This window comes from Electrona antarctica (genome assembly GCF_951216825.1).
Source record: "Electrona antarctica genome assembly, chromosome: 13".
NCBI lineage: Eukaryota > Metazoa > Chordata > Actinopteri > Myctophiformes > Myctophidae > Electrona > Electrona antarctica.
In genome coordinates, this window is record NC_136794.1 from 4854700 (window position 1) to 5061960 (window position 207261).

The following is a 207261-nucleotide window of genomic DNA, read 5'->3' on the forward strand; positions in this document are numbered from 1 at the left end:
ACAAAAATAACTGTCTGAGTTGCCTCCAGTGCCTCCTTTCCTCCTGTAAGCCTGTCCTGCCTCTGAGATGCACCAGACTGGCCTGCCATAATAGGCTAGAGGTGGTGCGGTTGGAACCAAGGTTAATTAAATAAGGTTAGGAAGCGAAGACCGTACGGTGGACTCCATGTTGCTCCCTGGAAGGAAAGAAACATGCGCAATTGAGACCAGGCAAGCTGAACGCGGAAGTGTTGGCTGCATATAGCCCATTGCGCATGTTTCTGTCCTTCCAGGGAGTCCTTACATGGAGTCCACCGTGTGGTCTTCGCTTCCTAACCTTACTTAATTAACCTTGGGTTGGAACTCCCTTCTGTGTAGTTATGTAACGTTAAGGAGCAAGAAGCCTGGTGCTTCTCCAGCTTCACTTCATTCACAGGCCAGAGAAAAAGTCAAACCGAGATAGGGGGGGGGGGGGGGAAGTATGGACATAAAAAAATGCCAAAAATGTATGTGAATTGCTCTTGCATAATTATACTACATGCGTTATGCATTTCCAAATATGAATTGTCAGAGTGACCTCCTGTTCTGGTTGGGGGCTACGTTTTAATATTCTGCTTAATTTATAAGTTAAATAAATAAAAGATCTACAAGCTCACAAAGCGTCACAATTGTAGATCTGCTATTTTTAGGCTTTAGTTGAGCCGCCCCAAGCAACGCAGAACTCTTGCAATGAGGTGGTCTGTTTTCTTTTCCGTGCATACTGTACATGTACCGTACGGTATGGCAATCCACAGATCTTTGTCCTCCAGGAGGTGCTGAGGTGGCTCAACTATGCACACCTCTAGGTAGGCGTGTTGCCTCTGTCTGTACCACAGGCCCTGCACTTAGAATGGGAGTCCATCTTTCTTTTCAGCAAGTTTGCATAACCACGGGGAAAGAAATATACAAGCGGGAAGAATAATGCATGTTGATAAATACAGCAGCCAAAACGATAATTCCAAATGTATCTTTTAGATGAATTTAGGACAATTATTGTCCACACTCCCCTCTGTGTTCAGCTGGTGGCCATGAGTAACTTGTACGTTTGGGGGACATGTTGGGATGATTCTGACCTCTTGTTTATACTTGGAAGATTCAGGGTATTAGTTTAATTGAACCTATTATTGAGCCTATTTTATGTGCGTGCTGCATTTCTGCCCCAAGGAGACCGTCCGAGAGCATCATTTTGCCTCCATTCTGGAAGCTACAATGCTTGGAGAAAGCTCTGTAGAGCTGGCCTGGGGAAGGGTGCCGTTGGCTAGAATCTAGCTCAGTTGGTTCCCAAACGTTTTCATGTCAAGGACCCCCAAATTGACACTAATTAGCCTGCGGACCCCTATTTGAAAAGATATGCCAGGGAAACCCAATAAGAGAAGATTTTCACGGCTCTAGCAGTGATTCTCAACCCGTTTTACTTTCAAGGACCCCCAAGTTTGACATGCATTAGTCTACGGACCCCCCATTTAGTCACATTTTTCTATCTCTGGGATCCCCAATTTATGTTTTTTTGCGGCTTTCACCTTTATTTTATATTTTTTTATAGAGAGACAGACAGTAGGAAATGGGGGAGAGAGATGGGGGAGTGACATGCAGTAAAGGCCGTCGGGATCGGGAGTCGAACCCGCAGCACACTGCCAGACTCAGACTACCGGCCAAGGTGCCTGGACCGCTGAGCCACGGCCCAGGCCGGGACCCCCAATTTATGATTCTAAAATCAATGTTAATTTGTGTTAATGGTTCCATTTTGTACGCTCTCAGACCCACAAGGGTCCATTTGGTTCCAAAATGTTATGGCTGGGTGGACCCCTCTGGACCCCACTTTGATCTTGTTCACCCCAGTGGGAAAAACATCAGCTCCTCCAAGGCATGACAAAGTCATTGAAACCCCCCAGAGCCCAAACATCCCCCATACTCTGAGACTAGTGCAGTCATCAATACAGAGAGGGCACCGCCCGTCCATTATCATTACCCTGAACGCTTAGGTTTTTTTTCAAATCCCTGGCTTGAGCCGCTATAAATATTTAAAAGGCTTATCTGTTGCTGAACTTGTGTTTTCATTATTCAAGATGTTTGGTTCCTTTCATTATGAATAAATAAAGGTTCTCAGGGATAGCGAAAGAATTTAAAGGGAACTATAGGTCTTTTTTGTAATTGTCATTCCAGTGGGATATTTTTGAGGTCTCGTCGGAAACTGTATAGGCCGCCAAAATTAAAAGAATTGTTTACATTTGTATAGGTGTCCCAATCAACAAGAACAAAAAAATGTAATTGTGTTAGCCGTTTCTGTGCCATGGCAAGGAAGCGTTGAATAAGACAACTGTGCGTCAATGAAAGCTAATATACAATCTATTATGAAATGTAAACATTGTGGTTGTTACTCAGCTATGTTGTGGTCCAGTCCCGTCTCAGCCGATAATATGCTCTGACATTAAGCATTATTTTGTTGTGCTCAGTGTTCATTGTGAGTTTTACACGTCGTTAGTATGCATAACAAGCAGCACCTGCTGCGCCATCCGTTGGAAGAATGCTTTACAGAGAGTTAGGTGTGGAAATAATGCAGTAATTAAGGTTGTTCCGTTACTTATCTTGTGGTGGAAAATGATTAGTTGGCTTTGTTTACTTACTCTTATCCATGTGCTTTTCATAAGGGGCCTCCACAGTCCTATCAAATGTTTAAACCTTACCTGAAAGGCATGGTAGCCTATGTAACTTTGCCCTGTTTTTTTTTTGTTTTTTTTACGTAAAACAATATATACCTTTAAAAAATTGGAATTTAAAGAAATTCCAAAAAGGTAGCACATCCAAAAATTAAATAAATGGCAGGACAAAGTACTCAACATTTCCATTTCTTTATTGGCACACACCAAAAAGGAACGCTTTAATAGGCGTTTCGGCTATGCAGCCTTCATCAGAGCATATACATTATTCCACCCATCATTTCCTTCTATACCTGCAGACACCTGCCACTGGAGTTAGGCCTGACTCACACCTTCGCAACAGATTGATGTATAGCTGATGCATGAGACTTATTGACTGATGCAAGCTCACAATGCATTTCCAATGGGAGTCACATGGTTTGACACAACATTTGTGTTGTATGAGGGGGAGAAAACACAGCCGAAAGCCTTCGACACAACAAATGTTGTGTCAAACCATGTGACTTCCATTGGAAATGCATTGGGGCAAGATGTAAACACACCCTTTCTTTACATCTAGCATGCATCAATGTTGTATGCTAGATGCGAAGGTGTGAGTCAGGCCTTAGTGTGGCCAGCGGTGTTTTACCTGCATGTAATGCATTGCCTTCTCACTGTATTTTGGCGTTTTCATTTAGTTTGTTTTTGTGTTTCCCAGTACCCAGTCTACTGAAAAGAAATGTGAAAACACCAAAACACAGTGAATGGCCAACGTGTTTGTGCAGATAAACACCGCCACACTACTGAACCAGTCACTGATAACTGCTGCATGGAGGGAAATGATGGTGTGTGTTTTTGATATATATATATATATATATATACCCATATATATATATATATATATATATTAGGGGAAAGTTACATACTAGTTACATACTATGTCATTAAAAGAGACAGCCTCTGTCTTATTATCCCAAAGGTCGTATTTGTGTGGGAATTTGTCACTTATGCCAAGAAGTCATTGTTGCCTTTGTTGATTTTTTCCTGTGCCCAGCCATATGTACAGTGTTGCCCCTTATTATAATGAGGACCTTGCGAAAACAAAAATAAAGTCATACATTTGCAAAAAAAGTCGATTGTGATGACTATGTCTTAAATAATTTCTGCTCGATTCCATATAAATATATTGGAGGGCAAAGGGCAAAAATGCTCGTCCCTTGATTTAAGAGCTCTGCATTGAGAAATAGACCACAAACACTTCTGCATGGAAGTACGTAGATGTGTCTCATGTGTACGGTCGTGCACTCAACACCAGTGCAATAATTCATATTTGTTTATGTGTATTGTTTAAGTGCCATTGCGAATACATACTGTATGCTACTGGCTTCCCTATGTGCACTACAGCATCTGCAATAAACCATTTTTATCTGCACATGTTAACAAAAATTAGCCGCTGTATTTTAAAGAAGCCGATATTGGATGGATGGATGGATGGACAGGCCTGTATTGATCCCACCCACAGCGTTAAATTCAATATATTAAAGTCAATATTGAATATTTCTTTACAGTATTTTACAATGCATATTTTCTATCTTTACAGTAGGCCTTTATATTTACACTTTTTGGGAACTTTATTTACCGCGTAAATATTTCTTAACCCATTTTGGGCGGGAACCCCTTTTGGTGTTTTAACTAAGCATTATGTTATAATTTAGCTATTGAAAAATAGCAGATCTACAAGCTCATAGCGCGCCACCGAGTGGCGCGCTACGAGCTTGTAGTTCTGCTATTTTTGAAAAATCGTAAAAATGCTATCTTTGAATATATATTCTTTCAGAGCGAACGTTTTGGGTTAATGCTGTTGTTATTCATTATGGTGCCACAACCTCAACGACAAATCCCTAATGTTCAACGACAACATACAAGACTGTCAGCCAGACTCGGCAGCCCCAGTACAACAATAAATATAATTTGCCCTTGTGGGGTCACTGCTGATGGACACCCCCTTGGTGAAAGCGTTTTATTTTGCCGGTGTGTGTTTTGACTCTTGTACAACCTCTCCATCTACAAAAGAAAAACAATTCGACCACTAGCGGCACACAGCAAGAGTTATGATGACTGGGACATTTTATCGGAGATCGATGTCACCACTCTGTTGGTGCAGGTTCACGGTTCGTTCGATCCCCTGCTGCTCCTGTGACGCGTTATTATTTATCCCACCGCAGTTCTAGGAAAGCCCTGCTGTGATTGGCCAGTAGTCGTTGTGATTGACAGTTCTCGTTTTCGCGACCAGTCATTAGTCCTACAACAAGCCTATCTCACAGAATTTCCCCGCCCCCTTAATACGCCCCCTTTCGGGGTTAGTGGTGATAGCGTGACGTCACTCCATAGACGCTACATGTTAACAGAGTTAATTTAAGAAGTCTACAACTTTTGTTTTCTCAAGGTAAGGTTTGTTCTATCTGTTCGAGCTGATTTACCATCTTGTTTGCTTCATAATAATATTGGTCTGTCACATTTTTACATTAGAAAATTCTCCAGAGAAAAAAAACGTGTAAATGCTAATGTTAAATGACACCACTATTTACCGGAAGTGGGCGTGGAAAGCGGGCTGTGAGATAGGCCTACTACAACCTATCTCAAACCCTCACCCTAAACCTAACCCCCCCACGGGGCAGCACACCTAAACCTAACCTTAACTCATGTCTAACCAATGACTAGTCTAAACTAAGTATGCACCCTAAACCTAACCCCAACGGCCTAACCTCAGTAAAACGATGCCTTCCCGGGAGCCAATCAGACACATGGTGAGGCGGGTCTACCCTAGAACGTTGGTGGGATTCATAATCACGCTCCTGTGACGTTTCCAAGACCAGGGACGTGCACACATAAGACGTCAAAGGGGGCTTCAGCCCCTGCCCTTTTACCCGCCTGTAAAACAACTGCCCCTCTCCAGACCACGAATGCAGCATTTACTAATGGTGAAAGAAATGCAAAATGCCATCCTCTTTTCCAAGGAAGGCAGCGTTCAGGAGAATTGCCTTTTTTCCTTAGTCTCCTTAATGAATTGCATTTTTTATAGCGCTTTTCCAAGTGCTCAAAGCGCTTTACAATGATTCACACACCAATGGTGGGCAAGCTCACACCAACCGACTCATTGGAGGCAATGTAGGGTTCAGTGTCTTGTCCAAGGACACTTGGACAGGAGGAGGAGCCGGGATTCGAACCGCCGACCCAGGGATCATTGGACGACCTGCTCTACCTCCTGAGCCACAGCCGCCCTGAACTTCCTTGAACGTCCTTGAACTTGAACGCAGCATTTTGCGTTAAACAACTTTGTTTTTCGAAAATCATGTTGTATACTGTACACCGCATCTCCACTAGATAAAGAGTGCTGGGTTGCACTCCCGAAAGTAGCTGATATACAAGCTCTCAACACGTCCCCGCGTGACGTGTTGTAGGCTTGTAGATCTGCTATTTTCGCAGTTTTTGTCCAAAAGTGCCCTCTTACGGGAGTTCAGCCCCTGCCCCTCTAACCACTCTCACGTCCCTTGAGCAAGACACTCCCAATGAGCAGGTTGGTGCCTTGCATGGTTGTCTCTGCTGTCCGTTCATTTTTTTATATGAATGAGTGAACGTAACACACATTTAAACATGGCATCCTAAACAATTCATCACTTTTGAAATATGGGGCCTATAGCTTAACTTCATGTGGTGTTTTACAACTTAAAACCTTATACATAGTGAAATGGATGTTTGTTACAATCGTCCATGGTCTGCTCTTGTTTCCTTCATTACACCAAATCTCTTCTACAGAAATAGCAGGTCTTGCAACGCTTCATATTGGGAGCTTGTAGATCTGCTATTTCTGGCAAACTTTCCTCCCAGAATAATAGGTACATATACGCTCGGATTCAAGTGGTTAAACCGACTGTCAAATGTAAAAGTCAACTGGATTTGCAAAGCTTGTCCGAGGCTTGCTCACAACTTTAAGAGTGACTTTGGGTCTGAAGTTTGCTCTTTTCACCCTATACCCGCTTTAGTCTAGTATGCTTAGATAAACAGTCTTTTGTTGGGGGGGTGCACATTAAGTGCACCGAATAGGGGTCTGATTAATAGCTGTAAGCACGAGCAGAAATACCCACTCAATCCCAAATTCACTTTAAAGGGATTTTTAGGCGGGGAAGCACACTTTCTTTTCATGCCTGGTTGCATTGCTTATGGTTTTTCTCCTTTCTGTGGGGCAAGTATTTCAACCTCCAGGAAATGAGCATAAGAAATGGAGGGCGCCGCCGGGCGGGTGTTAACGCAAAGTCAAGGTCTGTCCAAGATTGAAGTCCTCCGGAACAAAAAAGCCATTTTCCATGTGTGAGTAATTTTGTTTGTGTTATGGGCTATAGTCTCGTCTCCTTGACCTCACCCTGTTCCCCTTCTGCGTCTAGTTCTAATAATGTTATGCATGTCTGAGCTGTGTTTGTCTTCATTTTGTGACACCATACAAGGCCACGATAATCTTGGAGTATTTCCACATAGCAGCATTCTGTTTCTCATTCAGTTGGTTGTGTAGACCAGGGGTTCTCAACGTTTTTGTGGCCGGGGACCCCCGGAAATGCTTTGGCAATGTCTCGGGGACCCCCACCCCGCCCCCTCCCGACCCCCAATATAAATTGACTGCTACAATAACCTTAATAATAGAGACAATACACCATAAATAAATACTGAAACCAGATATAATCATTAGGGAAGGTGTATGCATGTACTATGTGTACTATATGTAAACTCTTCATTTCCACTTTCCAGCCATTCAGTTGCAAAAGAAAAAAAGGGAAAAAAAATATTTTTCTTTTCTTTTTTAATAATTTGGGGACCCCCCAAAATAACTTGGCGACAACTTGTAGACATTGATCCTACAACGTGTTTGTGGTTCGGAGCAGACAGCCGACTCAATATATATATATATATACTATGACATTGTGACAAATCTAACAGACGTCAGATCAAATAAATAAATACACCTTTGAGTGTCTCCTTGGCAGAGATGAATATTTTCTTTCTTTCTTCTCAAGATGGAGTGATAAAAACAATATTTCATGTCAGTCAACAGTCAGAAGACAGACCAAGCATCCTTTTATATGATTGCTGGTGGAAACTAGTAAATTACAGGATGGGGGGGGATCGCCATCGTCTCTTCATAAAAAAGGCTGATGCTCAACCTTAATTGTGCGGCTATGCCGCCAAAGCAAAAGAAAACAGTGTTGTTTCAAGTCCAGCTGGCTCGCTGTTTTCACATAAATCCATATGCTGAATGGTGGAGCATTGATCAAAAGTTCATCCGTGTTTGCAGTCAAAATCGACATTCCGGGTACAATCTGTCCTAAAAGGTTTCTACATAACGGTAGTCATTTGGCAGACAACAGACAATGTTTGTGTTCGATATTGATTTACAGGTCACTCTTACTAGCATGGCTGATTGCACAGAGACACCCGTGAGGCTGCACTACTCTATCGCTTAACCCAAGGGTCTTCATTCATTCCCATGTTGAACATCCTTGTATTGTGCTTGTGCTTGTGTTTTTGTTATGTCAACACGCACACACGCACGCACGCACGCACACACACACACACACACACACACACACACACACACACACACGAGTTTGCGTGCACGCATCTGCCTGGGTGACGGCAGAGTGAGGCAGACTGCTGGGCGAGCGCTGGCGCTTTGGCATGGGGGGGTAAGATCAACATATGGAATGAATTCTGTACTGGCCATATATGGAGCGTGTCTTGAGTGTACAGGGTTTGATGAGGTCAGATCAACATATGGAATTTCAGAGCAGGTCAGCTCCATGGAGATCTAAGGGTGGCAGCCAGGGGCAGTGTCTGTACTGGCCATATATGGAGCTTGTCTTGAGTGTACAGGGTTTGATGAGGTCTGGCCATATATGGAGCAGGAATGTCAGAACAGGTCAGCTCCAAGTGTCTTGAGTGTACAGGGTTTGATGAGGGCCCAGGTACGGCCGGGTCCTTAATTTTCGGGCCTATTGAGAACTCTACTAATAACTTTGGGGCAGGCCCGTCTAGAGTTTAAATGGACAGGTATCAGTCAAAAGGGAGACATCGAAGAGGAAGGACAGGTGGGGTTGGATCAACATATGGAATGTCAGAACAGGTCAGCTCCATATATGGAGATCTAAGGGTTTGAGGTCAGATGTAGAGTTGCTGGCCGGCTCCATATGCAGATCTAGGTGATGATCCAGTCTTCTCCATGTATGGCTATCCAGGGTTTGATGAGGTCAGTGTTGTGATCTTCATATATGGAGATAGCCATACAGTATATGGTGGTGTGACGTGTCATGAGGCGTGATGTCACGAGGCGTGACACGGCGGGAAATGCGGGATTGCAGGTTTTCAGAGTAAACTGCGACCGTACGATATACGATATAAAATATATATGTTTTATTTATAGAGCACTTTTATGAAAACACAGTGCTTAATACACGGACCTGAATATGAATACAAATCTAATCATGAGGAAGTGTGAAATAAAATCAAAGAGAATCAAACATACAAAAGTAAGCATTAACAACAAAGAGACTGGGCTAAACAAAGGAAATCTTGTTTAGATTTGCCCCAGTTCTCAAGAAACCCTGAATTATTCATGCAATATATCATTATAATGATTAGGTTATGTCGTCAACAACAACAACAACAAAAGTGGCAAACGCTGATATAATTTCCTTCCGTTTTACACGGCGTGTCTCATTCTCACCTGACATTCGTAGCATAATTAAACATTCCCCTCGACCGACGGCTATTCATCAAAGTGTCAACCAGAGCACACATCCGTCATCCAATGCTCCGTCCCTCCCTTCCTGATGCACACGCCCATGTGTTACAAATATTTAAACGTGGACATGGGTCCACGTTTAAAATAGCGTATCTACAAGTGCTGCGATGTGTTGTGAGCTTGTAGATCTGTTTGGTGCATGACATCGGCACGCAACCAAGTATTTATTTTATTTATTTATTTATTTGACAGGGACAAAGCTCATTAATCAACATGTCAGTTTTCACCTCAATGTAAATGGACCAGAGTTAGCCAACGCTAAATTTCATCTGTAGTCCCTGGGCAGGCTCTTAAAAAATAAATGATAAAAAGACAGAGTGTATAGTGTGCCAACACACAACACCATGCGTTGATGCCATGTGTGCATATGTGCAAGCACCCAAAACTATGTCCATACAAAAACACAATACAGTATTAATAATAAAACTTGTATAGCACCTTTCATGACATGAAATGCAGCTCAAAGTGCTTTACAGAGCAAAGGAGAAAGAAAGAAAAGAAAAGCAAGGCGCATAAAACACAATACAGTGAGGACATGAATAACAAAAAGGAATTTAAAAGATCAATAAACAGCAAGAGTGTAGAAGGTCTTGAGCTGCGCTTTAAAAATGTCTACAGAGGCTGCCTGTCGAAGGTACAGTGGAAGTTTGTTCCACGCCGTCGGCCTGTAGAAGCAGAATGTCATGTACTGTAGTCAGGAAGGTGCGAGACCATTGAGAGCTTTATAAACAAGTAAAATAATTTTAAAATCAATCAGTCATAACTCTAACCCTAGCCCCTCTCGGTACCCCCGTAAAGTTTCTGACATTTGGATGTTTACGTCTTTACGGAGGGTCCCTTTGCATCTATCCCACGCGAAATGGTATACAGACGGACATACCTTCGGAAACATTTTGGCTGCTGGGAAATTCTCTCTTCCTTCCTTCCTTCCTTGACTTCCTTATTGACATCCCATTGTACCGCCTCCAGCACCGGGGCTGGCTAGCTGAGACAGAGCAGATCAGAGGCAGGAACGTAGGGACGCGCAGCTAGCCAGCCCCGGTGCTGGAGGCGGTACAATGGGATGTCAATAAGGAAGTCAAGGAAGGAAGGAAGAGAGAATTTCACAGCAGCCAAAACGGTCAAACAAAGACACTTAACGGCTTCTGCGCCAAAGGAAAATTAGCTGAGGTTTCCGTTGTCTCCTATAGCAGATATATGCTTCTTTTGAAACATCTCACACCCACCCAAATGCCGCAGCACGGCCGTTTCCGAAGGTATGTACGTCTGTATACCATTTCGCGTGGGATAGATGCAAAGGGACCCTCCGTAAAGACGTAAACATCCAAATGTCAGAAACTTTACGGGGGTACCGAGAGGGGCTACTCTAACCCCAACCCCTGAACCATAATCCCAACCTACACGTTTTCCTAAATGTAAGCTTATAACTCTCCTTTTGTTACGAACTGTTCTGAAGTCTAGGGGTTTACTGCCCGTAACATGTATGAAAGAACAAGTATGAAAGAAAGTTTTAATACTCAAGTCAAAATAAGTTACAATAAATACAAAGTGGCTCAACTAAGTGCATAACGAATGGTACAGCAGAATTAGCCTGGTTAATAAACCAGACCGAATCAGCCGTTGGCAAAACAAAAATTGCCTGCCAGCGGATTAGGGTCTGGCGAGGCTCAGTAGCACGCCTCTTTCCTACAACCGAGAACAGGTCGGACCAATCGGGACACGGTATGCAATATGGACGGGCTTTGGTACAGTGACGTTCAATGCTTGAGACCTTTGACTGACAGTAGCTCTGACCAATTGCGTCGAAGAGAAAATGTTTGAACCCGCCCCCCGGGAAATGAAATCCAAGTGGAGCCAGCCCAGACTAATATACCGCGACAGTGTTGTGTGATATTAGTCTGGCTTATTAGCCAGGCTACAGCAGAATGGCTCTGTGAGCCCAGAATGAATGGAATGACTTACATTACAGAATGGGGGGTGAACAGATGACCTAACGAACAACAACAGGGACCAAACTACAACTGAAACACAGAACGAACACTCCTTCCCGAAGGGAGTGAACTTAAAGATACACAGAACAAAACACATGTAGGCGGCTGGAGGGAAGGCCACGCATAGCAGTGTTCCCACCCCGAAGTCCAAGCAGAGACTGAGCTTTATAGTCCAGGTAGCGAGGCCTGAGCTGCCACAGGACCAATCCACATCAGGCTCCGAGCCAGGCCCTCATCAGGACGGCAACACATTAGGGACACGTCACTCAACACCTGTAGGGGACAGAAGCAACAACCTGCAGTACCAGGCAACATAATAGGCACTCCTCCTATAACCTGTACCTGCTAAGCAAGCCTACTAATAAATATATATAGATATGATAGCATCAGCTCTATATACATTTATCACTACTAGTCAAACATAACAAAAACAGCCAACGGCTGTTACACCTTTTATTTTTGTTTAACCATGTTACAACCATGTATCTTTTATAAGGACCAGGAAAAGAGCAGGAAAATGTACATGTCTATTTCTGAAATTCTACTTTACAGTGGGGACATGTGGTACTACTCACAACAAAACACACCGCATACACGCATACACGCACGCACGCACGCACGCACGCACGCACGCACACACAGCCATTGGGTTTCTAGAGAGGTCCCCTCAGGCTGACATGTTGACATGTTGTCTGCGGCTCTGAGGAGATTACGGGGAATGTGTGTGAGATGAGGCAGGAACGTGCAGGCATTGTTAAACTCCTCTGTTATCAATCATTACATTACACTCCATTCAGTTTAATCCATTTAGGTCTGACGTCAAAATTAAAAAAAAAGTCTTCTAAATCATGACAATTTTCTGAAAAATCAGTGGTTTTCAATATTTCATGTCAAAGACCCCCACAAATTATATGTAATTGGCCGCAGACCCACATCTGAAAATGTGTTGTTCCAGGGACCTCCCAGAAGCAAAGATATGAGTAAAAAACGTTGTAATAATATATATTCAAAGAGTTGAGGCACATTTTCACGATTCTTCAAAAATAGCAGACCTACAAGTTCATAGCGCGGCACTCGGTGCCGCGCTATGAGCTTGTAGATCTGCTATTTTTCAATAGCTAAAGTATAACATAATGCTTTAAAACACCAAAAGGGGTTCCCGCCCCAAAATGGGTTAATAGAATTGTTTTACTTTTTTTCTTTCCTTCTCCAATCCTGGGCACAAGATTGAAGGATTGGTATGAAATGGTATAGGCCAATTTGCATTAGTAAATGGGTCAAAGAGCATATAGAAAATTGATAGGTTCTTGAATAATTCATGATTCTTTCTAAAGGGCACAACATGGCTGCTCACTTATATTACCGGTATACGTCTGCATATACAGTGAAGGGGCTTCTCAATGTTGGTTCCGAATCCTAATACATGTTCTGACTGTACCTAAAATCTTTCCCCCTCACAATCAGCATTATAAATGTAAAAAAAGTAAAATTCTATAGGGGTAAACATGTCTGAATTTGTGCCCGGTACATGAAAAGAAACAATAGACTCTACTCAACCCCAGTACATCAATTTACAATTTAGGCATTTAGCAGACGCTCTTAATCCAGAGCGATTTACATTAAGCAAGAACAAAAAGCATGGCAATACATCATATACCTAAAAAGTGATCGAGTCACGGATATTACTCGACTACAAGTGAAGGTTTCTCAGTCAAATGTGTACTTAAAAGTTACAGTACAGAAATGTAAGTTGAGTGAAAGTTAAAACAAATGATATATTTACACACACACACACACACACACACACACACACACACACACACACACACACACACACACACACACACACACACACACACACACACACACACACACACACACACACACACACACAACAAGGTTAATATTAAACAGACTCATTTGTGGTGCTGATGAGAGTCACAGCAGGGAGCAGGCTACCCACAATGCACCGTGAGACAGCCACGTAAACGTAATCACGCAGCAGTGTCTAAAAGATCCCATGGCCTGGAGGGAAGGCCGGTCGGTCTCTGATTGGCTATAGTTGGCACTGTGCGTGTGTGCATGCGTGTGTGTGCGCGCGCGCGTGCGTGGTGTGAGAAGGCAGCGTACTGCGTAGCGTACTAGACTAGTAGAGAACGTGACCGATGTCGTTGCATGGCAACCATTATCTGCAGCCAATCGCAGCAGTTGCCGTCCCTCCGGTCTATGGGATATATAACAATCAAATGCAGCTCCTTCTGGATGGTGGTGCCTGGTGCTGCTAGCTCTCTGCGCACAGTCAGTTGTACAGCTGCATGCTATTTATATGTATATATATATACATATTTACCGACTGATACGAACCACACGATGCTACACTCGTTACACAGACGTTGAATATATATAGTCTCGTCCGTACATTAACCCTCTCAAGGTTTGCTCATCATTTTCCTTTGGCTCCATGGCGGCCGGCATGCATGTTGTTATAGTTGTTACACGTTAGCTACAGTAAGTTAGCCGCTAATATTGGCTAATGTAAGTAAGCTGGCCATATATATGTGTAGCAGGTGATTTGATTGCATTCTTCTAACTAAACCTAACATTAGAAACACATAGTGAAGAGGATTTGAACAGAATTCACTCGCACGCCAATATTATTACAATTTAGCGCCAGCTAAATGTTGTTATTAAATGTTATCTTTCCGAAAACCAAGCGTTTTTACTGTCACACAAGGACTTTTGAACAGCTTATTGCAGCACCAACATAGTTGTAGTTTTGTCTGTTTTTGTCCCTTATATGCGAGGTACACTCTTACAACTTAAGCCTACCCATACCATATCAAGCAGCTATATACGTGAAAAGGTTTTAATACTGAGAGGCCGTTCTCCTTCTTCTTAGGGGGTTTAACTGCAGTTTGCATCGTTTGATGCTTCTCTGTGAGCTGCACCCACGACTGCTTTGATGTTCAGTTATCGCGATAATGCATAGTTAATAACTGTCGCTTGTGGTGCTGTCCATGGTGCTGACTGGAGTCCATGCATTATGCACACATAGACCAGTATTATACAGTTCTAACTTGGTCAGAAGTAAAAATGGAAAATAGCCAATCTCCTGATTCACCACCAAAAAAGTCTTATTGTCTCATCTCTGACCTTCCCCCGGTCGCTGTAGCTCGGGTTACGGTGACGGGGGAGGTCACAAACACGAGGTCATAAAACTATTTCTATTCACACACGGGTTAAACACAGATCCTTGTTTCGTAGGCTAATACTAACAAGAGGTTTGGTTGAAGAGGTGTTGTTCTGACCTTTCAAATGATATATACACACACTGACTGTACACTTAATGTACTATCAATTGTCCTTCTGTGTAGCCCTGTGATAGCCCTGTGAAAGCTGTGAGATGTCGATGGTGCTGTTTGCCTCGGTGGTGAGGGTCGGGGACGGCCTGCCCCTCTCTGCATCCACAGACTACGAGCAGGACAAAGGCCTACAGGACACCAAGAAGCATCTCAAAGGACTCTCGAAGAAGCTCGGCCAGTTTCCTGACCGCTGCACTCTAAAGACCGGACAATACAACGTCAAGTAAGTACAGTAGTCACACGGTTAATTTTTTTGGGGCGACATGTAAGGCTGGCTGGGCGATAAATGCAATGTTGTTGTTTATCATCTTTGAGCAGAATGTGACTATGACAACGTGACAATAATCTGATATCACACAATGCACATTTTTGTTGTGCAAATTGATTCTAACCCAATTTAACTCAAACTAAATTTGTATACGGTAGTCGTCTTGAAGAGTTAAAAAAAACAACAACGGGGTAACAACGGGGTGCATACTTAGTTTAGACTAGTCATTGGTTAGACATGCAGAGAATGTCTTCTAGAATGACTGAGGGCAATATTACAGTGCCTATACAGCCTATATCCTCCATTATTTGGATGTGGACATTTTGCCTTGACGGTGGATGTAACAAACTCTATTTCTGTAACCCTACGTTGAGCATATAAGCCTGGAAATGTATGAGGAAAACATAACCTCCGACCCTGCCATGTCAGCCTAGCGGGGGGGGGGGGGGGGGGGGGGGGGGGGGGGAAGATATGAGAATTGAATAGTTGAGGAGAGAAGGTAGAGTGAATTTGTAAGCCAAATGAGGAAAGCGCGAGGGCAGAAGTGCCATAGAAACATTTGAATGTCAAATACAACTGCACTAGATGTGGCAAGAAAATGTTCACGTGTTCTAAATCAGAACTTCCCTGTATTTCCATGTAATACCAATATTCAAACATAATTTGACCGCCTCTTATTCTGAGCAGTTGTACAGTTTGAAATGTATTTCGACAATAAAGGTTTGACAACTAATCGGTCAGACTATCATTCATCAGCACATTCCCACGTAAATGTGGATGTTGCAAATCTTGGCCTTTTGATAAAACACATAGCCACATCTTGTCACAGATTATTTAAAGTCCCAAGGATAGTTGACCATGTTACTGTATGCCTGCCTGGGAGTTATTTATTTTAATTAAGAGCCACTAATGCTTGAGAAAATGCTTTAAACTCCTCGAGCGCGCCACCATTGCTAATGGGGTAATGTGGGTCGACATCAGTTAGACATCGGCTTGTAATTTCTTACAAGCTGATGTCTTTAACACTTAATGCGACCCACATTACCAACACCAAGCAGACTGGACTCATCTCAATCCAAAGACCCTTTGATATGACTTCCTTTAATCAAGGCAAGCCATCTGCATCTGACGGAGTGACGGCAGAATTTGCCAGGCAGCTCTTTTTTAAGTCATTAGGTAATCTAATGGAAGGCGGAACAGATCGGTTAGGACAGTGACCTTACACCAAGAGAAGCAAAAAAACGTAAATTAGCTTTTTAACTCATTTTGACCTGAGATCAGATTAAAAAAATGTCTTCTACATCCTGACAGTTTTCTGAAAAAGCTATGTTTCTATGTCAGTCGTTCTTCGATTTTTCAAAAATAGTAGACCTACAAGCTCGTAGCGCGCCACTCGGTGGCGCGCTATGAGCTTGTAGATCTGCTATTTTTCAATAGCTAAAGCATAACATAATGCTAACACCAAAAGGGGTTCCCGCCCAAAATGGGTTAATGTAATCTCTATGCAAATGAGCATATTTAGCGTCCAGAAGCAGCTTCTATTCCATTACCACTAGCCTTCAACCAGTCAGACCACAGCGTGATCTGAGTAGGCGGGGATTAGCTCAGGCTCCCGACAAAAAAAAAGCCAACTCGTATCTCACAGCAGACACACAGAGGTGAAACAACAGCTGTATATTTAATATTAATGATGATTTGGCAAGAACATGGTGGCATACATATGGACTTGAAATAAAAAGATATATAGCCAACAATTTGTGGAAGCTGAAAACCGACTGTATCCCCTCCAGCCTGGCTCAGAGGACGAGGAGACATGGGGGCCTGTCGCGGCCCCCTGTTCTCACCGGAAGCTGGGTATAGCAGGAGCAGCACTGTGATACTTGGGAAACAACTACGTACTTTCATTAATTAACTAAGCTTTATATCACAGTGTGCGATTACTCTGGACAGCCTCTCTCGAGCACTTCCGTGGTGCTCTGAACCTGCATTGTGTATATCACTCCTTTCCGACCTTGAGCTCTCTCTCTCCCCGTGCTGTGGTCCTCTGTGCCATGGAATGATATACACTCGGTGTGTGTGTGTGTGTGTGTGTGTGTGTGTGTGTATGTGTGTATGTGTAGGCGTTCTTGTGAAGCAGTTAGTTTTTGCTTATTTATGAATTAATAACTTTTAAGTTTTATAAGTGTGTGATCACTCTGGGCTCGCCTCTCGAGGTCTGTCTCACCACACTCACATGGCACATAGAGAGAACTAAAATACGTTGGTCTGAAGGGTTTTGCCCCCAGGAGAAGAGATGGGGGAGGGGGCAGAGGCAGAGACGGGAGAGTGCATGATATGGTAAAAGAGCCCATCTCTTTACCATATCATGCACTCCCTGGGTGTCAAGTCTAGTTGACTTGACTTTCTTTTTTTATTAAATAATCAGTGTATACTCAACTGTAATATATTATATTAGCGAAGCATCGAACCATGAAATAAACAATCTGTCTGTCTGTCTGTCCGTCTACCGTCTCCGGCCATTGGAGGGAACAGGGCTCCTGTCTCCTCTGCCCCGAGACAGCAGTAGCTGAGAGCGGACAGACTGCAAAAAAAAACCCAGAAAATACTGCAACGTGATTTTTGAGGGGCGCTAGCCCCTCCTATGCCCAGCTTTGAGGGTTTGTGTGAACACAAACATTGGCTGAATAGGATTGGCTGATCACCCCATAGTGATGATTTCGATTGGCTGAAGTACATATCGAAGATAAAAGTAAGGGCAGAAAAGTGAAGATGCCAAAAGTGATGGCCCCGGAATGGCAATTGTGATGATTTGATTGATAAGAGCGCCCCTCACTTCACACATGTGATTGTTTTTCTTTTTACTTAATTTGTGTATATAAAATGTGAGACAGTCTCCTTCGCTGTGAGACAGTCTCCTTCGCTGTGAGACAGTCTCCTTCACTGTGAGACAGTCTCCTTCCTTCACTGTGAGACATTCTCCTTCGCTGTGAGACAGTCTCCTTCGCTGTGAGACAGTCTCCTTCGCTGTGAGACAGTCTCCTTCGCTGTAAGACAGTCTCCTTCGCTGTGAGACAGTCTTCTTCGCTGTGAGACAGTCTCCTTCGCTGTGAGACAGTCTCCTTCGCTCTGAGACAGTCTCCTTCGCTCTGAGACAGTCTCCTTCGCTCTGAGACAGTCTCCTTCGCTGTGAGACAGTCTTCTTCGCTGTGAGACAGTCTCCTTCGCTGTGAGACAGTCTCCTTCGCTGTGAGACAGTCTCCTTCGCTCTGAGACAGTCTCCTTCGCTGTGAGACAGTCTCCTTCGCTGTGAGACAGTCTCCTTCGCTGTGAGACAGTCTCCTTCGCTGTGAGACAGTCTCCTTCACTGTGAGACAGTCTCCTTCACTGTGAGACAGTCTCCTTCGCTGTGAGACAGTCTCCTTCGCTGTGAGACAGTCTCCTTCGCTGTGAGACAGTCTCCTTCGCTGTGAGACAGTCTCCTTCGCTGTGAGACAGTCTCCTTCGCTGTGAGACAGTCTCCTTCGCTGTGAGACAGTCTCCTTCGCTGTGAGACAGTCTCCTTCGCTGTGATACAGTCTCCTTCGCTCTGAGACAGTCTCCTTCGCTGTGAGACAGTGTCCTTTGCGGTGAGACAGACGGTCTGGTCTCCCCAGATTCGTACATGTAGGTTCTTGCAGACGGCTCTTTTCAGGTTATTTTGCAGCTTATTTTTAAACGCTCTATACATTTTGTATTCACAAACAGGTCATGTGGGACAGGGGTTCTCAACGTTTTTGGCTGGGGACCCCCGGAAATGCTTTGGCCATGTCTCCATTTTCCATTTCAAAATGCCAAAAATTCGCTCATGATAATGTGGTCTTTCTTGGCACCACTGGCTGTGATTTCAATAGCCTGTGATTTCAGTCCTCGGGCTGCTCCACGCTCACAATCATCAGGCTTTCTTTACAGAGTTAATTATTGTAAACTCTAATTTCTCCAGCCTGTGAGGCGTGGGAGTCCATTGTGTTGTTTGTGTAGGCAGTAAGACAACCAAAAGCTGCATAGACTGACAGATACTTGAATCAATATAACCAATGAAATCCCCTCAGCTCTCAGAGACCATAGTGTCATTGGTGTTTTACTGTGCGTTACTGTGCGTTAATCAGTAGAGTTGTTCCGATACCAATAACGCTATCGGAATTGTCTCCATTGCTGCCTTTAACCCATTTTGACCTGAGATCAGATTTAAAAAATGTCTTCTACATCCTGACAGTTTTCTGAAAAGGCTATGTTTCTATGTCAGTCGTTCTTCGATTTTTCAAAAATAGCAGACCTACAAGCTCGTAGCGCGCCACTCGGTGGCGCGCTATGAGCTTGTAGATCTGCTATTTTTCAATAGCTAAAGCATAACATAATGCTAACACCAAAAGGGGTTCCCGCCCAAAATGGGTTAAAATGCTGGTATCGATTCATTCATGCAATTATCCAATATCATAATGTATCATATGTGACAACTTTGATACATTTTAAGTTGATATTCCACTACTGTTATATACTGATACTGTTTTATGTCTTGTTTTACTAAATTGTGTCTGCAATTTGAACAATTTATTAATGTTAATTAAGTTGTTATTTATTCGTACATTTATTTTATTTATGCTCTGTTTAAGTTATGACTGTTAAACTAGAATAGATAATAAAATGCAGTGGTATTGGACCTAGGTCCATTAAGATTGTGCCACATACTGTATATACTGTATAAGCCTCCTCCCTCTATATTTCTTTAGATTTGTGTATTCGTCGTCCCACAGTCCATTAACCCATTTTGACCTGAGGACGATTCTACAAATGCCTTCTAAATCCTGACAGTTTTCTGAGAAACCCATGTTAATTTCATGTCAAGGACCCCCAAAACTACATGTATTTGGCCGTCTATCGACCCCCATCTGAAAATATGCTGTCCCAGAGACCCCCCCAGAAGCAAAGATATGACTTAAAATCGTTCGCTTTGAAAGAATAATAATATTCAAAGATTTGTGCCATATTTTCACGATTTAAAAAAAATAGCAGACCTACAAACTCGTAGCGCGCCACTCGGTGGCGCGCTATGAGCTTGTAGATCTGCTATTTTTCAATAGCTTAAGTATGGCGTAATGCTTTAAAACACCAGAAGGGGTTCCCGCCCAAAATGGGTTAAAGAAACACTGCTGGGTTGTTGGAAGTGCTTCTGAAAGACTTGCAGCCCGCTGGAGTGCATCTGAATCTCCGAGAATTTAGCTAACATTCGAGTCTGGTGGCGCTTCCCTGGGTGTGAAATGAATGTTTCATTAGCCAAATTGGGTAATTAATTGGATTCAGTGGATGCTGAATGTTCCCTGGCAGAAGTCGGTAGAGCAGTGTTGGAGCCGGTACATCACCACTCCATTTTGTTCTCGTTTGTCCGTTTATTTTTATATATATCTTTTGAGAGAAGATGATTTTGTAGCAGTAGTAGTTGCGAACGCCAGTGATTGCGAACGCCAGTGAGGCTCTACTATGTAACCCAGCAGAACATGTCGGCTGTGGCTCAGGAGGTCTCTACCTCAGGTCGTCCAATGATCCATGGGTCGGCGGTTCGAATCCCGGCTCCTCCTGTCTACATGTCGAAGTGTCCTTGGGCAAGACACTGAACCCCAAATTGCTCCCGATGTGCTGGTTGGTACCTTGCATGGCTTCCGCCGCCATCGGTGTATGAATGTGTGTGTGAATGGGTGAATGTAATGCACAATCTATGTAAAGCGACTTGGATAAAGGCGCTATATAAATGCACCATTTACCATTTACCATTTACGTCTGTCTGTCTGTGTGTGTGTGTGTCACACTGTAACACCACCCGCCGCCACCAGAGGGCGCAGCTGTATCACACACAAAAAACACACACGCACGCACACAGTAGAAACCTTTTTTTTTTTAAAGGGAAAAAAAAGGAAAACTTAAAAATGAAAAAAATAATAATAAAAAAAAAAGAAAAGAGAACAAAAAAAAAAGCTTCCCATGTTCACGCGTCTTACTTGTGATATTGTGTGTGTGTGTGCGTGTGTGTGTGCGTGCGTGTGTCAGTTTCACCAGCTCCCTGGGCGTGGGCTACCTGATGGTGTGCACCGAGAACTACCCCAACGTGCTGGCCTTCTGCTTCCTGGACGAGCTGCAGAGGGAGTTCATCGTCACCTACGACACCAAGCGCATCAACAGTGCCATTCGGCCGTACTCTTTCATCGAGTTCGGTGAGTCACCCTGAACTGCTGCCCAATCGGGAACTATTTGTCTTGCGCACGGGCGTGCAAGTTTCACCCCGTGTGTCACACAAAATTATTTGCTTAAGATTACAACAGATACATTAATCACAACTAGCTCCATATCTCTGCTGTTGGGAGGAAACCTCATAACTCCAAAATGTTAATTTTTCAGGAAATGAAGGAAACCTTGTATTTTTTAAAAACAAAGCAATACAGCCTCATCAAAGTTGGTGTTGTAACTTTATATATTGTCAATTACTTCCATGAGAGGGGGAGAGGTAGGTGGTGGAGTTAGTTGCTTTAGCAGACATTTTGAGGGTCCAATGGAGTTAAGAGGTTTTGTCCAAAGCACTTTTTTACTACTTTCCATTGGTTCAATATTTCCGAAACAACACACAGACGTAAAGGGTGTGCAATAGCACTGATTTATGCCAAAAAAAATCTAAAACCTCAAAAATGGAGTTATGAGGTTTGTTACGATTGTGAACTGTGAGGACTTGTCCTCTTTCGTTGCCTTTGGATTCCTGTATCTCTATACTCTCTAAATAAAAGCATACAATGTGTAAAAAGATCAAATAAAATAAAGGGTCATAAAAAAAGTAAGAAATATTTGTTCTACAGAGCAGGATTTGCCCTTCTAAAGCGAACAGATACCGTAGGCTTGCCTAATTTCCCATGTGAGCTACTGTATGTATGCACAGATGAGTTGTGCAGGTGCTTAACCCATTTAGGACGGTTACCCCTTTTGGTGTTTTAAGCATTATGTTATACTTTAGCTATTGAAAAATAGCAGATCTACAAGCTCGTAGCGTGGCACCGAGTGCCGCGCTACGAGCTTGTAGGTCTGCTATTTTTTTTTAAATCGTGAAAATGTGGCTCAAGTCAAATCTTTGAATATATATTCTTTCAGCGCGAACGTTTTCAACTCAATTTTTTGCCTCTGAGGGGACCCTGGAACAACTTATTTTCAGATGTAGGGTCTGCAGCCAAATACAGATAATTCTGGGGGTCCTTGACATGAAAAAGGTTGAGCACCACTGAAACAGAAACATACGTTTTTTTTTGAAAAACCTATTTATTTTTTTTAGAATCGTCCTCAGGTCTAAACAGGTTAATTAGCTTGCACGCGCCGGTGCTACCTGGATATGTGTGACCCGATTGTTGTTTGTGCTGCTAATGTCCCTCCAGACACTTTCATCCAGAAAACCAAGCAGCGCTACAACAGCCCCCGCTCCCTGTCCACGAAGATCAACCTGGCTGATATGCAGACGGAGATCAAGCTGCGGCCGCCCTACCAGCTCTCTCCCGAGGACCTGAGCTCCATCAATGGCTTCTCTCTGCACACCCCCTCCAAATACAAAGGCATAGGTTTGTTTGGGATTGGTTTGAATTACTTTCTTTAACAAGTTTGTTAACACTTACGGGGCCTTAGATTAATCTATCCATCCTATCTAGGCTGACGGATTGATCTATTACCTTTGGAGCATAACGCCCAAGTATTTGCAGCTTTGATCGACGAAAATCCGGTGGAAAATAGTCCCATGGTTTGTTGTTGAAGAGAAAAACATGCCGTCATTACGATGCCAAACGAAAACAGCCTTCACAGCATGTTGTAGTCCAAACAAACCCCCCGTTCACTTTGAACTAATTTTCCCAGAAGCCCTAGCAGCCCAGAGCATGGCTTGATTTCCGGTTTCGTCATCATAACGCGACGGCCTCGTCACCAGGTCCGCGACAAATCCACTCTTTCTTTTTAATTATTAAAAAACGTCGAATTAAACACTCAATTAAATGAGCATTCGGTGATTTGGAAAACCCCCCGGTCCGCCCCGGTAGCAAGATGTGCACATGCACACGCTCTACAGTGGGGGAACACACAACAGGCCAACAGCACGCGCACCAAGGCCCGCCTCTCCTCGATCATGATTGAACATGAAGAAGTGATATTTGAATTAAGTGAAATCACTGAATATACGTACCTTTAAACAAATAGCGGGTTTAGTGTATTACACAGCACCGACACATGGATTAAATAGCGGGGAACACGGCAGTAGAACTGTTTAACAGTACGGTATTATACAGTCAAGAAAGCTAATGCTAAAAGGATAACACATACAGTAGTAAAGCCCCCAGGGGGGCTTGTTTCCATTGTGGTCCATTGTACTCAATTCATCAGCAATACTGTACATACAATACGTTGCCTCTCTGTCTAATACCACTAGCAGCAAACATTTCAGGAGGAGACAAGGAGACAAAGCTGTTAGGGTTCAAGTCCAATTGAAGTCTGAGGCCAGCCATGTTTTTAGGCCAGTTTTAACTCATTTACTTCCAGATACATAAATAATCCACCCACGCAAAAACAAAACTACTTTCTGGCCTTGACAGCCCAAACATCCAAACAGAAAAGTCCTATCTGATTGTATTAAACAACATTAAACTCACCAACATAGCAGCAAAGCAGAAATGTTGAAGCAGAAAATCTAAAAAGTTGTTTCATAAACATCCACCATAGACATGTTATGAGCTACGTTCTGTCATGAAATTCCGTGCAGGTGAATATTTTAGGAAGCAGCACTTCCTAAAAACGAGCGCTTCCGAAGCGCGCTCGTTTTCAATAGCGCAACGTCCTGCTGGCAATTTAGAAACGGGTGTTACGCACGACCAGGGCTCCAGCGTGCGACCTATTAGGTCGCATATGCGACTTAATTTATTAAGGGTGATACTTAAAATTGAATGAGGTCGCACAGGTGCGACTTGCTGGAAGGATGAGTGGAGGAAAAAAAAACATCCCGCAGTGCTTGCCCGTTCCATTGATTGAAAACATTGGACGTTCGCCTGACGCCCAGTGTTCAGAGTGGCGCGATTACATACAAAGTCAATTCAAAGACGAGAATTGCGCAAACGGGCGCGGCGCGACCTGCCGCGGTACAAACTGGACGAACCGAGGCGAATATATATTCAGGTCTGAACGCAGCTTATCCGACACAAATTAACTAATCTTTCTCAGCTGTACAATTTCACTGGAGCGCGCAGCGCGCATATCTAACTGCATGATGATCAGTCATGATCTACACAGACAGCCGACTCCCGACCCAAACACTGAGTGAAACTTAGTAAACGTGTTGTTTGATTAAACATGTGCCACGAAAAATAGCTTCCAAAGCTTGTTATGTTTGCATCGAGGAGGTAGCCTATGTGTCCATACCATACGTCCATACATGCTGATCGGCCAACAAAATACATTAATCTCCCTCCCAGTGAGTGAAGAGCACTGATGCCTGATTTATTCTTCGTGTTCCGTGCTGAAAATATCTACAAGCTCACAACGCGTCGCGGACGCAACGCGTTGTGAGCTTGTAGATCAGCTATTTTCAGCACGCGGAGATATGCAGGCTCTGAGAGCATTCAGAAACTTTTGCCTTCACAATAAAAGCATGCAGCTTTCACAAGTTGGCCCATAAAGACAAGGAAAAGGATTAAGAATTTGGTGGCATTTCACATTGCAAAAGATTTTTCCCAAAATGTAGAAATATTATAACAAGGAATTAATTTGGATAATGGTAATGGAGATATTGTACAAATTGTCACTTTATTAATCCAAAAGGTTTGGACTGCATTTAATTTTCAACACAAAACCTTAAACTGACTTTCTGTGTGTGGAATATAAATATTGCCTTTATTGACTGAGTGACTTTGTGGTGGGTTGAAACCATCTACAGTGTTTTGAAGTATAACCAGGTAGGTTGCTGTTTTTTACACAGTGACCTTTGTAGGTTTTATGATTCAAACCTTTAATGGTGGAAACCACTACATAAATAAATGGCGCCCGATGTGGGGGCATGATAAGATCATGTATTAATACCACGCTATACAAAGAAAAAAATGGTGCTACCTAATTTGTGGTGGCGCTACCAAATGAAAAGGTAGGTGGCACCAGTGCTACCTGTGAAAAAGTTAGTCTGGAGCCCTGCGCACGACCGTTGAGTGATTTCCAACGAGTGCATCCAAACACCAATGCTCCATGCAGTGTCCATGCTACTCGGTCTAGATGAGGGGGGCGTTTCCCAGTGGAAAAGTGATGCATGTGCAATTCACCCTTTGTCAAGTCCCGCCCGTGGTTCTGCCCCTCTTCGCACCCATTGGTTGCCATTTCGTGGTTGGACAAAAATCCTCTCTCCTTCCACTACCATTGAAATAACAGGTTTTTCAGTTGCTTCTTATTGATATTCTGTGCATTCCATTCTTATTTTAAACTTGGTGTCAGTAAAAAGGAACAGGAACATCACAGGTGCAGCATGGTGACTGGGCATGTCATGTTTGTTTTTAGTTTTGTCCAAAAATGATGTTTTAGCAAATTCAACATAAACTAGGTGGAACCAGGGTGGAACAAGGCAGAAGAGCCTGCTGGTTAGTCAGTCAGGGACCAATCAGAAGGCTGACAAAGGGTGAATTGTGCATACTCTCTATAACAAACAGGGGTTTAGGTGATAAGCAATAAGCATGCAATTGAACACGTGCTCCATCCTACAGTAGTAGAAGATAGGCAGGCTATACTGTGATGGGATAGTTTGGGACTATTCTCCCTTTTCAGTATTATTTATAATCAATTTACAAACCAGACAGTACTCCCTTAAAACCATAGATAAATGATTCATTTAATTTGCAGCCATTTTACATGCCTATTATGTCTTGGGCGTGTTTGATGTATTAAGGTACATTGAATACCTGCAGTGCCCTGAATGACTTCAGCATCAGCGAAAAGCATTTAGGAATGACAAAAGGCTTGTGTTTCCGTCTTGCACATTTTAGCCTCAAAGCAAGCTTGTGGATATAATGTGGACTGGGATATGTACCATGTTAGCACTCCAAAACAGCATTCCCCATTGTAGTCTTTGGTTTGGAGATATCCTGGAAGTGGTCCCAGAGTCCAGACTTAATCACTCGGAAGCAGGTTTCCTCTTTGCCTTGATGGCTGTCTCACTGGGAGGACATGTTATCAGCCATTGCTCTGTCTCTCTGTGGGCCACTTTATTATACACGTTGTCACATCTCTGCCGCCCCCCCACAAGATAAGTGAAGCCATTCTGGGTCACTGTCGCTCTTTTGTATCCTCCACTCTGCCTCTCCTATTCTCTCTCTAAACACAGGTTAGAAGAGGTTTGATCCTCTGCCCAGACCCGGAGACTGGGCAGCAAAGGGCGAATTTGCCTCCATTTACTCGTGGCCAAATCGGGCCACTAGTCTGGTGATCAGATACTGTAGGATGTCTTCATTTTTTAATTGGGGAAATTGTGAGGCTATTCAGTAGAGATCCTGCATGGTAATTCTGACCAGTAATCTGTAAAGTCTGATTCTTAATCAGTCAATCCCAGGTGGTTACGATCTCAAATGTTTTCGTTTGCCTACCCTAACACTTGCTTTGTGAGTCCTTGATGAGAGGAAATGATGTAATTCGGTAAGAGTAATTTACTGAACCAGAGTTGTGTCATTCATTTCCAACCACTCTTAATTTCAATTAGAGTCGTTTGAGTCGACAAACACTCTTAGCTGTTGATTTTGAAATTTGTTGTGGTTTTAATTGGGACAGGCCAGGTTGCTGGGCTAGGGTAAAGTTAAGTTTGTTAACCCATTTTGGGCGGGAACCCCTTTTGGTGTTTCAAGCATTATGTTATACTTCAGCTATTGAAAAATAGCAGATCTACAAGCTCATAGCGCGGCACCGATGAACTTGTAGGTCTGCTATTTTTGAAAAATCGTGAAAATGTGCCTCAAATCTTTGAGTTTGAATATATATTATTACAGAGTTTCAGTATTTTTTGCTTCTGGGAACAACATATTTTCAGATGGGGGTTGGCATATTACATATAATTTTTGGGGTCCTTGACATGAAATATTGAGAACCACTGATATAGAAACATGAGGTTTTTCAGAAATTATTTTAAAAATTTCGACATCAGGCCTAAATGGGTTAAGCTAACACAGATTCACTGCTTGTTCATCTTGTGTTTACAGCCCCATATCACACACATCTCCTTCAGTCCCATTCTGCACAACATGATTCTATTGCACTACACATAGTACTATACTGTAGTACACGCATTGATTGAGAAATTGAAGACTTCCACGTGTTATATTTAAGTGTTCTGTAAAAGTCATTTCCTTTCAAACTCTTGAGGTGAATTCAGCGGATTCCATCATAGCAACTCTCTCTCATTTACATGTAACGGACATTGTAATGCTGTTTGTCTTTCTTTGACTTTGACTCCACAAAGGCTGCAGAGTACATTACTTGCAATTTTAATTCACTCTTTTAGTCTATCCCTGCAGTGTTGTTTTTGTCGACTAAAACTAAGACGAAAAATGTTCGTCGCACTACCTTTTTTCACTGACGAAAACTAAATGAAAACTAAATGAAAACTAAGCTGTGATGACTAAAACTAAGCTAAATGTATTGACAATTTCGTCAACAGATAAAAAACTAGACTAAAATGTTAGGAAGGGACTAGTGGACAAGAGATCCAGTATAAGTCATTTTACACTTGGTTGCATGCTGAAAATAGCAGATCTACAAGCTCGAGCTTGTAGATCGGCTATTTTCAACAAGTGTTAAATGAGCCATTACGACGGCATCAAGGCCCGCCCAAACACATTTCAGTAACACTAAAACATTCCAGGTGACTAAAAAAATGTGACTGAAACTAAATGAAAACTATTCAAGAGACCTATGACCTAAAACTAAAATCAAAATGTGCTGCCAAAAACAACACTTGACTGTGTCCCTCGTTCCCTCCCATGCAGCGCCCACGCTGATGTTGGAGCCTGTGACCCTGCCGGGCATCGTGTCCTGTGTGCTCAGCGTCCTCTGCGGGGGCCTCAACCTCCTGCGAGGGGTCCACGCTATAGAGAGCATCCTACAGGTAAAGCCCAGGCGTTTCTTTTCTACCTTTTTATTGTTTTGTTATTCTTTTTTTATTATTATAATTTTTTATCCCACGATTTTTTAACCCATTTTCACCCCTGTGTCAATTATCTAATGTGATCCTGGGCTTTACACACGTACCCCCGCCAACCTATTTCCCATATATGGGGGACATGGGGAGAGCAACGGACTTGAACTCATGCTTCCTTCATGCCTGAGTGTCCAAGTTGCTCCTTTACACGTGACAGGGGGGAGTTTCTCTGGTTGGACGTAGCGCGTGGAAGGAACACGTTATTCCAACCAGTTCCTTTCCCCTCCATCAGGTGCCCCGGCTGGCCAGGGGGAGGCAGTTTTGTTTTGTTATTCTACCAGTGATTGTAACCACTTGCCCCCAGCCCCTTAGATAGCACTTTATGTAGACTTAGATAGCATTTTATTCAGCCTGATGGCATGTTATGTAGACATCACTAGAATTGCATTTTTATGTAGTCATAGCACCTTATAATATATATGAATAGTATAGTATAGTATGTATAGTTTATATGTAAATTCTCATTATATAGATATTCCACTGTCTGTTACGTTCTTAGCTTACGCATGTTTCATGAGAACTACTTTTTATGTTTGTGATGTATTGCCATGCTTTTTGTTCCTGCTTAATGTAAATCGCTCTGGATTAAGAGTGTCTGCTAAATGCCTAAATTGTAACCGTGGTTTCACAAAAGCTTTTTTGGATCTGGCACGATCCATTTGATGCTCAGTAAATAACCTTTGATCCCTTTTAAGCTTCTTGGAAAGATTAGTAATTTCATGAGAGGTACAGTAAAGTACAGTACATGAGAGGGTTTTGCTCATAAGGTGGGATAGAGCCAGACCGATGACAGATTTATCGGTCCGAATTATCGAGCCCGATGTTAAATAATAATTTAAAAAATATATATATTTTAAGCATATGGCGAGCAGATCATTATTTGTACACGTGGATTCGGGACATCAGAGCCCATCCACGCTCTTAAAGGGCCACTTCACCCTTTTGCAACCAGATCTTATTTAAATTATTTTTGGAAGACAATAAACACTTTCCTGGGGTTTTTATGTGGGTAATATACCGTGTTTTTAGATATTTCAGTATTTCAAAGTGTCCATGGGCTCCATGATGTCATGGACACTGCAGGGCTCACTTCCTTCCTGGACTACAATTCCCATAATGCTTTGGTTCACTGCTCCTCCTTGTGGATAGGGGGAGGGCTGTCTTACTGAGACAACAGTAGTAGTCCAAGGACTGTCTAAAAAGGACGAGACGTAGACCGTATGGGCGACGCCATGTTGCTCCATGGTGCTCCATGGTGCTCCATGGAAGGAAAGAAACATGCGCAGTTGAGACCAAGGAAGCTGAACGCGGAAGTGTTGGCTGCATATAGCCCATTGCGCATGTTTCTTTCCTTCCATGGAGCACCATGGAGCAACATGGCGTCGCCCGTACGGTCTTCGCGTCTCGTCCTCTTTAGACAGTCCTTGTAGTAGTCCAGGATGTTGGTCTTGTTGGATAGGAAACTGTGGAGGGCAGCGATCCAGGGAATCCTGAGTTGGTGTTGGCTAAGACCTCCACTCTCGCAGCAACTAACTAAACACTGGCTGCATAATTGCTGATATTGTCAAAACAGTCAAACCGATATATATCGGGCTCGCTCTAATGGAGGTTCAACTCGAGTCCGTCGCGTTGTTGCTCTCGTGATTTGATCAAGCCTTGGGAAGATCATGGTTGGTGGTTGAGTGCTGAAAAGCATTATTTCCCCCTCACCCACCTCTCTCTCTCTCCCTTTCCTCCCCTGTCACCAGAATGACGATGAAGACTTTAATTACGTGATTGCCTTCTTCCTGGGCACAGCAGCCTGTCTGTATCAGGTAAGTGATAGTCTGCGGTAGGAGAGGCTGACCGAGCGGCTAACAGCCCCATACTTTGCAGCTCAGCAGCCCTGTCAGCTAGCCCGTTTAGACCTGAGGACCATTCTACAAATGTGACCAGATTTGACTGAGAGCCTGCCAAATTCCAGCTTTTCACCAGAGGAGAAAAACTTTTTCCAAAATGACTTTATAGCACAGGCAGACTCTTCACATACTAGAGCATGTCTGAAATAAGTGTCAGAGCTGAAATCGACATGTAAATATGAAATAAATGCTTAAACATGTAGCTAGGTGTAATGTTAGAGACCACAAAAGTGAACCTTTCAAGCCTGTTTTCTCAACTCGCTGTTTTCTGCAAGACATTAGTCTATAAGCCATATCTCCAAAACTAGTGGGTCAAACTGAACAACCAATATGTCAATTTGAAGCTATGATTCCCTGCTTTCATATGACATGAAAAAAATGAAAATTCAAAAAAATCCAATGGCAGTCCCTTAGTCAAATTTAGTCACAAATGTCTTCTAAATCCTGACAGTTTTCTGAAAAAACCCATGTCAGTCAGTCACTGCTCAACCTTTTTCACGTGAAGGAGCCCCAGAATTATCTGTATTTGGCCGCCGACCCCCATCTGAAAATATGTGATATTAGTTATAAACGTTCGCTGTGAAAGAATATATATTCAAAGATGTGCACTACATTTTCACGATTTTTTCAAAAATAGCAGACCTACAAGCTCGTAGCGCGGCACTCTGTGCCGCGCTATGAGCTTGTAGGTCTGCTATTTTTTCAACAGCTAAAGCGTAACATAATACTTAAAACACCAAAAGGGGGTTCCCGCCCATAATGGGCTAGACTAACGTTAGCGAGGCTCAATCCTTTCCACCTCGCTGGCTTTTCTCTAACATTTTCATCAAGCTCGTCTTTTGTGCAGCTCGTGTACGCCGAGCGGGAGGGAGGCCCCGCAGGTGTTTTTAAGATCACAAATTGGTCGCGCAATTAAAATGTTATTGCAGCCGGAGCTTTCGGCTGAGCGGACGTTTACTGACCCTTGAAGGACAATAAAATGGTCATGGTAAAAAAAATACAAGTCATTGATCACTGTCAGCCCAAAAACGGCACGTCACAATTATGGCATAATTACTGTACCTATATTTTGAAAGTATGGTTATTAAATATTGCAGTAATTTCTTTGTATATCTAAGTTATGTGTTTTTTACGAAGCCTAAAATCCAAACACAAAATGTCCTTTTTTATTGTGTCCAATGCCAAAACCACAAATCTTTAATCCCCTTTTGGTGTTTTAGGCATTATGTTACACTTTAGCTATTGAAAAATAGTAGACCTACAAGCTCATAGAGCTTGTAGGTCTGCTATTTTTGAAAAATCTTGAAAATGTGGTGCAAACCTTTGAATATATATTCTTTCACTGCGAACATTTTCAACTCAAATCTTTGCTTCTGGGGGGGAGGTCCCTGGAACAACATATTTTCAGATGAGGGTCGGTGGCCAAATACATATATTTTTGGGAGTCCTTGACATGAAAGTGTTTGAGCACCACTGACATAGAAACATAGGGTTTTTCTGAAAACTGTCAGGATTTAGAAGACATTTTGTAGAATCGTCCTCAGGTCTAAATGGGTTAATAGTCGAGTAAAATGTCACGACGGGGACTGACCGCTAGTATCCTAATGATCCTTGTGTCCTGTGTTGTCCCCCCCCAGTGCTACCTGTTCACCTACTTCTCCGTGTGGAGGAACAGCAAGTCCTGCCTGGCGCTGGCGCTCATCGCCCTGTCCAACATGTACCTGTATGAACTGAGGAACGTTTGGCAGATCCTCTTCCACGTGACGGTGGGCGCCTTCATGACGCTGCAGATCCGACTCAGACAGCCCCTCGGCAAAGCCCCCGACTACAATGTCTGACGACGGCCCCCCTTCCCACACACACACACACACACAAGCGGAAGGGCAACAAAAACAAACCCTGGAATATACCTGCCACCGCCCGCCCCGCCTGGCTCTGGGGAGGTGCAGCATTAAAACTGTGTCAGCCATCTTTTTGGAACCAAGCCTCGGCGTCGACAGCTAATTGTTGATGAAACTGTTCAAAAAGCAAAACCATTCCTTTTTTTTTTTTTGGTATTCCAAACAACATTTCAAAATAGTGAATATAGCCAACGACTCACAACACGATGCAACGCGTTGTGAGGCTTGTAGATTGGCCATTTTCACTCACTTTTGTGCAATACTCTTGTACGACGAAGCAGGACATTTCATCTACGAAAGAACTTAAAAAAGTTGAATTATATGGAGACGTGCACGGTTTCTGCCCAACAACAAAATTCAGATTAAAAGAATACATGGAAATAGGGATATGACAACAATACTACAAACTCGACAAGCTCCTACTACCCTCTCTGCAGTACCTCACCCCACAACACCATGTGTCCATGTCTGTATAGAACCTAGCTTATCTCCAGTTGAGTGGAGCTCAGTCTACCATGGACTGACTACATGTAGGTATAGACTTTGCTGTATAGCCACACAAATCTTGAACCCCAAGCTTCCCTGTTATGTGGGCAAACATTAGACTAAAATAGCAGATCTGCAAGCTCGCAACACCTCGCAATTTGGGTGACTCTTATTTTGTGTAGAGGTAAAGAGCCCTTGGGAATCTGGTCAAATAAGTAATAAGGTTTATGTGGTTAAAGTCAGAGGTTTGTTATCAGAACAGGTATTGAGTTATTTCTGGAACAGCCAGAAGGATTGTGCGTTGGCGTTGAGACGATGCAGTTGCAGTTTTCACATGATTGTGAGTGACCGGAAAAGTGGGTATACCTAATTAGCCATTTCCCCGCCAAAAAAAATGTTAGTATTGTATTATGTAAGTAATCTAAAAGTATACATGATTGATGAGAACCTGCTTGAGCATTTTGACAATAATTAAGGCCTAATATTTCTACAATTGCTACAAAACCTGTAGTCATTTTTAGCGTGAACAAATTTTAGATCTGATAACGATGTACTGGTAACCTGACTCCGCCAGATGGGGCAGCAGAGAGTATACTGGGGGGAACCCAGTGTACTCTCTGCTGCCCCATCTGGCGGAGTCAGGTTAATGTACTGGGCCATGCATGTTCAAATCATTTGTTATTTTTTTGGGCCAATTTAACATTGAGATGCCCACTCTTCCTTGGTGGCGATGCCCACTCTTCCTGCATCATCTGTTCCTCCATGGGCATTTCCTCCAAGGGATCAGGGCTCAGCCATCATCATTTTTGCAGATGTTTATTATAATAATTACGCTGTATTTTGCTTTTTTCTGCTATTTATTTGTCGTTTTGAGACCGATTGTTGTGCGTACTGTATGTATGCCGGCCTGGTTGCTAAAGATCTTATGTTTTTACAGATTTTTATTGCAGTATTTGAAATGTTTTATAATTTAAGATGGTTTATTTCTATGCAGATTTGACTTTTTCTATTCGTGACAAAATGTCACGAAATAGATAAAATATATAATAAATGCAACAGATTGTACAATACGGTATAGTACAACTACTATTACTGTACCGTACTGTATATCTGCTATACTGTACATAGTCTCTGTCGGGAGGAAACCTCATATGTCCACAAACGGTTACTTTTCAAGATTAACCCATTTTGACCTGAGATCAGATTAAAAAAACGTCTTCTACATCCTGACAGTTTTCTGAAAAAGCTATGTTTCTATGTCAGTAGTTCTTCGATTATCTCGCGCTCGTAGCGCGCCACTCGGTGGCGCGCTATGAGCTTGTAGATCTGCTATTTTTCAATAGCTAAAGCATGACATAATGCTAACACCAAAAGGGGTTCCCGCCCCAAAATGGGTTTTTGATGCTTTATGGCAGCGGTCCCCAAACGTTTTTGGCCGTGCACCGTAACTCGTTGTATTTGGCCGAAAATGATACATTTTTCAATACGATTATGGCAAATAATCACAGAATGTCACTGCACTGAGAGACATGCAGCTGCTGTATATACATCTCCTTACAACAGTGTTTTATACCAAATGTTTGCCGTTTGTGTTAAATAACACCATAAAACCACCATTTCCCTTTTCATGTCACCACAGTTTGGGAACCCCTGCTTTATGGTATTTACGGAAAAACACAAAATATTAAAATATGGACATAAGAGGGTCCTGCCCGACGGCAACAATATACAGTACAGTCAGTACAGTACTGTACAACCACTGTACAGTCCAAGCACCCTGCCTGCAGCCCTATGTGATTGACACACAGCCTTGGGTATGTATACCGGTGTCATATGACGATATATCAATAAACAGGCTGTCTGCTGCCACAGTATCCAATGCGTCGTGGTGTTCACCTCGGAGGGCAGTCCATGTCAATGCAGAGAAGCCGAGCTCAGGCATCACGGTTCCCTTCTTCCGAGACATGGCCTGTGTGACGGCTATAATGACTAGACCAAAAACGGTGCGCTCCAATTCTCTCACCTTCTCAAGTTACTGATGTATGCACGCATTAGCGCAGCCACACACACACCACCACCACCACTTACATTGAAGTGGAGGTTATCCCCCCCTCCTCCTGTGGTCTCAAATCACCTCAACAAGGCAACTTAAAACTAGCCAGACACAGGTGTAAGAGAGAATTGAAACGCTTTTGTTTTCTAGTGTCAATTAGTTCAGTGATCATGTTGTCCTAAGGGCTCTTTAATATTCATGCATTTTCCATGGACAGAGCGGAAAGAACAACTAGAATCACTAGTGCATGGAGAGGAAAGTATAGCCTCAGAGCTCTCTGCTCCATGTTGTTACGCTGGACTTGGCACCGCATGCCTGTCAGGGGAGCGCTAGCTTGGATGATTCACCAGAATGTTCTATGACCGCACAGCTTAACCCGTTCTGGGCGGGAAGCCCTGTTGGTGTTTTAAGCATTATGTTATGCTTTAGCTATTGAGAAATAGCAGATCTACAAGCTCATAGCGCGGCACAGAGTGCCGCACTATGAACTTGTAGGTCTGCTATTTTTGAAAAATCGTGAAAATGTGGCACAAATCTTTGAATATATATTCTTTCAGAACAACATATTTTCAGATGGGGGTCGGCGGCCAAATACAGATAATTCTGGGGGTCCACTGACCCCCAGAACCACTGATATAGAAAAATGGGTTTTTCAGAAAACTGTCAGGATTTAGAAGACATTTGTAGAATCTGGTGTCAGGTCGAAATGGCTTAACAACAGTGGTACCACACCTACATGACCTAATGGCTCATTTCATAACACAAGGCCTGAAGTGATCTGATTCGAATTGTGTTTTTCTGGCCCCAAACATGCATTCATTTCTAATTTCCAGCACAGCCAGAGAGAACATGGAACCAAGCCAGCCTTCATTTGGCTCCGAATGCGTCGGGATCTGTAGCGTGAAATAGGCCTTAGATGGCAAACAAAACAAGTCTCCGGTTGGAAGTTATTGGAACACATACTTTTGTACTCTGGATAATGCCGTGCCCATGTTGCAATAGATTGGAGATGTTTGTTGTTCAGAACATAAGAATTAAAATCTTGGCCAAATAGGCCTATCTCACAGCCCGTTTTTCACGCCCACTTCCGGTAAATAGTGGTGACTTTAACATGAGCATTTACACGTTTTTTTCTCTGGAGAATCTAAGTACATTTTCTAATGTAAAAATGTGACAGACCAATATTATTATGAAGCAAACAATATGGTAAATCAGCTCGAACAGATAGAACAAACCTTACCTTGAGAAAACAAAAGTTGTAGACTTCTTAAATTACCTCTGTTAACATGAAGCGTCTATGGAGTGACGTCACGCTATCACCACTAACCCCGAAAGGGGGCGTATTTAGGGGGGCGGGGAAATTCTGTGAGATAGGCTTATCTCTGTTTATATAGAGAAGAGACATTGTTCCATCGTGACATAACTCCGGGCTTTCCCTGAGCGTTATCTGCTTGCCTCTTAAGGATTTGGTGACCATGAACTCACAGCTTGGAGAATTACATAACGGAATTATATGAGACAATAATGCCCCCAAATGATATTTTTCAGCAGAGAAGTTGAAATGCAGTAATAGAGCTCTTGTAATCGTTTTGTTCAATTATTAGTGTGATTGTAAGGTCCTATCAATGACTGCATTGCAAGGAATTTACAAGAGGCAATCAGGGGCTTGTTAACCCTTTTTATCCCTATTTTGCTCATGTTATTTATAGGTGAAATGTTTGAAAATAACAGATCTACAAGCTTGTAATCAATTTATTGCTGAGGAATGCAACAAAAACTAAAAAAAATATCCACAAATTCAAGTCTCCATGGGGTGAGTAATTCATTTAAAAAAATAATTTTGGTGGTGTGGGTGAACTATCCCTTTTAAAGTTTTAAAGTTTTTCAATTCAGTATTTAGATATTTGATATTCATTTTAGCTGCCCCGCTCCCTTCCTATGCAAACCCATTGTAACTCCAAACTCCATTTTAACCATGATAGATTAATTGAAAACACCTGTTCTTAGGTTCTGGTGAATATTGTCCTAATACGTGAGGTGCCAGTGTTTTTTAAATTACCTTTTTTTTTTAAAAATTGTTTGGGATGTTTTTATGCAGCGTTGCTCTTTTCATTTAAAAAATAAAAGAAAAAAGTAATTGAAAAAGCACGGGCACCTCACGTATTAGGAGGGCACTATGAGTCACCAGAACCAAGGAGGAGTGTTTTTCGATGAATCTATCATGGTTACAAATGAATAGCAACTTAAAAACTATGATCAAAGGGTAAGTGAAATATCCCTTTTTAAGTGATTAAAGCTCTTGAGATCTCTACTTTACACATGAAATACTGTACGTTTTTTTATTTCATTAATATGAAACAGGGTTACATTTAAAGTGGGATACAGTCATTGACGATGCGTGGTTGGTGTATTAGATTCAGAATGTACTTATAGGCCAGTGGCCTGACTAGCTCTAATCCCTACTTTTTCAACAAGAAAAATCTTTTGTTGTTTTACAAACCAAAATAATGCGAACACTGCAGTTTCAACTGCTATAGGCCTACATGGTAAAGTCTATTCAATCTCCCATCCCCTGTTTCGGCTCTTTGGAGAACAACAAGCAACAGATTGTCTCATGGCTCAGATTGAAGCAACAATAAGCCAATTTCCCTGGCAACACCCCCCTGTGCAGTGGGTATTATGATGATTATGTTGTTGGTGATTATGATAATTACAGTTATTAGCGCGGGCGCTTTAATACAAAGACCGAGCATTTCTCCAGAGGTAGAATTGAGGATTAATGAGGCAGGGGCACGGTGTTCCAGGCTCCATCGTCTTTGTTCTGAAGCAGCCTGAACATTAAGTGGGTTGATTATGATAACAGCCAAGTTGCTTGGTTGCTGCAGGTAAAAACCGCAGACTATACTTGGAAGTGCTATATTTGAACTCACAGTAATTGAGACTACGTTATACCGACAGCGTTTGTGACAAAGTCTTTGCCCCTCCTCACAGAGGTTCACACAACTGTGTTGAAAAGATTATATTTTATTTTTAAGCCTTATAACTGCCTGCTTGGGGGAAAGCCATTTTATTCAATCTTGCCAAAACATATCCTTGGACTATATCTACCTGTAGCCAACACATCCATCTTTGTGGCAATATCTTAGTTAGTTTATTTGTTTTGTGTCAGGTTTGATTAAATAACCTTGCCTTTTTTTCGCTATGTTTTTTGAGACACACTAGACCAGGGGTGCCCACACTTTTTGACTTGAGAGCTACTTTCAAAATGACCAGCTCGGCAAGATCTACCCACCAAATCAATTATTATACCATTGCTGAAAATAGTTTATGGCTTCGGAATAGTAGAGTTTGTGTTACATTCTGTACGTATAAGACAAATGCACTTGGAATATTTCTTCAATATTTTTAAATGAAATACTCTTTAGGGGCATGTCGTGTCGTGTTGTAGTAGGCGTCGTTATACCACAATGTGAAGCTGAATTCCACAGAGAAGAGGCTGGTAAACATTATACTCAGCAGTACAACAGACTTTTGTTCCATATCCGCCCATTTGGCAAAACGCTAAATTTACTCTGAAGATAAAGTCCATTTACCCCCAGGAACATTACATTTCAATTACAGCGTTGCAATTTTTTAAATAAGTTACGCGTCATTTGTGCACTATTCTAGCCTGAATTTCCATTTCGTTTCACTTCATTATTCAGTCTGAAAGTGCCCCCATTCCTGCCGTTTTTCTTAGATGGGCGTTGCTGAAGAGAGTCCTAGTTAATTATCTAACCAATCACAAGCAAATCACATAATTTGGTAGATCAGCAAATTTGGTTTAATAATTTTAGTCTCTAGTCTAGGCCAAGCCTTTTTTTAGTTTTAGTTTTTTAAACGACTTCAATAGCATCAATTCTATTCACTCACGCTGCTGCCACTGTTTTAACTGTCCCGCACTGTTTTACTTCTTTCATATAGCATTCAGGACGCTGATTGGCCAACACAGTACACACTGTACAACGGTACGGCAACACCGGCGATTCAGGTGCTGGAACTACTGTTAAGCACTATTCAACAAGAAATGGATGCTTAAAACACTTAAGCCCTCAGTGTATACACAGATCGTATATACACAGAAAATAAATGTCAAAGATGCCTGGAATATCAACATACTTACACTTAGAAACCCAATGCATTCTCAATGACAATAGCACAAACTTTGGCATGCTACTAGTCCTACATACTTACACCTAGAAACCCCATTCAAACCTATTTAGGTTCATCCTACGGTGGACATGTTTGCCTGAAAAGGAATCTTTGAAATGTTTCATAGTTTTAGAAATATAGTGCTTTCAAATTTGAGACGTTTATAATGGGGCTCAATGGCAGATATTGGCACGTCAAAAAGTCACTTTCACCTAGAAACTCCATTCACACTTTTTATAATTCAGCTTACTGTGGGCACACATGCTGGAACTTTTTACTTTGAAATGTTTTGTAGTTTCTGAGTTATTTAACTTAAACGCCCAATGCATTCTCAATGGCAATAGCACAAACTTTGGCATGCTACTAGTCCTACATACTTACACCTAGAAACCCCATTCAAACCTATTTAGGTTCATCCTACGGTGGACATGTTTGCCTGAAAAGGAATCTTTGAAATGTTTCATAGTTTTAGAAATATAGTGCTTTCAAATTTGAGACGTTTATAATGGGGCTCAATGGCAGATATTGGCACGTCAAAAAGTCACTTTCACCTAGAAACTCCATTCACACTTTTTATAATTCAGCTTACTGTGGGCACACATGCTGGAACTTTTTACTTTGAAATGTTTTGTAGTTTCTGAGTTATTTAACTTAAACGCCCAATGCATTCTCAATGGCAATAGGACAAACTTTGGCATGCTACTAGTCCTACATACTTACACCTAGAAACCCCATTCAAACATATTTAGGTTCATCCTACGGTGGACATGTTTGCCTGAAAAGGAATCTTTGAAATGTTTCATAGTTTTAGAAATATAGTGCTTTCAAATTTGAGACGTTTATAATGGGGGTCAATGGCAGATATTGGCACGTCAAAAAGTCACTTTAACCTAGAAACTCCATTCACACTTTTTATAATTCAACTTACTGTGGGCACACATGCTGGAACTTTTTACTTTGAAATGTTTTGTAGTTTCTGAGTTATTTAACTTAAACGCCCAATGCATTCTCAATGGCAATAGCACAAATTTTGGCATGCTACTAGTCCTACATACTTACACCTAGAAACCCCATTCAAACATATTTAGGTTCATCCTACGGTGGACATGTTTGCCTGAAAAGTAATCTTTGAAATGTTTCATAGTTTTAGAAATATAGTGCTTTCAAATTTGAGACGTTTATAATGGGGCTCAATGGCAGATATTGGCACGTCAAAAAGTCACTTTCACCTAGAAACTCCATTCACACTTTTTATAATTCAGCTTACTGTGGGCACACATGCTGGAACTTTTTACTTTGAAATGTTTTGTAGTTTCTGAGTTATTTAACTTAAACGCCCAATGCATTCTCAATGGCAATAGCACAAACTTTGGCATGCTACTAGTCCTACATACTTACACCTAGAAACCCCATTCAAACCTATTTAGGTTCATCCTACGGTGGACATGTTTGCCTGAAAAGGAATCTTTGAAATGTTTCATAGTTTTAGAAATATAGTGCTTTCAAATTTGAGACGTTTATAATGGGGCTCAATGGCAGATATTGGCACGTCAAAAAGTCACTTTCACCTAAAAACTCCATTCACACTTTTTATAATTCAGCTTACTGTGGGCACACATGCTGGAACTTTTTACTTTGAAATGTTTTGTAGTTTCTGAGTTATTTAACTTAAACACCCAATGCATTCTCAATGGCAATAGCACAAACTTTGGCATGCTACTAGTCCTACATACTTACACCTAGACACCCCATTCAAACCTATTTAGGTTCATCCTACGGTGGACATGTTTGCCTGAAAAGGAATCTTTGAAATGTTTCATAGTTTTAGAAATATAGTGCTTTCAAATTTGAGACGTTTATAATGGGGCTCAATGGCAGATATTGGCACGTCAAAAAGTCACTTTCACCTAGAAACTCCATTCACACTTTTTATAATTCAGCTTACTGTGGGCACACATGCTGGAACTTTTTACTTTGAAATGTTTTGTAGTTTCTGAGTTATTTAACTTAAACGCCCAATGCATTCTCAATGGCAATAGCACAAACTTTGGCATGCTACTAGTCCTACATACTTACACCTAGAAACCCCATTCAAACATATTTAGGTTCATCCTACGGTGGACATGTTTGCCTGAAAAGGAATCTTTGAAATGTTTCATAGTTTTAGAAATATAGTGCTTTCAAATTTGAGACGTTTATAATGGGGGTCAATGGCAGATATTGGCACGTCAAAAAGTCACTTTAACCTAGAAACTCCATTCACACTTTTTATAATTCAACTTACTGTGGGCACACATGCTGGAACTTTTTACTTTGAAATGTTTTGTAGTTTCTGAGTTATTTAACTTAAACGCCCAATGCATTCTCAATGGCAATAGCACAAACTTTGGCATGCTACTAGTCCTACATACTTACACCTAGAAACCCCATTCAAACATATTTAGGTTCATCCTACGGTGGACATGTTTGCCTGAAAAGGAATCTTTGAAATGTTTCATAGTTTTAGAAATATAGTGCTTTCAAATTTGAGACGTTTATAATGGGGGTCAATGGCAGATATTGGCACGTCAAAAAGTCACTTTAACCTAGAAACTCCATTCACACTTTTTATAATTCAACTTACTGTGGGCACACATGCTGGAACTTTTTACTTTGAAATGTTTTGTAGTTAATGAGTTATTTAACTTAAACGCCCAATGCATTCTCAATGGCAATAGCACAAACTTTGGCATGCTACTAGTCCTACATACTTACACCTAGAAACCCCATTCAAACATATTTAGGTTCATCCTACGGTGGACATGTTTGCCTGAAAAGTAATCTTTGAAATGTTTCATAGTTTTAGAAATATAGTGCTTTCAAATTTGAGACGTTTATAATGGGGCTCAATGGCAGATATTGGCACGTCAAAAAGTCACTTTCACCTAGAAACTCCATTCACACTTTTTATAATTCAGCTTACTGTGGGCACACATGCTGGAACTTTTTACTTTGAAATGTTTTGTAGTTTCTGAGTTATTTAACTTAAACGCCCAATGCATTCTCAATGGCAATAGCACAAACTTTGGCATGCTACTAGTCCTACATACTTACACCTAGAAACCCCATTCAAACCTATTTAGGTTCATCCTACGGTGGACATGTTTGCCTGAAAAGGAATCTTTGAAATGTTTCATAGTTTTAGAAATATAGTGCTTTCAAATTTGAGACGTTTATAATGGGGCTCAATGGCAGATATTGGCACGTCAAAAAGTCACTTTCACCTAGAAACTCCATTCACACTTTTTATAATTCAGCTTACTGTGGGCACACATGCTGGAACTTTTTACTTTGAAATGTTTTGTAGTTTCTGAGTTATTTAACTTAAACGCCCAATGCATTCTCAATGGCAATAGCACAAACTTTGGCATGCTACTAGTCCTACATACTTACACCTAGACACCCCATTCAAACCTATTTAGGTTCATCCTACGGTGGACATGTTTGCCTGAAAAGGAATCTTTGAAATGTTTCATAGTTTTAGAAATATAGTGCTTTCAAATTTGAGACGTTTATAATGGGGCTCAATGGCAGATATTGGCACGTCAAAAAGTCACTTTCACCTAGAAACTCCATTCACACTTTTTATAATTCAGCTTACTGTGGGCACACATGCTGGAACTTTTTACTTTGAAATGTTTTGTAGTTTCTGAGTTATTTAACTTAAACGCCCAATGCATTCTCAATGGCAATAGCACAAACTTTGGCATGCTACTAGTCCTACATACTTACACCTAGAAACCCCATTCAAACCTATTTAGGTTCATCCTACGGTGGACATGTTTGCCTGAAAAGGAATCTTTGAAATGTTTCATAGTTTTAGAAAAATAGTGCTTTCAAATTTGAGACGTTTATAATGGGGCTCAATGGCAGATATTGGCATGTCAAAAGGTCGCTTTCACCTAGAAACTCCAATCACACTTTTTATAATTCAGCTTACTGTGGGCACACATGCTGGAACTTTTTACTTTGAAATGTTTTGTAGTTTCTGAGTTATTTAACTTAAACGCCCAATGCATTCTCAATGGCAATAGCACAAACTTTGGCATGCTACTAGTCCTACATACTTACACCTAGAAACCCCATTCAAACCTAATTAGGTTCATCCTACGGTGGACATGTTTGCTTGAAAAGGAATCTTTGAAATGTTTCATAGTTTTAGAAATATAGTGCTTTCAAATTTGAGACGTTTATAATGGGGCTCAATGGCAGATATTGGCACGTCAAAAAGTCACTTTCACCTAGAAACTCCATTCACACTTTTTAAAATTCAGCTTACTGTGGGCACACATGCTGGAACTTTTTACTTTGAAATGTTTTGTAGTTTCTGAGTTTTTTAACTTAAACACCCAATGCATTCTCAATGGCAATAGCACAAACGTTGGCATGCTACTAGTCCTACATACTTACACCTAGACACCCCATTCAAACCTATTTAGGTTCATCCTACGGTGGACATGTTTGCCTGAAAAGGAATCTTTGAAATGTTTCATAGTTTTAGAAATATAGTGCTTTCAAATTTGAGACGTTTATAATGGGGCTCAATGGCAGATATTGGCACGTCAAAAAGTCACTTTCACCTAGAAACTCCATTCACACTTTTTATAATTCAGCTTACTGTGGGCACACATGCTGGAACTTTTTACTTTGAAATGTTTTGTAGTTTCTGAGTTATTTAACTTAAACGCCCAATGCATTCTCAAAGGCAATAGCACAAACTTTGGCATGCTACTAGTCCTACATACTTACACCTAGAAACCCCATTCAAACCTATTTAGGTTCATCCTACGGTGGACATGTTTGCCTGAAAAGGAATCTTTGAAATGTTTCATAGTTTTAGAAATATAGTGCTTTCAAATTTGAGACGTTTATAATGGGGCTCAATGGCAGATATTGGCACGTCAAAAAGTCACTTTAACCTAGAAACTCCATTCACACTTTTTATAATTCAACTTACTGTGGGCACACATGCTGGAACTTTTTACTTTGAAATGTTTTGTAGTTTCTGAGTTATTTAACTTAAACGCCCAATGCATTCTCAATGGCAATAGCAGAAACTTTGGCATGCTACTAGTCCTACATACTTACACCTAGAAACCCCATTCAAACCTATTTAGGTTCATCCTACGGTGGACATGTTTGCCTGAAAAGGAATCTTTGAAATGTTTCATAGTTTTAGAAATATAGTGCTTTCAAATTTGAGACGTTTATTATGGGGCTCAATGGCAGATATTGGCACGTCAAAAAGTCACTTTCACCTAGAAACTCCATTCACACTTTTTATAATTCAGCTTACTGTGGGCACACATGCTGGAACTTTTTACTTTGAAATGTTTTGTAGTTTCTGAGTTATTTAACTTAAACGCCCAATGCATTCTCTTTGGCAATAGCACAAACTTTGGCATGCTACTAGTCCTACATACTTACACCTAGAAACCCCATTCAAACCTATTTAGGTTCAACCTACGGTGGACATGTTTGCCTGAAAAGGAATCTTTGAAATGTTTCATAGTTTTAGAAATATAGTGCTTTCAAATTTGAGACGTTTATAATGGGGCTCAATGGCAGATATTGGCACGTCAAAAAGTCACTTTAACCTAGAAACTCCATTCACACTTTTTATAATTCAACTTACTGTGGGCACACATGCTGGAACTTTTTACTTTGAAATGTTTTGTAGTTTCTGAGTTATTTAACTTAAACGCCCAATGCATTCTCAATGGCAATAGCAGAAACTTTGGCATGCTACTAGTCCTACATACTTACACCTAGAAACCCCATTCAAACCTATTTAGGTTCATCCTACGGTGGACATGTTTGCCTGAAAAGGAATCTTTGAAATGTTTCATAGTTTTAGAAATATAGTGCTTTCAAATTTGAGACGTTTATTATGGGGCTCAATGGCAGATATTGGCACGTCAAAAAGTCACTTTCACCTAGAAACTCCATTCACACTTTTTATAATTCAGCTTACTGTGGGCACACATGCTGGAACTTTTTACTTTGAAATGTTTTGTAGTTTCTGAGTTATTTAACTTAAACGCCCAATGCATTCTCAATGGCAATAGCACAAACTTTGGCATGCTACTAGTCCTACATACTTACACCTAGAAACCCCATTCAAACCTATTTAGGTTCATCCTACGGTGGACATGTTTGCCTGAAAAGGAATCTTTGAAATGTTTCATAGTTTTAGAAATATAGTGCTTTCAAATTTGAGACGTTTATAATGGGGCTCAATGGCAGATATTGGCACGTCAAAAAGTCACTTTCACCTAGAAACTCCATTCACACTTTTTATAATTCAGCTTACTGTGGGCACACATGCTGGAACTTTTTACTTTGAAATGTTTTGTAGTTTCTGAGTTATTTAACTTAAACGCCCAATGCATTCTCAATGGCAATAGCACAAACGTTGGCATGCTACTAGTCCTACATACTTACACCTAGAAACCCCATTCAAACCTATTTAGGTTCATCCTACGGTGGACATGTTTGCCTGAAAAGGAATCTTTGAAATGTTTCATAGTTTTAGAAATATAGTGCTTTCAAATTTGAGACGTTTATAATGGGGCTCAATGGCAGATATTGGCACGTCAAAAAGTCACTTTCACCTAGAAACTCCATTCACACTTTTTATAATTCAGCTTACTGTGGGCACACATGCTGGAACTTTTTACTTTGAAATGTTTTGTAGTTTCTGAGTTATTTAACTTAAACGCCCAATGCATTCTCAATGGCAATAGCACAAACCTTGGCATGCTACTAGTCCTACATACTTACACCTAGAAACCCCATTCAAACCTATTTAGGTTCATCCTACGGTGGACATGTTTGCCTGAAAAGGAATCTTTGAAATGTTTCATAGTTTTAGAAATATAGTGCTTTCAAATTTGAGACGTTTATAATGGGGCTCAATGGCAGATATTGGCACGTCAAAAGGTCACTTTCACCTAGAAACTCCAATCACACTTTTTATAATTCAGCTTACTGTGGGCACACATGCTGGAACTTTTTACTTTGAAATGTTTTGTAGTTTCTGAGTTATTTAACTTAAACGCCCAATGCATTCTCAATGGCAATAGCACAAACTTTGGCATGCTACTAGTCCTACATACTTACACCTAGAACCCCATTCAAACCTTTTTAGGTTCATCCTACGGTGGACATGTTTGCCTGAAAAGGAATCTTTGAAATGTTTCATAGTTTTAGAAATATAGTGCTTTCAAATTTGAGACGTTTATAATGGGGCTCAATGGCAGATATTGGCACGTCAAAAAGTCACTTTCACCTAGAAACTCCATTCACACTTTTTATAATTCAGCTTACTGTGGGCACACATGCTGGAACTTTTTACTTTGAAATGTTTTGTAGTTTCTGAGTTATTTAACTTAAACACCCAATGCATTCTCAATGGCAATAGCACAAACTTTGGCATGCTACTAGTCCTACATACTTACACCTAGACACCCCATTCAAACCTATTTAGGTTCATCCTACGGTGGACATGTTTGCCTGAAAAGGAATCTTTGAAATGTTTCATAGTTTTAGAAATATAGTGCTTTCAAATTTGAGACGTTTATAATGGGGCTCAATGGCAGATATTGGCACGTCAAAAAGTCACTTTCACCTAGAAACTCCATTCACACTTTTTATAATTCAGCTTACTGTGGGCACACATGCTGGAACTTTTTACTTTGAAATGTTTTGTAGTTTCTGAGTTATTTAACTTAAACGCCCAATGCATTCTCAATGGCAATAGCACAAACTTTGGCATGCTACTAGTCCTACATACTTACACCTAGAAACCCCATTCAAACCTATTTAGGTTCATCCTACGGTGGACATGTTTGCCTGAAAAGGAATCTTTGAAATGTTTCATAGTTTTAGAAAAATAGTGCTTTCAAATTTGAGACGTTTATAATGGGGCTCAATGGCAGATATTGGCATGTCAAAAGGTCGCTTTCACCTAGAAACTCCAATCACACTTTTTATAATTCAGCTTACTGTGGGCACACATGCTGGAACTTTTTACTTTGAAATGTTTTGTAGTTTCTGAGTTATTTAACTTAAACGCCCAATGCATTCTCAATGGCAATAGCACAAACTTTGGCATGCTACTAGTCCTACATACTTACACCTAGAAACCCCATTCAAACCTAATTAGGTTCATCCTACGGTGGACATGTTTGCTTGAAAAGGAATCTTTGAAATGTTTCATAGTTTTAGAAATATAGTGCTTTCAAATTTGAGACGTTTATAATGGGGCTCAATGGCAGATATTGGCACGTCAAAAAGTCACTTTCACCTAGAAACTCCATTCACACTTTTTATAATTCAGCTTACTGTGGGCACACATGCTGGAACTTTTTACTTTGAAATGTTTTGTAGTTTCTGAGTTTTTTAACTTAAACACCCAATGCATTCTCAATGGCAATAGCACAAACTTTGGCATGCTACTAGTCCTACATACTTACACCTAGACACCCCATTCAAACCTATTTAGGTTCATCCTACGGTGGACATGTTTGCCTGAAAAGGAATCTTTGAAATGTTTCATAGTTTTAGAAATATAGTGCTTTCAAATTTGAGACGTTAATAATTGGGCTCAATGGCAGATATTGGCACGTCAAAAAGTCACTTTCACCTAGAAACTCCATTCACACTTTTTATAATTCAGCTTACTGTGGGCACACATGCTGGAACTTTTTACTTTGAAATGTTTTGTAGTTTCTGAGTTATTTAACTTAAACGCCCAATGCATTCTCAAAGGCAATAGCACAAACTTTGGCATGCTACTAGTCCTACATACTTACAACTAGAAACCCCATTCAAACCTATTTAGGTTCATCCTACGGTGGACATGTTTGCCTGAAAAGGAATCTTTGAAATGTTTCATAGTTTTAGAAATATAGTGCTTTCAAATTTGAGACGTTTATAATGGGGCTCAATGGCAGATATTGGCACGTCAAAAAGTCACTTTAACCTAGAAACTCCATTCACACTTTTTATAATTCAACTTACTGTGGGCACACATGCTGGAACTTTTTACTTTGAAATGTTTTGTAGTTTCTGAGTTATTTAACTTAAACGCCCAATGCATTCTCAATGGCAATAGCAGAAACTTTGGCATGCTACTAGTCCTACATACTTACACCTAGAAACCCCATTCAAACCTATTTAGGTTCATCCTACGGTGGACATGTTTGCCTGAAAAGGAATCTTTGAAATGTTTCATAGTTTTAGAAATATAGTGCTTTCAAATTTGAGACGTTTATTATGGGGCTCAATGGCAGATATTGGCACGTCAAAAAGTCATTTTCACCTAGAAACTCCATTCACACTTTTTATAATTCAGCTTACTGTGGGCACACATGCTGGAACTTTTTACTTTGAAATGTTTTGTAGTTTCTGAGTTATTTAACTTAAACGCCCAATGCATTCTCAATGGCAATAGCACAAACTTTGGCATGCTACTAGTCCTACATACTTACACCTAGAAACCCCATTCAAACCTATTTAGGTTCATCCTACGGTGGACATGTTTGCCTGAAAAGGAATCTTTGAAATGTTTCATAGTTTTAGAAATATAGTGCTTTCAAATTTGAGACGTTTATAATGGGGCTCAATGGCAGATATTGGCACGTCAAAAAGTCACTTTCACCTAGAAACTCCATTCACACTTTTTATAATTCAGCTTACTGTGGGCACACATGCTGGAACTTTTTACTTTGAAATGTTTTGTAGTTTCTGAGTTATTTAACTTAAACGCCCAATGCATTCTCAATGGCAATAGCACAAACGTTGGCATGCTACTAGTCCTACATACTTACACCTAGAAACCCCATTCAAACCTATTTAGGTTCATCCTACGGTGGACATGTTTGCCTGAAAAGGAATCTTTGAAATGTTTCATAGTTTTAGAAATATAGTGCTTTCAAATTTGAGACGTTTATAATGGGGCTCAATGGCAGATATTGGCACGTCAAAAAGTCACTTTCACCTAGAAACTCCATTCACACTTTTTATAATTCAGCTTACTGTGGGCACACATGCTGGAACTTTTTACTTTGAAATGTTTTGTAGTTTCTGAGTTATTTAACTTAAACGCCCAATGCATTCTCAATGGCAATAGCACAAACCTTGGCATGCTACTAGTCCTACATACTTACACCTAGAAACCCCATTCAAACCTATTTAGGTTCATCCTACGGTGGACATGTTTGCCTGAAAAGGAATCTTTGAAATGTTTCATAGTTTTAGAAATATAGTGCTTTCAAATTTGAGACGTTTATAATGGGGCTCAATGGCAGATATTGGCACGTCAAAAGGTCACTTTCACCTAGAAACTCCAATCACACTTTTTATAATTCAGCTTACTGTGGGCACACATGCTGGAACTTTTTACTTTGAAATGTTTTGTAGTTTCTGAGTTATTTAACTTAAACGCCCAATGCATTCTCAATGGCAATAGCACAAACTTTGGCATGCTACTAGTCCTACATACTTACACCTAGAAACCCCATTCAAACCTTTTTAGGTTCATCCTACGGTGGACATGTTTGCCTGAAAAGGAATCTTTGAAATGTTTCATAGTTTTAGAAATATAGTGCTTTCAAATTTGAGACGTTTATAATGGGGCTCAATGGCAGATATTGGCACGTCAAAAAGTCACTTTCACCTAGAAACTCCATTCACACTTTTTATAATTCAGCTTACTGTGGGCACACATGCTGGAACTTTTTACTTTGAAATGTTTTGTAGTTTCTGAGTTATTTAACTTAAACGCCCAATGCATTCTCAATGGCAATAGCACAAACTTTGGCATGCTACTAGTCCTACATACTTACACCTAGAAACCCCATTCAAACCTATTTAGGTTCATCCTATGGTGGACATGTTTGCCTGAAAAGGAATCTTTGAAATGTTTCATAGTTTTAGAAATATAGTGCTTTCAAATTTGAGACGTTTATAATGGGGCTCAATGGCAGATATTGGCACGTCAAAAAGTCACTTTCACCTAGAAACTCCATTCACACTTTTTATAATTCAGCTTACTGTGGGCACACATGCTGGAACATTTTACTTTGAAATGTTTTGTAGTTTCTGAGTTATTTAACTTAAACGCCCAATGCATTCTCAATGGCAATAGCACAAACTTTGGCATGCTACTAGTCCTACATACTTACACCTAGAAACCCCATTCAAACCTATTTAGGTTCATCCTACGGTGGACATGTTTGCCTGAAAAGGAATCTTTGAAATGTTTCATAGTTTTAGAAATAGCCTATAATAGTGCTTTCAAATTTGAGACGTTTATAATGGGGCTCAATGGCAGCTCTATGGCACGTCAAAAAGTCCCTTTCACCTAGAAACTCCATTCACACTTTTTATAATTCAGCTTACTGTGGGCACACATGCTGGAACTTTTTACTTTGAAATGTTTTGTAGTTTCTGAGTTATTTAACTTAAACGCCCAATGCATTCTCAATGGCAATAGCACAAACTTTGGCATGCTACTAGTCCTACATACTTACACCTAGAAACCCCATTCAAACCTATTTAGGTTCATCCTACGGTGGACATGTTTGCCTGAAAAGGAATCTTTGAAATGTTTCATAGTTTTAGAAATATAGTGCTTTCAAATTTGAGACGTTTATAATGGGGCTCAATGGCAGATATTGGCACGTCAAAAAGTCACTTTCACCTAGAAACTCCATTCACACTTTTTATAATTCAGCTTACTGTGGGCACACATGCTGGAACTTTTTACTTTGAAATGTTTTGTAGTTTCTGAGTTATTTAACTTAAACGCCCAATGCATTCTCAATGGCAATAGCACAAACTTTGGCATGCTACTAGTCCTACATACTTACACCTAGAAACCCCATTCAAACCTATTTAGGTTCATCCTACGGTGGACATGTTTGCCTGAAAAGGAATCTTTGAAATGTTTCATAGTTTTAGAAATATAGTGCTTTCAAATTTGAGACGTTTATAATGGGGCTCAATGGCAGACTATGGCACAAAACAAATCACTTTCACCTAGAAACTCCATTCACAGTTTTCACTTCCTAACAACCCAGACTACTCCACTCAAGAGAGACAATTGTTTCAAAAGTGTATCCCAAGCTAACCTTTCCTAAGTGGATGTATAACTATTTCTGACAAAAACTTCACAATTCTTAGTGTTGCAAGATATTTTCCTTTAAGTTGCACCATAACACAGCTTTGTTTACACATTTCTCATGCCCATATAATTGTACATACTTGTTTTGTTTTGCTTATTCACGTTATCTTTAGCAGTGTAAACTATACATTTCTCATGCCAATTTTGAAACCCCTTTGTATTGGAAAAAATTGAGAGAGAAAAATGTAATTAATCGAGTGGTGTGGTTCTGCTGCCCTCTAATGGAGAGCTGCAATACCAATAATATATTTTAAAAGAACAGCAAAAAACAAAACAGCAAGAACAGCAACACAAGTCCAACCATGCATTGCTTTCAATATGTCTTAGTGGGCCCTGATCCAGAAAACGTTAAGAACAACCAGTGTAAAGGAATCCCATTGAAAACAGCATTTTCTGTGTGGAGTTTGCATGTTCTCCCCGTGTCCCCTAGGGTAGGTACCCTAAAAAAAAACATGCAGTAATCCTGGTCTCTAAACTGCCTCCCCCTGGCCAGCCGGGGCGCCTGATGGAGGTGAAAGGAACTGGTTGGAATAACGTGTTCCTTCCACGCGCTACGTCCAACCAGGGAAACTCCCCCCTGTCAGGTGTAAAGGAGCAACTTGGACACTCGGGCATGAAGGAAGCATGAGTTCAAGTCCGTTGCTCTCCCCATGTCCCCCATATATGGGGACTAGGTTGGCGGAGGGTGTGTAGAGCCCAGGATCACATTAGATAATTGACACAGGGGTGAAAAATGGGTTACAAAATCATAGGATAAAAAACAGAAAACAGCATTTTACATGTGAAACATCAGCGCTTTATTTGAATGTAAAAAACAGCATAGTGTTATGACAGAAAGCAAAGACAACCCACAGTTGCCTCTGAAAAGGTTTTCTTTCACTGCCACCGTTTCATCATCTTAAGCCATGATTTATAGCCTAACAATAGTTACATGTTGCTGCCACGAAAATAGCCGATCTACAAGCTCACGTGTCGCAGTGTGATGCGTTCGTTGTGACTTGTGAGTCTGCAGACGGGCTATCTTCACTGCTGCACATCCAAGTACAAACCAAGGCATTAGATTACAGTACTTGACAGGGTCTCTTCAATCTTGACCACTTTGAGCCTGATATATTTTGTCATACGATGGTTTCGCACTGCGAAAATAGCAGATATAAAAGCTCACAACGAAACTTTTTTAATTTGTTTTCACCATGACATGCCCCAAAATAGGGAGGCCAGGTTGAAGTGGTTAAGTATGAAATACAAAAAAGAAAATCATGAATTAGGCGTCATGTGTAGGGAAGGAGAGGAGGAGGTGGTGTGTGTGTGTCTGTTTGTGTCTGTGTGTGTGTGTGTGTGTGTGTGTGTGTCCGTGTCCTGTACCATGGCCTTCCCTGAGAAAGGATCCATTCACATTCACTAGTGATTTTCAACCTGTGGGCCGAGGCAACACTGGCAGGCTGTGAGTGTGAGGATATGGTATCTTTCCTTTACAATCTTGAAAAACAAAGTTTTCATTGTTATACTGATAAATACTATATGTACTTTAAAGTATACTATGTTAGTTGACATTGATCCAAGCCGGAACGCAATCAATTGATTGAAATGAACACGCTCTGAAAATGCACATTGCCCCACCCATTTGACCAGGTGAGCTGCAAACACTTTCGAGATGTTCACCAATATTTCAGAATATTTGAAATGTTAATGTTGTTTAATAGAATTCAATGGTACTACTGCGCTTTTTTTTTTAATTCTGGTTGTGAAAAGCCAATCTACTATGTTTGCAATCTCTCCTCACGTATCGTGAATAAAATAAAAGAAAAAGAAAAAGTCATGAGGGCGAATACTGGCACAGTGTTAAGTGAGGCCAATGGGAAATTAAAGAAGAAGGCATTGTGTTCTGTATGGACAGTGTTTGCGAAAGTACAGCACATCATTGAAATGAATGAACACCCAACAGTGACGACCAGAGCAGAGGACATTCATTCTACAACATTTGGCTCTGTATTTGTACAGTATGGACTGTGTCACCTTTTTTTTTAACCCATTTAGGCCTGACGTCGAATAAAATAAAATAAAAGTCTTCTGAAAGAAAAATAGCAGACCTACAAGCTCGTAGCGCGCCACTCGGTGGCGCGCTATGAGCTTGTAGATCTGCTATTTTTCAATAGCTAAAGTATAACATAATGCTTTGTTAAAACACCAAAAGGGGTTCCCGCCCAAAATGGGTTTTAAAGGACAACTTTAGTTTTTTTCAACCAAGGTTCATGTTTTAGGTTGTAAAAGGTGAGTGTTAATTGTTTTTCATTTGCTGCTTTCTTTCGTTTTAGTGATTTTAGCTATTTTTGACAGTGGGGCGGGGGCATTCGAACATGGGGCTAAATACGTCCTTTTTGTTTTTACAAAACTTTACAGCAATTTCTTTAATAATAATTACTATAGTCCTACTAGACCCCAGGAAATTACATCTGGCCACAAAAGATCACAGGATCTACTGAATGTGAAGGTAGAGATACTAGGGGGATGCCATACTGTGTCGTAGGCTCAATATGTACGTTTGTCACATTCAATAGATCCCGTGATCTTTTGTGGCCAGATATCATTTCATGGAGTCTAGTAAGACTATAGTAAATAATACAAAATAAATAAATCACCATATTGTTTTGTAAAAAAAATAGTCAAAAATAGCTAAAATCACTAAAACGAAAGAAAGCAGCAAATGAAGAAAAAATAAATAAATAACACTCATCTTTTACTTTCTCTAATGACAACCTAAAACATGAACCTTGGTTGAAAAGAAAGAAAGAAAGAAAGAAAGAAAGAATGAATGAAACTTGAACTGTCACGGTCTAATTATAAAAGTGAGCTCTTCATTTGCCCATGGACAAAACCTGGTACTTGGTGCAAGACACTTCGGCCATTTAATTAGCCTGTGGTTCCCAACTGGATTCAAATGGAAGTCCCTGACATGACCATGGGGAGATATTAGGCTTCTGTGCTGCAGAGATAGAGGGCTACTCTGCTACACCAGCAAACAATAACTGTACCTCCTTGGAATAGGGCCAAGTAAACAAAGCATAAAAATAAAAATAAAGTCCACAGATTGGCCAAGTAATAGACTTTTCATGTTTTTAACACTGAACGATGCTCCCCCCAGGATAACATGATTTGGGGAAGACAAAAAGGGGCATGTTTCTACATGCTGTAGATTCCTATCCATCCAAAGGGCTGTTGTCACCATCCACCACTAGGGTTGTCGACCACCTGAAAAGTAAGGGACATCCGACCCAAAGGCCCCTATTCTAAGAAAAATAAGGGGCACCCTTGAAGTGAGTGGTGCAACAGCGCCCCCTGTTGCTACCCTAGACAGACAGACAGACAGACAGACAGACAGACAGACAGACAGACAGACAGACAGACAGACAGAGGGACAGACAGACATTGCTGGTTCTAGGAGTGGTTGCACCACTCAAAAATAGGATAGAAAAAAAGATAGAATCTCACTGTATGTACCATTTTTGTACATCATATTAACAACCTGTATTATAGTATACACTACATACAGTATGTATATGAGCTGATCAAACTTGGTAAGGTGTGTCATTGATTGATTCCCCCCAATAAAACAAGGAACAAAAGTGTGTCCCTATTATCAGTTCAGTAAAAGGGATACATCTTTTAGGGGCGCGATTCCAATATTTCAAGGGACGGTTGGCAACCCTAGCCATTTATTCACCGCCGACCGACCAATCAGTACTGATTACATAGAAAAGGCCTCAGCGGAGATCATCAGACATTCATCGGGTCGTACCATCTAATCGAGGTGGCGACGGTGTGATGGAGGGGGCGGCTGATTAGCGGGTCGTACCATCTAATCGAGGTGGTGACGGTGTGATGGCGGGGGCGGCTGATTAGCGGGTCGTACCATCTAATTGAGGTGGCGACGGTGTGATTAGCGGGGATCGGCTGATTAGCGCTGTATTGCAAACCGGCTTTGGAGCACCAACACCTTTACAGCAAAGCGACACTCTGCAGGCAGAGGTTTGGGTTGTGTTGTGTGTAGTTACCCATGCCATGATGTAACTCCAAATATTGACCAGATGTATTTATACCCATTCAGGACCGGGCGGGAACCCCTTTTGGTGTTTTAAGCAGTATGTTATACTTTAGCTATTGAAAAATAGCTCTACAAGCTCGAGCTTGAAGATCTGCAACTTTTTGAAAAATCTTTGAATATATATATTTTTTAGAGCGTTTTTAACTCAAATCTTTGCTTCTTGAGGCTCCCTGGAACAACATATTTTCAGATTGGAGTCACCAGCCAGCCCAACCAGACAAATTACAGGTTTTTCAGAAAAACTGTCATGAATTAGAAGACATTCTTTTTTATTTTGACCTCAGGTCTTAATGGATTAATTAAGTTGCTCAATTAGAAATTGAATTCCCAAATAGTCTCCTCATTGGACTTATATTGCATGTTGTTTTAGCACATCAATAAATGCAAACAAGGTAGCTTCTGCTAACAACATTACAAAACACAGCATAAAAAAGTCAACTTCCCGTTGATTCTTTTTGAATTAGGAAGATAATATGTGTTGGGTTTGTGAAGTTATACTGTATACATTTGGCAGAATCTGCTCTTTGCATTGGTTTATGTGCTAAAAGAGTGACTTTGAGACTTTGTTTCGCTCATTGAGGGGAATATTTAAGGAATTTAATTTCAAATAAACTGAGTAGCTATTGAAGATAACTCACCAGTGTCGTTTTCGTCGACTAAAACCAAGACGAAAAATGTTCGTCGACTACCTGTTTTCACTGACGAAAACTACATGGAAACTAAATGAGAACTAAGCTACGATGACTAAAACTAAGACTAAATACAGTATACTGACAATTTCATCAACAAATAAAAACTAGACTAAAATGTTAGGAAGGGACTAGTGGACAAGAGATCCAGTATAAGTCATTTTACAATTAGTTGCATGCTGAAAATAGACAATCTACAAGCCCCCTACGCGTCGCAGTTGTGGGCTTGTAGATCTTCTATTTTCAGCAAGTGGCATTACGACGGCATCAAGGCCCGCCAAAATACATTTTGTTCGACTAAATCAACTGTAGATTTAGTCGACTAAAATCTTAAGATATTTAGTCGACTAAAACTAGACTAACACTAAAACATTCCGGGTGACTAAAATGTGACTAAAACTAAATGAAAACAATTCAAGAGACTATGACTAAAACTAAAATCTAAATTTGCTGCCAAAAACAACACCAACATTTGGAGTTACACCATGGAAAGGTAACTAGAAACCCCCAACCTCAGTGTCATTGTGCTTTAAACACTGAAACCCCCTTATGGTTGAGCGTAGTTCCTCAGGGCTCAATGCTAGTGTATTTTCGGTTGCTGGGGTTTATAAGGTTAAAAAGTCGTTTCGAACGGCGGTAAGTGACTGGTAATTCATTTTCAATGAGAGCCGGGCGATTAATTTGGACACGCGTGGAGAAGTTGAGGGATGTTGACGCGAGCGGGTGTGTTTACAGTGTTCCCGCGGCCGACTACACCTGGATTTGTGGATTTTTTTCTTTCTCCACGCTACGTGGCCAGCACCAGAGCCATCTAATAGAAGAGTTACGATATTGAGGGGGAAGAAACCGAGCGCTCGAACACTGTTCATGCAAGCCTGGAGAGGGGCAAGCTGGAGTTGGAAATACATTGTTTTCAACGAGGGCGGCGCAAATAAGAGCAATTTTAGGCATGTGTGCCAACATGACAACTGTTTTAAAAGTATTGTACAGTAACAACTAACGTCTCTGTAATGTATAAACATTACATTGTGCGATTACTACAAAACAACCTAAATTAAAGGGATTTCAGATCATTAAAGCTGGGCTGTTGCCTGAGACCAGTGCATTTCTGCCTGCTTCCAGGTCCAGGACTTGTCCCTATTTGTTGTCCCCCATTCTCAATAGAAGTCTATGTAGGAGAGCCACCATTGGACTGGCCCCATGAAGTGAACAGAGTTTGCGTAACTCTGTCTATACTCTATGGCTCTGGCCCGTGCCCCTCATGTGCATCATGTGCAGCTGATCCAAGGCCTGCGTCACTCGCTTCCCGTCCGAAACGACCTGGTTTCACTCAGCTGCGTGCGGGGTGTGTAGCGCACCAAATAATTGCTCGCTTACAAGCTGACGACACATTGCTCGCTCCTCGATCGGCTATTTGCTGAAGCACGAACCAGCAAATAACTACTTCTTAGTTCAATTCCGTACTTCGTAAAAGTACGGAATTGAAAATGTACTTGAGTAAAAGTACAAAAGTATCGGCATCAAAATGTACTTAAAGTACTAAAAGTAAAAGTACTCATTGTGCAGAATGTGCCATTTCACAAGTTCAAAATGTGTACAAAATCTATTGAAGATAGCCGAAATGTATTAATGGTTAATGTATGTTTTCTAATCAAAATTAAAATCTCCAAAGTAACTAGTAACTAAAGTTTGGGGTGTCGGTTTGACAAGGTTAAATAATAAAACGCAGCCGACCGCTTGCGGTGCTGTCTTTACGTCAAGCCAACACCTTTAAATCACTTAAACCCGCCACACGTTGCCCTCAGGGCTCCATACTAGCGTCTTTTAGTGTCTTTTTCGGGTGTTACCAGATGATTTAATCTCCATCGTCAGCCCCTTATCAACACCATGCAATGCAGCCAGTATGGACATTTCCACATATCGACGTTGTTGTCAGCCATTGTCCCGATTTTTAGCGGCGTTTCTCCATTGGTTTTCCGAAAAACGCGGCCGGTGTGCAACCACCTTAACTGTCTTGCCTGGCCATGCAAGTCCCCTAAACCTCATATCAGTCTTTGCCTGCCATGCAGTGTTGTTTTTGGCAGCAAATTCTATTTTAGTTTTAGTCATAGTCTCTTGAAAGGTTTTCACTTAGTTTTAGTCACATTTTAGTCACCTGGAATGTGTTAGTGTTTAGTTTAGTTTTAGTCGACTAAATGTCATGAGATTTTAGTCGACTAAATCTACAGGTGATTTAGTCGACTAAAATGTATTTTGGCGGGCCTTGATGCCGTCGTAATGACTGAGAATGACTGAGAATAGCGTTGCGCTGTGACGCGTTGTGAGCTTGTAGATCTGCTATTTTCAGCATGCAACCAATTGTAAAATGACTTATGCTGGATCTCTTGTCCACTAGTCCCTTCCTAACATTTTAGTCTAGTTTTTATTTGCTGAAATTGTCAATATATTTAGTCTTAGTTTTAGTCATCATAGCTTAGTTTTTTATATAGTTTTGTAAGTCAGTTTTCGCTTCGGCGGGCAGTAATTTCACTTCCGCATTTCCTAGTCTCCTACTAGGCAGTATGTGGAAATGTACACATTGCCTCCCTTTCATGGTCCTGATGAGAACATACATGGTGATTGATTGCCGATTGTTAACGTTCGAAGAAGCGGGTGTATAGCTAGCTGTCTTTGCTAGTTTTAGCTCTACATTAAATATCTTCCCTGTAAAATTGCAGATCTAAATTACCGGCTTACAGCGCGCCACTTTGCCAAGAAGATCGGCAAATTTTCTGCAAAAAGTTTCCCCCGGAAAATACGGATACTGGGGGTTAAAGTGGTTACTGATATCTGAAAACCAAAATGTCAAAAAGCCGGTGAACCACAAATAACCCATTTAGGCCTGACGTCGAAAATAATATATATATTCAAAGATTTGTGCCGCATTTTCACGATTTAAAAAAAATAGCAGACCTACAAGCTCGTAGCGCGCCACTCGGTGGCGCGCTATGAGCTTGTAGATCTGCTATTTTTAAGTAGCTAAAGGATAACATACTGCTTAGTTAAAACACCAAAAGGGGTTCCCGCCCAAAATGGGATAATCTGGGCGATACAATAAACCCCTCACCCCCCCTTTTGTTAACATCTGTGCATAAACATGATCATTTGCGTACATCCCGAATACACAATGGCATTATTTTTTTTTATAGATAGCTCTCTGTAATATATTAATGTACAAAATATATACTCTAAAATATCTGATAGGGTTTGGTGTTTTTTTTGGACTCAAAATACAAAATGTCAGAAATACAAAACAAAACAGGAAAAGCTTTCCGTTGACATCTTGAGTTGAAAAGTGTCTTCAGTCAAAGCGCGTGAAGCGTGTGTGCGTGTGTGCGTGTGGCCTTTTTTTGTACACCAGTACACGTGTATGCTGCATTTACAGTACGTATGTTTATAGCTGTGTGTGTGTGTGTGTGTGTGTGTGCGTGCGCGTATTCCTGACGGGAAGCGGTCTGTAAACACACAATATTCCGCTCAGCGTTTTTCTCTCTCGTCGATTCATGCCTCCCCTATAGATGGGGGTAACAGTGTCCACACTGTCTCCCTATAGCGCCACCTGCCTGCAGCGGGCACACATTACAGTAAAACATCTCCATCTCTGCTCTATTGGCTGTAAAGGGGATGGGTATTGCTGCGGTGCTGGCTGCTTACCATGCTCGCGTCATCCATCGCGATGTATCTGTATCACTCAAACAGCGCACAGGTTTTACATAATATTATGCTATACACACACACAGATAAAACAGTGCGTTATCTTTATGTGTGTGTATATACTGCCAGAGAAACAGAAGAGAGAGGAAGAGAAAGTAATCATTGTCCTCATGCGGGTTTTGTTCAACACGTGGATCCTTCAGTTGAAAGTTCTAGACTCGTCAGAGAACTTTGCGAGAAGACCGACTCCAAGCGGGGCTCCTTCGCGTCCTTATAAGGACATTCCTTGACAAAACTGTCTGATTGGACGTCTTTGGTCACCTTAAATCTCTGGCCCATACCCAGGCCCCCCCCCCCCACCGAGTAGTTCTCTATTCAGAGCCGAGCCAGGCAGGGGGTCGGGCGCCATTCCTGTCTTGTCCATTCCGGACATTTGGCGTTGGCTGGAGCCACATTATGTAGGGGCTTGGTGTGGGACTACGTGAGGTTCGGTCTCGGCCCCAACACAAGAGCGATTTACAGTTCCCTGAGCCTGCTTGTCGTGACAAACGGCTTTGTTGACTTGCCACGTTGTGTTTCAAGCCACCTCCTTCCCCCCCCCAGGGTTTGTTGTGCGTCTCTTAGCGGCTGTTAACTGCTGGGAGGTCCTCCGGTGAGGAAATAGGTCATCATCTCTCCTTTGCCCTTGACCGTGACCATACCTCTGTACTCCAGTGTGTAGTTGTAGGAACTCAGTACCTGGTACAGGTCCGTGGTGACCTAGAGCAGAGGGGAAGGACATGGTTAAAGGGATTTTGACAAAAAAATAAATGTAATTTTTCTTATTATTTTTTAGGTTTTCTGAGCTCAATTGCACCCAGTTTCCTGCTGTTTGTGATGTAAGAGACAGAAAATCCCATATATATATCAATGGGATTTGCCAGCAGATGTCACTGTTTTCACTGTTTTGCCTGTTTTCATTGCAGCACAGAAAGACTTCCAAACCCCAGAGAAAGCTCCAGAACACAGTAAAATCTACTGAATGTTCAAAGTTCAGGTTTTTTGGATGTAATTGAGGTCATAAAACGTAAAAGAAAAACGAAAAATAAATGAAAATTAATGTCATGAAACCTTTAAAGAGAGCACCGTGTGCTATTAGATAAAACACATCCAGAGATTTAACACTTTAAACATGGCGTCTCTATTTTGGCATGTCATTAATATGCGGGGAAAAAATAATAATCATTTTAAAAGAAGCTAAATCTTTCAACTTAATTTAAAAATAGGGGGCAGTGAGCTTGTAGTGAGCTTGTAGTTTGGCTATTTTTAAACAGCCAATGTATAAAATAGGGTGGTTAAAATGACCACTGCTGTCTTCAACACACATCATTCTCAACCAAAATTATGTATGTATTGGGGATTACACAATTTGGGGTCAAATCTCCAGACAGTGTCACAGTTCAAGATGGTCACACACAGCGACGTTTGCCCTACTGTATGCTGAATTCAAGTGGACTCGGCCCCCAGACTTTTTTTTTTCTCCCTGGAAATAAAAACGTCTGGGTTTCCGAGGCTATAGGAGTGGTTGCACCACTCAAAAAAAAAGTTTTACATAGGAATATGTACATGCATAAATCCATTTCTCCTCTCCAAGTCCAAGCTAAGACCTTCTCTCACCTGGATCCTCTCCGGTACACCAGTGCTGTCCATGCGGCTGGCCACGTTGACCGTGTTGCCCCAGATGTCGTACTGAGGTTTCCGGGCTCCGATCACACCAGCCACCACCGGGCCGATGTTCAGACCTGTAGAAGACACAGGTTATAGAACTGTTTTTCTCTATTATTTAACAAGTCGGGGGTCAGGGGTGGGAGAAGGGGAGCAAGCTAACTGTACCTGTATGTGTATGTCCTGTGTATTTGTACTGTATGTCATGTTGCACCTATGTGTCTTTAGTACTGTAAATGGTAAATGGTAAATGGTGCATTTATATAGCGCCTTTATCCAAGGCGCTTTACATAGATTGTGCATTACATTCACCCATTCACACACGCACATTCATACACCGATTGCGGCAGAAGCCATGAAAGGTACCAACCAGCACATCGGGAGCAATTTGGGGTTCAGTGTCTTGCCCAAGGACACTTCGACATGTAGACAGGAGGAGCCGGGATTCGAACCGCCGACCCATGGATCATTGGACGACCTGCTCTACCTCCTGAGCCACAGTCGTACTGTGTACTTGCACTGCTGTAATGTTGTATTTGTATGTATAGAACCCCCTCTAAAACGAGATGCTGCATCTCAAGGGGCCATCCTCTCAATACAGTTCAATAAAAGAGGCGGGGGGGGGGGACACTTCACTAGAGCGCTGTCTGAAAGAACAGGCATGTAGTTGAGGTCATTTATGATACTTCTGTGACCGCGCAGAGAGCCGAAGGTCCGTTTATCAGTGGATTTATATAATCTATGAAGGTTAAGAAACAAATTGAGCCCCCATGGCCCTCGCAAAAAATGTGAGCAAAATTTGTGAGAGCCCCCCAAATCCATATAACCCAGCCATTCTGCAGTGGGACTCTATACTTTCCCTGAACCCTAATAGAGATTCCCCGTTCATTTCCCTCATAGACTTTTCAAAAAGTATTTATTTTAAAGACCTTTTAAGCCTCGTACAAAGCCAACTCGAGTTGTGACAAATCATGACAAACAAAACATTTTGGGGAACAAACAAAGAATTAGAAAGAAGAAACAAACGGCAGGTTATAACACTTTTTTTGTTGATTTTCTTCATTGTAATTATTTGTTTGGTCCAAAATATTGTGTTTATTGTCATGATTTGTCACAACTCGAGTTGGCTTTGTCCGCGGCGTAACCGTCTTTAAATAAATACTTTTTGAAATGTCTATGGGAAAAATGCATTGGGAATCATTTCCTGGGCCTGGCGTCGTCATGAAAGGGAATTTCAACAAAATATAATTAACTTAATTCAATAAACCCAGAAACTGGGTTTCTGGGACCTGGGGTTAGAAATTGCCCCGATGCGACATGGAAGACCCGCTTTGAGTCTATAGTTCACAGTTCCTCAATCTGTGCTAGACATCTCGTCTCATCACACGTCTCATCCAAAGTAAGATCATTCTTCAAGGTTCATTACACTAACGCAAGACTAGCACAGATATGTCCAGATATTAGTGATGCATGTGATGTAGAGTGACAACCCGCTGCTGGCCTGTCACATAATGTTTCGGTCATGCCCCATGGTTAGTGGATTCCTGAACAGATACATTTATTTTAAATCCTACTCTGATATATTGGGTGTATCCATCCATCCCACCCAACCCACTAACGGCCCTATTTGGTGTTCCCCCAGGGACTAATATTCCTCCATACTTTAAGAGAATAATCTCCTTTACTTCTCTTTTAGCCTTTGACACCGTGAACCACTCCATACTGGTTAACAAGCTTAAAGCAATTGGTTTCGATAGCACATCAGTGAGCTGGATGCAATCCTACCTGGAGGGGAGAAAACAGATGGTGGAGGTGAATGGAACACTGTCCCCCCCCCCTCCCAGTGAGCTGTGGCGTTCCACAAGGAAGCATACTAGGGGCTTTACTGTTCCTATGTTAACGACATGACTTCAGCTTGTGACTGCAACTTGTTCCTGTTCGCAGATGACTCGGCACTGCTAGTCTCGGACAGGAACAAACTGCAGGTTGAAAAGGCCCTCAGCTCTGAACTCGGTAGAATCTGCACCTGGCTCGCTGATAACAAGCTATCTTTACACCTGGGAAAAACTGAATCCATTCTCTTTGGCTCTAATAGTAATCTCAGCAAGGCAAATGGCTTCTTGGTTAGAGTGGGTGACAATGTTATCACACGTAAAGATGAAATGACCTACCTAGGTTCCATCCTGGAGGCTAATCTTTCCGGTGATAAAATGGCCACCAACGTAATCAAAAAAGTCAACCAAAGAACAAGATTCCTTTACAGGATCTCCTCACTGGTCAACAAAAACACCTTGAAGACCTTAACAGGAGCCCTCGTACAAGGTTTCTTTGACTATGCATGCACCTCCTGGTACCACAGCACCTCAAAGGCCCTTAAAACTAGGCTCCAGACTTCCCAAAACAAACTGGTCAGGCTCCTACTTGGCCTCACCCCCCGAACCCACCTCACCCCTGCCCACTTTGACAGGCTGGAATGGCTTAGTACAGCATCTTGCAATGGGTCTGGTCCACAAGATTCGATACACCACCAAGATACCTTTGTACCTGTCTAGATACTTCCTTAATGTTAACGAAGTCCACACCCACAACACCAGAGGGAGTGCAACGAACCATGTACAACCCAGATTCGGCACAAACAAGGGACTAAATTCTTTTCGCTCCTATGCCACCAAAATGTGGAACGCCCTACCAACAGTCATTAAGACATGCAAATCCCTTGACTCCTTCAAAACCGCTCTCAAAGGGCACCTACGGATGGCTGCAATTCGAAACTGGCCACCGTAAAATCTGAATCCCCCACCAGCCCCCACCCCCCCCTTTTCCCCTCACTGTATATGTTTATTTTCCCTTTTTACCTCCATTATGATGAATTCCTGTTCGGTTCTTTGTCTATATAGAAGTGTCTATTTGTACGTCTCTAAATGTTTTGATGAATTGAACATGGTGGACCCTCTTGTAAACAAGTGTAATGCTTAATTGGGTCGTCCACTCACAGTTAACAGCCTTTGTATTGAGTTTGTGCTTGAAATGTACTGTAATTCTGCAAACTGTTAATAAATATTTCAATCAATCAATCAATCAAAGCCAGACGTCTTCTACTCCTCAAATAGAAACAGGTTTCTCCACCTACACACAACGGATGGATAAAGGATGTGCTATTCTACCTTATAACGCTAGGGCTCCACCGGGCGCGTCAGCGTCGCGTCTCCGTCACCGTCAGGGAATGTTCCCTTTTTAATCAATGAAGGGTGGCTCCACTGCCCGCGTTGCGTTGCGTTGACGGAGACGCGATGCGTGCATTTAAAAATGTTTTGCGTTTTTTGACGCACGCGACGGAGACGCAACGCGTCCGGTGGAGCCCTGGCGTAAGCTTGAAAAGATTAGATTCTCACTTAAATTAATGGTTTCCATGAGAATAAATGTCAATTTGGGGGTCCTTGACATGAAAAACTTTTGGAACCACTGACTATATAATAAATGTTTAGATTTTTATGCAGATAGATAGATCGATAGATAGATAGATAGATCAATCAATTCATGTTTCTGTTGCTGATACATAAGAGTTTCACCGCTCACCTATCTTCATCTTGAAGTTGTTGAAGGAGTGCTCGTTGATGTACTTCATCTGGTCCATCAGCCTCATGGCGTAGTCGGCCAGGGCGCGGATGTGCGTGCGGCCGGCCTTGTCGTACGTGGAGTCGTTGAGGCCCGAGGCGGCCATGTAGGTGGAGCCGATGGTCTTGATCTTCTCCAGCTGCCGGAACTGGTCCTCGCTGATGATCTAATGGGGGGGGGGGGGGGGGGGGGACACATATTGTGAGGACACACACGGCGCAGGCCTAAATATTAACCCATTTCGACCTGAGAACGATTCTACAAATGTCTTCTAAATCCTGACAGTTTTCTGAAAATCCTCATGTCGTTCTCAAACATTTTCATGTCAAGGACCCCCAAGATTATATGTAATAGGCCGCTGACCCCCATCTGAAAATATGTTAGCTATTTTTCAATAGCTAAAGTGTACTGTAACATGCTTAACCCATTTTAACCTGAGATCAGATTCTAAAAATGTCTTCTACATCTTGACAGTTTTCTGAAAAAGCTATGTTTCTATGTCAGTCGTTCTTCGATTTTTCAAAAATAGCAGACCTACAAGCTCGTAGCGCGCCACTCGGTGGCGCGCTATGAGCTTGTAGATCGCAAATTTTGCTTTTAGTTTTAGTCATAGTCTCTTGAATAGTTTTAATTTGGTTTTCGTCACATTTTAGTCACCTGGAATGTTTTAGCGTTAGTCTAGTTTTAGTCGACTAAATATCATAAGATTTTAGTCGACTAAATATCATAAGATTTTAGTCGACTAAATCTACAGGTGATTTAGTCGAACAAAATGTATTTTGATGCCGTCGTAATGAGTGTTTTTTTCACTTGCTGAAAATAGCCGATCTACAAGCCCACAACGCGTCACAGCGCGACACGTTGTGAGCTTGTAGATCGGCTATTTTCAGCATGCAACTAATTGGGAAATGACTTATTTTAGTCTCGTTTTATCTGTTGACGAACAAGTATATTTAGTCTTAGTTTTAGTCATCATAGCTTAGCTTTTATTTAGTTTCCATTTAGTTTTCGTCAGTGGAAAAGGTAGTCGACGAACATTTTTCGTCTTTACTTTTTAGTCGACGAAATCAACACTAGCCCGTCCGTTTCTCTCACCTCGTCGAAGTCGGCGATGATCTCGTTGAGCAGCCGGAGGCACTCCACGCCCTCGTTGTTGGCCTCCAGCTCCACGTAGAACTCTGAGAAGTTGCTGATGGAGGCGAACATGACCGCCACGCACTCGCACGACTGGTAGTACAGCTCGTCGTTGCGCCGCTCGCGCTGCAGGAAGTGCGCCGCCACGTCCTTGGGCAGGATGTTGTGGAGCAGCCGGCGGTTGTACGCCTGGAGCTCCTCCATCTCCTCCTTCTCCTCCGTGGCCTGGGTGGTGGGTGGCAAGGTTGGTGGGTGGGTGGGTGTCAAGGTTGGTGGGTGGGTGGGTGGCAAGGTTGGTGGGTGGGTGGGTGGCAAGGTTGGTGGGTGGGTGGGTGGCAAGGTTGGTGGGTGGGTGGGTGGCAAGGTTGGTGGGTGGGTGGGTGGCAAGGTTGGTGGGTGGGTGTGTGGCAAGCAGTGGTGGAAAAAGTACTCAATTGTTTTACTTAAGTAAAAGTACCAATACTGCAATTTAGAACTACTTAGTTACAAGTAAAAGTACGGAATTGAAAATGTACTTGAGTAAAAGTACAAAAGTATCTGCATCAAAATGTACTTAAGTACTAAAAGTAAAAGTACTCATTGTGCAGAATGTGCCATTTCACAAGTTAAAAATGTGTACAAAATCTATTGAAAATAATAGATAGGCTATTTTCAAATGGCCGAAATGTATCGGGTTGAAGTGGTTAATGTATATTTTCTAATCAACATTTAAATCTGCAAAGTAACTAGTAACTAAAGTTTTCAAATAATTGTAGTGGAGTAAAAGTACAAATTTTGGCTCTAAGATGTAGTGGAGTAGAAGTAAAAGTATTGGAAATTGGAAATACTCAAGTAAAGTACAAATACCTCAAAATTGTACTTAAGTACAGTACTTAAGTAAATGTACTTAGTTACTTTCCACCATTGGCAGTGGGTGGGGAAAGCACTAAAAATGTTTTCTTTGTAAAAGCATCTCAAAGTTGTACTGAGAAGATTGATATGTTAATTACATAAATGTGGTATAATTGTTGAGAGGCAATCTTTCGACTTTTTGTAGTCAGGAATCCATTGAGATGTACTTAAAAGTGAAGCCCGGAGAATAGAAAGGCTGTCACTTTTAATGAAAGGTTATTAGATCCTATAACAAAAAAGGGTTTGTGTGCGCACGCACACGCACGCGCACACACGTACAAGAGCACTGCTGCACCTTAGAAGCTAGAGGCAGTGATGAACTAAGGCAGGGGTTCTCAACGTTTTTGGCCGGGGACCCCTGGAAATGCTTTGGCAATGTCTCGGGACCCCCGCCCCGCCCCCTCCCGACCCCCAATATAAATTGACTGCTACAATAACCTTAACCCATTTTGGGCGGGAACCCCTTTTGGTGTTTTAAGCATTATGTTGTAATTTAGCTATTGAAAAATAGCAGATCTACAAGCTCATAGCGCGCCACCGAGTGGCGCGCTACGAGCTTGTAGGTCTGCTATTTTTGAAAAATCGTGAAAATATATATATTTTTTTTAAACTTTTTTTTTTGAAAATAATTTGGGGACCCCCTAAAATAATTTGGCGACCCCCCGATGGGTCGCGACCCACGGGTTGAGAACCCCTGAACTAAGGAATACATGTGCAATGCATGCGTGCATGTACATACTGTGTGTACTGTACAGTGTACTGTACACACACACACACCTGCAACTTCCAGAGAAAGTCCAGCCGGGCTGTGGACTCCACCTGCTGGGCGTGAAGATATAGGGCCAGGACAAACACCGTGATGACCACTGGAGTCATGATCTTTAGGGACACCTTGGAGTCCACCTCACAGCTGAGTTCATATCACCCGCCCACGTGGCATGCGCACAGGCACACGCACACACACACACACACACGCACACACACACACACGCGCACACAAACACGCACGCACGCACACACACACACACACACACACACACACACACACACACACACACACACACAAACACACAAAATATGAACTTTTCAGGAAATACATATATATACACATGTATATAAAATAATGTTTTTAGAACACCACAATACTACCTCATCAAAGTTGGTACAGTGACTTTATACATTGTTAGATATTTGAATGTGTCCTCATATTATCATCACAGGTTTTGACCATTAATGTGGAGAGGTTTAGTAGCTTTTTCAATACTATAAAACCCACACAGACGTACAGTTAACTGAGTAAAGGGTACTCAATAGCACTGATTTTTTATAAAAAAGGGAAAAAAGTGTCTGGTTTCTGCCCTGGCAGCAACGATATGAAAAATAAGCTTCCATTATTTTATTCTCCAGCAATACCAAGGTTAGCGATAAGAAGACACCCACTAAATCATTTAAAATTATCATTTTTTGGGGCATTTGTATTGTTTTATTATTTGATAGGAGCGGAGAGATAGGAACCAGCTGGTTGAGACACCAGTTATCATCAAGACACCCGATAAATGCCGACTCGTGTTGTTAATTACCAGGCTGCGTGTCGTTAGCAGGACATTAGCTCTAATTGTGTAATGAGGAAGTTAGCTTAATCAGACGGTGCTAATGTCTAATAATTTACACTTACTGTAGTACAGTACCTTTGTAAGGTTGACTTTAGTTTTGTCCAAACTGGACTAAAATTGTGTTAGGCATTTGCATAACTGGCACCCCAAAACAGAGTAACCGTTACAACATGAAGACAAGAGCAATGTCCACCGCTTAGATTACCCCATGGCTACTACAACTCCTGATTAAGCCTCAAAGTCGACTGGTGGACATTGAAGGACCTCTTTAGTCTGACCTTATTATATGCTGGGACACTAAATGACTTTTAGAGTTGGCCATCTCTGATCTGGCCCCATCCTACATTTCTGACCTACTCAAGCCTTATGTCCCACAGCGCACCTTAAGGTCCTCAGACAAGGCGCTCTTAGAAATACCAACTTCTAAGTTGAAAACAAAAGGTGACCGGGCCTTTGCCCTCAGAGCCCCAACTCTTTGGAACGCTCTCCCCCTCGAGATAAGGCTCGCAGAATCCGTCCCCCGCTTCAAATCCCTCCTGAAAACTCACTTTTATAAAGCTGCTTTTAACGCCTAATACGTTTCTAAACATTGCTTATTGTTCTACTGTCCTACTGCATTTCTGTACATTGCCTGTTCTTTATTTTTATTATTGTAAACTGTTGTTTATGGTGTGCACTGCATTTGTTCTTATTCTTTGTAAAGCACTTTGTAACCTCGTTTTGAAAGGTGCTATATACAGTAAATAAAGGTTTATTATTATATTATATCTCCTTCCCGAAGGTAGCAACCTATATTCTCCATACAACACATGGCTAGAGTTTGAGGTGATATTCCTTGCTAACCTTAGGATGCTGTTATCATACGTGGATGTATATAGAGTCTCTGAAGTGGTTGTCCAACAATCTTTGAACAAATGTTCAGTTGTTGCAGCAGTTGTGACTTTAGGGCTGCAGACAAACATCCATACCAGGTGGTACTACAGTACTGAAGAACACTCATAATAACAGAGGTGAAGAACAAAAGAAGAATCCGTCTACTATAGCACCGAAGGATCTTAGGCGGCGAAGGAAGTAAGTTCTTTGCTCTGTTTTCTTAAACACAATCTGATCTTTCTGAACATCTGAGCAGATGGTCTATTTAATACTACTCCTAGGTATTTTGTACGAACATACCTGGTTGATCGGTTCACCATGAATAGTAATGGCCTGTTATAGCGCCACCAGGAGGCCGCTTTGTGCAAAACAAGTTTTTGGACAGTACACCTACAGATTTTGTCCAAACATCACGCAAATTGGTACACAGTCTCTCTAGAGCCATTCAACGAAACGGGTCTTTCAGATTTCTCATACTCCATCCTGATTGGCTAAGATTGGCTTCCAAAGTTCGCAGGAGTGCTCAGTTTCAAACAAAATGCTGCAAATCATGAACACATCGTGTGATTTCCGTGAAATTGTGCACGCACATTCCCACTAGGCCGAGTAAGAAATGCCACATGAACATTTTCAACTCAGCCTCATGGTGGCGCTATAACTGGCCGAAAAGTGTTTTACCTCTAACTGCACGGATCTGTGGATAACTTTGTATGCCAACTCTCTAGAGGCCAAAGAAAAACCTTTGCCTGGAATTTTTCACATCTGCTCTTTATAGCGCCACCAGGAGGCCGACATATGTAAAACACTTTTTCTAATATTACTCCTTCAGATTTGATCCAAATTTCACGCAAATCGGTACACATGCTCTCCATAGTCATGTGATCAAGACTGGTTTGTTTGATTTCTCATAATCCACCCTCATTGGCTCCGATTGGCTTCTAAACTTTTCAGGAGTAGCCCGCTTTGTACCCGTTTTGTACAAATCGCCCAACTATTCAACGCAGCGTCTGATTGTGGTGAAACTGTGCATGCATATTCCCACTAGGCTTTGGAAGAAATGCCACTTGACAGTTTTCAAATCAGCCTCATGGTGGCGCTACAACAGACCAAGCATCACACACACACTCCTATCCTCCTGGTGGAGACCTGTGCTCAGAAGGGCACTTTTTCTAGTTTACTCTGTGTTGGTGCAGTCCAGGACCACCGGAACTATCTATAGTTCCATTAGATTGGCTATTAGCTTTCTCCAGACACATATATACAGTTTATCATCAGTCTCACCTTGTTCCATTGAATGAGTCACTGTGGGGAGAAGAACAGAGAGGGTCTTAAAACAGGGTTAATAAAGCACGTGTACGCCACGGTATATGGAGTTACTTAAAATATCATGCACAATATATGCGGTACCTACTACCTAGTGTCACAGATATTATGCACACTGCAGCAAACATGCATGGTACATGGTCTAAATGGGTTAACCCATTCTGGGCGGGAACCCCTTTTGGTGTTTTAAACATTATGTTATAATTTAGCTATTGAAAAATAGCAGATCTACAAGCTCATAGCGCGGCACTACGAGCTTGTAGGTCTGCTATTTTTGAAAAACCCCTGTGAAAACATGTCTCAAATCTTTGAATATATATTCTTTCAGAGCGAATGTTTTTTTACTCAAATCTTTGCTTCTGGGGGAGGTCCCTGGAACAACATATTTTCAAATGGGGGGTCGGCGGCCAATTACATATAATTTTTGGGGTCCTTGTCATGAAATATTGAGCACCACTGACATAGAAACATAGGTATTTCAGAAAACTGTCAGGATTTAGAAGATTTTTTTGTCGACGTCAGAAGCAACTTACATGGCGTTGGCCATGATCAACAGGTCCTGGTTGTCGAAGAGGTTGACCTCGGGCACCTCCAGGATGAGGAGGTAGAGCAGCTCGATGAAGAGCATGAGGAACAGCTTGCCGATGCTGCTGACCTGCAGGAAGGCTGAGCACGCCAGCAGACTGAGCACCACGCACGACGAGAAGTACTGCCGGAAAGACAGACAGAGACGGGGGAGGAAAGGTCTTTAGTCTTGGTGGAAAGTAACTAAGTACTTTTACTTAAGTACTGTACTTAAGTACAATTTTGAGGTATTTGTACTTTACTTAAGCATTTCCAATTTCCAGTACTTTTACTTCAACTCCACTACATCTCAGAGCCAAAATTTGTACTTTTACTTCACTACAATTATTTGAAAACTTTAGTTACTAGTTACTTTGGAGATTTTAATTTTGATTAGAAAACATACACTAACCACTTCAACCCCTATACATTTCGGCCATTTGAAAATAGCCGATCTACAAGCTCACAATGCGCATTGTGAGCTTGTAGATCGGCTATTTTCAATAGATTTTGTACACATGTGAACACATGGCACATTCTGCACAATGAGTACTTTTACTTTTAGTACTTTAACTACATTTACTATGCAGCTAAAAATCCAAAAGAACGCAGCAGTGTGCAGGGACACTGTGTCTTACCTCAGGAAAGGTGCAGGCGGGCCAGGTGTCTCCACAGACAATGTTCTGTAGTATATCTTACCTCAGGAAAGGTGCAGGCGGGCCAGGTGTCTCCACAGACACTGTTCTGTAGTATATCTTACCTCAGGAAAGGTGCAGGCGGGCCAGGTGTCTCCACAGACACTGTATCTTACCTCAGGAAAGGTGCAGGCGGGCCAGGTGTCTCCACAGACACTGTTCTGTAGTATATCTTACCTCAGGAAAGGTGCAGGCGGGCCAGGTGTCTCCACAGTCACTGTTCTGTAGTATATCTTACCTCAGGAAAGGTGCAGGCAGCCAGGTGTCTCCACAGACACTATATCTTACCTCAGGAAAGGTGCAGGCGGGCCAGGTGTCTCCACAGACACTATATCTTACCTCAGGAAAGGTGCAGGCGGGCCAGGTGTCTCCACAGACACTATATCTTACCTCAGGAAAGGTGCAGGCGGGCCAGGTGTCTCCACAGACACTGTATCTTACCTCAGGAAAGGTGCAGGCGGGCCAGGTGTCTCCACAGATACTGCGCTGGGACTCCAGGGTGTAGTTGAGGAGGTGGGCGTGGCAGGCGTTCACACTGTAGCGGCTGATGTTGAGGCGAGAGCCGATGCAGCTCCGCAGGTCGCGGGTGCTACAGGTGAACTATAAGCGGCGGGTCAAAGTAAGAGGAGAAGGAGAGAGAGGAGAAGTGGAAGAGGAACAATTGAGGATTGTACTGTGTCTGTAGAGCAGTGATGGTCAAACCTGCAGGATGTGAGGATATTGCGAAAGGGCCCCCAAATAATTGGCAAAACACCAAGATTTTAAAGGTCTGGTGACATAAAATAAAGTTTTTGTAATTTTTTTTAGCTCATTCTTTTTTTGTTTTTAGGTTTTCTGAGCTCAATTGCACCTCCCAAAAAACTGAACTTTTAACATTCAATAGATTTTCTGTGGTCTGGGGGTTTTTCTGGCTCAAACAAGTGCTCTGATTTGCCTGTGGACTGTGATGTAACAGTCCACAAATCCATAACAATGACATAACAATAATTTGCCAGCAGATGTCACTGTTGAGGGATTTTGCCTGTTTTCATTGCAGCTCAAAAGGCTTCAGAACACACAGAAAATCCACTGAATGAAGTTCAGGTTGTGCAGGGCGTAATTGAGGTCATAAAACCTAAAAATAAATAAAAGTCGGGAAGAGACCACCTAACTCCAAAATGTTCATTTTTTTGGGAAAATGATAAAAATATATTTTTAGGTCAATAAAATACTATTAATTCTGGATTAAATGACTTTAAACAAAACCCGAGATTTATCGTTATTGGCAAAGGAGGTTTGCAAGCGCGAATCCCGAGAAATCGCGGGTGTCTGGCAGATTGACTGGGTTTGACTCACCATGTTGACGAAAGCTGAGAGAAAGACGACGAGGATGGTGAAGACACCGACCAGGGTGCTGTGGAGCCTGGACTGGACTATCCTCTTGGAGAGCCTCTGCAGAGGCGCTGGGAAGAACTAGCAGCACCAAGACAAGGTAGAGGATGGGCAGGGAGAAAGCCTGAGTTATACTTAGTTTAACCCATTTTAGACATGAGGCCCATTCTAAAAGAAATATCTTCTAAATCAGTTTTCTGAAAAAACCCCAATGTTTCTATGTCAGCGGTGCTCAACCGTTTTCATGTCAAGCCAAGGACCCCGAGAATGATCTGTATTTGGCCACGGACCCCCCCCCCCCCCCCCCCATCTGAAAATGTGTTTTTCCAGGGACCCCCCCAAAAACGTTTGCTCTGAAAGAATATATATTCAAAGATTTGGGCCACATTTTCATGAATTTTACCAAAATAGCAGATTGTAGCACGGCACTCGGTGTGGCACTCGAACACCTTATACCGTTGCGGTTGAGAAAACCTCGTATCTCCATATTTAGATCTACGTGATTGTACTACAGCGTCACACAAACATATACACACCAGAGTAATATACGTATACGGTAGTACTAGCGTTGACTCCCATTGTAACAATGGAATGCAGAAGTGCTCATTCTATCTCTAAAATGACGCACCCCCCGAATTTGCATACCAAAGGTGCAAGGTTTGCATGCCCTATGGGATAGTTCCAGCCATAGGAGCAATGTTTGGAACTATAGCCCATAGGCACCCGCTTTGCGGCAAGATCAAAGCGTGTCGCTACTCTCCTGCTCTACACTCTGATACACACGTACCTACAGTACATGAGGTGTTGGAGCCAAATTGCCTTCCTATTTCATTCCATTTTGTTTATTTAAATGAATGCTGTGAAATTGCTAATTAATGACATCATGTCAGAGGGTGGGTGGTTACCTTGGTAACCATTATTACCCCTCAGTTGGGTGATGGCACGCAGGTGTGCGATAGGTGAAGCCAAACAGTTTTCGACCGTGACACTATTATGCTGTTTGTTGCTGGCGGCGTTCATGTCCTGTTATATATCAAGTGAGTTTATCGACGGCTCTACTGTATGTGAATAAATGGATTGACGTATCGGAAATGACACAACTCTCTGGACATTGAATTTTTATGAGCACACGTCAAACTTAAGCCAATACTATTTAGCCCCTCGCTGTAGGACCTATTGGTGAGACGATATCACGTAACATGTAGAATGTATTGTTATCCTTTGTTTTATGCATTTTTACACAACAAGTATAGACTTCTTAAACACCAAGACATCGTTGTTGTCTCCTTATATCTCCATATTTAACTTTTCATGTTTTTCTTTTTGAGTGGTGTAAACCACTCCTACAACTGGCTTTGTTAGTTTACGTGTCTGTTCATACCAAAAAATTAGCATGGTTGGTTTACGTTTCTGTTCGTACCAAAAAATTAGCATGGTTGCTACGGTCACCCAGTTCAACCGGGTGTGATTTCATTACGTCAGACATTACGTCAGACCACAGCTGATCAGGCTATTTAAGACCTTACACCACTCAGTTCACACGGGTGTGATTTTTTTATCAACAACCTACTTCATGATACAAGAGTGTCACACAAAAGTAGTGAAAATAGCAGATCTTACAAGCTTACAATGTGTCCCGATGCGACATGTTAGTAGCTTGTAGCTCGGCTGTTTTTACTATATATTTCGTTTTATTTAAATGATTATAAAAAAGGAATGGTTCTGGACATACAAGGTTCCCCCTGACATCCAACGATATGGAAATAATCCTATCTTAGAGGTCCCACGAACGGCATTGACCTCCAAGTCTCAACCAAGACATAAAATGTAAAATAACACAGCCCTGAATGTTTCCATACATAATGTATAACGGTGACTCAACAGATAAAACACTCTAATAACAACGCTAAAGTGGGGGGAGGCTGCCCGGGTCTTTTTCTATCATCTCTTATTTCCCTCACAACCTCTCGTCAGAGCCAGCGGAGTGAGAGAACCGGAAATTAATCTAAAAGGTTATCCCAAGGGCTGCCATGGGGTTTTTTATGGCCTCTGACGTCATCATCAGACCAACAGAGCTTTTCTTCAAAGACCAATAGCGGAGATAAACACCGGCTCCGAGTGAGGCAATTACTACTGTCTGTCAATGTGCCAGCTGTATACCGGCATACCTCACCAGGTGCATTGATGTGAAAGACACACACACACACAGTCACACACACACACACACACACACGCACGCACTAGTGGTGGAATCAAAAGAATCGATTCACTCAAATATCGCAATTTTGTTTTAATCGATTTTAAAGTTTCGTATATATTTGTTTAGTTTTCTGGCTGCATTGAAGTGTATAATTCAACTTTTCATGGTTTATATCGTTTATATCTAACTATAAATGCGCCACGTCTCTGTCTGTGTGTGTGTGTGTGTGTTTGTGTGTACGGTTGTAATGCACGTAACTCGAGAACCGTTTGCCCCACCGACTTCAAATTCGACTCGTTCCACCCCCCCGCATGGAGGGCAGTGCCCGGTATCAAGTCGGTCGGACACACGGTTGTCCAGAAACCACCACAAAAGGCTCTGGTCAGGCTCTCCCAGTGGGCCTAATGAGGCCAAGTCCCCTCACCTGTGCAATTTCCAGCATCTGCCTCAGCCAGTTGATTGCCATGGCAACCCCACACATGACAATAGTTGATTACTTAACCAGTCCACTTTTCACAGTTAAGACAGTCAGTTTGCCCTCTTCAGAAAGTTCAGACACAGGCAGATACAGAGATCTCCATGTGGGACACAGACAGACGGTTGCTACGACAAGTCGACAACGGGTATTATTAGGTTCCCAAGTTGCATCGTTCTCAAGTAGCCCGGTGGACGACGGGCACGTACGGGTCTAGTTCTATTAAAATGTTCTACTATAAAAATCGCAAATAAAATCGCAATATCGCATCACAACAATCATTGAATCGCATAATTGCTATGTAATTAAGAATCGCAATATAAATCGAAACGGCATCCTAGGTTTCGAGATTGTATAAAATTGGGAGGGAGTGAATTGTCCTACCCTTGCACGCACGCACGCACGCACGCACGCACGCACGCACGCACGCACGCACGCACGCACGCACGCGCAGAGAAGAAGAAAATCAATGGCAACCTCCTAGGTGTACAGCTGTAGTGCTGCTCATACACAACACGCTGTCATGTTGTCGTGATAAACGAGGCCTTCTCAGACAAATAAAACAGCACTGCATCAGAGGCTTCTGACTCCAGGTTTAGAAGCTAATATCGTCTACACCAGTGGTTCTCAAACATTTTCACGTCAAGGACCCACACATCGACATTCATTTTGGCTGTGGACCCTCCATCTATTTGCTGCCAGGGACTATAACAGAAGATGAGTTTACAATCTGTCCAGATTTTTCCCAAACATTTTGTTGCATTGTTGTGAACGTTGTGAGGCATGTGGCACTTCATTTCAAAGACAAGCGTTGTACTTCTGTCCCAAACAGACCAAAAAGTAGGCTATACTATGAAGTAACCAATTGAGTTCTTTTCTAAAATAGTGAAAATAGCTGCTCTAGTGCGATGCGATACATTTCTGTATGAGCTTGTACATTTGAATTTTTAATAGCTTATACTTTTGAATAGCCTCCTTCGTTATTAAAACTGAGAAATATTTGACCGGGAGTTTTTATTCTTTTTAACTCAATGACTGGAGTTGAGTACTTTATCCACCTGTTGCCCTACGTTTCGTCGTCTGAGTCAGTAGCATCCTTTTGGGGTGAGAAAGTTTCCAATATGAAATAACTGGGAGAGTTCTAAACGTGCTTGCCGATGGGAACAATTTGAAACGTCTCACTCTACATGCTTCTTAAATCCGTCCAATCACTTGGCTTCTTTTATTAGTTTTGGGCGGGAACCGATTTTGATGTTTTAAAGCATTATGTTATACTTCAGCTATTTTTGAAAAATCGTGAAAAATGTGCCTCAAATCTTTGAAGATATATTATTACAGAGTGAACATTTTTAACTCAAATCTTTGCTTCTGGGGAGGTCCCTGGAACAACATATTTTCAGATGGGGGGGTCTGCAGCCAAATACTACTAATTCTGGGGGTCCTTGACATGATAAAGGTTGAGCACCACTGACATAGAATCATAGGGTTTTAGAAAACTGTGAGGATTTAGACGCCTTTTTGTAGAATCGTCCTCAGGTCTAAATGGGTTCAAAGACATAATACCAACATGACTCTTCCTACTAGTCTGTACGTCATGTTTGAGACGTTGACGATGCAGAATAGATACTGCAGAGTTCCGATACCAGCATCTCTAGTTTTGACCAGTGGCGTATCCAGGAATTACGTTTTGGGCAGGCAAGATGTGTTAATTGTCGTCTCCCCGCGCACAACCGTAGCACTAAAGGTTTTCAAAGAGATATATACCTGCCAGACGAGTAGGATACAAAGGCTGAAAGGCTTGCATTTACATTCCAATGGGTGATTGAGTGTCGCGCTCTACCGCGACGGCCAATCAGCTGTCCATTAATAGTTATCAGGTCTTGTTTTTGTCCTCTTTTTTTCTCATTGTATGGATTTTGGCCAGGCCAGAAATGGATTTGGACAGGCGGACGCCTGCCCTCGCCTTATTGTAGATACGCCTCTGGTTTTGACCGGACAATACTCACCCCAAAACAGGAGTAGACGGTGGATATGAACATGACGATCATCAGGAGGACCAGACAGGTGACGAAGAAGCCTAGCATCATCATACTAGAACTGGGAGCAGAAAGAGTGCATGTGTGAGATTCTGTGTGTGTGTGTGTGTGTGTGTGTGTGTGTGTGTGTGTGTGTGTGTGTGTGTGTGTGTGTGTGTGTGTGTGTGTGTGTGTGTGTGTGTGTGTGTGCGCGCGCGCGTGCGTCCGTGCGTGCGTGCGTGCGTGCGTGGGTGCGTCATTGTGCATTGATTGAAATATTTATTAACAGTTTGCAGAATTACAGTACATTTCAAGTACAACTCAATACAATGTCACGATTTCCTTAGTGGCTTCACACAACATCTTTCAGACTTCCCCCCTGGTTCAAACACCCAGATCAAAAACAACACAGAGCACAAAATACAAAGACAATACAAAAACATGAGGTCCAACACAGTATACAGAACCATCCTATCGGTGGGGCAGTTTGTTTAATGCCGCGATGGCTGAGGGGACAAAACCCCTTATAAAATAATAGTTCAAAAGAGAATGGAGGTCAGTTTACAGATGGTAGAAAGTGTGTGTGTGTGTGTGTGTGTGTGGGGGGGGGGGGGGGGGTTGTTTATAAATCTCTCTCGGAGTGAGCTGTAATCACACCGAAATTGATTCGACATGCCTTTCATAGCTGCAGCATCCAGCTCGGTGCAAAGCAGCTTCATTAAAGCAGCAGTTTCATCTTTGTCCCCTTTAACGCATTTTGACCTGAGGACGATTTCTAAATCCTGACGGTTTTCTTGGAAAATCCATGTTTCTATGTCAGTCGTTCTCAGACATTTTTCATATCAAGGACCCCAAAAAATATATGTAATTGGCCGCCGGCCGCCATCTGAAAATATGTTGTTCCAGGGACCCACCCCCTAGAAGCAAAGATATGAGTTTAAAACGTTTGCTCTGAAAGAATATATATTGAAAGATTTGCGCCACATTTTTGCGATTTTTCAAAAATAGCAGACCTACAAGCTCGTAGCGCGGCACTCGGTGCCGCGCTATGAGCTTTGTAGATCTGCTATTTTTCAACAGCTAAAACACAACATAATGCTTTATAACACCAAAAGGGGTTCCCGCCCAGAATGAGTTAAAGCAGCAGTTTCATCATTGTCCCCTTTAAAGCAGCAGTTTCATCATTGTCCCCTCTAATGAGAACTGCCATCTAACGCATTGTTCTCTTTCTGCTCAGACTCACTGAGCCAGCCTTTTATGTCTTTCAAAACGATCGAATTTGACATTTCCTCTACAATGCAAAAAAGAAGGTCCCTATCGGGAGGGAGAGAGAATGAATGGCCTTTTCACAAGACCATCTGTGGAAGTGAAAGTGGTCCAAGGTTGGTTGGGGAGGGGGGTGGGTACTCACTCGGGAAGGATGACGATCTGGATGAAGCAGATGAAGAGGAAGACGAGGGAGGCACAGGCCACGTAGGCGCCGAACTTGGAGTCCACCTGCCTGGAGAACTGAAGGAGGTCGGAGGAAGTCAGAGAAAGAACAAAGCATCATCAACAGACAATAGAGGGTATGCGCGTGACATCATCATCAAACCAGGAAGTTATGCAGGAATGCCTAATGAGTGTCAAAAAACTACTTTCTGGCCTTGGCAGCCCATGAATCCAAACAGAAAAGTCCTATCTGATTTCATTAAACAACATTTAACAATGTTTAACTCACTTTGCCTATTGCTTTGCCACTCGATTTGCCACTCGATGTGCCATTCACTTTAAGCATGCGCATACCCTCTATAGTGTCGCAGTCCCGCCCCCTACCAGGGCCCAGGAAATGATTCCCCGTTCATTTTCCTCATAGACAATTCAAAAAGTTTTTATTTAAAGACCTTTTAAGCGTCGTACAAAGCCAACTCGAGTTGTGACAAATCATGACAACAAACAAAATTAGAAAGAAGAAGAAAACGGCAGGTTACAACACTTTTTTTCTTATTTTTCTTCTTTGTAATTATTTGTTTGGTCCAAAATATTGTGTTTGTTGTCATGATTTGTCACGTTGGCTTCGTACAACGCTTAAAAGGTCTTTAAATAAATACTTTTTGAAATGTCTATGGGAAAAATGCATTGGGAATTATTTCCTGGGCCTGGCGTGGTCATGAAAGGGGGCGGGACTGCAATGCTCTATAGTGCATGCTTTTAAAATATATTATATATACTCCACAAGTACAATATTTGTCTTTGAAATGTAGTGGAGTTGAAAGTCAACTATCCAAAAATACAAATACTCCAAGTAACACACAGATACAGAAAAATGTATTACGTGTAGTACTCAAGTACAGTAAATGGTTACTGTCAAACACTGGTTTATTTGTCTCACGCACACACGCACTGTCACATGCATGGGCGCACGCACGGTCACACACACACACACACACACACACACACACACACACACACACACACACACACACACACACACACACACACACACACACACACACACACACACACACACACACACACAAAAATAATAAACAAAAATAATAAACAAAAATAAACATCTTTAAATGGCGTCTTATTGTCTCGTTTGCCATTCTCCCCAACACGTTAGCGCTGACTTCCCAGTCTAGCCTTCCTCCTCTCTTGCAGGTGGAGTTTTGCCACCAGCTGCCAGAGCTGTATAATCTCCCTGCCATTCAAACCTCTCTCTATTCTCACTTTCTTTCCGTCTTCCTTTTCAACTGTGCTTTAATTGAAAAGGACCGCCCCCCCACAACACACTTCAAAGGACAGTAATTGGACACAGCTGGATTTCGAAGAGTGGAGTGCTGTGAGAAAGATTGCTTGTTGTGGCCAACTATACACGGTGTGATATTGGCAATGTGCGTGTGTTTGTTTGCTCACGCATGTGTGTGTGTCAGCTAGGGCATTCACTTCTAGTAATTTTTACTAGTTGACTAGTTGCCTAGTTTACTAGTCGACTAGTTGTTTAACCACATATTATGTTTTCTTTTTTAAAAAACGTTTTTTTTTTTGTTTTGTTTTTTAAATAAATATTTGTACATTTAAAAACTGTGTACATGGTGACTATAACTATAATCTACCTGATCTTGAGGCCTACAAAATCGGGGAAAAAAAAACTAGTCAACTAGTACCAACAAGGTCGACTAGTTGCTTAATGCCCTAGTGTCAGCGGCATATCTACAATAAGGCGAGGACAGGCGGGGCCACCTGTCCAATTCCATGTATGCCTGGTCCACTATCCATACACTGAGACAAATCAGACCAGTCTGAAGTGAGCGGTGCAACAGTGCCCCCTGTTGGTACTCCCTAAACATAGGGACACGTACTCATTGCTGTTCCTTGGAGTGGTTGCACCATAGATATTAAAAATATAGATGCCTCATTGGGCGTTGCAGTTCGTTGGAGCCATGTGTGTGCAAGAGGGGGCGTGTGTGTGTGTGTGTGTGTGTGTGTGTGTGTGTGTGTGTGTGTGTGTGTGTGTGTGTGTGTGTGTGTCTGCTATTTTCAAATGGTCGAAATGTAAAGTATATATAGGGCTGAAGTTGTTTTGTATCAATCAAAATCTACAAAGTAACTAGTAACTAAAGTTTTCAAAAAATTTTAATGGAGTACAAGTACAATATTTGCCTCTGAAATGTAGTGCAGTACAGAAGTAAAAGTACCTCAAAACAGTTTTTGGCTGCTTTTTCTGCTCATTTTACACCCTAACCCTAACCCACTTGAAAATAGCCCTTGTTGTCTCCACCAGGCCGAAGGCATGGGGAGAGAGTATGTTTTGTTGTCTCCACCAGGCCGAAGGCATGGGGAGAGAGTATGTTTTGCACTCCGTCCGTGTGTGTGTGTGTGTGTGTGTGTCCGTCCGTCCGTCCGTGTGTGTGTGTCCGTCCGTCCTTCCGTCCGTCTGTTACCAGCTAATCTCCGGCACCGTTAACCTGGTCGATGCCAAACTTTGCACACACACTCCCTGGATGCCAACGATGAACCTCTGCCCCGCATTTTCCAGAACGGCCTGTTATAGCGCCACCATGAGGCAGCTTTTCACATTTTTTACCTAAAACTGCACCAATCTGCGTGAAACGTTGCATGCACACTCCCTAGAGGCCAAGGACAAACCTTTGACCTGCATTTTCCGCATCTGCCTTTTATAGCGCCACCAGGAGGCCGACTTTTGTAAAACACATTTTTTGATATTACTCCTCCAGATTCTGTCCAAAAATCTCACAAATCGTTACACAGTATCTCTATGGTCATGTGCTCAAGTCGGATCTGTCCGATATTTCATATTCCATCCTAATTGGCTATAATTGGCTTTCACAGTTTGCAAGATTGCCCCGTTTTGAACAAAAGCCTCAAATCATGAACGCAGCATGCAATTTACGTGAAATCTTTCACACATTTTCTTACTAGGCTGAGGAATATATCCCACCCTTTTCACATTGGCCTGTTATAGCGCCACCAACAGGTTGATTTTTGCAAAACACATTTTTGGAACAAAATGCCTCAAGTCATCCAATTGCCATCAAAGGCAAACATGTTTATATTACTCCTAAACATTTTGCCAAACATCTCACACAGTCCTATCCTCCTGGTGGAGACCTGTGCCCAGAAGGGCACTTTTTCTAGTTGAAAATATTTTCAGCATGCAACCAAGTGTAAAATGAGTTGAGTAAACTTAGTTTTCATTTAGTTTCCATTTAGTCAGTGAAAAAAGGTAGTCGACGAACATTTTTCGTCTTAAGTTTTAGTCGACGAAAACAACACTGCTTACTTTCCACCACTAGCACGCATCCATACCTTTTTCTCCAGGTCAGGTTCGCGAAAGGTCAGCAGGAACTTCTTGACGTGCTCCGAGCGCAGCCGGTCGATGCTGCGCGCGTCGATGGCTCGGCCCAGGAACTCGTCCACCTCGTCCTCGGGGTTGAGGTTTTCTTGCGTGTTTCTGAAAATGAAATGTCTAGATCAGGGGTTCTCAACCCGTGGGTCGCGACCCCTCGGGGGGGGGTCGCCAAATTATTTTAGGGGGTCCCCAAATTATTAAAAAATAAATAAAAAAATAGCAGACCTACAAGCTTGTAGCGCGCCACTCGGTGGCGCGCTATGAGCTTGTAGATCTGCTATTTTTCAATAGCTAAATTATAACAATGCTTAAAACACCAAAAGGGGTTCCCGCCCAAAATGGTTTAAGGTTATTGTAGCAGTCAATTTATATTGGGGGTCGGGAGGGGGTGGGGCGGGGGTCCCGAGACATTGCCAAAGCATTGCCGGGGGTCCCCGGCCAAAAACGTTGAGATAACGTTCTAGATAACACAAGACGAGACCAGCTGTTGTTTGCCTCTCAGGGGATGCCGAGTGTATGTATGTATGCTAGCAGCTCTACTGTTTTCTCATTGTTGTCCGTCCGTCTCATCTGTACAGCTAATCTCCGGGCGCCGTTGTTGGTCAATGCCATGCCAAACTGTGCACAACACACACTCCCTGGATGCCAACGACGAACCTCTGCCCCAAACTTTCCAGAACGGCCTGTGATTCTTATATGCGGGGAAGAGTCTTCAGTGAATCCCCGCTATGAGGCTGGCCAAGCCAGGCTACCCGGCCATGCCCGAGTAGTGCTTTACCCCACGCCAGGATAAACATTGTTGATGGGAAAGCCCATGGCGGAGAAGAGCAAAAGCATTTTTTGGGACATAACTGCTCCATGCGGTCTTATGTTAATGAACTCGAAAAGATTAATTATTTTGCCACGATAATCACCACCATTATTAACCACTTATACCCTGTATCCATATATACAGCACCATAGGGCAAATAGTGAAAATAGAAGACCTACAACTTGAAGTTCACAGTGCACCCCAAATGCAATGAGTTGTAAGCTTGTAGATTTGATATGTGTGTGCTTTTTGACAAAGTTTAAATCTTTGAAAAGATTTGTAAGATTTCGCCTAGGTAATGACATGCCCAAAACACCAGGTGGAAAATGGTTAACACAAGCAGCCCACAGCTAACCTGACTCCGCCAGATGGGGCAGCAGAGAGTACACTGGGCATACACAGTGCTGCCTTGATCCCGCCTCTAGCTGCCGCTGATTGGCCAGGCCGTTTGGTGGCCGGAGCATCAAGTCTGCCTGAGAGTTCCCAGATGGGAGCAGGAGGGGGGGAACCCAGTGTACTCTCTGCTGCCCCATCTGGCAGAGTCAGGTTAGCCCACAGCGGCACACAGGAAAAAAGACTCGAGATTGGGTGCGGGAGGGAGGGAGGGTACATGAGCAGCTATACTCACTTATCCTTGGGGTCTTCGAATCCCTAGAAAGACAGGAAAGAAGATGAAATGGAAAAAAGAGGGACTATTAGGAGTGTGAAAAGACATTATCTATAGGACTCAAGTATAATCTGACAGGAATACATGCAGGCCCCCCGACTGGCTCACACAAAGGCCCACTTTATCCGGGACATGTCCCGGAAGGACAAAGTTCAAATTCATTTGAAGAAATCCACCAATAAAAGGAGGAAATTAAATCTGTTCAGACGACGACCGGTCGTTCGGGTATGGGCTTAGAGAGAGGAAGAGAATGCAGGCCAACGTGGTGATTTCACCAGTGGTGGAAAAAGTACTCAATTGTTTTAAAAGTACCAATACTGCAATTTAGAACTACTTCGTTACAAGTAAAAGTACGGAATTGAAAATGTACTTGAGTTAAAGTACAAAAGTATCGCCATCAAAATGTACTTAAAGTACTAAAAGTAAAAGTATTCATATTGCAGAATGTCCCATTTCACAAGTTCAAAATGTGTAGAAAATCTATTGAAAATTGTAGATCTGCTATTTTCAAATGGCCGAAATGTATAGGGTTGAAGTGGTTAATGTATGTTTTCTAATCAAAATTTAAATCGCCAAAGTAACTAAAGTTTTCAAATAATTGTAGTGAAGTAAAAGTAAAAATTTTGGCTCCTAGATGTAGTAGAAGTAGAAGTGAAAGTACTGGAAATTGGAAATACTCAAGTAAAGTACAAATACCTCAATATCTTACTTAAGTACAGTACTTAAGTAAAAGTACTTAGGAAAGTATTCCACCACTGGATTTCACTACAACAATGTTGGACAAGCCCGTCAGATTCTGTGTGCTTTGTGTAGTATTTCTTTTTTTTAAATGTATAATACGTGTAACGTGACACAGTTTTTACAAATGAATACCAGGTTAAGAGTTCAGTCCTCACTACGGTTATAGAGAAAACAGTATTCAACCTCATTCATAGAATTTCATTTAATGAACATTTTTGTGTAGCTACAGTTTTCATTTCAGCTACAGTCAGCACCCGAGGCGTGAGACTATTCCGAGGTGAAAATATGGCAAAATTGCACATCTCTAAGTTCCACAACATGGCGTGATTGTTGTGAGCTTGTAGATTGTCAATTTTCAATGAAGATATTTTGTAGAGGGAAAAAAAAATCACACCCGTGTGAACTGAGTCGTGTAAGGTCTTATATAGACGGATCAGCTGTGGTCTGACGTAATGTCTGACGTAATGAAATCACACCCGTGTGAACTGGGTGACCATAGCAACCATGCTCATTTTTTGGTACGAACAGACAGACAGACAGACAGACACGTAAACTAACAAAGCCAGTTGTAGGAGTGGTTTACACCACTCAAAAATAGGAGGGGGGCTATAGTATAGATTAGAACCATGGGGGCCTTAACCCATTTAGACCTGGGAACGATTCTACAAAATTGTCTTCTAAATCATGACAGTTATCTGAAAACCCTATGTTTCTATGTCAGTCGTTCTCAAACATTCTCATGTCAAGGCCCCCCAAGATTATATGCATTTGGCCGCCGACCCCCATCTGAAAATATGTTGTTCCGGGGACCTCCCAGAAGCAAAGATTTGAGTTAAAAACGTTTGCTCTGAAAGAATATACATTCAAAGATTTGCGCCACATTTTCACGAATATTCTAAAATAGCAGACCTACAAGCTCGTAGCGCGGCACTCGGTGCCGCGCTATGAGCTTGTAGATCTGCTATTTTTCAATAGCTAAAGTGTAACATAATGCTTAAAACACCAAAAGGGGTTCCCGTTCAGAATGGCTTAACACAGCGAGCAGGGAAAGAAGTGCACTTCACTAGAAAGGTAAGTGTTGTTATAAATATTTCAAAGTCAAGACAATGAGATGAAAGTTACAGTAGTTTGAGATGAAAGTTGGTAATTAGACTCACTAGACCCACTCCCTCATTACGATTCACACTTAATTAACACTAATAGAAGAAGCCTTGTGCAAGCGGTCATTATGGCAGTGGTGACACAGGTTAATTATACCAGCAAAGGCTGGCTCTAAATGTGTGCCACCACTGCCCTCTTGTGGATACACACAACAATACAAGGCAATAGTTTGGGTAGCCTACTATGGGCTCTTTAAAACTAGTAAACTAAATGAACTAAATACTAATGTATTTGACAGGGATCGGATCTGTACTGGGTCAGATTTTGCAAGAGAAGAGATATCTACAGGCGCACAATGTTGTAGCTCTGCTATTTAAACAAACATCTTGTTTGGGGGGGGGGGTATGCCAGATGCCTGTCTGCCTGTCTACCTGCCTAACCTGCCTGCCTGTCTGCCTGCCTGCCTGCCTGCCTGCCTGCCTGTCTGTCTGTCTGTCTGTCTGTCTGTCTGTCTGTCTGTCTCAGACAGAGACGAGGACTACAGTAAGAATCAACGTCCCTCTTCCCTATCTGCCGTGCATGTGTGTATGTATGCACAGCCACGCGTGCACACGCGCACGCACGCACGCACGCACGCACGCACGCACGCACGCACGCACGCACGCACGCACGCACTCAAAGAAACATTCTCCCATGCCCTTCGCCTGTCTGTGTCTGTTTCTATGCTCTCGCGCCAATCGCTTGTCGCTTACTTTATCTTTACTGGGTGCTGGGTGATTTATGAGCAATGTAGAGAAGGAGAGGCGAAGAGACAGTGAGAGAGGGAAGGAGAGCGACGTGCACAGACAGAGAGAGAGAGAGAGAGAGAGAGAGAGAGGACAGGATGGGCCAGATTTACAGTACGTTCCAGGTCGACAGGTCGCCACCATCTCAGCAACCAGATTTATACTTAAGTGTTGCTCACCGACCGAACAAACCCCAAAACTGCCATTTATTTTGTGTTTAAATTACATACATTTACTATTCGTTCACATCCGACAACACAGAGGCTGCCCCCCGGGCTCAGAACTCTCAGAAAGTCACGCTCAGAGAGTCATATAGTGAAACCGTCATGTATCATAATGTAATGCTCTGTCGATGTCTCGCGGTGAAAGGAACAGATCTGAATGCTAAACGACGCCTGTCACAAGAATCTGTCACTTTGGCCTCGTCGTGTTAATTCGGCACTCGACGCGCTCAGCGGGGTGCGAGGACATGTCTGACAGCTCGTAATCATCATTCACCGCACCGCAAGCCACGCACGCACGCACGCACGCACGCACGCACGCACGCACGCACGCACGCACGCACGCACGCACGCACGCACGCACGCACGCACGCACGCACGCACGCACGCACGCACGCACGCACGCACGCACGCACGCACGCACGCACGCACGCACGCACGCACGCACGCACGCACGCACGCACGCACGCACACACACACACACACACACACACACACACACACACACACACACACACACACACACACACACACGGTCGGAACACCCAACGTTGGTGGGATCTGCAACAGGCTCCACAAAAAAGACTGCACAGCAAAATCCGCCTCATTTTGTACACTTTCAGGGTTGAATTAACACCCTCAATGGTCAATTTAAAAAAAATAGCAGACCTACAAGCTCGTAGCGCGCCACCGAGTGGCACGCTATGAGCTTGTAGATCTGCCATTGTTAATTCAACCCTGAAAGTTAAATTCACACACTGTAAGTTTGATTTTGAATCAACCAGTAAACCACTGTCACCTTGGCGTGCCAATACAAAATTTGAACAATTTATAAAGTATTTTTGAAAAGCTTGTCGATCAGCTATTTTTTTTAAATATTGTTTGTTGGTTAAATGTTCCAGTTATGAAGTGGTTACAACTTTAAAAATGCTCTGGCCTGCTGTGCTGTGGATGAAATAGAAATTTGAACAATTTTAGAAAATATTTCGAAAAGATCTACAATCTCGATCAGCTATTTTTGAAATATTGCTTGTGGTTTAATGTTCCAGTTATGAAGTGGTTACAACTTTAAAAATGCTCTGGCCTGCTGTGCTGTTTGAAATAGAGTTGTTGCATGGATATTACACAGAAATGGGGTTGCAGCCGCAGGGACAACTAATGTAAGTCTATTACTTTGTGACCAAACGCAATATATATAAAGACATTCAACGCTGCCGAGACAGCGAGGGAGAGAGAAAGAGTGTGAGAGAAAAAATGGGAGAGTGGGCCGACAACTAAAGATAACAAGCAAAAGATAAGTGTGTGCGTGCGTGCGTGCGTGCGTGCGTGCGTGCGTGCGTGCATCTCTGCTCATGAGTCAGATGGGCTTTGTGGGTGGCCAGAGAGTGGGAGATGTAAATAAAGCGATGGAAGCAAAATAGCCACATCACATTAACACCAAGCCAACCCCCCTGTCCTTATAAGCTCCTTGTTCTATACCTAAAGCGAACCCCCTTGGGGAGTTTGCACCAGTCTTTTTTTCTTCTTCTTCTTCTTCTACCCACCCTGCTTAAGAGTGTGAATGGAGTGACAGCTTGTTTTGGTTCCAACAACATGGCTGCTCATGTTTACCGACCACCTCCCTGACTGGCCCTCAAAAGCCACTCCCAGCATTGCGTGTGCATGTATGTCCCGTCCCCCTCACCACACACATATACACACACACACACACGCACGCACGCACGCACGCACGCACGCACGCACGCACGCACGCACGCACGCACGCACGCACGCACGCACGCACAAGGGTCTTCTAGGTGTTAAAAATACATAGCCTTTGCCACCGGGATGATGGACGAGAGGTTGGTGTGTGGATGTGTGCTGGGTGGGAATCACTGAGCTGCAGTTTTAAACGCTGACCTTTTTTACCCATTATCATCGTGTCATCTAGTCGCTTTTGATACAGATATTAGCTTGTTACGTTCTGCAAATGAGGGAATACCTTCTTGAACGAGCTCTTAACTTGTTTTCAAGCAGATAAAGGGTTCATTGAGGAGATTCCAATTGGACCCTTAAAGGTCTGTAACCTTGAGAGTTATGGGCGGTTCTTGAAATTGAAAACCACCGAACAAAGACTTGGGGCCCTATTTTGCACATTATAGGGCTCCATTTTCGTCACCGCTAAACCCCTTATCCCTAAACTTCTTTGCCTTTTTTTTTTTTTCTAGTTCAACTAGCCAATCTACATTGACATGTTGTGAGCTTGTAGACTGGCCATTTCTATTCAAAAATGTTTTTCAAAATAGTAAAAAAAGGCAAAGAAGTTTAGGGATAAGGGGTTTAGCGGTGACGAAAATGGAGCCCCTTATCTCCAGGTCTTAATTGGTAATTAAGTAATAATGGCACGGTTGGCACCACCTTATGCGTAAACAATATTTGCGTGACCCACGCAAACCTGCCACTCAAAGTGGCTCGCAATGCCAGCATATTTAGTGCCTGCTGGGGGACTGTTTAAATGTTAATTTACCGCTATGCGGTATGCTGTTTTCTATCTAGTGTGTAATGCAGAGCTAGAGAAATGGGGAGAGCCCTTTTAGTGAACAAACTCTACATCAAATATTGCTATGGGAATACACAATAGAGCTATAACACTTATTTTGACAAAATTAATTAAAATCACTTCTGCACACTTCTGCCGAGGCCCACCGAGGCCTACGGAGCGACCCGATCAGTGTTTTGATTAGCGGGAGCTTGAATTCATGTTTAATTAGGCTCTGATCATGCCTATACTTCATCTCATTATGAGCCATAATGTCAATAAAGACGGCCTGCAAGGTGTGCAATTAAACCTCGGGCTAACCATCTGTGGCGTCCAAACTGTTAACGAGGACTCAATTATAATTATGAGGATATAGGGTGAAAAGGTCCTTTATCGTCTCAGGTTCTTACCAGTGTTGTTTTTGGCAGCACATTTCTATTTTAGTTTAGTCATAGTCTTTAATTTAGTTTTAGTCATATTTTAGTCACCTGGAATATTTTAGTGTTAGTCTAGTTTTAGTCGGCTAAATATCATACGATTTTAGTCGACTAAATCTACAGTAAATTTAGTTGACTAAAATGAATTTTGGCGGGCCTCGATGCCGTTGAAAATAGCAGAAAATAGCAGATCTACAAGCTCACAACGCGTCGCGTAGATCTGCTATTTTCAGCATGCAACCAAGTGTAAAATGACTTATACTGGACCTCTTCTCCACTAGTCCCTTCCGAACAATTTAGTCTAGTTTTTATGTGTTGACGAAATTGTCAATAGTTCTCGTCTGTTCGAGTCGAGGAAATCAACCCAGGTTCTTACCATCCTCTTCATCTCCTTGGAGACCTGGTTCCCCCCCAGGTGGTTGTAGAAGGGCCTGTCGGTCCAGTGGCCTGTGTTGTGGGAGACAGAGTTGGCCCTCTGACGGTTCATCTTGGCTATCATGGCCTTCTCTTCTTTCTGCGGTGAACAATGTTGGGGTGTTAGCATTTTTTTCCATTTCATTGAAAAGGTTACATAATACAGTATGACTTATAAAAGCTGCTATAATCAATAATATGTCAACATTTTAATGACCTTTTTTTTCCCTTTTTTTTTGTATTCAGACAGTCAGCAATGGGTAGAACGCTCCCAACAAATGTAGTCTCTGGGACACATCTAGGGGCCGCAATCTGCATTCAAAGATGTTCCTAGAAGCTTTGTCATTGGTCGATTTGCCTGTCTGCTTCCTGATTGGTTAGTCTTTGCGACCAGGTTTTTTTCGGCCAATGACAAAGCTTCTATAGGAACATCTTTGAATGCAGATTGCGGCCCCTAGATTGTGTCACAGATACTTTTTTGGGGGAGCTTTTTACCCATTGCTGGCTGTCTGAATAAAAAATAATTACAATTTTGACATATTATTATTTCTTATGGCAGCTTTAATATCACTCAGACAAAATAGCTGAAATATTATAATAGACATAAGCCAAAGGATCTATGCTGGAATGCCGTTACATTTCGTGTTCTTCTCCCTTATCTGCAATGTATTCTACGCAGAAAAAGAAAATGTATTATTTTAAGCATGAGTTTTATTATTGCAAGTTACTGTTTGGGGTTCAATCTGACCTAATTGAGAGTGACAGGAAAAATAAATCAAATCTGCGTTTGGTATTAGTGTAGGAAATGTCAGTCTCTACTGTATCTTCAGTCAGTCTGTGTCTCGAGCTACTACGACCATGCCATATACTGTACATACACCGATCCGGTGAAAATGCAGCCCCCAAAAAGCAGTTTTGGACATACTGTACAAAGTATCAACCCTGACAGCGATGATATGCTATCTTGTAGCCGTGGCTTGTGATAGTGCTGGAGAACACAGATATATCTGATACAAGCATGTGAGGCCATAAATAAACCCGAGCTCGTGCGGTGGAACACCCAATAAATCCACTGCTCGCCGACACACAGTTCGCACGGGGAAGGATTCCCCACAGTTTATGAAATAAGGATATATGGGCCTGTTGGCGTCATGAAATATGGCTCTGCCATTAACCCATTGAGACCTGGAACGCATCCATGTCACGTTAGCGTTTAACCACATTAACCATTAACCCATTTTGGGGCGGGAACCCGTTTTGGTGTTTTAAACATTGTTATAATTTAGCTATTGAAAAATAGCAGATCTACAAGCTCATAGCGCGCCACCGAGTGGCGCGCTATGAACTTGTAGGTCTGCTATTTTTGAAAAATCGTTAAAATGTGCCTCAAATCTTTCCAAAAATTGTCATGATTTAGAAAACTTTTTTTTAAATTTCGACGTCAGGCCTGAATGGGTTAACCCATTTTGGGCGGGAACCCCTTTTGGTGTTAGCATTATGTTATGCTTTAGCTATTGCTATATTGGTGTTTTAACTAAACATTATGTTATGCTTTAGATGTTGAAAAATAGCAGATCTACAAGCTCATAGCGCGCCACCGCTATGAGCTTGTAGGTCTGCTATTTTTGAAAAATCGAAGAACCACTGCTTTTTCAGAAAACTGTCAGGATGTAGAAGACATTTTTAGAATCTGATCTCAGGTCAAAATGGGTTAATGGCACACTGGTGGTTGGATTTAATGTTGCCGATAAAACACTGTATGATGGTTTGTATCAAAGTATAACAGGGCAACATTAGCTTATTGATTTCTTGCCTCACACCCGCAGCCACTTCTACTAAGCCCAAGAAGCATTGCCAAAGAAAATAATATACATTGACATGCACAGCAAATCTATACTGCTGGCTTCAGCCCAGCATACTTAGTTTAGGTTGGTTGACCGGATTAAGGTTGGTCAGGGGTGCGTTAAGACGACCGGATTAAGGTTGGTGAGGGGTGCGTTAAAACGACCGGATTAAGGTTGGTGAGGGGTGTGTTAAAACGACCGGATTAAGGTTGGTGAGGGGTGCGTTAAAACGACCGGATTAAGGTTGGTGAGGGGTGTGTTAAAACGACCGGATTAAGGTTGGTGAGGGGTGCGTTAAGACGACCGGATTAAGGTTGGTGAGGGGTGCGTTAAAACGACCGGATTAAGGTTGGTGAGGGGTGCGTTAAAACGACCGGATTAAGGTTGGTGAGGGGTGCGTTAAAACGACCGGATTAAGTTTGGTGAGGGGTGCGTTAAAACGACCGGATTAAGGTTGGTGAGGGGTGCGTTAAAACGACCGGATTAAGGTTGGTGAGGGGTGCGTTAAAACGACCGGATTAAGGTTGGTGAGGGGTGCGTTAAAACGACCGGATTAAGGTCGGTGAGGGGTGCGTTAAAACGACCGGATTAAGGTCGGTGAGGGGTGCGTTAAAACGACCGGATTAAGGTCGGTGAGGGGTGCGTTTAAACGACCGGATTAAGGTCGGTGAGGGGTGCGTTAAAACGACCGGATTAAGGTCGGTGAGGGGTGCGTTAAGACGACCGGATTAAGGTTGGTGAGGGGTGCGTTAAGACGACCGGATTAAGGTTGGTGAGGGGTGCGTTAAAACGACCGGATTAAGGTTGGTGAGGGGTGCGTTAAAACGACTGGATTAAGGTTGGTGAGGGGTGCGTTAAAACGACCGGATTAAGGTTGGTGAGGGGTGCGTTAAGACGACCGGATTAAGGTTGGTGAGGGGTGCGTTATGACGACCGGATTAAGGTTGGTGAGGGGTGCGTTAAGACGACCGGATTAAGGTTGGTGAGGGGTGCGTTAAGACGACCGGATTAAGGTTGGTGAGGGGTGCGTTAAAACGACCGGATTAAGGTTGGTGAGCGGTGCGTTAAAACGACCGGATTAAGGTTGGTGAGCGGTGCGTTAAAACGACCGGATTAAGGTTGGTGAGGGGTGCGTTAAAACGACCGGATTAAGGTTGGTGAGCGGTGCGTTAAAACGACCGGATTAAGGTTGTTGAGGGGTGCGTTAAAACGACCGGATTACGTTTGGTGAGCGGTGCGTTAAGACGACCGGATTAAGGTTGGTGAGGGGTGCGTTAAGACGACCGGATTAAGGTTGGTGAGGGGTGCGTTAAGACGACCGGATTAAGGTTGGTGAGGGGTGCGTTAAAACGACCGGATTAAGGTTGGTGAGCGGTGCGTTAAGACGACCGGATTAAGTTTGGTGAGGGGTGCGTTAAAACGACCGGATTAAGTTTGGTGAGCGGTGCGTTAAAACGACCGGATTAAGGTTGGTGAGCGGTGCGTTAAAACGACCGGATTAAGGTTGGTGAGCGGTGCGTTAAAACGACCGGATTAAGGTTGGTGAGGGGTGCGTTAAAACGACCGGATTAAGGTTGTTGAGGGGTGCGTTAAAACGACCGGATTAAGGTTGGTGAGCGGTGCGTTAAAACGACCGGATTAAGGTTGGTGAGGGGTGCGTTACAACGACCGGATTAAGGTTGGTCAGGGGTGAGTTAAAACGTCCGGATTAAGGTTGTTGAGGGGTGCGTTAAAACGACCGGATTAAGGTTGTTGAGGGGTGCGTTAAAACGACCGGATTAAGGTTGGTGAGTGGTGCGTTAAAACGACCGGATTAAGGTTGGTGAGGGGTGCGTTAAAACGACCGGATTAAGGTTGGTGAGGGGTGCGTTAAAACGACCGGATTAAGGTTGGTGAGGGGTGCGTTAAGACGACCGGATTAAGGTTGGTGAGGGGTGCGTTAAAACGACCGGATTAAGGTTGGTGAGGGGTGCGTTAAGACGACCGGATTAAGTTTGGTGAGGGGTGCGTTAAAACGACCAGATTAAGGTTGGTGAGGGGTGTGTTAAAACGACCGGATTAAGGTTGGTGAGGGGTGCGTTAAGACGACCGGATTAAGGTTGGTGAGGGGTGCGTTAAAACGACCGGATTAAGGTCGGTGAGGGGTGCGTTAAAACGACCGGATTAAGTTTGGTGAGGGGTGCGTTAAAACGACCGGATTAAGGTTGGTGAGGGGTGCGTTAAAACGACCGTATTAAGGTCGGTGAGGGGTGTGTTAAAACGACCGGATTAAGTTTGGTGAGGGGTGCGTTAAAACGACCGGATTAAGGTTGGTGAGGGGTGCGTTAAAACGACCGGATTAAGGTTGGTGAGGGGTGCGTTAAAACGACCGGATTAAGGTTGGTGAGGGGTGCGTTAAAACGACCGGATTAAGGTTGGTGAGCGGTGCGTTAAAACGACCGGATTAAGGTTGGTGAGGGGTGCGTTAAAACGACCGGATTAAGGTTGGTGAGGGGTGCGTTAAAATGACCGGATTAAGGTTGGTGAGGGGTGCGTTAAAACGACCGGATTAAGGTTGGTGAGGGGTGCGTTAAAACGACCGGATTAAGGTTGGTGAGGGGTGCGTTAAAACGACCGGATTAAGGTTGGTGAGGGGTGCGTTAAGGGTTGGGAGAGGGTTATGGTTTAGGTGTGCTCCCCCGTGGGAGGTTAGGGTTAGGTGTGAGTGGGTGCGTGTGCGTGGGTGTGCGAGGGTGCGATAGCTAATCGCTACAAGGGTGAAGGTTTGAGATAGGTTGTAGGACTAATGACTGGTCTAACCAATGACTAGTCTAAACTAGGGCATTCACTTCTAGTCATTTTTACTAGTTGACTAGTTGCCTAGTTTACTAGTCGACTAGTTGTTTAACCACCTATTATGTTTAATTTCTTCTTTTTAAAAAAAAAAATACATATTTAAAAACTGTGTACATTGGTGACTATAACTATAATCTACCTGATCTTGAGGCCTACAAAATCGGGATTTGTTTTTTATTTTTTTATTATCAACTAGTCAACTAGTACCAACAAGGTCGACTAGTGGTCGACTAGTGGACTAGTAAACTAGTCGACTAGTTGCTTAATGCCCTAGTCTAAACTAAGTATTTAGACAGTAGTGAAAAGCAACTTAATACATTTACTTGAGTACTGTACTGCAATTTTGAGATACTTTACTTTGAGTATTGTGAGCTTGCAGATTGGCGCTTTTAACTATTTTAGAAAAGGCTGAATGTATAGGTTTTGAGCTCTAGGTTCCATAATTTAGGCTTAGTATGACCTGAACAGCTCAGTGGCCTTGTGGTTAGAGTGTCCGCCCTGAGACTGGGAGGTCGGGGTTCGATCCCCGGCCGGGTCATACCAAAGACTCTAAACTAAAGCAAGGCTACTTTACGACCTGAACAGGGCCCAGATTAGGTTTCTGAAACCGAGCATGAGTATGGAAAGGAAATACTGATACGGTTCTTAGCTTTTGTAGTCAAAAAGAGCATTGAGTGGCACAGGAGGTGTCAGAAGTGCGAGTCCATGCAGGTATGTTCATACTAGGAGTAGTAATAGACCATCTTTTGTCATGGAAAGATCAGATTGAATCAGAGTGTAAGAAAACAAAGCAAAGAATCTATTTCCTTCGCCGTTTAAGATCCTTTTGGTGCTAGTAGACGGATTTTTTGTTTGTTTTTCCACTTCTGTTATTATGAGTGTTCTTCAGTACTGTAGTACCATCTGGTATGGATGTTTGTCTGCACCCCTAAAGTCACAACTGCTGCAACAACTGAACATTTGTACAGACTGTTGGACAACCACTTCAGAGACTCTATATACATCCACGTATGATAACAGCATCCTAAGGTTAGCAAGGAATAACACCTCTAATACTAGCCATGTTTTGTATGGAGAGTATAGTATAGCTGCCTTCAGGAATGAGATATGGTGTTACAGCATACAATAAGGTCAGACTGAAGAGGTCCTTTGTCCATGACTTTGAGGCTCAATCAGGACTTTGGCCAGGACTAGCCTGAGCTGTGGACATTGCTCTGTGCCCTTATGTCTCTATGTATGTAATTGAATTTCCCTTTCTGTTTTGTGTTATGTCAAATGTTTGTATATGTGTTGCATTACAAGGCCACTGGGGTAGCAAGATATTTCAGTTGCGAACTGACAATAAAGTACCATATCTATATCTATATATCTAAGAGACAAATGGAGGGCTGCAATGCATACTCGTTTCTGGCTGCAGCCCACGATGAGGTAGGTTTCTATGTTGTGCTTCATCAGGTAGCCATTCCTCTCTCCGCCCTCGCCAGGCTCCACGTCATAGTCCCCATTCAGATAATTCAGAGTGGCCTTGGTGATGTGGATACGCCTGGTCGCACGCACGCACACACACACACACACACACGCACGCACACGCACACACACACACACACACACACACACACACACACACACACACACACACACACACACACACACACACACACACACACACACACACACACACACACACACACACACACACACTTGAGCTTTTCAATCCTCGTCTCTATTTAATCCATTTTGGGCGGGAACCCCTTTTGGTGTTTTAAGCATTATGTTATACTTTAGTTATTGAAAAATAGCAGATCTACAAGCTCATAGCTTGTAGGTCTGCTATCGTGAAATCGTGAAAATGTGGCGCAAATCTTTGAATATATATTATTTCAGAGCCAACGTTTTTAACTCAAATCTTTGCTTCTGGGGGGAAACATATTTTCAGATGGGGGTCGGCGGCCAATTACATATAATCTTGGGGGTCCTTGACATGAAAATGTTTGAGAACGACTGACATAGAAACATAGGGTTTTTCAGAAAACTGTCATGATTTAGAAGACATTTGTAGAATCGTTCCCAGGTCAAAATGGGTTAATGGTGCATTCAAGGTGTGAGACGTGCAATATGGACACATTGTAATACACAGCTTGTTAGTTTGAGGTACACATCATGGTATAATTGGACGAGAGACATACCCGGCCTTTCCCCCAGCCTCCATGTGATTGGCTAGCGTGACGTCGTTGGACCAGACGTCGAACTGCCACTTCCTGAGTCCCAGCACCCCGCAGTGCACCCTGCCACTGTGGATGCCCACGCGCATGTTCACGTTCACGCCCATCACCTCTCGCACCAGCCTGCCATACCAGACAGAGGTCAAACAAACAAACAATGGATTTCTTAATAAATACATCAATAATGTCTGAGTAGTGTACATTTTGATCAATTGAAAGGAAACAAGGTGAGAGAATATGAGAGTATGTATAGGGTCTGCCCAGCCAGGGAATCAAACCGGGGGACTCGCTGTCAGGTATCATCAGAGGCAATGTCCTATGTGCCTTAAAGGTGCAGTGCAACGGAAATGGTGGACATTTTATTTTGAAGTTTCAAACGGTTCAAGTTGAAACACCGGTCTGAAGTTTCTGAACCAATCAGAGCGTTGCATCCCTTCAGGCGATGGGACGTTAGCTAGGGACGGTTGCTATGCTATACGCAGCAGCATGCTGTGTGTTTGTTTACAAATCAGATAGACGGCCAGCTGTACCAGTTTACTGTTATGTGGCTTATTTCTACCCTATAATGTTTTCAGATACATATTTTAGCGCGATGATTAAGTTGAAACCGAGTAATACACTGTCTGGATGTTATCTTGAATGGGAATAAAAACAGAGGATTTCTGTAATCAATAGCAGCTGTGCTGCACGGATGCGCACATATGGGGAATTAAACGGCTGAGCTTCATTTTTATTGGCTTTTATCGATGTGGGCCTCGACACGTCATCACGCAGAACGTTTTTGTTTTCAGGAAGTAATAAAAAATATTTTTTTATTTTTATGGTTTGATATAAAAACACACACAAAATGAGAATTTTCCCATTTTTTTGGCATCCATTGTTAGGTATGCCCATATGATGACCACGGATATGGTCTAAAAGTGTGAAAAACTTATTTTTCATTTCACTACACCTTTAAAGGTGTGGTGAAATGGCTTTTTGGGCATTTTATTTTGAAGTTTCAGCCTCAGACGGCAGGGGCTTAGTTTCTGAACCAATCAGAGCATCGCATCCCTCCAGGCTATGGGTCTGTCTCATGCACGCACATGGAGATTGGTTTGTTTATAAAGTGACAGAGAGTCGGCAGCAAAGCCAGGGGATTTTTTTCTAACCTGTACACAACCTATTTACATAATTTAGCGTGATGATTAAGTTTAAAATGAATAATACACTGTCTGGATGTCATCTTGAATTGGATTAAAAACGGAGTATTTCTGTAATCAGTAGCAGCTGTGTTTGGACGGACGTGCAGCAATGGGAATCAAATGGGTGAGCTTCATTTTTATTGGATTTTATTGATGTGTATCTCTACACGTCATCACGCAGGACGTTCTCGTTTTAATTACATTTACATTTTTATGGACTTTTGATATAAAAACACACAAAAATGAGAATGTGCCCATTTTTTTTACATCCATTGTTAGGTATGCCCATATGATGACCACGGATATGGTCTGAAAGTGTGAAAAACGTTTCTTTCATTTCAATACACCTTTAACAACTCGGCTACCGACGCCTCCCACGGAGTATGAATTAGGCATAAACATTTCTGTTTCGTGTTGCAGGAGATGAACAAAAATAAGTCCAGATAATAGTGAAGTACTTCTTATTAGACAAACAACCGGGTATGGGATCACATCATAAAATAATCAGAAAGACAAACAGATGCAGAGAGAGGACAGACTGGCTGAAAACCACGGCGATGCTCTGTGCAGACACCCACACGAACAAGAACACATATAGTCAGTGAGATCCTCTTTCCTCAGCCCAGAGTCTGACAGAGAGAAAGACATGGGACATCTGTGTCCTTGTGTGGTCTTGCTGATTAGATAAAAGCCACATAGTTAGACAATGCTGTAACCTTAATCTCATTACAACGTCCCCCGAGTCAGTGCCCTGAAGACCACCTCTGTTTATCTAGTGACTAGTCCACAAGAGAGAGAGCCCCGGGGTCCCGTTTCGCCACAACGGGGCTTGATCGTACTTTATTTTTTGCCATTAACCCATTTTGGGCAGGATCCCCTTTTGGTGTTAGCATTATGTTATGCTTTAGCTATTGAAAAATAGCAGATCTACAAGCTCATAGCGCGCCACCGAGTGGCGCGCTACGAGCTTGTAGGTCTGCTATTTTTGAAAAATCGAAGAACCACTGACAGAAACATAGCTTTTTCAGAAAACTGTCGGGATGTAGAAGACATTTTTAGAATCTGATCTCAGGTCAGAATGGGTTAAAAGTAAGTACATGGAAAAGCAAGGTTTTTAGGGTAGAAAATAAATGAAGTCATTTCAAACACATGAGCAAGTGCTATTGAAAACAGAAAGGGAGAGCAGCGGGAGGTTAGACACAACAGCTGCTACTCCGTACAGGCACTGGTGGAAAGTCAAGTATTGTACAGTTTTAGTACAATTTTGAGGTATATTTAGTTCACTAGAGTATTTCCAATTTTCAACAATTTTTTTTCTACTCCATTACATCTCAAAGGCAAATATTGTACTTTTTTCCTCCACTATAATTATTTTAAAACTTTGGTTAGATTTTGATTATTATTACAAAACCACTTACTTTCAAAGGATATATTTGAAAGCTTGTGAAAATGGGACCGTATGCCAATACTTTTGTACATTTACTGTACTTTAAGTAAATTTAGAATACCAAACTTGGACTTGTACTATTTCTACAATAAGGTATTGATACTTTTACTTAAGTAAAACAACATCAGGACATCGGAAGCATTGAACGGTGAACAAATTATTTGAACTACGATGCATATGTTGCATTCATGATATGGCTTTTTTTAATGCAGTTATAGGCAGCTATAACAGCTATTTGATGAAGAAAGTGCCTACATTTCACAGTGAATATACATTTTCCATTAAAGTATCATCTACCTTCACTGGAATTAACATAATTTAGAAAGCCCTTGTCCGTTTTAACTATCTGTCTGTGTCCCTTTAGTGCCCATACTGTATATGGAGATCTCTGTATCTGTCTGTCTGCCTGTGCCTGAAGAGTTCAAACTGTGAAAAGTGGACTGGTTAAGTAATCAATTGGCAGGAGTGCGGTTGCCATGGCAATCAATTGGCTGAGGCAGAGGCTGGAAATTGCACAAGTGAGGGGAATTGGGCTCATTAGGTCCACTGGCAGAGCCTGACCAGAGCCTTTTGTGGTGTTTCTGGACAACGGTGTATGCCACCGACTCAAGGCCGGGCAATGCACTCCCTGTGGGGGTGTGGAACGTGTGTGTCAAATTTGAAGTCGGTGGGGCGAATGGTTCTCGCGTTACGTGCATTACAACCGTACACACACACATGCACGCACGCACACACACAGACAGAGACGTGGCGCATTTATAGTTAGATATTTGTATTGATTAAAAACAAAAGAGTGCAGCAGGCAGGCAGGCAGGCTGTGTTTAACACTCACGATATGGCCTCTATCATGTCCACGCCCATCTCCACACAGCAGTGGGCGTGGTCAGCGCGCGCCTCGGGCAGCCCAGACACACAGTAGTAGCAGTCCCCCAAGATCTTGATCCGTAGACAGTGGTTCTCCTGCCAAGCCAAGGTGTAGCCAAGAAGCGCACACACACACACACACACACACACACACACACACACACACACACACACACACACACACACACACACACACACACACACACACACACACACACACACACACACACACACACACACACACACACACACACACACACACACACACACACACACACACACACACACACACACGGGTTTGCATCATTAGTTCTATTCTTGTGGTACCAATTATCACAATTAAGTGCTTATTGTGTTCAGCTGTGATTTGTAATTTTTTGTCAGTTCAAAGAAGAGAGTTAATTTGGACGCATTTCATTAGAAAACACTTGAGGGACACACAAACAGCACAGCCTGATTTGTGAATGACTTCAAGCACCAGGCAGTCATTGCAAATGAAAGCTCATTGTTTGTCATGCATCTTCTTCTTCTTTTGTGTAGCCATTGCCCTCGTCTCTGGTCCTGTGTCGAGGAGACCAGCATATCACACCTATTTTAGCTACCCTTCACTGGCTCCCTGTGAGCTACAGAATTGATTTTAAGATTTTATTGATTACTTTTAAAGCTCTACATGGTCTAGCTCCCATTTATATAGCAGACTTGCTGAAACCCCATAACCCTGTACGCTGCCTCAGATCTGCGGATAAGGCCCTCCTAGTTCCTCTAGCAACACGTCTGGTCACTCGGGGTGACCGGGCCTTTGCGGCTCGGGCACCTTTGCTTTGGAACTCCCTACCACTGGCTCTTAGGTTAGCAGAATCAGTGTCTTCTTTTAAAACGCTTTTAAAAACACATCTATATGCCAAATGTTTTTCCTAATATTGTTTTTAATTGTTTTATTGACCTGTTATTTTCTTCATATTTTATTGTTTCTGATGTCTTGATGTTTTTGTTGTTTTGATGTTTTTATGATTCCTGTTTTATAACCTGTCTGTAAAGCACTTTGTAACTATATGTTTGGAAAGGTGCTATACAAATAAAATTCATTCATTCATTCATTATGGTGGTCTGTACGGGAAGGAAGCAGGTGGTAATTGGATGTTTGGCAGTCTGCTCAGACTTGGCACACTCACGTCGTATGCTGTGCTTGTCTGCCGGGCCCCACTTCTTCAGAGATGATTCAAAGCAGTGGTTCTCTAAGTTTTGTCATGTCAAGGACCCCTAAAATCGACATTTATTCGTCCCCATTTGAAAAGATACAGTATGCCGAAGACCCCCCCCCCCCCCCCCCCCCCCCCGATAAGAGAAGATTTGTATCACGGTTCCAGCAGTGATTCTCAACCAATTTAACTCTGGGAGTGTACAAATGGAACCAAACGGACCCCGTTACGGTCATCTGTCTGTGCTCAGCTGCTCACGTAAAAGTGACAGTGCCACTTTGAATCATGGTGTCATAACACCGTGCAATAGGTATACTTAACAGCTGTGACACATCCATGGCAGATTCAATGATTATGTCAGCTTCCAGGTGTTTATCGTCGCTGTCGGAAACCTTGTATGTCCAAATATAGCTCGAGTTTGTAGATCTGCTGATTGTGCGTGACACTGTAGTGTTAGTATGAATAAGTAGTGCAGTTGCCCGAGTTATGTTTTCATTGTTTAATCCACGTTTTATCAGTTTTAAGTCATGCGGGCAATCCACCAGACAGGATGGGATATGAGACGCGTTTTGATGACGTCATCGCAAAAAAGGTCCGTCACTCCGGCGTGCAAAGGGTTATGGGAAATTGAGTCCATATTCATTACAATGGAGGGGGTGGAACGGTGCGGAGCGCTTCCTGCTCCGTTCTGTTGTTGTGGTCGGCACTTTGGAATACTTTTCAACACTACGACTACAGGCGATTACACCGTTTTAAAGTGGATTTTCATGACAAGCAAGTCAGCAGTCGGTGCAGTGGCTGTTCAAAGGTCACTTTAAACTTAGGCTAGTCTAGCCTAAAAAGATGGCCGTAAAATGGTTAACCTGTTAATTTAAAATATGGAGATAAAAGGTTTCTGCCCAATTAAGAGCAATATTACTTTACATACTTACTTATGTAATTTGTGACACTGAAGTGAAGATAATAGATACTAGATAGAAGTCTCCTGGACGAGTGCTATTTCTAAACGGAGCATATATATACACGCACTTCAACAGTGGGGGGTGCAGGGCAGGCAGAGGGCCAATAAGGCAATGGTGGAAGGAGGTACTGTACTGTAGGCGAGTTTTTTATTCCTATGATGGGAGGGAATTTGGAGCGCTGTGATTGGTTGTCAGTGGAGTAGGAAGCGCTGGGTCTGTGTTTTGGACCGCACACAAGTGTTTATGCCTACTAGTACTCTATGACTAGTACTAACCCTATCTCTAACTCTAACCTAAACATAACCGCAAGCAGGGGAGCAACGCATCCCTCACCAACCTTAATCCAAAAACTATTAACGTACCCCTCACCAACCTTAATCCAAAAACTATTAAAAAATCCGCGGTAGTAAAATATGTGGCGGAGCGGTAAAACGAGCGCTCCTAAACCTGAGCTATCCTAGGAATAAAAAACTAGCGTACTGTAGGGCCCGCACACCATTATTTAGGCAAAGGAATCACTTTATTAAAGAACAACATTAATTAAAGATGATCTGATGAAAATATTTTGTGTGTGTGCGTGCGTGCGTGCGTGCGTGCGTGCGTGCGTGCGTGCGTGCACGCTTGAATCCTCACCGCAGCCAGCTTGTCAAAGCGGGCAAACAGTTCGTTGAGCGTCATCACCAGCTCCTGAGCCGTGCACTGGGACGCCAGACTGGTGAAACCCTCGATGTCTGCAAACAGGATACTGTAGGGACAGAGAGTGAGAGAGAGAGAGAGAGAGAGAAGTAGTAGAAGTACTTTAAGTAGCATGTGACATGTCAAACTAGGAGGTTTTGTGTGTGTGTGTGAGCACGTGTGCGTGCGTGCGTGGGTGTGTGCGTGTGTGTGTGTGTGTGCACGCACGCACAACAATGTGCTACAATGCAAGTACAGTAACTATACATGCGTGTGAATAGTCAGCTATCTATTCCTGAGAACGGTGTGTAAAGCGATACCGCTGGCAGGGTTGTGTTGGCGGGGCGGGCACATTCATCGCTCTCCTCAGTCACACCGAGCGCAACAAAACATGGGCAGATGATGATCTCATCTGACTCAGTGACTTCAGTTTCTCCCTGTGAAAGATGCCGAGACAATGGGAGTGGACTGACAGCTAGACAAGTAATGTGCTCAACAGTTAGCTGTTGTTGGAGAGAGTGTCAGGTTGACACCGTGACACTGATGGGGACGACCGACCCAGGCAGGCAAGGAGCCTAAGCTGGCTGATGAAAGGCTTGTGTTGTTGTTCACCACGAATACCAAACGACTCGCCCCTTTACCAACTCGCCCCGGGCGTACAGCCGGTGGAACTGCGTGGCCTGGTATTCCTAAAGTAACCTACTGTAAGTAAATTATGCCTAAGCGGTTAAACCTAACCTTATTCCTAACCTTAACCTCAGTAAAAACTAGGCCTGAACCTAACCCTATACCTAAACTTAACCCCAGTAAAACTATGCCTAAGCCTAAACTTATTTCTAACCTTATTCTCAGTGAAACAAAATAAAGAATACAAGAACCGTCGGACCGAGCGGTCGGCGTGAGGTCGGCGGAGAAAATCGAGGGGCGAGATGGTTTAGGGGCACCGTTCACCACCACTTCAATCATGACCTGCTGGCGCTCAAAGTCATCTCCTCCGTTCAGGTTTGTGTACTACAGATTTGAGTGCACAATTGTTCCGTTTACTTAGATCAGTGGTTCCCAAACTTTTTCACCCCCAAATTGACACTAATAATCCCGCAGACCCCCATTTGAAAAGATATGCCAGGCACCCCCCCATACGAGAATATTTTGTACGGCTCTAGCAGTGATTCTCAACCCGTTTAATTTCAAGGACCCTCAGTTTGACATGCATTAGTCTACAGACCCCCATTTAATGGCATTTCTATCTCTGGGACCCCCAAATTGTATTATTTATTTAAAATCAATGTTAATTCCCATAAGGGTCCATTTGGTTCCAAACTATCATTTACCCTCAAGGACCCCTGGGGGTCCCCGGACTTTTTGCTGTTTTCAAATTTGATGCTGCATATCTGTATATATTTAAAAGATGCACCCTTATCAGTCCTAGTGAGGGGGTTACTAAGGCTAGGGAATTTTAAATCTTGTGGGGTTATTTGCAGAAGACATTATTTTCCCTGTACAGGCATTCTCCCCAACAGTCCTGAAGACATCCTGAATGTTGACCTCATCCCTCCATCAACGAGCGGGTTCATTCGATGGCCATTAACACCCTGAGCACACAGGACGGAGTTCTCCACCCTATCAATTAGTAACACCCTGAGCACACAGGACGGAGTTCTCCACCCTATCAATTAGTAACACCCTGAGCACACAGGACAGAGTTCTCCACCCTATCAATTAGTAACACCCTGAGCACACAGGACGGAGTTCTCCACCCTATCAATTAGTAACGCCCTGCAGCGCTCAAGACGGAGATTGATCAAAAGGACGGAGATTATTGATAATCAAAACCGATCGCGTCGCTCCACAGGCTGGGAGCGTCTGTTGCGCAACACTCGTCAGCCGACGAGATCGGAAATCTTAAAACGTTAATAACTCTTGATCTAAATCATCCCGTCCAATTCTAAGTGAAGATTATGTGTTAAGACGGCCCACCGCGGTCCCGTCGCTAGTCGCGGTAGAATTATTCATACATCCCGTTGTTGTCGATCGCCTCTAGAGTGTTTTGGCTACATCTATAGCTACTTCAGCCATGTTGAGTGTGCCAATGCAGGTTCATTGTTCATAAACGAACCAAATAAAAGGTTTATGAACCCATATTCCCAGGCTGTACATTTGCAAGATTAATCAGATATTTTCTTTGCAGTGTCCTCTCGCAGGCAAGTGCAGCAAACCGTTGTCATGGGGACAGATTGTCCGTCATTAGCGGGAAAGACAGCAGCATGTATGGTGCCTCGTAGAATGTGCGTGTGTGTGTGTGTGTGTGTGTGTGTGTGTGTGTGTGTGTGTGTGTGTGTGTGTGTGTGTGTGTGTGTGTGAATGTGTGAATGAATCAATTAATCAATGAATAGCTTTATTCCATAAAAACATCCCAGCATACATTAAAAAAGGAAAAATAAATCATGGGATTTTCTTAGCATGGGTTTTCTTTTTCTTAAAGCTGGGGTTATTTGAGGCCAACAACAAATTTGACTGAGGGACCTTTTTATGTCATATGAAAGCAGGGAATCATAGCTTCAAATTGACATATCGGTTGTTCAGTCTTACAGAAAACAGCGAGTTGAGAAAACAGGCTTGAAAAGGTTCACTTCTGTGGATTCTAACATTACACCTAGCTACATGTTTAAGCATTTATTTCATATTTACATCGATTTCAGCTCTGATATTTATTTCAGACATGCTCTAGTATGTGAAGAGTCTGCCTGTGATATTAAAAGGATATTTCACATTTCATCAAAAATTATACATTTTTGGGAGAAAACCTTTTCTTGCTTTTTTCACTTTTGTTTTGTTGAGAAGATAGCTGATCTACCAGCTCACGATGTTGCAACGCTCGCATTGTGAGCTTGTAGATAAGCCACTTTCACTATTTTTGTGTGACCCCCTGTTAATGTGACGTTTTAATGTGAGCTTGTAGATCAGCTATCCTATTTGGACTATATACGTCATTTTTGTGTGACACTGCTTGGTGTATATCAGTTATTTTTTACGCGGTTGTACGACAAAGCATACAATAATGAATTGCATTTTTATAGCGCTTTTCCAGGTGCTCAAAGTGCTTTACAATGGTTCATTCATTCATACATTGGGAGGTGAAGCGGCGAACAGTCGACGCCAGCGTCCTCACTTCCCACATTCACACCAATGGTGGCAAAGCTCACACCGACCGACTCATTGGAGGCAATGTAGGGTTCAGTGTCTTGCCTCAAGGACACTTCGACATGTGGAGGAGGAGGAGCCGGGATTCGAACCGCCAACCCAGGGATCATTGGAGGACCTGCTCAATAAAACAACATCTCCTGTTTCTGTAGCACGGGGAAGCTTGATGTATATCTACCAGCTACAAGCTCATAGCGGCTTGATGCAGATCTACAAGCTCATAGCGGCTTGTAACAACAGCGTCCCTGGAACAACATATTTTCAGATGGGGGTCGGCGGTCAATTACATATCATTTTTGGGGGTCCTTGACATGAAATAGTTTGAGAACCACTGACATAGAAACATAGCTTCTTCACCAAACTGTCATGATTTCGAAGACATTTTATAGAATCTGGTCTCGGGTCTAAATGGCTTTAAACGCTAAGAAAGTCATTGATGGTTGCAGCCCTTATTTAGAACACAGTAACACACGCCACAGAGCTCTGCGACTACGAGTGGGAGGAGAGGAAGAACGAGGAATGAACGGGGGAGATACAAACGTTCTGCATCTGTATAAGCTCCATGTCATTGTTACCTAGGCGATGACTCAGTCACCAGAACACGGCGTTACGTCGCAGGGCCTTATTTCAGCCCTTTACTGACAGCAATTAGTCCTGAGTATAAGGCATTTTGACAGCTTTTGACAATGAGCGAAGTATAGCACAGTACCAGAATAAGGGCCTTTCTTGGCCCCACCTCTCTCCCATTGTTTATATTGCGTTTTAGTTTCCAAGATGGCCGCAGCACCAGGAGGGGGTGGCCTTACTGGGCCGTGTTCACACATTCAAGACACCTACCTGTCTTGTGTCTGTCTTGTGTCTGTGTTCAATGGCCGCTCCAATGCATTTCCAATGGAAGCCCATATGGTTTGACCAAACATTTTGTTTGATGGGGGGAAGGAGGGGCAGAGTGTCAAAGTCAGGGCAAAGTCAGGTGTCAGACACAAGGCAAGTGTCTTGAATGCAGCTCAGTAAGGGCATATGTCGACCCCGCCCGCTCACCTCCGCCCCACCCCCTCCTGGTGCTGTGGCCATCTTGGAAACTAAACACAATTTAAACAATGGGAGAAGGGTGGGGCCGAGAAAGGCCCTTATTGACCTCACCACCGGTGGTGGGGCAGGCACCTTCATCAGTGCGCCACCTAAACCTAGTTAAAGTAGCTATACGCAATAATATCTCAACATTTTAATTACCTTTTTTTTCTTTTTGGTATTCAGACAGCCATGCAGTAATGAGTAAAACGCTCCCAAAAACTATTTAGTCTCTGTGACACATCTAGGGGCCACAATCTGCATTCAAAGATTTTCCTAGAAGCTATGTCATTGGTCGATTTGCCTGTCTACTTCCTGATTGGTTAGTCATTTTCTTTTTTTTCCCCGACCAATGACAAAGCTTCTAGGAAAATCTTTGAATGCAGATGGTGGCCCCTAGATGTGTCACAGAGACTAACATTTTTCGGGAGCGTTCTACCCATTGCTGGCTGTCTGAAAAGGGTCATTAAAATGATGAGATATTATTGCTTATTGCTTACTTTAAACCCTCCAGACCTAGAGTTGGCTCTGTACCTTAATTGTTCCGTCTACGACAAATCAGACGATCTACAAGCTATTTTTATTCATGCAATGTTTGGCTAATGTTTCCCCTACAACGTGGATGTTTGTTTATGTGGTTGAGCATTAGACCGTTGTGGAGGGGGAAAAAATCACAGTGGTCTGCATTAACCTAAAGAGAGTGGACGATGAGAGAGAGACAGAGGCCAAGCACGTATACAACAGAGAGAGAGAGAGAGAGAGAGAGAGAGAGAGAGAGAGAGAGAGGGGCGAAGCACGTACAACAGAGAGAGAGAGAGAGAGAGAGAGAGAGAGAGAGAGAGAGAGAGAGAGAGAGAGAGAGAGAGAGAGAGGGGCGAAGCACGTACAACAGAGAGAGAGAGAGAGAGAGAGAGAGAGAGAGAGAGAGAGAGAGATAGAGGGGCGAAGCACGTACAACAGAGAGAGAGAGAGAGAGAGAGAGAGAGAGAGAGAGAGAGAGAGAGAGAGAGAGAGAGAGAGACACTGTGGCAACAGTGTGTGAGACAGTCCCATTTCCTGTACTATTTACTTCTACTCCACTACATCTCAGAGGCAAATATTGTACTTTTACTCCACTACATTTACTTGAAAACTTTAGTTACTAGTTACTTTGCAGATTTAGATTATTATCACAAAACATTCAGTAACAAGTTCAGCCCTATATACATTTTGGCCCTTTGAAAATAGCCGATCTACAAGCTCACAGTAAACTTGAAATGGGACATTCTGCACAACGAGTACTTTTACCTTTGGCAGTTCAACTACATTTTGAAACCAATACTTTTGTACTTTTACTTTTACTCAAGTCAAATTTTGAACAGCCCGACATTTACTTGTAACAAAGTACTTCTTGTTCTTATACATTACAGTATTGATACTTTTACTTAACCCATTCAGGACGGGACCCCCTTTTGGTGTTTTAAGCATTATGCTACTTATATACATTAGCTATTTTTGTATGTTGTTCACATGAAAAAGCTTGAGCACCACTGATATAGAAACATAGGCTTTTTCAGAAAACTGATTTAGAAAACATTTTTTGAATTTTGACCTCAGGTCTTAATGGATTAAGTAAGAAATGTGAGTACTTTTTTTTCCCACCAGTGGAATCTGGTCTGGAGTTCAGCGTTCAGCTGAATCAAAGCTGTGCTGTGCTGGCAAGCCCTGACCCTGTGACCTGGTTTCCTCCAGCGCGGGGTTGGCAATGCCACCAACCAGCTGCCTTTTATCTGCTAGATGGCTGATTAACTCCGAGACAAGTGCACGCGCACACACACACACACACACACACACACACACACACACACACACACACACACACACACACACACACACACACACACACACACACACACACACACACACACACACACACACACGCACACACGCACACGCACACACACACGCACACGCACACGCACACGCGCACACGCACACACGCACAAAACCCTCTCTGTCTTTCTCAATCTCCAGATCCTGCTTCTCTTTTCACATAGTAAAGTTCATCATTTCAATCTCAACTTCTTCTTTAAACTAAAGGACCATGCCAACGACATTTTGCATCAGTGTCTATTCACAACACACATACGAACAGATATATATATATATATACACACATAAGAACAGAGATATATATATATATATATATATATATATATATATATATATACACACACACACACACACACATACTGTTCTTTTGTACAGTATAGAGCGTCGCAGTCCCGCCTCCTACCCTGGACCAGGAAATGAAACCCAATGCATTATTCTCATAGACATTTCTTAAAGTATTTATTTAAAGACGGTTACGCCGCGGACAAAGCCAACTCGAGTCGTGACAACTCATGACAACACAAACAATATTTTGGACCAAAGAAATAATTACAAAGAAGAAAAAAACGGCAGGTTACAACACTTTTTTTGTTGTTTTTCTTCTTTGTAATTATTTGTTTGGTCCAAAATATTGTTTGTGTTGTCATGAGTTGTCACGACTCGAATTGGCTTTGCCCGCGGCGTAACCGTCTTTAAATAAATACTTTAAGAAATGTCTATGAGAATAATGCATTAGGTTTCATTTCCTGGTCCATGGTAGGAGGCGGGACTGCGACGCTCTATATATACTGTTCTTTAACGTTTTGTTTTGGTTAGTTTTTTCTTCATTTTTCTTTACTTCCTCCATCGCCCTTTCTGTGCTCCTTTGCAGACCCTGGCACGAACATGACACGGCAACACTCATTTCTGGACAGTGTCTATTTACACATACCTGCCTAACACATAGACAATCTGTGAGATATGCTTTAGAAAAACACACAGACAATCTGTGAGATATGCTTTGGAGAAAAATGCCTCCATGCACACTCAAGAGGGTTGCACCGCAGTGTGTCACACACATCACTGCACAACATACAAAGCAGGTAAATATCACTGTTTATCTTTGTATGCAACCTTTCTCTCTGTGAGCCACACTGTCAGATGATTGGGCATGACAAAAGCAACATGAGCCACCGTGGTGTTCTATTTCAGAACTATTGCTGTGACCCTGAGAGGGCAGGCAGGCAGGCAGCATCAAAACATCCGGCCCCCATAATGCCGCTTGGCCTCCTCTGCGCTGAAAGCCGCAGGGCATGTTGTTCTCGTCCAGAAGACAAAAACCCAAGTGGACTGACAAGCAGGTGCACTGGCCAGGTAATGTAGCCTTAACCCATTTAGGCCCCAGAGATTTTAATGAAATTGGCCGCTGACCCCCCATCTGAAAATATGTTCTTCCGGGTACTCCCCAGAAGCCAAGTTTGGAGTTAAAAAACGTTCGCTCTGAAAGAATATATATTCAAAGATTTGCACCACATTTTCAGGATTTAAAAAAAAAATAGCAGACCTACAAGCTCGTAGTGCCGCACTAAAGTAGAACAGAATGCTTAAAACACTAAAAGGGGTTCCCGCCCGAAATGGGTTAAATAACGCACGCACACCCTAAATTCTATATGACTGACTCCCTTCTCCTATCTTTCCACCCTCTTTCGTATCACCATGCAATTATCTCTCTCTCTCTCTCTCTCTCTCTCAGCAAATGGGAGCTGTCAGTTCCTCTCCCTGTTGTGATTTGGCCTCTCAACGGAGCCCCAATTACCCAATACCAATCGCGCTTATAGCTCCCCGACCGACCATGGGGCCCCGGCCGGTCCTGTTAGCTACAGCTAACCCGCCTGTTGGTCACAGTCAAGACACACGAGAGTCGGACGAGCTTAGCCCGACCGTCGCTGTTAATCTACACCACCTATAGTTCCCCCATTTAATCAGCCAGCCAGAGCATGCATTGGACACTGTGCCCCCACAAACCCCACTCCATGTCTTCATTTCTTTATTCAATGTCCTGCTTCATTGCGTGTGTGCGTGTGCGTGTGCGCGTGTGCGTGCGCGTGTGTGTGTGTGTGTGTGTGTGCGTGCGTGCGTGCGTGCGTGCGTGCGTGCGTGCGTGCGTGCGTGCGTGCGTGCGTGCGTGCGTGCGTGCGTGCGTGCGTGCGTGCGTGCGTGCGTGCGTGCGTGCGTGCGTGCGTGCGTGCGTGCTCTAGAGGGAGTCAAGGGGTCAACTGAAAGCACGGGGCTGCTGAGGGCAAGTCTTGTCCAATTATGTAAAGAGTGACCTCTCCATGACATTACGGGCTCTTGATTACACTCATCCCAATTGTGTTGCTGATGGCTGTCGTTAAGTAGGCCGGTTTTACGACGGTATTTTGTAGATTTGTAGATGTTAAAAGATAGCAGCTACCACCACAACAGTTGTGCAATGTGCACGTGTGCAGTTGCGAACACGTGAATGCGTTTGTACAGTATGTGTAGACACTGTCACAAACAATACTGCTACAATCTGTTACAAGTAAAAGTACGTAATTCAAGTACAGTAAAGTTAAGTTTTCAAATATAAAAAAATGTATAAAGATACATTGAAAATAGCCGATGTACTGTACAAGCTCACAATGCGTCACATCATGACGCATTGTGAGCTTGTAGATCGACTATTTTCAAATGTTACCTAAGTATGTAAGTAAAAGTATCAATACTGCCATGTAGAAATAAAGTAAAAGTACGGAATTCAAAATTGTAAAAGTACAAAGTTTTCAAATATCATTTTTTTTGAGTGGTGCAAACCACTCCAATAACCAGCTTTGTCTGTATGTATCTGTGTATGTGTGGGGTGAGCATGGTTGCTATGGTTAGTGTGTGACTCAGTTCACACGGGTGTGATTTTTTTTTAATAAAGAATAAGATATTGAAAATAGCCAATGTACAAGCTCACAATGCGTCACGTCGCGATGCATTGTGAGCTTGTAGATCGACTATTTTCAAATGGCCGAAATCGGGCAGAAGAGGGTATGTTTTGTATTCAAAATCAAAAACTATAAAATAACTTATTTGCCTCTGCGATGTAGTAAGTGGAAGTAGGTAAATACTGAAAATTGGAATTACTCCAGTAAAGTTATACCTAAAATACACAGCCCAGTGCTATGAAGTTTAACTGTTTAATTAGTTTGAGCAAGAACCCCAAACTCTAGTAATAATCACCGTACGAAGGGAGATGAAAAGCTCTCGGAGCCACATGGGTTTCAAACACTTTAAACCAAAAAAGAATGCTTACAAAAGCTTCTCATGCCATGTCTCAGTTATATCTTTATCTCTGTATCATCATAATGTAGTGGTTGCACATTCCACAAGATGGTGCCAAACTTAATTGTGGCTGTTTATCTGTCCTGTGGAATCATTAAAGGGTTCGTGACATACATTTTTTTCTTATTTTTGAGTGGTGCAACCACTCCAAGGAACAGCAATGTCCATGTTAAAGGGGAATTTCTCCCTAACCCTTTTTTTTTTTTACAAAGGTAAGTTGATAATTATGTATATTGACCAAAAAATATATATAAAAAAAAGAAAAAGATATAGGGGAGCTGAAGCTGGAGCTGCTCCTGGAGGGGTCTAACATCAGCTCACGTAGACCAGGAATAGTGCAGTGTCAACAATGCATGGAGTGTTGCTGCTGTCACATCATCTAGAACAGATGTAAACAAAAAACAAAAACCAATTGCGCGATTGAATAGGAGTTCTAGCGTTAGACCCCTCCAGAAGCAGCTGAAGGACCAGCTCCAGCTTCAGCTCCCCTATGGCTTCAGAACACACAGAGAAAACCCCCAGACCACAGCAAATCCACTGAATGCTCAAAGTTCACGTTGTGTGCGTGTAATTGAGGTCACAAAACTTAAAATAAAAATGAAAAATAAAAATAAATGAAAATGAATGTCATGAAACCGCTGACAACATTTTTTCCCAATCTTTCCCAACGTAACAAAGTGTGGACACAAAATAATAAAGACCAATATCAGGTAATGTAATTAAGCACTGCTCAACAGTGCCACTTTAGGTCACCCAGCGGTATTGCAGCTGTCCGTACCCCAAACAGACAGAGAGACAGACAGATAGCAGACAATGCTATAGTGCCCCCCTTTGGCCAATTGGAGTAAGACTGGTTTATCTCATAAACATGTGCGTGCATGTATTAGGGGCAGAAGAAGAATTTTCATAAAACGTCAATATTCATTGGCTCACTTAAAAAAATGTACTCCCGATTTTGTGTCTATATAGGTCCAAAGGACACGTGTAGAAGTTTTCGTGCATTTTGTTCAAAGATCCTGGGTGGAGAACGATTTGAACTGCTTTTCATAAAATTCAAATGGTGGGAGATCTAAAAGGTCAGAGGTCAAAAATCAGACGGACAAACGGTTCATGAGCTGTGGTAACATTGTCAGATACTCGAATATGTCTTTATATTATCATCACTTAGGTAGATGGTATGCGCATGCATAAAGTGAATGGCAAAGTGAGAGGCAAAGTGAGTTTAACATTGTTTAACGTTGTTTAATGCAATCAGATACAACTTTTCTGTTTGGATGTACGGTCTGTCAAAGCCAGAAAGTAGTTTTTTGACACTCAGTAGGCGTTCCCGCATAACTTCCGGCAGATCAATTCTCATTGATAGATTAAACAAAAGCTCATTTTGTGTACGATGGAAAATCGGTGATCGTGAACCAATATTCTCCAGCGCTTGCTCAATGCGCGCCCACCCCTCTAGACCAGAACGCACACTGGCTGGGCCAGGCTATACCTCCACACAGACAAACTGCCTAGAACAGCTGAAACAGAGCAGTATTTGGCAAGTTGTTTTGGCTTTGCTCTTTGTCATGTCAGCTATTATATTGTTTGTGTACAACGGCCCACGCTTCCGAATATCAGTATGGCGAATCCAGATCGATACCCAAGGTTTGTTATGATTCCAGGTAATGGTTGGTACCAGTGGTGGAAAGTAACTAAGTACATTTACTTAAGTACTGTACTTAGGTACAATTTTGAAGTATTTGTACTTTACTCGAGTATTTCCAATTTCCAGTACTTTTACTTCTACTCCACTACATCTCAGAGCCAAAATTTGTACTTTTACTCCACTACAATTATTTGAAAACTTTAGTTACTAGTTCCTTTGGAGATTTTATTTTTGATTAGAAAACATTAACAACTTCAACCCTATACATTTCAGCCATTTGAAAATAGCCAAGCTTGTAGATCGGCTATTTTCAATAGATTTTGTACACATTTTGAACTTGTGAAATGGGACATTCTGCAATATGGGTACTTTTAGTACTTTAAGTACATTTTGATGCCGATATTTAGTACATTTTCAATTCCGTACTTTTACTTGTAACGAAGTACTTCTAAATTGCAGTATTGGTACTTTTACTTAAGTAAAACAATTGAGTACTTTTTCCACCACTGGTTGGTACTTAGAATGTTATATTGGAATGCCTGGTCCGCGCGCGCACGCACGCACGCACGCACACACACGCACGCACGCACGCACACACGCACACACGCACACACGCACACACGCACACGCGCACACACACACACACACACACACACACACACACACACACAACCTTGTCCTCCTACCTGACGTTGTCGTGCTTCTGGATGTAGATCTTGTGAAACATCATGTCCTCCTGCTTGGCGTTGATGTCGGCCTTCATCTCCATGGCAACGTGGCGGGGAAGCACCGACAGCAGGAGGCGCTCCTGTGGGGGCGAGCAACGCAACCACGGCAGGGTTAGTCCAGAGCCAATAGAGTAAGACAGAGTTATACGACATTGAGGGGGCAGAAAACCGAGCGCTATGAGCGCTGTTGTTCATGCAGACTGGACAGTGACAAGCTGGAGTTGGAAATACATTTTTCAGCGAGGGCGGCGCAAATATCAGCAATTTTAGGCATGTGTGCAACATGACAACTGTTTTAACCCATTTAGGCCTGACGTCGAAATCAAAAAATGTCTTCTAAATCTTGACAGTTTACTGAAAACCCCATGTTTCTATGTCAGTGGTGCTCAACCTTTTTCATATCAAGGACCCCCAGAATTAAATGTAATACAATTCCGGGGGTCCGGGGGTCCGCCACCGACCCCCATCTGAAAACATGTAGTTCCAGGGACCTTCCCAGAAACAAAGATTTGAGTTAAAAACGTTCACTCTGAAAGAATATATATTCAAAGATTTGCGCCATTTTCACGATTTTTCAAAAATAGTAGACCTACACGTTCATAGACCTACACGGCATGCACTTGGTGCCGCGCTATGAGCTTGCAGATCTGCTATTTTTCAACAGCTAAAGCATAACATAATGCTTAAAACACCCAAAGTATTGTACAGTAAACAACTAAAGTCTCTGTAATGTTTATGTTAAACTATTACTAAGAAACAATCTAAAATAAAGGGATTTAAGATCATTAAAGCTGGGCCGTTGCCTGAGACCAGTGCATTCTGCCAACTTCCGGGTCCAGGACTTGTCACTGTTCGCTATGCTCTTCGCCAATAGAAGTCTATGTAGAAGAGCCACCATTGGACTGAAGCCCCATGAAGTGAACAGAGTTGTCGTAACTCTGTCTTCCTCTATGGCTCTGGGGAAAAGAAGCCGTGGCAGCACCTCGGTGCAGTGTTGATTTCGTCGACTAAAACTATGACAAAAAATGTTCGTCGACTACCTTTTTTCACTGACGAAAAACCACATGGAAACTAAATGAAAACTAAGCTATGATGACTAAAACTAAGACTAAATATATTGACAATGTAGTCAACAAATAAAAACTAGACTAAAATGTTAGGAAGGGACTAGTGGACAAGAGATCCAGTATAAGTAATTTTACACTTGATTGCACTTGGTCGCAACGTGTCACGCTGCAACACGTTGTGAGCTTGTATGTAGATCTGCTATTTTCAGCATGCAACCAAGTGTAAAATGACTTATACTGGATCTCTTGTCCACTAGTCCCTTCCTAGCATTTTAGTCTAATTTTTATTTGTTGACGAAATTGTCAATATGTTTAGTCTTAGTCATCATAGCTTAGTTTTCATTTCATTTTTTATTCAGTTTGTCGACAGTCGACGAACATTTCTCGCCTTGGTTTTAGTCGACGAAAACAACACTGTCTCTCACCTGCTGCTGGTTCTCTCGCTGGGAGTGGAGTCGAGCCTGGATGCATTCCCTGGTCTCCTGGAAGGCCTGCCTCTGGGAGCCCTCGGCTGGGTAGTGAGTGCACACCCCCACGATGTTGGTACAGGAGAAGATCAGCACGTTCGACACTACCTGATTAAACCAAACAGCCGGAAGGGAAACAAATGGAAAGATGAAGAAAAGGATGAGCAAAGAGAGGGGTGGGAGTAAAGAAAGGAGAAAGGGGGAAGGACAAGAGGAGGGGAGACAGAGAGACAGAGATTGATTATAATAATAATAATCCAATCAACTGGTTGTTGACTACTCAATAATGCCCAGATGCTTACTTCAGTGAGTAAGCCTTGCCGAGCCATGATAGGCCCACAGGGCAGGAGCCTATCTCCTGTTTCTGTCACGTGAGGCAGCTTGATGTACAAGCAGGGCTGGACTGGGACACAAATTCGGCCCGGTCATTTTCGCGTGAATTTGGCCCAGACCGGCCCACCACAACCAGCGCGCAGATAGCAGAAACTCTACCACCCACTTCGTCGAGGCACACACAAACAAACAAGCCCTAATACCACCACTTTTACAGAACAACATAAATGATACAAACCAACAGACAACTACACAACCCTTTGTAGAGGGTTTATTTGTCACTCACTGATACAGGTACAGTGAAATTATCATGATAGTACTGGCAGAATGGCAGCACGCCCGGACCTTTCCTGGTGGCCTGCCTGCCTTTTTTTTTTTTATCATGACGGCCCCCTACGGTCGCGGCCCACTGGGAAAATGCCCGGTATGACCTGTGGCCAGTCCAGCCCTGTGTACAAGTACAGTACACCTCCTGGACATGCCACAAGCTATGTCACAATGTGACATAGCTCCGTTTACACAATGCTGTACCCCCTCCAACTGTATATACTTTCCCCATTTTCAACTGTTTTAACCCATTTTGGGGCGGGAACCCCTTTTGGTGTTTATTAGAGACCAGCGGGTGGCGGATTTAGCCGCGGTTGCCGCGGGTGAACCGCAGTTTAGGGTGGATTAGGGTCAATTCAATATATTATAAATTAATATTGGATAAACCGCGGGTGAAATAATGCGGGAAATAAATGAATGGCATCTATCTATATGCTTATTATAGCTTTTAAAACGCACACAATCTCGGTGTGCGTGCGTTAGTAGTAGTATTTTAATTTAATCATTTTCCATGATCTGGTACAAATTAGCCGCCTATGAAGTTGGGTCCTGTTGCACAACAACAACAACACAGTGGTCTCCTACAGCCTACAGGCAGCTACGCTAAAGTTGCTAACAGGCAGCTAGTGAGTCTGAGAGAAACTTAAAACTAAGTAAAACAGAAGGGAGGAATATACGTTCGGCGTGGGACTGGGAGTGATTAAGTTCTTTACCCTGCCGCCGATGACCGCTGGATATGCTGTATGAAAATACGTCGCGAAAACGTGGACGACGTGTTACCATGGAAATGGATATATACAACCACTACGTAACATTGGTGAACTGTCGAGAGAGTGGTGAGTGACATTGTTTGTACAAGTAGTATAAATAGCCGATCTACAAGCTCACAAGTTGTCGCGTCGCGTTGTGAGCTTGTAGATTGGCGGCGCTTCCCTGCGCAGCGGATTGCGGGTGGTGCGGATTAATAAATTGGATGAATTAATAAATTGCGGTCGGATAACGGGCGGATTATAATTATGCACACGCGGATTCGGGTGACAAAAAAGCTCATCCGCTGTTCTCTAGTGTTTATGTTATACTTTAGCTATTGAAAAATAACAGATCTACAAGCTCATAGCGCGCCACCGAGTGGCGCGCTACGAGCTTGTAGGTCTGCTATTTTTGAAAAACCCGTGAAAATGCGGCACAAATCTTTGAATATATATTCTTTCAGAAGACTTTACGTCATATTTTGACACTTGCTTTGGGAATGTAAACGTATGCTGTCTCATGCCAATAAAGCTCCTTTGAATTGAAAAATGTAATTACTTAGAAGTCCCTAATAGGGACATAGGGACATTGCTGTTCCTTTGGAGTGGCTGCACCACTCAAAAATGGCTCGTGATTGTCTGAAATTCTGTCAGGACAAATTTGTAGCATCAACCTGTATGAATGAAGCATCAACACATGTAGTGGTGGATAAACATATTACTTGAGTTCAAGTATAGATATTCCTGGTCAAATATTACTCAACTACAATGAAAGTTTCCCTGTCAAATTTGTTGAGTTAAAATACGGGAGTACTTAATTATTGCAAAGTACCATACGTGGTTAGTGGTTACTGTCCACCACTGACTGACTAAATTATTAGTTTGATGAAATCATCGCTGACTGATCTTCTGTGTGCATGTGTGTGTGTGTGTGTGTGTGTGTGTGTGCGTGTGTGTGTGTGCCATTCCTGTATGCTAACCAAACGTACGACCCATTTCACCCACTCTAGTAGAAACACTTGGTGAATTGGACTCGGTTGCTTTAATTCGATTTCTCCGCCTCATTTAAATTCACAGAGCCATGAACACATTTGGAGGTGAACACGCGGCCGTCCACCCTGAATGCCAACGCTCGCCACTGCCAAGTTTCCACCCGTCCGTAAAGTCTGTAAATTGTCGTGTTGTGTCCAAGGTTTTTTGGTGGTACAAAAACAAAAACCTGTTCCCCTGAACGGTACGAGGCATACGGTGGCTGCTGAGACTGGCAGCCAGGAGCTAGCCTATGCCAGTGGCCCCTTCCTTAAAGGGGAAAACCACCCATTTTCAACATTTTACTATGTCATTAATATACCTTAGAGCTGTTGTGTGGAAATAATAAAAAAGTCCCCCCATTCTGTGTTTCCTAGAACTGTAATTATGAAAAAAATCATTAACATGGTGAAACACATCTTGATGACATCATCAAGATGTGTTTCACCATGTTAATGATTTTTTTTCAGACCTCTAGTTCTAGGAAACACAGAATGGGGGGACTTTTTATTATTTCCACACAGCAGCTCTAAGGTATATTAATGACATAGTAAAATGTTGAAAATGAGTGGAATGCCCCTTTAAAGGAAAACGTTAGTTTTTTTTCAACCAAGGTTCATGTTTTAGGTTGTTATTAGAGAGAGTAAAAGATGAGTGTTAATTCTTTTCAATTGCTGCTAGTACAGAGGGGCGGGGGCATTCGGACATGGGGCTAAATATGTTTTTCTTTTTTTACACCATTTTATATTCTCTACTGAATGTGAAGGGGGTGACAAACTGACATGTTTAGTATGGCAGTAGCCTGGCTAATAAGCCCTCAAATCACACTGTCGTGTGGTATTTGAGTCTGGAGATGCTGTGTATGGATCTTGTTTCTCGGGGGGGCGGGTTCAAACATTTTCTCTTTGACGCAATTAGTTAGAGCTACAGTACTGTCAGTCAAAGGTCTCAAGCATTGAACGTCGCTGTACCAAAGCCCGCCCATATTGCATACCGTGTCCCGATTGGCCACACCAGTTCTCTGGTGTAGGAAATGGGCATACAATTGAGCCTCTCCAGACCGTAATCCGCCGGCAGGCAATGTTTTTTTGCCAACGGCTGATTCGGTCTGGCTTATTAGCCAGGCTAGTATGGCAGGCCCCTATAGTACCCCCTTCACATTCAGTAGATCCTGTGATCTTTTGTGGCCAGATATAGTAAACTATAGTAAATAATTAAAAAAATAAATCGCTATAATAGTCAAATATAGGTAAAATCGCTAAAACCAAAAGGAAGCAGCAAAAGCAAAAAAAAAAAAAAACCCACTTATCTTTTACTTTCTCACAACCTAAAACATGAACCTTGGTTGAAAGAAACTAAAGTCGTCCTTTAAGGCGCCTATCACAGAACAATACAATGGGCTGAATCAGCCATGCTGAGTCACAGGCCTCTCTGTTCGTGGAGCTGACAGCAACACCACCATGTCTTTATTAGGTGCAACAAAAAAAAGTACAGAAGGTCTCCAGCGAGACAATCGGTTGGAGGACATCTATAGGGCTGGGAGTGAGACAGGAGGACCAAGAGAAAGAAAAGAGAGAAGATTATGTGAGATATAGAGAGAGATGTGACACATGAGGACGGGATTGTCTTTTGTTGTTACTATAAGAAGTATGAAGCCGAGATGTTTTTTGGGTCTGAATTGTTATCTTCAGATGACAAAACGATACTTTTGGAAAAATATACACGCGAGGCAATTTGTGTCCTCAGACAGCAGTTAATTTCCAGTCAATGTGTTTGGATATGTTGAAATATGTCTATGAATTTAAAGGTCTCATTAGTCAGGAAATGTTAGTAAACCTGTTAGAAATTATTGGAACATTACAATCACATTGGTAATCCACAGTTCAACCTGGTAAACAGAGGGGGTCGTGTTGGATGTCTCCACCAGGCCAAAGGGAGAGTATGTTTTGCACTCTGTCCGTACAATTTACAATTTAGGCATTTAGCAGACGCTCTTAATCCAGAGCGACTTACATTAAGCAAGAACAAAAAGCATGGGAATACATCACATATATAAACAGCATTTATCAAGAAACATGCGTAAGCTAAGAACGTAACTAGAACATATCTATATATAATGACACTATACATATAAGCTATACATATATATTATACTATGCTGTACTGTTATTGTGCTGTCTACATGACATGCTATAAGTCTGTTTCAAATGCTATCTAAGTCTAAAAAAAGTGCTGTCTAAGGGGGTAGGGTAAGTGCTATGGGCCATGGTGGAGTCTGAAAAGGTGGGTTTTCAAACTACGGCGGAAGATCGGGAGTGATGCTGCAGTTCTGATTGCAACGGGAAGTGCGTTCCACAGTTTTGGGGCCAGAAGGGAGAAGAGTTTGGGACGTGTGGAGCGTTGTCCCGGCGTTTTTAGTGAGGGTACTTCCAGCTTCCCTGCTGATCTGAGTGCTCGGGAGGGTTTGTAGGGTTCAATCATGTACATTACGTCCGTATGTCCCGGCCGATGCCAAACTCTCCACACACACACACCCCCTGGATGCCAGTGACGAACCTCTACCCCAAATCTTCCAGAACGACCTGTTATAGCGCCACCATGAGGCAAAACACATTTCTTGATATTACTCGTACACATTTTATCCGTACATCACGCAAGTCAGTGCACACTATCTCTATAGTCATGTGATCAACACGGATCTGTCCGATTTCCCATATTCCATCCCGAATTCCTGATTAGCTAACATTGCCTTTCAAAGTTTGCAGGATTGGTCCGTTTTCAACAAAATGCCTCAAATCATGAATGCAAATGTCATATCCGTAGTTACGTTACCATCAACAGCCAATAAGGGACCACCATTCTTGGTGACGTAATGAAGGTATGTTTCAAGGTTGGTATAAGGTCAATAACGTGTCTAAAGGATTTAGAACAACAGTTGTATTAGACATTAGTTAGTAGCACTCAAAGTAGAGAGGATTTACAGAGGATTTAGACCAGCAGTTGTACCAGGCAGTAGACACTACCGGACACTGTACTTCAAAGTAGCTTATATAGGGACTCTATAGGGACTCAGAGCAGCAGTCGTACCCAGACAGCAGAGCCCTGGGACTCAGAGCAGCAGTCGTACCCAGACAGCAGTCATACCCAGACAGCAGAGCTCTAGGACTCAGAGCAGCAGTCATACCCAGACAGCAGAGCTCTAGGACTCAGAGCAGCAGTCATACCCAGACAGCAGTCATACCCAGACAGCAGAGCTCTAGGACTCAGAGCAGCAGTCGTAGCCAGACAGCAGAGCGCTCTAGAGACTCAGAGCAGCAGTCGTACCCAGACAGCAGAGAGCTCAAGGACTCAGAGCAGCAGTCGTACCCAGACAGACAGAGAGCTCTAGGACTCAGAGCAGCAGTCGTACCCAGACAGACAGCAGAGAGCTCTAGGACTCAGAGCAGCAGTCGTACCCAGACAGACAGCAGAGAGCTCTAGGACTCAGAGCAGCAGTCGTACCCAGACAGACAGAGAGCTCTAGGACTCAGAGCAGCAGTCGTACCCAGACAGACAGCAGAGAGCTCTAGGACTCAGAGCAGCAGTCGTACCCAGACAGACAGCAGAGAGCTCTAAGACTCAGAGTAGCAGTCGTACCCAGACAGCAGAGAGCTCTAGGACTCAGAGCAGCAGTCGTACCCAGACAGCAGAGCGCTCTAGGACTCAGAGCAGCAGTCGTACCCAGACAGCAGAGTGCTGGGACTCAGAGCAGCAGTCGTACCCAGTCAGCAGAGAGCTCTAGGACTCAGAGCAGCAGTCGTACCCAGTCAGCAGAGAGCTCTAGAGACTCAGAGCAGCAGTCATACCCAGACAGCAGAGAGCTCTAGGACTCAGAGCAGCAGTCGTACCCAGTCAGCAGAGCTCTAGGACTCAGAGCAGCAGTCGTACCCAGACATAGAGCTCTATAGGGACTCAGAGCATTATATCATAATATATCAGTTTTGTTTTTGAAGCGGTGATGCCAGTGGTGAGCGCACCTCATGGCGCGCTCTGCTTGCGCACAAGTAGGCCATACATGGCCTACTTGTGTGCGAGGCGCAAGTTGGCAGCTCGAGAGATAAGAGCGCATTTCTAGTTTTCCTCTGCGGAGGACGCCAGTCGGGCACACAACACAACCCCCTGTAGTTGGTGGAAGAGCATGTCTGCAACATGGTGTGAGACATAAGGCTGTGGAAAACTCTCCTCTGCACTCCAGCTTTACATAAACCCACATTTGAACAGCTATAAGCATTCTAACATGAATAGTACTTTTACATACCGTATACATACAGATACGATACATGTACAAACATACAGAAACATTTGCCCAACTTGCTCCAGCTGTGCAGCCAGGGACTTCAGTTTACTGTAGCGGTTTAGCCCATTTTGGGCGGGAACCCCTTTTGGTGTTAGCATTAAGTTATGCTTTAGCTATTGAAAAATAGCAGATCTACAAGCTCATAGCGCGCCACCGAGTGGCGCGCTACGAGCTTGTAGGTCTGCTATTTTTGAAAAATCGAAGAACGACTGACATAGAAACATAGCTTTTTCAGAAAACTGTCAGGACGTAGAAGACATTTTTAGAATCTGATCTCAGGTCAAAATGGGTTATACTGTTGTTGTAGCATCCCACCCACCCACTCACTGCCATGGCAACAGCACGCATGCATCAGATAAAGGCTTTCAGCGGGTTCATACAAATATTCCCCAGCAGCATAGTCTTATTCTATTAATACTCCCAGTGCTCACCATCAAGGCCTTATTTGGAAACCTATGGCCTTCCCTTGCACAGAGGGGGGGGAAGTGAGACCCAGGAGAAAACACTACTCCACGTATTTGAATTGGGGACCAGACATTTCCCTCCCCGCGTGGCGCAGATGGAATTTAACTCATTTAGACCCGAGGACGATTCTACAAATGCCTTCTAAATCCTGAAAATGTTTCTATATCAGTGGTTCTCAAACATTTCCATGTCAAGGACCCCCAAAAATATATGTAATTGGGTGCCGACCCCCATCGGAAAATATGTTGTTCCAGGAACCCCCCAGAAAGCAAAGATTTGAGTTAAAAACGTTCACTCTGAAATAATATCTATTCAAAGATTTGTGCCACATTTTCATGATTTTTCAAAAATAGCAGATCATGAGATTATACAATGAAAAGGAGAGTTGCCAAAACGCTTCTCGAGTGCCCTTGATAATATTACACGATTTGGGCTGGAATTAACCCATTTAGACCTGAGTTAAAAACATTCACATTGAAAGAATATATATTCAAAGAGGTAACAGGTCAGGTCGCCCCAATTCCATCTCGCCCCAGCTTTTTTCCGCCGACCTCACGCCGACAGCTCGGTGCGGCGGTTCTTGTATTCTTTATTTTGTTTTACTGAGAATAAGGTTAGAAATAAGTTTAGGGTTAGGCATAGTTTTACTGGGGTTAAGTTTAGGAATAGGGTTAGGTTTAGGCATTGTTTTACTGAGGTTGAGGTTAGGAATAAGGTTAGGTTTAACCGTTTAAGCATCATTTACTTAGATTACTTTAGGAATACCAGGCTGCGCTGTTCCGCCGGCTGTACGCCCGGGGCGAGTTGGTAAAGGGGCGAGCAGTCTCGTATTCTTCAAAGATTTGCGCCACATTTTTAATAGCAGACCTACAAGCTCGTAGCGCGGCACTCGGTGCCGCCCTACGAGCTTGTAGGTCTGCTATTTTTCAATAGCTAAAGTATAACATAATGCTTAAAACACCAACAGGCCCAGAATGGGTTAAGAATCAAATAACGGCTATGGGGAAAGTAATTAGTTCTCTGATGACTAAAGCGTCGATGCTGCAGTCAGACATTTAACAAATGACTGCCGTCTCAAAAGTGGAAAAATCCTCACGGTGACATGAGGGAAGAGTAATTAAAATAATTTCCATGTCCACATTGTCTAGCGTGCCGCTACCACAGCCTCGAGTCATTTTAACCCATTTTGGACGGGAACCCCTTTTGGTGTTTTAAACATTATGTTATAATTTAGCTACTGAAAAATAGCAGACCTACAAGCTCATAGCGCGCCACCGAGTGGCGCGCTACGAGCTTGTAGGTCTGCTATTTTTGAAAAATCGTAAAAATGTGGCGCAAATCTTTGAAGAATACGAGACTGCTCGCCCCTTTACCAACTCGCCCCGGGCGTACAGCCGGCGGAACAGCGCAGCCTGGTATTCCTAAAGTAATCTAAGTAAATGATGCTTAAACGGTTAAACCTAACCTTATTCCTAACCTCAACCTCAGTAAAACGATGCCTAAACCTAACCCTATTCCTAAACTTAACCCCAGTAAAACTATGCCTAACCCTAAACTTATTTCTAACCTCATTCTCAGTAAAACAAAATAAAGAATACAAGAACCGCCGCACCGAGCTGTCGGCGTGTGGTCGGCGGAAAAAAGCTGGGGCGAGATGGAATTGGGGCGACCTGACCTGTTACCTCTTTGAATATATATTCTTTCAATGTGAATGTTTTTAACTCAGGTCTAAATGGGTTAATTCCAGCCCAAATCGTGTAATATTATCAAGGGCACTCGAGAAGCGTTTTGGCAACTCTCCTTTTCACTGTAATCTCATGAAGAGCCTAATTCACATTCCAGCTCCGAGTCCAGACAGACTCTAGCTGCAGAGTTGGGGGGGCACTGAGCAGGTGTACATAACACAACTCTGCCTGTGGGCATCTTACCGCGGGTACAATTAGCTTCCCATTTGCATTTCCATTATGCATTATGCTTCGGATTTTATACTGTGTACAAATTACAAAAACAATGCATCTCTGCCCAAACCCATCATCACAGGACACAGCAGTATGCAGTTTGCATAATGGCTGATCCTCCCCAGGCCCATTATTCATCTGTATGTCTTTGTAGGTATACTCACGGTGGAGGTCACAGCCTAATGGATGCGGCACTCAGCACCACAATGTCAACAATGATGTCACTAACAATCATCAACAACAACAACAACAACAACCTCCACCTGAATGACACAGTAAGGTACTCAGTTCATTTAACTCTGAGAGTGTGCAGATGTAACCAAATGGACCCTGGGTTGTCACTCACTTTTGTATTTGTTTTAAACTGCCAATAAAGTATTATTTTTTTTTTTGTTTTTCCTAATTTTTTATCCCACGATTTTGTAACCCAGTTTTCACCCCTGTGTCAATTATCCAATGTGATCCTGGGCTCTACACACCCTCCGCCAACCTAGTCCCCATATATGGGGGACATGGGGAGAGCAACAGACTTGAACTCATGCTTCCTTCATGCCTGAGTGTCCAAGTTGCTCCTTTACACCTGACAGGGGGGAGTTTCCCTGGTTGGACGTAGCGCGTGGAAGGAACACGTTATTCCAACCAGTTCCTTTCCCCTCCATCAGGCGCCCCGGCTGGCCAGGGGGAGGCAGTTTAGAGACCAGGATTACTGCATGTTTTTTGTGAGGGTACCTACCCTAGGGGACACGGGGAGAACATGCAAACTCCACACAGAGTAAAGTATTCTGTCTGTCTGTCTGTCTGTCTGTCTGTCTGTCTGTCCCCTCACACTACGTATATACCTGTACAGTACATGGCCAATCTCCTCCCACATGGGATTCAGGTTCAAAATAAGTGAAGTTTCCCTTTAAAAAAACTACTCCAATACAACTACACGTGGATACACGCCAGGACATTTCTGTTTATCAACTCCTGTTCACAGCGTGTGTGTGCGTGTGTCTGTACTTGTGCTATAAAGCACTATTTTAGTGGGTGATTAATAATTACCAGCAGGGGTAATAAAACGGCCACAGAGCGAAAGCCCGGGTGTCAATATTTACCCAGCAGTCTTCATTTTTGGCCTATAATTCATCTCTCTCCCACACCTCTTTTACAATGCATCTTACATCAGGGGTTCTCAAAGTGCCATCTGCATTCGCCCATTCACACACAGATGGCGGAGCAGGAAACCATGCAAGGCACCGACCTGCACATCTGCAGCAATTACGGGTTCAGCGTCTTGCTCAAGGACACTTGAGACACTAACTCTGGGGGAGCCCGGGGATCGAACTGGGAACGTCGATCACGCTTCCATCCGTCCGCTCTTAAACCGGCCAGTCTACCCCTGCGTCACTGCCGACAAAACATTTTCAGATGGGGGTCTAGCTGCGCCATTTGGGGGTCCTTCACATGAGAAGGTACATCACTCCCAGTGTGTTACTGTAGGTTTCACTTCAGGCTATACTGTCACTATCATTCTAACCACGATTTGATTTTTATACCCATCTGTCAATTCAATCCAACTGACATTTGTTGGACTGGGACCACTGATGGTAGTTACTGATTATTTAACATAACCCGTTCAGGACGGGAACCCCTTTTGGTGTTAAGCATTATGTTATACTTTAGCTATTGAAAAATAGCAGATCTACAAGCTTATAGCGCGGCACCGAGTGCCACGCTACGAGCTTGTAGATCTGCTATTTTGTGAAAATGTGGCGCAAATCTTTGAATGTATATTCTTTTAGAGCGAACGTTTTTAACTCAAATCTTTGCTTCTGGTGGGGGGGGATATCAGTTGAACAAGAACTTCCGCACTTGGTTTAACCAGAGGTTTAACCCTAGCATTCCTGTTCTGGGCACCTCACAATAGGCGAACATTCTGTCACAAATAGGTGAACACTTGGTAGAAATACAGGCAAACATTCTGTGAAAATAGGCAAACATTCTGTGAAAATAGGCAAACATTCTGTGAAAATAGGCGAACATTCGATACAAATAGCAGATCTACAGTACTAGCTCACAACACATATCGTGCTGTGACCCATTGTGAGCTTGTAGATCCGCTATTTTTTGCTATTTAATGTGCAACTAATGTATGTAGGATTTCAGTGGTTAAGACGTACCAACCACCAACGGTCAAGGTCAGGTCGACACAAGTTCAAATGAAAAAACAGTAAAACAGTGAAACCCTTTTCGGAAACAAGATCCAGACAGACACTGACTTCATTTGTGAGGAAATTCTGAGTGACAGACAGACACAATAATTAAGCCTTTGTTAACCCTGCCAGCACGGATATCACGGCAGTGTGCCTAAGCCCCCTTAACCCATTTTGGGCAGGAAAACCCTTCTGGTGTTTTAAACATTATGTTATAATTTAGCTATTGGAAAATAGCAGATCTACAAGCTCATAGCGCGCCACCGAGTGGCGCGCTACGAACTTGTAGGTCTGCTATTTGTGCTGCTATTCTCCTTCCCCGTGTTTCTTCACTAGTCCGATCCAGAAGAACACAGTTTGCCGGCCACTGCTACAGAGCTGACAATGAGGTTATATCTTCCCTTCTTCTCTGGAGTCCTGCCTCAAACCAGACCAGAGGTAGAAAACTGTCGTTCCCTGATGTCATCGCTATAGGGACACATGCATCAGTAAGCAGGAACTGGGGATGGCAATGAAGAACCGGGAAGTCTGGCATGGCATTGTGAAATCCATGATCTCGACCGCAGTCGAAAAATGATGCAGACCTACGAGCTTGTAGGTCTGCTATTTTTTTTAAATCGTGAAAATGTGGCACAAATCTTTGAATAGATATTCTTTCAGAGTGAACGTTTTTAACTCAAATCTTTGCTTCTGGGGGGGTTCCTGGAACAACATATTTTCCGATGGGGGTCGGCACCCAATTACATATATTTTTGGGGGTCCTTGACATGGAAATGTTTGAGAACCACTGATATAGAAACATTTTCAGAATTTAGAAGGCATTTGTAGAATCGTCCTCGGGTCTAAATTTTGGAATATATATTTCTCAACGTTTTTAACTAAAATCTTTGCTTCTGGGTCCCTGGAACAACATATTTTCAGATGGCGGCCGGCTTGGCAAATACATATATATTTTGGGGGTCCTTGACATGAAAATGTTTGAGAACCACTGACACAGAAACATGACTTTTTCAGAAAACTGTTAGCATTTAGATGGCATTTTCTAGAAATCGACCTCAGGTCTAAATGGGTTAATTTCAGTTTGATGAGTTGGATTTGAACACGAGAGATCTCCATAGTGCATAGTTACCCCCTTCCTTAGCACAATCAGACGCATTGTGTGTGCACTAAAAAGGATAAATGCAAGTCATGTGCGCGTGTGCTGAACACACTGTGAGCAGCCGAGCGGGAGCGCGAGCGTGATGCTAGCTGCATTGCACGGCGCTCAAAGTCTCTCGAGGAAACAACAAACAACTTGGTTTGTTGCCAGTGTCCGCTTTATTATAAGCTACTTTGGGGCTTGTTTTTCCTGTAAAAGTTGCTCGTAAATATGGGTTCACGGATTTCAGTTTTTTTTGGTGGGCTTGTTTCTATAGCGACTTGCTCAGTGACTTGCTTTTTTTTTATCCCATGAATTTGTAACCCATTTTTCACCCCCTCAATTATATGTGATCCTGGGCTCTACACACCCTCCGCCAACCTGGGGAGAGCAACGGACTTGAACTCATGCTTCCTTCATGCATGAGTGTCCAAGTTGCTCCTTTACACCTGACAGGGGGGAGTTTCCCTGGTTGGACGTAGCGCGTGGAAGGAACACGTTATTCCAACCAGTTCCTTTCCCCTCCCTCAGGCGCCCCGGCTGGCCAGGGGGAGGCAGTTTTTGCTCAGTGATTCTCAAACATTTCTCTGAACAGTTTCATGGCAAGAACCCCTCAAATTCACCATTTGTCAGCCTTCTGATTGGTCACTGACTGACTAACCAGGAGGCTCTTTCTGCCTTGTTCCGCCTTGTTTATGTTGAATTTGCTAAAACATCATTTTTGGAAGAAACTGAAAACAAACTGCGCCTGTGATGTTCCTTCCCTTCCTTGTTACTGACTGACACGAAGTTTAAAATAAGAATTGAATGCACAGAATATCAAAACGAAGCAACTGAAAACCACCTTATTTCAATGGTAGTGGATGGAGAGAAAGGATTCTTCGCCAAACACAACCACGAAACAGCAACCAATGGGTGCGAAAAAAAGACACAACCAGGGGCGGGAATTTGTCTGCAGACCCTTTTCTGGATAAATGTTGTGCCAGGGACCCCGTTATAAGATTAATTATTTCAGCGCCATTGCCGTAGATTAGATTAATTGAAGCCTGTTTTTTGATACAACGCTTACCGCCATTGTCGTTGATTAATGGCAATTGCGCTTTTATAGTGCATTCGATCGATCAAGCCATAATGCTACTTACATTAGCCGGTTAGCTAGCTATGTTGTTAGCACAGCACTGGATCGCCCATCTTAGATCGTCGTTGCCATAATAATCCATTCTATCTGTTTCTTTCAATCACCTGTATCTCCTATTCCTTGTCCCAGATGGCATTTTGGTCAAAACAACGTTTCTTTGACGGCACAGAGCCGACGATGTGGAGCTTTCCGGTGCCCCGGTTTGGATTCATATTGTAAACAGCTTCCTAGGTTAATACTACTTCCGGTAGACTGGAAATGTGGCTTTTCAAAATAAGAGCTCGACTGGAAAAAATGCTGGCGTGAATTAGATCCTAATTTTTCAATAAATGCTAGCGCTGTAAGTGTTAAGATGTTTCAAAAACATTGAAAATCTTTGAAAGATGCTTCTTTTTTAGTATAGTAGATATATAGTAGATCTAGTATAGTAGATCTAGTATATATAGTAGATCTAGTATATATAGTAGATCTAGTATAGTAGATCTAGTATATATAGTAGATCTATAGTGTATATATATATATATATATATATATATATATATATATATATATATATATAGGGTAAAAGTGGTTCAACTGATTTTGATGCTATTAAGTCATTTAGCCTCAGATGGCTCTCAGCAGGAAAGAATGAGACATTATACCCCAGGTGAAGGAGTTTAAGTATCTCAGGGTCTTGTTCACGAGTGATATGAGGGGAGGACGGAGAAGGAGATCAGCCGGAGAATCGGAGCAGCAGGGGCAGTTATTGCAGTCGCTGTACTGCACCGACGAAAGGTTAGCTGAGCCAGAAGAAGGCAAAGGCTCTCTGTCTACCGAGCAATCTTCGTTCCTACTCTCACCTATGGTCATGAAGTGTGTGCCGGTAAGTCATGTTTTCTGCAACCTTATTCCTTCGGTCATGATCCACAGGTCATGACCGAAGAATAAGGTTGCAAATACAAGCGGCCGGCGACGGGTGGCTGGCATCTCCCTTAGAGATAGGGTGAGAAGTTCAGTCACGTGAGAGAGACTCTGTGTGTAGAGTCGCTGCTTCTTCGCCTGGAAAAGAGCCAGCTTAGGTGGTTCGGATGGAGGGATCTAGCCGGGGACTTAGCTAGTGTAGTGTGTGTACAAACACTGTCTTCTTTATTTGTATTTTTTATTGTGAAAATTGTATTTTACAAACGTCTATTAATTAGATATGTTAATGCAATCCATCTGTGCCAATGCTGAGAGAGACTCGTGACTTTACTGCCTTTAATAGTAGTCTTTGGTCAATATATGTACAGTTTGTGGGATTTGTACGCAATGGGCCTGTAAAAAAAAAGGAATGAAGGCCTTTTATTAGAACGGGGGAAACTCACTCACATTCTCATGTGCAGGATTTAAGATTGTTCTATTTGTTTGTAAAACGAACGAAGTGAGCACTAACTATACAAGATGGCCAAAACTGTCTGTCTGTCTGTGTGTATGTGTGTGTCACGCTGTAACACCACCCGCCCGCCACCAGAGGGCAACTGAAATTGGAACGATACAGAGGTCTGTGTGTGTGTGTGTGTGTGTGTGTGTGTGTGTGTGTGTGTGTGTGTGTGTGTGTCAGACTGCCACAACAGCTTTGTTCGCTTCCCGCGTTTAAGCGTCTTACTTGTTATTTTCAAGTGGATAGACAGACACTGAGACATATCGGGAAATTATGCATATAGGAACAATTCTGCAAGCTCTCTCTCTCTCTCTCTGTCACACTTTAACCATTTATTTATGTCCACACAAAGGAGATGCATACAAGCACAACAATAGTAAAGGTGCAGTAGAGTTACACTTACAAAACCATGGCATGTGTTTTCATGTTTAAATGAGAAAAAGGCCGCACACACGTAGCCACGATGCTGTACAGTATATTTATTGACAAGAATCCAACGTTTCGACCTAGGAGGTCTTCTTCAGGGAAAATGTGTTTTCATGTTACAAGTACATGTCACTCAGCATCTATCTATGGGTATAAGTAACAGTGTCTCCGCCATATGTGGCGGCTGCCAATTATAGCAGAGACACTACAATACTTTGCCAGCCTTTTTGCCTCCTTTTTGGGCATCCCAAGTTGTTGGAACCCTCAACCCTCTAACAACCAGTCTGTGGGTATAATGCCCTAGGCTGCCGAATATAAACACAAATAGTCTGCACCTATAGCCCAGCTCTGAGATGGTATTTAGAAGTGGTTGGTATTTAATGACCTTGGTCATAAAGGCTTCCTCTAGGCTGTGGTCAAAGGTGCAGGCCATCTCTAATACAGACACTTCCCTGGACTCTTCATCAACCACAACAACATCTGGTGTATTAGCTGTCAAAGATGTAAATATGTCTGGGTTTGTTATCACAGAGTTGAAACATGGAATGGAATGACACAGGACTGTTTGTACATTCTCACTGAGGATGCATGATATTTTGATATGTCCTTTGCTATGAGTTCCACTATTCTATCATGGTGTGCTATGTTACATTCCTTTGTATGCATAACATCCATTCAAGATGTGTGACAGTGTGTCAGTGATCTGTGGTGCGGTGCAAGCAACGAGGGACCTGAGTGGTGGGAAACCAGATGGAATGATTTTGTCTGGTCTCGCGCACGCAGGCACACACACACGCGCACACATGCGCAGGCACACGCACATGCGCGCGCACATGCGCACACGCACACACACACACACACACACACACACACACACACACACACACACACACACACACACACACACACACACACACACACCCCTTCTGTTCCCTGTTACATCAGTTAGCCTCCTCCTCCATGAACTCCCTTAATTACAGTTACAACATGCCTGTGTCATGTTCCTTCATTTCCATTGACCCGGGACCTGTTTTTTGCTACAGTATATGAACATACATATAGAGTATAACGGCCTCCCAATTCATGAAACCAGTCCTCTCCCTCCAGCTGTCCCCTGTCCACTATGGATGAGTGCAGCTCCTCTGTAGCTGTCCCCTGTCCACTATGGATGAGTGCAGCTCTACTGTAGCTGTCCCCTGTCCACTATGAATGAGTGCAGCTCCTCTGTAGCTGTCCCCTGTCCACTATGAATGAGTGCAGCTCCTCTGTAGCTGTCCCCTGTCCACTATGAATGAGTGCAGCTCCACTGTAGCTGTCCCCTGTCCACTATGAATGAGTGCAGCTCCTCTGTAGCTGTCCCCTGTCCACTATGGATGAGTGCAGCTCCTCTGTAGCTGTCCCCATGTCCACTATGGATGTAGCTCCTCTGTAGCTGTGAGGCCTGTGTCCCTCTTTGACCCATCAAGGTCAGCTTTAAGGGGTACAACAGTTAATCGAAGACATCGAGTATTAAATAAATGATAGATTTTCCGAAAATAGCAACAAAACAAAACAAAATAGCCGACCTACAAGCTCACGACACATCACATCACGACAAGTTGTGAGTTTGTAGATTGGCTAATTTTCAAATATTCGATTATTTTGGGCTTGTTTTCATAGACCTGGTTTGCTTATTTCTCTACGACCCAGACATGAAGAAAATGAACATTATTGTATTAACAGCAAACTAAACTGTAAGATTAGGGCCCACTTGTGTTTGGCAGACTTCCTCTTCCGACTGTCCGACACACACACACACACACACACACACACACACACACACACACACACACACACACACACACACACACACACACACACACACACACACACACACACACACACACACACACACACACACACACACACACACACACACACACACACACACACACACACACACACACACACACACACACACACAGAGAGAGAGAGCAAAGGCTTTCAAGTGTTCTGATGTCACCACGTCGATGCTTAACGCATGTACTGTTGGCTTCAAGGTTAACCTATCAGTCGCACCTTTGTAGAAGAAAGAGACCACGCACGCACACACACGCACACGGGGACACACACACGCACGCACAACCACACAGAACTAAAAGCATCCGCACTTTTTCATCTGGAGCTTCAAAGAGATAGACATGCAGGGGGCCTGACTAACTGAACTTCCAAATATAGATCCTATAGCATTGAACATTGGTCACATGAGACAAAAGGTTGCCAAGATAAAAGATTGTCAAGATTTTTTTGTCAAAAGCTCAACACACAAATGTGATTTTCCTTCCATGCGTTATTAGCATTTTGGCAACATTAATTGGAAACAAACATGATTCAGGGACAGCCAGGTATACATGTATGTCAGATGCCCATGTCCTCTTGGCAGTGGTTCTCAAACTTGTTCATGTCAAGGACCCCCAAATTGACACTAATTATCCCACGGACCCCCATTAGAAAAGACATGCCAGGCCCCAGCAGTGATTCTCAACCAGTTTAATTTCAAGGACCCCCAGTTTGACATGCATATTAGTCTACAGAACCCCATTTAATGTAATTTCTATCTCTGGGACCCCCAATTTATATTGTAAAATCAATGTTAATCTAACTCTCAGAGTTACAGACCCATAAGGGTCCATTTGGTTCCAAACCATCACTTAGCTGGGGACCCCCAGCTAAGAATGTAAATATATCTCATATTTACATTCAGATATTGACATGAGTCTTCTTCTAGAATGTAGAGGGATGTCCTGGCTTCAAGTATGCCAAGTTGTAAACCTCTCAGAGCTTCCATTGTGAGTTTATATGCCTTAATCCACCAGACGGACAGGCTTTATTTTTGTTTGGATCAAGGATCTCCTCTATGGAGAACTAGTTAACGGAAAACGTCCTGTAGGCAGACCAAAACTGCGCTACAAAGACATTTGCAAGCGAGACCTGAAGGCCTTGGACATCGATCTGGATACCTGGGAAGCTGCAGCATCCGATCGCACAGCTTGGAGACAGATCATCGAGGACGGTCTCTCCAGGTTTGAAGAAACGCTCGCCCAACAGTCTGTGGCAAAGAGACTGGGGCGAAAGAATAAGGCCCAAAACCAACCAGACAGACCTGCATCAGTCTTTCCCTGTGTGAAGTGCGGAAGGGAGTGCGAATCCTTCATTGGTCTACTCAGACACACTGAACGCTGCACCAAAAGCAGAAGAACCCCTATCCAGAGCGAGACTCCATAGTCTCTCGAGACTGACGGATGCCAATGATAACTTAAAAATATCAATTTCCCCACTTTTGCAGTAAAATATTTTTACACGAGAATCAATTTAATGTACGGGAGGCCTTAGAAATGAAGAAAAACGACGTTGTGTTTGATCCTATACCTCCGGTAGGGGGTATCTCAAAAACGAAGGCACTTTTTGTGACTACTGTCACAGGACTATGAAGGCGTCTTATAGAGCGTTGCAGTCCCGCCCCCTTTCATGACGACACCAGGCCCAGGAAATTATTCCCAATGCATTTTTCCCATAGACATTTAAAAAATATTTATTTAAAGACGGTTACGCCGCGGACAAAGCCAACTCAAATCATGACAATAAACACAATATTTTGGACCAAACAAATAATTTCAATGAAGAAAAACAAAACAAAAAAGTGTTGTAACCTGCCGTTTGTTTCTTCTTTCTAATTCTTTGTTCGGCCCAAAAAATTGTGTTTGTTGTCATGATTTCTCACAACTCGAGTTGGCTTTGTACGAGGCTTAAAAGGTCTTTAAATAAATACTTTTTGAAAAGTCTATGAGGAAAATGAACGGGGAATCATTTCCTGGGCCCTGGTAGGGGGGGGCGGGACTGCGACGCTCTATAGTCTGCTGGAATTATGAACCACGGTGAGAAGCATAAGCACGTCTCCTGAGATGAGCCGCCCTGCTCGGTGGGTCCAAGCTGATCCAATTTATTCCCCTCAGGCTTCGTACACACCTTTCGGACACATTGATCTGTCCGACCGACCACTGATTACATTTTTATGATTTGATGCCTTCATGTCCCACAATGCTTTGCGGGATTTGGGCGGTGCAACGATATGCGGAAATAGATGCACATATGTTCAGTGTAGTTTTCTTGACTGCAGCTAGCGGTAGGTTGTCGAGGCAGTAGAAGGTTCAAGGACCAAGGACCGTTTGGTCCGTTTGGTGTTCGCACTGGACTTTGTAAAGCGTACCAAATATGTAAACAAATGACACATGTTAAGCGAACCAAATAGTGAAAAAAAGAAAAGAGCTCATTTTACGATGGAGGGAAAAATAACATGAGGGGGTGCGGGAAATCACTGTACATTTTTTGGGCGCAAACTTCAGTCACACAGAGAGAAGAGAACAGTAACATGAATCATGATTGCAGCAACAACTTGCAATTGCATTACTTGTTAATAATTATTTTATTAGCCAAATAAGACAACAGATGAACAGAGGAGCAGGTGTTTGAACAATAATGTGCTTGCTGCTGATGCATACAATAATTCACCGGAGACGTAGGCTATAGCCTACAACAAAGTATCCCCGAATCCCGATAAAAAGGACTTTTCTTCCATGTGTGCACCTTAATCCGATTCGATATAGGCCTATGTTGTTTCTGCGTGTCAAATCGACGGGCATTTCCATGTCATCTTATGGTTTAAACTTGATAAGCCGTGCTGGTCAGTTAAGCTTCAAGTCAGAACAGCTCCGCTGCAGTTGACCTAGATATAACGTCTTTTGCTATAGTAATGTAATCAATTAATCATTTAGGACCACCTGTGTAGCTTATTTAACATTTCCTCCATTGGCTCTTTATGCGTGCGGCCGTGCGCTAGAGCGAGACAGGATGATTTTAAATATTTCTCTGTCTGCGTCTCTCCCATAGAGCTATAAAATATATCGGGTCTCTCCCCCCCACATGTGCGCGCGTCATAACTTTGCGTGGTGGCGGTGGCGCATGCTTAAAATAAACAGATCTACAAGCTTACATCGTGTACCATACCGTAAGTACCATTCGTGTCGATAACTTGCACATCTGTTATATTTGCGCATGTGAACCTCGTACGCTGCCATTACATTTCTACGACTAGGCTACTCATAGACATATATGCGTCTACTATTAAAATCAATAGTGATCCCCGTAAAAAAAGACATGCTTTTAGAACTACTTATTAATGCAGCCTCACAACTGCCGAGGCCCGACGGCTATGTTGGCTATCGTCCTGTATTTCTGTATATAGAATAGAACTTAGTACCAGATTGGACTCACTCACTGGAGACAGCCGTGCGCAACTTGGACTCTCCAAGTTACGCACGGCCGTAGCCAAAAGAAGACATACAAACAAGCGATATAATAGTCTGTCACGTAACTCAGAAGACTACAGCCTAAACCCCACCCAGTGCTGTCAAGAACGGAAGTTCTCTCCTATTAGTTGGCCGTTAAAAACCACCCTTCTGTCCGATCTGAAGTCCCACCCAGTTCGTTGGCTGTTTTGACTACAAGGTGTCCGATGTGTTTGTTGTGCCCTCCGCCCCCACATCGGACAGGTTTGTCCGATCAAACGACGTGACTCCCATTGAAAATGAATTGGAGCAGCAATCAAATAGCAATCAGGCATCGCACACGGACCGAACATTTGTTCTTTAGGTGTGTACGCAGCCTAAGAGAGACACATAGTTAGAATCTTTATGGAACTATCAGACGCAATCAGACGAAGCGCAATCCCATTCGTGTAATTCCATCCAATCACGATGAGTAAAATACATTTTTGAGAAATAAGCCTGAAGGACTGAATAGATTTCTGAGAATAATGGAGAATAATTGTGAGAATAATGATTATGGCACAATTGTGTTCTGAAAAGATGAAATGTCTCACTATATAATACGATACACTTTTTTCTGTTTTCTATCTATTTCTGCATTGCCACGAGTCACCACCACCCCCCAGCAATCCCTAAAAAATAGCAGATGTACAAGCTCCAAGTGCCACGCTGCGAGCTTGTAGGTCTGCTATTTTTGAAGTGTAGTGCAAATCTTTGAATATATATTCTTTCACAGTGAACGTTTTTAACTAAAATCTTTGCTCAAATATGTTGTTCCAGGTCCCTGGAACAACATATTTTCAGATGGGGGTCGGCGGCCAATTTCATATATTTTTGGGGGTCCTTGACATGAAAATGTTTGAGAACGACTGACATAGAAACATAGGTTTTTCAGAAAACTGTTAGGATTTAGAAGACATTTGTAGAATCGTCCTAATTATACAGAGAAGGTGGGGTCCTGAGAGGCTTCCCAAGCCTGGAGTATATACTTTCAACAACACAAAACAGCCTTTGTTTTGGTGAGTAGCTAAACAGTTTTGTCTTAACCGGGGCCAGGTATGTCGGACTGTCGATACGTCGGACTAACGTATCCCTTGCACGGCAGTGACATTTTCTGTCCATGCGCAGCAGTCACGATGTCATGACTTGCCATACAGCTATATAGCCTGTTAGGTGTATTTTCATCAAGTGTTGGTGAAAATTAGCTTCTGCTTTTATACTGGAGCGAAGGAGTGAACATCATGTGATAATTCTGAGCTCTCTCTGTGTGACTGATGTCATTAGGGCTAAGTCAAGCTGTGCACTTGGCTGGACAGCACATGGCGGCAGACGGTCCTTTGAGGTTCAGCTGGCCTCAGATGTATAGTAACGCTGTGGGGGCCAAGAGAGGCCTCCAGCCACCGTTGATTTCGTCGACTAAAACTAAGACGAAAAATGTTCGTCGACTACGTTTTTTTCACTGACAGAAACTAAATAAGAACTAAGCTATGAAGACTAAAACTATGACCAAATATACTGACAATTTCGTCAACAAATACAAACTAGACTAAAATGTTAGGAAGGGACTAGTGGACAAGAGATCCAGTATAAATAATTTGGCACTTGGTTGCATGCTTTCAGCAAGTGTAAAATCAGCCATTACGACGGCATCAAGGTCCGCCAAAATACATTTTAGTCGACTAAATCAACTGCAGATTTAGTCGACTAAAATCGTATGACATTTAGGTCACATTCCCACCTAATACTTCGGTAGACTTGATGCGAATGGGAGGGGAAATTGGGATTCTTGCATATTTAATGCAGGGGGGACCTTTATCAATGTGTGCCATTCATAAACTAGCCTACACAGTGAAATCTCTCTCTCTCTCTCTCTCTCTCTCTCAAGTAACAAGAGGAAGGGGTTATAGCTCAGGTTGTCTCACTAGTGCAATCACAACCACATGGACAATATAGAGCGTCGCAGTCCCGCCCCCTTTCATGACGACGCCAGGCCCAGGAAATGATTCCTAATGCATTTTTCCCATAGACATTTCAAAAGGTATTTATTTAAAGACGGTTACGCCGCGGACAAAGCCAACTCGAGTCGTGACAAATCATGACAATAAACTCAATATTTTGGACCAAACAAATAATTACAAAGAAGAAAAACAACAAAAAAAGTGTTTGTTGTCATGATTTGTCACAACTCGAGTTGGCTTTGTACGAGGCTTAAAAGGTCTTTAAAGCGGGACTGCGACGCTCTGCCTTCCCGGAGATTGGCAAAAAGATTCGGCGAAAATATCACATCTACGAGGTCACAACAACAACAACATATTATGGTGGTTGAAGAACAGAGATGATTTCAGGGGGTCATCCCTATGTTCCCCAGGTTAGGTTTCTGGTTTAAGGAAGTCAGTGTTTTGTACTATAGACTGAGCTTAAATCAGAATTTGCTACTAAAAGTAACACTAAGACTAAGTTGCTAAAATACTTTGTCTTAATAGAATTACTAAAATTACTAGGTTAGGTTTCTGGTTTAGGTTTAGGTTTAAGTAGGGAACAAAGAACCTGTTTTGCATGGTGGGGAACATAGAACCTGGGGAACATAGGTACGCTCCCGATTTCAGAAATGATGCTCTGTGAGACGGGAGAGGAAAATAAGAAAATGCTAGGACTAAGGGCCGATTCATACTCCTATTTTAGAGCCGAATAAAAGTCGGTTCGGCTCTGTAGAGCCTACAATGTGACGTCATTTTAGGTTCGGGGGGGCGGGTACCGTCCTAAAGTCGGCTACTGAAAATTTCTGACGAGCCGAAATCATTTCGGCACTACAGCGCCGAAACAGCGGTAAAATAGGAGTATGAATCGGCCCTAAGGCTGACTACTACAGAAGTAAATAACACAACGAGGCAAGGCAGCCCTCCTCACATCCATAAACAATCCATTCCTCCCATGGCAACAACCTCAGTGAGAAAGCCCGTCTTCATGTAAACACACAAGTGTAAATGGGGCCCTGGCGCAAGAACAATCAATACAAGTAATAAACTAAAGGAAGCGCTCGCTTTTGTTCACAGGCTGCCGTGCTGTGAGGTCAGAGTAGAATAAAGCACTACACAGTACATGTGGTTAACAGTATTGTGTTTATCCTGGTATGCACATGACTTCGTCATAATGACATTTCAGATCATGGGGCATTAAAATAGTTTTTCTTATAAAGCCTATGTCTATAATCAATTCTAAACATACTTATAATGCATTATAATCTGCGTTCAGTACAGTAGTTATAAGCACTAGGGCTGGTGTTTCAAGCAAATGCTTGAAACACCAAAAGGGGTTCCCGCTCAAAATGGGTTAAAGTGAGTAAGGCACTTGCATGGAGGGCCCTGGCCTGAACGGCATGGCCAGTGACAGTGTATGGAACTCCAACCTCCTCCGTCAACCAAACTCGGCTTGTACCACTTTGCTCAGCAATGTGGTACAAACTCACAAATGATTTACTATAATGTCTTTTAACAAGGCCATAGTTTCACAAGTACAGGGCACTGCATATTTTCGCCATTGTGAAATGATGAAAAAATTACTGACTGAAAATGGCTGGAAACCTTTCGATTCAAGATTCAATATCCAAGATGGAAGACATTAAGATTCAAGATTCGAGTGGATGTTATTTGTCACTCACTCATACAGGTTCCATCTGTAAAATGTTGGTATGACTACACTACACCATCATACCACACTTTTTGAGGTGGGGAGGGGAGGGTGGGTTGTCGCTGTTCCCCCAGGTAGGGGATGTGCTATTTTGAATCACACTACAAGCCCCCGGGCCGCGACTCAACAGCACTTAGCAACTCCCTCAGCAGGCTCAGAGTGAGTCCCAAGGCTCCACACAGGCCTGTTCCCTCTCCACCATGAGAACAGCGAGCAAACATTATTCAAAACAGATTCAAAACACAAAGTTGAGTGTCCACTTAAAAGCAGTGACTGAACAATGTGTGGTGCTGCTGTACGTCCAAGTGGGTTTAGCCGTTTTAAACCCGAATTCCTTGTGGGATTAATAAGAGAAAATAGACGATCTAGATTAGAAGCTCACAATGTGCTGTGAGCTTGTAGATCTGCTATTTTCTCTTGTTTTTTTAAATGGCATCCCCCCAAAATAGGGCAAGTTGAAAGCTCTGTTGTGGATTACAGCTTTGACTAACTACATTGGTTTTATGCGTGTGTATTGAAATTAGAGATGTCCCGATACTGTATCGGTATCGGGAAAAGTATCGGATCGGCCCTTATTTGTCATATAGGGTCATATCGGTATCGGTGAATATGCCAGTCTAACCACCGTTCCGACACAGGGGTAAGGGGTTTGACACTATGGCAGGTAAATAAAATGTTGGGACATGTGGAGTTTGCTTTGGAGTTGCCCAAACTGCAAGTGCACATATGAGTGAGGAGTCTGCTATAAACACAACACGAGATATATAGCTAGATAGCTACAAACACAACATGAGATCACGACACTGGTATCGGTATTCAGTATCGGTATCGGCTAACACAGAAATTGAGGTATCGGGATCGGATCGGAAGCGAAAAAAGTGTATTGGGACATCCCTAATTTAAATGAACATTATCTGTAGGTAGCGCTAAAGCCGACCAATCATATTTTGTATTACTGATACTAGCTGTGAATTAGTAATGACAATAAATACTGTTGTTGTTTTTGTTTGTTTGTTGCTTTGTCTGTATTACTTGCCTAGATGACATTAAATACTACAATTTTCAAAGTAACACATTAGTTTTAGTTGAGACACATCTTCTTAATTTATAATTCATCACTTCAAATCTTCCTTCTCCAAGTTGTTCGAACATTTTCACGCTGAACTAATAAGAGCCTCTAGTACATTAACAGACACATTCAAATCCGTCTCAATAACATACGTATACCTTTTTTGCGAGGCAGTGTCACATGTCAAAAACGGCGGATTTACAAGCTCCCAAGGCGTTGTGTGGGAGCTTGTCAATCTATTGCTTCAGGCACACGGTTGCGTCGTGCGACACACTATAACTTTGGCTTAAGACAGACATAATGGGGGCACGGTGGTAGTGCTGCCGCCTCACAGCTAGAAGATCCTGGGTTCGATTCCCGCTGGGGACGCTGTGGGTGCTGGCGGTGTATTCTCTCCTCCGCGTCATCAGTGCCCATACCCGAGGCGGGGTTGGCGAAAGGGCCTTTCTGTGTGGAGTTTGCATGTTCTCCCTGTGTCCCCTAGGGTAGGTACCCTCACATGTTCTCCCCGTGTCCCCTAGGGTAGGTACCCTCACATGTTCTCCCCGTGTCCCCTAGGGTAGGTACCCTCACATGTTCTCCCCGTGTCCCCTAGGGTAGGTACCCTCACATGTTCTCCCCGTATCCCCTAGGGTAGGTACCCTCACATGTTCTCCCCGTGTCCCCTAGGGTAGGTACCCTCACAAAAAAACATGCAGTAATCCTGGTCTCTAAACTGCCTGATGGAGGGGAACAGGAACTGGTTGGAATAACGTGTTCCTTCCACGCGCTACGTCCAACCAGGGAAACTCCCCCCTGTCAGGTGTAAAGGAGCGACTTGGACACTCATGCATGAAGGAAGCATGAGTTCAAGTCCGTTGCTCTCCCCAGGTTGGCGGAAGGTGTGTAGAGCCCAGGATCACATTAGATAATTGACACAGGGGTGAAAAATGAGTTACAAAATTTAAAAAAAAAAGACAGACAGACATAATATTGGCTGTACAGTACATAGGGAAAGGAGGTTTTATATTGTCATTGATGCCTATACTTTTCATACTTACAAACATTATTTCCTCTTCTGTTCAATCCATACAATCTCAGCCTGCTCTGCTGTCTCTGTTCCAATTAACATCCATCCAGTTGCAATACATTTTTTTCCCCTTATATTTTTAAATAGATTACTTGGTTAAATATATTTAACCAAGTAATTTACTTGGTTAAATATACTTGAATATAATTGCAATGCGTGCATGTGAAAAAGGGTGGGGAAAAGGCGGAATATTGCACTTTAGTTAAACAAGATTGTTGTAATGTGATGCATGTGTGCCTTATGTGACTTTGTTGTTGTGGTCCAAAGAGGACAGGAGATGCAGTTGGCCCTAAGATATTTTCATATTTTCAAATATGGGCCCCTTTGAAAAACGTTTGGACACTTGTAAGTGTTTAGAGAAGAATATACTCAACCATGAAAATATCAAAATCCTCCTGCTCTGGGGTATTATCCCTTGACACTCCATTGGCATGGATATTTGATTGGATCATTATTGAGGATTTCAAGCGCAATGGCTCAAAAGATTTATCGTGATATAGAAATTCCACAGCATCCAAAAACACTGCCACATTTCCAAAGCGGCCTCGGATGGAGACAAACAACACATGGACAAAATTGAACACAAGGTGTAAACAGGATTGGATTCGGTGGAGGCTTTTTAAATGGCATGGGAAAAGAAAGGGCCCTTCTGAGTGGAGTTTGCATGTTCTCCCCGTGTCCCCTAGGGTAGGTACCCTCACAAAAAACATGCAGTAATCCTGGTCTCTAAACTGCCTGATGGAGGGGAAAAGGAACTGGTTGGAATAACGTGTTCCTTCCACGCGCTACGTCCAACCAGGGAAACTCCCCCCTGTCAGGTGTAAAGGAGTGACTTGGACACTCATGCATGAAGGAAGCATGAGTTCAAGTCCGTTGCTCTACCCAGGTTGGCGGAAGGTGTGTAGCAGGGCCGTAGGAACCACGGGGGTCCCGGGGGTCTTGTCCCCCGTGGGCCGCGGAGCGGCTCACGGGGCCGCCGGCCTCGGGGTCGGGGAAGAGAAAAGGAATAAAAAAGCCTCAAATGGGGCAGGCACTTGGACCATGCGGCCGCTGACTCGGAGGGGGAAGCGGCCCCAGCCCCCTCCTTACCTGCTGTGTGTGTGATTACAGCCAGGGCTGCGGCATTCAAACACGCCACGGTAAATCAATGGAGAGAAGAGAGAGAGAGTCAGAGAAATAGAATTGAGAGAAAAATAGCAATGCCGAGTATTACGAAACGTAAGGGAAAGGGGGGTGCTGAAAAGCAGAGGGCTAAGAAGGCAAAACAATTAATGCAGGAAGCCAACTCCTGTTATAAAATAATGTTTAAGTTTAATACTGCTGCTGCTGGTGGTGGTGGAAGCAGGGCTGCTTCTCCAACTCCTGTTGCTGTTGTCCCGAAAAATGTACCCCCTCCTCCCCCGGTGTGTGCAATAAACACACTCGTCGACAACAACAACAACAACACAAGCAACTATAAGCAGTGTGGCGATTTCAGTGTATTTCTATGGGGGAACTTTGATAGGATTCAGGAATTACGTGTCTGTTTATGTTATGCCAGTGTTGGTTAAAGCCGTGTATATGTCTCGGGCAGGCTCATCAAAAAGGTAGGATTTGCACTAGGCTATTTCTGCTGTGCAGACCCGTTTTTGACCCGAAAATAACGACTTTATAACCGGAAATACCCGATTTCCGGTCCACATGCACGGGCGCTTCGAGCCCGTGCATGTGGGCCAGTACCAATTGGACCCCCCCATCTGTGAAGTGCTGGATACGGCCCTGGTGTGTAGAGCCCAAGATCACATTAGATAATTGACACAGGGGTGAAAAATGAGTTACAAAATCGTGGGATAAAAAAAAAGACAGACAGACATAATATTGGCTGTACATAAGGAAAGGAGGTTTTATATTGTCATTGATGCCTATGCTTTTCATATTTACAAACATTATTTCCTCTTCTGTTCAATCCATACAATCTCAGCCTGCTCAGCTGTCTCTGTTCCAATATTAACATCCATCCAGTTGCAAACTCCCATTTTGACCACATGCATCCTAGCGTCACTATTCTGGGGCAAATATTCATACAAAAAATAGCAGATCTACAACTTAGCTTAGTTGTGCTGTGAGCTGACAAAAGGTTATTGCTTCCTTCCTAAAATGTATTATTTGTATCCCACTGAGGATACGTCCCCCAACTGGGACGTATCCTCAGTAATGTATCCCCCTTGGGATACATCACTGAGGATACGTCCCAGTTGCATCCAGGCGATGTTATTTTCGTTCTGTGAAATTCACACAGTGAAGTTCAGGTCTGGGCAAATAATAATAATAATAATAATAATAATAATAATTTATTTTTTTCCCCTTATTTTTTTAAATAGATTACTTAAATATACCTGAATATAATTGCAATGCGTGCATGTGAAAAGGGGTGGGGAAACGGCGGAATTGTTTTTGTTTTGTTCACAGCACAAATGGGTTGCAGGCTACACTGCCAACAAGACGATTGATATTGCACTTTAGTTAAACAAGATTGTTGTAATGTGATGCATGTGTGCCTTATGTGACTTTGTTGTTGTGGTCCAAAGAGGACAGGAGATGCAGTTGGCCCTAAGATATTTTCATATTTTCAAATATGGCCCCCTTTGAAAAGCGTTTGGACACTTGTAAGTGGTTAGAGAAGAATATACTCAACCATGAAAACATCAAAATCCTCCTGCTCTGGGGTATTATCCCTTGACACTCAATTGGCATGGATATTTGATTGGATCATTATTGAGGATTTAAAGCGCAATGGCTCAAAAGATTTATCGTGATATAAAAATTCCACAGCATCCAAAAACACTGCCACATTTCCAAAGCGAGACAAACAACACATGGACAAAATTGAACACAAGGTGTAAACAGGATCGGATTCGGTGGAGGCTTTTGAAATGGCATGGGAAAAGAAAGGGCCCTACGGTGGGTGAACCTGAGTGGCACCACCTTATGCCATTTCGGGCGGGAACCCCCTTTTGGTGTTTTAAGCATTATGTTATACTTTAGCTATGGAAAAATAGCAGATCTACAAGCTCATAGCGCGGCACCGAGTGCCGCGCTACGAGCTTGTAGATCTGCTATTTTTTAAAAATCATGAAAATGTGGCACAAATCTTTGAATATATATATTCTTTCGGAGCGAAAGTTTTTAACTCAGATCTTTGCTTCTGGGAAGGTCCCTGGAACTACATATTTTCAGATGGGGGTCGGCGGCCAAATACATATATTGAGTGGTGCAAACCACTCCAACAACTGGCTTTGTACCCGTGTTTGTTCGTACCAAAAAAACGAGCATGGTTGCTATGGTTAGCAACCCAAAAAACGAGCATGGTTGCTATGGTTAGTATGTGACGTCAATAAATGTGTAGTTGCACCACTCAGTTCACACGGGTGTGATTTTTTTGGGAGTCCTTGACATGAAATTGTTTGAGAATGACTGACGTGGAAAACATAGATTTTTCAGAAAACTGTCAGGATTTTGAAGACATTTGTAGAATCGTCCTCAGGTATGGGTTATGCATGCAGGCCCCCCCCCCAAATAAAACTGGGATTGTCAGATAGCCAAGACTGGCTCAACTCTGGGCTCTTGACTGTGTTGTTTAGAAACAAAGCATATCAAAGGATGGCGTAATCAAAGCAGCGTGTTCTATACACTGGGAGAAAAAAATAAAGTTAAGTGACTAAAAGTGGCTGAAGTTTACTAGAACCAAAACACATAACATTACGAGGAAGAATAATGGACCTCTCAGGAATAGAAAGTGCAGACTAAACCAACAAGCCCTGCTTATAGGCAAAGCAGCGGGTGGTTTATGTGTGGGGGAGAGGGAGAGGGAGAGAGAGAGAGAGAGAGAGAGGGAGAGGGAGAGGGAGAGGGAGAGGGAGAGGGAGAGAGAGAGGGAGAGGGAGAGAGAGAGAGAGAGAGAGAGCTTAATAGTGAGAAAAACACACCTAGCCTCCCAACATACCAAGCATACCGTCCATGACCCACCAGGGGATACATATTAATGCCGAGTCGACTGCCCCTCCACTGTATGTTTACTTGACACCGTTTGGAACAGTGCCCCATAAAACAAAACCAATAACTCTCCCTACAGCCCTCGTGCTGCTGGGGCTGAATGCCCTTGTCAGCAGGGAATACTAGAGCTGTAAATCAAACCTCTCCTCTCCGACTCCGACAGGTTCCTTCACACAGCAGTGGCATCGGTCGCTGTGCGACTGGCTAGACACCGTTTCGTGTCGTATAGTCTCTTGAATAGTTTTCATTAAGTTTTAGTCATATTTTAGTCACCTGGAATGGTTTTAGTGTTAGTTTTAGTCGACTAAATGTCATGAGATTTTAGTCGACTAAATCTGCGGGTGATTCACTCGACTAAACATGTATTTTCGGCGGGCCTTGATGCCGTCGAAATGACTGATTTTACACTTGCTGAAAATAGCAGATCTACAAGCTCACAACACGTCGCAGCTTGTAGATCGGCTATTTTCAGCATGCAAAGTGTAAAATGACTCATACTGGATCTCTTGTCCACTAGTCCCTTCCTAACATTTTAGTCTAGTTTGTATTTGCTGACGAAATTGTTAGTATATTTACATTGTTAGTCTTAGTTTTAGTCATCATAGCTCAGTTTTCATTTAGTTTCCATTTAGTTTTCGTCAGTGAAAAAAGGTATAGAGGACGAACATTGTCTTAGATTTGGTCCACGAAATCAACACTGCATCGCACACAACGTTCTGTGGCTGCCCCGGCCGTTGCGTTTTGGATGTCTGGGAGCTTGTCCCGTTGGCTCACAGCCATGACAGTCCTGTCACAGTGATCACACACACACACACACACCCACGCCACACTCCCCCGGGACTCAGCGAGGAGCCGGAATAGACTAGATAATATCCTCAAAAGCTAAATATCACGCCTATAGCAGCAGTTACACAACGAGCTTGCTGCTCGGTGGGTGACTGTGTATTTCCCTGTTGAAACATATTATAGATCACAGCCATGTTCGTGACGTATTATCTGGCCTACATTCAGTACTGGACACTGCAAATACTGTATGTACACCACCAGAGACAGAAGAAGACACATAAGTAGTGCAACCCATAGAAATTCATGTTGGAAGTTCACACCACATGCACTCTATATATGTAGCATCTTCAGAGTAAAGCAAAGTAAAAAGCCATGGCTTGTTTGTTTTGTATAACCCTAATAACAAATTAAAAAATGAAAATGTGTGCTCTACCTTTATCCTATTAGGAGCCGTAAACATGCACTGTAAAATGCATATCAGCTGTCACCCGTACCAAAGAGTTCATGACAAACATGACACAAAAGCACTAGAGCGCTTTTGTTTAACCCATTTTGGGCGGGAACCTCTTTTGGTGTTAGCATTATGTTATGCTTTAGCTATTGAAAAATAGCAGATCTACAAGCTCGAAAAATCGAAGACCGACTGACATAGAAACATAGCTTTTTCAGAAAACTGTCAGGATGTAGAAGACATTTTTAGAATCTGATCTCAGGTCAAAATGTGGTTAAAAAGGAAGATTGCAGCTTGTATCTCAATTGTTCACTTCTATCACTTCTAATCTCTGTTGGAGTCAATAGACCAAACATGAGGATAGTCTATTCTATATATCTGTCAAACTGGGGGTTGCAACCCATGCGTGGTTCACAGCAGGGGACCAGGCCGGTTCCCAGGATAAAGTAGCCATATAGCCATGTGGCGCATAGATCAGAAGATGATGTCTGTTGTCCATTACTTGAGTAGAAACAATTAATAGACAGGATACCACTGATATGGTTGACTGTACGCCATTTTCTTTTCAGATGTTTTCCACTTTTCAAATTCAAATTACTATTTTATTCTATAGTATGCGGTGTCACTGAGCAGTATGGGTGGGAGGGTTGAGGGTTTTCTTTCTTTTTTGTCCTTGTATTTTATTTCTTTTCATTTTTCATTTTCTATAAGAGAAAAATGTAATTCATATCACAATGTTTAATCTACAACATGAGAAGATTCTGTAGTAGTGTGAGGCAGCTTTATGTACAAGTGCATGCTCTGAAAATCAAAAACAAGCCAGAGACGGTCCACCAGTTCACTGCTGATGACAGCAATAACACTTTTGTCCAGAGCTTTCTAAAGCCACTATTTGGGGATTTAGCATTGGGGAAGGGGTGTGCTCCCCCACTAATGTGGCCTACATCCCTAAAACACCTCCGCTACCCGTTACATTATGCATATGGGTGTGGTTTGGGGCGTTACAATAATGAAACCAATCACTGTGCCTTTAACTCATTTTGGGCGGGAACCCCTTTTGGTGTTAGCATTATGTTATGCTTTAGCAGATCTACAAGCTCATAGCGTGCCACCGAGTGGCGCGCTATGAGCTTGTAGGTCTGCTATTTTTGAAAAATCGAAGAACCACTGACATAGAAACATAGCTTTTTCAGAAAACTGTCAGGATGTAGAAGACATTTTTAGAATCTGATCTCAGGTCAAAATGGGTTAAGAGATCCCTTATCCGTTGCCCGTTATGCCCAGTGCTATATTGCTTCATAGCCTTACGGTCTATGCTCATCATAGCCCATGGAAGAGTGATGTGTTGCTGCCTTGAAGTCTCACTTGTGCTGCAAACCTTTGACTAGACAATTATATAAAACACAATGGACACCAAGGAATTGACAGGCACTCACTTCTGATGATTATAGCAGGGAAACTACAATCACAGCGATATGTAGGAGAATATGGAGTGATGAAGCAGCCTGACTGAGTCCACGGACATCTCCATTGCAGGCGCGTGCCGCGCGCCGCTCTATACCAAACTAAGTTGGCATTACGGTTTACGGGTGCTTTTAACCCATTTAGGCCTGACCTCAAAATTTAAAAAAAAATCTTCTAAATCCTCCAGTTTTCTGAAATAAATATTTTCACGATTTTTCAAAAATAGCAGACCTACAAGCTCGTAGCGCGCCACTCGGTGGCGCGCTATGAGCTTGTAGATCTGCTATTTTTCAATAGCTAAATTATAACAATGTTTAAAACACCAAAAGGGGTTCCCGCCCAGAATGGGTTAAACTCCACTATGTGCCTTCCCAAATGTGTGTGACCAAAATAGCCATTTAGGGGAAAGCGTGCCAACACGCCCATGACCACACCTCTAGGCGATTATGCCGACCGGTGTCGCCATAATCGATAGCGGGTGACGCTGGACCAAAATACCATTTTATACCGTCATTTTCAGGCAGCGGCTGACTTGCGGGCAGCGTCGCGGGTAACGGCAGTAACGAAAATAGAGCCCAATGTGTCTACAGCTCTGTGCTTTAGTTTCCAGCAACACGTAGGTCCATTCAAACCACTCATATAAACAAGTAACACTAGTACTTATGTTGCAAAATGGATGTCAAGGTCATCCTCATCTAGCCATCAGGCATTGTTATGCCGTGTTATTTCTGAAAAAATAAGTTGAGAATGGCGTTATAGCGAGGCAAGACTGGTGAGATGCATGCTACGCAAAATTATGGGAGGATGAGGGCTAGGAGGAGAGAGCTACTTTTAGAGACATTAACCACTGTCAATCTGGCGTCCCTATTTTGGACATAGGTGAAAGAAGAATTTGCACATAGTGAAAATAGCATGGCAATGCAACACATTTTGAGCTTGTAGATCGCTTCTTTTTCTCAGCACGACACCAATCAAGTAAAACACTGAACGAGTGGTTCTTTTTGTAGTTCTTAGTCTCCCCGGGACCAAAACCAGTGAAAATAGCCGGTCTTACAAGCTCAAAACGCCTCTCTTGTCTCTTGGATGGATATTTTGAAAATGAATGAAATTTGGTTGAAAAAAAAAAAAAATTAATATCTGAAAATGTTTTGATCGATTTGAAAATGTACGCAGGTGTAAAAAAAAAAGAAGAAAAAAAAGGACTTACTGTATAAGTGTTTAATTGTTGAAGCCTTTTTCAAAATAAGTGTGCTGAACCTTTTGATGGTTAATGGATTTAGTTTGGCGTGAGTGCAGTATACGTGACAACGGCCTGCATTGTTCAAACCCCTCTGAGCTCCTGCTGCCGAGTCCTGGTAAATCTGCTAATATGGCTGGACCTCGCTTGTCAAGGCAAACTCCTACAATAAGCTTAAAAGCCTGAGGGATTGCTCACTGAAATTCACGAGGTGAACGGCAATTAAACAATAATATAAATGACTAAATATATAAAGAAACAGCAACTTGCGGCCTCAACTTGCTGTTTCTTTGGCATCAATGTATAGCTGTGTATAGTTTTGTATCGTTTTGTGACAACAAGGATGTAAATTCTCATGTAGCCATTAATATCTGTCCACAGATTTGCTACTGCATTGCACACAGTCAAGAACCTACTGGCCCAGGGTCTGTGTGCTTTAAAAAAAAATCACACCCGTGTGAACTGAGTGGTGTAAGGTATTATATAGACTGATCAACTGTGGTCTGACGTAATGTCTGACGTAATGAAATCACACCCGTGTGAACTGGGTGACCATAGCAACCATGCAATTTTTTTTTGGTACGAACAGACACGGGTACATTTTTGAGTGGTGTAAACCACTCCTACAACTGGCTTTTGTGTGCAGAAAAAAATGAGCATGGTTGCTATGTTCAAAATAATTTCTGACGTAATTAAATCACACCCGGGTGAACTGGATGACCGTAGCAACCATGCTCATTTTTTCTGCACAAAAAAAGCCAGTTGTGAAATCACATCCGGGTGTGATTTCATTACATCAGACATTACGTCAGACCACAGCTGATCATGCTATATAAAACCTTACACCACTCAGTTCACATGGGTGTGATTTTTTTAGGTACGAACAGACACGGGTAAAAAAAATTTGGTACGAACAGACACGGGTACAAAGCCAGTTGTTGGAGTGGTTTACACCACTCAAAAAAAGAGTGGAAATTTGGCAAGGCCGAAGCCATAAACATATGCTCAATAGTTCAGTAAAGTGGAGTTTATGACACTTGAGTCATCCAACCTTGCATTAGCCTGGATTTGATGAAAAAACATTTATCATGTAGTTGTTATTGTAATGCCGTCCAAGACACACATGGTTGCTTTTTTTTCTAATTATGGCATTTTACTATTATTATGAAAAAATACAGCAAACTGCTGGGGCAGCTGGCACAGTGACAATAGAAACCATCCGTCCCCCGGGGCATGGAGGTGGAGGAGGAGGAGAAGAAGGGGGGTTTTCTGAAAAAAGGGATGTCTCGAGCTGCCAGCAACCATGTCCCACAGAGCCAGTGAGGGTTTCATTCCCATCAGTATGCCATGGGGACCCCATCTCACTCCAGTTCCCATACAAAACTAAGTGAGCGTGGGAGGTGGTTGGTTGTGTATATACACATCACAAATGTGACCAGATTTGACTGAGAGACTGCCATCGCGCACATTCCAGCTTTTCACCAGAGGAGATTTTTTCTTCTTTTTTTTTAAATTAGTTAATAGCACAGGCAGACTCTTCACATACTAGAGCATGTCTGAAATAAGTGTCAGAGCTGATATCGACATGTAAATATGAAAAAAATGCTTAAACATGTAGCTTAGGTGTAATGTTAGAGACCACAGAAGTGAACCTTTCAAGCCTGTCTTCTCAACTCGCTGTTTTCTGCAAGACATTACTCTATAAGCCATATCTCCAAAACTGGTGGGTCAAACTGAACAACCAATATGTAAATTTGAAGCTATGATTCCCTGCTTTCATATGATGTGAAAAAACGAAAATTCTAAAAAATCCAATGGCAGTCCCTTGGTCAAATTTAGTCACAAATGTGAATGATCACAGACCTCTCAATGACGCATCAATGTGGCACAGGGGGCCACGCATTAAAAGTAAATTAATCCACAAAACGTAAAACGTAATTTGTATCGTTGACCTATTTCTGAAATATTAGTGCAACTTTCGTTCATTTTTTTTACCCCTCTATCACACGGAACTATGTTTTTTTGTGTCCAGAAAAATTGTTCCATGTGATAGAGGGGTCAAAGTTGCATCAATTAATACAGTTGCAACCACTATATTAATGGCAAGTATTTCACACAGCTTAAGTTCAAAATATCTGAACTATCCCTTTAACGGCAATGTAGATGTCTGTCGCTCGAATTAATTTCATGTGATTGCGTTTTTGTGCAAAAAGGCATGGGAGACGGATGGCTCAGACTGGACCGTGACCGTCCTGAGCTGCAGTGGCAGCCAAGGTTTTAACTTTAAGCATTGTTTGGCAGGGCTACTACACGTCCATATAAGGGCGGGAGGTGAGATTCTGGGGCTTATCACGCCCCGTGTTTCCTTAATGCTCTGGCTCACAGTCAAAACACACGTGGACTGGAAACAGGGTTGCCAATATATGAAATAAATTAAAAAAAAGGTACACCCGGCCTGGCGTCCCTCCTTTTCCAAGAAGTACAAGGGATGCCCAGAAAAAGAGATCAAATCTAACAGTATATGTACAGTTTTTGCATATAATATTAACAACCTGTATCATAGTGTATGCATATGGCGAGCCGAACGCATTTGTGTCATTTGATTGATTCCCAAAAAATAAGGAACAAATTCCCTCATCAGTAAAAGGGACACGCTTTTAGTTTCCAAATAAGGGACGATTCCGTAATTCAAAGGATTGGTTGGCAACCCTAGAAGAGGATAAATTCTGGGTCTTAACACGTCCCGTCGTGTTTCCTTAATGCTCCGTCTCACAGTCAAAAGTCACATGTGGACTGGAAAGCATCGGGGAGGGATCTCTCCTGGCCGGCCGGCCGGCCGCAGAATAATGAGAACCTCTCTCAGTGCTGTATGTACTTCACCCAAGACAGCTCTCCCCCTCTCAATCTGGAGCGTCTGTAATTTCCGTGCTAATTTTAAACTCAATCTGACCAAGGTCTTTCTAACCCACTCTGGGCGGGGGGAACCCCTTTTGGGTGTTTCAAAGCATTATGTTATACTTTAGCTATTGAAAAATAGCAGATCTACAAGCTCGTAGCGCGGCACCGAGTGCCGCGCTACGAGCTTGTAGATCTGCTATTTTTTGAAAAATCGTGAAAATGTGGTGCAAATCTTTGAATATAACTGTATATTCTTTCAGAGCGAACGTTTTTAACTCAAATCTTTGCTTCTGCGGAGGTCACTGGAACAACATATTTGCAGATGGTGGTCAGGGGGGCCAATTACATATCATGTCTGGGGGTCCTTGACATGAAATATTGAGCACCACTGATATAGAAACATGAGGTATTTCAGAAAACTGTCAGGATTTAGAAGACATGTTTTAAATGTCGACGTCAGGCCAAAATGGGCTAAATATATAAGGAGGACGCACTGATGCGTGGACATACTTAGCTCTCTCTGGTGAGAATGCGATGGATCGTCTCTGCCTCAGTGGTTTCCAAATGGCGTAAATGTGTTGCATGAATGCAGTTTTGTGAGTCACACAGGAAAAAAAACAGCATGATACCCAACAGTGAAGTGCATTAACTGAGACAGACAATTTGGACAGACTCGAGTCTGTGGCCACAGAACGGATGCATACATAATAAACCACCCCAAGCCACGTTTAATTTCTTTAATATGTCCTGGCGGATCGCCACATACAACATTAACCCATTTGGGCCTGACGTCGAAATTAAAAAAATGTCTTCTAAATCCTCCAGTTTTCTGAAGTTGTGTTCACCACTTCACCACTGATGTTTCTGTATCAGTGGTGCTCAATATTTCATGTCAAGGACCCCAACAATGATATGTAATTGGACTCCGACCCCCAACTGAAAATATGTTGTTCCAGGGACCCCCCCAGAAGCAAAGATTTGAGTTAAAAACGTTATATTCCAAATTTGCACCACATTTTCACGATTTTTCAAAAATAGCAGACCTACAAGCTCGTAGCGCGCCACTCGGTGGCGCGCTATGAGCTTGTAGATCTGCTATTTTTCAATAGCTAAATTATAACATAATGTTTAAAACACCAAAAGGGGTTCCCGTTCAGAATGGGTTGAAACTGCAAACTCTTTTGAACCTAATTTACGTTCATTTTCAACAACAAAAAAAGTGACACATAAGTAAACATACATTATGATTGATTAGGACCTTTCCATAGATTCCGTAGATGGCTTCATAGACTCGTTTGACAGCACTAAGATCTGTGTTGTGTAAAATTCATGTTTTAATATGCAAAAAATAGCAGATTGACAAGCTCAAAATATGTCGCGCTACGGCACATTGTGAGCTTGCACGTAGATCTGCCATTTTCAGCGAACGTTTACTCCAGAATGGGGACGCCAGGCTTCAAGTGGTTAATTATTTTTGCGCCAGCTTTCATTTGATAACATGTATGACTGACGCTGCTGCACTCAGTGTCCTAATGCCTTTTAACCAATTTAGGCCTGACGTCGACATTTTTAAAATGACAGTTTTCTGAAAAACTCATGTTTCTATGTCAGTCGTTCTCAAACATATTCATGTCAAGGACCCCAAATATATACGACATTGGCCACCGACCCCCATCTGAAAATATGTTGTTCTAGGGACCCTCCCAGTAGCAAAGATTTGAGTTAAAAACTCGCTCTGTAATAATATATATTCAAAGATTTCAAGCACATTTTCACGATTTATAAAAAATAGCAGACCTACAACCTTGTAGATCTGCTATTTTTCAACAGCTAAAGCATAACATAATGCTTAAACAAAACCAAAAGGGGTTCCCACCCAAAATGGGTTAAACACATGACACATCAAAAGAAATAATCATGCATGTTTGTGTTTTTTTTTTCACATCCATCTACCTGGGAACACGATGAATTATACTCCGAATACTGCGAATCCGAATTTCCGACCTTCTCCACAATTAGCATAATGGCACATAATGGGGCATAATGGACTCTCCATGTCAACCTTTACAATAGCAGCCTGTGAGACACACTGTGGCATCATCACGCACATGCCATGTGCATTGTTACGTAACCGCAAATGTGTTAAATGTGAGTCATAACGAGACTGAGATGACATCTCAGTTACAGATGGGTACCTATGTGTATCTGACATCATGTTGACTTGATTATCATATTGATGAAGGGATGCATATATCAATACATTGTGTGTGCACGTGTGCGTGCGTGCGTGCGTGCGTGCGTGCGTGCGTGCGTTTGTGCGTGCCCAGCGTCCTGGGCAAGACGTTAAACTGCTCCGTTGTAACTACCATCGTCAATGTAGTAGGTGCATGGATGCATTTGCAATTTCTGTGTTATATGTAACTTGCATACAAGAAGGCAACTATTCACCAGTGGAATCTACCAACACCCAACGCTACCTGACGGTATGGACGCTACCTTCACGTTTTTTTGACCCCCAGGGGTTAACTGGGGACAGGGAGGAACTCCTTATATGGTCAGCACACTCTATAGTAGGGAGGATTATCACAACAAAACAAAAAAAGAAGTGATATTTGAATTAAGTGAAATCACTGAATATACCTTTAAAATGCATATCAAACTGAGGTCCCTGAAACTAAAAAAGTTTGAGAATGAGCTAGGGCTTTCACTTCTAGTGATTTTTACTAGTTGACTAGTTGCCTAGTTTACTAGTCGACTAGTTGTTTAACTACCTGTAAATGTAAAAAGAAAAAAAAACATAAATAGCCTCTATAGTCTCAAGGCACCATTGACAAAGCCGCCACAGACCATTCTAAGGCTCCTCTATCATCAACAGGAAGAATATATCGCATGCAGGGTTGTCAGGAAGGCAGAAGTTTTCAACTGGAGGCTCTGGTTACAACAGCAAACATATTATTATTATTATCGCCTGGTGGTGGGGCTAGCACAGAACAGCGCTCAAACACGACGACAGTCTACTATGGTTTCCCTGGATGTCACAGACAATTAGCCTGTTTAATGCATGCAGGGCCTGAGCCACATACACATACATACAAGAGGGCAAAAGAGGCCGCCCTGATTTATTTTCTAATCAATTTAAGAAACATAGTACTAGATTACGGTTTACAGTTTGAGAACATTTGACTAATAGCAGTCAATAGTCCATTAGTAACGGATTGGTGCGTACGTGGCACCTGATTGGCCCTTGTCGATCCTCGATTTGTACTGTACATACAGACTGTATACAGACTTGTTTGTTTTGCCTGATGAAGGTCTGAAGGACCCAAACGTTGCTCTTAAGGGCCTTGCAAACCGGGAGCTAGGAACACACACGTTGTTGCCTGGATCAACGACAGGTCTGCTACAGGTCTGTTCAAGAAGGGGCGCGACAGTAACCTGACTCCGCCAGATGGGGCAGCAGAGAGTACACTGGGTTCCCCCCTCCTGCTCCCATCTGGGAACTCTCAGGCAGACTTGATGCCCGGGCACAAAACGGCCTGGCCAATCAGCGGCCGCTAGAGGCGGGATCAAGGCAGCACTGTGTATGCCTTGATACCGCCTCTAGCTGCCGCTGATTGGCCAGGCCGTTTTGTGGCCGGAGCAAAAAAAAAAAAAAAAGCTAAACCGAATGGTGAGTCGCGAGCGTGTGCACGAAACGAGCACGCCGCGCGCAACAAATTCACGGGACCACGCTCACGTAAATACGCTTGCGTTGTCGCACGGCGACTTCTCCGAGCAAAAACGCAGGTCTCATAGAAAATGAACTATAGGCGCGTTTTATCGCTCCCCGTTTGCAAGGCCCTTTATGCTTCAATAGAATCCTGTAAGTGAAGACAGTTTGCGGGATTCGAGTTGTTGTCCTACTATACCTGTCCCTCGTAGGTGTGCATAAGGACTTCAGCAAACAAAAATATACAAATAACGATTGTTGACAGGCAAAATCCCTCAACAGCAACAATCGCGGGCAAATCTTTTTCTTTTTTTTCATTGCAGCTGAAAAGGCTCACTGGAGTGCATTTTTCAGTTAAAACCTTTTTAACACATGCTTGAAGGACCATGAAAAAGACTTTTAATGTTTTGTAAAAACCAGCATGTCACGAAACCTTTAAAATAACATAACTTGTTAATATACAATGAACACGCAAACGAGTACAAATTGAATACACACGTGAACTGTCCCTTCTATTCATGGTGGTGGGATTCAACTTGAGAGCTAAATGCCAGCTTCAGCTACTCCTGTCCAGACAGAGATGGCGCGAAAATGGAGAAACAGCGTATGCCTTTGTTTTCCTCTTGTTCATTCATTGATAATGGATTTGTTCAATGAGATGAGAGAGGAAAAACATTCCCTACTTAGACAATGGAGAGGCTTAGTCTAATCAAAATCAATGTCACGTACAAGACGGACAAAAACAATCAACAAAAGAAATCCATTGTTCACCAGGGCTGTCCACACCAATAATGATAACGATGAAGATAACGATACATATGTTGTTTTAAATATCATTCTAACTGAAGTGGTTGTTGGAGTGTACAACTACAATGTTGACGACCAACAACAGCCAGCCTGAAAATTCACCTGAATGTAGAAGTGTGAATTGTCAATGGCCTCACAATTCGACACAATTACGATTCGCCCGTTGATGATTCCACGAAGCACTTTGATGCGTCTATATTATTCCATATGTTACGGCTACTTTTTCCATCAGTAATGTACCAAGAAGGTGGGGATCGTTGGTAAATACGGCACGCGTTACGGCGCCGTCGCTGATTAAAGACGGTGAAGAAAATGGAGACGGCACTCAAAATACTACAAGCAGTCAGATAAATATTGTGTCGCGGTATGGGGGGATGCACACGCAGATTAGAGACACACTAGCCTCGATACCCAGGCTTTCATTTCGTCTGCGCGAAAAATGAAATCCTGGATTTACGCATGGGCTGCACTGGCCTAAACGTGGGAGTCAACCCTTCCGCGTAGGCGTCGCTTCAAATGATGTGACGTCAGGGCTCTGAGCGGTGTGCACCCGTCAAAATAACACAGTGAGGAAATCATTACCAGTGGAACTTCAAACGAGGCTATGCGAGGAAAATGAGGAGAATGGCTAAAGAAACCACCACACCGTCTAAGAAAAAAACCAACGTGTGCCGACTTTGACAGTCCGTTAGAATGGTATACTCCAGCAACCAGTGGTTTCTGCTTCTGGTCGACACAATAACAGTGCTGCACTGGGGGGGGAGGAGAGACCGGGGCTGACGGACAGATCAGTGAACCAATGGTGGGGGTGCGTAAATCTGAGCCGCGGCCCTCCCATCTACAGTAGGCCAGAAAGGTCTAGCGTTAGCTCAGGCTAGAGACACACCAACGGACCGGCATGCGGAAACAAGGGTCGGACATGATGCGGTCGGACATGCGCTGCTCCCGTGCTTGCGGTTATGGGTTAGGTTTAGGGTTTGAGGTTCTCGGTCTAATGACAGTCGGACCAATAGTGTCTAAAGTAAAGTCTGTTTTTTTTTTTAGCAAAAGGCCGATGCACACCTCAGACGGCTAGTGACAGGTGCGTAGGGCAATAGAGCATACATTAAAAAGGGTATCTTTGAAAAACAAAGAAAAGGTCCCGCACACTGTCAGACACTTGCCAAAATGTTGCTCTTTAATAGGTCGACGTTTCGGTCGATTAGACCTTCCTCGTCTGTCCTGCTGAAGGCCTAATCGACCGAAACGTCGACATATTAAAGAGCAACATTTTGGCAAGTGTCGGGACATTTTCTTTGTTTTTCAAAGATACCCTTTTTTAAACCAAAGCCTGTACCTGTGGTATGACGTGATGTATTCAGATGACGGGGGAGTGATGTCAAAATATGACCCTGCTTTTCATAGCAATCTGCAAGCACACGGCACGTCACATTGCGACATCTGAACATTGTAGATCAACGTTAAAGTCACAGATGATTTGACTGAAAACGGAGAAATGTTCCCACATAGTAGTATGACTTGTTGAACTCAGCCTCCCTCACTGTCCCTTGGCATTAGGGGCCAATTAGAACAATTTAAGGTTAGTGTGTGTGAGTCATGCCGATTGGTCCAACGGTACCGGAGATTAGCTGCACACACACACACACACACACAAACACACACACACACACACACACACACACACACACACACACACACACACACACACACACACACACACACACACACACACACACACACACACACACACACACACACACACACACACACACACACACACACACACACACACACACACACACACACACACACACACACACACACACACGATAGAAAACGAAGTCTCCAGTAGTGATGGGAGATTAATCGGTATCGGCCGAATATTGACCTTAAACCAATATATCGGTAATCGGTATTGGTAAAATAATATATCGGTTGGTTTTAGCAGATATCATATTTTATAATAATGTTGAAAAATAAAATAAAATAAGCCAGAAAAAGCCTTTTGATGTGATGATGAAGGCTGCAAATTATATCAGTGTTTTCTGGGAAAGCTTTCAAAAGAGTCAACAAGTTGGAACATTTTTAAATAAAAAATACTACATTCAAGTTGTTTATGTTGGGATATGGGCCAACATTTCGATAATGGTGCACCACCACCCTAGTTTTGGAATAAAGAGGCATTGCTTTTTTTTCAAATTCAGTGTTTATAAGCCTTTTTTCAGAGAGAATGGCCAAAATTATTATATTTTTTAATACAGAATGACAAACATATCGACATCGGTTATATTTGTTATTGGCCATAACAGCAATTAACCCATTTTGGGCGGGAACCCCTTTTGGTGTTTTAAAGCATTGTGTTATACTATTGAAAAATAGCAGATCTTCAAGCTCATAGCGCGGCACCGAGTGCCGCGCTATGAACTTTTTGAAAAACCGTGAAAATGTGCCTCGAATCTTTGAATATATGTTATTACAGAGTGAACATTTTAACTCAAATCTTTGCTTCTGGGGAGGTCCCTGGAACAACATATTTTCAGATGGGGTGCGGAGGCATATATACATATAATTTTTGGGGTCCTTGACATGAAATATTGAGCACCACTGATACAGAAACATAAGGTTAATTACATTGGATATCGATATCGTCCAAAATGTCTCACCGTTACTCCCTATAGTCTCCAGCCTTTGGCCGCCTGGCCCGGCGGAGACAACAAAAGCTAGGACTGATTGCTGTGGATATTGTTCCAATACATTGTGCCCTACTATATATAGCCTCTCAGGGGACTTTGTCAAAAGCACAGCGCTATTTTTAAACCACAGTGGAATTTCTGTACCTAAAAAAAAAAGTCATTTCAACTTGAAAATGTGAGAGGTCAACAGTTCTCAACTGCGGACAACGGTGTTGTTGGCCCATATGAGATCATTCTGCGGCAGAAAGAGCTTGTACAGGCCCCCTAGGCCCGCTTCCAGACAGTGGTCATTAATTTAGTCATTTTGTCTAAATGGGGGAGAAAAATGTTGATGTAAGACCAAATTCACCTTTACAGTGCTCCGGACCAAAACAGGACAGAATTTCTAGAAACTATTCCATTAGTAATCAAGGACTCAAAAATAGAAAATGGTACAATAACAAGACACAATTCTGGCAAAATGTTAAAAAAACGTTTATGGTTGAGCAGAACATTTGTTTTAACTGGCACGTCTAATTGTATTTTCGGAGACTCTTTTCTGAGTTACTTCATGGGGAAGGGGGGCATTGTTACTCTATTACAGTTACAGTTTTATTTAGATAGCTTAACCTATTTTGGGCGGGAAGTTCTTTTGGTGTTTTAAGCATTGTTATACTTTAGCCATTGAAAAATAGCAGATCTACAAGCTCATAGCGCGGCACCGAGTGCCGCGCTACAAGCTTGTAGATCTGCTATTTTTTTTTTTAATCGTGAAAATGTGGCACAAATCTTTGAATATTATATTCTTTCAGTGCAAACGTTTTTAACTCAAATCTCTGCTTCTGGGAGGTGGAACAACATATTTTCAGATGGAGGTCGGCGGCCAATTACATATATTTTTGGGGTTCCGTGACATGAAAATGTTTGAGAAATGTTTTTTCAGAAAACTGTCAGGATGTAGAAGACATTTGTAGAATCGTTCCCAGGTCAAAATAGGTTAACCACATGAACCCTGGCAACCCTGGCATGTCATACTAGGCAAACATTCTGCCAAAAATATAGCAGATCTATAAATAGGCTCAGGAGCTAGTAAATCATCTCAAATCCGCGGCTAGACAAACGTGACGCACGGCACAACGAGAGGCGGAGAGGATACCGTCGTAGGAAAAGCATGTTTTGCTGATGAGTGATGACCTATACTCGCGACACCTCTTGGTCACTGTCCCCTAAAAGTCAAGCCCAAGCTCTGCATTCTGCAACATAGTAGTAACATAGTAGTAACATAGTAGTAACATAGTTTAACCTATGAGGATGATGATGATGATGATGATGATGATGATGATGATGATGATGATGATTATGGTAATTAATTTATAAGGATCCTGGTGGATCTCTATGGTGACACGGGGGTGGGTGGGGTATGGTGTTGGTTCTCGTCAATTGGTTGTGAATCTTCTTGACGGTGGTGTTAAATTGTTTGGACAGTTTATTGTAATTCCTTCAATTGCTGTAACCACGTGAGGATATATATATATTTATTTTGATGTTCGTAGGATAGGCATTTATAAGCTTTCAGCTTCAGCCTATTCCTTTTGATCACCTCCAGTTCCTTTTGGTTATGTAACCGTGTGTTAACTAATAAGCTTGTTTTGTTACTGTGAAGATGATAAACTAAACTAAACTAAACTAAACTAAACTAAACTAAACTAAACTAAACTAAACTAAACTAAACTAAACTAAACTATAACCAGATAGATAGACCCTGACGAAGACCTTTTGGTCAAAACGCGTAGGTCCTGTTATTCGTTTGCCTTGTTCATCAAATAAACGATTTAATTTTTCACCAAAGACGGAGTGCCTTGGATTCCCTTCTTTTCTTTTCAAGTCTGCAACGTACACCTTGACAAGCAGTACAACTTGGAGGAAGGATACCTTTTGTCTATATGGTTGTACCTGTATCACCAAAGAGCGCCCATCTAAGACAGTGGCGTATCCAGGAATTACGTTTTGGGCAGGCAAGATCATGTGTTAATTGTCGTCTCCCCGCGCACAATCGTAAAGGTTTTCAAAGAGATATACCTGCCAGACGAGTAGGATACAAAGGCTGAAAGGCATGCATTTACATTCCAATGGGTGATTGAGGGTCGCGCTTAACGGCCAATCAGCTGTCCACTAATAGTTCTCATGTCTTGTTTTTGTCTTCTTTTTTTCTCATTGTATGGATTTAGGCCAGGCCAGAAATTGATTTGGACAGGCGGACGCCTGCCCTCGCCTTATTGTAGATACGCCTCTGATCTAAGAGCCACTAACAAAAAAAGTAATTTCAACTTGAAAATGTGAGAGGTCAACAGTTATTCTGCGGACAACGGTGTTGTTGGCCCATATGAGATCATTCTGCGACAGAAAGAGCTAGGCCCGCTTCCAGACAGTGGTCATTAATTTAGTCATTTTGTCTAAATGGGGGAGAAAAATGTTGATGTAAGACCAAATTCACCTTTACAGTGCTCCGGACCAAAACAGGACAGAATTTCTAGAAACTATTCCATTAGTAATCAAGGACTCAAAAATAGAAAATGGTACAATAACAAGACACAATTCTGGCAAAATGTTAAAACAAAAATGTTTAAAAGCCATGGTTGAGCAGAACATTTTGTTTTAACTGGCACGTCTAATTGTATTTTCGGAGACTCTTTTCTGAGTTACTTAATGGGGAAGGGGGGCATTGTTACTCTATTACAGTTACAGTTTTATTTAGATAGCTTAACCCATTTTGGGGCGGGAACCCCTTTACCCCTTACTTTAGCCATTGAGAAATAGCAGATCTACAAGCTCATAGCGCGGCACCGATGAGCTTGTAGATCTGCTATTTTTGAAAAATGTGGCACAAATCTTTGAATATTATATTCTTTCAGTGCAAACGTTTTTAACTCAAATCTTTGCTTCTGGGAGGTGGAACAACATATTTTCAGATGGGGGGGTCGGCGGCCAATTACATATATTTTTGGGGTTCCTTGACATGAAAATGTTTGAGAACGACTGACAGGTTTTTCAGAAAACTGTCGAAGTGTAGAAGACATTTGTAGAATCGTTCCCAGGTCAAAATGGCTTAACCACATGAACCCTGGCAACCCTGGCATGTCATACTAGGCAAACATTCTGCCAAAAATATAGCAGATCTATAAATAGGCTCATGAGCTAGTAAATCATCTCAAATCCGCGGCTAGACAAACGTGACGCACGGCGCAACGAGAGGCGGAGAGGATACCGTCGTAGGAAAAGCATGTTTTGCTGATGAGTGATGACCTATACTAGCGACACCTCTTGGTCACTGTCCCCTAAAATTCAAGCCCAAGCTCTGCATTCTGCAACATAGTAGTAACATAGTAGTAACATAGTAGTAACATAGTAGTAACATAGTTTAACCTATGAGGATGATGATGATGATGATGATGATGATGATGATTATGGTAATTAATTTATAAGGATCCTGGTGGATCTCTATGGTGACACGGGGGTGGGTGGGGTATGGTGTTGGTTCTCGTCAATTGGTTGTGAATCTTCTTGACGGTGGTGTTAAATTGTTTGGACGGTTTATTGTAATTCCTTCAATTGCTGTAACCACGTGAGGATATATATATATTTATTTTGATGTTCGTAGGATAGGCATTTATAAGCTTTCAGCTTCAGCCTATTCCTTTTGATCACCTCCAGTTCCTTTTGGTTATGTAACCGTGTGTTAACTAATAAGCTTGTTTTGTTACTGTGAAGATGATAAACTAAACTAAGCTAAACTAAACTAAACTAAACTAAACTAAACTAAACTAAACTAAACTAAACTAAACTAAACTAAACTAAACTATAACCAGATAGATAGACCCTGACGAAGACCTTTTGGTCAAAACGCGTAGGTCCTGTTATTCGTTTGCCTTGTTCATCAAATAAACGATTTAATTTTTCACCAAAGACGGAGTGCCTTGGATTCCCTTCTTTTCTTTTCAAGTCTGCAACGTACACCTTGACAAGCAGTACAACTTGGAGGAAGGATACCTTTTGTCTATATGGTTGTACCTGTATCACCAAAGAGCGCCCATCTAAGACAGTGGCGTATCCAGGAATTACGTTTTGGGCAGGCAAGATCATGTGTTAATTGTCGTCTCCCCGCGCACAATCGTAAAGGTTTTCAAAGAGATATACCTGCCAGACGAGTAGGATACAAAGGCTGAAAGGCATGCATTTACATTCCAATGGGTGATTGAGGGTCGCGCTTAACGGCCAATCAGCTGTCCACTAATAGTTCTCATGTCTTGTTTTTGTCTTCTTTTTTTCTCATTGTATGGATTTTGGCCAGGCCAGAAATTGATTTGGACAGGCGGACGCCTGCCCTCGCCTTATTGTAGATACGCCTCTGATCTAAGAGCCACTAACAAAAAAAGTAATTTCAACTTGAAAATGTGAGAGGTCAACAGTTATTCTGCGGACAACGGTGTTGTTGGCCCATATGAGATCATTCTGCGACAGAAAGAGCTTGTACAGGCCCCCTAGGCCCGCTTCCAGACAGTGGTCATTAATTTAGTCATTTTGTCTAAATGGGGGAGAAAAATGTTGATGTAAGACCAAATTCACCTTTACAGTGCTCCGGACCAAAACAGGATAGTGGAGCAGATTACTGAAACGATCGTTCACTTGATCATACAAGCACCAAATTTGGCACACAAGTGCTTCAGAACCTACTCTCTCAGAAAAGTACGTTGTCCACTTGAAAAAACAAAATGGCCACCATTTTTCAAGATGGCCGCCTTTCAAAATGGTTTTAAACAGTGTTTGAACTATAGTTTGATTGAATAATCTTATTGTGATGGCCTATACATCAAAATGTATGTTTCTGAGTATGAGAAATCCAATTCAAAATGATTGAATATTATGATGATACAATGGGAATTAAACGAAAAGCTGGGGCAAATTAAGTCAATATTCCATAAGAATCTTTCACTTGGTGGTACAAGCACCACATTTGGCACACATGATGTCCAGGATGTATTTCTATGAAAAGTACCTTATCCAGCTGAAAATCCAAGATGGCTGCCAGTATTCAAGATGGCCGCCTCACCAAATGCAATAAAACAAAACAACAAAAAGGTTTTCGAAGTAGAATTCAAATGTGTTAATGATCCAAACATCAAAATGAAAGTATTCTGACTGTAAGAACTTAATGGTGTTGGAATTGAATTCCAATATGGCCGCCAGTTTGCAAGATGCAGTTATTACGTGACTCAAAATTAGCGTTTTCGGAAGCTGTATATGATCATAGATATTGTTGAAGGGCAACATCATTCGTTGATCATGCATTGAAATGCTGTGATCAAGCTCTATCATTTTGTATAAAGAGTGATGTCAAAGCACAACCAGGACACACTGGTGACATCACTGCTGTGAGACTCTGCATGGGGTTCAGTGTCGGCTTGTAGCATAGCTGTAGTTGTGGTTTACTAACTGTTGTAGTGTACTCACTGTAGTTTGTTGTATACTTTAGTGTCCTAAATGCTAATTAGCCCCTGTATATATCTCCACTAGAAGTTTAGTTAGTTGTAGTATTGTAGTTAGATAGCCGCACCTGAATTGACAAGATGTGCCAGTGTGGGAGAGCTGAGACAAGGGGCTTCAGTTACCTGGATGGTGTACAGATCGCACAGGACTTATGGCACTGGATGAACGGTCGGGCTAGGTGTAGGGCACCAGATGCTTGAACCTAGATCAAGGTTCAAGGTTGGACTTTATTGTTACATCTTATGTACAGGTATATAAGAGTAAAACTTATTTTTAATTGGCTTCCTTACAGACAATGCAGCGGCATAGATATAATAGCATAATATTCAAACAACAAAAAACACAGCAAGCACAGCAAAACAAAGGGATAGAATAAAGAGTGCTAGAAAAATAGTAACATATGTACATGTTTCCCTGTAGTAGCAAAGTTAGGTAAACTCGCCCTGGTTCTTATCAGTTCGTTCATGTATCTGATTGTTTGGGGAAAGAAGCTTATTTGCAGTCTATTTCCAGTGGCTTCGAGACTGCGAAAAGGTTTTCCATGTGGCAGCATCTCAAACAGCCTGCGGTTGGGATGGCTTGGGTCCCTCATAATTCCACGACGAGCTTTGCTGACACAACGATCGTCATACAGGGCTTCGATGGGGGGAGATCACATCCGCTGCACTGCACTCTTTGAATTTTTGCGTGTCCTTCACCAGGATCATTCTGAATTTCAGCTGCTCTCTTAGTGGAACGCTGGAGTTTCAGTTGCTAAACATTTGCCCGACAATTTTGGTGATACTTTGTACTGTTTTGCCTCAATGTATCCTCACTGCCACCTCCATCATCCAATCTGGATGAGTCTAACATGATGGGCAACAGGTGTATTGCCTGAAATACGGGGAGACTTCAACTCCTCTTTCGTATCTGTTTGACACTTCCTCCAATCAGTTTTAGTAGCGGAACATCTTGTGTTATACGGTTAAAGGCAGAGGGCTATATCCTTTTACCACCCAAACGTACAAAACATCAAAGCACATTGAAATATGGGATGCATCTAGGTTCAAGCATCTGGTGTCCTACACCTAGCCCGACCATTCATCCAGTGCAAGTCCTGTGCGATCTGTACACCATCCAGGTAACTGAATCCCTGTTACCCTTGTCTCAGCTCTCCCACGCTGACACATCCTGTCAATTCAGGTGCGGCTATCAACTACAATGCTACAACTAACTAAACTTCTATTTGAGATATACAGTATACAGGGGCTTATTAGATAGCATTTAGGACACTAAAGTATACTACAAACTACAGTGAGTACACGACTACAACAGTTAGTAAACCACAACTACAGCTACGTTACAAGCCGACACTGAACCCCATGCGGAGTCTCACAGCAGTGATGTCACCAGTGTGTCCTGGTTGTGCTTTGACATCACTCTTATATACAAAATTACAAACCAATAGAGCTTGATCACAGCATTTCAATGAATGGTGATGTTGCCCTTCAACAATATCTGTGATCAGACAGCTTCCGAAAACGCAATTTTTGAGTTGCGTAATAGCCCCCATCTTGAAAACCGGCGGCCATATTGGAATTAAATTGACACCATCAGAATACATTCATTTTGATGTTTGGATCAATGTGTGGATCACACATTTCTGTTCACTAAAGTTCTACTTATTAATTTGACGAGGTGGCCATCTTGAAAACTGGTCGGCCATCTTGGATTCTCAGCTGGAAAACATAATTTTCCTAGAAAGTACATCCTGGACATCAATTGTGCCAAATCTGGTGCTTGTACCACCACATGAAGGATTATTATGGAATATGGACTTAATCTGCCGCACTTTATCATTTAATTCCCATTGTTTGTCCCACATCATCATAATATTCAATAATTTTGATGTTCTAAATGCAGAATTGGATTTATCATACTCAGAAACATATATTTTGATGTATATGCCATCAAAATAGGATTTTATAGCTCAATATAACTCAAACACTGTTTAAAACCACCTCGAATGGCGGCCATCTTGAAAAAGTGGTGTCCATTTTGTTTTTTCAAGTGGACAACGTACTTTTCTGAGAGAGTAGGTTCCGAAGCACTTGTGTGCCAATTTTGGTGCTTGTATGATCAAGTGAACGATTCTTATGATATATTGACTTAATCTGCTCCACGACAGAATTTCTAGAAACTATTCCATTAGTAATCAAGGACTCAAAAATAGAAAATGGTACAATAACAAGACACAATTCTGGCAAAATGTTAAAACAAAAATGTTTAAAAGCCATGGTTGAGCAGAACATTTTGTTTTAACTGGCACGTCTAATTGTATTTTCGGAGACTCTTTTCTGAGTTACTTAATGGGGAAGGGGGGCATTGTTACTCTATTACAGTTACAGTTTTATTTAGATAGCTTAACCTATTTTGGGCGGGAACTTCTTTTGGTGTTTTAAGCATTGTTATACTTTAGCCATTGAAAAATCTACAAGCTCATAGCGCGGCACCGAGTGCCGCGCTACAAGCTTGTAGATCTGCTATTTATTTTTTTTATCGTGAAAATGTGGCACAAATCTTTGAATATTATATTCTTTCAGTGCAAACGTTTTTAACTCAAATCTTTGCTTCTGGGAGGTGGAACAACATATTTTCAGATGGGGGGGTCGGCGGCCAATTACATATATTTTTGGGGTTCCTTGACATGAAAATGTTTGAGAACGAGGTTTTTCAGAAAACTGTCGAAGTGTAGAAGACATTTGTAGAATCGTTCCCAGGTCAAAAGGGGTTAACCACATGAACCCTGGCAACCCTGGCATGTCATACTAGGCAAACATTCTGCAAAAAATATAGCAGATCTATAAATAGGCTCATGAGCTAGTAAATCATCTCAAATCCGCGGCTAGACAAACGTGACGCACGGCGCAACGAGAGGCGGAGAGGATACCGTCGTAGGAATAGCATGTTTTGCTGATGAGTGATGATGACCTATACTAGCGACACCTCTTGGTCACTGTCCCCTAAAATTCAAGCCCAAGCTCTGCATTCTGCAACAACTATAACCAGATAGATAGACCCTGACGAAGACCTTTTGGTCAAAACGCGTAGGTCCTGTTATTTGTTTGCCTTGTTCATCAAATAAACTATTTCATTTTTCACCAAAAACGGAGTGCCTTGGATTCCCTTCTTTTCTTTTCAAGTCTGCAACGTACACCTTGACAAGCAGTACAACTTGGAGGAAGGATACCTTTTGTATGACCCTTCACATGTATTATCTTCCGAGTATGAGCTGTTACCCTCTGGTAGACGCTACAGAGCGTGTCGTTGCAAGAGCAACCGCTTTAAACTTTATTTTCTTCCCACTTCAATTGTCCTACTAAACAGCCGCCACATAGTTCATAGTTCTTAGTGGGGAAGGGACTTTGACCTTCATCAGTTAGTTAATGCATTTATACCTGTGATACTATAAACTGTGAATACTCTAGTACTTTATATTTATATACCTCCTCTGACTGCAATTTTGCACCTTTCTTGTGATACTCTTGTGATACTGTACATTGCTGCTATTGTGTATTGTCTACTGTGTATTGTCTGTCTGTTTTAAAAAGCGTCATGTACTACTGCACTTTTGCCCAAGACAAATTTCCCCTCGTGGGACAATAAAGTATATCTCATCTCATCTCATCTCATTTTGTCTATATGGTTTTACCTGTATCACCAAAGAGCACCCATCTAAGAGCCACTAACGGATGCCTGCAGAGCTTCCATCCCTCTATTTCTAAACTATAAGCATGTTGTACACCTCACACGTTTTAGCACAACAGAAAACACAATATACTCCCCCACTCCTGCGGTGTATTTCTTTTCCACTCACTGTAACATTTTGCACACACATTTCCCTAGAAACAGAAGTCTTAACATCAAGTCACGTCTTTGCCATTTCAAAGCACTGCTTTTCAGAACCAATGGATTAAGCATGTCCGCCGGGCGTATACCGACGACAGACACCTCAACTAGTCAACAATCGGGTCGCAAGTGCTATGAAAAAGGCAACAGCAATGGGGCCAACAATCCAGTTCTGGACTCTAAACCAATACGCCAATGAAAGGTCACCTTCAATTTATTTCCCAATATGTCATCAAGATGAAATATATGTGTGTGTGCGTGTGCGCGTGCGTGCGTGCGTGCGTGCGTGCGTGCGTGCGTGCGTGCATGCGCGCGCGTCAGATGTCAGATAAGAACAGGGTCTTAGAGGACATAGTTTCATCAAGGCAATGATTCATTCACCAATAAGGAGAAGCCAGTGCAGAACCACAGGGAAATGCAGCAGACATGAAAGACTTGAGCTGTCAGCAGCTTTCAATACAACAGCCACAGCATCTTTGCAATGGGAGAGACCATTAAAGGGGCACTTCACCCATTTCAACCTATTTTCGTATAATTGGTCTCTCACTAATGCACACTAATTATAAAATGGCACCATTTTCTTGTCTTTTTGTTCTATGTCTCAGAGGAAGGCTGTGTGGACAGTTCAGATACCTGCCTGGCTGCCAGTGTCATCATCGGTATAGGCAGGTTTGGTCATTATCAAACAAGATTTCAACATGTTTTGCAGACAGTGGCCTTGTGGTTAGAGTGTCCGCCCTGAAACTGGGAGGTCGGGGGTTCGATCCCCGGGCCGGGTCACACCAAAGACTGTAAAAATGCCTCCCTGCTTGGCACTCAGCATCAATGGGTTGGATTGGGGGGGTCAAATCAACTAATGATTCCCGAGCACGGCGCACGCTGCGGCTCACCGCTCCAAGAGATGGGTCAAAAAACAGATTTCACTGCGGTACACGTGTGTGACTAATCGTACGACTTTGACTTTTAATTAGTAATGCAAGAGCATAGAAACGGAAGACATTGTAAGAAAGGTATTTTTAGGTATAGGTATGAAATCTTGTTTGAAATGACCGAGGTAGACGTGTTTCTGAACTGTTCACAGCCTTCAACTGAGTAGAATGAATTGGCGCCAGCCATGATAATGGACATTACTAGTGAGGGCAAATATGAAGAAGAAGAAAACTAGAATGAAAAAATAGTCTTACAAAAAACAACAACTGTGTGTTGACGTGTTGACGACTGCTATGTGTGTGCTCAAATCATCATCATCAGTCTTTGTCAATATCCAACTATCCATATTTTTCTTAAAAATAGCGATGTGACGTGACTCGTGATCGCTAGTGGTCAAACAAAACGTGTAGATCACTAGTCGTCAAACAAACTTGTAAATCTCTAGTCATCAAACAAGCTTAAGTTAAGTGGTTAAGAAAGTGAGTTTACCCTACGGTATTATTTGTGTGTGGCTAAATACATCTCCAAGCATTGTTTGACTGGTGTCTGAGAGATGTGTTTTCGTCCGTGTGTATAATGTCTGCTAGCACCGCAAGCTACTATTTACTGTTGTATTTATCACCATGGGAACAGAGAACATTGTTTGCTAACTGGTTCACCTCCAACAACCTGCTATCTCCACAGTGTTTGGAGGAGAGAGTTAGCCTATTCTGAACGGGAACCCCTTTTGGTGTTCTAAGCATTATGTTATACTTTAGCTATTGAAAAATAGCAGATCTACAAGCTCGTAGCGCGGCACCGAGTGCCGCGCTACGAGCTTGTAGGTCTGCTATTTTTGAAAAGTCTTGAAAATGTGGTGCAAATCTTTGAATATATATTCTTTCGGAGCAAACGTTTTAAGTCAAATCTTTGCTTCTGGGGGGGGGGGGGGGGGGGGTCCCTGGAACAACATATTTTCAGATGGGGGTCGGCAGGCCAAATACATATATTTTTGACATGAAAATACTTGAGAACCACTGACACAGAAACATGGGTTTTTCAGAAAACTGTCAGAATTTAGAAGGCATTTGTAGAATCGTTCTCAGGTCTAAATGGGTTAAAGTGGTGTATGCAAATAGGTTTGGCGATTCTCAAAGTGGAGTTTGGGGACACTTGAGGGGTCCTTGAGGGGGTTCCACAGGCCCGGTCCCCCAGCAAAGATGTGCTATAGAGCAGTGGTTCCCAAACTTTTTCACGTCAAGGACCCCCAAATTGACACTAATTAGTCCACGGACCCCCATTTGAATAGATATTCCAGGGACCCCCCCATAAGAGAAGACTTTTACGGCTCTAGCAGAGATTCTCAAACCGTTTAATTTCAAGGAGCCCCCAGTTTGACATGCATTAGGCATGGGGACCCCCAATTTATATTGTAAAATCAATGTTAATTTAACTCTGAGAGTGTACAAATGGACCCGTTAGGGTCAATTTGGTTCCATTTGTACACTCTCAAGAGTTACAGACCCATAAGGGTCCATTTTGGTTCCAAACTATCATTAGGCTGGGGACCCCCTGGAACTCCCTCAAGGACCCCTGGGGGTCCCCGGACCCCACTTTAGGAACCACTGTTATATATAGCATCAGCAACATCGGCTTAATAATTTCAACCCTATATACAAGCCCATAACACATTGCATCTTGTAGATTTGCTATAAACCTTTTTTTTAAATCTAATCTAATCTAATTTAATGTTTAATTTAATTTAATGTTGACCTGAAATGCAGCAAACAAACACCGTAGTGGTATTACTACTCCATCAAACATTTGACCGAGAAGGGGATGTCAGATGTCAAAGTCCATACATTGTAAGATATTCTGCTATTTATTCTGTGGTTATTACATTATCGTCCCCCGTCGGGTGTGTGTCCAAAATGGTTACTATACTGAGGAAATGGGAAGAATAAACGGTGTAACAATCATCATTATGGTTCAATATTCACAAAAACATTGACAGACCACTCTACTGTCACTTTCAAAATGTTTCAAAAAATGTGTGATTCGACACGTTGTGAGCTTGTAGATTGTGTATTTTCGCCTACTGTCGTGTGACACTCTCGTATGACGAAATAGGGCATTCATTTCAGAAAGAAATCACACCCGTGTGAAGTGAGTGGTGCAACTCCGTAAGGGGGAACTTCCAGACCCACAGGAACGCGCCCAGGGTGCCGGCGAGCCGCCCCACGTCCGAAACGGTCGAGAAATGACAGTTACTGTGTGGGGGAACGGTCGAGAAATGACAGAGTTACTGTGTGGGGGAATTTTCTCTCTCTCTCTCATGCACGCTCCACATTGTAATTAGCAGGCAACAGTGCAACACTATCTCTCTCTCTTCTTTCTAGCACAACAGCGCTTTTGCCCCTATTGGTACCCTAAACATAGGGACGGACATAGGGAGGGACAGACATTGCTGTTCCTTGGAGTGGCTACACCACTCAAAAAACATAAAAAGTTGAAATAGGGAAATACAGGGTTTTTGCCAGACACTGAATATAATATTCTAATGATGGATGTTAGTGAATCCTCATAAAAGTAATTTAAGTGAGATGCACTGTATGTGTCTATGCACATTCCAGTCAGCCAATATATCTGAATGTTCAGTGAACTAAGGACTGGTGGTATCAACAACTGAGCGAGTAAGTTAGAGTAATGGAGAGGAGAGACAGACGGACCACATTGACAGGTTTAACCCATTTAGACCGGAGGACGATTCTACAATGAATGTCTTCTAAATCCTGACAGTTTTCTGAAAAACCTATGTTTCTATGTCAGTGGTTTTCAAACTATTTCACGTCAAGGACCCGAAAAATGATATGTATGTGGCTGCCGACCCCCATCTGAAAATATGTTGTTCCAGGGACCCCCCAGAAGCAAAGATTTAAGTTAAAAACATTCGCTCTGAAAGAATATATATTCAAAGATTTGAACCACATTTACACATTTTTCAAAAATAGCAGACCTAAATCTTGTAGATATGCTATTTTTCATTAGCTAAAGTATAACACGATGCTTCAAACACCAAAAGGGGTTCCCACCCAGAATGGGTTTTAAGGCAGGGGTCTTCAACGTTCTTCAGGCCAACTAAGGACCGCCTAGCTGAGAAAGATTAAGTAAAGACCGCCACAATACTCTTTAAAATTGTGTTGCTATTAAACGTTTTCGTAGACAGCTTCATAGACTTGTTGTCTCCACCAGGCCGAAGGCATGGGGAGAGAGTATGTTTTGCACTCCGTCCGTGTGTCTGTGTGTGTGTCCGTCCGTCCGTCCGTCTGTGAACAGCTAATCTCCGGCACCGTTAACCCGGTCGATGCCAAATTTTGCACACACACTCCCTGGATGCCAACGATGAACCTCTGCCCCAAAATCTCCAGAAGGGCCTGTTATAGCGCCACCAGGAGGCTGCTTTGTGCAAAACAAGTTTTTGGACAGTACACCTACAGATTTTGTCGAAACATCACGCAAATTGGTACACAGTCTCTCTAGAGCCATTCAACGAAACTTTCAGATTTCTCAGACTCCATCCTGATTGGCTAAGATTGGCTTCCAAAGTTCGCAGGAGTGCTCAGTTTCAAACAAAATGCTGCAAATCATGAACACATCGTGTGATTTCCGTGAAATTGTGCACGCACATTCCCACTAGGAAGAAATGCCACATGAACATTTTCAACTCAGCCTCATGGTGGTGCTATAACTGGCCGAAAGGTGTTTTTACCTCTAACTGCACGGATCTGTGGATAACTTGTATGCCAACTCCCTAGAGGCCAAGGAAAAACCTTTGCCTGGAATTTTTCACATCTGCTCTTTATAGCGCCACCAGGAGGCCGACATATGTAAAACACATTTTCTAATATTAATCCTTCAGATTTTATCCAAATTCCACGCAAATCGGTACACATGCTCTCCATAGTCATGTGATCAAGACTGGTTTGTTTGTTTTCTCATAATCCACCCTCATTGGCTACGATTGGCTTCTGAACTTTTCAGGAGTAGCCCGCTTTGTACCCGTTTTGTACAAATCGCCACAACTACTCGCAGCTTCCGATTGTGGTGAAACTGTGCATGCATATTCCCACTAGGCTTTGGAAGAAATGCCACTTGACAGTTTTCAAATCAGCCTCATGGTGGCGCTACAACAGGCCAAGCATCACACACACACTCCTATCCTCCTGGTGGAGACCTGTGCCCAGAAGGGCACTTTTTCTAGTTTAAATTGTTTTTATCTGTTCAAACTCATTAACTGCCAGAGTTTCTACATTTTTGAGCATTTTTACGAATATTTCAAGACCCACAGAATATTCTGTTCTACGACAATGTAAACACCAAATATCTCAAAAGAAAGACGAGAGTCTCTACTTTCATCGGGGGTAGGGTGGGGGGTTGGGGGGGTTTGGGGGGGGATAGTGTGTCACCGCAATGTTCCGTTCTTTAGTTATTCACTGGCAGTTGAATATAGCTTGTTTTCACCCAAAACGCTGTCTGGGAACAGAAAGCAGAGAAAAATGTATTTTTATAAATCCTATAACATTAGACCAAACCGCCTGGATTTTTTTCTTCGATCACATTATTTCCTCTCTTCTTCGGAAGTCCTAGAGTTAGATTCACGTTCATATGTTATTTAAAGTCCTAGAGTTAGATTCACGTTCATATGTTATTTAAAGTCCTAGAGTTAGATTCACGTTCATATGTTATTTAAAGTCCTAGAGTTAGATTCACGTTCATATGTTATTTAAAGTCCTAGAGTTAGATTCACGTTCATATGTTATTTAAAGTCCTAGAGTTAGATTCACGTTCATATGTTATTTAAAGTCCTAGAGTTAGATTCACGTTCATATGTTATTTAAAGTCCTAGAGTTAGATTCACGTTCACATGTTATTTTCAGACATTTACCTTCTCCCTCTCACCCGCCTACCCTCACTTGGTTCAGTTCAGAAATGACTGAGACGGGAAAAAACTGGTGAATGTTGGCATGACATTCACCCAGCCTATCATAGCTACAGCCCTCAGCCAACTCTTTGTATACATCCCCTTCCTCTGTAAGCCCCCCACTCCTCCTTCAAGGGGCCTTCACAACAGGCGGCCGTGTCCCCCTCCTCCTTCAAGAGGCCGTCACACCAGGCGGCCGTGTCAAGTACAGTTTGGTGTCTCCATAGCTGATATCAGACTCCATACAAACATATAGCTAAGGGTTCCCAGGGTCCTTGAAGCTGTAGAGATGGTACTTGTGACTAGGGCTCTGCAATTAACAGAAAATCTATTAAGCCATTTAGACCTGAGCTCGATTCTGCAAAATGTCTTCTAAATCATGAGAGTTTTCTGAAATAACCATTATGTCGGTGGTTCTCAAACTATTTCATGTCAAGGACCCCAGAAATTTTATAAAATTGGCTGCCAACCCCCCCATTTGAAAATATGTTGTTCCAGGGTCTCCTCAGAAGCAAGGTTTTGAGTTACGGCACTCGGTGCCACGCTATGAGCTTGTAGTTCTGCTATAGCTAAAGTATAACATAATGCTAAACACCAAAAGGGGTTCCCGCCCAGAATGGATTAAAACCGATATTTAGAACGAAATAACCCACTTCAATCGAGAAGCAAGCTTTTTTTTAATATATATATATATATCAACGAAACAACACGAACATATTCGAATATAATTGAATAAATCGATTATTCTGATTAACCACATAACCCGGGCCAGTATTATACATTGTACAATGAATGGTGTACAAAATAATAGTGAAAATAATCAATCTACAAGCTCACAACGTGCCACAGCTTGTAGATCAGCTTTTTTCACTATAAAAAAGGTCATTAATAATAATCGAAGCAAAAGTTTTAAATAATCGTGATTATTGATACAGTGTGACTGTTTCCATATCAAGCTGGGGACCCAGTGTAGGCTATATATAGAGGGTATGCGCGTGACATCATCATCAAACCCTGGAAGATATCCAAGAACGCCAACTGAGTGGCAAAAAACTACTTTCTGGCCTTGACAGCCCATTCATCCGAACAGAAAAGTTGTATTTGATTGCATTAAACGACGATAAACGACATTAAACTCACTAATTTTGCCACTCGATTTGCCATTCACTTTATGCATGTGAAAGCCCTCTATTGCTGGCCTTTCACCACTATACCAAGACAGTTTGTAACCTTCTCAACTCCTGTGTGGACGACAAACAGACTGAACAAGATTAACCCGATTGAAACCCACAATGCAAATGTGTCAAATTTGATATCCATTCTTTGTCGGACACAAGCTGTATTGGGATTATAACTGTACAAAGCCAGCTTCGCCCTAATGTCCAATATAGCAGGTCTCATTGAGTCGGCACGCCGTAACTTGGATTAATGGATGTTGTCAGAGTTGACAGGAAAGGAAGTGGAGTAGCTGCTGTATTTAATGATAATGTGCCAAGGAGGTTTGGGGATTTCACAACTTTTCAACACTTTTCTGCTAAATTGAAAATGTTCACTTCACATTCTACTATTAACTATTTACAGGCCAACATTACTCTGACAACTTAACCCATTCTGGGCGGGAACCCCTCTTGGTGTTTTAAGCATTATGTAATACTTAAAAAAGCAGATCTACAAGCTATGAGCTTCTATCTGCTATTTTTTTTTAAATCGTGAAAATGTGGCGCAAATCCTTGAATATATATTCTTTCAGAGCGAACGTTTTTAACTCAAATCGTTGCTTCTGGAAAAGGTCCCTGGAAAAACATATTTTCAGATGGGGGTCGGCGGCCAATTACATATATTTTTGGGGGTCCTTAACATGATAAAAGGTTGAGGACCACTGACATAGAAACATAGGTTTTTCAGAAAACTTGTAGGATTTAGAAGAATAAAAATGTTGTAGAATCGTCCTTAGGTCTAAGTGGGTTTTTATTGGATGACTTTGCTGAACGCCTAGTTGTAAAGCTAGCTAAAGCTAGCTCAGTGGCCTTGTGGTTAGAGTGTCCGCCCTGATACTGGGAGGTCGGGGTTCAATCCCCGGCCGGGTCATACCAAAGACTCTAAAAAATGGGACCCAGTGCCTCCCTGCTTGACACTCAGCATCAAGGGTTGGATTGGGGGTAAGTCCCTGCGACATACTAGCGTCATGTCCAGGGGGTGTACTTGTACATCAAGCTGCCTCACGCTACAGAAACAGGAGATAGGCTCCTGCCCCTATGGGCCTCATGGCTCGGCAAGGCTACTTACTTACTACTAGTTGTAAAAGAACGTTGATAATGATATTCATATTTCCAATGACAATAATGTGAAATAATTCTATGGCACACTAGCACCATGTCCGGGGCTGTACATCAAGCCGCCTCATGCGTCAGAAACAGGAGATAGGGGTTAGAATCTCCTTGCATGGGCTAAAGTCCCATTTAGTTATTAGTTAGTTTAGGTCATAGATAGTACCTACTGAATGAGTTTTATATAGCGTTATATCTATCATTAGTAGGGCTTTCACTTCTAGTGATTTTTACTAGTTGACTAATCTAGCATTCTAGCTGATCTTGAGGCCTACAAAAACGAAAATAAATAAAAATAAAAACTCAAATCAACTAGTCAACTAGTACCAACAAGGTCAACTAGTGGATTTACTAGTCGGCTAGTTGAATAGTCGACTAGTTGCTTAAAGCCCTAATCATTAGTCAAACTGATTTGACTAATGATAGATATAAACTAAAGCCAGCTATATATATCAATATTCTACTGACAATTCTACATTGTCAGTAGAATATATGTAGCTGACGCAAAAAAAAAAAAGGATTCACTCAAATATCGTGATGTTTATTCCACAATATTTTTAATTGATTTTAAGGTTCAGAATGGATTTTTTTGTATTGTTATTTATTTATTTACATTTAATAATTTAATGTCAGAAAGGGTTAGACCCTAACCATCAAGGTATAAACCAAATTGGCATCCTAGGTATCGATATCGTATCGGGAGATAAGTGAATCGTCCTAGTCCTAGCTGAAACTCCCGTCATGTCAGCAATGACGCGTGCAAAAATTGGAAATGTCGGCACTAGTGTACAAATGGAACCAAATGGACCCTTATGGGTCTGTAACTCAGAGAGTGTACACTCTGAGTAAAAATAACATAGATTTTACTACATAAATTGGGGGTCCCAGAGATAGAAATGCCATTAAATGGGGGTCCGTAGACTAATGCATGCAAAACTGGGGGTCCATGAAAATAAACGGGTTGAGAATCACTGCTAGAGCCGTAAACATCTCCTCTTATGGAGGGGTCCCTGGCATATCTTTTCAAATGGGGGTCTGCGGGGCTAATTAGTGTCAATTTGAGGGTCCTTGACATGAAAAAGTTTGGGAACCACTGTATCATACAGTATATCATCGTATTGTTACCGAAATGAACCATGATCAGGTGGTCTTACTTGATGTTTGCTAAACCATGCAGCCTTGTGGGACAACACATGGTCAGCTGAGCCCAGAGTCCCGCTGGGGAGCTGAAAACATGCTTCCAATTGCATTTGGAACACCTAATTAACACCGGTCAGTCAGGATGGATGGATTCTTCTGCTGTCTTACACCCGGCACAAGCTTTGAAGCCCCCCTGAGTCGACCTTCGTATGGGTCACATAGCTCCAGGGTGGTGGATAAGGAAGGCAGGTGCTGCATGCTTGTAAAGCTGAAGCAAGCTATGCAACAAGAACAATTTTGTTACGCATGTGGAGTGGGGGCCCCCAAATAGAAGTGTTCATCACACTATAGCACAAGAAAGCTGTCGCTGTAGACGGCGCAAACCTGCTGCGGGATGATTAATTTGCCTGGCACCTCATAATATATAATGACTTTCTTTTTTCTGGAGGCTGTGTGAGTGTGTAAGTGAGGCATATAAAGTGACAGGGGGTGGGGGGAGGGGGGGAGGGGGCTTCCACAAACCCCACAAATGAGGGAGCGGCTTTAATGTCAACAAAGAGAGCTGAACCTAGGAGGTCACCCAGAGGCTGCCACAGGGCCCAGGCACATGACTGCATGGGCTGAGGTCAGGAGAATGCTATGGTGGTCGAAGGAATGGGCTGAAACAGTACTACAGTGCAGCCAGCCAGCCAGCCATATGAAAGAAGAACAACACATGTTGTACAAACACAAAACTTGTGCACGGTACAAGTAAATACATCCCGAAAGCACTGTATGTGTGCCAATGCTTGGGCTTGACTAATAACGGTGCATTGAAACAGACGAGTACAAATTGCACCAAACGGAGGGTGCAGTCTGTTTGTTAGCATTTCTTATACTTTCTAGTTTCTGACCACAGTCTATTCATTTTAAAGATTCATTTTTGGGGGCTTTTGTCTTTATTGATGGTTGTATGGTACAATAGTTTGACAGGAAACAGGGGGAGAGAGATGGGGGAGTGACACGCCGTCAGGATCGCGACTCGAACCTGCGACACGCTGTCGGGCGCATGCAGGGACGGATTAACCCCCACGAGGGCCCCTGGGCCGGTAATCTTTGCAGGGGCCCCACAGCGTGCGTGCACGCGACATTTTCGTGTTTTTCCGTATTTTTATCATCTTTTTGGCCTACATTTAACTAAATTAATGGCCAATGAAGGGCCCCAGGAGCCCTTTTCAGGGCGTCAAACCTAGTACTGCGCGGTCCAATTTCTCCCGACCACCCACTGGCCCAATGGCTAATTTGTCCCTGGGTGCCCGTACCACTATGCCAGCTGTCTGGTCGGCCCACAAACAGGCTTTTACAGGTCCATTTAACTCTTCTTTTTTTACTGCGTATTCATGCAAAGTAATTGGATGGGTTTGAATGAGCAGAGGCTACAGGCAGTCAGTCATTTAGCCTAGGGATCAACACCATTTTTTTGGTTTCTGATCCAGTTGGGAGCGGAAATAACTTTACGTCATCATCAGGCGGGCCTGGAACCAACGACCGAAACCAACTGTGCCGTGCACCTCCATGATTCCCTTAGTTTGAAATGTGTTAAGTACATACAAAAATACTAGAGATTTTATATGACTCAGGCGGCTTGGTCGTAGCCCTTCATACATACAACACATAAATGACAGCCACCATGATCTGCCTTGCCTTTATCAGCACTGGACAGAAGCACAGTAGGCAGGAAATGGCTCCAGTCAGGAATACAAATAAATGTGTGCGTGTGTGTGTGTGTGTGTGTGTGCGTGCGTGCGTGCGTGCGTGCGTGTGTGCGTGCGTGCGTGCGGACGTGCGGGCGTGGATAGCATTTTACATGTTTGCGCCCAATGCGTTTCCACAGCTTTTTTAAAACCATATACCCATACCTAACACCATGCCAAAAATTCAAAAAACTAGTCACCAAAAGCCAAATCTTGGTGATTTCTTACGAGTTCGCCCCCAGCTAGCAGTGTTAATTGGATCCACCTGTAGCCTCGGAGACCACAGAATTAATTTGTAACTCAGAGATAGAGACGGATGGGAGGATAATCGTTATCGTTTTCATCACAACAATCATATTATTACAGAGATGTTTATTTACCGTGAGATTATGCTTCATACTGGACCTGAGGTGACTCTGTACTTGACTCTGTACTATACATACATGAATCTCTACGCCAAGTCTCTTTGCCAAAAAATAGCAGATCTTCAAGTTTGCTAATGTCATTAGTCAGCTAATGTTTCCCCCAGGATACGGATGCTGATGTGCAAATGGGACTCTGAACGCTACCACACCCGGTCAAGTAATTTCCCCAAATTCAAGGTACCAAAAGTTAACTCTGAACTATAGGTAAATCTGCCTTTAGCTTCTGTGGCCCAAATACATGGAACGACCTACAAAAGACATTAACATTGACCACATTGGTACCCTTGTCCCTTGCATCGTTTTAAAACCTTGGTGAGCATACAGACCCCCACAATATGTAGCCGTTTTAGATCATTTTGAAACTGGTTTTAGCTTGTTTTAGTTTTAGCTTTTTATTTGTAAACCTATGTAATTCACATGCATACCTTTTGTTTTTCTTTTCCTGATCTTCTGATGTATTGTGATTTGGTTTTTTTGTGTGATTGATGTGATTGTATTACTCGACGACACTGAAAATGAGTTTGATTACTCAGTGTACATTTCGAGAATAAATAAAACTTGAATGAATTGATTAATAAGTGATTATCTGAATCAAATTAACATTGAGGAATGTATTGTGAAGCCGCCGGTGAACATAACAGAGTGACCGGCCAAGCTTATAGTGATGGCTTGTTGGCTGTGAAGTCATTGTGACACTCCAGTGCACACACCAGGATCATATAAACCTCCACTGGCTAATCATCCAGAACTGTTAACCATTCAAATGAGAATGTTTTTGCCCCCAAGGCTGGGGGCAAGGAGCCAAGCAGCCAAGCTAGTTAAAAGCATCAGACTTTTCACGCCTGTGAGCATCAGTGCAACAGCACTCAGTGGCAGCAAAATTCAAACAAAAGACCAGACGGATAGAGAAAAGATTTGATGAGAAAAAACGCTCGCAATAAGCATATTGTTGTGAAATTGTTTCTTGGACCCTGAATTGGCTCGGTACCCGGACCGCTTTTCTCCGTCTACACCAAATCTAATGATCCCCCAGAACATGCATGGGCAACTGGCGGCCCGGGGGCCACATGCGGCCCCCACCTTCACTTAATGTGGCCCTCGGGTTAATATCTGAATACTGATTTAATTTGTTACAGTTTCAAACATTCAAACATGACCCGCTTTAATGACCTCATTCTAAATTAGTAGCTTTAATAAAATGTTCTTTTTTATGTCCAATGTATTTGTATTTAGTTCATAAAGTTAACATGACTGTAATTTAAGGCTTTTCAAAAGGCATCTGAAATTAAATAAAAATATTACTTTTCAGGATTCCAATTCAAAAATAGTAAAGAAATATTCTGAATTTCAATTCAAATATAGCAAAAATAGCCGATCTACAAGCTCAAACCGCTTGTAGATCGGCTATTTTCGCTACGACAGTAACATGCAATGTGGCCCCTCTGGAGTGAGTGTGGAACTATAGTGGCTCTCTCCATCGTCAACGTTGCCCACCCCTGCCCCAGAATATGGATGCTGCTGGCAAAATCTGTCAACGTTGCATGACGGACATCTGTCACTCAACACAGCGTTCACCCAAGCCCCCCCCCCCCCCGCTCTGCTGTTTGCTGCTGATAATGGATGAAACGCATCCAAAGGAGAAATATACATTTCCAAATGTCAGCCCACTTGGTGTGAGACCTTCCCCTTTGGCACCTCTAGCAATCGTAGCAAACACCAGGCCATGTCATTATAAGTCAAGGGATGTCAAGCCGACCTTAGCCATAGAACACGGAGGCTCCTCAACAAACAAACACACACGTATGCGCGCACGCACACACACACATCACACATCACACACTTTCTCTCTCTGTCTCCATCGCCTTCGCTTGGTTTGCTCGCTAAACAGGGCTCTCCCCGTCTCTCCGGACTTCAGTAAACACAAAAAACAAATACAACTCCAATCGGTTGTCACTCGGCTTAAATTGTATGGTGTTCCATTCCGAATTGTGTGCGTTTGTATTTGTTTCTTGTTGTTTATTTCACCTTTGAATCTTGGTACTAGCCGTCACAGAAATCAAATTAAGGCTCAAAAGGTCTTATTACGAAAGTCCACTTTAGTATTGTGCTGTTGTCGTTTTTTCCTTCTTCATGTAAGACATTATAAAACATGAGAATGGGACCAGGAGGGGGGAAAAAAACGATTGTAATTGCACAAGACTCTAATTGACCACAGAGTTTGACTGAGTGTTGATTCATGATGTCAATGGTGTCCTCGTGAACAATTAGTGCGTGAGCCGAGGGATAGAGGCCTGTGAGCACTGATGACAGTTTGATCATATCTGCAAATTTGCTACCAGGAAGACAGTTAAGACGCAGGACAATAACTCTGCTGTAGGTATCGAATGCCAATAAGTAATTTGTACATTGAATTGAATTAGCAGAGCTCATTGCCCCTATACTCCATTGCCTGCTCACTAGCACTCCCTCTTTTGGATTTCTTCTGTCAATTCTCTAGAATGAAACGCGATGTCAAACAAAAGGCAGACAAATCCATCATTCAGGTGTCACTCTGACCCAGTCCCACAGTACCCAGCATTGATTTGATTGCACATTTCGGCAGTGCATCAATCTGCCCTCTGACGGAAGGGTGTGTAATAGCAGCAAGGTTTTCTACCAGGGAGAAGTTTGTGTTGTTGTTGTTGGCACTGAGCAATGTTTTTAGAGGATATACAGTAGCTAGCTACAATGTGATTCTGTGCTCTGCAATCAGGACAGGATTGAAGTCAAACAAGAGAGAAACTATGTGTCATAGTTTTACAGTTTTACAGCTCGGCTCCACAGAAAAGGACCTTAACACATTCCATCCGGAGGACGTCTGGAAACGTCATAGGGATTCCAATCGAGAGATGCATTGGACGTGTGTACACGTCCTAGCGCATCCTCAATGACACCAGGCGAGAGAAGAATATTCAGATTTTTTTATTTTTTTTATTTTTCAGTCCGACTCTCGGCCACCGTACTTCGCACTCTATGGTCATATTAGCTCACCGTTGACTTAGCTGTTAGCGCGGCAGAAAGAATGCCTCGTCTCTCCTAATCCAGGGCGCTCTCCGTGGTTTTGATCTGATGGATATACTAGCGCTTCATTTCTGCTCCTCATCCGCCTCTCCCTCAAAATATGAACGCTTTTTCTAGCGGTATAATAAAATCGAGACCAAGGTAAGATAGCAAAATATTTCTCTGTTTTATTTCCGGATTGTTTCCTATTTTGAAGGAATCCCAGGAATTATTGTGTTAAAGTGAGGAAAAGCACTTGCCTGGAGAGCTCTTAATGGTATGACCAATGGAAATCCAACCTCCTCCGACATATCAAGATCATCTCTGCGACCGTGGAGTCTGTTCTCCTCTATGGCTGTGAATGCTGGACACTAACACAAGCCCTACAGAAATCCCTGGATGGGTGCTACACCAGAATGTTACGTGTGGTACTGAACATCAACCAGGACCAGCACATCACCAACAAGTGTCTGTACGGGGAATTACCAAGTGTATCAGAGAAGATAGCAGTAAGGAGGATGAGACTAGCTGGCCACAATGCCACCGACACCAAGAACTCCCGGCCAAAAAGCTTGTACTATGTGGGAACCAACACACGGGCATCGATCGAGAGGACGTCCCACACCTATACCTATGTGGACGTACTAAAGAAAGATGCTGGTGCAGAAAGCACAAATGAGCTGGCCAGATGTATGGAGAACCGAGATGACTGGAGACGCTGATGGAGGGCTCGTCTGAAGACGACGTAGACTCGTAGAGAGACAGCTTGGAGAAAACTTTTTTTTTGTTAGTCTTTATTTTTTTATCGGCTACCCTTTTTAACAGTAGCCCTTTCCTGCCATTCCACCCACCTCATTTTTTTCCTTTTTTTGAGGGGTGCTGGCCCCTACTACACAGGTTTAATGTTTGTCTTTAGTTTTGTAAACGCCATTGACAATGAAGGGAAAATGTACGTCATAATGTGCCTCATTACGTCATATTGTCTCTTTATTGTTAATGGCGTTTAATGTTTGTGTTGGCACTGTTTGTTTTACATCACCATTACATCACCTAATCAACATGAGTTTTAATATCAGCATCTGCCACTGAGTCAAAATGTTCTGGGTAAAACAGATTTTGGACCTCTTGGGCAATCACAAATGTCACACAATGTCAAGCCCGTCTTCAACATTGTTGACATAATTGTCAGTAATTAGACCAGTGGTTCTCCACCTTTTCTGGAACAGGGCCCTCTTGAAAATCTTCGCAGGCCACCCATCTGACGACTGACCGTAAGTTGTCAGATGGGTGTCATTTTGTGTATAAGAGCATACATTTCAAGTATTGTTTTGTCGACCTGCCATCTGTTTGATGATTCACATCATATGCTGCTTCCTCGTCCACAAATATGGACTGACATGGACTCCATATTACTGTAATGTTGAGCAGACTTGTATCATTGGACAGTATAGAATTTGAAATTAAATGTATAATCACAACACTACTTTTGTTTTATTCATCAGAGAGAGATGGGGAAAGTCCCAAACTTTTAGACTCAAAAGAGAAATATGTTGTCTCCCCGGGAACCAAAATAGTGAAAATAGCCGATATACAAGCACACAACGATGCGACGAATATGGAATTTAATTGATTTTATTATTCATTGATTTATGAAATTATTCTGAAAAATGTTGGAATTTGTTATTTCATGGACAAATCGTTTATGGAAATTCTTTGAAAATCTTTTGAAATAACAAATTAATTAATTCAAAATGAAGGGATATTTACTCACGTCACGACCCTTCAAAATGGCTCCGCAACCCAAGCATGGGCCCCGACCTTAGAGTATATATGAATAGAGACGGCACCCGAGTTCTCCTCCCATCCACTTGCATTAAGTTGCTCAAAAGCGCATGAGGCGATTTCACTGTGCATTCTGGGTAGGAACAGAGTGCATTCTGGGATGGATTGGGCCCAAACACATGAACGCGCTGCCGCTGTCAACGGACCAGCGCGTTCATGTGTTTGGGCCCACGCTGCAATATCAAATTCGGCCACTATGTCCATTTCGCCTCAGGGTTTCATCCGGGTGCCGTCTCTATTCATATATACTCTAAGGCCCCGACCCAGTGTTTAAAAAACACATACAGTATAAGCCTGACAACATAACCCATGCAAATATGCCACGCACTGTGTGCTACGAAGTATGCAAACTTGCAGATTGCTATGTTTGCGCTATACACCGTAAGAAACAGGGCTGGTTAATCAGACTAATCGCTTTATTTAGTCGATTAAAACACTATCTATTTAGAAATGTTTCGTGTCGATTTGTCAACATACATTAGATTCATCAAACAAGTAATCGATAGAATATCTCTAAGAAAATAATAATTGATAGTTGCAGCCCGAATTATTAGTGGGATCATGGGATGTGCCTCCTGGCGGAGATTTCAGCTCACCTTTTAGTTTCTAATTATTTCTAATCTTATGCGTTACAAACATGCTGTAATGACAGTGAGACTGTAGGGGTGGGGGAGAGAATCACAATCATCTTCTAATTAGACTTCAAAGACAATATCTCAGTAACATTATCAATACAGGAAGGAATATGCCAGCGCCATAGCTGCAGAGGTACAATCTTCCCAAACATCAAATACATCAAATGTGACACATCCACATGACATTAGAGCTGCCAACGAATATTCCATATTCGAACGAATTTTCGAATCAAAAAAAGAAATGAATAACTGAATATATAAAATTAAGATTCGAATAAAAAAAAAAAAAAAGGCTGTGCAAGTTTTCTTGAGACGGTTCCGTGGGTAAGCGTTGTGAGCTTGTAGATGAGTTATATTTGCCACGCGACACGCCGACACCGGCATACATTGAAGAATAAATCAGCTGCCTCGCACTCTTCCTAAACGCAGACTACGCAGGCTGCGTAGTTCCGATTCACAAAAGGCCCCCGCCCGCCCTGCGCAAAGTCGGCAAAGAGCGCACTACGTTATTTGCGTACGGACGGTGCGCAAATAACGGTGAGCACAGGGCGGGCGGGGCCTTTTACGTTATTTGCGCAGTGAGTGTACGCTGCTCAGAAGGGTGAAATCTTCCGTCAACAGCGTACCTAGTGATCAGAATCAGAGACAGGCCTGGCCTACACCGAAACTTATTTTGCTGTGTTGTGTTGTTTCGGACGGACGGGAGAGTATATTTTTAGACAACAACACACAGATCTATCACTCATCAATCTTCAATCATGAAGCGACTTTATCCTTCAGGAAATTATAAAAAGATAAATAAAATGCGCAAGGATGAACATGCGTTGTGTTCCAACTCGGTTTTCAGCAGCACCAATGCGCGGAGAGAGAGTTGCGCCAGCAATGCGATCTTAAATGTTATGTCTCAGGTTGTATTGGTTTAAATATAATTATTAAAAAATCCGAATGGCCCCGAATGGCTCCGAATCGGAATCGAAATCCGAATGGGTCGAATTGGTCGAATCCACGTGGGTTTTTAAAACGAATATCCGAATGTAATTTTTGGACAATTCCGGCAGCACTACATGACATTGTGCATATCCTCTGAACCGCATCAATAGGTGATTTTAGGGTGAGGGGGGCAGGGGGCACGTCCCCCCTGGTGGCAAAAAACCCCCAAAAAGGTTAAATATATTAATATAAATTGTAACTTTATACTCATTTATACTCAATTTGTATTTTTCATTTAATTCATGCTTTGTAATGAACAGTTTTGCAACATTACATGATTGACATCGACATGACTCACATGCTAATTGGCTATAGTATGCTCCAAAATGAGCAAATAAATCATAGTGTCTAGAAAAATGCGTACTTGTCTTGCATATTTAGTTGTTTACATTCTATAACTTAGCAATTGAGTTCTCACAGATGTGTACCCAGAAAATGGTGTGCCCCCCACCCTGCTGGGAGAGCCTAACATCGCCTATGACCACATCAAACTCTATTCTGGGCATGTTGTGATGTTTGGTGAAAATAAGACGGATATTCTGCGAAAATAGCTGATCTACAAGGCAACAAGCTCACAGCGCTTTGCGATTGCACACTTTGTAGATCAGCTATTTTAAGCATAGGATTTAAGTGGTTTATAGGCTCTTGAAGGGATGGATGACTTCACTCATTTTCAACCACATGATTTTAAAATGATTTATTATTAAGCACGAGAACAATGGCTTCCATTACAGCAGGCCAACATTCCAGGAACATAAAGCCTGCCGTTTCTATTAGCTTATTCCCCATCGATGGTGTCACTGGCAGGCGCTTTTCTGAACTGCCCACAGCAGACCCTCCTCTGAGACACAAACCGAGCCGAAACAAATGGTACATATTATCATGAGCATTAGGACCAAATATATTATGATGAAAACGGGTGACATATCACTCACATCGTCCTTTAACATTGTGTTGCTATGCTTATTGGGAAAGTATCTGGCACCGCACCAGCAGTATGTTCGACGAAAGCATTGCCATAGCGTCAGATAATACTTGTGAATGTTTTGCAACATTCAGAAAATGTTTAAAATCCTTTTCTGTTTCCATCTGGTCTTTGTTTGAGTTTTGCAGCCACTGAGTGCTGTTGTGCTGATGCTCACAGGCGTGAAAAGTCTGATGCTTTTAACTAGCTTGGCTCCTTGCCCCCAGCCTTGCACAGTCTGTGGATCAAGGCCAAAACATTCTCATTTGAATGGTTAACAGTCCTGGATGATTAGCCAGTGGAGGTTATATGATCCCATGGTGTGTGCACTGAAGTGTCACAATGACTTCACAGCCAACCAGTACTGCAAAGTAACTAAGTATATTTACTCACATTACACATACCGGTATCATACTTAAGCACAATTCTGAATTATTATTAATTTACATTACTGGAGTAATTCCAATTTTCAACACATTTACTTCCCCGATGACCTTGTATTGGGATACATCACTGAGGATAAGTCCCAGGTGAATCCATGCAATGTTTTTGAGTGGTGCAACCACTCCAAGGAACAGCAATGTCCGTGTCAACCGTGTGTTCAACCGTGTTCATGTTTGTGTGCGACTATGAGTACCAAAAGTGGCGCTGTTGTTGTTGTTATAGTTCTTCTATTTATAGTGACTCATAGGAATAGACTATGGGACAACCAGGTGACCACCGGAGAGACGGGTGACAGCCGGAATGTAGACGGCACCCGGGTGAGCAGTATGGGTTGGCACCCCAGCCTGGGTCCTCCGTGAGGAGGAAGCCCAACAAACCCTCGGTGAGGCCTTTAGGAGGGCCATTCAAGCAGCAAGCGGAGCCTAGTTGAGTCTAGTTTTAGTCGACTAAATATCATAAGATTTTAGTCGACTAGATCTACAGTTGATTTAGTCGAACAAAATGTATTTTGGTGGGCCTTGATGACGTCGTAATGACTGATTTTTTCACTTGCTGAAAATAGACGATCTACAAGCTCACAACTGCGACGCGTTGTGAGCTTGTAGATCTGCTATTTTCAGCATGCAACTAATTGTAAAATGACTTATACTGGATCTCTTGTTCACTAGTCCCTTCCTAACATTTTAGTCTAGTATTTATTTGTTGACGAAATTGTCAGTATATTTAGTCTTAGTTTCAGTCATCATAGCTTAGTTTTTATTTGGTTTCCATTTAGTGTTCGTCAGTGCAAAAAGGTAGTCGACGAACATTTTTCGTCTTAGTTTTAGTCGATGAAATCAACACTGGAATAGGGGCATCTGTTGCTAAGACACAGCGAGATACAGAGTGCTGTGCACAATCTTCCAGCACTCGCAAGTAGGATTATCACAATCATGAAATTGTACAAATCGATGATCAATTGTGATTATCGATTTAATTGTGTTTTTCCACTGAACATTGGAACATACATTTACATTTCTGTTTGGCTTTTAGACTTCAATTTAAGATAGAAGATTGCACAGGGCAGATGTGACAATGTCACAATGACTTCACAGCCAACCAGTACTGCAAAGTAACTAAGTATATTTACTCACATTACACATACCGGTATCATACTTAAGCACAATTCTGAATTATTATTAATTTACATTACTGGAGTAATTCCAATTTTCAACACATTTACTTCCCCGATGACCTTGTATTGGGATACATCACTGAGGATAAGTCCCAGGTGAATCCATGCAATGTTTTTGAGTGGTGCAACCACTCCAAGGAACAGCAATGTCCGTGTCAACCGTGTGTTCAACCGTGTTCATGTTTGTGTGCGACTATGAGTACCAAAAGTGGCGCTGTTGTTGTTGTTATAGTTCTTCTATTTATAGTGACTCATAGGAATAGACTATGGGACAACCAGGTGACCACCGGAGAGACGGGTGACAGCCGGAATGTAGACGGCACCCGGGTGAGCAGTATGGGTTGGCACCCCAGCCTGGGTCCTCCGTGAGGAGGAAGCCCAACAAACCCTCGGTGAGGCCTTTAGGAGGGCCATTCAAGCAGCAAGCGGAGCCTAGTTGAGTCTAGTTTTAGTCGACTAAATATCATAAGATTTTAGTCGACTAGATCTACAGTTGATTTAGTCGAACAAAATGTATTTTGGTGGGCCTTGATGACGTCGTAATGACTGATTTTTTCACTTGCTGAAAATAGACGATCTACAAGCTCACAACTGCGACGCGTTGTGAGCTTGTAGATCTGCTATTTTCAGCATGCAACTAATTGTAAAATGACTTATACTGGATCTCTTGTTCACTAGTCCCTTCCTAACATTTTAGTCTAGTATTTATTTGTTGACGAAATTGTCAGTATATTTAGTCTTAGTTTCAGTCATCATAGCTTAGTTTTTATTTGGTTTCCATTTAGTGTTCGTCAGTGCAAAAAGGTAGTCGACGAACATTTTTCGTCTTAGTTTTAGTCGATGAAATCAACACTGGAATAGGGGCATCTGTTGCTAAGACACAGCGAGATACAGAGTGCTGTGCACAATCTTCCAGCACTCGCAAGTAGGATTATCACAATCATGAAATTGTACAAATCGATGATCAATTGTGATTATCGATTTAATTGTGTTTTTCCACTGAACATTGGAACATACATTTACATTTCTGTTTGGCTTTTAGACTTCAATTTAAGATAGAAGATTGCACAGGGCAGATGTGACAAATAACTTGAATATAAAAATAAATGACTGACAATGACCAGTACCAAATAATCCAAAAAATAATGTACCATAGCCAAAACAGAGCATATTTAAAGGACAACTTTAGTTTTTTTCAACCAAGGTTCATGTTTTATGATGTTATTAGAGAAACTAAAAGATGAGTGTTATTTTTTTTCATTTGCTGCTTTCTTTCGTTTTAGGGATTTTAGCTGTTTTTGACAGGGGGGCGGGGGCATTGGAGCATGGGGCTAAATATGTATTTTTTTACAACATTTTATAGCGATTTCTTTTTTAATTATTTACTATAGTCCTAATAAACCCCAGGACATTTCATCTGGCCACAAAAAAAAAATCACAGGATCTACGGAATGTGAAGGTAGCCTACTGGGGGGATGCCACACTGTGTGTCATAGGCTCAATGTCAGTTTGACACATTCAGTAGATCCTGTGATTTTTTTGTGGCCAGATGTAATTTCCTGGGGTTTATTAGGACTATAGTAAATAATAAAAAAATAAATCGCCATAATATTTTGTAAAGAAATACATATTTAGCCCCATGCTCGAATGCCCCCGCCCCCCTGTCAAAAACAGCTAAAATCCCTAAAACGAAAGAAAGCAGCAAATGGAAAAAAATGACACTCATCTTTTACTTTCTCTAATAACATCATAAAACATGAACCTTGGTTGAAAAAAACTAAAGTTGTCCTTTAATCATTTACACTCAAAATGTGTTTACATCATATTTTTTTTTAAATAAACGGTTTACTGTAGATCTGCTATTATAGCATTTCCACTATTTCTGAAAATGTTTGAACACTTTTTCCACGTGGAGACAATCACGCAAATTAATTGCGACGGTCTCAAATAATTGCGATAATGGGGCGATTATACGTATGTAATGATTGTGACAGGCAGGCCTACTCGGTGCTCACCAGAGAGTGAGTGACAGAAGTGCTTTGTCCAACATCTGTATGTGGCATCAATACGGTACCCCCCCCCCCCCAGCATCCACTCTTTCACACCTCGTCTGCTCTCACGGTAGACCCCGCGGCGCTGTTTAAGATACAGAAATTCTACCCAACAAAAAAATAAATAAACTAGGCTATTTGTGTATATATTTGGACACTGCCACGGGGGACGTGGACAAAGCGGGACAAAAACCCTCCATGGTGAAAGCAGATGTTTACACTCGGGGGACGGACGGACGGACGGACAGACCCTTGAAGGCAAAATTAAAAGCAGGACTGTACCAGGGGGTGGGAGGGGGTGCGATGAGGAGGACATCTGCTTTGGATTCCCGTGAGTCTTACACTTGTTATAGTGCTGTGCAGGACAATTCAATTACAGAGGCTATAGTGCAGACCCTGTTACTACTGGAGGCCTGCCAAGTGGGCTGGTCAGCTAACCCAGTGCTTCCCAAACTTTTTTTTTGACCTTGAGACCCGAAAGATTTGATGTCTTCCCCCGTGACCCAAACTGACCCAATGCGTCATGACGATGTGGTGGGCTTGTAGATCTGCTATTTTCACTACTTCTTAGTTCTTACTTCTGTTGTTTTTTTAAATCATATTAAATATTTTTTGCTCTTGACCCCCTGGGACGCCTCAAGGGTCCCTGGGGGTCCCCAGACCCCAGACCCCCTGCTTTAGAGTGGCAGAGTGGTGCACTGGCTTGGTGCCAGAGACGTTTCTCTTCCATTCAGCCATTTGACTGATGCAAGATGTGTAATGGGGGCATCATCTTTCACCACGAGGTCAAACGGTATGAGGCGGGGTTATATAGTCAGCTAAAATTAACAAAATAACTAAAACTAGAACTGGAAAAACAGTTTAACTGAAAAAAATTAAATAAACTAACTAAAACCATTGAGATTTTTTTTACATAACCAACTAAAGCCATTGAGATTTTTTTGTCTGTTAGAAATCTTCAACAATAGCAAAAAAACAGGCATCTAATCTATAATCTTGCTTCTGACTAACCCATATTACCATGAAAAAGTTAAACTAAGCCTTTTCAGAAAACAAAAACAAAACAAACCTTGCAAACGCTATAAGAACTAATCAAAACGAAACTCAAATTGAAAACAAAAAGTCAAAACTAAATAAAAATGGCATATGAAAAACGCAAAAACCTTGGGACCAGGGGTAGAATGGGGCAGAGTAAACTGCCACATCCAGGGTGGATACCCATGCCTAATTGTCTCCACCAGGCCGAAGGCATGGGGACTCACCCCATGTTTTTCACTCCGTCCGTCCGTCCGTCCGTCCGTGTGTGTGACGTGTCTCCATCTGTGGACAGCTAATCTCTGGCTTGATCGCAGCCAAACTCTGCACACACTCCCTCTCTATAGCCATTAAACGAAACGGCTTCATACTCCATCCTGATTGGCTTCCAAACTTCACAGGAGTGCTCCGTTTTGAACAAAATGCTGCAAGTCATGAACACATTGTGTAATTTCCGTGACATTTTGCACGCACATTCCCACTAGGTTGAGGAAGAAATGTGTAAAACTTTGTTGCACACTCCCTAGAGGCCAAGGAAAAACCTTTTCCCTGTTTTTTTCATATCTGCTCTTTATAGCGCCACCAGGAGGCCGACTTATATAAAACACATTTGTTTATATTATCCAAATTGATTTTATCCTAATTTCACACTAATCGGTACACAACTACACATGATCTCTATAGTCATGTGATCAAGGCGGGTCCGTTTGATTTCTCATATTCCATGGCTTCCACAGTTTTCAGCAGTGGCCCGTCTCGTACAAAATGCCGCAAATCATGAACGCAGTGTCCCAAGTGCATTGAAACTGTGCACGCATTCATATTCCCACTAGTCTGAGGAAGAAATGCCACGTGACATTTTTTCCAAAACCGCTCCCATCCTGGTGGAGACCTGTGCACCGTGGGGAACTTTGTCTAGTTCATACTCCGTCGTCTTGACTGAGAATGGCAACGGCCGCCGACTAGGACAGCAGACCAACAAGCTCACAAAGTCACAACACGTTGCGTTAGTGACATGTTGTGAGCTTGTAGGTCTGCTTTTCACGACACGACGACCCCCGGCGTGCGATGAAGTGTGAATCGAGCTTAAGGCTGAAATGGCAGAGTGCTACATATGTACTGCATGTGCTATATATCACGATGCGCACTGCAATGCCCAGTGTCTACTCTAGGGACTATAGAGCTCTCCTTTCAGCCACAGCAGAAAGGCAGGTGAGAAAGGTCAGGCGGAGGACACTGCAAGTGAAAAGCTTTACTCCGTTTTTCAGGGGGGGGGATGGCTAAATCCTCTTCAAATAAAATGTCCCTGCAAGGGCCCTCCCCATGAGCTATAATCTGTGTAGACCAGATGGCAGGGGTTAAAAGACGAACGCTGTCTATCACCGTGATAGACAACTCCTCTCCATGCCTTTAGGAATAAGACTTGGGACTTGGGGCCCCATGTCATAATATAGGGTTATGGTTAGGATCCTCTTTCAGTCACACTGCCATGTCAATAATGGCGTTACCTGCAAAGCACTCTCTTTTAACCCATTTTGGTGTTAGCATTATATGTTATGCTTTAGCTATTGAAAAATAGCAGATCTACAAGCTCGTAGCGCGCCACTCGCTATTTTTTAAAAATCGAAGAACGACTGACATAGAAACATATCTTTTTCAGAAAACTGTCAGGATGTAGAAGACATTTTTAGAATCTGATCTCGGGTCAAAATGGGTTAGAACAAAAGTTACGAAGGTAGCCTAATCTAATGCACAGTGCAAAATAAACAGTGGGAATAGCAAATACAACGCATTTTGAGACAATGCAGATGTTATACGCGGTCCTGGAACTGTAAGAGAGATTTAAGAGTAAGTGGGCAAGCAATTTTGGATTTGGAGCCATCCAGCTGTTGACAGACAGACAGACAGGCAGACAGACGATCACTTCATAGTTCATACCACTAATTTACTGGTATCTCGTCGGTTAACGTCGGGACACAGCATAGATTAGAAGATCAAAGAGCCGAGAAAGAACATAATTCCTTTTCTCTGAGGATGTGATCCATGGACGTTGTGTACATGATTTGAACATGATCTGAAGCATGTTTTTCTGACGATTTGGGGCAACATAGGGTATTCTTGGGAGCACGTTTGTGCATCAAAGCATCATCTTGGGATCTCATATAAACACAGCGGTCTAACTCAGTAACTATCTGGGACTTGTGCAAACAGCAGGAGCTCTGATAGGCTAAAAAACAACAACAGCGTACTGAGCGTAGTGATGAAAGACTAACAAACACAGCATCCCTTTCCCACACACTGCTATCAAACCACAGCACAGTTTTTTCACTGGAAATACAATCAAATACAGGATTACAAACAATTTAATTCACAGGATAATCAATGTAATCTGATAAAAAATGAAAAGAAATCACACATTCCTGAATTCTGGGCCCATTCCGTGCTCATACACACATGCACACAAAGCTGTGCATAGTAGGTGCTAGCGCCCCTCCGAATAATAAACAACAGATACATGTATATGTATCGTAAAGTCTCATTTTAGGCTACAACACATTTATAGCTCATTTTCACTTTTGGGAAGAAATGTTATTTCCGAAATACACTGTAGAAATACAACTTTTTAAAGTTTTAATAGCAGTCCATTGATGATGATAAATAACTATATGTCACAAAAGCACCGGCCATTAGATACAAACACCTCACAAAAAAATATCATTGAATTAACTTATTCCGTGAGTGTGCTGTCATGTGTCGTTCTAAAACCCTTGCTACTGTGCTACAGTGTTATGAATATGAAGCAGGGCTCATGAAAAGCACTACAGAGCCTGATATTACAAACAGGATTCCGAGTAGTCAGTTACTTGGGAATAGTGTAGTGGTGTGTATAGTGGCAGTGTGGAATAGTGAATATTAGTTTATTTGAAGACTTAGTTTATTTCAGCGTACTTCATGGACTGATGTTGCCATTTCCATTCTCCAGGCTACTACTATAGACACTTTGTTGGGCCGCAAACACTGAAGTTGTAGAGACTTCAGTGAACTTTACAGAGAGAGGGGGGGAGGGGGGGGGGGGGGAGTACAGAGAAGAATGGTGTGAGGGGACAGAGAACATCAGTCAGAGAGAGCTGAGAGAGAGCCTGCAATGTCTCATTTTATAACGCACACGCACACGCACACACACACACACACACACACACACACACACACACACACACACACACACACACACACACACACGGGAGGGATTGTACAGTACAGTACAGTACTACAGCACAAGTACAAATACAGCACCACTCACTTCAGACTGGTCTGATTTTTCCTTTTTTTATATGATGATTTCCTGTTTTTATAGAAGTGTATACATGAACAAAAATGCAAAAAAACTGCACTTAAATATAACGGCAAAAAAAATGAACATGTGAATGCATGTTTATAGAGCTCCCATGAGCTCTAGCTGAAAGTTTTGAAAAGCTCAATTTAAGTTGTAAAAATACTACCAGAGGCTTTAAAATTTTACTAGGAACATGTAGGCGCAACACATACAATAAAATATCTCCTGGAACATTAGCATTGTAACTTAATAAAAGTCCCCATAAAAATAAAGCTTAAATCATTTCCAAAAGTGAAGCACAATAACAATTTGTTGAGTAAAACGACTATATAGATTTGGGGATTAACGTAATCTTTCGTCCCTGGCTATAGGAGCAATGTATGGATAGATTTTAGGGATTTACGAGTTGCTACTAGATTGTATGTATCAATAGGAGTCTTTCAATTTTGTGAATGGTATTGGTGGTGTTATAGGCTTACACGTACAGGTCACATGGGGTATTTACACATGGAGGGTCAACGGCTCTACTGGTCGCTTTGAACTATTTTATTTGGTGACGGAAAGGCCTCAGAATCACAGAATCCACTGTATTGTCACACCACAGGTTTACAGAAGAGGGGTGTAAAGAAGAGGGGGATATTTGTTTTTTGGGAAGCTCCATCATTTCGTTGTTTTCAGGAAGAAATAAAGAAAAAGAAGAGGGGAGAGGCAGGGGGAGCTAGGAGGAAAAAAAAGAAAACTGAGAAATCTAAAATATCACATACACATGGCATATAGCATAATCCAGCTAGTACGCTACAAATATGTACATGAGTTAACCCATTTAGACCTGAGGACGATTCTACAAATGCCTTTTAAATCCTGACAGTTTTCTACGTCAGTGGTTCTCAACCTTATTCATGTCAAGGACCTTCAGAATTATCTGCATTTGGCCGCAGACCCCATCTGAAAATATGTTGTTCCAGGGAGGGACCCCCCAGAAGCAAAGATTTGAGTTAAAAACGTTCGCTCTGAAAGAATATATATTCAAAGATTTGTGCCACATTTTCACGATTTAAAAAAAATAGCAGACCTACAAGTTCATAGCGAGGCACTCGGTGCCGCTCTATGAGCTTGTAGATCTGCTATTTTTCAACAGCTAAAGCATAACATAATGCTTAAAACACCAAAAGGGGTACCCGTCCAAAATGGGTTTAATAGACATGAAGTGCATTTAAGGTTAGACATGGTTGATAGCACTTCGGTAGGTCCGCATAGCAGCAGGTATGTACATGAGATTAGACATTAAATGTGTCACTCAGCGCATTGTTTGTACAATGTGCAGACAGATGTATTCAATGTATTTGTCAGGTTCAACCACATAGTCCACAAGGTTAACTTTCAAGTTAGGCCTACAATGCACATGGTAGACTAGATTCATAGGAAAAGGAAAAGTCCAGCCTGGTGAAAGCAATGACAGGCTCCCATGGTATAACTTCCACACAAGTGAAACCCACACCAAAGCCTATAAAAGCCAGTCTAATAACAAGGGTTGGACTCAGGACTTGTTCGACAGCGTGAGCTCTTATATATTAGGCCTATATTAATTGCATGGATAATGAGTCGTTGTAGGCATGTTTTTATATGCAAATATGCATGAAAGGGGAGTGAATATAGTGATAAGGCCTTCCTGTAGTCAACCAAGACAGTTTCCTCGCAGAAAAGTGCAAGTCTATCATGCTTTTGTTTCATTTTCAGTCATGTTACCTTAGTGATTATTGGATATCTATGGTCACAAGACCCACTCAGAACCCCAGCTAATGTCGTTCATTATAGAAGCTGTGTTGTAAAGGAATTTTCCTTTGCAACGTTATAGTAGGCCTATACATCTGCCAAAGTGCCATGCAGTTTGATCGTGGTTTGGCTGTTAACATCTCTTTAAGTCATGTAAAGATTCAAGTGACAAAAAAGACCAACTCACCAATCATCACTAATCAATCAATCAATCAATCAATCAAACAAACAAACGTTAACAACTTAAACAGATGCCAGGCGTCATATCCCTTTCTGCGTAATTACGCAAACCTCGTGCCTATACTGTAAACACGGTCATTTGTTAGCCCCCCAAAAAAGCATCAAATAGCAGATCTAGGTGGTTAATTAATAAAAAAGGTAAATTGCCATAATATACATACCAGCTTCCACAAGAAGTTGTCCATGCTGTTCAGCATCCAGGAGATGGTCACGTGGATGGCGGAGAGGATGACTCCGGTGATGACCGCGGCGCGCATCCGGACGGGCAGCAGCGTGTAGATGACGTGGATGAAGAACACGGTCCACCAGATGCCCTCGGAGGCGCTGCGCGGCTGCACGAGGAGCACGCCGACCACCTGCACCGCGAGCACCACCAGGATGACCACGTAGCACGCGATCCACATGTGGTCCTGGTGGAAGCCCGTCCGGTTGCACACCACCATGAGCACCAGCACGAGCACGATGGCCACGGAGAACACCGCGGCGAAGGTCGGGCTGGCGGCGCTGGCGCCGCTCCCGCCGCAGTGGAAGCCCAGCATCACGGCGCACACCAGCACCAGCACGGCCATGAGCATGGTCAGACTGCTCTGGTTGAGCCGGAAGAAGTAGCGCTGGTAGAGCCTCTCCAGCTTCTCCGAGGGGAACTTCTTGGACTTGAATATGCGCATGACGCCGTTGCAGCACGCCACCATGGAGCACTTCACCTCGGGCATTGCCTCCTCCTCCTCCTCGCCGGTCCTCGCTCCTAGTCTGCGCTCCTCCAGACCCAGCTCCACCGACTTGGGTCTCACCGAGTCCCCCCCGTCTGCGTGCGGTAGTCTCGGGGACCGGCGGTGGTGCTGGTGGTTTCGACCTTCCTCTCCTCCATGCTCTTGCCAAGCTGCCCTGGACCTGAAGCTGACCCTGCTGACTGTCGTCGTCGTGGTCGTCGCCGCTGCTGCTGCTCGGGGTCGCTCCAAGTCATCCTCTTGGTCCCTCCATCGGCCGCTGGACCGCGCGAGCCTCGTTGTGTTGTTGCGCGGAGATCTGGCCGAGTATGGGCATCCGTTGGCGACCGACTCGGACTCTCCCCAAGCTGATCTGTGCTCAGTCCCTCCTCCTCCTCCTCCTCTCAGCCCTGCAGGCGCACCGCCGCCGACTCCGGGTGGGCTGATACTGTTTGATCTCGACATGACGGATAATATTGGGAAGCAGAGAGACACCACCGCCACCAGACAACTGAGATAAACTGAACTTGTAAAACAAAACAAAAAGAAAGAAAGAAAAAAAGTATTCCAATAAAATGGAATCGGTAATTAATAGTCCCAATTATGTAGTAGTCTGTCTGTATTTGAACCCATGTCTATTCGCATAGTCGATTAGCCTATTAGATTAGTGCAAAAAGTCCAAAAAGTATAAGATAAGATCCGCGGACGGAAATTCATGGAGAGGGTGATGATGGCAGATATACACTAAAGGATGAAACTATAGGGTGCGCAGTTTATGAATGAATTCTTAAAAAGTTTAACAATGCACTGGTCTTAAAACGTACAGCCCGTAGATTCCTAATCCTACTATAATTATCAGTGATCACAAATTAAGCTTCTCTCTGGAGTGAAATAAATGCCCAGTGGGGAATCAATAAAACCAATTATTGAACATGCGCAAAAAGTCACAAGAGAACCAATTAATAATCCATCACGAGGGGATAGGGAACATTGGATATCCGTGTGGATTTGGGCTCTCTCATCATCACACTGACTGGGCCTAATAACAACCCCCAAAGAGCCGTTATAGCAGCCTGTCAGAGAGGGGAAGAATTTAAGAAACCGAACCATTAAGCAACTCAAACAGTCCGACTTAAGCTATCACAGTGCACCATCATCGTTACGTTTCCAATCCGTTATATCTGCATGATGATGCACGCCTCCCGTTTCCTCCTCGTAAGCGGGATGATGCCGTTTCACTGAGGAAAATGGAAAAAACGCGGAGCGATCCCATGTTGCTGCTTGCTTCATTCAAAGCCGTTCACTGGGGGTCTCACGCGCGGGGCTTCAAGTCGTGCTGCACCTGTACTGGCCAGCACACACACGTTGCAGCCTTGTCGGTGGTAACGGACAACATCCTCCTCCTCACATTGTGGAAAGCTCATTCATTATCATCATCATCATCATCATCACGACCCTCGCTGACCAGCGAGGGAAAAACTCAGCCACCATACTTCTCACGCCAACAACAGCCGCGCAATTAACACAACAGATTACGTGTTATGTATCGCATCGCCAGCTAATATAACGTCTGCCTCTGCGCCAAATTAGTGATCCAACAGCTGTCCATCACATCACTGCCGAAATCCCAAATTATCGATTCCACGTTTGCTGCTTCGCAGCAAGCAGCCAGCCCAGTGGCCGTGCGTGCGTGCATGCGAGCTGCAGCAGGGGCAAATCCGCAGCGATATCAGCGCTGTTAAGTAGTGTTATATCCAACGGCGATCTGTCCTTCCTTCCTTAAGTTACCGATTGAAGTCGTGTTTAGCGCGTGGCATCTTTAGGCTATTTACTGCTCATTACTGTTTGATGATGGCCATTCAACCAAGTATGATTCCTGTAGTCCGCCTTTTGCCCCGTTTCCATTGGAAGGCCGAGAGGGTGACTCACGCTTCCAGGGTCTTCATTGGCTCTCCGTGGTGTCAGTCCGAGACCAGCCCTCCCCGCGCTCCCTGCAGTTTGGGGTGAATGGGCGGGGCTGCGTTCACAGCTGGACCCCCATGCGCCGCTCGGTTAACCCTGTGTGTGTGTGTGTGTGTGTGTGTGTGTGTGTGTGTGTGTGTGTGTGTGTGTGTGTGTGTGTGCGCGTGCGTGCGTGCGTGCGTGCGTGTGCGTGTGTGTGTGTGTGTGTGTCTTGTGTGATAAGTGCTAACACATGTAATGCCCCTGTGCTGTTCTTGTCAGGGGTTGTCATTTGGCGTCCATCCACCGTCCCAGGGAATGGCATTATTCATGCCTTCCAATGCAGTTCTTTTATGCATATATGTTCTCCACCTCCTATTTGTTGCGGGTGAATTTCTCATTTTAGAGATCAGTGCCACTGCAGCGTTGACTGTAAAGTGCATCTCAATGTTTTTGCCACCTTTTTGCCTTTTTTCTGAAATGATGCCTCTAGTGATCTAAGCTTATTTTCCACTATTTTCCGTCACAATTGTCCAGGTGGTCCAGTGGTCATTTAATTTGCACTGGGAAAGAAAGAGACTGCAAATTAGTTGAACCAAGAAAAGCTAAAGCCTCTAGCTTTTTCGGGACATTGTCCTGGCATTGAATGCCATTGATAATGAATGGCCATTTTTACTTAAACACAAACATTGAAGACAAAACGCACACACACAGTCACACACACACGCACGCACACACACACACAGGCACACGCACTGCACGCACAATACACTTACACTAGCTATCTCTTTCTTATGCTTTCTTCTTACTGAGAAACGGGAATTAAGGGATTCTATTCCGCTGCCATTTCAGTATACTGTGTCAGTCTTAATTATGACACAACACAAAGTGAGTATTATGGGATCACAGACTTCCCATCCCATCCTGTGAGGGAGAGAGACCTGAAGGGCAGATAGTCTATCCCCGCTCATTGTGTTTCTGACTGGAACAGAACATTCTGAACACAGAGTACATCGAGATCAATGGGTTGACACAACAGATGAAATGTGATCACTGTTCAGCAGCAACATTAGTTGCCAGCCGTGGCTGTTGGGCAGAAACCTTGTATCTCCATATTTGTTTGTTTTTGAGGGGCGCTAGCCCTTCCTGTATTCAGCTATAGCGTAGATTTTTGTCCTAACACAACAGTGAATAGAGAAATTACGTATGTGTCTGAGCAAAGCTATTTTTGTCCTACACAAATTTCCCATTGACAATGAATGGAGAATTTACGTCATATGTAGACGAGCAAATTGGCTATTTCGGTCCTCGGGACCTACACAAAGACTAAATTCCCAACAATGAAGCAATAGATGATAAGAGCGCCCCTCACTTCACACGGCTGTGAGTTTTCTTTTTGTAAATGAATACCCTGCCTACATCATACAAGACAAGAGTGTCGCACAAAAGTAGTGAAAATAGCCGATCTACACAAGCTTAAAACACCCCACGATACAATGTGTTTGTAGATAGGCTATTTTCACGTGTTTATATAACATCATAAAAAAGGAGAGGTTTTGGACATACAAGTTTTCCAAGTGACAGCAACACAGTCAGTGTGCCAGAATGTATCTCTGTGATTTACTGAATGCACTGTCTATAATAAGGCCAACACTTTTTTCAAAACACAGGGGAATCTTGTTGGTGTGGGGTGGCAAGGCCTCTCAAACAACATTTTTAGACTATGTTACACAAAAAGAGCTGACTGAAGAAGACAACATACATTTTGTTTTGGAGAGTGCTAGTTCCTTTGATTGGTATTTTTACTTCACAGTATGTAGAATGGGTAGGCCTACATTTCAAACGAAAGCACAAGTCAATACAAAAACTCACACTTGTTTACAACAGGGTCCACCATTTTCAATTCATCAGAACATTTAGAGACGTACAAATATACACTTCTATAAAAACAGGAAATCAGCATATAAAGAAAGGGAAAAATCAGACCAGTCAGAAGTGAGTGGTGCTGCAGCTGTACTGTACTTGTGCTGTAGTACTGTACTGTACAAGCCCAGCCCTCCTCCCTGGCGTGTGTGTGTGTGTGTGTGTGTGTGTGTGTGTGTGTGTGTGTGTGTGTGTGTGTGTGTGTGTGTGTGTGTGTGTGTGTGTGTGTGTGTGTGTGTGTGTTAGACACTTGGTGGTGAACAAATGCTATAACACTATTTCCGTGCTCAGACCCAGGCAGCCAGCCAGGGACACACATAGCTACGCAATGGAGTGGCTGCACCACTCAAAACATGTACAGCATGGGTGCAAATCCCCCTTCCCCCCCACTCTCTCTCTCTCTCTCTCTCTCTCTCTCTCTCTCTCTCTCTCTCTCTCTCTCTCTCTCTCTCTCTCTCTCTCTCTCTCTCTCTCTCTCTCTCTCTCTCTCTCTCTCTCTCATTAGCAGGCAACAGTGCAGCACTATCTCTCTCTCTCTGTTTCTGGCACAACAGCGCCACTTTTGGTACTCATTGGTACTGGTGCTCATTAACGTCACACACACACATAGTTGAACGTCACGGACATTGCTGTTCCTTGGAGTGGTTGCACCACTCAAAAAGACAACAAAATGGTGCGCGCCCGCGGGCTATGGCCCCCCCCCAAAACAGGCAAGGGCCCTCCCTGGGATTAATCCGTCCCTGCCTGCTGCAAGCCACTGGCCATGACAATATTCCATCCAAATTACTCAGAGACTCAGCATTCAACGTTTCGGTCGATTAGGCCTTCATCAGGACAGACAATGGCCCGGTTTCCCAAAGGACACATGGTGTAAGAGGTATGGTGTTGCACATGCTCAGATGCCCTCTAGGCCGCACACAGAAGCCTGTGAACATAGACATTTCGTGCATAGATGTGCCACGCAATGGTAGGCCTCAGGCCTGAGGCCTGGTATGGTAGGCCTGGTATGGTAGGCCTCAGGCCTCAGGTCTACCATTCTGAAATTTAATTTAATAATATTTGGACAGCTGGCAGTAGGCTCTCTTTACTCTAAAAAATAAATATATATCTATATCTATATATCTATATATCTATATATCTATATAGAGAGAGAGAGAGGCCTGAGGCCTACCATACCAGCAACCTCTTATACCATGTGTCCTTTGGGAAACCGGGCCAATGTCTAATCGACCGACAATGAAGGTCTAACCACCTGAAACGTCGACCTATTAAAGAGCAACATTTTGGCAAGTGTCTGACAGTGTGCGGGACCTTTCTTTGTTTTTCAAAGATACCCTTTTTAATGTATGCTCTATTGCCCTACGCACCTGTCACTAGCCTTCTGAGGTGTGCATCGGCCTTTTGCTAATACATTTTTAAAACTTGTCAAAGTAAACCCCTGCACAAGAAAGGGAGCAAATTAGACCCCGACAAGTTAACTACCGCCCTATTTCTATTCTTGGCTCCATCTCGAAAATGATGGACAAAAATAGTCAGGTTGAAAACTAATTCCAATCTGGCTTAAGAACATCCCACTCCACTGACACATGCCTCCTCTATTTGAGCGACCACATCTGATAAGTGACAAACTTTTTCACCTGGGAAAAACTGAATCCATTCTCTTTGGATCAAAGAGGCAGACAGCTACTCAGTTAAAGTGGGTGACAACATTATCACACGAAAAAATGAAATTACTCCAGCCTGGAGACAAATCTTTCCGGTGATAAAATGGCCACCAACATAATCAAAAATGTCAACCAAAGAACAAGATTTGTGTAGTAGAGGATCTCCTCACTGGTCAACAAAAACACCTTGAAGACACTAACAGGAGCCCTTGTACAAGGTTTCTTTGACTATGCATGTGTAAACGCCTGGGATTTGAACTCCAGTCTCCCGCATGAAAGTCCAATATCTTAACCACTAGAACAAAGGGATATCTCTATGTACTGGGGGAGACATTAGACTTTTGTGGCCATCAGGCTGAGGCTCTGAGCCACTCCTCTCTCTGCAACCTCCTCCCACGGGGAAACCCGATTCCGGGTCACAGCACCAATGAACGCCCGGAATTCGAACTCGGGCCTTCCACATGAAAGTACAATATCTTAACCACTAGAGACCAAAGGGATATTCCTATAGACCGAGGGTGACTTTTGAGGCCATCAGGCTGAGGCTCTCA

General features: G+C 42.6%; 2 protein-coding genes across 3 annotated transcripts; one reads left to right on the forward strand and one right to left on the reverse strand.

Annotated features, from left to right (window-relative positions):
• Positions 1–13757: 13757 nt before the first annotated feature.
• sec22a (SEC22 homolog A, vesicle trafficking protein) lies at positions 13758–33248 on the forward strand. 2 transcript variants are annotated; one of them, XM_079518072.1, is made up of 7 exons: positions 13758–14003; positions 14870–15080; positions 21204–21367; positions 22568–22747; positions 28178–28296; positions 30138–30203; positions 31925–33248. In XM_079518072.1, the coding sequence occupies exons 2-7, from the start codon at positions 14899–14901 to the stop codon at positions 32123–32125; spliced, it is 912 nt and encodes a 303-aa protein (XP_079374198.1). In that variant the 5' UTR covers positions 13758–14003; positions 14870–14898; the 3' UTR covers positions 32126–33248. The 2 variants fall into 2 exon arrangements, with proteins under 2 accessions (XP_079374198.1, XP_079374197.1); XM_079518071.1 differs by having other exon boundaries at positions 13758–13929.
• Positions 33249–59925: 26677 nt separating this feature from the next.
• adcy5 (adenylate cyclase 5) lies at positions 59926–202233 on the reverse strand. Its single transcript, XM_079518770.1, has 21 exons — positions 200637–202233; positions 117226–117375; positions 115692–115813; positions 103845–103956; positions 101019–101146; positions 97520–97678; positions 96735–96876; positions 90617–90754; positions 84399–84421; positions 82917–83061; positions 79516–79613; positions 78096–78186; positions 73379–73495; positions 72485–72643; positions 71318–71493; positions 70743–70763; positions 67753–67885; positions 66046–66309; positions 64912–65116; positions 61288–61412; positions 59926–60390 (listed from the first exon to the last, which is right to left on the reverse strand). The coding sequence occupies exons 1-21, from the start codon at positions 201645–201647 to the stop codon at positions 60262–60264; spliced, it is 3648 nt and encodes a 1215-aa protein (XP_079374896.1). The 5' UTR covers positions 201648–202233; the 3' UTR covers positions 59926–60261.
• Between the last annotated feature and the right edge of the window lie 5028 nt (positions 202234–207261).

Bases quoted from the DNA above. Each gene is read 5' to 3' on its own strand.
- sec22a (XM_079518072.1), top strand. From the start codon at position 14,899: ATGTCGATGGTGCTGTTTGCCTCGGTGGTGAGGGTCGGGGACGGCCTG. The intron at 28,297-30,137 runs GTAAAGCCCAGG...CCCTGTCACCAG, and splicing joins CTATAGAGAGCATCCTACAG to AATGACGATGAAGACTTTAA. The intron at 30,204-31,924 runs GTAAGTGATAGT...GTCCCCCCCCAG, and splicing joins CAGCAGCCTGTCTGTATCAG to TGCTACCTGTTCACCTACTT.
- adcy5 (XM_079518770.1), bottom strand. From the start codon at position 201,647: ATGTCGAGATCAAACAGTATCAGCCCACCCGGAGTCGGCGGCGGTGCG. The intron at 96,877-97,519 runs GTATGTCTCTCG...GCGTGCGACCAG, and splicing joins GAGGCTGGGGGAAAGGCCGG to GCGTATCCACATCACCAAGG. The intron at 65,117-66,045 runs GTGAGAGAAACG...CCCCCCCATTAG, and splicing joins TCATCGCCGACTTCGACGAG to ATCATCAGCGAGGACCAGTT.